Source organism: Schistocerca gregaria, chromosome 2 (genome assembly GCF_023897955.1).
Source record: "Schistocerca gregaria isolate iqSchGreg1 chromosome 2, iqSchGreg1.2, whole genome shotgun sequence".
NCBI lineage: Eukaryota > Metazoa > Arthropoda > Insecta > Orthoptera > Acrididae > Schistocerca > Schistocerca gregaria.
Window position 1 is genome coordinate 75143796 of NC_064921.1, and position 243793 is coordinate 75387588.

The window sequence follows — 243793 nt, forward strand, 5'->3', positions numbered from 1 at the left end:
AGCCGAAGGCTGTGTTAAAGATGTACACAAACAACGATCTAGGCGAGCTGTAACAGTAACAAGTCCAGCTAACTCCCGTCGTGTGTTACAACAATTCACTCGCTCACCACAGAAGTCTGTGAGACAGTGTGCCCGTGAAACTGGAGTGAGTCGCTGAAGTGTTCGGCAAGTTTTGAAGACAGCAAAGTGGAAGTGCTACATCTTACCATTGCTACACGCAATCAACGAGGATGTCCCAGATCGTAGACTGGAGTATTACGAGTGGTTTTCTAACATGGTGCCCAACGATGAAGGGTTTGCAGAGATGATTGTGTGATCTAATGAGGCACAGTTCAAACTCAATGGCACAGTAAATCGCCACAGTTGCTTCTACTGGGCCGCCGAAAATCCGAACGTCCATGTGGACAAAGCCGTGAATTAGCCAAGAGTAAATGTGTGGTGTGGGTTGTCTTACCGGGGCTTGATTGGGCCATTCTTCTTAGACGGCACAGTTACCGGTGAGATGTACCTTCAGTAGCTTCAGACATCCATTTTACCTGCCATCCGAGACTTGTATGGAGACGGAAGAGTTTACTTTCAACTAGACGGCGCTCCAAACCACTACGAAAATCGTGTTAGGGTATGTCGACGAAAATCTACCAGGAAGATGGATAAGCCGTAGAGGTGCTTTGGAGAATCCACCACGTCCCCAGACCTGACTTGCTCTGAATTTTTACCTCTGGGGAACACTAAAGGACGTCGTTTATCGACGAAAGCCAAGCACATCGGATGAACTTCAAGAATCCATCGTACATTCATGTGCAAATATCCAACTGAACACGTTGCAGTCAGTAGTTCGTGGTGCAGTTCGGCGGCGTCGTTTGTGTGTCGATATTAATGGTGACCATTTCGAATACCTACAGTGATAGCTTTAAGTTGGGCTTTGAGCTACACTTTCACCAAAAATGAGATAGCTCCGTCTATCAGTTTGCAAGTTATGGACTTTTAAACAGTGGCAACATTTTTTTGGACCCTCTGTACATCTGGCAAAATAACCACGACGAAATAATCCGGTAAATTAAATCTCATACAAAATCTGGGCAGTGCAGCTGGCGCCTGGCAAAGTGAGGCCTGTAGCATGTGCTACATGCGCTGTGTGCATAAGTCGTCTAAGCCTCGTTGCATCCATTCAGAGGTGAGTAAAGAGGACCGGAAGTCAGAGGGAGGAGACCGGAGTTAGCAGGGCGGCGAAGCGACGCCACGCGGCCCTGACGGCTGCCTCACGCAGGAGGCCGGCGGCGTCTGCAGACGGGGCACGCCGGCCGGTGGGCGTGTCCGCTGAGGAATTGGTGACCCAGCGGCCGCGGAGGTCAAGGACGCCCGGGAGGGGCGCGCGCAGACACACGTGCCGAGTCACAACCCGGCTGCCCAGCGTCACGCCGCACCGCAGCTGTCGAGTATTTGCTGCCCTCTCCAATAACACAGGGTCTGGCCGAAGGACCTCCTGTATTTGCGGGGGCTGCCGTGTCAGCTGTGTTATATACCGATAGCGGTCTACGTGCCGTTTTCAGTAGGCGCAATGGCTCGACAAAGTGAGCTTCGTCCGTATGCAGAAAATTTTGCATTGGGGGGCATCCACAGCTGTAGACTGCTTCAGCTGCGAGATACATCTTCATTTCCGATCCTATTAGTTTCTCGGCGTTAGAGCCACATCTTCAGGGATTCACCTGTATGTACCAGGTGTACCGGTATTAAATAAGCGTTTTTTGTGTGAATATGAAACACTAATTTTGAATTCAAAAGTAAAAACATTTGATTCAAAGTACTGACCATTGCTTTTATACATTTTGACCACCTTTCTGGCAATTTGTAGACACCATGCCAATAGAAATGTTCGTCTTTTGAAGCAAACCAAACAATTTTCGACTTCTTCGTAGGAATCGAAGTGTTCCTCAGCCAATGCGTGTCCCATTGATGAAAACAAATGGTAGTCGGAAGGGGCCATGTCTGGTGAATACGGCGGGTGGGGTAGCAGCTCCCAGCCACGTGTTTTGATTTTATCCTAAAACAGTTTTACTTTGTGTGCAGGTGCATTGTCGAGTAAAAAAAAAAAATACTTTGCCATGTCTTCTGGCCCATTCTGGTCTGTTTTCGATCAATGCATATTTCAAATTGATCATTTGCTGTCTGTAGCGATTAGTATTCACTATGGGACTTAACATCTATGGTCATCAGTCCCCAGAGCTTAGAACTACTTAAACCTAACTAACCTAAGGACATCATACGACACCCTCTCATCACGAGGCAGAGAAAATTCCTGACACCGCCGGGTTGGTTCAAATGGTTCAAATGGCTCTGAGCACTATGGGACTCAACTGCTGTGGTTATTAGTCCCCTAGAACTTAGAACTACTTAAACCTAACTAACCTAAGGACATCACACACATCCATGCCCGAGGCAGAATTCGAACCTGCGACCGTAGCAGTCACACGGTTCCGGACTGCGCGCCTAGAACCGCGAGACCACCGCGGCCGGCACACCGCCGGGAATCGAACCCGGGAACCCTCGCGCGGGAAGCGAGAACGCTACCGCACGATATTCACAATTTCACCGGGTTTTAGAAGCTCATGATACACCACACCTTCCTGATCCCACCAAACACAGAGCATTGTCTTCTTCCGAATCGATCTGGTTTTGCAGTCGATGTTAATGGTTGTCCCGGATTGACCCATGATTTTTCCCTTTTAGGATTCTTAAAATAAATCCGTTTTTCATCGACATTAACAATTCGATGCAAAATTGATTTTCTTTCTTGTCTTTGAAGCAATATTTGACAAATGGTTTTTCGATTTTCCATCTGTCTTTCATTCAACTTACGTGGCACCGATTTTCCACACTTTTGGATTTTTCCCATAGCTTTCAAACGGTCAGAAATTGTTTGTTGTGCAACATTTAGCATTGCTGCCATTTGCTTCTGACTCAAAGTAACATCTTCATCCAATATTGCTTGCAATTCGGCGTCTTCGAAATTTTTTGGTGGTCTTCCACGTTCTTCATTTCTTACATCAAAATCATTGTTTCTGAACCGTTGAAACCATCTTTTGCATGTTGCTTCTGATAAAGCATGATCACCATATGCCTCGACAAGCTTTCGATGCGACTCTGCAGCACTTTTTTTTCAAATGAAAACAAAAAAATTAATGCTTTCCGCAAATCATCACTTTCTGGTACAAAATTCGACATTGTTAACACGATGAAAACATATGATGTTGTTTGTTCCATGACTTGATGTATGATAAATATCTTTAAAAGATGTCATACCAACCAAACAAAAAAAATTAAGGCTCGTTCACAACAAATGTTCTCTATCGACACATTTGTATCTTAACGCTCATTTCATACCGGTACACCTGGTAAAAAAGGATGGAAACGAATAAAGATCCTGTTCCGGTTAAAATGTATTTCCCAGTCTGTAAGATAGCTATTAGTTGCTCCAATCACCTCCTCTTTGAATAAAATCTTTGTCCCGCCAGCTATTTCTTCAAATTGAGAAACAAATAGTAGTCCGAGGGAGTCAAGTCTGAAAATAGGGGGGATGTGAAACGAGTTGGAATCCTATTTCCAATAATTTAGCGACGACAACTGCTGAGGTGTGTGCTGGTGCATTTTCGTGATGGAAAAGGACATTTTTGCTGTTCAATCGCCGGCGTTTTTCTTGCAGCTCGGTTTTCAGACGGTCCAATAACGATGAATAATATGCACCTGTAATAGTTTTACCATTTTCCAGGTAGACGATGAGGGTTATCCCTTGCGAATCCCAAAAGACAGTCGCCATAACCTTCCCGGCCGAGGGAATGGTCTTCGCCTTTTTTGGTGCATATTCTCCCTTGGTAACCCATTGTTTAGATTGTTGTTTTGTCTCAGGAGTGTAGGAGCGTATCCATGTTTCATCCACTGTGATGAAACGACGCTTGAAGTCCTGTGGATTCTTCCTGAACAGCTACAAACCATCCTTGCACTAGCAATCACACGCACCTTAACTTTTTTGCCAACCGTCACCATATCATGGATTTTATCAATGTTTTCTGGAGTCTTAACCTCCACAGAGCGTCCAGAACGTTCAGCGTCACTTGTGCCCATATGGCCACTCCGAAAATTTTGAAATCACTTATAAAATAATCGAAGGTGCAGAGTCACCGTAATGTTTATCAAGCTTGTCTTTAGTCTCCTGAGGCGTTTTGTCTTTCATAAAGTAATGATTAATCACATGATCTTAACATTCTCGAAGTGATCGACATATTAACAAGCAAAAATCATTTCCCAATGCGTCCCCTCAAAGTAAAACTACAGTTCCGCCATTTCAAACTTAATGCATAGGCCCATCCCCTAACTTGTACCCTTTTCATACACAGTTATTTAACACTGGTCCTTGAAATCACATTTCTCTATTCCACTATTACGTGTTTGATCTCTGGAATTGTTAAGCACTGTGTGATTCGTACATCACTGTTTATGCTATTACGATTCATAAATAAGTTTATCAATAAAGTCCTATACAATTCATTTTGTCTTATAATTGTATTCCACTGTGCATGCTTGCCCCTTTGTTTCTAAAAACAAAATAAAATAACAACCGTATTTTACCTGTAACATGTGAAATTACTTGCACAGATGGTACTGATCTTCCTCTGCCATTGTTTACGATTCTATTCCCATGTCCGTTGCATACGTTCTTAAGCGCGGGCTCCCGTTTTCCTCATCGGCGCCGGCGCCAGTTCAGCTGAGTTCGTGCAGGCCTGTGGTTGCCAACCACTTCGCCCCGTGGGGTAAAATGAAGTTTTCTGAGGGGTAAAAACTAAACGATTTGTTCAAATCTGTATGAATTGCTAAGGGACCAAACTGCTGAGATCATCGGTCCCTAGACTTACACACTACTTAAACTATGTTAAAAACAACACACACACATGCCCGATGGAGGACTCGAACCTCCGGCGAGAAGCGCCGCGCATTCCGTGACATGGCACCTCAAACCGCGCGGCACTAAACGATTTGATTTTGTTTCCGTCACGAAACTAAATTATTTTCAAATGATCATTACCAGTATCACAATTTTGCAACACTCTAATACCGATTATGTAAGTTATCAATAATTACTTTTTCTCAGTTAGTAGCATTAATCGGGTGGAGGTTACAGGTTCCTCACATTGTCCACCCACTACACACGTAAGTTGTGCTTTCTCCCACTAGTCGCTGTTGATAATAGTGTGACATATGCATAACAAATGCTAAATATCTCAAGAAAATTTCTTCTCCAAGTTGTAGACAGAACTTGCCGTCGTTCAGAAATTGCTTCATTACTAGCTTCGAAACAGATAAATGAATTAACTGACAGCAGGGCACAGCAGTAACTACATAAGGCTGCACGCATTATTATTATTATTATTATTATTATTATTATTATTATTATTATTGTGATTATTATTATTAGAGTGGTGAGACACAAGGCATTAACAGCGTGAAGTCCTCCATTTTATGCTAGTTCAGAAGTAGGTAGTCCAGCAATAAAGTGATTCACAAACTGTGAGTATAGTGCACACATCTGAACTTGTTTGATTTTAAATGGGATTGCAGGGTGCAGGTCAAGCAATGAAGAGGATCAATTCAGGGAAAGTATGTTCTGTAGCACGTGTCTACCCTCCCTGTGGATAGTCAGCTTTCTTATCTGAGAAGATAGAGAGGTGGCGCAGTGGTTAGCACACTGGACTCGAATTCGGGTGGACGACGGTTCAAACCTCCTGATTTAGGATTTCCGTGATTTCCCTAAATGACTTCACGGAAATGCTGTGAAAGGGCACAGCCGAATTCCTTCCCCATTCTTCCCTAATCCGATGGGACCAATGACCACGCTGCTTTGTCCCCTCCCCCAGATCGACCAACCGGGAGTAACTGAAAGTTCGAAGTGGTTACCACTCAGAGGGGATTTCGTGTCCGGTTCGAGCTTTCCTGATAGAAAACAATGTTCGAGTTCGGGTGTCAAACTTTAGAGCGTCAGGTTCTGCACCAAAAAGAGACTCTATTGGCCGACTCGGACTGTAATAACGCCAGAAAATGTGGTGCAAGTTAGAGCGTCCGTCGAGCAATGGCCAATGCGTTCAGCATTTGAACATGCAGCTACCGTGGGACTGTCGGATAGGAGTATAAGAACAATCCTGCACAGAGATCCTCATATGCATCCACAGTAAAAGGTAGTCACCCAAGAGCTAAGTGAGACAGATTCTGAAACTCGCAGAGATTTGTGCGAGGAAATTCTTCAGAACATTCCCCCTGATGCTTTTTTGATTTCTTCTGATGAGGCCTACTTACACTTGTCGGATACTGTAAATAAACAAGCTTTCTGCTACTGGGGAGCAGAAAAGCCTCAGGAATTTCACCAACGAGCACTTCGCAGCCATCTGTGACAGTCTGGTGTGCCGTTGCTGAAGTTGGTGCGTCTGGTCCGTGTTTTCGAAGAAAGTGGCGCAAAGGTAACAGTTAATTAAAATCGCTACTGTCGCGAGATAGAGACCTACTTCCTACCTAAGATAAACAAGTTTGTTTGTGACCATGAAAAGGGAGAAGTATGGTTCCAACAAGATGGAGCCACAGTTAACACTTTTCGGCGTTCTGTAGAAATTTTGGGAGAGTTGTTTTCTGGGCGTCTCTCTTTTCGTGAGGAAACATCGTCTGGCACCCAAGATCACCCGATTTATCATTTTGCGATTTTGTTCTGGGGAACACTTAAAGATCCAAGTGAACAAACATCGTCCCCCAACCCTGCAAGCACTTAAGGAGGTAATCATCCAAGAAGCGGCCACCATTCCACCGGAAATGACACGAAGAACCACAGGCAACTTTTGGACAGGCTCTACCAAAGGGTCAATAATGAAACACGTCATTTACCGGACAGAATATTTAAAACCCGCTACTGTAAAATGGCGCCGGCTGGAGTGGCCGAGCGGTTCTAAGCGCTACAGCCTGGAGCCGCGCGACCACTACGGTCGCAGGTTCGAATCCTGCCTCGGGCACGGATGTCTGTGTTGTCCTTAGGTTAGTTAGGTTTAAGTAGTTCTAAGTTCTCGGGGACTGATGACCTCAGCAGTTAAGTCCCATAGTGCTCAGAGCCATTTGAACCATTTTTTGTAAAATGGCATACTATTTGTTGGTCACAAAGCCAAGTATTTTGTCTGTATCTTTGTTTGCTTGTTTGTAACAACCTTTTGATATATGGGAGGTCTTCTCACCGGATCCTGTACTATTACCTGGCAGGCCCAATCGAAGAGCTATCCGCTGTAACACCACCGCCGTGTTTACGTTCGAGAAGCCGGGATGGGACGTAGCATCAGCGTACACTTCGGTATTCTTATGACTAGAGCACTGCCACATTGCTACACGTCTGCAGCGAAGAGCCAGGCAAAAAGTCAGGCTAGGGTACTCCTATTTTTTTAAGCTGAGTAACAACGGACGGAAATGCTTAGAAATCAGTGATCTGAAACAATTGAAGTATAATATCGAACAGTTTAATAACATTACGATTAAATTAAGGGCTTCAAACAATTCAAGTTTCACAAAATGGCACTTTGACCGACATGAGCGAGCGAAGTAGCCACTTAGTTTTAAGCTCAAAAATAAGGGATAAAAACCTGTTTCAACAAATAAGTAAACATATTTTATTACAAAACATGGCCCCGAGCTAAATTATCTATACTTTTCACAACTGAAATTAAAAGTGTGCTCCTGCTGTACAGAGTTCTTGGGTCCAGAGAGAGCGCAACTGGCACTAAATCCACTGCTCTTCTGACCTTGAAGCTGAAAATTTTTCTTCGGAGTACATCCACACTGTTTTCATCATTGTAGTCAAAAAGTACTCTTCTAGGCTTGGGTTTCCTGCGCTTTGCACTTTTTTTTACTGCCTCTCTCTTCTTCGTCTGCTTTCTGTTTTTCCTTCTCTTTACTTCATTTTTCTTCTTTCTCTGTATTTTCCGGTTGGAGGTCACTCTTAGAAGCACTTGGTGTATCAGCACAGGGCCCTTCTTTCGGCCGTTGCTGTTACGTTTTCCCCCTACACAAAGCGCCGAGAAGCCACCGCTGAAACAGCCACTTCATCCTCATTGACGCCATTACACAAAAGCTATATACCCTCTTATAGCAAGACCGAGATTTCAGTGAGTAAAGTTGGGTTATGGAGTCAAGATACGACACTTTCAACACAATTTCCCTTTCCACGATAAATACATAAACGGATCGCTTACCTTATTCAATAAAATATGTTATAGCTCCAAGGAGTGCCACAGAAAACAGGTCAACTTCATGGGGAAATGGGCCCTCCAGGCAGAATAAGTTAAAGCATTTCCCTCGCCACGCGCCTTGTCAGAACCTTAAAGCCCCCAGGACCCCAAGGGCCACTTTCCCCGTAGCGGCTCTTCCATAGGTCAATACCCTGCACAGCGCAACTGGAAATCCTGTTTGACAATACTCCTCGTCCGCTAGAAGTCTACCAGCATTTATTCGTAGTACAATTTGTATGAATCCAACTTTCATCTACGTAGACCACTGTCTAATTCAGTTCTTACGCTTCATATATTCGTAAAAATGTATTGCCTTTTTTGAAACTATGTCGTCTCGTTTTACATAATAACACGTTTAATACAGTACGTTGTGAAAACACATGTAATACAGAGAAATATTTTTCTCACAAGTGGAGGACATAGGTCGAGGATGGGGTACGTAGCTGAAGGTTCCAGTCATCTCACAATAAAGTTGTTCACACTCGTAGCCCTCCATTTGGCGCTTCATACGGTAACAGGACAATAACGATTTTCCTATGAGCAGTTAAACTGGTGAACATATGCATGGTGAGATAGTCGAGTGTGTATAGCTCTGAAGCTCAAGGATAGTTTTTTTTAGTTTGGCCAGCGTCGAAATGTGTTGATGTATATCACCAAAAGTAAGGTAGATGTTGTTTACATAGTTCCGCGTAGTCAGCGCGTACACAGCTTTCCCACTAGAGCGTGCCCCACTAAGCACAACAGCGCAGGCGCAGCGCTCGTCCGTCTCCGCACTACGGGATGGCGCTGCCTTAGAGACGGACCAAATTCTGCTTCCGCCGATCCGCTTATTAATATGTAACGCAGCCAATGAGATTGCTGCTAAGTAGAACCTTTTCTCCTCGCGGATCACACTCGCGCGGGTGATACCTGAACGCGTGAGGTATTATAACGAGTGTACAGACCTCCGATTAGTCAGTCTGCATTAGTCTGTATCAGTCTATAATCAAGTTTCAGTCTGCACCTAAGAAGATTATCACATTCCTGTACATAGCCATGAAGAGAAATGTATAGACACTTTGTCAAGTATCAGAGAGATATGTGAGAATAAGATTAACGTACCAATACCAAAGGAACTTCAGATTGACAATTGTAAATAGCATTCAGAATCAAGTTACGTAATGTTTATGCTTGTTATTTTTTTGATAAATATGTGTGAAAATTAATCAAGTTCTGTTTAAAGTTGGTCACCATCAATCTGCTACTCTAACCGTGCAAGTGGCATTTCTATCGTCTGACCTAATGGCAGAAGATAAAAACACCACGATAAGACCACGAGACATATTGCTGACACTCGCCTACTTCGTTAGAGCGACAAGTCAAATAATCTGATGGTGTGTGTACCGAAGGTCTTACAGTACACACACCACAGTAGAAGACCGTTCAATTTAAGTGAGACGATTGTTTAAGACCGAAAATTAATTTTTTAAAAACAAATATACCAGAATTTTATCCAAGTAAATTTACTCTTAAAGTTATTGAAAATTGAATGCATTGAAGGTATTTGTCATGCAGTGAATGTAATGAAGATGGTTTTAAGATATTATCAAAAACGAAAGTTCAGCAAGAATAAAGAGCAATAGAGAAGAGAAAGACTTATATTCTTCAGCACTGTCAAAGCCATGTTCCTCAGTGTACGAGTACTACCTTACGACCTTACAAAAAAATTCAAATGGCTCTAAGCACTATGGGACTTAACATCTGAGCTCATCAGTCCCCTAGACTTAGAACTACTTAAACCTAACTAACCTAAGGACATCACACACATCCATGCCCGACACAGGATTCGAACATGTGACCGTAGCAGCCGCGTGGTTCTGGACTGATGCGACCTTACACTCTGAGTTACTGCGCATGGTGCAAAACCAACGTACATGACGACTGCCACACTACAAATAATGCATTGTAACATAGTAAATTAATTTATATTTACATGCTGTGTATTTAATATGAAATCAATTGTTTTCCTCTCTTGGTTATATACATTGCAATCAGTGTAACGAAGTCTGCTTTCAGATATTATCAAAAATGGAAGTTCAGCAAGAATGGAGAACAACAGAGAAGAGAACATTTATGTTCTTTAGCAGTGTCAAACCCATGCTCTTCAGCGTTCTTAACTTAGGAACTTACACACTGCGTTATTGCAGAGTTTCACCGACGTGGCCATCTTAATGGACGGTAAACAAATGCATCGCGTTGACATCTGTTGAACAAAGGTTTTAGAGCAAAATACTGGGAACCTTAAATCTTGTACTTTCCACCTAGCAGAAACTGCTACCGTTTGACACTTTTGTCCATATCTTCAGTGGCATACACTGCTCAAAAAAAGTAGAGGAACGTCACTTTCGGCGTCTGCCACACTCGCTGAGCAACAACTGAGGACTTGGTATGTTACCAAATTAGCTTTCAGAAATTAAGTACACAACACAACATCGTTACATCCTAGATAGTATGCATAAAAAGTACTGAAATCTCATTTATAAATCTGGCTACTTTTCATTGTCGTTTAAGGACTTCTGTAACGTACACTACTGGCCATTAAAATTGCTACATCACTAAGATGACGTGCTACAGACGCGAAATTTAACCAACAGGAAGAAGATGCTGTGATATGCAAATAATTAGCTTTTCAGAGCATTCACACAAGGTTGACGGCGGTGGCGACACCTACAACGTGCCGACATAAGGAAAGTTTCCAACCGATTTCTCATACACAAACAGCAGTTGACCGGCGTTGCCTGGCGAAACGTTGTGGTGCCTCGTGTAAGGAGGAGAATTGCGTACCATCACGTTTCCGACTTTGATAAATGTCGGATTGCAGCCTATCGCGATCGAAGGTTTATCGTATCGCGACATTGCTGCTCGCGTTAGTCGAGATCCAATGACTGTTATCAGAATTTGGACTCGGTTTGTTCAGGAGGGTAACACGGAACGCCGTGCTGGATCCGAACGGTCTCGTATCACTAGCAGTCTAGATGATAGGCATCTTATCCGCATGGCTGTAACGGATCGTGAAGTCACGTCTCGATTCCTGAGTTAACAGCTGGGGACGTTTGCAAGACAACAACCATCTGCATGAACAGTTCGACGACGTTTGCAGCAGCATGGACAGAAAATGTTCGACTGCTCCCCTGGCCAGCAGATTCTCCAGATCTCTCATCAATGGTGGCCGAGAAACTGGCTCGTCGACTGCTACGGTCGCAGGTTCGAATCCTGCCTAGGGCATGGATGTGTGTGATGTCCTTAGGTTAGTTAAGTTTAAGTACTTCTAAGTTCTGGGGGACTGATGACCTCAGATGTTAAGTCCCATAGTGCTCAGAGCCAAACTGGCTCGTCACAATACGCCAGTCACTACTCTTGATGAACTGTGGTATCGTGTGGAAGCTGCATGGGCAGCTGTACCTGTACACGCCGTCCAAGCTCTGTTTGACTCAATGCCCAGACGTATCAAGGCCGTTATTACGGCCAGAGAGCTGGTTGTTCTGGGTACTGATTTCTCTGGATGTATGCACCCAAATTGCGTGAAAATGTAATCACATGTCAGTTCTAGTATAATATATTTGTCCAATGAATACCCGTTCATCATCTGCATTTCTTCTTGGCGTAGCTACTTTAATGGCCAGTAGTGTTGTAAGTAGGCTGTTTAGGTTTTTTTTATTGGTAACGCCGCCGCCACGTAGCGCTCTGTATGAAAATCACTGGCTGTGCCGTGTGCAGTCTGTGGCTGGTTTGCATTGTTGTCTGCCATTATAGCGATGGGCAGTTGGCTGTTAGCGGCGCGTAGCGTTGCGCAGTAGGAGGTGAGCCGCCAGCAGTGGTGGACGTGGGGAGAGAGATGGCGGAGTTTTGAAATTTGGAAGAACTGGGGTCATGAACTGATATATATATTATGACTATAAAGGTAAATACATTGTTTGTTCTCTATTAAAATCTTTCATTTGTGTGCCTATCAGTAGTTAGTGACTTCCGTAGTTTGAATCTTTTATTTAGCTGGCAGTAGTGGCTCTCGCTGTATTGCAGTAGTTCGAGTAACCAAGATTTTTGTGAGGTAAGTGATTTGTGAGACGTATAGGTTAATGTTAGTCAGGGCCATTCTTTCGTAGGGATTTTTGGAAGTCAGATTACGTTGCGCTAAAAATATTGTGTGTCAGTTTAAGCACAGTCCTGTATAATTTTTCTAAGGGGACGTTTCAGTGTATATGCCCTCCGAAAGCGGCTATCACCAACGTGGCATGTTCTATATAAGTTCTGTGGTATCCGTTCTCATTCTTCAAAGAGAGCCTATGAGAGTTCTTGGAGGGACTTTGGTGGAACAGGACGAGCACGAATACGTCTGTCAATCATGTCCCGCATATGCACGATAGGTCTTAGGTCAGGACTCACCGTCGTCCATTGAGTTACTTCAGTGTCCAGGATGACTTACCTGCTGACCCCTGCTGCAAAGGCCCTGGCGTTACAAGGAAGTAAGGGCCACCACCGCATGCAGCAGCCACGCATGGTCCTGCAGGACCTGTTCGATGCACTGACCGGCGGTAAGGCGGCCATGGGCGACAATATCCGTGTGGCTGTCAACACAGAAGCCTCCCCACAACATTAAAGAGCCTTGGAAATTTCTCCGTTTCGTAGGTGGCACCACGGGACTCCGCACACGAACACGGTCGTCACCTTCCATCAGAGGATATCTGTTCTCGTCTGTAAATAACGCGTTTCGCCAGAGACGAAATTGCCATTTGATATTGGAACGGGGTACCTGAAGACGAGCTGAAAGATGTTGTCGGATCAAGTGGGACGCTCGAACAGGACGGCTAGCTGTTAAGCTCCTCTTTCTCGTAACCTCTTCATTACGGTCTGATCGGACACAGCTGCTCCAGTAGCAGTTACGAGATCGTCATCCAGTGCTCTGACGGTAAACGTACGATACCGCAACACAGACATGGCCAGGTATCGGGTTTCGTGTGGGGCTGTAATGCGTCGGCAACCTCGTCCAACTCACCTTGTGTACTGACCTGTCTCTCTGTAGCATGTCCACAACCAGTGGATGATACGTGGAGAGTCACTGGCATCTGCAGCAACACGGCCGAATGTCCATCCTTTTTGGACCAAACAGACCGCCCTTGCAACTTGCGCTGCATTAAGATGCCGCATTACATGTGCTTGGTTGAATACAACGTCCTCAAGCTCGAACTGCCATCTGTGTACCTAACTAGAAAACACTGAGATGCCAGTACTCACTTCCTTCTCACTGATCACCGACACTGTAATACATAGCCATCCAGAGTGGCCGAGCGGTTCTAGGCGCGTCAGTCTGGAACCGCGCGACCGCTACGGTCGCAGGTTCGAATCCTGCCTCGGCCATGGATGTGTGTAATGTCCTTAGGTTAGTTAGGTTTAAGTAGTTCTAAGTTCTAGGGGTTCAAATGGCTCTGAGCACTATGGGACTCAACATCTGTGGTCATAAGTCCCCTAGAACTACTTAAACCTAAATAACCTAAGGATATCACACACATCCATGCCCGAGGCAGGATTCGAACCTGCGACCGCAGCGGTCCCGCGGTTCCGGACTGAGCGCCTAGAACCGCTAGACCACCGCGGGCGGCTAAGTTCTAGGGGACTGATGACCTCCGATGTTAAGTCCCATAGTGCTTAGAGCCATTTGAACCTTTTTTTTTTTAACCTAAAACAGCCAAAAGATGACGAATGATTTTGTTTCCCACACTGAAAGCGAAGATCTCAAGTCCTGCGATACAACTCCAGATACAGCTTGTATCAAAATTGATTTAACATACTGGACGTTGATACACATGTTCTCCTAACTCTTGTGAAGAGTGTATTTATTGTGTATATTTTGCTGCTTTTCCTTTGGGATAGATACTTCAGTTCAACTACCTCTTGCCGCATTGTGCACACCAATGACTTTGTGCGCACCTTCCATCACTTTTTCTCTATGCACTGTCAGTTTTGCCTCCTTCTCATCGCCTATAAATTTAATTTTCTTAATAGCAAGCTTCCACTAGCGCATTATTTGAACTGCACAGTCGGTGGCATAATTTGCAAAGCTTTATTGTCTGTTACGCAGTACAGCGTACAAGGAGACACAGTGCGACCAACTTAATACACACTCACATGTGTCTTTAGTATACGCCACAGCAGAGACGGTAGAGGCGGTCGAGATTTCTGCCCATGGGCATGGCTGAGCATGAGTGCCAAAGCGCTCAGCGTCGCTTCACATTTCCCCCACTGCGACGCCATAGCATCTGAGCTTGTGGAGAAGGAAAAGGGGAAAACTGCGAACGCGCCCCATTTAAATGGCAGTGCAGTCGATCTACATACTATTTGGTTTTATATTTCACATTTCTCAACAACATATGTCATGAACAAACAAATTTTTAGTATTATTATTTTTGGTGTACTGAAGACATAGTATAATTTTTATCTGGTACAAACTGTCGGCATACGGACAGATTCAGACAATTTGAAAGAGTTTTGTTCCATCATCTTTCGGGCGTGCACTCAGGACAGCGACAATTCTTCTTGCGATATTTCGGCTAGAAACCTCCCAGCCATCTTCAAGGCGAGTCGGAGACTGAGTTCATAGCGTTTTTTTTTTTTTTTCCTTTATTGAGTTTCGATTCCCTCTGAAGGGGGTGGGCTGGCAGCAGCTTATTGCGCCGCTCTTCAGCCTACATAATTTGTTTTAAAAAGATGAAGATAATTAAAAAATACCAGTTGGCGATAAAATCGGTGACTTAAAGGTAAAATGGCAGAAAATTCTGGAACTTAAAACATAAAACACAGGGTTGATGATGCTAATAAAATACACAGGAAGCACAAAAATAATAGACAGAGAATTAAAAAACACGGCTGCAGTCTGGTTTCTGTTCGCAAGAGATATAAAATGCACACCCAGCGACAGCATGATTTCTGTTCCCAACACTGTGGAAAGACGCACAGCACTGAACACTAAATTAAACACTGACTAAAAAGTTGGCACAAATATGACATACCATAGCCGAGAGCAGGTGGGGGGAAACTGGACAGATGACGGGAAAAAAGGGGGGGGAAGGAAAGGAAAAATGAAGGGGGGAGGGGGGTAAAGGAGAAAATGGAAGATGAGGATCCATAAGAGAGGTGGGGGGGGGGGGGCTGAGCAGACGTGCCAGGGAGTGGGGAAGGCAGAGGAGGGGAATACAAAAGGACTCGGGGGGGTGAGAAGGGGGATAGGGAGAGGTTAGGTGGGGAGAAACACAGGGTGGAAGGGGGGGAGGAAGAGGGAGCCCAGGGAAAGGGCGGAGGAAAGGAGGGAGGGTGAGGATCAGAGTTGATAGGAGGGATAAATGGAGGGAGAGAGGGCCTCATCCGGAAGGGGGAGTTGATGGGAGCCACCTTGAGAAAGGAGGTGTAGGGTGTAGAGATGGAGGATAGGAGGGATACAACAGTGAAGACGTGGCAGGGGGTGGCGATGGGAAAGGAGAGGAGAAACCAGGGGGTGAGGGGGTACAAGGCGGCGGGAGGTGTAGAGGATGCGGATATGTTCGAGGAATAGGAGCAGATGGGGGAAAGGGATGAGACCATGGGGGAGGGCAGGCGTATATGGAAGGCGAGGCGGAGTGCATGACGCTCAAAGATCTGGAGGGACTTATAGAATTTTTGGGGGAGGAGGCAAATATCCAGGCAGGACTAGCATAACAGAGGATGGGACGGATTAAGGATTTGTAGGTGAGGAGGATGGTAGAGGGGTGGTTCATAGCGTTTGCGCGTGCCTATTTATACGGAGAGTCACGTGACTCTCCGTATAAATAGGGACGCGCAAACGCTACGAACTCAGTCTCTGATTCGCCTTGAAGATGGCTGGGAGGTTTCTAGCCGAAATATCGCAAGAAGAATTGCCGCTGTCCCGAGTGCACGCCCGAAAGATGATGGAACATTATGTCCGCCGGGAAAACTTCAAGAATCAAATTTCAAAGAGCTTTGCACTCAAGTTGCCACGTAGTCGTGACTTATTTAGTTTCATAATCGAAGAAGGATCTTTCACACAAATATGTCGATCGAAATATTGCGGCACTTGTGCAGCCTCCTTATGGAGACTTGGAAACTCTACCTGAGGAAAGCAATGTAGGGCTCCTAGACGGTTTCAACTCAAAAATATTTGTCATTAAAAGTGGAATTACCTTGCAGGTTAGTCAGTTACATCAGCATACAGCACAGGGGCGTTTGCAACTGAAATGGCACAAGATCTCAAAAACAGCACAGAAACAGATGTAAGACTGACAGTTATCAAAATCTTTATCAAACTATCTTTATAATTCTTTCAAGGCCACAATTAATTCTTCAGACATCGCGATTTCTTTAACGGCGGTGAGCTCAGGAAAATGGACAGTCTTTGTCAGAATGTCTCTCTTCTACAATGCTATTTTCATTTTGAAGGCATCCTCATAGAATCAGAAAGAAGTTACCTCGCAATGTCTTACTGTGAGCACTAAAAATGCGGAGTCTGCAATCCATTCTGGATATTATAATTTTTGTTCATGCACTCTTTTTTCCTTCATAAATTCAACAATAGCAAGTTTTAAAATTGAAAAACCGTTCCAGACATGCCCCTTTCCTTAACCAACGTACGCACTTTACAGTAATATATGAAATCTCCACACTCCTCGTTCAGTTCCACTGAAAGCGGTTGCAACTCACAATGAAATAATTCCTGCGGCTTCAGAAAGTTTACTATGTATACGACAAATTTCATCACGTCTTCGACACCTGCAAATTTAACAGAAGTGCTTGTTTATGTGAAGAACAATGAATCCCGTCTGCCGATCATTGTAATATTTTCATCTTTCATTGACAACTTTACTGAAGCGCTAAAGATATTGAATAGGCATCTGTATTCAAATACAGAGGTATGTAAACAGGCAAATACGGCGCTGCTGTTGGCAACGCCTATATAAGAGAACAAGTGTCTGGTGCAGATGTTAGATCCCTACAATGCCAGGTTATCAAGATCTGAGTGAGTTTGAAGGTGGTGTTATAGGCAGCGCACGAGCGATGGGATACAACATCTCCGAGGTAGTGCTGAAGTGGGGATTTTTCCGTACGACCATTTCGCGAGTGTACCGTGAATATCAGGAATCCGGTAAAACATCAAATCTCCGACATCGCTGCGGCCGGAAAAAGATCCTGCAAGAACGAGACCAACGACGACTGAAGAGAATCGTTCAACGTGACAGAAATGCAACCCTTCCCCAAATTGCTGAGTCATCAACAAGTGTCAGCGCACGAACCATTCAACGAAACATAATCGATATGGGCTTTCTGACCCGAAAGCCCACTAGTATACCCTTTATGACTGCACGACACAAAGGTTTAAGCCTCGCCTGGGCCCGTCAACACCGACATTGGACTGTTGATGACTGGAGACATGTTACCTGGTCGGACGAGTTTCGTTTCAAATTGTACTGAGCCTATGGACGATTATGAAGACAACCTCAGAGATCCATGAACCAGGGGACTGTTCCAGCTGGTGGAGGCTCTGTAATGGCGTCAGGCGTGTGCAGTTGGAGTGATATGGGAACCCTGATACACCTAGATAAGACTCTGACAGGTGACAGGTACGTCATCATCTTGTCTGATCACCTGCATCCATTCATGTCCATTGTGCATTCCGACGGACTTGGGCAATTCCAGCAGGACAGTGCGCCTCCCCACACGTCCAGAATTGCTACACAGTGGCTCGAGGAGCACTCTGTTGAGTTTGAACACTTCCGCTGGCCACCAACCTACCCAGACATAAACATTATTGAGCATATCTGGGATGCCTTGCAACATGCTGTTCAGAATAGATCTCCACCCTGTCGTACTCTTACGGATTTACGGAGAGCCCTGCGGGATTCACGGTGTTAGTTCCCTCCAGCACTACTTCAGACATAAGTCGAGTCCATGCCACGTCGTGTTTTGGCAGTTCTGCAGTGCTCGCGGGGGTCCTATACGGTATTAGGCGAGTGTGTCCAGTTTGTTCAAATGTTCAAATGTGTGGCATCAGTCCCTAAGCTTACACACTACTTAACCTAAACTAACCTAAGGACAAACACACACACCCATGCCCGAGGGAGGACTCCAACCTCCGTCGGGACCAGCCGCACGATCCATGACTGCAGCGCCTCAGACCGCTCGGCTAATCCCGCGCGGCTGTACCAGCTTTTTGGCTGTTCAGTGTAAATAGTTAAATTCTTTCTCCATGGTGTTGTAATGTCGTTTAATAGCAAATAGGCCGTACCAGTAGTTATGTGAACTGAGAATTCCCATTCCTCTCTTCTGTCATTGCCATTTATTTTAAACGATTGCGACGATAGATCGCAAGACTGCCTCTTTTTGCAGACAGCCATTGGACCTGTGAACATCTTTCATACCACGACCAAATACGGAAGGGTAAACAGCGCTGACAGCTCGATTCTGCGGAGCTCGAGAGTAATGCCACACCATAATGATAAATGAAATGTCGCGTCGTTGCGGACACTTTCGAGAAGGCCCGAACAAAGCCGAGTGACAGGCTGGATCTTGACCCGCGTCGCGGCCCATGCAGGCTGCACACGTGAAATTATGGCCCACCCTGACTTACAGGAAATAAAACATGAAATGCCAACTGGAAAGAAGGTCCGTTTCCTTCAGCTACAAAACGTGGAAAGAGAGAAGTCATCTACGAGCATCGTAGCCAGTAATATTAACGCCCTTCGTGATGCGTGCTGTTTCGCATGACATAATGTGGAGCTGGCAAATGGGTACACTAACAATCTACGCTTTTATTTTTCCCCACAGTGTTTTAAGTTCTTTGCGACAAGCACATGCTTTTCTACATCCCCGTCGTCATAGTTTCAGTAAATGTAGACAGCAATACAACTTGTGACGCTGCAGTTCAGACACATTAACATTTCCGACACATTTTAATAATACAGTGTAAGCATTCTATGGAATTTTATGAATTACATTATGAGTAGCAAACTATTGACAGCAGATGTTACTGCAAATCACTGTTCCTTTTATCATACCAGAATGAGGAGATGGGTATTCGGTGGGTCGTTAAGGTGCTGATAGTGAACAATCAAACAAAAATTCTTTATAGGTATTAACATGATTTTGTTTCTATATGAAAACCAAGTAATGTCGAAAGGTAATCCTGATACTTGTACTAAGAGCCCGTTAAATTTTTCCTGTCGTTCCTGATTTTCAGACAAATAACTAAAACAAAACTGATAACCCTGATTTGCAACCTCTGTTACGAATCAATAGACGCCACTGAGTCCAACCATTTTTGGACCAGGCGCGCGACAGCTTCCGCCTAGTGGCTTCATTCGGCCCTCTAGAAGGCTGTTTGCGTGACAGGTCGCTGGTGATGTTCACGAAAGTGGGGATTTCATTCTGACTGTCGCCTCGACTAGTCTTAACACTTACTGTAGATATTACAATTTATTATTAATTTACATGTGATATAAATTTAAACGAGCCGCAGGTTACTGTGGTTATTATTTTTGTTAATAACGCGTCTAGGGATCACGGGTAACACAGAAGCAAATCTTCTGATTCCTGCAATGAGGGTGCCAAATTTCGGCCCCCTACTTGTTTATAATTTCCAGACACTAAAACTACAGTATGACGTAACAGTCGAGGCACAAGTTGGCAGCCCTGCAGCCAGACAACTAGAGCGATTTTTTGTGCTCTCGTAAAGATAAGTTTAGTACTGATTACGTAGTAAATATGTGTATTAGGGTGCTTTTTAAGCGTACCATTAAAAGTTTCATTTTTCTTTACGTAATATAGCAGAAAACGCGAAAAGATCGTGCAATCGGGTTACAGTCGTATTTTCTGTTTACGTTTCGCCGCAGCAATTCTAAATTTCGTTTAATTGTTCTTTGCTCTCTCCAGCAATTTAACTGTAGCGTACCTCTTCATTATTTAACTCACAATTCCGGAAAGTAGCGTAAAGTTTAAGTTGTTGTTCCAGAAACTGTGCACTGTTATTTTTGTTTACCTACAGCTGCGTATAGGTCAAATCTGTGGAATCGTATTTTCGTGTTTATGTGTAATTTAACTGATTTATTCTTAATAAAAAATTACGTTTAACATGAGTGAAAAGTGCTTGACTTGCCGTAGAATTGTTAGGTCGGGGTTTTGGTGAGGCGGATGTTGTAGTTTTTTCTATGTGGGTGACTGTAGTGGTGTGGGAACACGGGAAGTAAATGAGACTCATCAGTGGTTTTGTAGGATATGTAGTAGAGATAGGAAGCTACTAGAACAGGAGCGGAAAATTGCAGCCCTTCAGGCTGAGTTAGACAAGGCCAGGGAAGATCTTGACTGGTTAAGGAGGGAGAAGGGTAAAGAGAGGTGTGAAGTGGGAACAGGCAACAGAAGAACAGGCCTAGAACTTTGTCTGACAGCTTCGTGGTGAATGTGGAAAATAGATTTGACCTGCGACTTCAGTTAGAAGCTGGTGGGCCTCAAGAAGTTGCAAAAGTAGACAGGGCACAACAAACTTTCAGCAGCGAATTGAAAAGTGAGAATGTAGGGAAATCAGTAAACGGAAAGAAAGTGTTGTTGTTAGCTAGCTCCCATGGAAGAGGTGTTGACCAACTTTTGCAGGATGAACTAGGATCAGAATACCAGGTCACCAATTCTTTTTAAATCTAGTGCTGGTCTGGAGCAGGTGACAGAGGATTTAGGATCACTTTGCAAAGATTTCACTAAGGAAGATGCCTTTTATTTAAGGTGGTGGCCAGATATTAGTATTGACAGAAATCCTGGGTACAGTATAGAGTGTGGCCTGGCAAAGATTGCACCAGCATCGAAGGATACTAGTGTTGAGTTTGTATCTGTTCTTGGGCGCCATGACCGATCTCATTCGAACTCTTTTGTCAAGGGAATTAATTTGAAGTAAACCTCCAGTTTGAGAAAGAAACCAAGAAACATAATTCTAGGTTATTACATCACCATAAACAGCTATTTGTTAAGAATTTTCAACAATCAGTAGAAATTTCAACTCTACCCAATTTTAAATCAGTCAATGTGAAATGTCAGCTATCTTTATTGCATCAAAATATTCGAGGACTGAGAAATAAAATTAATGAATTCATTATCTCCATAGATGAACTAGAGTCCTCAAACCCAACTGACATAATCTGCCTCTCTTAATATCATGTGATTATTGGTATAGAACTTTTAAGTGTTACAGAATTTAGGTGAGCGTCTCACTCTTGTTGAGCAGAAATGGAGGAAGGAGGAGCTGCCACATTCATCAGGAACTGTCATAAATTTAAAAACATAGACATTCATAAATTTTGCCTAGAACAGCACATGAAAGTTTGTGCAACAGCAGTACAATTTCACAAAAAATCCTTCATAATATTATGTGCATATCAAACATCTGGAGGTAAGGTTAATCTGTTCATAAACCACCTTGAAGCTGTACTGGCCCATTTAACAACCAAACACAAAGAAATAACGGTTTCTGGTGATTTCAATGTAGATTTCCTTAAAGACTCTCCCAATAAGAACTTACTTGAGTTAGTAACACTATCATTCAACTTAATTCCCGCTGTAAAGTTCCCAGCTAGGGTAGCCAATTGCTCACAAACAGCCATTAATAATACCTTTATAGAAAAGTCCAATGAACAAAATTATATTACAAAACTAATAGTCAATGGCCTCTCAGACCATGACATGCAGTTCCTTCTGCTAAATGTTAATACTGAACAGGATATAAAATTTGTTAAATCTGAGCTCAAGAGCGTAGTCAGTAAACCAAAAATTGATTATTTTAGGACACTCTTCAGAGACATTCACTAGAGTGATGTTTACAGCGCTCATGGCATGAATGAAAAATATAACACTTTTGCTAATAAAGTGCTTACGTTATTTGAGCACTGTTTTCCCCCAAAAGAAACCAAGGTTAGAGCAAAGTCTACAAAGAAGCTATGGATCACTCAAAGAATAGAGGTATCGTGTAAAACAAAAAGAAAACTGTATCTGTCAATCTGAAATAGTTCTAATGTTGATGTTATAGCAGATTACAAGAAATGCTGCAAAATATTAAAAACTGTAATACGGAGATCAAAGCAAATATATTACAAGGAAAAATATTCATATTAGATAACAAAATAAAGACAATATGGGATATAGTGAAGGAGGAGACCGGTAGAACCAGACATGAAGAGAGGCAAATAGCATTAAGAGTAAATGATACATTGGTGACAGATGTGTTGCAGAACTTTTCAACAAACATTTTATAACTGTTACTGGTGGGATGGGGATGTCAGGTTCTGTAGATGCTGCTATGGAATACCTCAGACCAGACATTTCACGTAACTTCCATAATATGAATTTGATCCTCACTACCCAAGCAGAAGTAACGTCCATCATAAACTTTAAAATCAAAAACATGTCGTGGGTATGATGAAATATCAACCAAGTTAATTAAAGAATGTGATTCTGAGTTAAGTAATATATTAAGCTATCTGTGTAACCAGTCGTTTATCAGTGGAATATTTCCTGACTGGTTGAAATATGCTAAAGTTAAGCCACAGTTTAAGAAGGCGATAAAGAAATAGCATAAAATTTCCGTCCAATTTCACTTTTTCCAGCATTCTCAAAAATTTTAGAAAAGGTAATGTACAGACGGCTTTATAACTATTTTATCACAATTAACATACTGCCAAGTCACAGTTTGGATTTCTAAAGGGTTCTGATATTGAGAAGGCTATCTACACTTACAGTGAAAATGTACTTAATTCATTAGACAAAAAACTGCAGGCAACTGGTATGTGTAGTGATCTGTCAAAGACATTTGACTGTGTATATCACAATATCCTTTTAAGTAAATTAGAATATTACGGTGTAACAGGAAATGCTGCAAAATTGTTCAAATCTTATATCTCTGGCAGGAAACAAAGAATGTTATTAGGAAAGAGACATGTGTTAAGCTATCTGGCATCATCCAACTGGGAACTAATTACATGTGGGGTCCCACAAGGTTCCACCTTATGGCCCTTACTTTTTCTTGTGTACATCGATGACCTTTCATCAGTAACATTACCAAATGCCAAGTTTGCTTTGTTTGCCGACAATACAAACATTGCAATAAATAGCAAATCAAGTGTAGTCTTAGAAAGATCGGCTAATAAAATATTTATGGATATTAATCACTGGTTCCCAGCCAATTCTTTGTCACTAAACTTTGAAAAAACACACTACATGCAGTTCAGAACTTGTAAGGGGTGTCCCACAAATATATGCCTAACATATAATGACAGGCAGATAGAAGCTGTGGACAGTGTTAAATTCTTGGGATTACAGCTTGATAATAAATTCAACTGGGTGGAGCACACCACAGAACTATTGAAGCTCTATTTGCAATGCGAAGTGTGTCAGACATAGGGGATAGAAAAATGAAAAAGCTGGAATATTATGCTTATTTTCATTCCGTAATGTCATATGGGATTATTTTTTGGGGTAATTCATCAAGCCAAGCTAAAGTTTTCTGGGCACAAAAACGTGCAATAAGAGTTGTGTGTGGTGTGAAATCAACAACATCCTGCAGAAGCCTGTTTAGGGAACTAGGGATACTAACTACTGCTTCCCAATACATTTATTCCTTAATGAAATTTGTCATTAAAAATATATCACCTTTTTAACCCAACAGCTCAATTCATGAAATCAATACTAGAAATAAGAATAATCTTCACAAGAATTTAAACTCACTTACTCTTGTACAAAAAGGTGTGCATTACTCAGGAACATACATATTCAGTAACTTGCCAGCAGCCATAAAAAGCTTAACAACCAACGAAATTCAGTTTAAGAGAAGCCTAAAGAATTTATTGGTGGCCAACTCCTTCTACTCCATTGATGAATGTCTCAGTAGAACCAACTGACAATCTAACTTCTGCATCATGTCAGTGCAGTAGTGTGTTCATTGTAAATAAGTGTGTGTGTGTGTGTGTGTGTGTGTACACATTCTAAAGTAACAGTCGCGACACTTCGCCTCGGTTTTGTTACCTTCTGCGCCAGCAGCGCACCAAGCGGCCAGTAAGTGCATCTGTTGTGTTCGGCGCGATCGTGAATGCGAAAGCGAATAGTAATTATTTTGGTTTGTACTGCGATTTTTACAAATGCAAGCGCAACGTAGGGCAATAAATTGCAGCAATAACGAGAAGAAGATGCAACATCTGTCTTTTTTTTAGGTTTCCTAACGACCATGAGAAGGATATAACATCAACTTGCTAAACTGTATCGTCAACATTCGCCTACAAACTACACGTATATTGTTAATTAATGTTTCGTTCTAGAGGCAGAAAATAGTTAGTGAATAGCAGACGAGAACATGTTATGAAAAAGGACCCTGTTTACCTTTATAATAATACTAAGTTTTGTCCGCTACATGTCGAACAAAACCAGTTCATGAATGCAGACAATCTAATCTCGTGTGAAATGCAGTTAACCACATTGTTCGACATTACAGATAAGCCACCTCATCTGGCGCTGAAGAGAAAAATACCACGAAGGTTCGACAATCCGTCTAAAGCTGTACAACACCCCTATGGCACTGAAGCAACTAGTTCAACTCTTGTATCAGTGCAATTCATCTGAATCGTCAACACAGACATGCCTCGACGATGAAGTGGTAAAATTAAGTTCAATTATTCGTGTCTAGAAGCAGCGTGTCGAATATCAGAATGTGCAGATCTCTAGACTTCGTGCAAAACTGTTACGGGACAAGGAAAGTGCCTATCATTTTACGTACAGACGGCAAAGTATCAGAGGGATCAAATGAAGTAGGATAGACAAATTTTGAAGAAGATGGGAACCCGTTATTTGAAAAATGATTCCCTTGACTTGTTAAGCCAGAGTAGCGTGACATCTGCAAGATGGAAAGACAAAAATAAGCTGTTTGCTCTAAATGTATTATATTACAACACTCAGGCATACATGTTTTGTCAAAATCCTTTACGTTTCCATTAGTGCATACATTACGGAGATATGTGAAAGGCATACAAATAAAATGTGGAATAAGTGACAATATGTTCCACCTTTCAAAGCAGAAGGTAAAGCATTTCTCCAATACTGATAAACTAGTGCATATGTCATTGGACGAAAAGTCTCTAAAGGCAAATTTAACGTATGACAGCACTTCTGTCAGTGTTATTGGTTTGAGGACTTGGGATTTACACCAACAGTATGTTTCTCCCACTATTTGGCAGTTGCTTGTCCCACTTAGAATAATACACAGATGAAGGTCGTGCTTGTGCAACAAAAACAACAATGACTAAAACACGGTAGGCCTTCGGAACGACAAATGCGGCGTCGTTCCCTTTTGCATGAAGAGATACGTGTCTGTGCTTCATAAGTGTGAATCTATGTGTTTATATTCCGTTAATATCAACTTAGTAAGATGTAGATCGTACTTGTGCTTATTTTAGAATCGTTTTTAGAAACATCTATATCTTATGATATTACACACACCCTTGGAGCCGAAAGAATAATTCAAATATTTCGGAAATCAGTTAGGAAAGGGATGCAATACAAACATAATGCTTACGACGCATCTGAAGTTCTTTCTCGCCGCGTGGAGCGCTAGTGTCGCTCGAGCTGTCAAACTGTTACAGCTTTTACAGCAGTTTTACTTACTGCCTTCTTGAGGCGCTGCTGGTGCAGTAGAGAACAACATCGAGATGAAGTGTTACGACTGTTTGGTTGGACTGTGCTAATACTCACAATCAAAACTGTCGACATTCGATTGTGAACGTTTACAAAAGCATCTAATTGATCTAAAATACATATTTTATTAAAATAAATTGGAAATTTGTGATAAGTTCCTATGGGACCAAATTGCTAAGGTCATCGGTCCTAGGCTTACACACTACTTAATCTAATTTAAACTAACTTAGGCTAAGGACACACACACACCCATGCCCAAGGGAGGACGCAACCTCCAACGGCGATAGCCGCGCAAACCATGCGCGGCATATTAAAATAATTAATGATAATCATATAGTAGCATACCGGGACCTAATACCTTGATTATGATTAACTGAAAGCACCTACTTTTCCTAGAATAATTTGGCGCCCGCTGCTTCACTCGAGTATAGTGTATGGCCAGTAGAGATCTTTTTTTGTTTTTATTTAAGCGAGTTTTTTATGTTGTTTACAAATTTCAATACCTTCGAAGCTTTTCACGCTAATTAAGGCGATGTAAACATGGTCTTTCCCGCATGTACTTCTGACCAAAACGCGATTCTGGTGGCTGGAATTCAAAGTTTTTGTTAATCACGCCTTTTGCGTTCTCGTGGAGATATTTTCGTAGCACCTTTCATCCCCCAACATATATTTCTTTATGTCTAACCAAGAAGTTAAATACCGATTTTCATAAATTTACCTTTAATTTATTTAATGTAAGGAAATATTTTCTTACAAATTTTCATTCACTATTGCATTCCATCAGGTGTTGAAAATCCAGAAATACTGAGACATGTATTCTTTTAATTTCTAACAAAGAAGTCAAATACCGGTTATGATAAATGTAACCTTAAAAATCCTTTAGTACTTTAGTAATTACTTATTTTCCAAAATATTTCACCCACTATTTTAGTCCCTTAGGGAGGAGGGGTTGTTGAATATCCAAAAATGCTAAAACAGAATGTTTTTATTTTCTAACTAAGAAACAAAATAGTACCAGTTTTCATAGTTCCAGGTTCAAAAACCCTTTACTAGCGACATACTTTCAAAAAGCCTTTCATCCCCTATTTCACCCCCTTAGGAGTGGAATTTCGGACAATCCCTCCGTACACGATGCCTATAGTATAAGATCCACACCCTCTACAAACTTCAAATTTCTGGCCTTACCGGGTTGGGCTGTATTTCCAAAATCAGTGAAACATGTATTTTTCATCTCTGACTGAGCAGCCAAACACCAATTTTCAAGGATTTAGCTTCAAAAATTCTTTTGTGATGAAATATTTTCATCAAACATTTCATCCCCTATTTCACCCTCTTAGGGGTTGAATTACCAAAAACAGAGACATATGTGTTTTCTTTCTAACAGAGAAGCCAATTACGAATTTTCACAGATTTGTATTCAAAAGTGTTTGCACAATGAAATATTTCCATGATAACTTTCATCCTCCATTTCACCCCCATTGTTGTTGTTGTGGTCTTCAGTCCTGAGACTGGTTTGATGCAGTTCCCCATGTTACTCTATCCTGTGCAAGCTTCTTCATCTCCCAGTACTTACTGCAACCTGCATCCTTCTGAATCTACTTAGTGCATTCATCTCTTGGTCTCTCTCTACGATTTTTACCCTCCACGCTGCCCTCCAATGCTAAATTTGTGATCCCTTGAACCCTCAGAACCTGTCCTACCAACCGGTCCCTTTTTCTTGTCAAATTGTGCCACAAACTTCTCCCCAATCCTATTCAATACCTCCTCATTAGTTATATGATCTACCCATCTAATCTTCAACATTCTTCTGTAGCACCACATTTCGAAAGCTTCTATTCTCTTCTTGTCCAAACTAGTTATCGTCCATGTTTCACTTGCGTACATGGATACACTCCATACAAATACTTTCAGAAACGACTTCCTGACACTTAAATCTATACTCGATGTTAACAAATTTCTCTTCTTCAGAAACTCTTTCCTTGCCAGTGCCAGTCTACATTTTATATCCTCTCTACTTCGACCATCATCAGTTATTTTGTCCCCCAAATCGCAAAACTCTTTTACTACTTTAAGTGTCTCATTTCCTAATCTAATTCCCTCAGCTTCACCCGACTTAATTCGACTACATTCCATTATCCTCGTTTTGCCTTCGTTGATGTTCATCTTATATCCTCCTTTCAAGACACTGTCCATTCCGTTCAACTGCTCTTTCAAGTCTTTTGCTGTCTCTGACAGAATTACAGTGTCATCGCCAAACCTCAAAGTTTTTATTTCTTCTCCATGGATTTTAATACCTACTCCGAATTTTTCTTCTGTTTCCTTTACTGCTTGCTCAATATACAGATTGAATAACATCGGAGATAGGCTGTAACGCTGTGTCACTCCTTTCACAAACACTGCTTCCCTTTCATGTCCCTCGACTCTTATAACTGCCATCTGGTTTCTGTACAAATTGTAAATAGCCTTTCGCTCCCTGTATTTTACTCCTGCCACCTTCAGAATTTGAAAGAGAGTATTCCAGTCAACATTGTCAAAAGCTTTCTATTAGTCTACAAATTCTAGAAATGTAGGTTTGCCTTTCCTTAATCTTTCTTCTAAGATAAGTCGTAAGGTCAGTATTGCCTCCCGTGTTCCAGTGTTTCTACGGAATCCAAACTGATCTCTCCGAGGTCGGCTTCTACTAGTTTTTCCATTCGTCTGTAAAGAATTCGTGTTAGTATTTTGCAGCTGTGACTTATTAAACTGATAGTTCGGTAATTTTCACATCTGTCAACACCTGCCTTCTTTGGGATTGGAATTATTATATTCTTCTTGAAGTCTGAGGATATTTCGCCTGTCTCATACATCTTTTCACCAGATGGTAGAGTTTTGTCAGGGCTGACTCTCCCAAGGCCGTCATGGGTTCCAATGGAATGTTGTCTACTCACGGGGTCTTGTTTCGACTCAGGTCTTTCAGTGCCCTGTCAAACTTTTCACGCAGTATCGTATCTCCCATTTCATCTTCATCTACATCCTCTTCCATTTCCATAATATTGTCAAGTACATCGCCCTTGTATAGACCCTCTATATACTAATTCCACCTTTCTGCTTTCCTTCTTTGCTTAGAACTGGGTTTCCATCTGAGCTCTTGATGTTCATACAAGTAGCTCTCTTATATCCAAAGGTCTCTTTAATTTTCCTGTAGGCAGTATCTATCTTACCCCTAATGAGATAAGCCTCTACATCCTTTCATTTGTCCTCTAACCATCCCTGCTTAGCCATTTTGTACTTCCTGTCGATCTCATTTTTGAGACGTTTGTATTCCTTTTTTCCTGCTTCATTTACTGCATTTTTATATTTCCTCCTTTCATCAATTAAATTCAATATTTCTTATGTTACCCAAGGATTTCTACTAGCCCTCATCTTTTTACCTACTTGATCCTCTGCTGCCTTCACTACCTCATCCCTCAGAGCTACCCATTTTTCTTCTACTATATTTCTTTCTCCCATTCCTGTCAGTTGTTCCCTTATGCTCTCCCAGAAACTCTGTACAACCTCTGGTTTAATCAGTTTATCCAGCTCCCATCTCCTTAAATTCCCACCTTTTTGCAGTTTCTTCAGCTTTAATCTACAGTTCATAACCAATCGATTGCGGTCAGAGTCCACATCTGCCCCTGGAAATGTCTTACAATTTACAACCTGGTTCCTAAATCTCTGTCTTACCATTATATAATCTATCTGATACCTTTTAGTATTTCCAGGGTTCTTCCATGTATACAACCTCCTTTCATGATTCTTAAACCAAGTGTTAGCTATGATTATGTTGTGCTCTGTGCAAAATTCTACCAGGCGGCTTCCTCTTTCATTTCTTAACCCCAATCCATATTCACCTACTACGTTTCCTTCTCTTCCTTTTCCTACTCGTGAATTCCAGTCACTCATGACTATTAAATTTTCGTCTCCCTTCACTGCCTGAATAATTTCTTTTATCTCATCATACATTTCTTCAATTTCTTCATCATCTGCAGAGCTAGTTGGCATATAAAGTTGTACTAATGTGGTACTTGTGAGCTTCGTATCTATCTTGGCCACAATAATGCGTTCACTATGCTGTTTGTAGTAGCTTCCCCGCACTCCCATTTTCCTATTCATTATTAAACCTACTCCTGCATTACCTCTATTTGATTTTGTATTTATAGCCCTGTATTCATCTGACCAGAAGTCGTGTTCCTCCTGCCACCGAACTTCACTAAGTCCCACTATATCTAACTTTAACCTATCCATTTACCTTTTTAAATTTTCTAACCTACCTGCCCGATTAAGGGATCTGACATTCCACGCTCCGATCCGTAGAACGCCAGTTTTCTTTCTCCTGATAACTACGTCCTCCTGAGTAGTCCCCGCCCGGAGATCCAAATGGGGGACTATTTTACCTGCGGAATATTTTACCCAAGAGGACGCCATCACCATTTAACCATACAGTAAAGCTGCATGCCCTCGGGAAAAATTACGGCTGTAGTTTCCCATTGCTTTCAGCCGTTCGCAGTACCAGCACAGCAAGGCCGTTTTGGTTATTGTTACAAGGTCAGATCAGTCAATCATGCAGACTGTTGCCCTTGCAACTACTGAAAAGGCTGCTGCCCCTCTTCAGGAACCACACGTTTGTCTGGCCTCTCAACAGATACCCCTCTGTTGTGGTTGCATCTATGGTATGGCCATCCGTATCGCTGAGGCACGCAAGTCTCCCCACCAACGGCAACGTCCATAGGAGTTGAATATCCAAAAATGGTGAAATACATATTTTTATTTATAACTGAGAAGTCAAATTTAAATTTTGATAGATACATCTTTAGAAATGCTTTCACAATGAAATATTTTCATAAAAAAATCTCGTTCCCTATTTCTCCCTCCTAGGATCTCAGTTTCCAGAAATGCTGTAACACGTATTTTTTTTATTTGTAACCGAGAAGTCAAATACCCATGTTCATAGATATAGCTTTAAAAATACTTTAGTTCTTTACTAATGATATGTTTTTAAAAAAGCTTTCACCCTCTGTTTCACCCCTGAGGGTCAAATTTCCAAAAATGCTGAAAAGTGTATTTCTTTATTTCTGATCGAGAAACCAAATATCAATTTTTATAGGTCTATCTTCAAAGCTTGTCAAAACATTGAAAAAAAACCTTCATCTGTTAGAGTTGGAAGTTCGAAAAACTCCTTGTTAAACGACGCCTACAGTATAAGATCCACACCTTCTCCAGAGTTCAAGTTCCAATCCCATCCTTAGCCGGCGATGATGAGGCAGTCAGTCAGTCAAGAGGTTGCCTTTCATATATAGTGATTAGTCGCAACAACTGAGTTTTTGCTGCAAGTTGGCTACGATATTGTAGGATTTTAAAGTTTGGTGAGTGGTTGCTGAAGCAGGTAAGCTATTTGAGCGAAGGCTTCCGATGTGTGTCGATTTCTGTTGACTGGAGTGACATTGGTTCAAATTATTTGATAGAATAACAGGTGAAATGGGAAACAGGCCTCTCACATAACATACCATTTCATCTCACTTAAAAGTTCCTGTTAGCAGCGTCTTAAACAAATTTCTGTATCTTATTTTGAATAATTTTGCTGTCAAATACAGCAGAAATGTCGATACGGCAAAGCCAGTTAATTACGATTAAATGGCAACTTTCAAATTCCAGTAGAAAGAGCTGATAGAGCATAGACATGCTTCCCTTTTGGATACAGAAGACCATTTTAAAAAAATGTGTGTGTTACAAGATGCTTACACAAGCATCGAAATAGCTGTAAGGATATTTATGACAATTCCTATGACTGCAGTATCTTGTCAGTGCAGTTTCAGCAATTTAAAGATCATAAAAAAACTACTCAAGGGGACCATACGACGACTAAACTCGGTCCTTTGGATTTGCAAAAGAACAAGGAGGACTAAATAGATGATGTATCACTCAACTGTCAAAAACATCGTGACGTACGGAACAGAAACCTGGACAATAAACAATCTTCACAGAAACAAGTTGCTTGCACTTGAGATGAACTTTCAGAGACAAAGTTGTGGCATCTCAGGGCTGGACCGCATACCAAATATGAACAAAGAGTGGCCGTGGGTGTCAATAAATCTATAATAGACACCATTGAGATGAAACGCCAAAAATAGTATGAACAAATGGAAAGGATGGACAACAGCCGATGGCCAAAGAAAGGGGCAGTGGATCCCGACAGAAAGTGAGATCGACAATCCAATGGATGCAGAGGACTACAATAAGGGGACTGGCATGATCCGAAGTGGTGGAAAATGGGAAACTAGCTGGGGCATCAGCCGTATATTACCCGTAAGATGCTGATGGAGATGATAATGATAATTCTGGTATTGCCCAGGTATTCATTTTGCCAATTTTCTACTAGAAACAAAACCTTACATGTACCGCTGCATTAGACTCGGTGTGAGATTATCACAGACGGTTTCTGTATTCTGGCCACAGCTGCTTCATCTGCCTAAAACATGATTTTGTAAAGGTTTCTTCACTGAAGAGCCAAAGAAACTGGTACACCAGCCTAATATCATGTGGGTTCCCAGCGAGCACGCAGAAGTGCCACAACACAACTTGGCATGAACTTGACTAATGTCTAAAGTAGTGATGGAGGGAACTGACACCATGAATCCTACAGGGCTGTCTATAAATCCGTAAGAGTACGAGGGGGTGGAGATCTCTTCTAAACAGCATGTTGCAAGGCATCCCAGATATGCTCAATAATGTTCATGTCTGGCAAGTTTGGTGTTTAAACTCAGGAGAGTGTTCTTGGAGCCATTCTGTAGCAATTCTGGACATGTGGGGTGTCACATTGCCCTACTGGAATTGCCGAATCCCGTCAGAATGCACAATGGACGTGAATGGATGCAGGTGAACAGACAGGATCCTTACGTATGGTACGCCACCTGTCAATGTCATATCTAGATCTATCAGGAGCCCCATTTCACTACAACTGCACACACCCTGCACCTTTACAGAGTCTCCAGCAGCTTGAACAGTCCCATGCTGACACGCAGGATCCATGGATTCATGATGTTGTCTCCGTGCCCGTACATATCCATCCACTCAATACAATTTGAATCGAGAGGCGTCCAATCAGGCAACATGTTTCCAGTCATCAACAGTTCCATGTTGGTGTTGACGAGCCCAGGTGAGGCATAAAGCTTTGCGTCATTTACGAGGGTCGGTCAAAAAGTAATGCCTCCCATTTTTTTTCTACTTAAAAAAATTAAGTTAAGTGAAAAATTTGAATTTGGCGCCATTCCTCAAACCTTCTGCAATCCACTGCAGTAGTAACTTTCTGTGTCAACAGGTGGCAGCACAGCAGAAGTTTGTAAGATGGCCGACATCGATGTTCGTTTGAGACAGCGTTGTGTGATTGAATTCTTGAATGCAGAAGGTGAAACGCCCATACGCATTCATGAAAGACTGAAGAAGGTGTATGGTGTTGTGACAGTGGATGTCAGCAATGTTAGACGATGGGTTCGTCGTTGTAAGGAAGCTGAAGGGCAAACACCGTTGACTGACGAAAAGCGGAGCGGCAGGCCGGTGAGTGCAGTGACTCCACACAACATTCAGCAAGTTGATGACATCATTCGTGGTGACCGTCGGGTGACTGCAGATGAAGTGTGTCGCATTATTTCTCTTAGTAAAGGCAGTGTGATCACGATTATTAAACAATTGGGGTACTCAAAAGTTTGTGCACGGTGGGTTCCAAGAATGTTAACCGATCAGAATAAAGAGGCAAGGAAAACAATAGCCTCCCAACACTTGCAGCGCTTCCGTTTGGAGGGAGATGAGTTTCTGAAAAAAATTGTGACCGGGGACGAAACATGGGTGCATTTTTTTGAACCCGAATCGAAGAGGCAGTCAATGGAGTGGCGTCACACAAGCTCGCCGAGGAAGAAAAAAGTTCAAAACTGTGCGATCGGCAGGGAAAGTTATGGCAACAGTTTTCTGGGATACAGAGGGTGTGATTCTGGTTGATTTTTTGGAGCAGGGATGCACAATAAATTCTGTTCAATACGTCACAACCCTCAAAAAACTTAAAGCACGTCTTCAGCGAGTTCGCCCAACAAAATCAATGGCAGATGTTCTTCTTTTGCATGGCAATGCAAGACCACACACCAGTCGTCACACCTCTGACGAGATTGTCAAAATTGGATGGGAAGTTTTGCTTCATCCCCCATACAGCCCTGACCTGGCACCATCAGACTTCCATCTGTTCGGGCCACTAAAAGAAGCTCATCGTGGGATTCATTTTGAAGATGAGGAGGCCGTCAAAACATCCGTGCGTCAATGGCTTAGGAAGCAGAGCTGTGATTTTTACCGTGCTGGGATACATGCCCTTGTTCAAAGATGGACCAAAACTGTAGAGATGGGCGGAGATTACATTGAAAAATGACAAAATGATCCTCAATGTTGTGGTTTTCAACCTATGTAATTGCATTTAAATTTCCTGACAACTAAACGTAGAAAAAAAAATAGGAGGCATTACTTTTTGACTGACCCTCGTACTTACCAAGGGCTTAAGAGTGGGCATTCGGTTCTGAAAGCCCATATCGATGATGTTTCATTGAATGTTTTGCACACTGATACTTGTTCATTTCCCAGCATTGAATTCTGCAGCAATTTGGGGAAGGGATGCACTTCTGTCACACTGAACAATTCTCTTCAGTCATTGTTGGTCCGGTTCTTGGGTTATACTGGAAAATTGCTACTCATCGCTACCTTGGAGATGCTGTGTTCCATCACTTGTGCGCCAACTATAACACCACATTCAAACTCACTTAAATCTTGATAATCTGCCATTATAGCAGCAGTAACTAATCTAACAACTGTGCGAGATATACTTGTTGTCTTACAGGCGTTGCCGACTGCAGCTCCATATTCCGCCTGTTTACACTGCTTTGTATTTGAATATACACAGCCAGGTGTCAGGGATTTTCTTAAGTTGAGTCAACTGTAGGAGTGTCTTAGCAGTAAGAAATAAATGTATTAAAATGTCATCCATGATGTGGCATTTTTGCACACATATCACTGTTTATTCTGTCACATTTCTTGAACAATGTGTTGTATAGTGATGTATTTGCGTAGGTATATTCAGTGACATATGTAAATACTGTCTGCAGAACATGTTGCGAACAGATTTAGTAGCAAAGAAGTAAGAATTTAAACATCTTCCATGATGTGGCTGTTAACACAGAACTCAGTGTTTACGATGTCATATCTCCTGAACTGTAATAGCTGGTTGACTTTTACCCCCACAATGGTTGTTTCCTGACAGTAAGGGATATGTGCACAAAGTTTGGTTCAAATTGCTCCAATAGAGGCGATGCGAAACATGTGAAGACACATACATATATATATATATATATATATATATATATATATATATATATTTATTAATGGATTCCTTCTACCCATCTGATCTTCAGCATTCTTCAATACCATGACACCTCATGAGAGTCTGTCTTCTTGTCTGGACAGCCTTTCATCCATGTTTCACTTCAAGACAAATACCTTCAACAAAGAGTTCCTTGGATATTAACAAACTCTACTTCTTCAGGAAAGCTTTTCATGCTATTTCCAGTTTGCATTTTATTTCTTCTGTGCTTTGGCCATCACCAGTTATTTTTCTTCCCAAACAATTAAACTCGCGTACTACATCAGTATCTCATTTTATAATATGATTCCCTCAGCATCACCTGATTTACTTAGACTACACTGCATTACCCTTGTTTTGCTGTTGTTGATGTTCACCTTGTGATCTCTTTTCAAGACACTACCCAATTCGTTCAACTGCTCTTCCAAGCCCTTAGCCATCTTTACATAATTACAATGTCATCAGTAAAACACAAAATTCTTTTGTCTTTGTCTTTAATCCCCTTTCAAAATTTCTCTTCAATTTCCTTCACAGCTTGCTCAATGCACAGAGTGAATAATATTACAGATAGGCTACATGTCTGTCTCACTCCCTTCTCAACTACTGCAATGCTTCCCTTTCACTTCATTCAGTCTTATATTTGCAATCTGCTTCCCATTTAAGTTGTAAATAACCCCTCAGTCCCTGTATTTTTATCCCTGCTATATTAATAATTTCAGAGTGTAGCCCAGTCCACAGTGTCAAATGCTTTCTCTAACTCTTCAAATGCTATGAATATAGATTTATCTTCCTTCAACATATAATCTAGGATAAATGATAGGGCCAGTATTGCCTTATGCTTTTCTATATTTCTCCACAACCCAAACTGTTCTTCCCCAAGGTCAGCATCTGTCAGTTTTTGCATTCTTCTGTAAATAATTTTTGTCAATCTTTAGCAACCATGATTAAGGGATTGGTAGTATTTATACCTGCCAGTACCTGCCCTCTTTGGAATTGTAATTATAATATTCTTCCCAAAGTCTGACAGTATTTAACCTGCATCATATACAGGGGTTGGACAAAAGTGCAGAAACACTGTGAGAAATGCGTAATTGAACATAAATGTAGATGCTAGCCATAATTGTGGGTTACACTCTTGTATTTCACTATGAATTGCACCTGTGCAATGTTCTCAATATCTTGCAAGCATCAGTCATGGTCAGAACAATGTTCTATGTAGTGAGTGCATTATGTGAGGCTAAGTGAATTGGTGGGTACTCCTATAATGAAGATAGCTAAAGTGTCTGGTATCAAAGATTTATTGCACATACAAGAAAAGCAGAAAAACTGATACACAACGTCACAATGAGGCTGAAAGAATATGCTGATTGATTGTGACAGATGGTCATTGATGAGAAGTGTGATGAAAAATAGCAGGGCAACAGCTGTGAAAGTCTCTGTGGAACTGAATGTCACACTCACAAAACCTGCTGGCACCAAAACAACACGAAGGGAGCTCCATAACCTGCAAAGAGCAAGACAAGATGGAATTCCAAAACTACTCACTAGTGAGGCAAATGCTCATAACAGAAAAATGTGGTGCCAATGCCATAAAACCTGCATTGATGAGCAATGGGAGAAAGCAATTTAGTCAGATAAGTCTTGTTTCACACTGTTTCCAAATTCTGGCTAAGTTTATGTACCAAGAGTGAAACATATTGGGGGTACAGTGATGATCTGGCAGGCATGTCATCATATTCTATGGGTCCCACTGGTAATCTGCAAGGTTGCATTACTATCAAGGATTTTGTGACCACTTTCAATGATCAGGTTCATCCCATGGTACAGTGTCTGTTCCCTATAGTGATGCTGTGATACAAAAATGGCAGGACCCCTGTTCACATAGTTAACATCATCCAGGACTGGTGATATGAGCACCAGGATGAATTTTTGCTTCTCTTCTGGCCACCGCAGTTACCAGATCTCAATATTATTGAGCCTTTGTGGTGTACTTTGGAGACAAGGGTGCATGGGCACTATCCACCTCCATCAATTGTACCTGAACATGCCACTATTTTGCAGGAAGAATAGTATAAGATTCCTTTAAAAACAATACAGGAACTGCATTTATTCATTCAGAAATGACTGAAAGCTGTTTTTAATACGAATGGTTTTTCTGCACCGTATTAGGCACAGTAATGTGTTGCATTTTTGGTGTTTCCATATTTATGTCCAACTCCTGTATCTTGCACACCAAGTAGGATACTTTTGTCATGTCTGGCTCTCCCGAGAATCTCAATAATTCTGAGGGAATATCCTCTACTCTAGAGGCCTTGTTTCCAGTTAGGTGCTATGTCAAATTCTTGTCACATTATCATATTTCCCACTTCATCTTCATTGACTTCCTCTTCCCTTTCTATAATGCTGTCTTCAAGTTCAAGAGCCCTATATATATTCTTCTCTATTTCCAGCTTTCTCTTCTTTACCTCTTTGTACTGGCTTGTCGTCTGAGTTCTTGATATTCATACAGTAGCTATTTTTCTTCTAAAGGTCTCTCTAATTTTTTTTATATGCTGTATCTAACTTTTATATAGTTATGTATACTTATAAAGGCTTGCATTTGTCCTCTACCCCTTCCACTTAAAGTTTTGGCACTTTCTGTCAGTCAACTAATTCATTTTCTGCAGTTTTGTATACTCTCCTTTAGTCAGTTAAATTCAGTACCTCCTTAGTTATCCATGGATTTCTACTAGGTCTTATCTATTTACCTATGTGATCCTCTGCTGCCTTCACTAATTCATCTTTGTTTTCTATTTTATTCCTTTCTGTTCCTACAGTCAAACATTGCCTAATGTTCCCCCTGAAACTCTCAAACACCTCTAGTTGCTATGTTTATTTGGGTCCCTTTTCCTTCATTTCCTACCTTTCTGCAATTTCCTCATTTTTAATCTGCAGTTCAGGACCAATCCACAAATACTTCTGAAAATGTCTTACAGTTCAAAATCTTGTTTCAAAATTTCTGTCTTCCCATTTTATAACCAGTCTGAAACCTTCCAGTGTGCCCAGGTCTCTTCGACATATAAATATTTCTTATATGATTCTTAAACCAAGTATTGCAAAGTTCTTCTTATTTCATTCCTTCACCCCCCCCCCTCCCCCCACTCCCCAAAGCAAGAAAGTCCAAAAATCTTAAAAATATTTTCATTTAAGAAGTAATAACAATTTGTCACAAAATGTACAATACACTGAGGCGCATACAACATTTCTAATGCTACTGTATCTTCTTGTCATCAAAGATAAAATCAGTCTACAAAACTTGTTTACAACTGATTTACATTGGTTGTATCAGTCCATTATTGGAGATGTGCACTAGTCAGATTTTACATAACACATTACTTGATTTTTTAATGAAATACACATGTCAATTGTTTCTATGAAGAAATTTATCTGTGCAGTAGAAGAAGTTTGCCACCAACAAATATGTTAGGTTCTCTTACACCTAAATTTACTAGTAGTGAAACTATTATGGCTTCTGTAAACAGCATAAGGAATTTCATTAATGTCTGACAAATTTGAAAAATACAAGGACATTTTATTTGGAATATGGTGACATGACACATCAGATATGGACAAACATTCACAAATTTAACATCTTGAATCACTGATTGAAATTTAAAACAAAAGACGTCATTTTCACACGTGGACATGCTACTGATTACGATGTTATAAAACTTTTATAACAGAGCATTACACAATATTTTAACTGATACAAATTTTAAAACATCTAAAATTTGTGTCAGTCAGCAACTAACATACAGCTTTTTTGCTAACCCATCCATTTAGAGTTTACACAAGATTATGCTATCTGTCATACATTCTTTGTGAACAAGCTTCTGCATTTGCTGCAAAACTTTGACTTCTTGTCCATTTGAGATAAGCATTGCTTACTTTCTTGTTTCTTTGATTTCTTATCTGTCTCTAGTAAGTGCTGCAAAATTTCTTGGCCCCTAACAGTTTTACCATTATGTGGTAATAGTCCACACTTGAACACACATGTCCGGCACAATGGTCCAGTTGAAGATGTAGATGAAATTTCTTGTTTTTCTAACACTTTTTTGGGTTTTGTACTGTGATTAGCAACATTTTCTCTCATTTCAAGTTCAGAGAGTGAATCTTTGATGCATTTTTTATTTTCATGCAGAACTGTAAAATGTCTGCCTATTGGTTGATCATTTCCTCTCCAGTAACAGCCTGTACCCAAATTTATTGGAGGCAACATTTTTGTGTAAGACGTACTACTGGCTGCACTGCGATCAGCTTCATAACTGTATTCTGAGTAAGTACGAGCTGAGATGCAGAATCTGGGAAAAGATACAGTACTATTAATCATACTTCCTTGACTGTTGCAGGACTTACTTTCAACTCCAGTCATATATTCTGAAGAAGTATTCATTGATACAGAAGCTTTTGTGGATTGCCTTTGAATATCTATGGTGTCAGCACTATTAAGTACCTTACGGTCATCTAAACTCAGATACCTTTGAACAATGTCTGTTTCTGCAAGCACTTTTCTTTGTGGCAAAGTGTTAAGTATGCTACCACTATTGCAACGTTTGATCTTGTGTTCTGAAGTGCATTCTGAAACAGTGCTTGTTGACAGGCACAGTTCTGAACGTGACTTATCATTAGTTATACTGAAGTAACTGCTGAAATGTTTACTGTCAGCTTCAGATACAGATGTATATTGCGTTGATTTAGATTTACTCCTTACATCTGTCTTAGAGTTAAAGAGCAAAATATCAAGCCAGTCTTCCAAATCAGAATTTGAGTTCTCAGACTCTGAATCAGCTGTATCACAGTCAGCATCATACCCAGCTTCAACATTACCTATTTTTTTTATATACGCTTCCTGTGATTTTGTTAGTGGGGGGAGACAGATTTGTCTTTTCTTAGAGTTAGTGATGGATTGCCAATGAAATATTGGAATATTCTTAAATGATAATTCACTCGAGGTCCCAATTTCTTCTTTACCTGCATGCACTTCATGAACTTTCGATCTGACAAACTGTGAAAATCCTTCATAATTTCTGTTCTTTAAAGACGCTTTCTTACTACTTTTGTCTTCACTTCTTAAGTCAGGATCACTTCCTGTTTCTTCATTACATGGATGTACTTTATGAAATTCTGATCTGATAGTCTGTGGAAATGCTTTATAATTTCTTTTCTTTACTGAAGCTTTTTTACTACTTTTCTCTCCATGTCTAAACTCAGGATCATTTCCAATTTCTTCATTATCTGAATCCACATCATGAAATTCTGATCTAACATCCTGTGAAAATGTTTCACAATTTCTTTTCTTTAATGAAGCTTTCTTACCAATTTTGTCCCCATGCCTAAACTCAGGAACATTCCCACAATGTTTCACCCCACTCTGTAGAATCCCTAAAGTCTCCATAGAAACATTGCAGATACCCTCTTCTTCATTCATTTCAGTGCTAGTTGTTGCTGAAACATATGAAATGCTTCTAGTGCTGTGATTTGTTCCTGTTATAAACTCATCGCTTGTTGGTCCATCAGTTCCATCTTCTGTGGTTTCTGATGAATGTACTCCAAATGTATCCCCATTTACTTCGCCTACTTTGTTCATTCCACGAGAAATTTCTTCGACTCTATGACTAGAATTATTGACGAGAGTGCTATCAGATTTGCTGAAAACCATTTGAGTCTGTGGAAGGTCATTGTTACTGAACAATTTAATTCTTTTTTTCAGAGACGGTAATGAAATGAAATTCTGTCTTTTAGCCATTATTTCTGATTGAAACTTGTATTGATTAAACTTTAAACAATTCTGGAATTTCATTAACAAACTGTGTTCTCTCCTGAGGCAGAGTCTTCTTTTTGTAATCTTTGAGTGTTTATAATTCCTTGTTCTATACAACATTTTTTTCTGAGAAAATCTATGCATATTCTTATAACTACTGATTTTTTTGTGCCAACCAGTTCCTACAATGTCTGCATACTGGTCATAAAGACCAGGAAAACATTGCCTTTCCTCAACAGAAAAATGAAATGCTGCAGCAAAGTTGTGACACACAAAACTGTCTTCATCAGTGTATGTTGCAGAAGATGTTTTTTTGTAACTGAGCAGCATATTCCTCAGGAACTTTGTCAAAACATCCACTTCTTGACTCTGAGGTACCCTAAAAGAAAACAATACATAAGTTAAAGTACTATGGTATTCCATTTTACGTAAAGACTTCTATGAGTGCTAGTATATTTCTCTTTCAGTTTCTGTCTTAAGGTAAGGCATCTGCAGCAAAAAATTTTAAGGATTTAAGAACACGTAATATTCACTAATATTGATTTTACTGAATCAACAAGGCAGTATTTGCAATAATATAAAATAATTGAAAATGTCTTATTATTTTAGTGTACTACTTATTTTGCACTAATATGATCTGGAAAGCTGCTATAGAAGTAAAATTTTTCATTTCATTCATTCACACTGTTAACATGTTCATATTTAATGAGCATTAGTTATGTTCAATGCACTCAAGTACATGATGTTTAAAAGTAGATGAAGTGACAAAGTGCATGTGCCACTCTCACCCTTGTTGTTGTTGTTGTTGTTGTCTTCAGTCCTGAGACTGGTTTGATGCAGCTCTCCATGCTACTCTATCCTGTGCAAGCTTCTTCATCTCCCAGTACCTACTGCAACCTACATCCTTCTGAATCTGCTTAGTGTATTCATCTCTTGGTCTCCCTCTACGATTTTTACGCTACACGCTGCCCTCCAATACTAAATTGGTGATCCCTTGATGCCTCAAAACATGTCCTACCAACCGATCCCTTCTTCTGGTCAAGTTGTGCCACAAACTTCTCTTCTCCCCCATCCTATTCAACACTTTCTCATTAGTTACGCGATCTACCCATCTAATCTTCAGCATTCTTCTGTAGCACCACATTTCGAAAGCTTATCAAAACTATTTATCGTCCATGTTTCACTTCCATACATGGCTACACTCCATACAAATAGTTTCAGAAATGACTTCCTGACACTTGAATCTATTCTCGATGTTAACAAATTTCTCTTCTTCAGAAACGCTTTGCTTGCCATAGCCGGTCTACATTTTATATCCTCTCTACTTTGACCATCATCAGTTATTTTGCTCCTCAAATAGCAAAACAACCTTACTACTTTAAGTGTCTCATTTCCTAATCTAATTCCCTCAGCATCACCCGACTTAATTCAACTACATTCCATTATCCTCGTTTTGCTTTTCCTGATGTTCATCTTATATCCTCCTTTCAAGACACTGTCCATTCCATTCAACTGCTCTTCCAAGTCCTTTGCTATCTCTGACAGAATTACAATGTCATCGCCAAACCTCAAAGTTTTTATTTCTTCTCCATGGATTTTAATACCTACTCCGAATTTTTCTTTTGTTTCCTTTACTGCTTGCTCAATATACAGATTGAATAACATCGGAGATAGGCTGTAACGCTGTGTCACTCCCTTCCCAACCACTGCTTCCCTTTCATGTCCCTCGACTCTTATAACTGCCATCTGGTTTCTGTACAAATTGTAAATAGCCTTTCGCTCCCTGTATTTTACCCCTGCCACCTTCAGAATTTGAAAGAGCGTATTCCAGTCAACATTGTCAAAAGCTTTCTCTAAGTCTACAAATTCTAGAAATGTAGGTTTGCCTTTCCTTAATCTTTCTTCTAAGATAAGTCGTAAGGTCAGTATTGCCTCACGTGTTAAAGTGTTTCTACGGAATCCAAAACTCATCTTCCCCGAGGTCGGCATCTACTAGTTTTTCCATTCGTCTGTAAATAATTCGTGTTAGTATTTTGCAGCTGTGGCTTATTAAGCTGATTGTTGGGTAATTTTCACATCTGTCAACATCTGCTTTCTTTGGGATTGGAATTATTATATTCTTCTTGAAGTCTGAGAGTATTTCACCTGTTTCATACATCTTGCCCACCAGACGGTAGAGTTTTGTCAGGACTGGCTCTCCCAAGGCCGTCAGTAGTTCCAGTGGAATGTTGTCTACTCCGGGGGCCTTGTTTCGACTCAGGTGTTTCAGTGCCCTGTCAAACTTTTCACGCAGTATCGTATCTCTCATTTCATCTTCATCTACATCCTCTTCCATTTCCATAATATTGTCCTCAAGTACATCACCCTTGTATAGACCATCTGTATACACCTTCCACCTTTCTGCTTTCCCTTCTTTGCTTAGAACTGGGTTTCCATCTGAGCTCTTGATGTTCATACAAGTAGCTCTCTTATCTCCAAAGGTCTCTTTAATTTTCCTGTAGGCAGTATCTATTTTACCCCTAATGAGATAAGCCTCTACATCCTTACATTTGTCCTCTAGCCATCCCTGCTTAGCCATTTTGCACTTCCTGTCAATCTCATTTTTGAGACGTTTGTATTCCTTTTTGCCTGCTTCATTTACTGAATTTTTATATTTTCTCCTTTCATCAATTAAATTCAATATTTCTTCTGTTACCCAAGGATTTCTACTAGCCCTCATTTTTTTACCTACTTGATCCTCTGCTGCCTTCACTACTTCATCCCTCAAAGCTGCCCATTCTTCTTCTTCTGTATTTCTTTCCCCCACTCCTGTCAATTGTTCCCTTATGCTCTCCTTGAAACTCTGTACAACCTCTGGTTCGTTCAGTTTATCCAGCTCCCATCTCCTTAAATTCCCACCTTTTTGCAGTTTCTTCAATTTTAATTTACAGGTCATCACCAATGGATTGTGGTCAGAGTCCACATCTGCCCCTGGAAATGTCTTACAATTTAAAACCTGGTTCCTAAATCTCTGTCTTACCATTATATAATCTATCTGATACCTTTTAGTATTTCCAGGGTTCTTCCAAGTATACAACCTCCTTTCACGATTCTTAAACCAAGTGTTAGCTATGATTATGTTGTGCTCTGTGCAAAATTCTACCAGGCGGCTTCCTCTTTCATTTCTTAGCCCCAATCCATATTCACCTACTACGTTTCCTTCTCTCCCTTTTCCTACACTCGAATTCGAGTCACCCATGACTATTAAATTTTTGTCTCCCTTCACTACCTGAATAATTTCTTTTATTTGATCATACATTTCTTCAATTTCTTCGTCATCTGCAGAGCTAGTTGGCATATAAACTTGTACTACTGTAGTAGGTGTGGGCTTCGTATCTATCTTGGCCAAAATAATGCATTCACTATGCTGTTTGTAGTAGCTTACCCACATTCCTATTTTCCTATTCATTATTAAACCTACTCCTGCATTACCCCTATTTGATTTTGTGTTTATAACTCTGTAGTCACCTGACCAGAAGTCTTGTTCCTCCTGCCACCCAACTTCACTAAGTCCCACTATATCTAACTTTAACCTATCTATTTCCCTTTTTAAATTTTCTAACCTATCTGCCCGATTAAGGGATCTGACATTCCACGCTCCGATCCGTAGAACGCCAGTTTTCTTTCTCCTGATAACGACGTCCTTTTGAGTAGTCCCCGCCCGGAGATCCGAATGGGGGACTATTTTACCTCCAGAATATTTTACCCAAGAGGACGCCATCATAATTTAATCATACAGTAAAGCTGCATGCCCTTGGGAAGAATCACGGCTGTAGTTTCCCCTTGCTTTCAGCCGTTCGCAGTACCAGCACAGCAAGGCTGTTTTGGTTATTGTTACAAGGCCAGATCAGTCAATCATGCAGAGTGTTGCCCTTGCAACTACTGAAAAGGCTGCTGCCCCTCTTCAGGAACCACACGTTTGTCTGTCCTCTCAACAGATACCTCTCCATTGTGGTTGCATCTGTATCGCTGAGGCTCGCAAACCTCCCCACCAACGGCAAGGTCCATGGTTCATGGGGTGGGGGGGACTCTCACCCTATCAAACAAAATTAGTTTGGCGTAGCAGGTTACATCCATATCATGATTGCTGTACGTACTGGACACTGTGCACTCAATTTCTGAAGTGAAACAAGCACTAGGCTTTTCAAGGGCTACTGTATCAAAGGCATAACAAAAGTGATTCAGTTTGGTTAAAACTTACTGTGGTATGGCAAACAACAGTTGGATGATTGGAATAGGTAACTATTTTATTTTGTAACAATGGAGTGACCAGTCACAGTGCGTAAGTGGTGGTGGTGGTGGTGGTGATGGTGGTGGTGGTGGTGGTGGTGGTGGTGGTTGTGATTGTGGTTGTGGTTGTGGTTGTAGTAGTAGTAGTAGTAGTAGTAGTTTTTTCTTCCAGAGACAATTTGTATTGTGTAGATTTCGTCAGAAGATACATAGTATATGTAAATATATGTATATGGTGTGTTCATTTCAACTGAAGACCTCAGAGCGAACACAAAATGATACCACACTTGACCCACCCCACTCCATGCATGGGGTAGGGAGGGGCAACTTTGAAATCTTCAATGGGAACCCCCATTTTTTATTGCTGTTAATGATTCTACAGAAAAATATACATACATTTGTCTGGAGCAATTTCTTTGTTTTGCCACAGATGGAGCTGTAGTCAGAGGAATAGAAATGAGTACACAACATAATTAACAACATGTTACTCAGTTTGGATTCTCGAATGTGCAATGGCACCTAGGATCCCACGTCCATGCTGTGAGGATAGGACAGGCCAGTATTTCATTACTTCTAATTGGAAACCCCATTCTCAACGTTGTATTGCTCCAACATATTGAACAGGAGACTACTCAACACACTGCTTTTACCATGGCTCGAGGCGAACGCTACTCTACTTTTCCAGTTATAGTAAGTGTTCAAATGTAGTACTGGCAACTTCAATACACTTAGTGATCTGCTTTTCAAATGACTGTACACAGTACAGAAGCACATGTGTGGTAATATTAGCACAGGCATTTCTGAAGCAGTGACCATGTCTTCACAGCCTGTTGGCACTTGCTGGTACACCTTTTAAGTTTCCCCACAGAAAGAAATACGATGACGTCAAATCCAGTGACCTAGCAGGCCAGTTCATAGATCCACTTATGATGATCCACTAACCAGTATAAATACGATCTAATACCTCCCATGCTTCAGTGGCATAATGCACTGGTCAATCATCATGCTGAAGCCACATACATTGTTGAACATCCAGGACAACATCCTGCAATAGTAATGGTAGTTCCTGTTCCAAAATTGTTTGATATTTGTATCCACTCAAAGTGCCATTAATAAAAGATGGACCAATTAGTTTTGCCCCACGATGCCACACCATACGTTAACCAATGAAGGACATTGATGGTCAGCTTCCTGTAACCTGTGGGGATTGTCTACATTCCAATAATGCATGTTATGCCAGTTATCACTACCATGATTTGTGAAGATAGACTCATCAGGAAATAGTACTTTGACAAAGAATATGGAGGTCATTTGCATTTGTTGATGTGCCCATTCACAAAACGCTAACCCATTATGGAAATCAGCACCATGTAGTTCTCTAGGTGCAGTGACACTTGGTATGGATGATACTTATGACAATGCAGTATTGTCATAATAGTTCCTACAGGCATACCAGAATTGCAGTGTAATTACCGGCCGCTTATCCATGTGTTGTGGAATAGTGCTGCTAGTACAGCTATTTTATTAGCTTCTCCTGTTACATGTTTGCTTTGTTTCCTTTTGCCAGTCTATACCCTGCCATCAGACATAAAGGTGTTCACAACCTCATTAAAGAATGAACGAGGGCAGGCTTTCTGTGGAAAACACTTGGCACACAAGGCAACAGCAGCCTCAACATTTCCCCTACATTCTCTGTAAATCAGGACCATTTCACTTTTTTCTTCTGTGGTTGCAACATTCAGTATCCACTTGCACATATGTTCTCCACATGACAGGCAGGTGCGCAGGCAATAAACACTGCCCAAGTGTTGTAATTTTTAGAGCTGCTATCTGTTCTACATCTGCATGATACCCATGAGTTCTGGTCACAGTGTCTTGCCTGCTATGATACGTCGCAGTTTGTTGCACGGCCACGGTGGTCATAAGAGTAGTACCCAGTTCACTATTTTGGAGGAATACAACGTTGCGAATGGTGCTTCCAATTAGAAGGTATGAAATATTGGCTTGTCCTACCCTCGCAGCATAGAGGTAGGATCCCACTTGCAATTGGATATTCATGGGCCATTGAGTAACATGTCATGTATTACAATTGTGTTTCCATTTCTAGTCCTCAGATTATAGTGCCATCTGTGGTGAAATGAAGAAAATGGTTCAGACAAAACATATGTAGATTTTGCTGTAGAATCATTTATCTTGACCACCCTAAACAACTGTTTGACCGGATGAAAATTACAAAATGTTTCAAGCAAATGTTCTTTGGCCATCTGGGGGACAACAATCAGCAGGACTGCCTTCATTGTAGCTTTATTTTTTTACAAAGATAAGACTTTTTTAAATGTCAACCTGTATTTTTTATTTGCTAATTCATTTCCTCTCCTAAAGACCTATTCAAAAATGTATCACAGTGTACCATTCACTGAAACAAAATGTTATTAATTACATAACACAACATTGCTTTGAGCCCAGGATCACAAACTTGCCCACTTCCTGGAGTTGTCAGAAAACAAATGAAAACCAAGTAAAATCATAACACAAACTTGACTTTGACTTTCCTGTACCATTGCCCAGGAGTAGAACATTCAAAGGTGCTCAAAGTGGTCACCCTGGATGCCAATACACTGGTTCACTTGTTGAATGAAAGAATTATTTACTGCTTTCAGTGTTGCCTGTTGAAGAGAATTACAAGTAAGCATGATATGTTCCTGCATGTCCTCCGGAGTTGTTGGAATATCATGATAGATAACATCTTCAATGCATCCCCAAAGAAAAAAGTCCAGAGGATTTAAATCAGGAGATCTAGCAGGCCATGTAATTGTTCCTCCTGGACCAACTCATCTGGCAGGATACCTTCAGTTCAGAACACAACGTGCACGCTAGGCATTGTGTGCTAGACGCCCATCGTGTTGATACCACATAAGCATTCTGGTTCTTAGCGGCACTTCATCCGGAATAGGAGGAAGAATTCATCAGAGGAAGTTGGCGTACACTGTGCCAGTTAGACTACCATTGATGAAATAAGGGCCAATAATTGTAGTACCAAACATCCGACAACAGATGTTAACTCTCCAGTGACGCTGATGTTCCATCTGTCTAAGCCATTGTGGGTTGTCACTGGACCAATAATGCATGTTCCTCGTATTTAACTGTCCTTTGTTTGAGAAGGAACATTCATCAATAAATAGAACATTGGAGAAGAAGTTCGAGTTGGTGACGATTTGCTGCTGTGGCCACTGACAGAACTGTACACAATTCTGAAAATCATTCCCATGCAATTCTTGATGTAGGTTTACATGGTAAGGATGGAACCGGTGATGTGTACGAATAGGATGTACACTGGTTTTAGGAATGCCAATCTCATGTTCAAGCTGTCATGTGCTCATATGTGGATTCATAGCCAGAACAGTAAGTGAGAACAGTAACTCCGGCTGTACGAGTGCTATGACGATTGCATTGTCATGGGTTGAAACTTCCCGTTTCCTGAGGCATCACAACAAGACGAGAAAACATCCATGGGGAAGGTGGGTTCTTGTCAGGGTATCAAGCTCTGTACAGTTCTGCTGCCTGCGTAGCATTTCGCCTACCTTCAACAACAACAACAACAAAAATAAAAGAAACGTTATGTCAATGCAGTTTGTAGGAAGTACAGCCTTTACTGTATGCCTACTCTACACAACTGTATTTAAAACGACTAAACTACTGTACTAATTGCACCCATACATGACAAAATAGTATTGCATGAGTCGCTTAGAGGAAGCCTTCTTGGTTACCCAAGCCTGCCAACCCAAAGTTTGGTATAGATTTATTGATGACATCTTCATGATCTGGACTGACAGTGAAGAAGAACTCCAGAATTTCCTCTCCAACCTCAACTCCTTTGGTTCCATCAGATTCACCTGGTCCTACTCCAAATCCCATGCCACTTTCTTTGACATTGACCTCCATCTGTCCAATGGCCAGCTTCACACATCTGTCCACATCAAACCCACCAACAAGCAACAGTACCTCCATTACGACAGCTGCCACCCATTCCATATCAAACGGTCCCTTCCCTACAGCCCAGGTCTTCATGGCAGACGAATCTGCTCCAGTTCTGAATCCCTGAACCATTACACCAACAACCTGAAAACAGCTTTCACATCCCACAACTACCCTCCCGACCTGGTACAGAAGCAAATAACCAGAGCCACTTCCTCATCCCCTCAAACCCAGAACCTCCCACAGAAGAACCCCAAAAGTGCCCCACTTGTGACAGGATACTTTCCGGTACTGGATCAGACTCTGAATGTGGCTCTCCAGCAGGGATATGACTTCCACAAATCCTGCCCTGAAATGAGATCCATCCTTCATGAAATCCTCCCCAATCCACCAAGAGTGTCTTTCTGCCGTCCACCTAACCTTCGTAACCTCTTGGTTCATCCCTATGAAATCCCCAAACCACCTTCCCTACCCTCTGGCTCCTACCCTTGCAACCACGCCCGGTGTAAAACCTGTCCCATGCACCCTCCCACCATCACCTACTCCAGTCCTGTAACCCGGAAGGTGTACACGATCAAAGGCAGAGCCACGTGTGAAAGCACCCATGTGATTTACCAACTGACCTGCCTGCACTGTGAAGCTTTCTATGTGAGAATGACCAGCAACAAACTGTCCATTCGCAACACAGGCAGACAGTGTTTGTTGGTAATGAGGATCACCCTGTGGCTAAACATGCCTTGGTGCACGGCCAACACATCTTGGCAGTGTTACACCATCCGGGTTATCTGGATACTTCCCACTAACACCAACCTATCAGAACTCTGGAGATGGGAACTTGCCCTTCAATATATCCTCTCTTTCCGTTACCCACCAGACCTCAACCTCTGCTAATTTCAAGTTGTTGCCACTCATACCTCACCTGTCCTTCAACAACATCTTTGCCTCTCTACTTCCGCCTCGACTGACATCTCTGCCCAAACTCTTTGCCTTTACATATGTCTGCTTGTGTCTGTATATGTGCAGATGGATATGTGTGTGTGTGTGTGTGTGTGTGTGTGTGTGTGTGCGCGCGCGCAAGTGTACGCCTGTCCTTTTTTCCCCCTAAGGTAAGTGTTTCTGCTCCTGGGATTGGAATGACTCCTTACCCTCTCCCTTAAAACCCACATTATTTCGTCTTTCCCTCTCCTTCCCTCTTTCCTGATGAAGCAACCGTGGGTTGTGAAAGCTTGAATTTTGTTTGTGTGTGTGTGTGTGTGTGTGTGTGTGTGTGTGTGTGCATGTGTGTCAACACATCAATGCTTTCGTTTGGTAAGTTACATCATCTTTGTTTTTAGATATAACTGGATAGTGATATATTTGAAGGGGAAAAACCCATAATGGGATAAATAACATCTTATATACTCTGAGAAAACTGTACTGAAAGAGCTGAAGGACTGTAGCAGGTATCAAATACTACATACATTATACAATAAATGAAGTGTCATAGACGAACAATAAATTTTAGTAGGTTTGAAATAAGACTGTGAAAAACAATTAAATAAGTCAATTTTACCTTTATGACTTCAATTAGTGTCTGAGAAATGCCTATTGCACTGGTTTACCACTAAAGCCAATGAACTTCATAAGACATAAGATGTGTTATGTCCATCACTTTTGTCAAGGTAAATGATTCATTTATAATATTACTAGCTGCAATGCCTGGCATTACCCTTGATGTTTAATATCTGCCGCACAAAGTGATTGGCCCTGTGCCTTCATTATACCTATACCGAGTGGGAAACTCCTACAGACACTTCTTCCAGTTCTACCTTGTAACAGCAAATTGGCACCAAAAGGTACTTAAAATTAACGTAAAGAAAGCAAGACAACTTAGCTGATAGATGGTAATCCAAGCTAACAGCCATGCTTCGTAATGATCACACCAAGCAAGAGGCAAATAAGAAAAGAAAATATATATTATTTTAAGACTTTCACTTCTGGAGAAGGCCGGAGTTGTGCTTTGTAATCAGTATTCAATAAACATAATTTTGCTAATTCTGTTACACTTCATTAGGAACTACATGATTTTCTATTAGCATTCTGAATTCACCTCTTCAAGCAAATTTTTGGAAACTTTATATTTTCACAGTATGAAAAGTTGATTACTTGCACCATCTGTTAATACATTTTACAATAACTATCTTATTGTTTTTTTTGAAGAATTCATCTTCTATTGCTTCAGCTCAGTTTTCACTATTTCAAGTAGAGCTGCGTTTGGGCACAACTCAAACTGTTCAAATAGTTTATGTCACAGTTCATGAAATCTCAGGTTCTGTTTGATCTTTTGATCAGCTTGTGATCTTGTGACTTTTGTTGGTACTACACCCATGACCTGCATTAGAATTTGCAGGACAGTGTGGATTTTAGTAATAAAAATAGCTGCGAAACATGGACTAAAATATTTTCTAGTATATATATCACATGTCCCAACAATGGGAACTGATCAATAAATAACAGTTTGCAATCACTTTTTTGTCAAATTCTCAAGCTTTTGCTCATCTTGTGATCTAGAAACCTTTGATGGTTCTATCTCCAAGATGGATATTGCCACTGTAATTTATTCTCATGACAGGAATTATAGTCAGTTTACCACAATATATGGTATTTTGTTCATTAGGCATTTGTCTTGCATTGTACGTAAGGTGGCACCACATAACTGCAGGTATGGTGGCACCATCTATTAGTAGAGAGACTGACGCGTGTGCACCATGTGATGCATATGATGTTGCATAGTGCCAGTGTGGTTTCACACTGAAGAGAAGGAGGTCACACAACTTATCGTCCACTACCAAACATGCAGGCGAGTAAGCAGGAACAATGAGGAGTGATTCGATTTTTGGTGGCTGTGTATGGTGAGTACAATCTGAGTTGTTCAAGTATTGTGGAATAGGGCCAATGATTCCTTGAGGGGTGCGAGTCACTGAAATTGCAGCACTTTCGGTGGGAAATGCTGGAACATCCACCATAGAGTCCTGTCTTTTGACATGTGACTTTCATGTATTTGGACCTCTAAAACAAGCTATTCGCGGACATCGATTCCCAACAGATAATGAAGTGTGTGACTGGATCCAACAGCAGCCTACTAGCTTCTTCAAAGATGGATTTGACTAACTAGTGTCGCAATGGAATAAATGTGCCAACAGTTTTGGTTACTACTTCTGAGTACGTGTACTATGTATAATGACATTTTTGAGTTAATAAAATCATTACCATTACTTTACACTAGTGACCAGGTTTCATTCAATTGGCCCTTACACATAAACTATTGCAGCTTTTTGAACTAGTAGTTCCTCAGGGGAAAGAGGACGACAGGCATGGGACGTTTAAAAAGGAAGGGAGGTTATTCACACTGCAAATGAAATGGATCCACCTGCTGTGAGGAAGAAACTACTAATTCCAAATGCTAGGGTAATGTATGTAGTGTTACATGTGTCTAATGCAAGCATTGAAATTTTACCTCTTGGAGGTAAGTAATTCTTTGTCATAATTTTATAGTTTTCTCAAGTGAATTTTCTTTTTGATACTAAATGATGAGTTTGTCATTTTTATGTGGTTATACATAGAAATCATGTTTTTTTTATTATCAATATTGGTTCCAATTCTCAAGGAAATAGGTGGTTATCTATAGCCACAACCACATGAATGACCATGTCAGTAACTGCAGGAAGTAGAAGGCAAATTTTCTGCTTCATTCTACAGTGATCCCAAACCCATGTATAAAGCATGCTGAACTAGAAGAGTGAAATGCAGCAAGGTTAATTATTTTCAGAAGAACTGATCCATTATGCTTTTGAGGAAGCCATGTGTATAGGCCACCTGGCACATGTGCAAATATAAGGCTTTCCTTAAAAAATGCAATGTCTTCATTTAAAGTTTGAAAAAATAAAGCCTTGCAGTCTGCCTCCCTGCACTGCATCCACCTTATTAGGGCCAATGTATGTTTTTGCCTGTGTTTACTTTTACTTTGATAAGAATCTCAGCAATCCATTTTGTTGGGGAAAAAGGTATTCTGACAACATCTAAGTGATGTGGAAAGCAGTTATCAACTAGGTCCATCTAGTTCTAGGGAATAAATATAAATTGAGTTTTCTTTTCTCAGTTTCCAGTGTGAGCAAAGACACCATCATTTTCAAGATAGGCCCTAGCTGTGTCCTAGTACTAAACACTTGTGACTGACTGTTTCAATTAATGTGTTACCAAACATGAAAAGCCATAAGTACACTACTACTTGGTGAAGCCCAATTCTGGAAGACAATGACATATATCAATGCACATGGTGCAATGTCAGTTGCATTCAGTTGAATGGTTTCTATAAGATACACACCATGTAATGCAACACAGTTTCCAGTCGAGGAGCCTAACATCGTAGTAAAAACAATAGGGAACTAGTGTTAAGTGGTAACGTGCTATGCCAAAATGAGTTTATTCAAATTTAAGCAAATCATTTTATTTAAACAAGTGGAAAATGTCACAAATGTAAAATATACCAGATAAGAACAGCCCACACCTCTAGCATTCAGTAATATGATTTTTGCAAAGAATAACTGGTGGCAGAATTTAAAAAAAGAAAAAAAAGACCCCAACGCACAAATTTAATGTCATCAATATTAAGTAACAATGCAAACAAGCTTTACTGTTGCATTTTAAGAAAGGTAACTGTTGACAATAGAGCATTAGAACAGCAGCTGCCAACAAGACTTATTATTACAATTTAAAACAAGCAACAGCTGGCATTATTTAATAAAATGATCCAATGAATTAGACAGCAGCTACCCACCAGATTTAGCATTACAACCCACAGAATGCTGGCCCCAGTTCTGTGATCCATGACACCCAAACTGGATGGGCAAAATTACAAGCACATGAAACACAGATGAAAAATCAATTTTTTTTGTAACCTATACATATACTACCACAAGATCAAGGGATCACTTGTCCCACTAGGTCAGTAAGGCACAACAAATAAGGGTTTAACTGCTATGTCACATGTGTGACTTAAATTACATAAGGGTTTGCCATTTGAGCAGCACACATACTTAACATGGCCTTATTTTGCTTAATGGCTCCACAGATACTGTGAGACTATAACAAGCTATCTGTAGGAAATCACATAGTAGCCAACCTGGCATAACTATTTTACTGATGCTACTGTGTATCTGACAAGTTTTTGGTTAACTAGGAAGGTGACCACAGAGTTTGCCAATCACATAACAACATAATAGTCTTAAAACAAAAATTCTCAGTCTCATATCTGAGAATCAATGAAGAAACCAACAGGAGAACCTAAATAACCAAAAGTGATAGCAAATGGATGCCTTCACCATACATCTACTGTTTAGGAGCCAAAAGAAGAAACAAGTGTGCCTGTCTGGTAGCTGAAGTTGGTGATATAGTGCAGATAAATTTAACATGGCAGTTTTAGGTGATGGGTGTTTTGAATTGTGCTTTATCTTGTGCATTGCTCATTGTTTTCTTTTCTTATTTTGAAATGACCAAAGAGACTAATTGTGGTCCGTCACAGAGTTCAATTATGACTCTCGCAACACAAGAAAGATCGATGATCCCTAGGACCATGTGTCAGTTTTGGTTTTGTGATAACACCAAACATGGTGTACGCTGCTGACCTGCAAAAAAGAACAGGGCTTGTTTCCCTACACAACACCACACCCTTCTGACAGACATAATTCCAATTTGTTTACACTCATGCCTGACTGCCAGTTTACAGTGTCTGCACTATAGCACCTGGGAAACAAAAGCTATCAACATATTTCAAGCACACCAAAATTCTTACCCGAACATATGAAGAGAGTTATTTTCAGTTCTACTTTTGTGCTAAGGGCCTCTTTGGCTCTACCTCTAGCAGTGTCAAGTGTGGGTTGCATAGCTATAAATGCCCACAAAAGATCAAAATTAATAATCTGCAAACACTATAATTATTGGATTGCATGGAAAAGAAAAATAATACTGAAAAATGACTAAATCAGAGAAGCAATCAGTTCCCTGGGGAGGAAAATGCAGCTGCTTCTCAACAGAAAGGCATTTGTTGAAACCTTAAACAGAGCCAATAGAAATAAAGAAGAAAAGACCATTTCAGAAAAAAAACTGTTGGTGGTTTTATAGAAGCAAGCATTCCAGTCAAAAAGGTTCTCAATTACCACTTTTTTACAGTCAATTTCAAAGCACGAAGGCTTCATCTTCAGGCATATAGCATGACAACTTTCTACATCTGTTTATATAGTCCTTACAAGCAAACAAAGCTAGATGTGAATTTCACCAAAAATATGTGCACATTTTGTCAAAGATATATGCTACATTTCCATGTCTCTATGAATGCCCAAAGCTGTCTCTTGTTGTATAGTGGATTCATATTATATTGAAAAGGGCAACATCTTTTGTAGATTAAATGTGATCAGATGTGATCATTCGTTACACGACCTTCCTTAGTGATTCTTATTTGTTCAACTCTACTTAGCTATTATTCCTTCTATAGTTTGGTTGTTATCAACAGGTTTGTATTGGCTTTGATTACATTTCAAGCATGTCACATCTATTGGAAGTAGCACTCCTCAGTTTATAAAATAATATATTATACTCACAATGAAATATAGTCTGATAAATGAATTGCTTACATTGCTTCACAAACAAAACAGTCACCTTTGCAGTTTTTTTGTATGTAGCTCTAATATTAGAGACAGATAGTTTGGGGTGAATATTTCCAGTTTGGATTACAGTAGTGTGATTGGTAACTTCTTTATGAAGAAAAGCTTTCCAGTCTGTTTCCGGTCTTCTGAAATTTTGTTGACTAGGACATGTCTGTCCCTCTATAGGAGAAAAATGTTCCATTTTTTGCATATTTAATTGAGCAGTTGTGGATCAGAATTTGCTAGTGGTCTCATTTTTATAATTGCAATTTATATTCAATTTCATTATTATAATGGTAAAAATCAATGTAAACATGTAAGATAAGTCTGTGAAGTTCACTGACAGAGCAGTACAAATGGCTGCTTCCTAAACAGACTACTAAGAATATTAAATTTTGTAGAGAACAGAAAGGCACTAAAACATGAAATAACTGATATATGCCCTGTAAAAAACATTATCATTATGTCTATGCACTTTTACAACTCAGCAATGTTAGCTACCCTCCTGCAAGGTAGAGTACCTCTGTCACTTGAGTCATCCTCAGTTTGCTGTGAATAATTACATTGTATGCATATAACCTTTCTGTATGTTCTGCTGTTAGTAACAAATTCATGTTAACCTCACTCACTAATATCCAGCATCTTTTTGCAAGCCTCCCACACTAATTCCATGAGTGGTAACCCCATAATGAGCAGCAGCATCTATTTCAACATAACAAGTGTACTTTGTGATATAGTGTTAGCTTTGTAAATGGAGTCATTACATGGCAGCCACCTTCTCTAATAATTTGTACATAAAGGTGAGTTTAAGACTGACCCACATAATGTTCTCTTCCACATAATCAGACTACAATTAGTGTAAAACATGAAAGCAACATTCTACCATGTCTTACCATGAACAACAACATTGGAGATCATGTGAACAAACAATGTTCAACACACTTTTTGACCTCTTCGGTGCTTTCGATGACAAGTCAAATCTTGCCCCACATTAGCCCGACAGTATTCAGGCAACTAATTCTCATCTGTAATTTTACTGGTTCATTCATTTTAAGAATGAACCAGTTGAGTCTTTTTGTAATGCAATGTGGGGCCCAACCAGCTGGGCCACATGAGTAGACTTTCAATCTTCTGCCTGTACCACAGACAGTCCACAGGATCACATCTGCCGTTGACCTTGGACCAAATGTTTCAGCACATCCTCAATAGGACTTCTGTAAGGCAACCATACAATTGGGTTCTCAAACTGAACTGCTAAAATTCCAATTGGAAAACTCGGCAACATGATCCACAATCACTGAATTCATACTTTTTGATGGTACTACAAGTTTGTGGCTCTACTAAGCAACATAGGGGACTGTGCCACATTATTTGTGACATCATACAGCACCTTTGGCTGAAGGCAAATTCAACACTGCAACGGCAGCATTGCTCCACCCACTCAGAAGGACACGGGGGCAACAATGAATGCTGCCAGAAAATTCCTGGCATGTCATGCTGGCCACTCCCATGAGTAATTGCCAAGACCAAAACCATTACAGGCACCAACAAAAGTGTCATCATGAGTGATTGCACTGCAAGCAGTTACCTTGGCCAGCTGACAAAAATATATCTCATGGCAGCGAGGAGGTGTGGCCACGGGTGTGTGGGTTTCACCAACATTTTCATGACCAAGCATGAAGTGCTCCCACCATGCAAGCACCCAAATGCAAAATGTGGTCTGCAATAAATGCTCTGGCTCACAACACACAATAAAGGCACCTACAGCTCAAGCAAGTGGGCCAAACTAGTTTTTCCTCATCTAGAAGTGATGATGGTGGCCTGTATGTGTTAGACAATGCAACAAATCAATACTTCCCTATGGATACTGGCTCTGAAATGAGTACCATTCCTGGGGAACTGTCACAAATGGAACATACAACATCTGTCAACCAAATGCACATGCATATGACAGTCATATCAGGCTACCTGGAATCACCATACATAAGAAATTTACATGGCAGTTTGTAGTCAGAGATATTCAAGAACCAATGTTTGATGGGGATTTTCTCCTTCGAATTCACCTCCAGCTATAAAGTGCACATCCCTTGTAATAGAAAAATTAGTTGAGGACTATATCTTGGAAATACTGTAGCCTTCTTCATGTTGCCCCAAAAAAGGGAAGAAAAGTTTGTCTCATACTAGGCACACGGAAAATAAATAAGATTATCATGCCCGTAAAGTATTACAGAGTTAATTCAAAAATTCGAAGGGATAAAATAGTTATCGAATATTGATCTCAGGAGTTTGTCTTGGCAGGTGGTCTACCTTTTGGGCTAAATGTCAACTCGGGAGATTTTATAAATGCTCTAGATTACGCATTGGGACCTGCACTTCGAAGCACTTTAACTTTGTTTGTGGATGACATGCTTATTACTACAGTCATACAGAAGGAGCATGTCGATTTAATGAGGAGAGTGTTGGAACGTTTCAAGAAAGCAGGCATAACTGCAAATCTGCAGAAGTCCCATTCTGCTCAGGATAAAATTAAATTTCTGGGTCATCACATAAATGAAAAGGGAATCTTACCGGACTCCAAGAAATTAAAGGCAATTAAAAACTTTACAGTTCCAACAACTAAAAAGTAATTAAAGGGATTCCTCAAAGTTGCTTCTATTTTCAGGATTTTCATTTACAACCACTCTATTAATGCAGAAACATTGTATAGCTTGTTGTGCAAAAATACTCCATGAGTGTGGACGCAACAATGCCAGAATGCATTTGAAGCAATAAAACATGCCTTAGTTAACTCACAAATTTTATATCATCCAGATATGAGCCAAGAATTCAGTTTAATGGCAGATGCTTTGGAAATTGGAATAGGTTCCTGCCTCTTCCAAGTAAAAATGATAGATGAAGAACCATCTTTTTTCCAATAACTTTTGCTAGCTGACTCTTAACTGCTTCTGAAAGAATGTATATGACTACAAAAAGGAAGGATTGGCCGTAGTCTGGTCATTTAAAAAATATCACTATTACTCATATGGAGCAAAGACAACATTATACTGTGACCACAAAGAGTTTAGTTCTTTGCAAACATGTAAATTATCGCATCTCAGACTAGCAAGATGGATGCTCTCACTCCAAGAGTTTCAATCTGAAATTAAATACATAAGCGGGCAGAATAATTTCATAGTCGATGCACTGTCAAGAATGCCAGATGGTGATTTGTCAACAAGCAACATTACGGACAATCTGTCCGAATTAAAAGATCTGTTACTGACTCTTAAATATATATAGGAAACATTTTCTTAAAATGTGTAAGACTACAGGAAAACCACAAAATGAATATCCTCATTGGCTTCCCATAAAAGAAGCTTTAAGAAAACCTGGAAATGAAGATCTGAAGTGACTCTACAAAGTTGAGGATGACATCTTATTTTTCAAAGGGCATCTTGATTCAGGCAATTGGAAGGTGTGTATTCCTGAGAAGAATGAGGATAACTTAATTTTGTACATGCACATCACTTGGGGACATTTTGGAGTATTAAAATGTGCTCAGAAGATTCAAGCATATTGCTACTTCCCAAACATTCGCAGGAAAGTGCACCGACAGTTAAGGAAATGTAAAATTTGTCAGCTAGCCAAACCAGGAAATTTATGTGTGATGGATTTACAACATCCTATTATGCCTACTAAACCACTATAGATCATTTCAGTCAATGTCTGTGGTCCTCAACCATCATCAAGAGGAGGATACAAATATTTTGTAGCTTTTCTCAACATATTCACCAAATATGTCAAACTTTATCCATTAAAATCAGCTATAGGTGCATCCATAGCCAAGAAACTGGTCAAAGATTATATAGTGAACGTAGGCAAACCAGAGGCTATTCTTTCTGGCAGTGGGTCAACATTCACTGGATTTTGTTGGAGGCAAACACTAAGCAGCTGTGGTACAAAACACATTCTAACATCAGTGTGCCACCCTTCTGCAAATCCTGTGGAACGAATCATTTGTGAATTAAACCAGTTCAGTTCATGAGAACATATTTCCACAACCAGCAAACCAAATGGATCTATTATCTTGACAATTTTCAAGAAATTGTGAACAATATGACACACACTATGACAGACTGCACTTTGTATGAACTGATGTTTGCAAAACAGGTACAGAATGACTGGATTCAACCAATCCCTAAAGCAGCAATTGACAGAATGTCTCTACAAAATAAAGTACACCAACACTTACTCAATATAATGGACAAGGCAAAGTAAAGAAAAATCTATTTTGACAATCAACTAGGAAGAATAAAAACATATAAAGTGAAAGACGAAGTTTTAGTAAAAATGCATCCTAAGGTTTCACTTATACAGAGGCAACTATTGTATCAAGGACCATTTGTGATAACAAAAATACCTCATCCAGGGTTCTATGCTTTGAAGGATGTGAAGAATGAAACGGTGAAAGGAATGTATCCTCATCACTTGTTGAAGGAATTTCACAATGACTGAAAATTCTGAAGACTGAAGATACTACACATATCAAATAACATTGATCAGACAGTTTTGCATTGAAACTATGAACCATACTTACGATATTTTGTTCCTTTTTGCAATTTAGTAGTTAGTTTTTCTTTTCAGGCATAGTGTTCAAGATGTATGGAGACATTATGTATTTGTTTTTTAATGTAGAGATAAGTTTTCTTTCCAGAATGCAGAGAATTTAGCTATAGTATGACTGATTTATTTTAATTGATAGTATATTGACTAATAAGAAAATGTTAATGTCTATATAGTGGACATTAATAGTATATGGTGTCTTGAACAATCATCGACATAGTGTTGTGTGAATGCTCATGTTTGTTTTGCCCAAAAGTGTTCATCCACAAGAGGGGCATATATGGTGTATCTTGCAACACGAGAGAAAGCAGCGTGACTTGACGTGACAGTGCTAGAGAGAGAGACAAAGATATTCTTTATTACTCTGTGGCGGTTAGCACTCAGATAATTATTCTTAGTGTAGGAAGTCTTTGTTCTTGTTAAGAAGTAATTCATTAGGATGTTTTCATTCTTGTCAAGTAGAAATCAATGCCACTGTGAGATTTTGAAGGAAATTGAATTATATATCTGTGTATAAGCCAGTGAACAGATAATTAATATTACGAGAAGAATTTCATTGACACAAGAGTCAATAAAAGATTGTTCATTTCAAGAAGGTACGTGTTTATTCAACAATTGACATATGCTTCAATTATGATCTATTAATGAATACCAGCTCCAGAACATTTCCCATGGGAGCGTTCATTTCTAATTAAATAGTTTGATGCTTTCTTCGGAAAAGCAGGAATTCCTCAGATCATTTAAATCCACCAATGTTGGAGAGTTCTAAGAACTGAAAGCAAACCTGATTACTATGCAACAGAGCCCAGATGAATATTTCACCACAACTTTTATTAACACTTTCAGCTTTAATACAGCGTCTGCAGCAGCTGGAGCAGATCAGTACAACAACAGAAGCGTGTAGTGTGAAAGCAGTTTCACACATCACCCTGTATCAAACCAATGGTGTAGGTATTCAACACAACAGAGCACACACAGTCACATGTAAAGGCAAACACAAGGTGGTGTGGGAGACATAGAGAGAGACACTCATTCAACATAAGTGCTCATCAAAGAGACTTTTAGTTACCAGTATCAGTATACTCTTTCCACTATCAATCATGTCACTCACTAGGTAGAGGCAACACACTCACATATAATGGTGGAAACAATGGAAAGGCCATTTGTACAATTCTGGGTATTGCATTTCATCCATCAGTACCTCTCAGGGTCACAGTTCGAGTCCTTGTTGGTCTCCCAGCTATGTAACCTTTGCAGTGTCCAGTGCTATCACACCACAGCCTACCACCCACAAAGCAGTGGGCTTACAGAATGGTGACATAAGAAACGCAAAGCAGCAACTAAGCGCTGTGCGGCCCAGTGGACAGAATCCTTAGCCTGTCATACTGGGTGTTCATTACACATTTGCAGAAGTTTCGTGAGCAGACATTTTTAATGGTGAGTTCCTCAACCTATTAGCATATTTCCCCCTTCCAGTACAAGTGGCCACTACAGTGTTACCAGGCCTAGCCTGGAGTGCAAAATAACACATTATGTGAAAATGAACACTCTGCCCCAACCCCAAGGTTCACCAAAACTTTTTATGTATGAGGTTCAATACATTGTGCTATGAGATGATGCAATGAGCCTAGTACTGCAGCCACCATATTCTGGGCTGCACTGGCTACTGAAACAGGGGCCAATACATTTGACACATTAGTACACTGGAAGCCAGCCATCATCTCCATGCACTGCCTAAACCCTGCCTGGATTTTGCAAGATACACACAACACAGAGATTGGGAGAAACAAATAGCTCATTATGGGGATTTTGCAAGATACACACCACTCAGAGAGAAGAAAACAGTCAAGAAGAAAGGGATGACAATGCACCACCTTATTCGTCACTGCCAAAAGCAACTGTTCTGCCACTGCAACTCCCTTGACACTGCACAGCAATCTCATTATGGTCACATCTGATGATGTCCCCCTATTTTAACCAGTGTTACCTGGTCTAAAATTGGGTGGGGCATGGGGAAAGGAGAGGGGCATCAACACTGTACTTCTTTGCCAAGAAATGGTCCAGTCATGTCCTACATTGCAGCCAGCCATTGCAAGGCTGGTCATGAACAACTCCATGAAGAACACACGAGCAGCTGGGACCTATGTTAGCCCCCTCACATCAGGGCTCTGCACTGCAAGAGGAGGAAGCGGGTGCTCTGTGGGGACCTCGTCATCAGTGAGGTGAAATATTAAACAAATAAAGCTCTTTGGCAAAGATACTATTTAGCTCTCCAACATGAATCAGTATCTTTGTCACTTGTGTCATCCTCAGTTTCAAGTAAACAATTGTATTGTATGTACATGATCTTTCTGTATATTCTGCTGTTAGTAATAAATTGCTGTTAATCTCACTCACTAGCATCCAGTTTCATTTTGCAAGAGCCCTGTGCTCCAATTCCTACACCTTTACAATGCAGTTATCATTAACTTCAACACTATCTTCTATATATACATATTTGTTACTAGTGCGTGGATTGTGCTCCATCATTAACGTCAATATGAAATGCTACTCACCACATAGAGGAGCCACATTGAAAGAAGACTGCTTAATATTATCAGCTATCAGATTAAATCATTCGTCAGATGTAAACAAAACACACACACATTCACATATGCATAACACATTCACACACAATCACTGTCGCCTCCAGGCACTAAGACTCAACTGCAGCAGTGATGAACAGTGGCTGGGATTGGGAGTGAGGGGTTGTAATGGAGATACAGAAGAACTGCACAGGGGGGAGGGGGGGAGTAGGTATGGAGATGGACAGCAAGACAGAAGTGGGTGAAGATGTTGTAGTACTGTCTTTGGGAGTAGGTGGGGACAGGATGGAGGACTACGAGGTTCATCTGCTGGAGACTGCTGTGAGGGCAAAGGGGGACAGAAGGGAAGCATAGAAGGTGAAAGGACTAGACAGATGTGCTGAGGGAGATAGAAAGTATATGTGAGAGGCTGGAATGGGAGCAGGAAAGAGGACAGAGGCAGGTGGGGTGTATGGTCTAGCAAAGATTGAGGGCAGGAGCATAATGGCAATGAAGGATAAGTTGTACGAAGTGTTCCCACCTGTACAACTCAGAACAGTTGCTGAAGTTGGGTAGGACCCAGATGGCACAGGCCATGAAGCAGTCACTGCACATCATGTTGGGCTGTGTGGTCAAGCTGTCTCTTGGTTACAGTTTGGTGGTGGCTGTTCATATGGACAGACAACTAGTTATTGGTCATGCCCGAGTAGAATGCTGCATCGTGGTAGCAGCTACTTTGGTAGGTCAAATAACTGCTTTCACAGGTGGCCCTACCTTTGATGGAGCAGGAGATACCTGTGACAGGAATGCAGTAGGTGGTAGTGAGAGGATGTTTGGGAGAGGTTGGCAACTAGATATATTTCAGGGGTGTGAGGTGGGGGAAAGGGTTGGGAGCAGGGGTGGAATAGGGATGGATAACAAAGTTGTGTACATTGTGTGGGTGGTGGAATACCACTGTGGGAGACGCGGGGAAGATAGTGCCAAGGGTATTTCCTATTTCAGGGCACGATGAGAAGTAGTCAAAATCCTCTTAGAAAATGAATCAGTTGCTCCAGTGCTGGGAGTTATATATATCTTGTGTGTGTGTGTGTGTGTGTGTGTGTGTGTGTGTGTGTGTGTGTGTGTGTGTGTGTATAAAGTAGTGAATGTTTGAAAGCTGAATTATCATGTGTCAATTCTTGTTTTCGTGGCAACCTACTGCTTAGTGTCTCAATTACTACACAGTAAGTGGTTATCTTCACTCACTCCAGTATTCATATATTAAACAGGATTTTCCAGAATCATATTTTTTCAACATCACCTTCTTAAAATATGAGCTCATGGCCTTATACTGTGAGCATAGTGTAATTGTCTACAAAAGTGAATTTGGTGAATAATGTGCACAATTAATAACCAACATACCTTTCCAATCCCTGAACTGTTTCTCTAGTAGGAACTCCAAAATAAGGAGATAACTGAGCAAGAGATTCATTAGAAGAGGCTGTGTGACATGGTAAATGATACACTAAAGGCTGTGTTTTCATTGCTGCCATACATTTATCTGAAAAAGACAGAAAGTTATTCTATATGAAGTAGGCCTATTTAACAAAAACTAAAATAGTAATAACCAAAATACAAATAGGACAACAAATGACATATTGGAATTGACTGTTCCTGGGATAGTTAAACAGAATCACCCTCAGGAACAAAGAATAGATTAATAATGGTACAGAAATGAGAATGTCACTTGTAAGTGCAGGTCAAGAAGTGGACACTTAACTTTTTTTCATTATGATTCCTCCTCCTTCTAGCCTCTCTTGGAGAAGGGTCCAAGTAGCTTTCTTCCATAAAAACTTTTATATGTATTATTTACCATTTACCCTCAATGCCTTTTTCTAAATTTAATGCAGCTACCTATCCACCTCAAAAATTCAATATTTATGTTTTTCTATTTGCATTTCCATGAGACTTGTTTTAGTTTTGGTTTAACAACTTGTAAGTGAATACTCATATACAACACAGCATGTACATGGGCTCTAAAACACATACTGTAAGAGCTATGAACTCTTGTTCATCTTTTCTACTATGAAAAACATCTTTTCTACTGCAAGCTACAGAATGTAGTAAACAAATGAGAACACATTCCTCTGCTATTGTCCTTGCATACAGGACAGAATCCTTTTAATTTTTTTTATTGTGGGGACATTTGAAATCTTCGGTGTATACAAGCCCCTATTAATTATGTACAAACAGAACAGGAATGCATCATCAATGCCTGCTAGTGCATCCACGAACAACATTGAATTTTTCAAAGAGTGCAGCATTTCCTGTCAGACAGAAGCATGCCTTACTGTGAATGGACACCATCATAAGCATTTTCTTTAGTGGTGGCTCACAAGTGTAAGTCAGTGTAATAGTACGCAGATTACATCAGAAGCTCTGCTATTTCACAGTAACAGAATAATTTGTTCCCATTTGTTTACTGCATTCTGTAGGTTGTCTAACACTAGCAAATAGCTTGCAATAGAAGTAATTTGTTTCACAGTAGTAAAGGTGAACAAGTGCTCACAGCACTTGAGGTGTACATTTTGTAACCTATCATTACTGCACATTTTTCATTGTTCTGGTCCATATCACCATCTCTCAAAATATGGAATACTTTTTAACACATTTTATACAGTGTTTATAGTGATTTCTTACTTTCAAATTTATGTTTAATCAACAGCATCCTACTACAGGATGCGCAAAATAAAATTAGCCTGAAAAATGTTTGTAAGACATATGAAATTGACTTCTGTTAATGAACAGGAGAACTGCCCATCAGAAAATGATGGAAACTAACTGTGCTTTTCTTATTCACCAATCGGCTGCTGTCACATGTCTGCACATGATTTTTAGACCCACAGTCTTTCATTTATTCAGGCAAGGTCTAGTTCAGCCTTTCAGAGTACACGAACTCATGGAACATGTGTCATTATGTATCAGAAAATCCCTATCAGTACTTTGAAGAGCAATTGCACAATCTCAAAATTGGTGTTCACCTTTATTTGCTGCTGAGCATTAACATAATGGAACAGGCTTTATGTCTTATACATAATGCTGATATGTTTAGTTCTATACATAATTACAGATATTAACTGTACATTCTAAGTTTTAACACATATTTCATATATTTTATTACATACTCAATCACAGATATTTACACTTAATTATATACACAGCTATAAGCATTTATACTGAATTATCTACGCAACTACAAACATTTAGCCATACATTTTAAATTGTAATATATGTAGATATTTTTTTCATCAAAAATTGTTACATTATAAAATGGATTTTCAGTCAGCTAGCTGTACAGTTTTCTTTGAAATAGTTTAGGAGGCATGGACAGTGCTGAGGGTGGGTATTTGTTAAAGATTATTGCGGAGCTAAGTGTGCATGAGTAGGCTGTTTTTCCTAGTCCGTGTCTTGGAATATCCATTTTAATTTTTCCTCTGGTGTTGTGTTGGTGTATACCTCCTCTTTTATGGTGCTCAGTGTTTGAGGTTCGCATTATAACATGAATGTTTCATCAAACTAATGCTTCACAGTATGTCTAGAATCTGTTTCACCCATATTTGGATCATCTCACAGAAGGTGAGTGACTGTACAGATATTTTCAGCACGACAGAGCAACAGCACACTGATAACCTTGTGTGGAGAGGACTATCAGTAGAAGCACTGCAACTTCCTGGCTATCTCAGTCACCTGATCTCTCTCCTTGTGATGTTTATCTGTGGGGCAAGGTATGGGTCAGGTGTACTCAAGTAAAGCTCACACAATAGAAGAGCTACAGCAGAACACTGAAAATCCATTCCTGCTGTCCCACAAGACAGAGCCGCTACATATGTCTCACAGTTTGATAAATTGAGCATAGCACAGCATTGACTTCAACGGTGACCACTTCCAGCCTATTCTGTGATGTTCATTAACTAGGCTCAATCCCACGTCATTCCTATTGTAAATAATTCTGAGTCAGTTTTATTTTGCCCAATCTGTATTTGGTGAGAGATCATCTTCCCACCTTTATATAATTATAAATATGTATGATGAATTCGATGTGGCAAAATCTTCCAGCATGTAAATAACTATTTGTTATTGAGTACTATGAGTATACTTGCATTAATGTGAAATTACATTGTGGTAGAAAAACAGCAGCTGAATGATGCAAGTAGAAAACTACCATAGGAACTGGCGAAAATGTTAATTCACAGTAATGCACAGAAAAAGGAATAAAGATTAGAGTTTAGCATCCTATCAATAATTATTTGAACTACTGTCCTCTTGAATGCAAGTCCAGTGTCTTACCATTGCACCATCTTGATCAGTGTTGAAAGAATGATTTATGTTCCCTTCTTTACACCTAAAGGATGCACATGCCTAAGCAGTGTGCTAGTTAAGAAAACAGCAATACATGAGCTGGAAGAGCCACGCAGGCTGGTTCTAACGTATTAACTCAAAAGCTAACGACTACAGTAACATTCAAAATGAGCTAATACCTCTTAATCAAGGAGGTTGTGGATCAGGAAGACCCTGGGTGGCTTTCAACGTTTGTTCAGCATCATCTGGTGGTGTGGGAAAACCACTTCAATGGCGTGTTTGGCTTCAATGGAGTGCCAAAACGGTGGGGATGGAATAGTAATAAACCAGCTTGGTAGATCCAGTGTGCACTGCACTTCACTGCACTATTTGCAATGTAGTGCACACAATATTCCAAATGCTGATACTGGGAGGACGTACTGGGTATCCAACATCAGGCTTTGTACTCCTGTAGTCAGTAGAAGCACCTTGACATGACACAGCATGAGAAGGCTGCATCGAAAAAACGCGGTAGCACTTCTCTTATTAAATGGATCATGACAGGACAAGTGCGGAAAAAGAATTCTGCATTTCATGCATACCACACTGAAATGCAGCAGACGACAATGTGGGCCATGTTGCATTGTGCAAGCGAGCTGCTGAGAGCACAGAGCTGGGGATGTTGCCTTGTCGGAGTGGAACAAGAGACTGGTCAAGCAACAGTTTGGCATGTCTAGCATCTGGAAAGCATGGCCATCCAAGTTCTCCTTCCAGTGGCAGTGACCAGCGAGGGTATTGCCGGGCTGCTTTCCAGTCTACGCAGCCCATCATCTGCTGCTACAAATGGAGCGAGGGAAGGAGTCACCACACGGTTCCCCCCTTTTGAGAGTAAAACACGTGTCAACTGTGCAGAGGGGTGTTTAAAGCTATGGGGCATGCATGGGTTGTTGCTGCTGCACTCATGCTGTGGTTTCCATTGGAAGGAGGGGCAGCTCCTGTGCACAACATTGGCAGCATGTGAAGTAGTGTCAATGGGGCAGATGCCAGTGGCTGTGGTGACGACACTCTGTTGTGCGTGGTGGGCACCTTTGGAAATGGAGTGGAGTCTGTGTTAGCTGGAGGCTGCAAAAAGGGTAGTGCAGTGGCAACATCAGGGTCCCAGGCACTGGGAGGTGTGTCACTCATATAGTCAGTTGATGATGGACCAGAGGCAGCGTCGGCTGGTGGTGTGTCGACTTGGCATCTGGGGTGACGTCAGCCGATGGCATGTCAGGGACACCAGAGGGGACAGTGTTGGCCTGCATTGTATTGGGCACATTGCTGACAGTGCTGTGGATGTATCCGCTGATGGCAACTCTACCTCAACGGTGCTGTGCTCATTGGCTGGAGGGGGCTCTAGGACATCGGCCGGCTTGTCTGTCTATGGAGGCAGTTGTCATGACCCCATTCAGATGAATGGAGAACGTCTTGTCCCCATGTCACAACACCAGGTGTGGACCCGAATACTGAGGGCAGAGTGGTGGGTGGTATGCATCAACCTGAAGTGTGATGTGTGTGCTTGCTGTGTGGTCACAGTGGATGAAGGTACAGTGCACACCATGCTGTTGTGGAGGTGCTGGTTGTAGTTGGGGTGGGGGCGAGCTGTCAGGTTGTGAAGGATGCATGAGGATGTCACACCAGATCTTAGGGTTGGAGCCAGGTATGGCTCTTAGATGGAGGTTGAGGCCAGAGTCCGCATACCGAAGGGCATGGGCCAGGCCCGGGTCATCCTCTTGAGCAGTGGGCAGGGTATTCTAGTTTAAGAGTTGGGTGATGACACAGGAGCAGCCAAGGCAATCTGCCACAATGATGTCAATGCCAGCAATATGCCAGACATTGGTGGTGAACTGTGCGATATACTCCTGTATCCTAAACTGTCCTGCAAAAACCAGAGGAGGTGGTGCGGTGGTCTGTGAAGATCATAAAGACGCATCCCTTGACTGAAGATCAGAAATAGCAGATGGCTTGATGGACTAAAGCAGCTGGCAGTCATATACGCCCCAGCAACATTGTGTATCAGAGAGCTTGGATGAAAAGAAGGTGAGCAGTTGCCAGATGTCCACATATTGTTGTAGGACAGCTCTGGCTTGCATCCGTCACTATTGTGAAGGAGGCATGGGAGTGGGGGCGGGCCAGAAGGGTCGCATTGGCTAAGTCCCATTTTGTTTATTGGCCAAGACCACTACATCGCCTAACAATAAATGAGCATCCGAGGCCAGGGCAACCTGAAGTTAGAGATGATGCATTCTTTTAGTTTGCTTAGCTACCGGGTGGGGATGGTGTGAAACAACATCCTGGACTTGGGCAGCAGTGGTCAAGTCGAGGTGGCTGACAACCATCCCAAATTTTGTTGAATCACTCATAATAGAGCAACCTGCGAAAACTGCATCAATGGAAGCAAACCACAAATGTGAGTCTTGCAGGTTGAAGGGGGCAAATGAGCAGCAGTGCAGCCAGGGTGGATGGTCTGCAGAGTCCGTTTGTGCTGGGCATGCTGCGCTGTTGGTCAGCTGAGTCAAGCAGTTCTGTAGTGCTGACAGTTGCATACCAAGTTCTGACATCTCGAAAGTGCTCATAGGTGCTGGAGTGGGAGAGTTAATAGGGTCTGCTGGTTAGAGAGCCCATTGGGCATGACCACTGTGGGGGTGGGAACATGTGGCAGACACAACAACTTAACCGTGTAGGCAGTGTTTCGTGGAAAGCAGGAGGGTGCTGGCAGGCAATGTTGCAGAGAGTAAAGCAGGTGAGGTACGCACAACATGGACTGCGCAATACAATCTCTGCCATGTATTATGGCGGGAAGGGGTGTTAAATACACCACACGATTACACTGTGGCTTCTCTGGGCGCACGTCTGTTGGCTGCGGAAGGGGCGTGGTGGTGTGCGCATAAGGGATGGCGTGTGGAGGGGTGTAGGTGGGGGATGGTGGTGGGTGCAGAGGGGTGGTGTACTTGGAGGGGTGTGGGAGGGTGGAGAGGGCACGGGGTGGGTGGGAGTGCAATCCGGATGCATCAGGCTGATTTCATGAACTGATTTTTATGACCACGAGGGTTGTGCTGATCGGAATAATAAAAAAGGAAAATCAGCATGTTTCAGTAATGAGTGTTGGCACCTTGGTTTAGAGGGGAGTCACCAGTGAAGGAACCATTTATGTTCCCTTCTAGACACCTAAGGGGCGCACACGCCTAAGCGGTGTGCGAGTTAAGAAAACCATAATACATGATCGGGTGTCCTGGAGGAGCCAAATGGCTGGTTCTAACATATAAGCCAAAAGGTAATGACTACAGTAACATTCGAAATTCGCTAATACCTCTTAACCGAGAAGGATCTGGACCGGGCAGACCATTGGTGGCTTGCAACCTCTGTCTGGTGTCGTCCAGAAGCATGGGAAAATCACTTCAATGGCATACTTGGCAGAAAAGCATAGTAATAAATCATCTTGGTAGTCCTGGCATGCACTGCACTTTAGTGCACTATATTGCACACAGTATGCCAAATGCTGATACCAGGAGGATGAACCAAGTGTCTGGCATCAGGCTTTGTATTCCTGTAGTCAGTAGAATTGCCTCGAGAAGACGCAGCTCAGGAAGGCTGCATGGAAAAAACACGATAGCAGTTCTCTTATTATATGGGCTGTGACAGGAAGACAACTATGAGCACACGGTAAGAATTCTGTGGTTCGCTCATACCCCGGCAAAATGAAGTGAATGGTGATGCGGGGTAGGTATGACAAAAGAGAAGGAAATCTTTAAGAAAACGGTATAGTGGCAAGCAGAATACCCAAAATGGATTTAAGAAGTATGTTTTCACTTCCTGTTGCCTTTTTATATCACCTTCAAGGCCAATGAGCAAAAGGATTTTTTTTATTCTATAAATGTGATTGACATAAATATTTTGTAAAGTAGCTAAACTCAAATCCTTGAGAGGCCTTTTCAAGGATCTTGTAAGCAAACCGCTCACTTCCTAATACATGTACTCCATTATACTATCCATGGTTGGTAATAAAAATCAGTTTCAAATAAACTGTACTTTGATTTATACAAATAGGTTTATTTGTTTGAAGATAGATCTATAATTAGTCTTATCAGTTAATAAATAATGAAATAAAGTTTTCAAATTTTTCTCTAACATTTGGTGATCTAATTATATATCCTAAATGTGTAACTGATGAATATGCTAAAAATTGCCATAATGATGTTTGATTTAAACGTCCTAATAATTATTAAAATAGTAATCATGACAATCAATGTTCTTACCTGGATACAATTTGATAAGAATACTGTGGGGGATTTTTTTGTCATGCTGTTAACATGAACTATTACTTCTTCTTGCTGCTCCTATAAATTCTGGAAACCAATAGCATAATGGAGCAGCTCCAATTTTAATAATAATAATTTATATCCGATGATTATGAATGGAATATGTTCTCTCTCTCATCCTGTCAGATATTTTATAAAAAATGACTAGAACTGAAAATAAAAATATTATTGATGCTACTGCTTGAAGACTAAAATATTTAATTGATGATTCATTTATTATTATGTTTAGTCCTATTCAAACTCCAAATCAGGAATTTGGTGAAATGAACAAGATTGTTCCTGTCATTAATGTTGATAGGAAGAGAAGATTTGTGCAGTCCTTGGTTATTAAAAAGCAGAGGATTGATGCCTCTAACAGTTGGCTGTGGATTTAGTTCAGTTAGATTGCCTTCTTATAATATTACATTAAAGTGTATAATGCATGTTGGTTTTTGATAGTAAATGAGGGTGTTTAATTCTATCTTATGTAATATTACTACAGGTAATTATTACTTACTTTTTTTAACTTATTAAGGTAACCCCTTTAATCAGGCACTCTATTAATTTTTGTTATTTAGTACTTCAATTTAAAATTTTCTTATCTTCTTTATGTTCATTTTCATTAAAGTTACTCAATTTTTGTATTTTAAAAGTAGAATTTTAATTTTTTATATTAACAACTTAATTTAATATATTACATTTAATTGAATACTTCATTAAAAATTATATATTTTTTGTATTAATTGATTATATTAATGCATGTATTTATCAAAAGTTGTAGCTACCTATTTTTAGGGGGAAAAGAAATTATTATATAATCAAACACTTATACTAATGTAATTAAATATTTTGTGTTTTAAATACATATATGTACATGAGTTGGAATGGCCATAGTGTGTATGCCAGATGAGGCGACAACTGCAGTCTATCTGGGAGTTGCAGCATTTGCTGACTTAGGAGTCCACTCTTAGCCACTGCTGTCCCACCTATAAAGCGTACTAGGGGCCATGAAGAGATTGTGACGTCTTCATTGTTAAAATAAAGCACATTTTAAAGTCAGTCTGACAGCACTGAGACAGGCAGTTTGTACAGATAAGCATCACCAAAGAAAGTTCTGTAAATGTTTAATAAGTGATGTTATTCAGTGTTGCATTGGATAGCATAATATACACAAACTTATCAAAGAACAACTCAATATCATCTGGTTGAACTTCATTCCACAAATGACATTTCAGTTAGCACAGGAGAAGTTACAGTGGAGATAGAGGAAATTAAGAGAGGAAATTAACAGCAGCCATTAAAAAAATTGTATACCAATCATAACACGGAAAAATGTATATAGAGTCCACCTTTAGCAGCCAGAGACATTGGTCATATGTGTGAGTTTCCTTGCAAGAATGAGTGTGTGTTATCTGCTTCAGAAGAAGGCCTTTGGGACAGCTCAAATATCCATTGTGCCTGTCTGCAGCTCAACATCTCATCTATATAGTGAGTAGCAGTCTATCCTTTCCATAACACAGTCATTATTCAATCCCGCATTTTCATTTGAAGATATTATATTAGTTATGATAATACTCTTTTTCAAATTCTAAAGGTGGCAGGGGTAAAATACAGGGAGCGAAAGGCTATTTACAATTTGTACAGAAACCAGATGGCAGTAATAAGAGTCAAGGGGCATGAAAGGGAAGCAGTGGTTGGGAAGGGAGTGAGACAGGGTTGTAGCCTCTCCCCGATGTTATTCAATCTGTATATTGAGCAAGCAGTAAAGGAAACAAAAGAAAAATTTGGAGTAGGTATTAAAATTCATGGAGACGAAGTAAAAACTTTGAGGTTCGCCGATGACATTGTAATTCTGTCAGAGACGGCAAAGAACTTGGAAGAGCAGTTGAACGGAATGGACAGTGTCTTGAAAGGAGGATATAAGATGAACATTAACAAAAGCAAAACGAGGATAATGGAATGTAGTCAAATTAAATCGGGTGATGCTGAGGGAATTAGATTAGGAAATGAGACACTTAAAGTAGTAAAGGAGTTTTGCTATTTAGGAAGTAAAATAACTGATGATGGTCGAAGTAGAGAGGATATAAAATGTAGACTGGCAATGGCAAGGAAAGTGTTTCTGAAGAAGAGAAATTTGTTAACATCGAATATAGATTTATGTATCAGGAAGTCGTTTCTGAAAGTATTTGTTTGGAGTGTAGCCATGTATGGAAGTGAAACATGGACGATAACTAGTTTGGACAAGAAGAGAATAGAAGCTTTCGAAATGTGGTGCTACAGAAGAATACTGAAGATAAGGTGGATAGATCACGTAACTAATGAAGAGGTATTGAATAGGATTGGGGAGAAGAGAAGTTTGTGGCACAACTTGACTAGAAGAAGGGATCGGTTGGTAGGACATGTTTTGAGGCATCAAGGGATCACAAATTTAGCATTGGAGGGCAGCGTGGAGGGTAAAAATCGTAGAGGGAGACCGAGAGATGAGTACACTAAGCAGATTCAGAAGGATGTAGGTTGCAGTAGGTACTGGGAGATGAAGCAGCTTGCACAGGATAGAGTAGCATGGAGAGCTGCATCAAACCAGTCTTAGGACTGAAGACAACAACAACAACAACATGATAATATGATTTTACTGAAGAAATTTATTGACATATTATTTAATATTATACTTTTAATTTATATTATTACACTTTCTATTAAAGTATGGATTGTAATAATCGAAATAATTGATATTGTCTAATTTTTCTTTATTAATAATAGAAGAAACATTAAATAATATAAGACAATAATATAACACATTTATCAGGATACGAGTTCCATATTTCTCTTTATTTACATATAATAATAAAGTTATAGTGGTCATATGGAAGTAATGTTCTAATTTTTCTAGTTCTTTTCTGTTTTTTTTCTAATATTTTTGTGGGTTTGTAAATTAGTTTATATGGATTAGGTATTAAGGCTTCATTTAATTTTCCAAAAATTTTATTACTGTTTATTTATTCACTTTTTCTTTGTGTTATATGCAAGTTTTGTTAGAGTATATGCTCCTTTTTGCAATAATTTGATTTAATCATCACATGATTTTTGAATTAGCAGTTGATTTAGTATCAATATAATTCATGCTTGCAGTCATGGTATTATAACTGCTATATGTGAATACTATCAGTTAAAACAGTTTTTAATAATTGTAGAATTAAATAACGAATAGATAAGGTGAAATTTGGAAAAATTATGGCTGTCTTTAAGCACCTTGAAACTTAAATAATAAAATAGAATTAGATATGGCAGCCTGATGTTTTAAGCCTTAATTGTATTTACCAGGATATGATTAGTTAAGGTCATTAAACCCAAAGAATTTGGTGGTATCTCAGTCCATTCAGAGGAACCTTTTCTGTGACTGATAATTGACAAAGGTGTACAGTGGAGTGGTGGACAAAAAAAATCCAAAATCTGTGAAAGGCTTCAAAAAGGATATTTTTACATGCTGTCGCCTTCATTCCATTCATCAGGGGCTATGCAGCTAAGTATTTTTTTTTTTATTTGGAAAATGTGATTTCTAATAATGTTTTGTAAGGTAGGCAAAGTCTTTGAGAGGCCTCATCCAGGATTTTGTAAGGGATATATTCACTTCCCAATACATTTACTCCATAATATGCTGAAGTACCAAAGAAACAGGTACAGGCACGTGTATTGAAATACAAAGATATGTAAAAGGGCAGAATACAGCAGTGCGGTTGGCAACACCTACATAACTTAATAAGTGCCTGGCACAGTTGTTAGATGGGTTACTGCCACTAAAATGGCATTTATTGAGTTAGAATTTGATGTTACAGTCGGCACATGACGATAGGACACAGCATCTCTGAGGTAGTGATGAAGTGGGGATTTTTTCCAAATGACCATTTTACAAGAGTACCATGAATATCAGGAAGCCGGTAAAACATCAAATCTCTGGCATCACTCTCGCTGGAAAAAGATGCTGCAAGAATGGCACCAATGATGACTGAAGTGAATTGTTCAGCGTGACAGAAGTGCAACCCTTCCACAAATTGCTGCACATTTCAGTGCTGGGCCATCAACAAGTGTCAGCATGTGAACCATTCAAGGAAATGTCATTGATATGGGGTTTTGGAGTCGATGGCCCACTCGTATACCCTTGGTGACTGCATGACACAAAGCTTTATTCCTAACAAGCGCCCATCAACACCCACACTGTTTTGTTGACGACTGGAAACATGTTGTCTGGTTGGAGGCGATTCGTTTCAAATTGTATCGAGACGATGAATGTGTACAGGTATGAAGACAACCTCATGAAGCCATGGACTCTCCATGTTAGCATGTTCAAGCTGGTGGAGGCTCCGTAATGGTGTGCGTGTGCGCAGTTGGTGTGATAGGGAACCCCTGATACATCTAGATATGACTCTGACAGCTGACACGTACGTAAGCATCCCGTCTGATCACCTGCATCCATTCATGTCCATTATGCATTCCGACAGACTTGGGCAATTCCAGCAGGAAAATGTGACACCTCATATGTCCAAAATTGCTACAGAGTGGCTCCAGGAACACTCTTCTGAGTTTAAACACTTCTGCTGGCCACCAAACTCCCTGAACATGAACATTACTAAGCAAATCTGGGATGCCTTGCAATGTGCTGTTCAGAAGAGATCTCCACCTGCTAATACTCTTATAGATTTAAGTTTTCCACGATTCTGCTAAATCGCTCCAGGCAAATGCTGGGATGGTTTCTTTGACAGGGCTCACACGACTTCCTTCCTCATCCTTCCCTAATCCACTACGACCAATGACCTCACTCTTTGGTCCCCTCCCCCAAATCAACCTACTCTGCTTAGTCTGAAGACATGTATTCTAGTAGAAAGGCCTTTCACAACTTGTTAGCAGGCATAAAACAAGTAATGGGACTCTATTCACATCAAAAATAAAATTAATACTGTAGACTATAAGCCACTTCTCCAATTATTATGGATTCATGACTCTTATTAACAGCAGAACAAATGGCAACATTCATAATTAATGGACGTCCAGTCTTCAAGCTTTTAAACAACTGTTATTTGACAAATAAAAGTATAATCATGTAAATATTAAGAAACCAGTGGAAATCAAACAGCAGATGCTTAATACAACTGAAAAAGCAGCCACATTATTCATAGTAGTGGCGTTTTCTGTGTTCATTTTAACCTAAGTAATCAAAGTGGCACACATCAATTTGATGGTAGTTATTTGCATTTGTTAATGTACTCCTTGACTGGTTGCATATACCAGAAAATTTTCCTTTACAACAGGTTCTACAGAACATTATGGATGGATGGATGGATGGATGGGTGGGTGGATGAATAAGTGAATGAATACTGCAAATCAGAAATGAAATGAGTCAGTAGAATACTAATGCAACAACAAACTGTAGTGTCCTAAACAAATTCTGAACACTTGTTAAAGAAAATGTTCTGCATACAAGAGTGTCCATGAGAACACAGTCTCATGAAGTAGACAATTGTGCAGTTAATCTTTCTGTCAGATGTACCCAAATCTGCTACCTAGCACGTTTAGACATACAGACTATTTCACACATTCTTCTCAGTTGTCTCCAGTACACGATCTGATATTATGCACTCTACCATAGATTCTTGTTGGTAACTTACAATAAGAAAAATGATCTTGATGAATTTCCATTGCTGGACCAAGGATTATTTGATGGAATTTATAAATATGTATGTATAGTTGAAACGTGTGGGCGCTCTTGGTTAAATAATGGGGAGCACAAATATCATGAATCAGCACTTTATTACCAAGTCAGAGATACACCAGAGAACATCTGTACACTGCAGAAGCTCAGAATGGACTAGCTCAAAGGTTATACCGTGACAGAGCCATAGTGCTGGACCATTCCAATCATTAATCTTGGCAGGAAGAGAAGTTTTCTGTGGTTGTTGGCCTATAAAAAGCAGAGGATTGATACAACTGTAAATGTTGGAAGATGGTCCTTCAGCTGAGCCGTACTGTTGTCCAAAGAAATTCCTCATGCCACATCATGCAGTTGCTGCTAGATTGTCACAGAGTGCAGGTGGGGGGAGGGGGAGACAGAGAGGGGGCGGAAGGAGGTGCCAAAGGCGCCCATACATGAGGCAAGGTCCATTGCTTCCCCCACCCCACCCCTCCCCCCACCTCGCCCCATGCCCTCCAGCTCTCAGGGAAAGGAAGAAATCTAGTGTAGTCAGACCTTTTCTTTCAAGAAAATGATTTAAAAGTTTGTATTATGCAGGTTTTTAAAAGGGTCAGAACTGGAACCTTTTTATGGCTACTTACAAGCCACCATTTGTCTTCCAAAACATTAAACCCACACACCCCACGTCCATCCCCACCTTCCCCCTTTACAAACTACAGTATGGGTGTCCTTGGATAGAACTGCTGGAGACCTCACCTTAGTGCATCAGCTGTCCAATACTTGGTTGCTTACACGGGGGTGCAGCTGGACCATTTCTCCCTGTACTGTGTAAGTGGATGTGTGAGGTTGATAGCTTCAAGAAAGATGGTATTGCATGAGGTGAGGTGGTAGCTGGTGATGTCATCCAAAAGGGAGTGGAGGTTGGGGTTGACGAGTGGTGGAGGCTGAAATAAAGGGATGCGATGGTGCCATAGCACTGCATGTGTCTTGCTTTTGTGGTGAATGCTGGAGCTGAATGGGTTTTCTTGCAGCTGTGACCATAAGAACCCATCTGCTTAAAATATGGAAGTGATGGAATCAGGATCGACATGCAGTGGGAATCTGAATTGTCAGGAGAATGTTCCTGGGAATGTGCCATTGTGGACACATTGGTCATCTTCTTGTCTTTCCTTGACAAGAAAATCATCATTTAGCTTGACAGAGATCTCCTCAGATCACATCTGACACATATCCACTTGTGCTATGATTGCGTTTTGTCAACGAAGTCAATGTTATTTATGTCATTAATGTTACTTCTAGGTGCAAGGTGGCTCCCAGCAGGGTCCATGCTGGTTTTATGTCTGTTGACAGTAGCATTAGTCAGTTTTCGATGCAGTGAAATGTCAAAGGTGTTGTGGTTCTCCATAAAGGAATTCCACCAGGGATGTGTGGAGATCGTCTTTATAAGCTATAGTTCAATTCTTTTATCTTGGTGGCTGGCGCATGCCCGCCCAGACACGGGAGATTGCTGTGTTGCCAGTTGCACACGACACATGTGTGTCAAGAGAAGCAGCGCCATAGTATAGCATAGTTCGCAAGTTTACGTTTAGGGAGGAGCGCGCAGTTCATGAAGTAAAGCCACCACGCCCGCATTAACCCTTTTGCTGCTACAAAGACGTGCTCCCTGCATTCCGCACTGTGTGCGATTTTGTCACTGCACTGCTCGCCTAAACACATGGTGTTCCGACTGCTTTGACACTCTTATCATTCGATTCCACAGAAACTATTTGGCCCAAATATTTGATTTTTATATATCTTCTTGACTCATACCTTCCCCTCATAAATGACTTAATTTTGTTTCGATGTTCAACGCAGTTATTATGCAGCATTAAATATAGTAAACCATTGCACGACATTTTGAAGAGTTTGCAGAGGTAAAAGTGCATAGAGTATACTTTCCATATGGTCGATTTTAGTTGCCACAATGTTGAGAATGAAATGTGGACAAGATACCTAAATTTCATATAAAATTTACTGTATAACAGTATCTCATTTAGTCTAAGTACTACATAGGTGTCATATGTAATATTGAGAAATATTCCATCTTTCGCGACTGTAACAAAAGTTTTATTTACACTGGGCACGTTTGGCTTTATTTTAAAGCACTTCAATCAATCAAAAGGAAGTAGACAAAATACGTTAAACAAAACTGTGGACTTACAAAAACATTAGGACTTGAATATACCATGTATCAGTGAAGTGCTCTGAGCTATGTCAAATATAATTTTTGTGTGTGGCACACACAGATAGCATTTATTTGCTAAAACACTGATAAGCCGACACAAACATTGAATATTGTGTTACCGCAGCACAAAACTACGAAAGGTGACTTGGCAATGTAGGAGACAAAATACTCTCCACTGAAGACGCTTCAAAAGAGAGAAACGTGTCTGGTCTAAATAAATCGCTTATTACAGTTGCAGAAGAGGAATATATTTCAATACCATTGGTAGAACTGCGACTGTGGAACAAAAACAAGAAAGAGAACAAGAGTACCATTGTGTATGTGCCATACCTTTCATTGATTGAAGTGCTTTAAAATAAAGCCAAAAGAGCCCGGTGTAAATAAAACTTTTATTACAGTCGCGAAAGACTGAATATTTCTCAATATTACATACGACACCTATGTGGTACTTAAATTAAATGAGATATTGTTATACAGTAAATTTTATATGAAATTTAGGTATCTTGTCCACATTTCATTCTCAACATTGTGGAAACTAAAATCGACCATACGGAAAGTATGCAAACTCTTCAAAATTTCGTGCAATGGTTTACTACATTTAATGCTGCACAATAACTGCGTTGAACATGGAAACAAAATTTAGTCATTTATGGGCAGAAGATATCAGTCAAGAGGATATGTAAAAATCAAAATTTTGGGCCAAATAGTTCTTGTGAAATCGAATAATAAGTGTATCAAAGCAGTGTGAACACCATGTGTCTGCACAGGTGAGCAGTGCAGTGATGACAAAATCGCGCTGGCGGAATGCAGTGAACACGTGTCTGCAGCAGCGAAAGGATTAATGAAGAGACAAAGCACAAGAAATTTCAAAAACCTGCATTCAGACGAACAAAATTCGTGAAGTAAGACACTTCGATATTGTTTTTAAATAAAGAAAATATTATGCACTGCACAAAGTTTGAACTCATAACCTTTCGCTTAGTAGCCCAACACCTTAACCGTTACACTAACGCAGCTCATCTGCTAACAGAATTCCATGAGGACTCTAAGATATCACACAAAATACTGACAAACACTATTGGTGTGACTATGAATTACTCATGCTTTGCCGAAGTACAATAGGAAATAAACAATTACTGCTGTTCTTTATTGCAAAAAAGCAGTTTGTGAGACTGATACAAACACCTTTCCTTGCTATCGCCTGAATTAGGAGTCTAATTGCTTGTTTGGTTTAATTAATTTATAGAATATGAAGCAATTGGTATAAAGAATGCTTTTTCCAAACTTTCTATAAAAGAAAGTCTGCTATCAAGACATTCCTTTTGTTCTATTACTTTATTTATGACTGAACACTTCTAAAACTGGAGACACTCGTCCGTGCTCTGCACTGCAGTCGAGCTCTGGCAACGTCGTTCTCTGTTCATTGGCTGACTGTGTTTTGTGACGTCAGATGCGTAGAACGAACCTAAACTTGGCTGCCAACATAAATGATGCGCACTTTAGACATATATTTAAATGAACCCACAACAGGGCACCAATCTATTCCCCTGCATGACACGTAAGTGCTGTTTTAAGTATATAGTGCCATGATGTACCAGTCCATTACTTTGTGAAAGATAAGCTGTTGTTTGAAAGCACTGAACAATGCATAAGTGACAGAGTTCGGTTAAAAATCATGACTCCAATTGTCTGGCTTGACCTGTCACTGTGGTGGAGAAGCCAAAACGGGAAATTAATAGAGTGTCAAATGCTTTTGCAGTGATCTAAGCAGTGATGTTGAGATTTGGTATAGCCTGACCCAGTGTGTTACTCTGTCGATCACTGAAAGAATATATTGACAACCATTTGAATTGGGGAGAGTGTTCAGTGAGGTTGAAGTGGACACGATGAAGATGGCCCTTAAGGAATGGTACTAATGGGTGAATGCAGTTTTGTGAGACATCACATAGTACTTACGTTGAAAAGCCAGGAGTATTACGGTGATTGATAAGCAGTTCTGTTGTATTTCCATTAGCATAACTGTGCATCCTGAAGCTACACTGTTGCCAGTTAGACAAAATAAATATGTACTGGGAGAGTGTTGATCCACGAAAGGAAATCAGCCATGACATTGTCCATGCTATGAAGATGTCGGACATCTGTTGCAGAAAGCACACTGTAGTCTAAATGGCGTATGTGCTGTGAGCAACAATCTTTTGATGAGTTGCAAATAGAATCTGCTAGTGGGCAATGATCAATATAGACTGTGAAAGGTCTGTCCTCAGTGTTCTTAAAAATAAAAAAAGTGCTGCTTACACTTCCAACAGTTGCGTGTGGTAATCTTACCACTTATGCTGGAAGTTCATCATCTTTTTAGAAAATAAACATGGTAGCTGTTGCATGCCTGTTATTGACTGTTGGAAAACAGCTCCAATTACAAAATTGCTCCATCTGAGTTGCTTGTCAGATAGGTAGTGCATGTGCGTATGCCAGTGTTGTAGCGTGGGTGTTGTGGTCTGAGCAAGGCAGTCTATAATTTTATCAAATGCTTGTTGTTTCTGCGGGGTCCAACTCATATTCTTTTTGCCAAAGGTGTGCTTACCTGCTAATGTATTTGTAAGAAGCACCTGACTGGCAGCTACATTAGGCAGGTGTTAATGATAAAAATTTATCATGCTGAGAAATTAGCATAATTCATGAAAGATCTGTGGCCATGGGAGGTGATGAATGACTTGAGCAAATTGTTGTGTAGGACTTGGGTTGTCATGGAAAACCAAATGGGCAAGGATGGTATCTTGAGACTGTCTCAGCTGACACCATAGTTGATGACAACACCAACTTTGTGCACAGCTTCTGAAACTAGTTTTGGATGGTCATTGTGTTTTGTTTGGCAAACAGATAAGACTTAAATATCATACAAGTGAGCATACCAGAAGGAAAATGTGAAAAGAGCATTATCTATAGCTATTTACACAGGTAGCCAGGTACTGGTGCAAATGTCGGATTTGCGGAAGAAAACGGACGAAGCCTATGGAAGAATAACACAAACTAATGGTAGGCAAATGAAATTCAACAGATAGACAGCAGACAAGACAACATACCAGGACAAAGATAAAAAATGGAAAATCCAGGATGGAATGTAACAATAATATGAAAGGGATAGTTGCTGTTCACCATATAGTGGAGATGCTGAGTTGCAGATAGGCACAACAAAAAGACTGTCACAAAATAAGCTTTTGGACAACAAGGCCTTTGTCAAAAATAGAACACACACACAAATGCAGCTCATACACTCATGACCCCAGTCTCTGCCAGCTGAAGCCACACTACAAGCAGCAGCAGTGCATGATGGGAGAGGCAACCGGGCAGGGGTAAGAAAGAGGCTGGGCTGGGGAGGGGGAGGGATAGCGGGGTAGGGGTAGGGGATGGTGAAGTGCTGCTGGGGAACATGCAGCAACGAGGTGGAGAGAGGGTGGGGCAGCTAACTGCAGAACTGCAGTCAGGAGGTTAGACAGAGGGCGAGAGAGAGGCGGGGGGGGGGGGGGGGGGGCAGAAAAGGAGATAAGTAAAAAGACTAAGTGCATTCATGGAATAGAGGGCTGTGTAATGCTGGAATTGGAACAGGGAAGAGATTAGATGAGTGAGGACAATGACTAACGAAGATTGAGACCAGGAGGGATACAGGAACGTAGGATATATTTCAGGGAGAGTTCCCACATGCACAATTCTGAAAAGCTGGTGTTGGCGGGGAGGATCCATATGGCACAGGTTGTTTGAAGCAATCATTGAGATGAAGAATGTGGTGGGCAGTGTGTTCTGCAACAGAGCAGTCCATTTGTTTCTTGGCCACAGTTTGTCAGTAGTCATTCATGCAGACAGACAGCTTGTTGGTTGTCATACCTACATACGTAGAATACAGCACAATGGTTGCAGCTTAGCTTACAAAGACAAACAAGCTAGACGACAAAGAGGCACTATGCAAAGCCATTGCTACAACAATGACTACAAGGCCAAGAGCAGTGGAGAATCATATTTAAGACATGACAAAAGAGAGTAACTGGATAGCAAGGTAGTTATCAACCAGTCATAGTACAGAGAAGATAGATCTGAAAGTATCAAGTGTGTGCACTGAACTGCCCACCTGTGTGCTTGATGGCTGCCTGTGTAACGGATATTAAACGCTATTGGCTACCATACTCATGTGGCGAAGAGGTGGTGCTCTTCTCTTGTGAACACAGCACATCACATCCTGTAACGTCTATCTAAGTTCATCTCCGCTGGGAGGCATTCAACCTCTGCAGTGTCTGAGACCACATCTAAGAATCTTTGCCAAGTCTTTCGCACAATCTAACACTGTTCACCGAGGCCTCTGACAAATTATGTAAAAAAAGTCCTGATATAAGGGACAGGATAACTGCCCAGTATAGTGCAAGAGTTAAGAGCTTGATAGTCACCACACAGTCTATAGGTGCTGTCCTTACTTAGTACGAGCTGAATGGGTGAGGTTGAAGGACTATTACACTGTCTAACAATACCAATTTACAATAGCTACTTCATAACCAACTTAGCAAAGCAAATTTTATCCAGAGCTAATTCGTGTCACTTGAGTCAGACTGGTAGGCGTAGTGTAGTGTTTTTTTCATTAACTGTTCCATTACTAACAGCACACTGACTGAACTGCACAGATGAATCTGGCAGGATGTGAGAAACACACGCCAGGTGCATAGACACCAGAAGAGGAAAGCATCAGTGTTGATGAAGCTGTTGCAGGCTGTACAAATGGTGTGGGGGTGTTCGCTGACTCATCTGTGATGGTATACTTGGAATGATGAGATCGTTCTTCAGCAAGCTGTTCCAAGTAAGAATGCATGACGGTAAGATCATCTGTAAGCACACAAATCTTTTTGCATATAGTGTGGTTCTCTTCATGTAGTCAACGCATTTTCTTCTGTGTCACAGTATTGTTGGGTAATTCGTTGCAATTCCAGCAAAGATGACAGGCACTCTCATAGTGTCTGCTGATGATGTTTATATGTGTCTATGGAACAGACAGTCTCCAAGCCCGGGTCAATAGTTGTTGGTTGTGTGAGGGATGGTGGGGTGTAGATGATTTTAATTACAGAATGTCAGTAGCTATGATGTAGAAGAGTTCTACATGACAAGTTGGGGGAGAGATGAAGATGTCTTGGAAAGTCCACCACCAATACTGGGTTGTTAATGTCAGCAGTGAAAACCTGTCATGAAAACATGTCTACTAAGCCAAAATCCAAGATTTGTGATGTGGTTCCATACAGTGCAACAATGTGTGAATTGTTCGCCACAGGGGGTTGAAATGGAGGTAATGTTTTGCCTGTCAGTGGTAATTTTTTCCTGTCAGTGGTAATTCACATGGGATGATGTTCACCTCAGAGTCAATGAGAAAATATTGGTTGCAAGTGTAATCCAGGATGTAGAGTCTACTGCAAGAGGATGGAGTTCAATGACATTGGCTCACATTTTGAGGCAGTAAGCAACTTTAATAGGTGGAACAATTTGGATCATTTATAACATGTGTGGGCTCGCAAGGCACCATACAGTTGTGTGCTCTGTTGTCAAAATGGCTTTGAAACCAATAGAGGGGTGGTCATATCTTTGTGTCGGCAAGCAGTATGTCATTGTTAGCTGGCCGTGCGTTTGTTTTGGCTGGCTCCAGGTCACTACGAGGGCAGCTGCAGGTGACGTCATCTTTGATGGGAATCGTTAACACTTGTCACTGTTGTAAATGGGCTAGGAGTCAGTCTGCCAAAATTAATACATTCTGCAATGGTTCATTCTCATGTGAGATTGTTGCTAGCTGTAACTGGGGAGGTAATTTCATGATCAACAGTGTCCACAGGGTGTGATCTGGTGTGAGTGTTGCATCAATCAATGTTCAGAGATGTCTCCAGAGTTGCATAGGTGTCTTGGTGTATAAACATCACCAGAAATAACCTGACACAACTGTTGTTCTGACAAGATGCTGAATGAGCTCTGTCTTCACCCCGTCATATTCATTGGTAGCTGGGGGTGACAAAATAACATACCCAATACGGTTGGTGTGCTCATAGTAACTGTCAATGAGCACTTGTGTGATGGGTACAACGTGGAGGAAATCCCGGGAGAGTGTCAGTGCGTGGCCCAATTGTGTGCTGTCCGCTTGGTGATGCAAATGAATTTGGTGGAACCATACACTAAACAGTAGGTGCAACATAACTAAGCAATGTTATTCCGTGCCAGTTCACGAGTTCATATCTTGCTGATATGTAAACAAGTTGCATTCATCACCAATCTCAATCAGAAGATTGGTAGCTGGTACACACTGTTCAGATTCATGTAGGTCGTTGTTGACACCACTGACATTGTGCAAGAAAATGTTACTTTCACATTTAACGAAAGTCAAGAGTTGCCATTGGTGATGCAGAGCACTGAAATGAACACTGCGTAAGTTACATCTTGGATTTCCGTGTCTCCTGCGCTATGGTTGTGAATGGCTCCACTGTTGATGCAAACAAGATGAGTCAAAGAATATATAATAATGCATAGCTGATAACATCATCTGATGTGGGGTGACCAATGTAGAATTAACACCTGTGGATGCTTCACATCAAATAACAGAGTGCATGGAGATCATCAGAGAATGTGTGTACACCACACAAGCTCAGAATGAAGTAGCTCAAAGATTACCCTGTGGTGGAGGCTTGTAAGTTAGTATTATTCTACAGATCAGTTTACCAGGAAGTGAACCATGACTTTGTTGAAGTAAAAATATAAATCTTAGGGGCTCATTTACAAAAGAAAAGGAGAGTTTTTTGATATCGCAGTGGCAGGTCTCTTGATGACATTTATATAACAACATTGTGGTACTATGAATTATTTTACCATGGATAAAGAGCTTTAAACTGTCAGTTTCCTAGCACAGATGTTTCTGTATGAGGATGATGAAAATAACACTGACCAAGATGACTATGATGAGGTCAATGAGGTTACAGTTGATGGCAGTAGTCTTTGATAGTATCCAATAGCACATCAAATGTTCAATAGTCATTTGAATAAATGTCTTGCAACTCTTTTATCAAAGGAGTATGATTGTGATGGTACATGTGCTCCTTAACCCAAGTACCACATTCGCTCTGGTTTGTGTTCACGTTGATGGCTGCAATACCTAGTGCTCTAGAAATGATAATAATGTGTGTGTGTGATTTGTTTTCAAACATGACAGCAACTGCTCTAGTCACTGTGCATATACCATGCACAATTTCAGTAGTGATGAAACTCCACACAACGCATCACCCATGAGTTCCACCATTTACATTCAGAGTTTTGAATGTGGCACACTCAAACACGGAGTTGTGTATGGACAAGAACAAAACTTCCCTCTATGTACCTAAGTACCATGATTCTGCATGCATTCAGGCTCTTGTACTGATCTGACCCACTCAGTTGTGCACTTAAAACCATACATGTGACAGTCCCTACACTATGTTCAAGAGACATATTCAGTCAAAAATGTGAGGCATACTTGTTGAAAACATTTTTTCTGTCACAGATCTAGCACTGTTTAGGTCTTTCTTAATGTGAATTTTAGTTTAATGTTCTGAGTTATATTGGAGACTTGTTTATGGATGAGCTGGACAGGATACTGTTAGTATATGCTCCTTTGCCATCTGCTCCTCTGACACCAGTAAACCAGCCACTGACCAGCACTCTTCTGGCCACCCAGTATCACCCTCACCCTGAAAACTTCGACCGCATCCTCTGTCAGGGCTCCAACTATCTCACATCATCCCCTGATATGAGGGATATCCTACCCAAATACCCCAAAGTAGAGTTCCGCTGTCCACCCAACCCACAAAATATTGCTATTCCGATCCTACTCCCAATCCTGCACCCCATGGGCCATTCTCTTGTGGTTGCTCTCGTGCAAGACGTGTCTCATTCCCCCACCCACCAACTCTTACCACAGTCCAGTCACAGGCAATTCCTGGCAGGGCCATACGTGAAAGCAGCCATGTTACATATCACCTACACTGCAATTACTGTACAGCATTCTATGTGGGCGTGGCATGTAACCAGTGGTCTACGGACAGGAGCGGTGACCACCAAACCGTGGCAAACTGCATACCTAACTGTCCAGTAGTTGAACATGCTGCACACCGCAACACAAATGTTTTCAACAGCTGCTTCACTATGCAGGCCATCTGGATACTCCCTTCCAGTACAAGTTTCTGTGAATTACGCAGATGCGCTTAACTCTTCATCACATCTTGCACTCTTGCAATCACCCTGGCCTAAAACAGTCTAACCTGCTTCACATTGCCTCCTCCTCCCTATCTCCCCCCCCCCCCCCTTTTCAACCCCTCTCCCCTCATTTTCTCCATCTTTCTCTCATCCCCATCCCCACCTTTTGTTGTACTTTTTTTGCATTGTTATGCAACTGTGAAGAAATCTCTCCAACATTCTGCCTCTTTCCTGCTATCCTTCCCTGCTCCCTCCCCACAATCAGTTCAGGCAACTGTTTTCATTAACCTAATATCAATAATTAGTCTTGTCGTGACCATAGGGATGTGTGTTTGGCTGTCTGTGCAGTTGTGTGCACTATTGCTGGAAAAAAGAGCTTGTACTTGAAGTCTAGTGTGAATGCCGTTTTCTGTTACGTGTTGTGATCCATGCATTGATGAACTATAGGTGAGCGAGTGCCTTTCCCTTATATCACATGTTGTTACTGCCAGGAATTATTATTATTATTATTATTATTATTATTATTATTATTATTATTATTATTATGTATTTTGTTAATTCTGTTATTTCTTCAGTACATTTTTCAGTTGCCTTCAGCTTTAACTGCTAAGGGCCCAACAACTACTATAATTTGTCCTTTTAGTTTTTTAACTCTAACACAAAAATGAAGTAAAATCTAGGGAGGTTGATAACCAGTAAACATGACTGTCATGATCATTGCTCCAGAATTAGAATTGAGAATGTTAGACTGAAGAATGAATGTCTGTGATGTATTTAATGAAATGAACATTCAGCACAGAAGGAAACTGTGTCACTCTAGAAATTTCAGTAATATCACTACCCATCATGACTAATGCTGCTCTTCCAATTAAACAACCAAAGCACATTTCCTAGCAGCTACAGTGGATCAGTGCCCCTCGGAGAAAGTATGTGATCCAGGAAGAATATCAGCTTTTAAAGATTGCAGGAAAAGACATGAAGCAATCACACATTGAAGCTTAAGTCTTGTCCTCATAAGAACATTCTTTTATATTCTGTGTGTCTGTATATTTAAGCTCTTTATTTTCATTGTATCATGATGACAAATCTTACATATATACATAAATATATCTTAATAATATGAATATAATAGAGGGAAACATTCCACGTGGGAAAAATATATCTAAAAACAAAGATGATGTGACTTACCAAACAAAAGTGCTGGCAGGTCGATAGACACACAAACAAACACAAACATACACACAAAATTCAAGCTTTCACAACCGGCGGTTGCTTCGTCAGGAAAGAACACACACACACACACACACACACACACACACACACACACACACACATTTGTAAGGGCAAAGAGTTTGGGCAGAGATGTCAGTCGAGGCGGAAATACAGAGGCAAAGAAGTTGTTGAAAGACAGGTGAGGTAAGAGCGGCGGCAACTTGAAATTACCTATGTATCAGATTACTCAGACGAAAAATGCAGGAACCTCAGTTAGTGTGCTGGTAAATTTCACAATTTTAAGCTACTGATACTTCAATGTTAGATTAGGCTGACTTGTCAAACCATTATGGGAATGCACAAACACTTTATAACAATAAAAGACAACTTGCCAAAGTTTTACATAATGAATTTCTTATATTGGTATTGTAAGACATTTAGTAGAAAGTAGAAATGATTTCAGTTGTACAAATGGCTTACTTAATTTATAGGTGAAGTAAGTCTGTTTTTTTCAACAATACAGATTTTACTTAGTGCAAACTTATTTACAATTAAATCACAGAAATGGATTTCGGAAACATCTATCACGTGAAACCCAACTCTCACTTTTCCCACATGACATACTGACAGCTTTCGATCAAGGCAATCAGCTACATGCTGTATTTCCTGATTTCCAAAAAGCATTTGCCTCATTCCCACACCTACTCTTCTTGTCAAAAGTACGATCATATGGGCATTAAGTGAAACTTAATAAAATCATGCTTTTTGCTGATGACGCAGTTATCTATAATGAAGTAGTATCTGAAAGAAGCTGCACAGAGTGGGCTGCAGTTGCAGTTCCATCATCTCCACTGCTTCAAATCTGCTTCTTTTTCTTAAGCCCAACTTATTTACAATTAAATCACAGAAAGTAATAGTTCTTGACTCTTCTGGAAATACACAAAACAAAAGATCTCTGGAGGTGAATATCTCATTGTCAATACAGTACTCTGAAATGTTATTGAATAACTTACAGGTCAGGACTACAGACCACTTCATGTAAGCACAACTGACAAGCACTTGGATATGAACCAAGCTCTCAGTGCACCCACATGCCCACAGTTTGCTCACTGAAAGCAGTTGAACAGTGACTGAAGACAGGTCAGCATTAGACAGACAAGTAAGTCTATGCAATAGGCAAAAGTCTGCAGGAGATAATACCATAGTCAAAATCAAAGTCCAGGAAGAAACCACATAGCACAGAGTCATTGTCAGTATGTGCAACAGAGAGCTTGCTGTTAACATCACCTGGTTGTGACAAACGAAGCCATGGCAATCTGAGGCAGCCTTTAAATCTGCCACTAGTTTTGCCACGTGACCTGGCACCGATAGATGTATCCTTCCACATTGCACCTAGAAACCTCACTGGATGTATGCATAATTATACTGGATGATACATTCACACATACGGTGAAACTAGCTTTATCAGAAACCTTTATTAATGGAATGAACAATAATTATAAATTATCCACTACCAAAATTTTAGTCTTTTAGTGCAGAATTTTTTGTAAAAGAACTGTATTCACTGACTTCAAACAGCTGTAATCCTACACCTATTTAAAACTGGATACAACATATGAAAAATGAGGACAGGCAAGCACTCAACTGGGTGATTGGTGCATAGGAACACGTAAAGATTGAATAAGTGCATTAGCATTCGAGTTTTCATTCATTCACTCTTCTTGCAAATTTTATATGAATGCCTTCCCATGAGAAACATATAAATTGGCAGAAAGACAGTGATGAGCAAATTTTCACATCCATGGCCATGAGGAAACTAGGTATAACAATTATTTTGATTAGAATAAGCCTTGCTATGGACTCATCAGAGACTCGTTGTTTCTCCTGAAAGACTCTGTATACCAGCAGACTAATTAGAAGGCTATCCAGGCATGATTTGGGTACTTCTTGTCTAAATTGTCCAAAATAGTAGAATTATGGTTTGCTATCTTTCCAAAAAATAAAAGGGTTGCTGGTCCTACATCAACAAAATGCTGAAATTCATCCTCGATACTCCTCCAGGAATTCCTCCACCTGATTTTACCTTCATACGCTGTGAATCCATTACAGCTACAGAACAAACAGCTATTCCTGTCCTTAACACCAATCTTGATCCTACCACTCTGCCAGCAGATGAGGACTCTACCAAATTTGTCATTACTTGATGCTAATCTGTGTCTCCAGATAAGTTTTGACTCTACTGATTCCAAACTTTTACCACTATGATCCCATTCTAGAAGTCCATCATGATCTCCAGCAACTCCTCAAAACATTAGGTCCACCTCAAAAACGTATCACCTACATTCATTTTCCTCTTACCAGCAAACCTTTGACAGCCACCTTTTGCCAGCTCAAGCTCCACAAATCTAATTTCACTTGTCTGTCTGTTGGTTGCCCCATCACGATCGTTTACAATGCTCCCACAGAAAGATATTCTGCTTTCACCTACAACCAACTGTCTGCAGTTTTCCTTCCCAAAAACAGTAGCCGAATAGGATTAGTGTGTGTGTGTGTGTGTGTGTGTGTGTGTGTGTGTGTGTGTGTGTGTGTGTGTGTGTGTGTGTGTGTCCTTAGGATAATTTAAAGTTAAGTAGTGTGTAAGCTTAGGGACTGATGACCTTAGCAGTTAAGTCCCATAAGATTTCACACACATTTTTTGAAAATCAGTACCTCCATTTTGTCAGTTATCTCCCATTCCACATTATAAAGTATTTTGCAAATCAGCCATTAAATAGATACATTACATTAATAATTTTACTGCCACCAATAACTACCACTTTTGAATTGAGAATGTTCAGACTCAAGAAAATTGTGAAAAGTAAAGCTGCTACTCACCATAGAGCAGAGATGCTGAGTCACAGATAGGCACAACAAAAAGACTGTCACAAATATAGCTTTCGGCCAGTAAGGCCTTCGTCAAAATTAGACGAAGGCTTTACTGGCCGAAAGCTATATTTGTGACAGTATTTTTGTTGTGCCTTCGTCAAAATTAGACGAAGGCTTTACTGGCCGAAAGCTATATTTGTGACAGTATTTTTGTTGTGCCCATCTGTGACTCAGTATCTCCACCATATGGTGAGTAGTATCTTTACTTGTCACAATATTGTTACATTCTATTCTGTATTCTCCACTGTTTAATGTTCAAATTCAGAAAGCTTTAATGCACTTTGAGAGGTGAGAACATACCACCTTTATTTTTGTACCATGATGCCCCACAGTTACTAATAATTTTGGGTACAAAAATGTGAGATTAATACTATTCAACAGATAAATGCATCAGAGTTAATTTGACATATATACATACATACATAGACCTTCAATGAAAATATAATGTAATTGAACAGATAAAAAATCTACTCACCAACCATCAGCAGGAGAACACACATATAAAAGGTATTATGTATGCAAGCTTTGGAAGCCAGTGGCTCTTTCTTCTGGCAGAAGGGTTGATGGAGAAGGAAGAGTGATGAAGGAAATGGACTGGTGAGGTTAGAAAAAGGGGGTAGAGCTCGAAAAATCACCCACAACCATGGGTCACGTGAGACTTACCGCACAAGATGATAATAAAAGACCGAGTGTTGCTTATCCTGTCTAGTAACTCGTCCCTGACCCGGGATTGTGGTTAACTTTTCCAAACTCTACTTGTTTTCCTAACTTCCCAGGCCTTTTTCCTTCGCCACTCTTCCTTCTCTTTCAATCCTCTCTGCAAGGAGCCACTGGCTCCAAAAGCTTGCATATGTAAAACCTTTCATATCTGTGTTCTCCTGCCACAACTTGGCAAGTAGATTTTTTTCTCTCCAGTTATATTATACATACAAATTCAAATGATTAAGCCTCATACAATTACAATTAACAAATGTGTGTGCTAACATGTTAATAATTCTACGGTATGGCAATTTCCAGCTTACTTTGTGAAGTATAACCTATAACAAACAAACTATCTAAGATAAACATCCTTGATCTGACAGCACATTGCTTTTAACATTCGTCGCTTACAGATGCAATTTTGAAACTGTCCTGCAGCTACACTATCTCTCAGAAGGGGTAGAAACTTGGCGCACTCACTCAGGAGACTTCATATAATACATAAGTAATGTTTTCCATTCGTAGTATTGTTTTCGACTGAGAAAAAAATGCTGTGCATTACTTTCAGTGCAACCCTTGCTATATGTCTTCCACTCCATTCCAGTAGGTTCACTGACCCAATGATTTACTATACTTTTTTCCTTTCTCTAGCAATTTCCAAAATATATCTTAAAACTGCTTATAGAACAGTCCTCAGGATTTGAATAGCACTCCAATTAAGTCAAAAGTTTTTAAGGCCACTGTGAACTTTCACACGTGTGGAAGCTAAATAATCAATCCACAGCTCATTTCAATTCCATTTTTACTTTCTTTTAGTTTGCAGATGGACAAGCTAAAAATTTTTCAGTCTGGCAATGAAATTTGTTTTTTATATGATGTGTGATAACCAACAACTTAACAGTTTCACTGTGGATGGCACTTATAGGCATTAATATTAACTACTAGTCTTGTGCAGCTAACATTTATAAACATTTCCATTACCAACAGACCAGTGCAGCAGATCCTTATAAATGTGTACTTCTATCATTCAGTCTAGTTCTGCAATTGCACCTGTGTGTTAGTACGACAGACAGTGATGGTAATGACTGATGATGATCAAGAACACACAAAAGCAAAAGTAAATAAGATGACTCTTGGCATAATGAACCACATGACATGTAGTATATCTGTTTAACAAACAGGGATATTTAGACATTCATTCTACAAGCAATATACCATGGATTTCTTTAGGCTGCTACTTACACGTGACATACTTCAGTTTTTAACTCACGAAATGGATAATAGTGAATATTTTTCGAGTGCAAATGTGAAGGATGGGTATAAGATTTTTCAACAGAAATTCTGTAAGTATGGAAGAAATACTCTTTTCAGAATATCAATATATATGGATAATTTGAAACCTATTTATTACAAGATAAATGGAAGATAGATACACTGTTCAGACATAAAGGAACACCAAAGAGTGTGAGCAAGACAGATATCTGGGCACTGTTTGCTTGTACATTAAGGATGTTTGATGTGGCACAAGTCTCCCACAAGTCCAACCCCTCGTCCAAGTCGTGATAGATGGGCAACGGCATGAATTAGGGGATTGCCTGTAGGAGCAAGGTACAGTGGGGCTCTGGTGAAGCTATGATAGGCCCAGCAAGCTAGTAGTGGATGATTTCTGATTTCAAAAATAGAACGGGCATCGGAAAGGTCGGATTTAATCGACGACGAACTGGCTATAAACAAGAAGTTAAGATTTGGAACATTAAATATACAAACAATGACTGGAAAGATGGAGGAGATGGTAGCATGATGGAAAGAAGAAGTTAGACCTATTGGGGTTAGCTGAAACGAGATGAAAAGGAGAAGGAAGGAGAGAATTGAGGAAAGGCTACTGACGTACTGAAGTGGAAATGAGGAGGGAAGGAGAAATGGAGTCAAAATAATAGTAAGAGGTGGGTTAAACGAGGAAGTGAAGAGAATAAGTAATAGGATGATGAAGAGCAGAATATCACTCAAGGGGACGACCATACATATAATACAAGTGTATGCAACACAGCTGGGTTGCACTTCTGAGGAGAAGCACAAGTTTAAAGAGGAAATACAGAAGCAGATGGGAAGGAACAATATGATGGTAATGGGGGATTTGAGCACACACATTGAAAGTGTGCTTGGACCAGAGGGTTGGGGCTACCAAAATGAGGAAGCTGAAAGACTATTGGAACTCCGTCAAAGGAATGGCTTGCTGGCTGGGAACTCTTGGTTCAGGAAAAGGGAGAGCCACAAGATTACCTGGTACAGTCAAGACTTAAAAAGAAAGTCGATAGTTGACTACTTCCTGTACAATAGTGAGATGTATAGGAACATCACTGACATTAAGGTAATACCATCAGAGGCCTAGGATAGCGACCACTGTTTGCTAGTAATGAACCAGTTAGGGACTAAGGATAACAAAGGGACAGAAAACCAGAAAAGACATATAAGGGTATGGAAGTTGAAGGAGGAAGATAGCAAACTACAAGTAGCAAAGAAAAGCATCCCAAAGGATGAACTAAAAATGGTAGAAAAGGAATGGGGTGGTTTCAAGGGATCATTAGTAAGTGCAGTGGAAGCAATATGTGGGACGACGAGCAAGAAAAAGAGATGGAAAGAAATGCCCAGGTGGAATGATAAAACAAAGGATATAGTACAGAAGAAGAATAGAGCCTTTAGGGTAAGGTTCCAGAAGAGAAGAGTAGAGACAAGAGAAGAGTATCAGGCAAGGAAGAAAGAAAGAAGTGAAAAGAGTGGTGGTGAAAGAAAGAAGAAAGTGGATGGAACAGTGGACCAGAATGATGGAGGAGGATAGTGAAGATTCAAAAAAGGTGTTACATGGGATGATAAAAAAGTGAGAGGAAGAACGGTATGACAGATTATGCTCGAATGGTGGAGAGAGGGGAAAAAGAAGAAGAAGAAGAAGAAGAAGAAGTTGTAGAGAATAAGGAGGAACTCAAAAATATGTGGAAGGAGTATTTTGAAGAGCTCCTGAGCAAGAATGGAGACCTGGATGAGAGGGAACAAGGCAAGGAGGAAAAAAAGAGGAGGAACAGGAAATAGAAAGAGACCCTACATGGGGAGAAGAGGAAGAGGCATTGGGCAAGATGAAGGGAGGGAAGTCACCAGGTCTGGACAAGTTAAGTGTAGATACGGTGAGAGCAGCAGGAGAGGTGGGGGTGGGGATACAATGACTGTATCGAGTAATGAAAGTTGTGTGGAGACAGACGATAGTCCCAGAATACTGGAAGAAGGGAATAATTGTCCTGATCTTTAAAAGGGAAATAGAAAAAGAGTGCAAGAACAATCGAGGGATAACACTGACGAGTCATTGTGCAAAGATTTTTGAGAAAATTTTGGAAGCACGAATTCGGGCATAATTAGAAGGAAGAATCGGAGAACAACAACATGGCTTCAGAATAGGAAGGTCCACAGTGGATCTAATGTTTGCTGTAAGACAACTGCAGGAACAGCACTATGGATATGGAATAGATCTACTAATCACCTTTCTGGACAGTGAAAAAGTGTATGACAGTGTAACTAGAAGCAAAGTTTGGAAAGCCCTCGAGAACAGAGGTGTAGCAAAACAGGTAACTTATATCTAAAAACAAAGATGATGGGACTTAAACAAACAAAATCGCTGGCAGGTCGATAGACACATAAACAAACACAAACATACACACAAAATTCTAGCTTTCGCAACCAACGGTTGCTTCTTCAGGAAAAAGGGAAGGAAAGGGAAACACGAAATAATGTGGGTTTTAAGGGAGAGGGTAAGAAGTCATTCCAATCCCCGGGAGCGGAAAGACTTACCTTAGGGGGAAAAAAGGACAGGTGTACACTCGCACACACACACAAGCAGAAATTTGTAAAGGCAAAGAGTTCGGGCAGAGATGTCAGTCAAGGCGGATTTACAGAGGCAAAGAAGTTGTTGAAAGGCAGGTGAGGTGTGAGCGGCGGCAACTTGAAATTAGCGGAGGTTGAGGCCTGGCGGATATCGAGAAGAGAGGATATACTGAAGGGCAAGTTCCCATCTCCGGAGTTCTGACAGGTTGGTGTTAGTGGGAAGTATCCAGATAACTCGGACGGTCTAACACTGTGCCAAGATGTGCTGGCCGTGCACCAACCAGATAATTTGGAGGATAGGGGAAATTTACCATGGAAGTGAGATTGAACAGAAGAATGGCTTGAGGCAGGGAAGTGCACTTTCACCGTTACTCTTCATTGTCGTGATGGATGATATAATGAGTACAGTAGTACAAATAATTGACGAAAGGAAGATTAAAGCTATGGTGTTTTCAGACGATCTGATGATTTGGGGGAATAAGGAGGAGTTGGTACAAGAGCAGTTGGACGTACGGGAACAGACAGTCCAAGAATATGGGATGAAATTTAGTATAATTAAGTGTGAGCTGATTATCACAACGAGAAAGGAGAGAGGAACAACTGGAATAATAATTCATGGGGAACGATTGAGGAGAGTGGAGAGTTTCAAGTACCTAGGAAGCCTGATACAGGAAGATGGAAAAAACGACAGAAAAAAACAAGCGAGGGAGAAAAACAGAAGCATTTCAGAAGAGTGTCAGAAGCTTGATATGGAGCAAGGATACACCCCAAATCAGTAAAAAGGTTATATACCAGTCATTCTATGTCCCGATCCTGACATATGCATCAGAAACCTGGGTTATGAAAGGAAGAGAGAAAAGCTAAGTACAAGCTAGTGAGATGAAATTCCTGAGAAGCAATACTGGAGTGACAAAGATAGACAGGTTGAGATGGTATCGATTCGTTAAGAGAATGGAGTGAAAAGAGGATACACGACATGAAACTGGAAGGAGACCAAGAGGAAGACCGATTATGATGACTATGATGTGGCAATTAATCAATATTGATTTCCAGTTGATCATCAATGGCTGATAATAACTGACCACAAAACATATATGTTTTTAAAATTAATTTTAAATAATGAATTCAAAGAATGGTGTAAAAAGGAACATACAAATATACCTATGTATTTATTAAGCAACAACCTGAGAAACCCAGAGTTGCTTGGCTATTTATTTATAGCTGTGCCTGAGACTTCATACGTGGAATTTATTTTTGACTTACCAAGTTTCTTTGTATACAATGTTTAACATAGTAAGATTGGGGACCTAAACAAAGAGCTCACTTGCTTCACTAACATGGGAGATAGCCACAGAGTTTCAGTTGTTTGTTGCACAGCCAAATCTAAGATCTACACTTGTAAAATGCATCATCTGAACCTGTGCTTTTTGTATTGTTATTACACAACATAAGCTGATTGGAACTTTTACATAGTTAAAGTGAAATGGTAAACTGCTAGGAATAAGTGGGATTCAGGGTATGAAACTCACTAGTCTGTGCCACTTCCCATAGAAATTTCCACTTATATTATGTTGGAGAGAAGTAACTTTAAGCCTCTATGAGTGAAGGGTTCTTGGGAGCAAGATAATGCTTAACATTCCCAATCAAAGTTACACCGCGGCTCACTTTTGAAAGGACTTGCCAAAGTGCAAGTTAAAGCCTGATGCTCTTGGGCCTAAGTGAGTCACATTTCACAACCCTCATTGGATTCTTGAGACCAAATAGTCCTCAGTCTTTTAGCCATTCTGGTGAAATCATAAAAACATGAACGTTTCCTATTTTTTTATTTGTAAACAAAACAAAATAAAAAGTTTAATGAGTGGGCACCTGCATCAGAAAGAAAACTTAATAAATTCTTTTTTCTAGCAAAGAAAGAAGCAAAACGATGTAGAAGTTTTTAATACCCAAAGCACAATCAGTAAATCCATATATCCCAGCCAATAAAAATCTCTGTTAGTTTGTATTTATAAAGATAACACTGCAGCATTTAATTCTGTCACTGACATAAATTCTGGAAATACATCTATCACTCAGTTAAAAAAAAATATTAATAATGCCTTCTATTGTTTCTTTGGTACCCTATTCTGTGATGATCAAACATCCAAACTACTAAGCTGAGAAGTTGATTTTAGACCAAATTTTAAATTACAATCTGCCCCTCTATGTTCTGATTTTCATTAAATAAAGCCTATATTTTGCCCCAAGCCACATTTATGTTCCCTACTTGTAATGGATCTTGTTTAGGATCTGGAAAGCAATCTTGAGATAATAACTGGTAATTATGTACGTATGTATGTATTGCTCAACAGAAATTAGGAAAATAATTTCAATGGCAAGGAAAGGATTCGAGGGGAAACAAAAATTACTTTGTCGACTACTAAACAAAGATCCGAGGAAAAGACTTGCCAAATGTTACATCTGGAGTGTTGCATTATATGGTACGGAGACCTGGACATTGAGGAAGGAAGACGAAAGAAGATTGGAGGCACTAGAGATGTGGATATGGAGAAGAATGGAAAAAGTGAAATGGGAAGACCAAGTAAGGAATGAAGAGGTATTAAGAGAGTTGGAGAAGAAAGAAACATGCTGAAAGTCACCGGAAAGAGAAAACGGAAATCGATTGGACATTGTTTGAGGAGGGACTGTTTACTGAAGGAAGGAATAGAAGGAATGGTGGAGGGAAAAAGGGGAAAAGGAAAATCTCAAATGCTGGACAATATCAAAGGACACAAATATTCAGAAATGAAAAGACTGGCTATGGACAGACAAAAGTGGAAGAGGCCTAACCCATGACAAGACCTGCCATAAGGCAGAATACCATACTACTGATGGTAAGTCTGCTTCTGATCGAGTTAGCGAATTATTCATTTCTTGTGATATTTTGCAATGTTCAGCCCATAAATCAAATTTGGTTTCTCTGTTTTTTTTCTGTAATGTATCAGAATGTTTCTCATACTAACACAATCCTTCCAACAGCGGCATGCAAATAACTGATGGTTTAGATTGCTTTCAAATATGCTAAAGCATCTTGAAAGTGTGTATTCTTGAATCTAGGATCAAGTAATGTTGATATAGGTTATATTTTAACATGTTTCATAGGTAATAAGTTCTTTTTGGTTTCTGCTGTAATGTTATTCTTCACATTCTGCCCAACAGTCTGTACTGGTTGCATGTCAGACATGTTGATATTCAACACAGTAATTATTGCAATTATATAATTTTTTTTCTAAACAAATTTCAGGAGTAGCCACTTCTAGGAACTAAGGAATGTCACAATCTCCCATCAGATCTGCAGTTGTTAGACTGTGTGGTGTACTAGCATGGTAGTTAGTGACATTACCAATCACTAGATGTAGCTGCAAAAATTTTCAATCATACAAAACATTAAGTTCCATTTAGTGGATACTTCTTGAATTCTTTTCTTACCCTATCAGTTGATACTACACTTTATACAAACCACATTACAATCCTTCTCACAACAGTAATTAACTAAGTTGGTTAGTAGTCTTTGTGGTGAAAGGAGTAGAAGTAGCATGTGGAGGAAAGTTGTATATCGTCTTTTGCCCCCGTTCTCACTTTGGAAGCAAACTGATGTTATGAGACATGTTCAGAAAAATGTTTGTTTAAATAACAATAAAATTATTGGCAGTAGTAGCAAATTGTACTACACCTAAAGTTGCTTTCCAGTGTTTATTCACCACCTGTTAATATTTTGAACAGTCTGCAGATAGAAACCAAAAACCAGCTATCAAACTTTAATTTTGATAGAAAAATTGCAGTCGACACATTAACAGCTTTTACTTTTAAATTTTTATTTTATTTATCATCATACTGAAAGAAGTACTAGTTTTGTATCACCAGGAAATTTTCCATAACTTGTAGACTTAGTTTGGACCTGCAGATTTAATCATGACTGAGGGAACTGGAATCACCTCCCTTGTAGCTCTATCGCTACACACTTCCTATTCCATTTATTTTTATGTACCTCTATTATCTTATAAAGAATATGACAAATACATGCAACAATTACACACTGAATACCAAAAGAATAATTACAATAGTCTACTTGTAGATAGTTTTTGATGTTTATGCATTATCCTGTATTCTTTTTTGTACACCAATGAGATTTTAATGTTTTTGCTTAGTAACCATTATTCATAAGATCCACTGTTTCCCATAATGTGTCTCCCCCTCCCCCCCAATTAGACTCGAAAATAACATCTTGCAGAACATTTTTGCAACATTATCAAGTATTTATACCACAGTTGAGCCATTTTGTATTGTAGTCACCAAATTGTTACATGTAACTCCTGCTTGCCACTTCTCGTTGTGTATGTTGCACTTCAAGACTACATATTTGATACTTCCCTCTTCAGAAGGCATATATTCCTTTCTAACAATGGTCTGTACGTGTTAAGGGGTACAGGTTTTATCCCATTGACAAGTGCCTGATGCCCATATTGTTTTGACCTTTACAATTCTCAACCATTTCAAGATGCAGGGCAATATGAAATATACTCTACAGTTGTTCTTAATTTTCCCCCATTCCCTTTGCCATATAGCCAATCATCTTTGTGTGCTCAATCACACCTATAAAGTTAAGAGGAAATTCTATGATAATCTCAGAAGATGTCTCTACAGATTGTCCCTTGTGAGTATCCTTAGCAACTTTGTTAACAGCTTTGTGATATCCTGCAGGTCCTCAGTATCCCTGTCTTATGCAATAGCTGCAGGGATTCTCAAAAAATTAAAATGAAAACCTAGATTATATGAGGCATGAACTGCAAAAATTATCTTTTACTAGCACAACACTCTTGCCCATTAACATGGTTTGTTGGTGGTGAGAAAACTGAAGGATTAGAAGCACAGTTTTTGAGACATCCATCTTTCTTCATAGATTAGGCACATAGAACTACTCGCACCTCTAACGAAAGCTTTGATTGGGAAAGATTCTAATGCCAACAAAGAGATTATAGAAAAAATAGAGGGTATTTTTCACACATCAGGCTCAGAATTCACATGCCAGAAAAATATTAGAAGGTGCCCTGATTTGAAAGAAAACTTTCATTGCCAAGCTGTGAAATCTTCATCTTTCTTCTTTACATGCTACTAGAAACACTTAACACGCAACATAAAAAGTGAAAGTCACATACACGGAGGGCAGGAAAAAAACTGGAGGAGAAACATCAGAGAACATAGGATGTGGCAGAAGGATACACAGCATCAAATGCTAAAGGCCAATATATAGTCAGTAAAGATGACCAGGATTAACACATTCTTTTATAAACAGTATCAGTGAAATATATAATTTATATTCTCTTACAAAAAATGTAATTACTGACCTCAGTATGTAATTTTTGACACATAAGAGGAACAAAAATTCAGTTTTACAATGTTTCTTACACCTATGTGTACATGTAGCATTCAGAACAACATGTCTGTCCAACAATTGTTTACATTTTCATACATTTGAAAACTGCTTGATAACTCACATTTCAGACAGCATTCAAAAGATACCTACAAATACAGGTGTTACATAAGGGTTTTATAAGGATTCACTGTTAGAACAACCAACCACTAAACTTATGTTGATTTAAATAATGAGGATTTGGAACTACAACAAAAGCAACTTTGTTTATTACCCTCAAAAACTTATTTCAACACCCATTAGCACACTTTTACGAACAAATCTAGCCCAATTCCCCATACATTGCTGTAACAAAGCTGGAAATTAACTGTGGACAAGAACTACTCAGAATCCAACCAGCTAGAAAGCTAGAGAGAGAATTTCATGACTAGACACGTGCTGAAGAAACTCTAGTAGCTGTCATTGTCATTATGTGCCACAGGCTGGCATAATTACTTCTCCTCCTGAATCCACTGTTTTTTTCTGTGGTGGAGTGGAGTTTATAGCATCACTTAAATGAGTCACTGTAAAAGAGAAAATATAATTTTAACACACTGTTTCAATCTCTATATTTATAAGAGTGAGATTCCTGATCTCTCGAAAAAGGCTGGCACTATCTGCATTATTTGCAGGATTTTTATTTCAAACATTTCTCTAACTCTAGCACAATGAGCCACTGCATTGCATTAATGCAGCAAATTAACTTAGGGATAAAATTTACTTCTTTTCATCCATTATAATGAAGTCGCTGCTATTTATTTTTATTTGCATGTTATAAAATTCAGTTAACTTACATAAAGGATGGAGCTAGTCCTTCCTGAATTTATTCATTCCTTTTTTTTAAATGAGCAACTACTTGTCTGGCACCTTACCAAGCTACATGGCTTGTTTTTGAAACTTTTACATTAATGCTATGTACTTACAAAGTGGATCATGATTAGCATCTACAGCATTCTGCAGGACTGCACCCAATTGGCTGTGACACTTTATGTACAAGTCACCCATCTTGCTAAGTCGCTCTTCTGAGACAATTTCCAAGCCCACAAGCCAGACTTCACGTAATTTTAATGCAAGTGTAACCAGCTGTAAAGAAAAGAATGTCGCTATGTACATAAAACTATGATTTTTCAAATTTGTAATGATAGTATGTCTGACAAAATAAAAGTAAAACAAACACTCTAAGACTCCTCCTTTAGAATTCATAATAGACAGGCAAATACTAAGACAAAGATGATCACAATCATCCAGTATACTAACTTTACACCAACTCTAGATCAAGAAGTAAACATACAATATCAACATATTTTGTGATCAGTCAAAGACAATTTAATTGTGCTCAATTTGTTACCAGCATTCGGTTAAGAGTATGGAAAATCTTCTATATGATAACTTGTTGTGCACCAGCAGTTTACACTCCTCCTCTAACCCTGCAAATCTACATCTACATCCTACAGCCACACTCTGCAAACCACTGTGAAATGCATGGAAGCAAGTGCTTCCTATTTCACCAGTTATTGGAGTTTCTTCAGGTTCCATTCACATATGAAGAGCTGGGAGAGTGACTGCTTAAATTTCCCTGTGCGCACAATAATTAGTCTAAACTGTTCTCACGATCATTATGGGAGTGATATGTAGGTAGTGGTAGTATATTCCTAGATTCATCATTTACAGCTGGTTCTTGAAACAGTGCAAGCAAGACTTCAGAGATAGATTTTGTCTGTCCTCAAATATCTGTCATTTAAGTTTTTTGGCATGCCCATGACACTCCCCCATGGATCAAACAAATCTGACAATTTGTGCTGACCTTTCCTGTGTATGTTCAATATCTTCTGTTAGTCTTATCTCGTATGGGTTCTACACACATGAGCAATATTCTAGGATGGGTTGCACAAGTGTTCTGTTAGCAATCTCCTTTGTAGAGTGATTGCAATTTTGTAGTATTGTACCAATGAACCTAAGTCTGTCACCTGCTTTACCTACAATTGAGCCTATGTGATCATTCCATCTCATATCCATACAAATTGTTACACCAACATATCAGTTCATCAATTTCAATTGTAACTTGTCGGTATTTTAGTCACAGGTTACTATTTTGTTTGCATTTTTGAACATTTAAAGCAAATTGACAACCTTGGCACCAAACTGAAATTTTATCAAGATAGAACTGGATATTTTTGCAGCTTCTTTTTAGAGAGTACTTCATTATAGTTAAATGCATAAACCACAAAAAGTCTGTTCTTCAATATACAACATGAACAGCAAGAGTCCAAACACAAAGTTCCTTCTACATCTGTCCTTGTCCCTATATCCAAGATAACATGCTGCATATTACGTACTAAGTAATCTTCAATAGCCACAAACTTTGGTTGTTACCCCACCTGATCATACTTCGATAATAAGCAAAGTTGAAGTACTGAGTCAAATGTTTTTCTGAAATCAAGAAATACTATATCAATGTGACTGCTTTGATCCCTTGCTTTTACAATGTCATGTTAGAAAGATGTGACTTTGGAGGTCATCCTGTTTGAAGGAATAAAGTATGTTTGAGGGAATAAAGTATGTTAGAGTTCAGACTATGTTATAACATTCTGCAACAAATGGATGTCAAGGATATTGGACAGTACTTTTTTGGATCACATCTGCTTCCCTTCTTATTGACAGGTGTGACCTGTGCTTTCTTTCCATTACTTTGAAAGGAAAATTGTGCCAACCAATCCAAGTAAAAATCCTGAAGAGATTTTGGTCTTACATGTAATTAGTAAGTGATTCAAACTCATCTACTCAGTCACACAGTGAGGATACTGGCACCGAAACTGAAGATAACAAAGAGAAAGCCGAAATACATAGTTCAGTTTGCCAAAATGGTTTCACTGTGGAAAATCATAATACAGTCTCTTCTTTAAATCACTGTATCAACACCAAAACGGCACATATCGAGATAAGTCATAATGGAACATGAAATCAATTACAACCTCTTAGTAGTGGGAAGTCATTCAGACCAAATGGTATATTTTAAGGTACACACACACACACAAAAAAAACATGCTCCCCTTCTAGCAGCAGTTTATTTTAGGTTGCTGGAGCAACAAAGGACACCTAGCAACAGGAAAAGGTGCAGGTCGTTCCCATTTTGAACAATGGTTGTAGGACAGATGCACAAAGTTATAGGCCCCTATCACTTATGTCGATCTGTTGTAGAATTATGAAACATGTTTTATGCTCACATAGTATGATGTTTCTGAAGCCAATAATCTCCTCTACAAAAATCAGCACGGGTTCTCTGCAAACAGATCTTGTGAAACTCAGCTTGCTCTGTTCCTACACGAGATCCACAGCACTGTACACATTGGCAACCAGGTTGATGCCAAGTTCCTTTTCTACATCAAAAGATTTGACATGGTCTTGCACTATAGTTTAGTGAAAAAATACAAGCGTACATAGTATTGGGCTGGATTTGCAACTGGATTCAAGACTTCCTTGAAAATAGAACTGACAGTTCACCCTTAACAGAACAAAATCGACAGATGTAAACATAATTTCAGGAATACGCCTAGGTAGTCTGATAGACCATTACTGTTTACAATATTTATAAATGATTTAGTATAAAATATTGGAATCTACATATAACTACATAAGGCTGTTCGCAGATGCTGCATTTGTGTATAATACGATATGACTGCCAGAAGGCACGAGCAATTTGCAGAGTAATCTGCACGAGATTGATGAATGACGTAGGTATTGGCAATTGACTTGACTAAAATAAATATAACATACCGAGCACACAAGCGACAAGAAATCCACTGCTGTATAACTACTCCTAATGACACATTGCTGGAAACAGCATCTACTGTAAAATACATAGGAGTAACTATCCACAGCAACCTTAAGTGGAATGAGCACAAAAATGGTTCAAATGGCTATGAGCACTATGGGACTTAACTGCTGTGGTCATCAGTCCCCTAGAACTTGGAAATACTTAAACCTAACTAACCTAAGTACATCACACACATCCATGCCCGAGGCAGGATTCGAACCTGCGACCGCAGCGGTCGCGCAGTTCCAGACTGTAGCACCTAGAACTGCTTGGCCACTCCGGACGGCGGAATGAGCACATAAAACAATTAGTAGGGAAAGCAGATGTGTGGCTGGGGTCCTTAGGAAGAACTTACCAAAATTTAATTCGGCCATGTACGAAGTGGATTACAGAATACTTGTTCAACTGATTATTGAGTAACATTCATCAGTCTCGGATCCTTACCAGGTATGATTAATAGAAGACTTCGAGAAGATCCAAGGGAGAGCAGCACTTTTTGTGAACGGATCATTTAGCTAGCATGAGAGCATTATACAGATGCTCAAAAAACTAATGGCAGACCCTGTTGTGCATCACAGAGAGATACATTTTTGAAATTTCGAAAATATGTTCTGGGAAAACTTTGACAACATATTACATCCACCGAAATGACACTCGCATAATAACCACAACAAGAAAATACGAGAAATCACGTCCAATACAGAAGTTTGCCAACAATCATTCTTCCTTTGCGCCATTCACAAATGGAACAGGGAAGGAGAGATCAGTTAGCAGTACCACAAGTACGCTCCACCACACACCACAAGGCAGCTTGCAGAGTATTATTGTAAATGTAGATGTACTGGGCATCATTTTTTTCCCATGAATCTTTAGTATATTGTGGTTCAAATGGATGAACTTGGCCACAAATTCAGTATGGAATCTGATATGAATTCCACTGTTTCAATTTTAGCAATTTCAGCCATTTCTCAACACCTCTGACAATAATATCTATTACTTATGAGGGGGGAGTGGGGGTGGGGGTTATGATCCGCACCCAGTGCTGCAAACTGAGAGTTTAGTTGAAACACTGTAACCATGGCTGATCTTCTCAACCATCTCTATGATTTGAGTCAGAATCTGTAATTGGGTGCAACCAGTTCCCTCAATGGGTGCCACAAAAGCCTTTTCCACATGTTGAATGATGATGCCACACAGACACAAAGTGCACCTGGTGTTCCTTCCCATCGCTTTCCCTAAGCAGTATCATTCTTTGTCATACATTTCAAGTGCCCCCAATTAATAGACCCTGACCTTTTGCATTTGCCTCTCCTTGACAAAAGACACAGCCGGTTTCCCAAAAGGTGAAGTGAATCTCAATTACTCAGTTTTGCTTTCAGTAGAAGACAGTATATAGACTTGCTGGTTATTGGAATGAGTGCCACATCCTGAGCCCTACCACTGATGTGCCACTCACAGTCAGGTGAACAAGCGGCAATACATCCCAGTCTTCCTGAAGAGTTGGAGGAATCCACAGGAAAGAACAGTACTTGTATCTTCAGTATTTCTGACACACGTCTCTCGGGAGTGCTCTGAACAAACCTATCACAACAGTTTCCAATCGTTTGACGTTAGTCAGGATAATTTCCAACTGTTTATGAACATTAAGTAACTCAGCCTACGTTCGAGAACAGCATTCGTGTTGGGCTGCATTGTGACTGATGCTTAGTTTTACGGAACAGTACATAAATAACTTTAAAATAAGACTGCTGATTCTATTTTAATTTCTGGATTTGTTAAGCTAAAAGTTTTACTAATTCTATTTAAGAACTGAAGCAACTGTATACAAAACAAGATTTTTTATTAACAAAACAGGATAACCTGGTATGGAAGGTATGAACTTTCTGAAATTTGTTCTAATTTATAGGTACTAACAAACCACGAAAATAGTGTTAATTTCTGACACAGTCAACATACACTCCTGTTGAAAGGTAAAACCACACGTAAGATGATATGTTACTTCTATGTCCAACTAAATCACAAACACTAATTTACTATGAAATATGTTATGTACAAAGTACATAAATTCCGAGAATTCTCTTAACTTGTGTGTTTTCACGGGGATATACTCTGAAATTTGGGGTGAACAATACTGTGAATGAAGATACGACTACTAAATTCACAAGAAAAAGAAATGTGAAATGCAAATGATGTCACAGCATGAAACAAGATTTTTGCGCACACAATGTATTTTCCACAGCATGAAACAATATTTTTGCGGCACACGATGTATGAAAATGCACCATATATATGACACAAGTACTAGTTTTGATACATTAAAATGTTATGTAAGGTTTTTGGTGTACTTTTTTGAAAGAAATTTAACTGGCTCACGATTACACTTGGGTCAATAGAAATACCAGAAGTCAGCTTATACACATAAATGTAAATTAACATGCAAAATGCACTGGCTTTGTATTTAGCTGATTTTGTGGCATAATCTACACTAGCACGTCAAAGATAAACAATGCACCATTCCCATATCTCACAAAAACAAAAAAATGCTGAGCACAACAGAGCACATTTTCCACCTTGGGTAGCTAACAATGAACAAATACACTACTGCAAAAAATAAGATGAAAATTGTTGTCTGTACATTGTACTTTTGGACTCAATCATCGAGGAATCAACTGAAATATGACATATATGAAGATAGTAACTGTTCTCGAAAGAACAGATACTATTGATGACAGTACAGCTTTCCTAGAACAAATGATAATTAATTGAAACCCTCAGCTGCTGACGCATATTGTTGATATACCTCGATAGGGACAGCTAAAAACATGTGCCCCGACCAGGACTCAAACCCAGGATCTCCTGCTAACATGGCAGCTCCTCTATCCATCTGAGCCACCAAGGACACAGACGAATAGGGCGACTGCAGGGACTTATCCCTTGCACGCTTCCCGTGAGACCCACATTCTCAACTGTCCACAATCTACAAATGTAATGTACCTAATAGATATTTGCCCATCCACTCATTACTTGTGCACACTAAGGTGACTGTTCCCGTAAGAGTTCGGGCAACCTGTGCACATTCGCACACACTGAGGTCAATGGCTGGGTAGCCTTTAACTATATATATGAATATAGTAGCTGTTCTCCAAAGAACAGATACCATTGATGACCACGCTGCTTCTCTAGAATAAATGATAATCATGGGAAGCATGGAAGGGGTAAGTCCCTGCAGTTGCACTATTCACCTGTGTCCTTGATGACTCGGATGGATAGAGCGTATGCCATGTAAGCAGGAGATCCCGGGTTCAAGTCCCAGTTGAGGCACACATTTTCGGCTGTCCCCATCGAGGTATATCAACAATTCTTGTCGGCAGCTGAGGGCTTCAATTAATTATCATGAAATATGACAGTTCACGGATCTAGTCAATGTGGACCAATAACGGTCAATGAGTTCAGTGGCAATTCTGTAATGAGTGATGGCACCCTTATTTAGAAAGTGTAGCTCTTAGCAGAGAATGATGCTTTCAACAACTTGACCCCAGTGGTTAGTTGACAAGATCAATGTAGTGTATTATATGCACTGGGTACATTTGTGAGGGGGAGAGGGTTTGTGAACTCAGGTCAGAGATAGCTTCTCTATCCAGAGCTTCATTGTGTGTCAAATAACTGTAACATAATATACTGAAAGTTTTTAGTAAATGTCTGAAAAGCTGTTGCCATGAAAATGAAGAGTATGAGGAGTAGAGTGATATGTCATTCATGTAGGTCATTCACTCACTGTTGTCATCCATCTGATGGAGGCTGTTTAGCTTGAGGATGTCAGTTTAAAATATATCTCCTACAGACAAAAACGTAGAAGTCTTTCATGAGCTAACTTTTTCCAACTCTTAGAAATGTTCTGAACCCATTCATACAAAAGCTATAATTAATGAGCTATTTGCTTCTCCCAAACTCTTCTTCAAACAGAAGAAGCCAAAACGGAAAGGAAGAATTAAGCATTACACAAACAGACTTGACGTGCATCACCGAGTCTTCATAATTTGACACAAAATGCGACATATGATCTACTGTTTGACTGTTTTACTATTTTTTGTCTGTGCTTGCGTGTGGTTCTCTCTTTCTTACATGATGGGACCATTTTAGGATATGACGCGCATTTTTCTGCAGTTGTGTATTTTTCAACAGTATTGCTATTTTACACACATCAATAAATGTTTTGCATCACCTCAGTTCCGAGAGTTCCAGAACCTGTACAGAAAATTGGGATGAAGATCAACATAAACATCATTTCCACCCTTTTTATGCTCATGAAAACCACACATTGCATGTTGTACCACCATACATCATACTGCGAGGAGGTGGTTGTCCAGATTGCTGTACACACCGGTGCCTCTAATACCCAATAGCATGTCCTCTTGCATTGGTACATGCCTCTATTCGTCGTGGCATACTATCCACAAGTCCATCAGGCACTGTTGGTCCAGATTATTCCACTCCCCCAACAACGATTCAGTGTAGATCGCTCAGCATGGTTGGTGGGTCATGTCATCCATAAACAGCCCTTTTCTACCTATCCCAGGCATGTTCGATAAAATTCATGTCTGAAGAACATGCTGGTCACTCTAGTGAAGCAATGTCATTATCCTGAAAGAAGTCAGTCACAAGATGTGCATGATGGGGGCACGAATTGTCCTCCATGAAGACGAACGCCTCATCAATATGCTGCCGATATGGTTGCACTATCGGTCCGAGGATGGTATTCACATATCGTACAGCCATTACAGCGCTTTCCATGACCACCAGTGGCATACATCGGGCCCACATAATGCCACACCAAAACAGCAGGGAACCTTCACCTTCCTGCACTCGCTGGACAGTGTGTCAAGGCATTCAGCCTGACTGGGTTGCCTGCAAACACGACTCTGACGATTGTCTGGTTGAAGGCCTATTCAGTCAGGAGGTTTGACAGAGGGTATGGAAGAGGAAGGGGGGGGGGGGCACTGGGAAACAAGTGAAATAAAATGACTGGGTTCATTAGTGGAATGATGGCTGTGTAGTGCTGGAATGGGAACAGGGAAGGAGCTGGTTGGGTGAGAAAAATGTCTAGCAAAGGTTGAGGGCAGGAAGGTTATGGGAGTGTAGGATATATTGCAAGGAGACAAGCTGTTTGTCCGCATGGATGGTGAGAGACAAACTATGGCCAAGAAACAAGTTGACTACCTTGTTGCTGAGCACACTGCCCAACACGACATCCTTCATTTCAATGACTGCTTCACAGCCTGTGCCTTATGAATCTTTCCCATCAACAGCAGCTTTACTGAATTGCGCAGGTGGGAACTCTCCTTGCAATATATCCTACTTTCCTGTAATCCTCCCGGCCTCAATCTTTGTTACTCATTTTTGTCACCCATCCAGCCCCTTCCCTGTTGCCATTCCAGCACTACACAGCCACAATTCTGCCAATGCACCCATTCTCTTTACTTCTCTCCTTTTGTGCTGTCATATCATCCTTTCCATTCCAGTATTTCTTCTTTCATTAAAAAATGTATCCATAACTTTTTTCCATCTATTTATGTACTACTATCATTGTGTATCCAGCTTTCAATTTTTTTCCTTCCTTACCTTTTACTCAACTACATTTAACTACTTTACTCAAACAGCTTGACTGGCTCAGAGAACTTCTGCTTCATTTTACTCTTTCTCAAACTGTCAATGTAGCTCTGCTCCCAAGTGTCTCTTTATCCCCTTTCTCTCTTTTCAATTCCAAACAATTACATCACAATATGCATCTGTATTTGCACCTAGGTATACTTCCTGGCACATACTTTGGCTCTAAAACTTTACTCACCATGTAATCCAGTGCACATCCTACATATTTTCTGGAGCTTTACAAGTAAACCTTTTTCTCTTACAGTTTTGGAAAACGTTCATTACAACAAAGTACAATATACTGTATCACCCGTTTTCAGAAATGTTTATAGTAACGAAAGATTAAAAAGCAAATAAGACAGAAGAAACAGTTTGTTACAATTATTTGAAATAGAATGGAAAAATAAAAAACTTTACAGTCTAACCACTGACTAGTAAATACAGCACTCGTGTTGAAAAACAAAGAAGTATTTCCAAGACATCAGTACCATTTAATTTTTTGTCTTACTCTTACATAAATAGCAAATCCTTAAGTTGAGAATTATGCTTGGTGCAACATATCGTATTCATCAAATGCATAGCTCATTTACAGCAAATATTGTTTTCGTATTTATGATTTTTACCTCCAGAATAGCCCTTCTGATATTTTCGTATTCCTTTGGTTGTAAGCAGTGTGTGTAGACTTTTTGAACATAGGTGTTGTGAACTGAAACATCACAAAAGCATGTTAACTGCATACTAAATTCCAAATTCAATAAGAAACAAAACTTCTTATATCAGACATCTCGTTAATTTGCACATGCCAAATGCTTGGTTAAAAATCAACTTTAGGCCTTGATATAATGACAACAAAGGTAAAGCAAGAGCACCTATGATAAATTTAGAGAATGTATAAAAAAGAAATCACTAGAAGTAATAACACAAAGAAATATTACAAAAAAGGAAATTCAATAGTCAAGACAGCGTAAGAAGATCCCCGACAGCTCGTAGGGATGTTGCCAGGTTTCAACTGCGTAGCCCTAATGGCTGTAGGTGAAAACAGTAGCTATCTATAGAGCAGCAACAACACAGAGGCATTGTCACAGAGATGTTTACAACGTTGCATTATGTTAGTGGTTGGGGGAAGCTTGCAAAGCTGCCACACCCAGCTGACTGCTACTGTCAGAGATCAACTTATGCTGACTTAACTATAGGAAAGAAATAACAGAAGATATGGAAATAAAATCACTCATGTAGAACATGAACATGTTATAGATCAGTAAAATTGAATTAGTTTCACACAAATCTTCAGCGTATCATAGTAAAACAAAGTGTGGCTGTAAAATAAAGGTACTTTTACTGTGAAACATTTTATTTCAAAAACATACATATTTAGTTATTGACACCCTCAATATAACCCCTTTTTACCCCTACAATGATTCATGTGAATTTTGCATTGATGGCAATTATGATACCGAGTGCCACGAGATTCGAATCAGCGCCAGATGGCATGGACCTCAATTACAACTAGTCGCACCGTCGCACTGTAAACCGAGTGTGCGCGTGCTCCTGGCCCGCTTATAATGTGAGGGCCCCACAGTGGAGCACATGGTCCTAGTGGCCAATAGCGACATACCCTATCATGTATTTAAGCACCTGCCTCTCGCTCAGCAAGGCAGTCTGATATTCACATGAGTGTATCGACAAATCGCCTATTTGCTTTCCATGTACGAGTGGACATTGTTGATTCGTGAGGTTTTCGCTTTTGATCCCGTTGCTTCTTGCATGTTGTTCGTTTGGTCTTGCTCTGTCGTCTGTCGTATGTGTCCATCCTTTCCTGTTTGGCAGTTTGTTTGTTCGCAGGCTGCTCCTGTTAAGGTCCACCGCTCTCTCCTTCTCGGCAACCCCGCAACCATTCCGGCCGCGGTTACAACAGAAACAGTGTTGGAAGTCTTCCTGTGTGACCTCCTTGATGACACCTGCCACTTTTTCTTTCACTGCTTCATTGGACTGAAATCTTGTTCCTTTTAATGCAGATGCTGCTAGGTCAGGTGAACACAGTGGGTGCTGTTAACAATGGGATGCTGTTCTTCGCTAGAAACTTCTTAACAGACAATGCAGTACGATCAAGCATGTTGCCTTGGTGACCTGTTCTTCCACATTTCAGGTCTTTTTTCCTTATTTTTTTTCACAGAGTTGAGGAAGAACCTCAAGGTAGTAATGCTCATAAATAGTTTGACCTTCGGGAATGCAGAGAAGAGAGAATTTGATGAACGAAAAAAAAACAACCATCATCATTGGTTTACATTTTGAATGCGTAATAGGTGTAGTGATTGTATGTGTAAATATTAGTTATAAAATTAAGTAAAGACTTGGTGAAGGAAGTTACAGGGACTCAAGTACGCTAGCAGAGACACGGGAATGGAGCAGGACCGCGGAGAGGTAATCGGCTGATCGAGTATGCGAACCAAGCAGTCAGCAGTCTACTGGGGGCGTCGTCCGGAGGACATTGCCCGCCCCACTGGAAAGCAGGGCAGACGGATCAGGAGCCAGCATAAGTCACGTGTACGATACACGAGGGAACCTTCTAGCATTGAACCACAGAGGTCAGTCACTGTGCTACAAACGTCACACCGTCAGCAGGAACACGAAATAAATACCCCGGAAAGAGGCAGCTCCCTCTCGAAGGTTGCAGCTTCTTCTGAAGTCTGCTGGGAGTCTGCTCGAAGTCTGCTGGAAGTGCTGGTCAACTTATGGAGTACGCTTGTCATGTTCCGGAAGCCTTGTGACGTTTGCTGGGCGTGCTGATGTACTCCCGACGGTACGCATGAAGAAGAAGCGGCAGCTATGGAGGTCATAGGACAGCATCCAACCTGGTAGCAGTGTCTAGTTACCACGACTTACAAAGAAAGAAGAAGATGTCATCCCTTCGCCAGTAAGTCACAGAAGTCGAGTCTTCGTTCTGAGTCAAGTCATTAAAGTCGAAGTCTCACCTGTAGCAACAGAGGGAGACGTATAGTGAATAACCCGTGTGACGGGTTCGGACGAAGGGATGCAGCCGAACCAGTGAAGTCACCCAGGAATTGGGAAGAACTCCAGTTCAATGGGCGCCGCCCAGAGCCGCCGAATCTGAGAACACGGGTTCGCTCCTAGCACGGGGCAACTTTCGTCATCGCAGTGGCCGGACAGCTGCCCGGAATTGCAAGCCAGTACACTCGCCGGCACACAGTCTTGCCGCGTAAGCAGCGCTCGCCACGTGCGGCCGTCGTCAGCTGCTGTTTCTGGGGCATTCCTTGCAGTCTACATTAGCATCTCCTGCCGCCGCCAGCACAGAGGCCACTACGCTGTGTTGCTATGGAAGCACTGAACCAAGCGAGTAAAGTAAACCGGTTGAAGTCCAATGAATGCACTGTTGTCAAGGAAATGTTTGTCAATAAATAACGCTTGGAGTAAGGGATGTTTTATTGTACCTCATCCTCTGAGCCAAGGGAAGAACCCATGTAGCCCAGCTCTCCATGCCTGACAAATAATAAGAATAACAAGAAAGAAATAAAAAAGAGACTCCACAAATGTGTCATTCAAGCTATATTCATTTTTGATAAAGTTGAGCACTTCCAATGCATGGTTTGGCACTTAGTTTCTGAATCATAAGTGAAAGACCAAGATTTGTCACATGTTAGCACTCTTTCCATGACATTAGGATCATTTTCAATGGTATTCAGAATGTCAGTGCAATTATTATTATTATTATTATTTTTATTATTATTATTATTATTATTATTATTATTATTATTATTATTATTTGTGTGTGTGTTCAATCATGGGAATTTTCAGAATCTGTTTAGCACGAACTTTTCTCATGTTAAAACTGGTAATGCAAAATTTGCCTTACACATCCTTTGTCAATTCCTACAGTTTCAGCAATCAATTGAATACTCAACCAGGAGTCAGACTGAATCAGGTTACCTACTTTTTCGACATTTTCATCAGTTTCTGAAGTTGTGTAGCGTCCAAGGTGTGAGCATCTGCAACATCATCTTGGAAGCATTTTAACAACTCAAAAACTCACATACTTGATAAATGGTCTTCACCATGCGCTTCTTTTAGCAAAAAGATAGGTTTCAGTGGCAGTTTTTTTCAAGTTTCATATGAAACTTCATGACAATTCATTGCTCCATTTATTTTTCCAGCAAAACAAAATAACAGCCCTTACACAAATGAAGGCCACAGTCACAGCAATTTGTCTACAGACACTGGAGATGCCACATTCAACCGAGAAGACTTCATATTTCATAGCTAGTGGTTGTTCATCTTCGGTGCGCGCATACTTATTCCATGACAGCATCAACTCCTTATTTGATAGCCACATTTCTTAATGACATGGAAAATTTGATTATCTGCATTGTTAAAACACAGGATGCAATTTACTAGTGTTAATGTGTGCAGTTAAAAAAAAAATCATCATTAACAAGTAAGTCAATCAAATGTGACTAATGAAACTCATGAGCTTTAACTGGAATGAATTATTGTCAATAAATTATTCCATGAATAATTAATTATGGAAACATGGTTCTGCCACAAATAAATAAAAATTATTCTTACTTAACAGAAAATAGCAACAAGTTAAACTTCCTAGACATCACAATATGCAGACACAACAACCACATACACATGAAATTCACCACCATCAGTAGAATGATGCACAAAAATGCAAATCACCCCACAACACAGAAAGCAGCCAGCTTTTTTATAGAGGCTATAAAGAGTTGAATAAAATTATGGTCAATGAGGGCAACTACAAAAATGACCTAACAAAAATGACCTATAGGCACTCAAACCTATAGCTGTTCAAAATGGATGAAAAACAAACATGACAGACAAACCAAACCAAAAAATTAAAAATGAAAGAGAGACAAAATATACAGTAACAAACAGATCAGCATCAACACACACAGACAAACACAACACAAACACACACTATACATTTGGACAAGATGCACAGCAACAGCAGTCAACTGCACACACTCACCTACAGTAACAAAGTAACTATCAGCATTGACAACATATTCAGAAAAAATGAGGACTGAAGACAGCCTACAGAACAGACAAATCTATATAAAAGAAATTGAGAACAACCAACACGAACAATGACAAACACATCTTATCTGGAATAAATCATGCTTGTCAAGATTGCTGTGCGATTTTTATATTGGAAATTTCGATATTAGATAAACTGAACGCAGAACGCTGCTTAAAAGTAACAGCAATCATTCTATATTGGCGTTATGGACATTAACCACAGGCCAAGAGACATAAACACTAACCTAAAAATTCTGAAATATATCACCCCCCCCCCTGAAAAAAAACAGAAACTTATATAACTGAAAGTCCTACCAAACAGGCCGAGAAAGCCCAACAGTACCAACCGGCCGCCGGGTCTTTCTCAGCCCATAGGTGTCATTGGATGCAGATATGGAGGGGCATGTGATCAGCACACTGCTCTCCCGGCCGTATGTCAGTTTCTGAGACCGGATAGAGGAAAACTATCATAACAAAAAGCCATATTAGAAGGAAAAGAAATAACAAATGAATACACAATGCTATAATGGAACTCTTTCCTCGGCTTTACATTATTTTCTTCTTCGTGTAATTGATTTTCAGGCCCACTTACAATGTGACTCAATAAAAGAAATTTTTAAAAATGAAGAAAAATTAGAGCAACTGTTCACCCATTACTCCAACTTGACAACACAACCGTACAGACTGCTAAACATACGCACCCCTGGTTGCAGCAACATTGCCATTTATGAGTGATTGCTCCAATTGAAACAGCAGGGAATGAAAAGTCCGGGGAAAATGTGAGGGGTTAAGAAGTAGAGAAGAGGTAATTTGAGACATGACAGAAGGTTGCTCTCAGAGGTAACAGAAAAATGAAAAATGTGACATTTAAAAAAGGGGGTAGTGGGGAGGGGGGGAGGGGGAGGAGGAGGAGGTGGGGGAGGAGGAGGAGGTGGGGGGGAGGAGGAGGAGGTGGGGGGGAGGAGGAGGAGGTGGGGGGGAGGAGGAGGAGGAGGTGGGGGAGGAGGAGGAGGAGGTGGGGGAGGAGGAGGAGGAGGAGGTGGGGGAGGAGGAGGAGGAGGAGGTGGGGGAGGAGGAGGAGGAGGTGGAGGAGGAGGAGGAGGAGGTGGAGGAGGAGGAGGAGGAGGAGGTGGGGGAGGAGGAGGAGGAGGAGGAGGTGGGGGAGGAGGAGGAGGAGGAGGTGGGGGAGGAGGAGGAGGAGGAGGTGGGGGAGGAGGAGGAGGAGGAGGTGGGGGAGGAGGAGGAGGAGGAGGTGGGGGAGGAGGAGGAGGAGGAGGTGGGGGAGGAGGAGGAGGAGGTGGGGGGAGGAGGAGGTGGGGGGAGGAGGAGGAGGTGGGGGAGGAGGAGGAGGAGGTGGGGGAGGAGGAGGAGGTGGGGGAGGAGGAGGAGGAGGTGGGGGAGGAGGAGGAGGAAGTGGGGGAGGAGGAGGAAGTGGGGGAGGAAGTGGGGGAGGAGGAGGAAGTGGGGGAGGAAGTGGGAGGAGGAGGAGGAGGAAGTGGGGGGAGGAGGAGGAGGAAGTGGGGGGGAGGAGGAGGAGGAAGTGGGGGGGAGGAGGAGGAGGAAGTGGGGGGGAGGAGGAGGAGGAAGTGGGGGGAGGAGGTGGGGGGAGGAGGAAGAGGAAGTGGGGGAGGAGGAGGAGGAAGTGGGGGAGGAGGAGGAGGAAGTGGGGGAGGAGGAGGAGGAAGTGGGGGAGGAGGAGGAGGAAGTGGGGGAGGAGGAGGAGGAAGTGGGGGAGGAGGAGGAGGAAGTGGGGGAGGAGGAGGAGGAAGTGGGGGAAGAGGAGGAGGAAGTGGGGGAGGAGGAGGAGGAAGTGGGGGAGGAGGAGGAGGAAGTGGGGGAGGAGGAGGAGGAGGAGGAAGTGGGGGAGGAGGGGGAGGAGGAGGAAGTGGGGGCGAGGAAGTGGGAGGGGGGAGGAAGTGGGGGGAAGTGGGGAGGAGGAGGAAGTGGGGGGAGGAGGAGGAAGTGGGGGGAGGAGGAGGAAGTGGGGGGAGGAGGAGGAAGTGGGGGGAGGAGGAGGAAGTGGGGGGAGGAGGAGGAAGTGGGGGGAGGAGGAGGAAGTGGGGGGAGGAGGAGGAAGTGGGGGGGAGAAGGAGGAAGTGGGGGGGAGAAGGAGGAAGTGGGGGGGAGAAGGAGGAAGTGGGGGGGAGAAGGAGGAAGTGGGGGGGGAGAAGGAGGAAGTGGGGGGGAGAAGGAGGAAGTGGGGGGGAGAAGGAGGAAGTGGGGGGGAGAAGGAGGAAGTGGGGGGGAGAAGGAGGAAGTGGGGGGGAGAAGGAGGAAGTGGGGGGGAGAAGGAGGAAGTGGGGGGAGAAGGAGGAAGTGGGGGGAGAAGGAGGAAGTGGGGGGGCGAAGTAGGAAGTGGGGGGGCGAAGTAGGAAGTGGGGGGGCGAAGTAGGAAGTGGGGGGGCGAAGTAGGAAGTGGGGGGGCGAAGTAGGAAGTGGGGGGGAGAAGGAGGAAGTGGGGGGGAGAAGGAGGAAGTGGGGGGAGAAGGAGGAAGTGGGGGGGAGAATGAGGAAGTGGGGGGGGAGAATGAGAAAGTGGGGGGGGGAGAAGGAGGAAGTGGGGGGGAGAAGGAGGAAGTAGGGGGGGAGAAGGAGGAAGTAGGGGGGGAGAAGGAGGAAGTAGGGGGGGGAGAAGGAGGAAGTAGAGGGGGAGAAGGAGGAAGTGGGGGGGGAGAATGAGGAAGTGGGGGGGGAGAATGAGAAAGTGGGGGGGAGAAGGAGGAAGTGGGGGGGGAGAAGGAGGAAGTAGAGGGGGAGAAGGAGGAAGTGGAGGGGAGACAGAAGTGATTGAGAGTATTTGGGAGTTAAGTGGAAAAGTGCAAGGAGCAAGGTTATCAGAGTGTACAGGGGATAGCAGAAGTTTAGGGCAACGAGAGCATGAAAACGGAGGATAAGCTGGATGGGCAATTTCTACCAATTTAGTTCAGCAGGGATGGCACTTGGTTGAGGATCCCGTATGACACAGGTATTCAAACAACTAACAAAGTCATTAGTGCTGTTGTATGCCGCACCTTAAAGTTTGTCGTCAACCACAGTTTGTAAGAAATAGAGAATGAGGAAAGAAAGGAAAGGTATGAGTAGGAATTTGTAACTTAAAGCCACCCAGAGCATTAAAGTAATGTTGAAAATTTGTGCTAGATCGGAACTCAAACTCAGATTTATGAATTCTCATGAGTGGTTGCCTTAACCTCTTCAGGAATCCTTAACCAACTCAAATCTTCAACTTACTGCATGCTGCAATGCAGCAGCCCTTGTCTATTAACCCGTACTAACAAATTATTGATGCCTGTGCGAGTCTGGATGATACTATTGCATCTGCCAACAAATGTCAAGGGGCTTTTGCACTCTTTCAGAAATGTATATATTTGCGTCATGTCCATTCTGTCTGACAAGTCTGACAGTACAGACATCACTCAAACATATCCACTGCCTGACAGTGTGTTTATGCAGGTATGTAGGTTGGCAGCTGTCATTGTCACACAGGACACCACATTGGTAAGTAACATGGCTGCTTTCAAATGTGGTCCTGCCTGGAATAGAATCTGAATTGCCTGAAACAGGACTGCAGGAGGATGTAGTTAGTGAGTGAGTGTACAAAACAAGTGTTGCACCTGAGTTGTTCACTGTGATGACCAGAGTCGTGTAGGATACTGAACAGGTATGCATGGTGATGGGCTAGGATACTACACAGGCCGAGTAAAAATGCAATACTACGAGGGTCGGTCAAAAAGTAATGCCTCCCATTTTTTTTCTACTTAAAAAAATTAAGTTAAGTGAAAAATTTGAATTTGGCGCCATTCCTCAAACCTTCTTCTGCAATCCACTGCAGTAGTAACTTTCTGTGTCAACAGGTGGCAGCACAGCAGAAGTTTGTAAGATGGCCGACATCGATGTTCGTTTGAGACAGCGTTGTGTGATTGAATTCTTGAATGCAGAAGGTGAAACGCCCATACGCATTCATGAAAGACTGAAGAAGGTGTATGGTGTTGTGACAGTGGATGTCAGCACTGTTAGACGATGGATTCGTCGTTGTAAGGAAGCTGAAAAGAATAGCCTCCCAACACTTGCACTTGCACTTGCAGCGCTTCCGTTTGGAGGGAGATGAGTTTCTGAAAAAAATTGTGACCGGTGACGAAACATGGGTGCATTTTTTTGAACCCGAATCAAAGAGGCAGTCAATGGAGTGGCGTCACACAAGCTCGCCGAGGAAGAAAATCGGCAGGGAAAGTTATGGCAACAGTTTTCTGGGATACAGAGGGTGTGATTCTGGTTGATTTTTTGGAGCAGGGATGCACAATAAATTCTGTTCAATACGTCACAACCCTCAAAAAACTTAAAGCACGTGTTCAGCGAGTTCGCCCAACAAAATCAATGGCAGATGTTCTTCTTTTGCATGACAATGCAAGACCACACACCAGTCATCACACCTTTGACGAGATTGTCAAAATTGGATGGGAAGTTTTGCCTCATCCCCCATACAGCCCTGACCTGGCACCATCAGACTTCCATCTGTTCGGGCCACTAAAAGCAGCTCATCGTGGGATTCATTTGAAGATGAGGAGGCCGTCAAAACATCCGTGCGTCAATGGCTTAGGAAGCAGAGCTGTGATTTTTACCGTGCTGGGATACATGCCCTTGTTCAAAGATGGACCAAAACTGTAGAGATGGGCGGAGATTACATTGAAAAATGACAAAATGATCCTCAATGTTGTGGTTTTCAACCTATGTAATTGCATTTAAATTTCCTGACAATTAAACGTAGAAAAAAAAATAGGAGGCATTACTTTTTGACTGACCCTCGTACTTTTGGCGACAAGGGTAGGATTTCAGATATGGCACTATGGTAGGTAGCCAAAGCTCTGGCAATGTATGTAGTTAAGATGGCGAAATTTTGGATGATATTGTATAGTGAAAGAAATGTTCATCAGTGACTGTTTCAAAGTGACAAGCGGTTTGTTGGTTTCACAGCAAGAGATAAGAAAGAAAATTAATTTATGATCTAACTGGGGAGTATATTGTGATTCTTCAGTTTTTTTCTCAGTGTGTACTGTTTGGCCAAGAACTTTTTCTTCATAGACAGTATACTGTCTCTTTATAAAGGTGTTGGAAGTTTTGTCAGCATACTAGGATTACTTCACCTTGGAAATGAATATGGAGCAGTCACTTGTTTTGTTTTATTCCTCCTCACCTTCCCAGACATGTTTCACCTAAATTTTTGCATTACCAGTGTTATTTTAGTGCATTTGATATAAAAAGTTTTATTTACATGAAAAATTTAAGACTTGGAATATTAAGACTGTTGTAGTTAACATTATTTTATTCTATGTGAGCATGTAAATGTGTGTGTGTGTGTGTGTGTGTGTGTGTGTGTGTGTGTGTGTGTGTGTGTGTGTGTGTGTGTGTTTTCCTCTGCAGACACCTGTGTATTACATCTTTTCCTTCTACTATGGCATTTGCAAAATGGAAACCACAGTGAACATAAAAAATGATTTATTTGCAACATTTAGCTATAACTTCTAAATACTTCTCTACACAGTCAGCACTCCGACAGAAATTTGTTGTAGCTTGCTACCAACTTTCCAGTACACTTGTCACAGAAAGGAGCTATCTGTGATTTCCACCAGCTCACTACACTAGTCTGCAGTTTGTTGTCCATGTCAAAATGCTGTCCCCATAGCCAACGGTTCATCTGAGTGAAAAAATGAAAATCAGAGGGAGCCAAGTCCAGGGTGTATGATGGGTTATCGAATACTTCCCATTGAAAACCCTGCAAGAGCATCTCCATTGCCCCTGTAGCACGTGGCCAAGAACTTTCATGACGAAAGACCGCATGACAGTTATGCGGGCTGCATGAAATCGGGAGAAAACCCTCAGCATGACTTTGTACAACACATCTACACAAAGCTTCACTGGATTTTCACTGTGGTTTTAATTACGCAACCAATCAGAGACTTGGATGGTGGCAGGGGTGGGGGAAGGTTTAGAAGACTTTGTACCCTCATAACTTCTGTGGAAGATGTTGCTAAATACGATGTCACAACATACACTACATGCTACATGCAAGAAAGTGGAGAATATATTTTTCAGAAACTGAATACATGGTAAAATAAGAAAGGAACAGTAACTAAAAGTCTGACAAGAGTGTTAATTGATAAATAGTTATATGCACAAGGAGGAATCTTTCAGGAAGAAGAGGACGAGGAGGAGGAAGAGGAGAAGAAGAAGAAGAAGAAGAAGAAGAAGAAGAAATAATAGTAATATTGCCAGGAAGCCAGGAACAAAAAGTGAAGGAGGAAAAACTTCCCAGAGAATGGTAACCCAACTTAGAAACAATACGGCTGTAATCTTAAAATTAGACAATGGCAAAACTATGGCAATAATGAAACATGAGGCATAAAAAATAAAACCCTAAAATTTCTGGGGGACATCAACAAAGTACAGCTACCTGAATTAAACATTGAAAATTTCAATTTTGCTATGAATATTGTTTATTTTTAATTAACAGACGGTAGAATAACTATGGAGAACAAAAATGTTCTGTAGGTTTATATATCCTCTCACAGTTTCTACTGCTTCCAGTTTCTAAGGGAATTTAGTAAGACACTGATCACATATGCAAACAATGCGATCAAAATGAGGTAATGCCTGATAGGTATGCAAAATGCATAATGTACAGATAGGTATGCAAAATGTATAATGTACAGGTAAAATGGTTAAGATCTTCACTGACCAAGGTTGCTAGGAAAAGTACCATTATCTACCTTTACTTATGATAGTCTACAGTAGCCTACAGTCATTTTACATCTCTAAATTACACTTCATTAAGACAACTACAAAGATGAGCTACAGATCATCAAACAATTAGCTGTTGAGAAAAGATGTGACACAAATGTTATAGAGGAGTCATAAAATTAAAAGAAAGATGAAAGGGACACCCCGTCTCTGTGAATGGCATGTCAGTCCACTCTTGTTCCTCTTCCTTTTCATGGCAACTGCTTTTCAAGCATTTACTAAAAACTTGCATTCTATTATGTTACATTCATTTGCCACCCAATGAAGCTCCGGATAGAGAGCTATCTCTGACCTAAGTTTACAAGCCCTCTCCCTCTCTCAACTGTACCTACTAAGAGCTACACCTTCTAAATAAGGCTGCCAACACCCATTACAAAATTTTCAACTGGACCACTGACCTCACTGATCGTTACTGGTCCTCACTGATCAGATCCTCTGACTGTCATATTTCAATTGATTCATTGATAATCATGTCCCAAAAGTTTAGCATCGGGACTGCAGTTTTAATTTTATTATTCGCAATAGTGTATTTGTTCATTGATATCTGCCAAAAGTAGAAAGTGTGCTTTACTGTACTCCATATTTTATGTTGTTTTTTTGTTTTTTATGTTGTTGTTGTGTATTCATCTTTGGCATGCTAGTGTAGAGGATGTCACAAAACCAGCTAAATGCAAAAGTCTATATCCATACAAATGATGGACTGCAAGACTATAACCATGTATGTCATTAACATTCTACATGAAGTAAATCAGATGCATTTGGTTACAAAGGCAAAGTCAAAACTCTTTTTGTACGTGATTGTCTATAGCCCTTAAATAATTGGGAAAAAGCATATTTCCGTCATCAGCTAAACAATTTTCTGTTTATTCTCTACCAGTTTCATCATCTCCTTGAAGATGAATGTAATCCTCAAAACTCATAGAGAGCAAACACAACATTGTACAGTTGATGGCACAAATATGCTTTTTCCAAAATGTCAAAGGTGGTTTCCTGAGAGTATTTCTCAATTTTATCAATCATCTAAGAGGTTAAATAAGCAAAGTATGTGGTTGCTACTATGCTAATTGGTGCATACTGTCCTTCCTTACCAACCTGCCTTTCGTTTTCCCCAGGTGCTTCATTACCTGAGACTGGAGGTCTCAAAAATCAAACTGCCCACCCTCTGCCTTTGTTCAGATCTCCCATGGACATCGGCCACAGTCCCAAAAGATGACACATTCCACAAAGTCTCTTATGAACTTTCAGCAATGAGCTGTGTTTCATATCTGTCACTACCATGTAGGAGAATACTCTTGCAGCCAGCAACTTACATTTGTTTTATTATGCCTAGAGATCTTTGATTCCACCACTACCTGCTACTAAAATTTGGGAAAATATGAACTGGCCAAGTCATGAACATTAGAAGCAGTATTAAGCCACGCAATCTGAGATTGCCTGAAGAATGCAATGACACAACTATAACAACAGTATAAACTACAGAGCTGTGGCACTGCAGGCAGTGCAAAACTGAACTATTAACATTGACAATTACAAAAAATTAAAAAATAAAATTTTTACAAATCACTGTTGCATTGTTACCTTTGATGAAGTAAAATGTTTTTCACTAAAGTTCTTCTTATACAAATTATGTATCATACTTCCATAACATAGGAAAAGTTAATTTAATGCCAAAAACAAATTACATAATGAATACCTCTAATTAGTGTGTCCAGATCAGCTGCTTCTTCTATGTCTCGTTCAAGTTCCAAACCAAGTGATACTAATACCTGACCCATCAGGTACGAATGAAGACAACCAACTGAATGCAACATCCAGAAGCGCAACAGCCACAACATGTTACGTTTTCTAATGTTACTTGCAGATTCAGCCTTATTATTGTCCTTCAACTCCCCTCCTTCAAAATAAAATAAAGTTCATCACATCTAAGCTTCTACTGTGGCTAAAATTCAAGAAATGTTTATTGTACTGAGACTCAGAATATTAACTAACATTAATTAATGAATATTACACATAAGTTTTCATATCTACGCTTAAAAGTCAGAATTTCTGCTGTGTAATCAGTACAGTAACCAAAGATGTATTTGCTTCATATTTTGAATGACATATAAAAACAAGACACATATCAGACTAACTTTTACTCAGCAAACATATCCATATACGCAATGCATAAATGTGTTTAATATTACGATACTACAATTTTTTTCAAATGATGCCAGCTGATGTAAGATACGTAACTGGGACCTTACAACTATAAAAATTGATAAATGAAAAACAGCAGTTTGCTTTTGTTCTACAATAAAAATTGACATAGGATAGGCTGCTTACCCACCACATACAGAGGGAATTGAGTGTAAGGCTGACACATTTAAAAGAAGTCCTTCAGTTAAAGGGACACACACACACACACACACACACACACACACACACACACACACACAGTAAGGCTTGAGCGCCTGAAGATTGGATGTGGCCATTTGTGTGTGAAGAGAGAGAGTGTGTGTGTGTGTGTGTGGGGGGGGGGGGGGGGGGGGAGGAGTGGAGTCTTTGCATGTTTCCATATCTGAAGAAGGATACTGTCCAATAGCTTAGTCTATTTTTAAATGTCTGCCACACAACACCACCTCTTTGTGGTAAGTAGCAATAAACCCAGTTTCATTTTGTTACTGCTAAGCTCAGACTTACCACTGTTAAATCCAAAACAAGAGTTCTTAAGCTATGTACATACTCTGCAAGCCACCATACAGTGTGCAGCATATCTTGTACCACTATTAATCATTACCTATTCTGATTCATTCGCAAATGGTGCAAGGAAAAAAACAGCTGTCCCTATACCTTTGTTTAAGACCTGATTTCTCTTTTCTTGTCTTTGTTGTCATTATGCAAAATGTACGTTGATGGCAGCGAAATCATTCTGCTGTCACCTGCAAATGCCATTCCTCTACAATTTCACAGAAATGTTTTCCTAAAAGAGCGTCATATTTCACCCAGGGATTCCCATTTGAGTTCATTAGCGTTCCTGTAATACTCGCACAATGTCAAACCTAGCAGAAACAACATACAAATGTAACAGCGCACCTCTGATTTGCTTCAATGTTTTCCTTTAATCTGACAAGGTGGGGATCTCAAACACTTAAGCAATATTCACAAATGTGTTGCACTAGTGTTCTATATACGATCTTCTTCATAGATGAGCTATAGTTTCTTATAATGCTCCCAATACACTGAACCTTACTGTATAATCAAAATGACGTGCTCTTTCCATTTCATATCTATTTGCAACATTACAGTATTTGAAAGATCAAGCAAAACTCTGCTCATACTGTGTTCAGACATTACAGGACTATTTTCCCTACTCATCTACATTAACTAAAATTTTTCTACATCCAGAACAAGCTGCTGTTCATCTCTCAAAACAGATGTTTTGTCTAAGTCATCTTGTATTCTCCTGAAGTCACTCAATGTTGACACTTTCCCCACACAGTACAGTGTCATCAGCGAACAGTTGCAAACTGCTGTTCACCCTATCTATCAGATCACTTAAGTATATATAAAGAAAGAGTGGTCCTATAACATTTGCCTGGGACACTGCTAATGATACCCTTGTCTCTGATGAAGGCTCGGTGTCCACAATAACATACTGGGTTTGAATACTGAATATGTCTTCGAGCCACGAACATATCTGGGACAGTGAAATTCTCTGATATTTCTCTGATTTCCAGACAACTTTTAGCATTTTCCCCCCGATAAAGGGTAAGTAAAAACGTTAGTTGATAAAAAATGTAAGGACCTCTGTATTTCTAAATGTGTGAGCAAAATTCTTAAATACTAACATCAACATCTTGCATAATGAACTGCTTTTACATGAAGAAAGCATCCACTGATGTTATTTTATTTCAATAAAGAGGAACACATTTGGTGACAAAAATATGCATTTTGTTGGAGTTGCAAGACAGATTTAAAATACCTTCACTGCTTTGAGAAATAACTCCAGAAAAACGTTGGGGAAGAGTTGTGTAAACCATCACTGTAGGTGATGACAAATAAAATCTTGGTTCTACTATGTTCATTATCATCAGTTATTACTCACCATTTTAAGTCTGTTATTCTATGGGTATTGTAAGATTTTACTTTCAAGAAATACTTGAGTACATAGTGCAAACTGCCAGTGACTTTCTAATATATAAACTACTTTCAAAGTGCCAAAATGTACTAGAATAAACAAAATGCCTATAATATGCCGCACTGTACAATGTAATTGCAGTGAGATAGTCGCAATTCCTGAAACCCATCACCTATAGCCTGTGGCCTACCAAGGAGCAGCGTAGTCCTGGGTCCATGGATAAACCATGAAAATCCACCACACTACGCAACACACAGACAGAAGCAGCCTGCAGGCAGATCAGTGAGACTAGATCTGACAGGTAGGGCCTGCACGTTAGTGGGAAACTATGAGCCTCAGATCAACAGGCCTGATCTGTTGGAGATACCCACAAAAATGGGCTGTGGTTTTAAGCCATCAAGGAAGTCCACTCGTGTGGCCAGCTATTCATGTGTCACAGACACCATGTTGTTGAAATCAGACCATGGTGATCACCCATGCAACAGATAACTTGCCCAAATATCTTGAGAATCAATTCTAATGAGGATAGGTAGAAACTCACCATAAACATGACCACTGAGTCACAGACAGGCACATAGAAGAGACAGTGCCACTCTCACAACTGAATTTTTGGCCATCTCCTTCCTCAGAAAATGAGAGCACACACACATTCACACAATCACTCAGACACAACTAATGCACACATGACTGTTGTCTCCAGCTGCTGCGTCAACAAGCTCTGGGAAACACATCCAAACAAACCACTCGTCACGCCGCCCTACCTCTCATCGGCAGCTGCTAGGCTAGACGCAAGTAGTGGTGGCAGCACTGACTGCAAGCTGAGGGGAGGAGTGGGAAGAGGAGAAGCCATAAGAATGAGTCGGGAAGCCGAGCACTTACTCAGCTGCACCTAGCCAGCGATGAAACATGACATCTCAGTAAACAATAAATGTCATGCTACTGAAACAAAAACGAGATTCTTCCAGTTTTATTTTTCAAAATTTCCTTAATTTCCAGAAATTGTGGCAGCCCTGAGTCTCTAGTGGAAAGCTGTATCAAATGCTTTCTGGAAATCTAGTAATATGGGATCTGCCTGCAGGTGCATTTGAAAGTCCTCAACCTGCTATTTCGCCCCTCCCTTCTCCCACTCCACCCCCACACATGACTTCCATCACACTAGCACACCTGCATAGTCCTTTTCCCTTCTCTGCTTCTGTCCTCTCCCATTTTTGCCTCACCAACACAGCTTTCAGATGCTGCACTTAGTAGTCCACCATCCTTCCCCATCAAATCACTGCACATTCCCACAGGCAGCAGTACATAACCTCTCCCTTCTTCTGTACCCCCATTACCTACCCTAGCTGAGATCACAACTCACTTAAGGTGGGTCTCAGCACCTGGCGATGCTTGTGACTGCGCACCGAGTAATAATATTTGTCCTCAATTCATGAAATACAAGTTGTATGAAAAATAGTCATCTGATTTAAAAAATTAGAACTACACTTCTGGAAATTGAAATAAGAACACCGTGAATTCATTGTCCCAGGAAGGGGAAACTTTATTGACACATTCCTGTGGGCAGATACATCACATGATCACACTGACAGAACCACAGGCACATAGACACAGGCAACAGAGCATGCACATTGTCGGCACTAGTACAGTGTATATCCACCTTTCGCAGCATTGCAGGCTGCTATTCTCCCATGGAGACGATCGTAGAGATGCTGGATGTAGTCCTGTGGAACGGCTTGCCATGCCATTTCCACCTGGAGCCTCAGTTGGACCAGCGTTCGTGCTGGACGTGCAGACCGCATGAGACGACGCTTCATCCAGTCCCAAACATGCTCAATGGGGGACAGATCCGAAGATCTTGCTGGCCAGGGTAGTTGACTTACACCTTCTAGAGCACGTTGGGTGGCACGGGATACATGCGGACGAGCATTGTCCTGTTGGAACAGCAAGTTCCCTTGCTGGTATAGGAATGGTAGAACGATGGGTTCGATGACGGTTTGGATGTACCTTGCACTATTCAGTGTCCCCTCGACGATCACAAGAGGTGTACGGCCAGTGTAGGAGATCGCTCCCCACACCATGATGCCGGGAGTTGGCCCTGTGTGCCTCGGTCGTATGCAGTCCTGATTGTGGCGCTCACCTGCACGGCGCCAAACACGCATACGACCATCATTGGCACCAAGGCAGAAGAGACTCTCATTGCTGAAGACGACCCATCTCCATTCGTCCCTCCAATCACGCCTGTCGCGACACCACTGGAGGCGGGCTGCACGATGTTGGGGCGTGAGCGGAAGACGGCCTAACGGTGTGCGGGACCGTAGCCCAGCTTCATGGAGACGGTTGCGAATGGTCCTCGCCGATACCCCAGGAGCAACAGTGTCCCTAATTTGCTGGGAAGTGGCGGTACGGTCCCCTACGGCACTGCGTAGGATCCTAAGGTCTTGGCGTGCATTCGTGCGTCGCTGCAGTCCGGTCCCAGGTCGACGGACATGTGCACCTTCCGCCGACCACTGGCGACAACATCGATGTACTGTGGAGACCTCACGCCCCACGTGTTGAGCAATTCGGCGGTACGTCCATCCGGCCTCCCGCATGCCCACTATACGCCCTCGCTCAAAGTCCGTCAACTGCACATACGGTTCACGTCCACGCTGTCGCGGCACGCTACCAGTGTTAAAGACTGCGATGGAGCTCCGTATGCCACGGCAAACTGGCTGACACTGACGGCGGAGGTGCACAAATGCTCCGCAGCTAGCGCCATTCGACGGCGTGTGATCATTGCTTGTACAGCCCTCACTCAGTGTCCGGAGCAAGTATGGTGGGTCTGACACACCAGTGTCAATGTGTTCTTTTTTCCATTTCCAGGAGTGTATTACATTATTTTAGATATGTGCAAGAAAAACTACTGTTGAAAAGACCAAACACTTGAGTTTTACATGGTTCCCACTAAGTAGCAGAGGGGTGCGTCCACTTCAGTACTAGTAAAAATGGTGTCAGAAAAACAGAAAGCATTTTCTGTTCTACATTTCATGCAGTGTGGCTTAGTAATTACTGTTTACCAAGACTTTCATACTAGGTACAGTGTGGATGCTCTTTACAGCACAAAGCATTAGACGAAGGCATGAACAATTCAGAAAAACAGGTTGTCTGTGTAAAGGCAAATTGCCGGGCCATCCTCAAGTGTCTGAGATGGACGTTGAATACATCTACTATAGTTTCACAACGAGTCTGCAGAAGTCCGTTCGCCGTGCAACTCAACAGTTCAACATTACCCAAAGCCCGTCTGGCCTGTGCTGTGTCAACATTTACACATGAAACCATACAAAATTCAGCCACTGCCAGCTCTTTGTGAATATGAGGAACAACAACATGTAGAGGTCTGTAATTTCGTTCTTGGCAAGACGGAGGATGACGTTATTCTTCCATTCATAGTGTTTAGTGACGAGGCAACATTCCATTTAAATGGAAAGGTAAACTGTCATAATGTGAGAACAGAGGTAGGGAACAATCACATGAAGTTGTAAAACATGAGAAGGACTCTCCAAAATTTAATCTGTTTTGTGCAGTTTCGCAGGGAAAAGGTGTACGATCCATTTTTCTTTGCTGTGAACACTGTTACAGGAAGCACATATCTCGATATGCTTGAGAACTTTCTTTTCCCACAGTTGGAGACTGATTCGAATGACTTCATTTACCAGCAGGATGGGGCACCACCACACTGGTATCTGCAGGTGTGAGAATTTTTTATTTAATTATGGAACTATTGATCAGTTGCACTGGACCAAATGATTCAGTCTTACATTACTGGCTGCCAAGGCCACCGGACCTAACTGTATGCGATTATTTCTTGTTGGAGGTTTATGAAGGACTCGGTTTACGTCCATTGCCAAGAACAACAAAGAATGAACTGAGACATCGCATGACAGCAGCTGTTGAAGCTGTAACTCATGGCATGCTCCCTGCAGTGTGGAAACAATTTGAACACCACATTGACATATGCCATGCACCTCAAGGAGGACATATTGAACACCTCTGAAAAGGTATGAAAAAAAACCTTTGAGTTTCCCATTCATCTAAAAAACAAAATTCAATATATACTTTCAGAATGAGATTTTCACTCTGCAGCTGAGTGTTGGCTGATATGAAATTTCCTGGCAGATTAAAACTGTGTGCCGGACCAAGGCTCAAACTCGGGACCTTTGCCTTTCGCGGGCAAGTACTCTATCATCTGAGCTACGCAAGCACGACTAACGCCCTGTCCTCACAGCTTTACTTCTGCCAGTACCTCGTCTCCTACCTTCCAAACTTTATAGAAGCTCTCCTGCCACAAAGTTTCATATCTGCACACACTCCGCTGCAGAGTGAAAATCTCATTCTGGAAACATCCCCCAGGCTGTGGCTAAGCCATGTCTCCACAATATCCTTTCTTTCAGGAGTGCTAGTTCTGCAAGGTTCACAGGAGAGCATCTGTAAAGTTTGGAAGGTAGGAGACGAGGTACTGCCAGAAGTAAAGCTGTGAGGATGGGGCATGAGTCGTGCTTGGGTGGCTCAGATGGTAGAGTACTTGCCCGCGAAAGGCAAAGGTCCCGAGTTTGAGTCTCTGTCCGGCACATAGTTTTAACCTGCCAGGTAATTTAACTATATACTGTATGTTTATTAGAATACGACAAACAATGCATGATACAGTACAGTAATGCATTTTCAGCTTAGAGTGACGTAAACACCTATAACTAAGAAAACGGCACTTATCATATCAAAGCAAAATAAGCACATCAAAAAGGAAGGGTACCCGCATAAATACGGACGGAGTGCCTGACGCATAGCAATGGCTAACTGGTAAAGCTTAACTGCTAAGCTTACGACTCGAATCAAACTACTGTAGCTGTATCGTCATTCATTCGACCTAAATTGTATCTCATATTACAATGGACCAACTTTGTTTCGATTTGGAGGTGCGGCCTAAAAGTTCTCTCTCCCTTTGAATTTCGAGTCTCAAATTTCACGTGCGGCTTAAGATTCGGGATTTTTTTTTTTTCCCCTTTATTTCGAGTCTCATTTTTCAGGTGCGGCTTAGATTCGAGTGCGGCTTAGATTTGAGTAAATATGGTACTCACCACCCCCCAACAACTTCATCAGCCCCAGATCTTCAATATTTCCAGATCGGAGCAATACTAGTTAGTGGTGCCTATTAGGTCTACTACAAGCAAAAAGCTGTATGTTGGGAAATTGTTTTGCAGTTCATTTATATGCTCCAGCTTCTCAAGTAGGACATCGAAAACTAGTAGCACAAAATTTTTATATAAATTTGGAATCATCATATTGTGTTAAGTCCCTGTTTCATCTCCTTCCTCATTCTAATAAACAATCCTGTCACCACTAATTCTGTAATTATTCCTGTGGTATAGCCAATGCCCACACTGTGGCCCCTGCAGCCGCGTGGCCGCGGTCTTTACGTCATACAGCCACCGGCTGGCAAGCCCCACTTTTGCGCTGCTCTGCACAGCTGTACAGTGCAGGCGCAGGCCTCACACACTCAGTGCCTCCGCACTGTCATGGCAACCTTGGCCGGCATCCTCCCGAGAGATAGTTACGTGATGTCGCGCCGTCAGTCATAACAGGAGATGACAAGTGGACTCTGTTACGGCAAGCGTATTCCTCCGCCACTCGCGCTATATAGCCGCACACAGTGCCACGACTGGCAGTCTCTTGTTGGGCTACCTATTTGCTACATCGACGTTGCACCCAGAAACGATGCTACACTGTGCTACGACTGTTTACCATACCCCCTCCGAAATTGCTGACCGGGGAAGATACCCCAGCTAGTCACCCAGTCGCTGCTCTTGATCAAGCACAAAGCTGTGTTAGTATTGTGGAACTATTGGCAATAAATGGAATTTGGAACCCACACCAATCGTTAGTTTTGTTTCTCCAATTATGGATACAACAATTCCTTATTCTTAACTTCGCTAACCCTCCCCCAATCACCGGTTTGGTTATCCCATGTTTTGTCACCAGTTAGACGTTATTATGTGTTCATACAATACGTTTTCCGTGCTACTTCTAGAATGGAACGTGAGCGGCTGCCAGCTGGGGACTGTACAACTGAAGTAGTACTGTAGTGGTCTGGTCAAAAATTTTCTGTCAAAATTCCATTTTCTTGGACATAACGATAAGATAACATGAAAACTTTCTCACCTGTTATTCCTATTAGTCATTTATTTCCATTCTGGTAGTCTGAATCTAAGGATTTTGCTTGTAATTAAAATAACCCTGATCATTCGCAAACCCAGTCAACCACATAAAAAGCGATTGGCTTTCACCCGTTCGATTTTATTCTGCTCAGCTCATTTAGCCCCATCCCCTTTTGTCTGCAGCAAAGTTTATTTGTAGATGCGATGGGGATTCTCCTGGCAGAGACATCACATAGACTATGCACACATTCAAAAATGAACTTATGATTCATTTGGAAATCAACTTAAAACAAACAGGAATGTGTTTCAAAGTCATATGAATAATCAATATACCAACGTGCATTGGATGCCAGGCGCCTTGTAAAATAAGTTCCACCCCCCCTCCCTTCCCCAGGAATATGAATTTAACCCCCCCCCCCTCCGAAATTGCTGCCCGGGGAAGATACACCAGCTAGTCACCCACCCCTAAATCTGAGCCTGTTGCGAATGTGTGAATCTGGCAGCTTTGGCATGCCAGTAAAATTTTTCTGGGTAGCATCTGGCTGCTTGCTGCTACTGCTTATATAGCTAACAGCCACACTTCCGTGGCCAGACATGGGAGAAGGTACTACTCACATGTGACTCAACTGCGCATGTGTATGAGCTCACTCGCAACTGCTCCAATGAATCTAATGTAAACAGTTGTGGCATTACGCTCATGTGAGGCAATGTGTTTTATGAAGCATTGCATAGTCTTCCTAAATCGTTTGACACTTTTTTCTGTTGGTGTTTGTTGTATATGGTGCATTTCCTTTGCAACTTAAGTTTTATTTTCCTCTTTTTCTCTCATCTACATCTACATGACTACTCTGCAATTCACATTTAAGTGCTTGGCAGAGGGTTCATCGAACCACAATCATACTATCTCTCTAGTATTCCACTCCCGAACAGCGAGCAGGAAAAATGAACACCTAAACCTTTCTGTTCGTGCTCTGATTTCTCTTATTTTATTTTGATGATCATTCCTACCTATATAGGTTGGACTCAACAAAATATTTTCGCATTCGGAAGAGAAAGTTGGTGACTGAAATTTCGTAAATAGATCTCGCCGCGACGAAAAACGTCTATGCTGTAATGACTTCCATCCCAACTCGTGTATCATATCTGCCACACTCTCTCCCCTATAACGTGATAATACAAAACGAGCTGCCCTTTTTTGCACCCTTTCGATGTCCTCCGTCAATCCCACCTGGTAAGGATCCCACACCGCGCAGCAATATTCTAACAGAGGACGAACGAGTGTAGTGTAAGCTGTCTCTTTAGTGGACTTGTTGCATCTTCTAAGTGTCCTGACAATGAAACGCAACCTTTGGCTCGCCTTCCCGACAATATTATCTATGTGGTCCTTCCAACTGAAGTTGTTCGTAATTTTAACACCCAGGTACTTAGTTCATGTTTTATTGCTGCCGTAGCGAGATACAGTAATATCCTTTGTTAGAGTACTGGTTCTTATCAGTCAAAATTACAAAAATTTAACTGTAAACTAAAACAATTAAAAGTTCCCGGAATTTTAAAAAATTACTGCAGTTTCCCCAGTTATCTCCCAGATGAAAAAATTCCAGGGTTTTTCCCAGATCTCCCGGTTGCCCTGGGTTGTGTGGAGGCTCTGTTACCACGTTAGTCTTTTTAAGAAAATCTTTCTTTGTTAATGCCATTCTGTATTTTACATCATCTCTTCTACATTCTCTCTCTTTATATAATTCCTTCAGCATCACTGACTTAATTATAAAATTCTCCATAACCATTGTTTTACTTAAAACTGAATCCACTGGATACCACTGAACATTCAAATGTAAAGAAGGGCAGCAGTAAGTCACTGAAATCCATAATTTATTGCAGATCTAGATTTGGCAGCAGCATAGTTATCGTCAGTGCACTACCAGTACAGTCATACAGGTACAAACATGCCGGAGCACAAGCTTGTGACAAGTAATGCTAGCATTTAGATGGCAGAAATGAAATTGAGGGCCCTGCTTACCATGCAGCAACTTCAGTTTTGTTTTTGCCACATAAATGCTAGAGTCAACGGTCACAAGTTTATGCCCCAATATGTTTAAGCATATATGGCTCTTCTGGTAGTGCACTAACGATAACTATGCTATTGTCGAATCTCGATCTGCTTTCTGCATTGACTGTGTTTAAATGATCTTCAAATCATTTGCAAATTCTGACAAAACACATTGTTACAGGCAGTCCTTAAAGTTTTCATTCCTTCTCCATAGCCGCCCTAAACACCACTATGTAAGAAGAATGTAGATTTTGATAAGGATATTTTTACGGTGGTAGAAGACAAAAAGTATCGATGAAACAGGTACTTACTTTTAAATCTCAACTGTTCCAAGGCCCAAAGTGCCCATTTCACCTTCAATAGGAACCTGAATACAGAATTGTACATCTTCATGTTGACTTTAGAGAATATCAGAGACATGGGGCATTCAACCTTTGTAGCAAACAGAAAAATTACAACATTACTTTTCTTTGTTATACAATGAAAAATTATGGTTAAGTAAACCTGAAAATTAAAACTGAATCTAATAGACATACTGAATGAGAATGTCAGGTCCATTAAATTGACAGTTATGTGTGGAAGAGCATACTGAACTTCAAGCTAGCAGATTAAAAATATGGATATTTCGGAAGTAAACAACTGGGAGGAAATGCAAAATGTATGCAAAGGCAGTTTCAAAGGAGACAAAAAATTAATCTTGAACATTTAGTGTTCTCTCTTTTTCCTTTTGAATCTTTTCTGTATTTTCTCACTCTCTTGGTCAAGCTTGCTTTTACTGGGCATCACCAATGGTATTTTACCCTTTCTCTTTATTGTTGTTGTTGAGATCTTTGGACTCAAGACTGGTTAGATGCAGCTCTCCATGCTATTCTACCCTGTGCAAGCCTCTTCATCTCCAAGTAACTATTGCAACCTACATCCATCTGCATCTGCTAAACGTATTCATCTCTTGGTCACTCTCTACAATTTTTACCCTCCACACTCCCCTTCAGTGCTAAATTGGTGATTTCTTGATGCTTCAGAATGTGCCCTACTGACCGAGGCCTTCTTATAGTCAAGTTGTGCCACCAGTTTCTCTTCTCCCCAATTCTATTCAGTACCTCCTCATTAGTTATGTGATCTACCCATCTAATCTTCAGCATTCTTCTATAGCATCACATTTCAAAAGCTTGTCTTCTCTTCTTGTCTAAACTGTTTATCGTCCATGTTTCAATTCCATACATGGCTACACTCCATACAAATACTTTCTGAAAAGACTTCCTGACACGTAAATCTATACTCAATATTAACAAATTTCTCTTCTTCAGAAACGCTTTCCTTGCCATCACCAGTCTACATCCTCAGTTATTTTGCTGCCCAAACAGCAAAACTCCTTTACTACCTACATTCCATTATCCTCGTTTTCCTTTTGTTGATGTTCATCTTACATACTCCTTACATGACTCTGTCCATTCCATTCAATTGCTCTTCCAGTACCTTTGCTATCTCTGACAGAATTACAATGTCATCGGTGAACCTCAAAGTTTTTATTTCTTCTCCATGGATTTTAATTCCTACTCCGAATTTTTCTTTTGTTTCCTTTACTGCTTGCTCAATATAGATAATTGAATAACATTGGAGATAGGCTACAATCCTGTCTCACTCCATTCCCAACCACTTTTTCCCTTTTGTGTCCCTCAACTCTTGTAACTGTAATATGGTTTCTGTAAAAGCTATAAGTAGCCTTTCACTCCCTGTATTCTACCCCAGCCGTCTTCAGAATTTGAAAGAGAGTATTCCAGTCAACATTGCCAAAAGCTTTCTTTAAATCAACAAATGCTAGAAACATAGGTTTGCCTTTCCTTAATCTATCTTCTACGATAAGTTGTAGGATCAGTGTTGTTCCATGTGTTCCACATTTCTATGGAATCCAAATTGATCTTCCCTGAGGTCGGCTTCTACCAGTTTTTCTATTCATCTATAAAGAATGTGTGTTAGTATTTTGCCACCATGACTTATTAAACTGATAGTTTGGTAATTTTGACACCTGGCAACACCTGCTTTCTTTGGGATTGAAATTAATATATTCTAAAAGTCTGAGGGTACCTCGGCTGTCTCATACATCTTGCTCACCAGATGGAAGAGTTTTGTCATGGATTGCTTTCCCGAGGCTATAAGTAGTTTGGTGGTCAGTGGAAGTGTTTAAACTCAGAAGAGAGATCCTGGAGCCACTCTGTAGTAATTCTGAATGTGTGGGGTATCGCACTGTCTTGCTGGAATTGCCCAAGTGCATCGAATGAATTAATGGATGCAAGTGATTAAACAGGATGCTTCCATACGTGTCACCTGTCAAGGGTGATATCTGGACATATCAGATGTCCCGTATCACTCCAACTGCACATGTCCCACACAATCACAGAGCCTCCACCAGCTTGAACAGTACCCTGGTGTCAAGCAGGATCCATGGATTCATGAGAGGGTCTCCATCCCCGTACACATCCATCTGCTTGATACAATTTGAAACCAGACTCGCCCGACAAAGGCAACATGTTTCCAGTCATCAACAGTCCAATGTTGGCATTGGCGGGCGCAAGTGAGAAATATAGCTTTGTGTCGTGTAGTCATCAAGGGTACACGAATGGGCCTTTGGCTCCGAAAGCACATATCGATGATGTTTCATTGAATGGTTCGGACTCTGACACTTATTGATTATTCAACATTTCAATCCGTAGCAGAACGTGGAATGGCTCCACTTCTGTCACGTTAATGATTCTCTTCAGTTGTCATTGGTCCTGTTCTTGCAAGATCTTTTCCCGACCGCAGCGATGTCTGAGTTTTGATGTTTTATCGGATTCCTGATATTCACAGTACACTCATAAAATGGTCATACAGAAAAATCCCCACTTCATCAGTACCTCAGAGATGCCTTGTCCCATTGCTTGAGCACCGACTATAGCACCAAGTTGAAACTCACTCAAATCTTGATAACCAGACATTATAGTAGCAGTAACTGATCTAACAACTAGATCAGATACTTTTCATCTTATACAGGCATTGCTGACCACAGGGCCATGTATTCTGCCTGTTTACATATCTCTGTATTTGAGTACACATGCTTATGCCAGTTTCTTTGTCGCTTCAATGTATATAGACAGACTCTAACAGAAATACTTATTGCATTGTATTTAACTACGATTATACCTCTTAATGAGTATATCACCTACAACAGCACATTAAATTTTTAAATTTGGTCAATAAATATGTGAAACATTGTAAATGAGTTTTTGTTGCCCCCTGAAAACCATTGAGAGGCAACTTGCAAGTGGGACTGTGAACCAGTGAATCATGAACCATCGTTTAGTAATACCGTTTAGTTTATTTCTAGAATAATTATATCTAACAATAAGAAAAATTGTTTGGTGATGACAATGCAATTACCTGAAATTTTATTTTCATGTTTACTCAGAAAAAAAGAAATAAAGACCCAGCATATGTAAACTTTAGTGTATAGTTATGTGCAGGGTTTGTTCAAAAAATTCTGGATCTTTGTCCACAAATTTTTCTACACTTACCCTTTACTTACTGCGCATGGTCTCCTTCAAAATATACTCCTCCACAATTGATACATCATTCCCAATGCTGATTCCACCTCCAGAAGCAGTCTTTCTACGCCCCTTACTGGATTGCGTGAATCTCTGTCTGTAAATTTTCTTTTATCTCATGTCATTACAAATCATCTTTCTTTCAATGGGGTTTTCAGCTCTGATGATGCAGCACAGTGATATTTTTTGTGCAAGAGTCATGCACCAACAGGGACAAATGTGCAGGTACTTTATCATGACAAGAGTCATGAATTGTCTCGCCACATTTCAGGCAATTTCCTTCTCACGGGATTTCATGACATGGTCCAACTGAAATGTTTTCTTCTGGAATCTCTCTGACAGTTAGTCTTCGATTGGCATGAATAATTTCGTTGACATTCTTAACAGAGTTGTCAGTAGACACTGAAAGGCATCCTGATAAAGGGTCACCTTTAACTTCGGCCCAGTCATTTTAAATCGTGTGAACCATTCAGAACACTGAGTACGGGTTAAGAACTCATCACTGTAGACTTCCTGTAGTATTTGGTTGTCTCTCTGTATAGGTTTTCTCGAGTTTCATGCAAAATTTAATGCAGAAGTATCGCTCCTCTAACTCTGCAATCTCGAAATTCAAAAACTGTGTAACACTGCATTCTACTCAATACAGCACTGAACAATAAGTAACGAACATACAACAATGAAACTTCTGGCACTTACTCATTAAACAAATGTGTAAAGGGATGTGGATTGCATTAGCTCCAACATACCACTGGTGCGAAATAATGAATGTTCCAGAATTTTTTGAACGGACCTCGTGTGTGCTTTCAATATGATCAAATATCAGTGAAAACATGTAATTCTACAGATATGCACTTAAGTTTCTGGATGTTTATCTTAATACTAACATTTATTCCACAGGAAATTTAAACAATGATGAAAACTGAATGTCTGCAGTAATGTTATTTATGTGTATCTCTTGTTTCTTTTCAATGTGAAACAAGTATTAAACCCGAAACATTCTGCTGGCCTAGAAGTCTTTTTTTGGGAGGGGGGGGGGGGGGGGGCAGTCAGATATCCCACTTTTTGCAATTCCACTTGGCTATTTCAGTGCACGAATATATGCTAGGAATTGCCACTTGTACTACTTGACCTACAATCTTTGTTTATTTACTGTTAATGTTTGCACTGTTGGTAGTGCTGATTCATTTTGTGTTGAATTTTTGACTGGTTCAGACAGTGCAGATTTCTGTTTCCACTGTGATAAGCGGTCTGAGGATGTTATAGTGGATATGTGGCAATTTTAGATCTATGCAATCACTATTTCATCATGCCAAAATGAAAGTGTAATTTTAAAATATTTGTGGTCAGATGGAAAAAAAGACAGAACAAAAGTTGAAACAGTGAAGGCCTTGCTTATTACGAAAACACGCTTTAATGAGGTAACATATGCTCTCTTTTATGACAGAATGGAAAGTACTTCTCAGTAAAATATATAAAAGTAAGAAGTACAGTGACAGTGCAGCACAGTAATTGTAAACAGTTGTTTGCGATCATCCGAGTGCACGATGCACATGCCAACTCCCCCCACCCCCCTCTTGCATTACCAGTCTTCTGAAAGATGGGTTTGATGTGGCCTGCCATGAATTCCTCTCCTGTGTTTCCCTCTTCATGTAAGAGTAGCACTTGGACCCTGTGTCCTCAATTATTTGCTGGATGTATTCCAATCTGTCTTCCTCTACAGTTTTTACCTCTTACAACCATGGCCATTAAATTAAATTTTGTCAGCACAATTTCTGCCTCTTTTTTTTTCCTTGACTGTCCCAGGTTTTTTTATAAATGTCTTAAAATGCAGTATTTTTCAAAAATGAAACACAGAGCCTATTATAGTATTCAATTAAGTTCCTATATGGTAATGTACATGTTTATTTAACAACAAATTTCAGTATTTCTTGTGCTACTTACTGAAAACTTAATTTTGATGCTGTCCAATGTGTTTACTGATACGATTGTTTGTGATCTCTTAGAAACAGATACAGAAAATTTTGAGCTCAGTGAAGGGTACTGTTCATCTATACAGTTCTCCAATTGCATAGTTAGTGAATATGCATTGTCCCAGGCATAGTTTCTCTCAACCTAGTATGATAAACAAACACATTAATAACATGTGAATAGCATACATTAATAGAGGTGATCATTTGTAATGATTTAAACACACACACACACACACACACACACACACACACACACACACACAGAGAGAGAGAGAGAGAGAGAGAGAGAGAGAGAGAGAGAGAGAGAGAATCACATGGTGATAGTGGTTTCAGATTTTGGTCCCCAACAGTGAGATCAGGGTCCAATCATATAAGTAACCAGATAAGTCTAGTTTAACTGCTTACACAAATGCAGAACCACTCCATATTAGACATTGATACTGTTTTAAACCATATCAAGGCCAAAGGTATTTAAACTAATAACTGTATTATAAGTGGCAGATTGATAACAGGTACACCATAGGTGTGTTTGAGTGGTCTTGTTATCAAGGACACAGTGGTGTATCACAGGACATAGCCTAATATGGTGCAAACTGGTAGTACTATATACTTGTTCAGTGGCTGAAATGAGCTCCAAACAAGCTATAACTTCTTCAGCAGTTTTAGCTTTTAATTAAACTATTTAAGTACTATCCTCCGCCTCAGTAACATTCCAACTACTACAAGAGTTATGTTACAATAAATCATAATGTCTTCTCAACAAAATGTTTACCGTTTTGCGTTTCTATTCCCATGTCCTGGTACACAGCTGAATTTCACCATTTTCTTTCATTTCTGCTGGACTGTCATGCAATGTCTGCACAATTTTATCAATGGCATCAGCTGATAAAGATCTTGCAGTGCAGGAAGGGAATCACAGCAGGTAAATAGTGTTCACTAACAATGAGTACATTTAAGATCAGCCATAGCTCTGTATAACACAGGGTGGCTACTCAAACTTGGGAAATAAAAATCTCAAAGAATTCCAGGTACGGAAAGGAGAGGGAGATGAAGTCTTAAGAAGCTGCTGAGAAATTAAAGTGACCATGGGGTGGGGGTATTGAGCATCTCATAATAACTTTACTTTCCTCTTGGCTGTAGTTTAACGACAGTTTTCAACCACTCATAATTTATATGGACTAATGTTCAAATAATTAACACACTTTGCAATATTAAGTATTTTAAAATTTGTACTTTATAAAGCTCAATAAAATTAAATTCCACTGTTAGGTTAAAAAACAAAATTCCCTGAGATTTCCCCAATCTTTCCTGGTAAAATTTAATTCCTGAGTATTACAGGTTTTCCAGAAGAATTGCCACCCTTATTTATACGGTGCTCCTATTCAAACCATGTCGACCATTATTTAGAAAACTTAAAATATTAAATCTGCAATCCTTATATGTATATGAGATAATTATATTTTTGTACACCAGACATGAATTATTTGAGGGAAACCATTTTGTCCATTCACATTATACCAGAAACAAAGAAAATTTTATGCTCCCCACCCACCGCCTCAGACTGTATGCCCAGGGACCTTAATACATGGGAATGAAAATTTGTAATAAATTAAAAGGGAACAAGCTGACGCAGATGAATTTAGGCTCACTTAAAAGAAAGCTATATGAGGTACTGACACAGAAGTGTTATTACTCATTGGATGAATTCATGCGGAACAAACTGGAAATTTGAACTGGGTACTATGTGTTATCCTTACAGTGTCATTATTTATTATAGTGCTATTATTTATTAATGTAGAAATCATTGTAATTGTTTTATAAATTTTTGACATGTCTCCTGTATGCAAACCAAATAGATTGCAAATGTACGTCATGAGATGAATAAAACACAGTTCACAATGACGCCTATAGGTGCAAGTAACTGTATACTCAGCACTGGTGTTAAAAACCATTAAAATATTTCTTGCAAACCAGTGTTGGAATGATCATCATCTTAAATTCTGCCCTGTCAGGGGTTAACTTGAGACTTCATAAGCTTCTGGGAAGATTCCTTGTTCCAACCCAGTTCCAGGATATTAATATCTGCTACAAAAGTTCTTCCCTACTCTCCTGTCTACATGTTCACTTCATGTTTAATATTACGTGCTCTAGGTTAGTATAAACGGGAGTCTGAAGCCTTCCACCATAGAATTTGCGTGCATGATTTGGCTTTCACTAATATTTGTGAACAAATAACATGGCACACAGTACTAACATTACTGTTACTGGTGTTTCTTGATATTTGGTTCTAATGTATTTGAGTATTTTTAGATTTCAGTTCACACGAAATATATATGCATTTGTTAAACCTACATGCCAGATATGAATCTACAGTTGCTCCAGACGAGAAACTCAGTTGCAAATTTTGTAGGTTTCATTGTCAGTTTGTTTTAGGGTGCAAAAACAACTAGGGTGACACGCGCCTATTTCAGAATGGCACAACATTAAGATGAAAAAGGAGTTAAAAATGACTCACGTTAACCTAGATCAACAGTGGAAAAGAAATTAAAAACATGGATTTGGAGGAAGGTCCATAACCACAGAGACAACAGAGGTTCTGAACTAAAAATTAAATGTCCTTCGCCATATTGGTATGACAGATAAAAAGTAAAACACGATCAACAGCCTGCGTATCATTCATTAAAACTGCAGATAACTCTGGCAACAAAAATAAATGAGAACATACGTGGTTAAAGGAGGACATTCCATCAGGAAATGACTAAGCATCAATGTTCGAGGGCGATGAGCAGAAAGTGGTGAGGAACCACCACTTAAATGACGATGGCTAAAAAGACAATGCCCAATATGCAACCTAGCCAAAAATATCTCCTCACAGCGAGAGGGCTGAGAGGTGGTCAGCCAAGCCACAGGGACAGGTTTAATTCCCCGCAGCTTGCTCTCATGTAGGGAAGACTAGTGGTGATGCCAAAGTGACAAAGAGCAACACAGAGACCATCTTAAGGAATGGAAGACCTAGTGGGCCAAGGTTCAAGGACTGTAGCCTTGGCAACAGTGTCAGTGGCCTCATTTCCTGTCAGACCAATGTGACCAATAACCCACATAAACATCACAGTGGCTCCACCAACTGTGAACCAGTGGAAGCTTTCCTGGACCTGCTGCACTAAGGAATGGATGGTGCGCAGCACACAGAGGCTCTTAAGGGCACTGAGAGAGTCCAAGCAAATGACAATTTAAAAGCCTGTGTCACCATATGTACTGCATGTCCTGATACAGAGCGATTAGCTCTGGTGTAAATATTGAGTAGTGTTCCGAAAGCCAATACCAAAAAGTGTTGGTGCCAATGGTGAAGGCACACCCGACACCACAGTTAGTGCGACAGCCATCAGTGTACAAGAAGGCACTATCGAGAAGTTCCTTGTGACAAGGATTTAGACAATAATATGATAAGTAGTGGAAGTGAAGATGAATTTGCAGGATTTGCAGAAAGTGAATCGGATTATGAGATGTCCGGAGGAGAAGAGGACTCGTCATTTTCTTCTTCAAGTGACAATTATGCGTCAGCAAATGACGACGACCACCAAACACAACTGAATTGCAGTGCAAATACTTTTGTTGAAATTTGGACGAGACATCAGATGATCCGCCCCCTCCAAGCTTTGTGTATGCAGAAGTACCAGGCCCTAAACATATACCAGCAAACACCACACCAATTGATTTTTTCAATTTGTTGTTCTCGCAGCAGCTTCTTACAATTATGGTGACCGAGACTTAACAGATATGCTCGCCAGGTGATTCCGTCAACGCATTTATCGCCAAATTCGAGACAAACAGTGGCAACCAACAACTTTAGCAGAAATGAAGGCTTTTATAGCAGTGTTTTTGAATATGGGACTGATTAAAAAACCGACAATTTTTAGTTATTGGTCAATTCATACAAACCTGTTGACACTGTGATTTTCGCAAATGTTTTCACGCAACAGGTTTCAGTTGTTGCTGCGGTTCTTACATTTTGTAGACAATTCAAAACTTCACCCTCCTGGTCACCCACTGTATGATCCAACAGCCAAATTTCAAGTGTTGGTGGATATTTCCAACAATGTTTTCCGTCGCTACTACACTCCACACCAGCAACTGAGTCTCGATGAAAGTCTTGTTGGGACAAAGGCGCACTCACAGCTAATTCAGTACCTTCCCAAAAAACATCATCATAGATGGGAAGTCAAATTATGGATGCTGTGTGATTCAGTAGCAAATTACTGCCTAGGGCTTTATGCATACCATGGTGCAAAAAATGATGATGACAAAAACGAAACAAAACAGAATGGCCTGGGATATGTAGTCGTCATGAAACTACTAGCTCTTGGGAGCTACATGCAAAAAGGTTACCATGTGTTTTGCGATAACTTTTTTACATCTATTCCTCTGGCAGAAAAGCTGTATTCAGTCGGCACTTATGTAATGGGAACAATTAGAAGAAACAGAAAATTCCTGCCCACGTGGTCTTCTGTCGAATTATGCTGTAGGTCAGTTAAAGTTTTTCAGGAAATCTTTTATACTTCTCTGTGGCTTCAGACAGAGGAAATCACAGAGAAATCCAGTCCTCCTTGTGAGTACATCATCTTCTGCTACATCATCAGAAAAGGCAATTCGCAATAGACAGTCGGTCAAGAAACCAGATGTAATTTTTGAATATAATAAGTATATGGGTGGCATTGACTCATCTGATATGGCATACTGCTATTTAGATGAGAGGAGGACTGTCAAGATGTGGAAAAAGGTAGTGTTCAGCATAATTGCCAGGATGTTGCTGAATGCGTATGTTTTGTATAAGGAAAGCCTAAAGCCCAGCAACAAACCACTGACACGGCTGAAGCTTAACAGTATAGTCATTTGCAAACTTTCTCAACAGTAGTTTCAGGCAAGTACTGCAACCACAAGTGCAATAGATACAAATGTACCTGTTCCAACAGTATATGGTGTAGAGATTCTTCCGGGGAGAAAGGAACGCTACTGTAGTGTTTGTTCTACGAAGGATAAGAAGAGGCGTTCACGAACAGTATGTGCTTGTTGCAAGAAAGGACTGCATCCTTTATGTGTTGGTCAGCATGTGCGCAAGTAGTTGTCATAACTGCAACCTCACATTTGTCAGTGATTTAGGACTGAAGAACTGAGAACACGTTCAAAGCAAAACAATATTTTTTTGTAGTGTTATGTTCTTTTTGAGTTTTTCCTTAGTGAAATAAAAAGTTTTGTATTCCTTTATGCTGTTTTTGTTAAGGAAACTACTGAGATTTCATATGTACCTTAAATTTTGGAGTTTATCATCATTTGATGGTTCTCAGAGTAAACTGAAATCAAAGTTCTAATTTTCTTCGATAAACCCCATCACGAAAATATTTTTTTTTCTCTGAAAATATGTTCTTTGACAATGTGTATTGCACATATTACTTTAGCCAGCAGCATTCTCTAAAAATTAAAAAAAAATACATCCATTTATGCATTAGTTTAGATTTTATTGCAAGTATGGCAGAGATCTGCATTTTACTGTAAAATTGCATTGCACTTTTAACATAATCTTTTGAGAAAACGTCTGCCATTAAAAGGGTTAATGGCGATAGCAAAGAGGATGACACTCGGGATGGAACCCTGAGGCACACTGTTTTCCTAGATAAAGGTGTCCAACAAGGCAGAACTGACATATACCTTGAAAATTCTGTCTTTTAAAAATTTCTGAAGGAAACAGGCATGCGGCCTCGAAAGTCCCATGTGTAGAGACTACGAATTATACCAATCCTCCAGCACATGTCGTAGAGGCTTTCTCCAAATCGAAAAACACAGCCACAGTCTGGTATTTCTGCAGAAAACCGTTAATGACATGGGTTGAAAAAGGGACAAGATGTTCAACTGCAGAATGCTGTGCTCAAAATCCACTTTGTGCAGTGTTTAGTAAATTGTGAGACTCAAACCACCATGCCAACCGGGTATGAATCATACGTTTCATCACCTTGCTCACACTGCTGGTGAGAGAAATTGGGTGGTAGCTACAAGGAAGGTGTTTGTTCTTACTGGGCATAGGTACGGGTATGGCAGTGGCTTCACACCAGCACCAGGAAAACGTGCCTTCTGCCCAGATGCAATTATACGTATGAAGGACAAAGTGCTTGCCTGCAAGAGAAAGGTCCTGCAGCATCAGAATGTGAACATCATCTGCCCCAGGGGCAGAGGACTGGGATGAAGTGAGAGCATGACTAGCTCCCTCATAGTAAAGGCAGCACTGTAGCGCTCACAATTCTGAGAAAAGATGGGTATCACCTGAGCCTCCTCCAGTTGCTTGCCATGGGAGAAGGTGCGTTGATAGTGGGTGGAGCTTGAAATCTCGCAAAATAGCAGCCCAAGGTGTTGACCACAGCAATAGGGCCCACTATGACATCATCTGCTTTGGTCAGGCCAGAAATTGGGGAATGGACTTCGGCCCCAGAGTGCCACGAGAGGTTAGCCCATACGATGGAAGAGAGAATAGAACTGTTAAAAGAACTAGTAAATAAAATCCATTTAGCTTTTTTGCTATCCCCAAGAATGGGACGACATTGCACACACATTTTCTTATAGTTAATGCAGTTTGCCAGCATAGGATGATGGTTAAAAAGGGAGGGAGCATGTCTCTGCGTGCAAATTGCATCGTGGTATGCTCCAGTCCACCAAGGGACCAGGACATTATGAGGTAAAGATGAAGAGCGAGGAACGGAACTTTCTGTGGCGGTAAGGATAATGTTGATAAGGTAGTCCATCTGGTGAAATACTGTTCTAGTTGGCCTTTAAAATCTGCCACATAGGTGGGGTAGGAGTCAGCCAATGGAGAGCACATGGAAGATGGTTGCTCAAGTACTTATCGAAGAGACCCGGACAAGCTGGACAGTGCAGAAGGAGGGGTCCAAATGGGAATAGGTGTGCATGGATTCTGAAGGAATGGATTCTGAAAGGAATGTGGGTGCTCTTGTGTTAAAGCAGATGAGATTAAGTTGTTTGAGAAAGTCAGCCAAGAGGGCTCCTCTCCATCTCCATCAGGTTCTGGGAGACCCCCATAGGTGATGGCACACATTTAAGTCACCAAACAGCAGAAAGGGATTAAGGAGTTGCCCAATAAGCTGAGGGTAGTCTGCCCTGGTAACACCGAATAAAGGAGGGATGTAATGGTCAAATGAAGAAGGAAAATGCAGTCTGCAACAGCCTGAAGCTAGGTAGGAGATGGTTTGACTGTGAACATCATATAGAATGAGCAGCATGACTCCCACATGAGACAGAACGTCATTCACAGGGGGAAGGTCAAAGAGGACCAGAAAGAAATGCGCCCAGATCTCCTGGGCGGCTCACTCATCGAGGTACATGGGACAACCTTGAGAAGAGGCTGCTTGGTCACCATTGCAATCAATGGAGTGGGGAGAAGGAGGCAGACAATCACCCCCATCAGCAGCATCACTACTGCAGGTTACAAACTCGGCCGGGTGTCGACAGGACATTTGAGTATGGTTGTAACGGTGACACTGGTAGCAGCACATCGAGATCGGAATGCACTGTCAGACTGTGATAACTTCATGACTTGCACTGATCTTTCACAGAAACACCACTCTAGCATAAGTGAGAAAAAGAGTGTGTGTGGGCACTAAGGATGCGGCTACCTGTTTCATCACCTGATGGACTGCAATGATGCCCTGATCAGAGAAGTACGTTTGGATTTCTGCCTCAGTCACACTATCGAGTAGCCTAGTGTCAATAACACCAAGTGAAGAATTCAACATGTGATGGGCCTAGACATGAACAGGATAGCCAAGAAGGGGCGAACCTGCAAGCAGTTATGCTTAAGAAGCTGAAGTCCTCACCAAAAGCTAAGTGCCATTGCATAAACGAGAGTAGGATTTCACAGGGCTGTCAAGTGCATCAACACCTTTCCAAATAATAAGTGGATTTACTGTTGCAAAGGACTGACTGGTTTCAATACATGAAACCACAAGGAACAGTAGTGCAGCTGGGAGGGTCTTTGAATCAATAGCCTCATTTTGTTTCCGTTTAGTGGACGTAGACTGTGATGAAGAGGATTGGCTCATTGCAAGAGAATCCCCCATGATTGCCAGCATCTCCGAGAATCCCCCATGATTGCCAGCATCTCCGATGGTGCTTTCCTTCCAACTGCCCCCCCCCCACCTCCCCCCCCTCAGAGGGAGGCACACCTGCTTTAGGTGATTGTTCACTCCTCAGGTGACACCTTCCAAACACCTGACAGGGAGGAATTGGAAATTTGGGAAGGGATTAGCTCAGGCAATCACCCTACCCTGGGCCTGGGCCTGGCAAGTACCAGGGGGTGCCTGGGGCTGGTAATTACGCGTTACCCAGTCACTTGTTAGATGTCAGACACATAGGCTGGCCTCCAGGAGTGCACTGGGGGGGGGGGGGGGGGCAGGGAGAGAGGGAGGGGGTGTGAGAGAGAGAGAGAGAGAGAGAGAGAGAGAGAGAGAGAGAGAGAGAGAGAGAGAGAGAGAGAGAGGAGGGGGGGGTGGGGGGGAGGGGGGGCCATAAACAGTGGAGAGACTGTTCTGATATCGGCTACTGAATATGCAGAACACATTTCCAAAAACATCCCAGACATGTTCCCAAGTGAGGGGAAAAACAAAAGCAAGAGGGCAGATGTGCAGCACAGAAGGGAAAAGATGCTGCAAAGGCTGGGGCCCCACAGTCCCAAGTACGAGCCTGCCAAAAAGCGGCGAGCCCCATAGGGGATTTCATTGTTGGCAAAACACTTTAAGTTACATCATTCCTCCCTCCACAATACAATAGATTACTTTCAGGGTAGAGTACACTCCCTCTGGTCCCAACTCATCCCAAAAGCACTCTCACATAGGGTGAAACCAATATTTCCTGCTACCCACACTCCTCTCTGACAAGACTAAATAGAACATAAATGAATGGCGGTTCACTCATCAGATGGTATAGTGATAGGTTAAGTGGATATACTGCAGTCATTCACCAATTAATGAACACCAGCAATTGTGATAGTAAGTTGTAATAAAGGCAGAGCTCTGTATGTGTCACACCATGAAAAGTTGCCTTGGAGTGGCAAGTGACAGCTCACCAGTCCCTCCACACAGGTTGGAAATGGGGCTAGTTGTGTAGGCCACTATGGCAAACTTTACTCCCTGATTACAATATGCCAAGAAGTCCCTGCCAGTGAGGCATTTTGAATTATCAAGAATATTTCGAAAATCTAGATGCACTTTTTCCAAATATTTCGAAAATCTAGATGCACTTTTTCCCTCATTTAGGAACTAGAACAATTTATCAAATATTTAGCCAAGAAATATCATGTAGCTTTTTGTTCTTTTATTCTGCAATTCCGCCTAATAATAATAATAATAATAATAATAATAATAATAAAAGATTAAGATGTACACATATGGATTTCTTTGTAGAATATCTAAATTCTATAGCCCGCCTATTCCTGTTGCCTCTAAATTCTTAGCTGCAACAATAGCTATAGTGCTTATCAACGAATGGCGAAAGAACAACATACAATTACACCTCAAGTGTTCCCTACATAAATATTAAAATAGTTAGCAGAAATAACAACACCAAACCTATCTGAGGTAGCCTTTCGAGACTGGAGCAGCAATACTGCTCAGTGAAGAAGGATCCTACAGAAATATCCCACTTTCAAAAATCAAATTCATGCAGGTGCCATATAATTTTTTTTGTAAACTAGTGGTACCTTACACTTTATCTAGGTTGCTTGTATCAGAAAACCATTTTCATTACTTTACCAAGTTGGACCTAGTTATCAAATGTGCAAAGTCATTTATGAGAACCTGTGTTTTACTGAATCCATGTAAAACTGTAGTTGGTCATCCAACTAGTTTCTTTCCCATAAAGCCAGTCAGTATAATGCTACAATAACCACTTTCTATGGTAAATCCTTATGCCACTCTGGGAATTATAACAGACTTTTTCAAAGCCTTTAGGCATGTGCAATCACACCATATCATTATAGTTAATGTATGGTTAAATTAAGTCCCCACTCCCTGAGCCACATCATTTGCTACAGATTACAGCTATCCATATGATAATTGTGGTTCCTCTAGAACATAGTAACACACTATATGCTGTATGCTCTCTATCTCTAACCTGCTGATTCAGTCTTCTTCAGTTTGACATGATGCATATCTATTTGGATAAATCTTACTGGTGACTGTTCCCCATGGAAGATGGAGTATGACAGCGAAGTGGACATAAGGTTTTGATACGAGGTTAGATCCATGCAGGAGAAGACACAAAAAGTGTGAAATTCGCACTGTGGGACCAGCTGTTTGTTTATGGTGATAACAGGAAATTCTGACACTGGTCGAACAGAGGGTCTGGACTCTCAGCAAAATATAAACAGCATGCAAATGAGATCTGCACTCTAACACCTGAAGAAGGCAGCTAACAAATTTGCTGAAATATAATGTGAAATGACACTAATTTGGATGAAAACTCAAAAATCCATCGATTATCCTGAGAAAGCTTGAAGATCAAATTGCGGAGATGTGTATGAAATCCTTTTGTATCCTCCCAAAATTCAGATCTGGCTCCTCCTAATTATGGATTATTTGTCTTACCACCGTTCATGTGCAAAGGGAACAGTTCAACAGTTACAGTTCAGTGATACTTGATGTTAGTAGGACCCTCTAGGTGTTCCAGTCGTATTCAACAGAACACGTATTATCAAACTCCCATAAACGTAAACTAAACCCATTTATGTGAATGACAAGATATTCACAGAGGAATAAATTTATGTACTTTCTGTAACAGTTATATATTTTTTAATTCTATTCTCTTGGATTGCAACTTTCAGTGTGATATTTTACTGACTTTTCAACAGTGGGAACAGAATACAACAGACCACGATCCAACACCGAAATCTACAAACATGGAGAGAACAGAATACATACTATGTGCAAAACAAGAATGTCATTCTTTGGAAATTTGGCAAGAATGGAGAATGACAGGTACGCTAAACAAATCATTAATAAAATAATGAATCTTGGAGGATGACCAGTGAGGTTTACACAGACGTTAAATGACATCAAAGAAGCAAACAGTGAGATAACGGGCACACACAACAGAAACTTAAACAGGAAAAATATTCAGGTGATCTTCAGGGAAGAACATGAGAGAAAAAGAATGCACTGTCATAACACTGAGGATCTCCAAAGACGGAAATCAGAATGCTTGAAATTAATGAGGGAAGAAGGAAGAATGCAAGAATGTCCGTACTGATTTAATGTGCTCTGTAAAAATGCCATTTGAATAAATAAATAAATAATACTGGCCTGAAGATTAATAAGCTACAAGAAAAGCTAAGCTTTCATTTATAATATTGGTCTTTCTTTGTGTTTGTTACACTTTAAGATACATCACACAAATGTGTGAACAAAATTTTAAATAATGACATAAATGTCTGGTCTTCTGAACTCGAAATTTTTCTAAGTGGCTGATCCTCCGAGTCTTAAGTTTTGAATGAGTGTCAAACACTCTGTGGTTTAAGAAAGTCACCAACATTCTTGCACGTAACATAATTCATCTTGCGTAAAATGAAATTTACTTTGTAATTAATGATTTTCAAACCAGCATTCTCAATACTGTCCTGAACCAGTCAGAAATAAGTTCGTTTACTAACAGCTAGAGTGTGCCAGCACTACTGTGTATGTGCAGCTACAATTATGTAAGAAGCCCATATGTTCACATGTGTAAAGTATTAAGAGATCTTACATTACATCATAAAAGAAACAAGACAGTATCAGAGGGTACTCCAAGAGCATCGTAATTTCATAAACCATACTAAAATGTATAATTTGGCTTAAAATGCACATTTGTGCATCCAGATTCACAATGAAATTTGGTTTTTTATTATGACATGATGTCATATGTGCCAGAAGGTGAAAATATGCACTTAAAATTCAGCAACAGTTGAAACTAGCCAATAGTGTGGAATGAAACACTTCACTTCAAATAAATTGCTGCCTCAGTGAGAAAGATTAATGAAAGCCAAATTTCTTCAGCAAACCAACAAATATAGCATCATTGTTCTGCATGGCGATTAATGCTTGACTGCCAAAAACATGGAAATAAAAATCACAAAACTGAAACTAATAACATATTTAGCCTAATTACATGAATGTATTTAATTTCCTTAATAGTTCCCGGCCACAGAAATCATTTTGTTCAGTTTTGTCTCGCCATGTTTTTGTTGTAAGGAGCTGAATAAGTACCTTTCAAGTGTTACATTTACTTTTGGCATAAAGTGATTATCAATCTTTTTCAGTACCATTTGGAGGTTTCATTACTCACCATCACCAAAGTCTAGCACATTATGTACAGGGCATCTCACATAAAAGCGGTACACATCACGCACCAGTTAATCACCTATAGTCAAATTGCTTGTGAAGTAGTAAGACTTGTCTCTAAAGTTGGCTAGACTGTATTTTATCAGAGTACAGCTGTGTTGTTGTGAGAAGCTCTTATTGCTGAGTTGTTACTGAAACTGGGTAGTTCACATTAGAATAGCAAACTGATATTGTGGAGTGTTACATGAAAATAGGTTCCATCAAGTAATGTAAAGAAATATTTGAGGCGCAGTATACCGGTAGGAAATTCCCCACAACTAGCACTATTCACCATATATACAAGAAATGGAGGGCTGTAGGATCTGTTCAGAAGTGTGCAGTGGAATAGGCGACCAACAGTGAGGATACCTGAAACTATAGGCGAAATTCACATGGATATTTGTGAAGTCCCCACTAAGTCAAAAAGGAGTTTATCACAGAATGTTGGTGTATCTCTTAAATCATGTCATCAGATACTAAAGGAAGAAAGAAAAAAATGAAATTAAAAGTCCATCATGTGACTCTGGTGCAAGAGTTGAAATCTAAGGATCTGAAAAAAAAGAGATTTCATTATTTTAACCTGTTATTACCATCAATTGCTAACTTTTACTTGGGCCCTTTGCTTTACTTCATGTCAGATGTGGCCTAGTTTCATTTGTCAGCAGGCTATGTAAACTCTCAGAATTGCTGATCTGGTCACAGGACAACCCAAATACTCTGCATGAGCAGCCTCTCCATTTAGAGAAGATAGGTGTTCAGTGTGTGTTGCCCAACATGCGCATTATTGGCCTGATATTTTTCAGTTGTACCTTAAACAGTGCCAAATATCTAGAGATCTCTGATTCTTTCTATGCGCAACCAACAAATGCAGAGAAGCTGTGTGCAGTATTCCAGCAAGATGGAGCAACTGCTCACACATCCAGTAAAAGTACGGCCCGTGTCACCAACATGATCCCTGAAGACAGACTTGTCAGCACAGGCCCCTGGTCCCCAAGGCCTCCAGACTTAACATAGTGTGACTTTTATTTATGGAGCACACTAAAAAGTAAACTGTATGCTGACAATCCTTGCACAATAGACAGTCTTGAACAGAACATTACTACAGAAATCAAGAACTTCACACCTGCAGAATTACAGAGTGTAGTTGGTAACACCAGCACATGAAATCAGCATGCCTGGATGCCCATGGCCACCACTTCCAGTGTCTCTGATAAACAGGTAACTACATGTTTTTTAACATTACTATTATCTGTTCTTATTTAGTTATTTCATTGTTACTTGAATCTCAAGTATAAGGTGTACTGGTTTTATGTGGGATTCTCTATATAACCAAGGCATCACTACAAATCATGGACATACATATGGTTAGTTGCAAATTTCCTGCTTCGGTATTCATTTGTGTCACTGTGGAATAGAACACTAATTTTTGATTCCACAGCTTCCATACACTCATCATGTTTTCCATATTTGTCACCAACAGTTTTGGCAGATGCAATCCCACTTTGGGACTACTTTTTGTCAGAATTTCCAGTTTCCGCACTTGTATTGGTACTGTTGACGGACCTTATATTTGTAAAACTATTTTTAACTTCTTACACCATGTAACATTCATGCATTGAATATATAATGCTCTAGCAAAGCACACATATCTCACTGCCTAGGACATAAGTACAATAATGGCATACATTATGTAATACAAGATAAACAAGGGAGAGCCTGGCGGAGAAATTTTCAAAAAATATAAAATACTTACTATCCACTCTATGTACGTCCTACAGACAATGATATTTGTGAAACCAAGTACAGAACATAATGCAATTAATATTTATGTACATAATGACAATAGACAGAGAAGGGAAACTCCCACAGCAGTAATAAAAAAGTTGTAAACTGCAGTACACACACAATAGAAACAATTTTTTTTACAACAGATCCACATGATCTTAAGATAGCTAATCTAAATACCTTAAAGAATAAACTGAAGCATTTAGTGACAAAGAAATGCTGTGAATCTCCTTGTAAAGGTATTAGTGCATATAGCATGGAGTTTGTTTTTGTAACAAAAAACTGATAATTTTCAATCTTCACTTTTTATATCAATTTATGCATTTATCTTTCATTGCTGAGAGAAGTACAATAATTAGTACAACCTTGTATCTCAATGTACATGTGAACTACAACCATGACATGCCCAAAACCTGACTGTTATACAGACAGCAAATAAATAAACAAAATAAATAAGTAATGGTAATCATACCTCCCTGAATACGTGTGAACAGAATTTTTCCATGTCACTTCCCTCCATGAGATAAATATTTCTTACAACGGAGAGCTGAACTGCAATGTTGTATTCAGAATGCAATATATTTTTCACTAGAGAACACGCAGTACCATGTTTCTCATATATGAAGTAGCTGAATACAGATTCCAACAACGGTTTTACAGGGAAACATCCAGAGGACAGTTTCTGTATAACCCTGTAATTAAAGGAATTTTATATGTTGTTACAAATATAAGAACAAACTGTATCAACAACATGCCTAAAACATAAGGGAAATTAGTGTTACCCCAAGATCAATTCTAATATTTTGTTAACCACAAAGAAAACAACTTCACTTAATAGCACTGGCTTCACTGCTTATAATTCATTTATACTACAATGAGTCTACCTAAAATCAAATGAAGTTAAGAACTGTTACCAACTAGACATTCTGCTTTAACAGAACAATCAATAAATGGAAAATCTGGGATGGAACAACAACAATATGAATTAGGATAGATAGCTACTCACCATGAAGATGATATGTTGAATTGCAGACAGGCACGACGAAAATACTGTTACACATAAGCTTTCGGCCAAACCCTTCTTCAGAAAGAAAAACATTCACACTTTCACACAAGCAAGCACTCCAGCCAGACTGCAATTGATATGCATCAAACAGGAGCAACAATCTGGAATGGATCAGGGAAGGAAGAGGGAAAGCAGAGTATAGGTGGGGGAAGATCAATCAGCAGTGGCTGACAGAGTGTGCAGGGACTAGATGTGGTAGGACAGGACTGCCAGGTGCAGCGTTGAGAGGTTATGGGGAAGTGACAGGGTGGAAAACAGAGAGTGCAAAGGAGAAGAGCAGAGAAGGGAAAAAGAGTGGCAAGTGCACCAGCAGAGAGCAGCACATAACGAGGGTGGGGAGGAGGAAAACTATGAGGAGGAGACAGGAGACAGGACAGAGGACGTGGAAATAATTGGGTGGAGGGTGTGGGGACAGTAGGTTACTGTAGGTTGAGGTTGGGATGATTTCAGGATTGAAGAACATGTTGTAAGGATAACTCCCACCTGAGCAGTTCAGAAAAGCTGGTAGTGGAGGGGAGGATCAAGACAACCAGGTTGTGAAGCTGCCACTGAAATTAAGCATGTTATGTTCAGCTGCATGTTGTCCCACAGGGTGGGACACTTTGCTCTTAGCCAGAGTTTGGCAGTGACCATTCATCTTGGTGGACAGCTGGTTGGTAGTCATAAAAATATAGAAAGGTTGGTTGGTTCGTTTGTGGGATTAAAGGGACCAGACTGCTACGGTCATCAGTCCCTTTTTCCAAAACTTAAAAACACCCACACAAAATAAAAGCAACAATGGAAAAGACGACAGACGACACAGGACAAGAAAGACTTAGACAGAGACCAGACAAAAGGAATTAAAAGCACACAGAGTGTGACAGTGGTTGGCCGAAGACAGAGACAAAAAGGGAAAAGCCAACCACCGAGACGCACATTAAAAACTCCATCCTAAACCGTAGGCCAAAGACCAGACTCAACACAAAAAAGGACAAACACTTAGGTTAAGGGATAAAAGCCCCCTGCTCGAATAAAATGCAAAACTAAGCCTGCCATGGCAGTGTCATCTGTTAAAAGGGCAGGGAGCGTATCAGGCAGCACAAATGTCTGCCTGAGCACAGCTAAAATGGGACAGGCCAACAAACTGTGGACCACCATAAAAGCCGCCCCGCAGCGACATAGAGGCAGGTCCTCACGGCTCAGTAAATATCTGTGCGTCAGCCGGGTGTGGCCAATGTGGAGTCAACAATGGACAACAGAGTCCCTGCGAGTGGCTCGCATGGATGACCGCCACACAGTCGTCGTCTCCTTGATAGCAAGGAGTTTATTGGGTGTGGTCACATTGCGCCTTTCAGCGTCCCAAAACGCAAAAACTTTGCGGCGTAAGACTGCCCGCAAATCAGTCTCCGGGAGGCCAATGTCCAGAGTTTGTTCACTGGTGGCCTGTTTGGCCAGGTGGTCAACATGTTCATTGCCCGGGATGCCGACATGATAAGGGGTCCACACAAAGACCATAGAGCAGCCTCAACAGGCAAGAGTATGGAGGGACACCTGGACAGCAATCACCAGATGAGAGAGAGGGAAGCCCTGGTTAATAGCTCGTAAACTGTTCAGGGAGTCGCTACAGATAACGAAGGACTCACCTGAGCAGGAGCAGATATACTCTAGGTCACAAAAGACGGCGACCAGCTCAGCAGTGAAAATGCTGCAGCCAGGTGGCAATGAGCTTTGTTCGTAATGGTGCCTAGAGTGAGAGCATAACCAACAAGACCAGCAACCATCAAACTGGCAGTGTAAACAATGCCAGAGCCCTGATACGTGGCAAGGATGGAAAGAAAGCGGCGGTGGAAAGCCTCTGGAGGGAGGGAGTCCTTCAGGTTCTGTGCCAATTCAAGCTGAAGGCAAGGGCGGGGCACACACCATAGGGGTGTACGCATGGGGAACCGGAAAGGAGGTGGAAGAGAAAAAACCCCAAGCCCGGAGAGAAGCTCTCTGACGCGGGACCGTGATTGTACAACCCGACCAGGGTCGACGTTCTGGGAGATGGACGACCGACTGAGGGAACAGCAGACAATAATGCCCGGCCATGCTACAAACAGGTGTAGCATAAGCAGCCAGTAAATGTTGGCGCCGTAACCGCAGTGGAGGGACGCCTGCCATCACAAGTATGCTGTTCACAGGGCTGGTCCGAAAGCACCAGTGGCAAGTCGGATTCCACTGTGAACGATTGGGTCCAGCACCTGCAATGCAGAAGGGGATGCTGAACCGTAAGCCAGGATCCCATAATCCAGACGGCACTGGATTAACACCTGGTAGAGCCATAAGAGGGTAGATCGGTCGACGCCCCAGCTGGTGTGGCTCAAGCATCGCAGAGCATTAAGATGCTGCCAACACAACTGTTTAAGTTACCGAATATGTGGAAGCCAAGTCAACTGAACATCAAAACCACACCCAGAAACTGATGTGTCTTCACGACAGCAAAAGGTTTGCCGTCAAGATAAAGCCGCGGCTCAGGGTGAGCAGTGCGTCACCGACAGAAATGCACAACGCAGGTCTTGGCAGCCGAAAACTGGAAGCCATGCGCTACAGTCCAAGACTGCGCCTTGCGGATAGCGCCCTGCAGCTGACGTTCAGCAGCTGCAATGCCAATGGAGCTATAGTAGAGGCACTAGTCGTCAGCATACAAGGAAGCTGATACAGACGTTCCCATCACTGCAACGAGCCCATTAATTTCAATTAAAAACAGGCAGACACTTAAGACAGACCCCTGTGGTACCCCATTCTCCTGAACTTGGGGGAACTACAGAAGGCTGCAACTTGCATGCAGAAGGTACAATGCAACAGAAAATTTTGTATGAAAATTGGCAGCGGACCCCGAAGACCCCAACCATGAAGCGTTGAGAGGATGTGATGGCACCATGTCATATTGTACGCCTTCCGCATGTCAAAAAAAAGACAGCAACGAGGTCTGACGGCGGGCAAAAGCCGTAGGGATAGCTGACTCCAGGCTCACCAGACTGTCGGCAGCAGAGCGGCCTTTACGGAACCCACCCTGAGACGGAGCCAGAAAGGCCCCGAGACTCTAGTACCCAACTCAACAGCCGGCTCACCAAGTGTTCAAGCAACTTGCAAAGAACGTTGGTGAGGCGAGGCTAATGGGGCGGTAGCTGTCCACCTCCAATGAGTTCTTGCCAGGTTTCAAAATGGGAATAACGATGCTTTCCGTCCATTGCGACAGAAACTCACCCTCGACTCAGATACGGTTGTAAAGGGCAAAGAGGCGTCGCTGGCAGTCCACTGAGAGGTGTTTCACCATCTGACAGTGGGTGCGATCTGGCCCAGAAGCTGTATCAGTGCAAGCAGCTAGGGCACTGTGGAGTTCCTAATCTTGGCCCAAACGTGTGATGGAAAGATATAGAGGCCAATGGTGGAGACATACCGTTCCCAGTACTCCTACTTGTGTTGGTGAATAAGGCCGAGGGGCCCGTGCACGCAGCCGTTTAAAGGCGATGAGGTATTCTATTGAGGGATGTCACTTGTGATGCTGGAGCGGCCACCGGCAGATTACGCCGCTGGGTCACTTGCTGCCACCGGTTCAGTACCCGTGCAAAGTGACATCCATTGCGTCCGAGGGTCCAGCGAGATCCAGGTCTTCAGAAGACACCAGAATCTCGACCTCATCCTGACGCTAAGCTTGTAGGAAGCGGTCGGACAGATGCCACCGCAACGTCGGGATTTTTGGGAAGCTTTTTCTTTTTCTACTTCTCGCATTTTGCCTTCCGTGGTTCAGGCTGGGAGGGCTTCACTGAAGTCTTACGCTTCTCCGGCTGGGAAGTGGGAACTGATGTCCCCGATGGGTGGGGGGGTTGCTCCTTAAGTAGATGGAACAGGAGCAACAGGGAGTGAAGTGACCCCCAACAATCAAGGGGACTGGTGGATGGTGACGAATCATAGAGCCAACCGTACATGACGACACGGGAGATGGGAGAACCATTGCTCCAGCAGTAGCGTAGGTTGACATCATTGGCACAGAATGTAGCCTCTCATATTTCTGCTTGGCCTCAGTGTAGGTCAGGCAGTACAGGGTCTTATATTCCACGATCTTCCATACTTTCTGGAATACCAGGCAGTCCAGCGAGCAGGGGGAATGGTGTTCTCCGCAGTTAACGCAGATGGGAGGCGGGGAACATGGAGTATTGGGATGTGAAGGATGTCCACAATCTCGACACGTGATGCAAGAAGTACATCAGGATGACATATGACCAAACTTCCAGCATTTAAACCACCACATCAGTGGAGGGGTATATGGCTTCACATCACAGCGGTAAACCATCACCTTGACCTTTTCGGGTAAGAAATCACCCTCGATAGCCAAGATGAAGGCACCAGTGGCTACCTGATTATCTCTCGGACCCCGTTGGACGTGCCAGATGAAGTGAACACCTCGTCATTCTAGGTTGGCGCGTAGTTCATCGTCTGACTGCACAAGTAGATCCCTGTGGAATATAATACCCTGGACCATGTTTAGACTCTTATCGGGTGAGATGGTAACTGAAACATCCCCCAACTTGTCACAAGCGAGCAACCTCCGTGACTGGGCAGAGGATGCTGTTTTGGTTAAAACTGAACCAGAGCGCATTTTGGACAAGCCCTCTACCTCCCCGAACTAGTCTTCTATATGCTACACAAAAAACTTAGGCTTGGTCGGCAAAAATGATTCACCATCAACTCATGTACAGACGAGGTACCGGGGTGAATAATCTGCACTGCCATCTTTCGCCATATGTTCCTCCAATGGAGTGGCCAGGGAGGCAAATGATCTCGGATCATATTTCTTGCCACTGAGGTTAGACCTCGATCACCTAGAGACTACTGGTGGAGGCCCTGAAGTGAGAGATGATATACCACGCTTCAATGCGGGTCATCCATCCTGATACCACCCACGCCGACCAGGGGCTCTCCACACGGGCACCACCCAGCCACAGCAAAGACCACCTGGCAGGATGGCCCTTGCCGGGAGTCCTGATGCCCCAGAGGGATAGGCACATACTCCTCAGCATACGTGGGGAGGTAGCAGCTCAGGCATCAGCAGTGCAATCCCTGTGTAGTCAGGGTGCTACCACCAAGAGGGTACACGACGACCCCACCACAATGGACTGACTACCATGCTGGATGTCAGGTGTCAAATATCCATGTATATCATGAGGGCAAAGATGGAAGTGCACAATGGAGGGAATGTATGCTACCCGGAACACACTGCAGCTGATGTGGCCGGAAGCTCGGTGTAAGTCCAACTCCATGACAATATTGGGTGTGCCAGATCTTAGGACTAGATGGATATAGAAAGCACCACATAAGGTGGCATTCCCCAAATGGTACGCACTAATGGAAAATTTTGAAACAGAGGGGTCAAACCGCTTAGAGGACCATCACATTAAAGGCAGAAACAGTTGAGACTCCTTTTAGTCGCCTCTTACATCAGGCAGGAATACTGCGGGCCTATTCTTATCCCTGAACCCGCAGGGCAGAAAATATAGAAAGCCAAGCAATGATTGCAGCAGAGCTGGTACACGATATGGCTGCTTTCCAAGTTGACCCAGGGTAGGTTAAGCCTTTGACAGGACTGGAACACGTGCTGAGTGGGTAAACTGGGCAAGTCTTTCATTTAGCTCTTCCACAGGGATGTGATTCCTGTGGAAAGGGATTGTGATTGAAAGAGGAAGTAGCTTAGAAAAAGTAGTTGTTTGTTAGGACATAGATAGTAAGGTGCCCTGTGACACTACCTCATCCTTCATACACCTCCCCTCTACAATCACCTTTCCTGAACTGCACAGATGGGAGTTATCCACAAAACACATTCTCTACAGGTACCCTGTCGCTCCTTCACCCTCCACCCAACAGTTTCTGCCCCCTGTTCTGTCATCTCACAATTCAACTACCATCACCCTCATTGTGCACTGCTTGGTGCAGTGCATCCACCTGTCTTTCTCGCTTCTCTTCAGCTCTCCTTTCCATTCTCCATCCCCCACCCCCACACTCTTATTCCCTCATGGTCTTCTGACACTGCGTCAGGCAGCACTGTCCTGCTGCCATTAGACCCTGCACGCACCACCCAGCAGCACTGATTCCTCGTCCCTGACCTGTTTCCTGCTTTCCCTCAATCTTCCCTGCCCCACTCCGGATTACTGCTCTCATTTGACCCATTTCAGTTACATTCTGTACAGAGCCGCTAGAGAAAGCAGTCGTGTCTGAGGTGCGCTTGCTTGTGTGAATGTATGTGCATTTTCTTTTGTGGCGAAGGCTCTGGCACAAAACTTCCATCAACAGTGTTTTCGTCACATCTGTCTGCAACTCAATGTCATCTTTATGGTGTCATCTTTATGGTGAGTAGCAATCTATTCTTTTCATAATATTGTTTGAATTACGATAAGAGTGCCACTCACCATGTACAAGAAGCATGGGGTGGCAAACAAGAACATTTAAAAATAGACTATGCGATGTTAATCAGACGTTAATTGGGAGCTTAGTAGTTAGATGGTGGACTATGGATCCACATATCTGCGATTGAATGCCTGGTAAGTATTGATGATTCTTTTTATCCCGTTTTCTTTTTTTTCCAGTCTGTGGTGACAGGGTGATAGTCTCTTTATCACTGAATGACAATGGCCTTAAAACGTAGAAACTGTTAGAAGATTAATCTGCATAGGAACCCACCTAAATCCACTGCCAACTATCTATTACATGTACGTTTGCATCATGCTCAGCAAACAGCTGAAAGCCTATTGTGATAAGATGCCACACTTGGCATCGGTTTGCATTTGATGTGAACCTGGCTGCAACACTTAATGGCAAACACCAGGTGCGGATCAATTACCAGCTGCCAAATGACTACTGATCATAAGGAAAATATGGCTGTATTAAGCCTGAAATCCTACTGCCTGAAATGTTGCTTGCTCTTTTCCTAACTTTCTAGGCCACTATGGTGGACAGCATTTAGTGTTCAAGAGCCTTAAACACTGACAATTACAACTACTTTTTTGTTTATTTTTGTTTTACATTTTATTTCTTTATGTTTTATTTTTGTATACTCTGACTATTCCGATGTTTGTGCCGAGGACGATAATTAGTTCCAATGAGCTCACTGGGTGTTCTCTGAAAGAGTGAGACAATTCTTGGACTTAAGTGATAAACAATTTAAGTTGACATTTTGTTCTGACAAAAATACTGTGCAGCAATTACAAAAAGACCAAGAGAACATCTGCTGAAACTGACTGAAAGAAATCAGCATCTGATACCAATATGCAAGATACTATTAAAATTACAATTTTATGCTACAGAATGATTTCCAGAAACAAATAGAAAGAGTACTCCTCCCGCTTGTTTTCCTCCATCTTCAGAACACGAAACCTCCATATATAAATACTGTGTATCTATGATGTACAATTAATACCTGAAAGTGAAGTGCAACCATCATATAAATAGCCAATTAGTGGTGATGTCAAGTGTGTCTCCTACTAATTTAGATCATAACTGATCATCGTTCAGTTAATCAAAGTTTAGTGTTCCACAATAATGCAAATTTTTGAACTGGGTTCATATTCCGATCTAAGGCGAAATTTGATGTTCAGTCAGTGACATCAATACAAACATCCTTTAGCCGTTAAATTAATAAATGAAATTTCTATGACATTTCAGACAAATGTTATGTCATCCAAGTGATCTCTCATTTACACATAGTACACATTTCCATTTCTTAATGTTATATTTGTACTGAAAACAAATATTTTGACATCTGAGAGCTGACACAAATAATATTCCTGCTTGCTACATAAAGTGCTAGACTTTGTGCAAAGATAGACAAACGAAAATTTATATAAAATGTTTCTGAAATAATCAACCTTTCAGGCGGGGACAAAACAAACATGAATCACAACATTCTCTCTCTCTCTCTCTCTCTCTCTCTCTCTCTCTCTCTCTCTCTCTCTCTCTCCCCGTGCGTGCGGGTGTGCGCGTGTGGGTGTAAGTGTGCGAGTGTGTGCGCATGTACGTGTGCATGTGGGCTGGGGGCAGCACAAATGCATGCCATTAATACTCACTTATCGAAGAGTTCTTGCTCTTCCATTTGACCTATGTCTTGCCACTCAAGCTTATCTTCCCCATGGAACAAGTTCTTCACTATTTTGCCTAATATTGGATAATCAAGTAATGGTCTCTCTTCTGAAAGATTCAATCCCTTCTGTTGTGGAACACTGGCATCCTCAGCACGAACATGTCCTAGTGTCAGTGAAGTATGGTCTTCAATGGTATTTCTCTTACCATTTGTTTGTTCATGTTCATCTTCATCATTAAAATTTGACTGATTATCTGAAATTTTCTGTTTCTGTTCATCAACAGGTAGCTCCTTAATTATGGCAATTAAAAATTCTTTGTATAAAGAACCTGAAGCAGGAAAAAAAAGAGATGTTTTAAGAACAAGTATTTCCTTCTTTGAACTATAGGTTGGAACAAAAGCATGTACTACACTTCTAATAAACAGGGTGAGTCAAAAAGGAGTTTACAGATTTGGAATGATATAGAAAGTTATTGAGATAACTCACAGAGTTGATAGATGTGTAATTTTGTAGCAAACAACCTCAAGTTTCACATACAAGTGTCAAGTATCATTTTGGTTCAATGTGACTACCATTTGTGATGCAGAAAACATCACACTGGTAACTAATTTCTTCCCACACTCGTTGCAGCAAGTCAGGTGTAACTTGTGCAACAGCAGTGTAGATTTGATTTTGCAGGTTGGCTAAATTGTTTGGTAGGGGAAGAACATACATGGAGTTTTTAATGAAACCCCGCAGAAAGAAACCCAGTGGGGTCAAGTCTGGGGAGCAAGGTGGCCTTTCACAGCCAATCTACTGACCTGGAAAGTGCTGGTTTATCATGTCACAGTGAACGACCTGTCTCAACAAAGATCTTATGCCAAGAGTAAATTGTAGGTCTGCTTGGAGGTTCTTTAGCATATTTAGTGCAAAATTTACACTGAACAGTTGTTTCACAGTTCGTTTCATGAAACCGAAATACATAGTGTGCAGACTCCACACCAGTGGTAATATCCATTTTAACAGTGCACTACGTTGGCGCTCCTGCTGGTAGAATGGGATACCAACACACTACATTAGTCAAAATTGCTACAAAATGACACAGCTGGCAATTCTGTAAGTTATCTACATAAATTTCATTTTCATGCCAAAGTTGAAAAGTGCTTTCTGACTTACCATGCACACAGGCTTGATCAAGGACCAAATGGTGCGATTCATTGTCCAATAATTTTTACAGATGTGATTCAATTATAAGATACTGATTTTTTATAGTAACTGATCATCTAAAAAAGAGCATATCATTTTAACACAGCCAATACTAACTCAAATATCCAGAATGGAGGTAGGTAGGAGGACTGCCAATCTTAGCATACTTTCAAACATCATAGCTGTGTAACGGAAACTTCAATAAATTTCTGTTTGGTGCCACATGAAAGATTTAAAGTGTATCTCCTTGATAGGGGTATTAACACACACACACACACACACACACACACACACACACACACACACACACACACACACACACACACACACACAGAGAGAGAGAGAGAGAGAGAGAGAGAGAGAGAGAGAGAGAGAGAGAGAGCAGTGGAGGGGGGTAGGGGGTAGGGAATGGGGGGTGGGGTGCACCAAGGAGGAATTGTTCTAATCAGATGGAAATCTGTTGATATGATGTACAAATTACTAAAATTTCAGAAAAAAATGTATGAGTTATTGTAGAAAAAGAGCTTCGTAAACTGATCACATCAAAAACACGAGGGTCCACCTCTCGCCCTTATGCAAGAAGTTTTTCTGCTTGGTATTGCTTGTTAAGAGTTGTTGAATGTCCTCCAGAGGGTACTGTGTCTGCAGACACATCTTTGCTGATCACTGGGGCTCAATCCAAAGTGGGACTCTTAACTGAAGACAATTCTACTCCAGTAAAGGGATTCCAGGTTGAACATGGATCTGAAGACCCCTTGGACGGGTATGGGATCCCAACCTGACTGTTGTCTGACATACGGAGTGACAACCAGGAGTGATGGTCTAGGGTGCCATTTCTTTTCAAAGCAGGACCCATTTGGTTGTCATCCATGGTAACCCTACATCACAGTGGTACATCAACAATATTCTACGTCCGTTTTCTTGCCCTTGATGGCAAGCCATCCTGGGCTTACATTTCAGCAAAATAATGCCCACTCGCACATGGCGAGAGTTTCTACTACATGTCTTCATGCTTGCCAAACCTTACCTTAGCCAGCAAGGTCACCAAGCTCTCCCCAATTGAGAACATTTAGAGCACCATGGGGAGGGATCTCCAAGCAGCTCATTATATCGACAATCTAACGCATCAGCTAGACAGAATTAGGAATTTTATCGCTCAGGAGGGACTACAACAAATCTGTTAATAAATGCCAAGCCAAATAATTGCTTGCGTATGGTCCAGAGGTGAGTCAACGCATTACTGACTTGCTCAGTTTGTGAAGCTCTCTCTCTCTTGAATGAAACATCCAATTTTCTGACACTGTAACCCATAGTTTGAACATGTACATCACATCCACAGATTCCTTTTGGATAATTTGTGTGAGGTGCGTCATCTTTTTTTGTCTTTAGAGTGTGTACGCAAAAACCACTTTTACACTTAATTTGCCTAAGGGTGGTATATTTTGAAATACCAAAGCATTTGAAGAATCATGTCACACCATCATCAAGATGATTCTTTCAACAGATTTTTCCTATGACTCTTACTGACATTCAGACTTCGGAGACATGTGTCAAGCAAGACCCCCCCACCAACCCCTGCACCCCCCCCCCCCCCCCCAGTACGCAGAGTATATGTGGCAAAATATGTCAGAGATTACTTCAGCCAAGGTCTGCAGTACAAACTGTTCCTTGGTGTTGGTTGCCTTGTGCTACAAAAAGAATTCCCTAGCTCTGAAAGAAACTTCATTTCTTTCTTTTACTGATTTTTTTGTCTCTCCCCACAAGCTCAAATGTGTGTGGTAGCCATCATAAACACAGAAACAGAAAAGTTTCTTCTACAATTTGAATTACTTTCTCTTTATAACACAATAATCACTCACTTAGCCTGAATTCCCAATTTCTAATTTGTCATAATTAAAAATATGTTTATTTTTTTTCATTGTCCTCTCCCCACGCAATTCAATGTTTGTGATTGTGAAAATGCAAACATCCTTGAGATTGTATTTCATTGCAAGAAAACTGCAAGAACAAACGTTCCAGATGGACGTTTCAAGTAAGTTGCATTCCAACACAAATATAAAATGTGCCCATCTGGTTACACATTTATAATTATGAAATATTATTTATCCTAGGGCAGCTCACAGAAAACCGATGTATAATTTGTTTTGAGAAGGCATGAAAAACTGTCCGATGACGAATTGTGAAAAATTCAAAACCGGTAATGGTACTTTTTAAATAAAGTAACCTAAAACCAACTGGTTGCTGTACACGACCAACAATTTATTTCACAGAACAGCCACAGTCTCCAATTTTCAATGTGCATCACACGTTCTGATTCACAACATACAAAAAAATTTCATAATACTGTATCATTTTTCTGGCATCTCTTGATAAAACAGTGACAGTGTTTTATCTTTTTTCCTGTTTACGTGCTGTAATGTTTTAGAAATTACAACTTTATCCACATGGACTGTTAGTAATGTATTTAGTTACAATCGCAATTTTGGCCTATAATGATACTACAAAGTGTGTCAATGTGTCACTGTGCTTTTGCCAGCCACGTTCCCATATTCCATGCACATAATAAGATAGGAGTCTTCAATATTTATATAAAAAGGACGTAAGTAGTTCATCGAATAATTCCTATCAAATTCATGTCATCTGCACTCTAACTTTCACTGTGTGTCCAACAGATGTGGCATCTGACAAATGAGTTATTCTTCAAGTAAAGGAAGTTTCATCCCAATGGCTGCCTCATTTTTTGATCAAAGAGCGAAAGACCAATGGTGTTAAGCAGCGCAAGTAATGGCCAGTATGTTTCACAACAGGAACTCTTCATTTGTTTTCAACATTATAACTGTTGAGAAAATCTGGATTTACAGTTTTATTCAGGAACTAAACATCATTAATTACACGGATCTTTTCTGATAATGTTGCCCAACAAAAGTGAAGAAGCTCAGGTATGTTGGAAAGAAGTGTGTGGCACCTTTGTTCTTCAAAACTGGTTATGTTGCAACAGTATCTTTGGACAAAAGAGGACAGCTTGTGGCGAGTGAGTCAAAATCAAAGGTTTTCAAAAAAACTTCAATGAAAAAGTCAAGGAGGAGTGTGGCTTATTCTTCATCATAACAATATATCTGCTCAGAAAGATAACTTCACCAATTAGTTGCTGGTGTTCACAGAAATCAAACTTCTGCCTAACAGACCTAACATAATCCCATGTGATTTCTTACAGATACCTACAGAGAAACATCACGTGTGCAAAAGTGGATTCACCAGTGAAGAATACTGTGATCCAAACTAGATTGTAATCTTCACATTTTGTATTTCTCAAAAGTGCGTAAAGTTACTTGTCTTAGCACCTGGCCCTGTATTAGGCATGCATCATTTCAAAAATTTACGGTAATTTAAATCAAATGGTTAGAACTTACACTTCTGCAATACTCAGCAAAAGAATGGGAGAACAGCTTCACGACTAAAGCAAGTAGGACCTGTTAACTATATAGTCTCAAAAGTGGATACATAAGGTTTCTTTTCATTAATTTGGGTGCTTGCTCTAGGGTTTTGGGATTCACACTTTTTTATTTATGCATGACTTTTAATAGCGCTCTAGGAGTTCATTGGAATAGACCAAAATGTGAAATCAAATTATCCACACACATAAACTGACAAAATTAATTAGTAGGGTTTTAGAAGAAACAAGGAGTGAGATTTCTTTGAGAGTGATACTTCATTTTGCCTCCTATGTGATAATGTTTGTTGACTGTAAGTTCAGCAATATTTGCACAGTAAGAGCACAAAAGAGGCTGAATAAAAGTCCCATGAACTGCTCACTTGTTTCAGTGTGGGTTAGGTAAATTCCATAAACATACAATAAAGCAACATTTGACTGAGTTGTGAGACTATATGCATGACAAATTCATATTACTCCAAATTCTAGATCCGCTGGACATGAACATATATGCCTTCAAAAAATTTGAACACAGATACTGAGTTGCATTCACACCCAAAAGCAGTTTTTCTCCAAATTCATAACTGAACAAAAATAGTCACTGATCTCCAAAATGCAAATACTAAACTCAGACTTACCTTTCATGTCACTGAGATGCGAAAAATCACCAATCTTATTCAATTTTTTAAGTAATTCAATGCTTTTCCCAGCATGAAGGACCTTCTCAGCAACATCTTCCAGCAGAGGCAGTGGCTCTATTCCTTTTGATTTGAGACAGTTTATGTAAGGATGCAGTGTGAAGCCTTCCTCCCACATTTCCCATGTTCTATCTATTACATTGTCATTCCTGAGAACCAAGTGAAAATCAATATTCAGACTCTCCTTACTCAAAACATCATTTTTTTTAAAAAAATCAACACTGTATATTCAAGTGGCAGAGCCTCAAAAGGTAATAAGAACACATCATCTAACTACTTATCAGTAATCAAGCATACTACAAATTCAACACCTGAATCATTCACCTGAACAACACTTAACTAGCAGAACGCAAATTTTACAGGAAAACAAACAAATCTGTTTTATACTTATCTAGCCGGGCTATTTTTATGCAGGCATTGAATATATGGTTAAATGTCATTCTGAGTATTTTTTTGGTATTACACAATTGCTTACACTAGCTTACACAAATAGCTCTATTTTAATTTTCCTCACTGAAAAACATTACATCTGCATAATTAGAACTTTGTACCACTGCAACACACTGTTTTCTATGTTAGTTATTGCAAAAATAAAGACTATTTTGAGAAAATATAATGCATCAAAGCACATAATGTTTATTGATCGCAAGCAGCAGCAGCAAAAGATAACAGAAAATTTAATTCCATTCCTGTTGCAATTACACAAATGATGTACAGTCAGCATTACATGTTCAGTCCTCAATCAATGGATTTTGCCAAACAGATCCACTATTCACTTGGTAGCTACTGACAGAATTTAGCTGGTATACAGACACATCAAGTGAGTCTTTCTTCCTGTTGTTTTTCATTCACAGAAGTTTATCATACAAGACAGGAAAAGCTTAAATGTTATCTGGAAGCAGATTTATTTTCCTAGTACCTCTAAGCTTCTTTATAATGTTTTGAAAAAACCCATGCTTGCAGGATATTATGACTTTCTTCCCCTTAGTGTAGCAGTGCCTTCATGTTAAATTTGTAGCTTGGTATAGTGAGTTATTGTGAACAAGCCTCTATGAAACTCTTGTCTAGTACACTAAGATTCATAAAATCCTCGAGTTCTGTCTTGCAGACAAGGAATCCATTGCCAATGAGTAAAATCATGTCATATGGGTGATATACATGCAAAGGTTGTTTATTGCTCAGTATAGGGGCAAAATATCTGCCACATGGTACAATCTGTGACCTATAACAAGGGTCTTCTGATCTAGAGCTGTGAAATATTTACAAACAAATTTTGAAAAACACTGCAGAGTGAAACTAAACGGAAGATCACAATTATTCAAATGTGCAAATGGCATTGCAGTCCTAGTGTAGTAAGAGGAAGAAATGGCAGAAACTGCAACTTAGCAAAGAATTCCAATGAGACTGGATTGTGGACTGATACAGAGAACACTAAATGATGGAAGTATCAACAGAGACCTCTAATAATGCACCTTTACAGGTAGCAAAATGAAACACAGCCAGAGAGTAAGATTTTAAATAAGGGGGCACCTGGTTCAACAGGCATAAAAAAAGAAATTAAGAACAAACTTGAAGCCTAGAATGCATCGAAAGTACCAGTATTGTTACACAGGACAAAAACCTTAAGCACTACACAAAAAAAGAATGAAGATGAAGAGAACCTGTTAATCTTTGAATAGAAAATCAAGAGAAAAAAATCAAGCCACAAAAAGAGCACCTGGAGGCATAGAAAGAACCAGGAATCATATGATATGATGAAGTAACTGTACACTGTGCAGAAGATGAAAGAGCAAAGAATAATTCTGGCAGGTCATGTTGCTAAGCCAAACATTTGCTGGGTCAAAGATGTGCTTATGGGAAAACCAATTTTGCAGAAGGGCCTTCAGAAGCTGAGTGTCGACGAGAACTGGGTCCAAAGTGCACAAGACTGCCATTTATGGACAAACACTGTAATGTCAGTATATGATCTTTAGTTATGTGATCACATATGATATGATATGTACATATGTTTTAGAAAAGGAAAATTATTCACCAGTGGTTGTTCTGCCCATTGCAACAATTATATCTGATAATCAAATTCTCAACCTCTCATCAGTGAATGGATTTCATTGTTTAGGAATGGACTTCAAAGTGCATGAAAATATCTTTGCTTTGTCCCTCCTGGCAATGCTTTCAGGTTTACTGCCAGTATTATGTGGTGCCAAGTTGTAACAAGAGTACTACTACTGATAAATGCCGAAGAATGATTCAAAATTAGACCTGTTGTAACTTGACTCTGAAAGCCACATTATTACCTGTTGTTTTGCTTTTCCAGTATCAACAGCAAGCTTTTTGTGCACTGCTTCAGCCCTCCAATGGCGTTTTGCACTTTAATTCAGCTTTTTTTTTATTCCTTCGACACATTATGAACTAACCATCTGCATCAAAAATTTGTTGCAGTATGAACATACATGCAAACTTGGCATCCCAAATTTTAATTTAAAATCATTTCTGAAAATATTTTTGTACATGTTTTCACAAATATTTAGTTCTGAGCATTGATCCTGCATACAGATAAATTTTGCAGATGCTCAGATCTGAACTTAAATAATAACTAACATGTTTAAACCTGGAGTAGAGCCTTTCCTGCTTCAGAATTATTTTTTTTTTTTCCTTCCTTTCACTAAATCGGTCACACTCAAAGATTCTGAGAGGTGTGTTATAATGCTTTAATCTATTGATCAAAATTTGCACTTTGTGAGCTGTAATATGCAAAAGTTACATAACATATTTGCAAGTGATATATAAGTGAACAATGACAGTGAGATACACACTCTTCTGTTGTTCATCATGTCAGTGAACTGAAACACCAAAAATTTTGTCTGCTTGTCATAATTAAGTGAGGAAAATCTCCACAAGAGCTGCCCCTAACCATCTGCTGATAAATCTCAACGAGAATTGACAATGGTAAATTCTTTCCTAGAAAATGACAAAATTCCATTCCTAATATTTTGAATGTCTCTCAAAAAAATTATGTTATTTCAGCTATGTTCAAATGCAAGCAAGGAAATACGTTCAGAACATCCGTTTCAACAAAGTAACAGTACTACTATAGAATTCTGCAAATATTTCACATACACAACTTTTTGCTACATGAATTATGAAAAACAGTGTTCCACTCAGCCATCAGGTGGCAATTTTCCAGGAACAGGACTATTTTTCCTCAATATACATAGACATACACTACCCCCAGTACCTTGTGATTACTATCCTTCCATTCATAAATGCTAACTTTATATTTCTTTCCTTTATTAAAATGCTTTTGCGCTCTGCGCATTACTACTACATTTGGTGTGTCACGCGTGATGCCTTCCCTTATAACACTGTTCACCAGAACAAGGACTTCTGTGGGTAGACAATGGTAAAAAGAATAATGCAAGGCAGAAACAAATTAATCAGCAGATGCAGGGCATCGAATACAACGTTATTCCTTCTCTAACTCACTTTGACAAAAATTCTGGTTGCAGAATTGTTAGGGAGGACAATTCAATTGATAAAGATCAAATTTCTTGCACCAAATAACAAAAATGTACAGCCTGTGTACTAGCGCAATGATAATTTTCCATGCACTTATTATCAGTTTATTTGAAATAAATATATTTTTTGTGATAATACTTATTAAAGTTTGTTTCATTATTTCCAAGCAATGTAAGACTATTTTTCAACCAACATACCTCCACAATTTAAATATGGAAATTACAACAATGTCTCGTATTCAATGAACTTCAATCATTATTTCCTATACACATCAACAATATTTTTTAAAAGGTAATAAGTTTCAACCATTAAGAGACATAGATGCCATAGTAATCCCTCGTGAAGCATAATTTCACACTGAAATGAAAAAGATTATTTGTCACTATCTTCTACTATAGTCAGTAAAAAACAACTAATGCTCACCCAGCACACTTTCCATGCATTTTAAGATAGATTTAAGTTTCATATTCTCTATCAGACATCTACAAATACCTTGTAATAATGAACTCCTGACGCCAATCTTCAAGATGGCCTTCAGTCAACCAAGTGCTAATAATACCAAAATATGGTCGGAAGCTTTTGAGAAATAATTTTAATATATGCCTCGACTCGTATACCTCAGTGGCAGATATTCCTGCTTCATAAAGAACTGACAGCAATCTGCAAAGAATATTAAGACACATTTAGTCTATATGCTGCTAAAGATTTACAATTACTTTCACCTTCAGTTGGCAAAGACTGCAATCATATGTAAAGCTTATTTGTGACAGTCTTTCTGTTGTACCTCTTGTTCAACTTCAAGGATTATACTAACCGTGTGACTGCTAACCATTTTGGAGATTCTTTCCAGTCTTCAATGGCTAATACATGTGTATCATACACAACTTTTAGTTCTTTAAATTTTGGTCTCAATTCACAGATTAACTGGTATAGTGTGTTAATATCCTCTGTAAAAAAACAAAATCATCAAAAAAACCTGTACTGTGGACAGTCAATTAAATGGCCCTTAATCTGAAATTCCACTGCTGCTTTTCAAAAATGTTGACAGGATATAATTCTTAGATTACAGCTTAACATTAATAACCATTTACACAAATAACATCAAGTAATTGTTTCACTGTTTGATACATTTCATCACAGATTTAGGAATACAAGAGTTGTTCTGTCTGAGTGTCTCACTTCTAGAAAATAATTTACAAACTATGAACTAGGTAAACTATCTTCTTTGCCTTCCTGCAATAGACACATGAAAATCTCTGGTTATACAATAAACTGTAAAAGCAACGGGAAAGTAAACACTATTCCAGTGTGAAATGTTAGAAGATCAAGAAAATGTTCAACTAAATAAAAATCAGTAAATATTACCAATATTATAAGGACTTACTAGTATACACAGACAGACAGACTAGTAGTTGGTGGGATGATACCACAATCCTAACAGCTAGAAGAAAAAATGGAGCATGGAGAAAGTGGTGGAAAACTAAAAATGATGAGGACTATAAAAAATATATAGAGGAAAAGAAGAACTGCAAAGAAGTATTGGAAACAGCAAAGAAAAAGGCATGGGAAGAGTTTTCCAAAAAAGTTGAAGAAGATGTGAAGAGCAATAAGAAAATGTTCTATAAAATGATGAAAAACGATAGAAAGGCTTCTGAAGTACCAGTAAAGATGGAAACAGAGGATGGTGCTGTGACAGAAGACCCAGGGAATATAAAAGATCTCTGGAGAGAACACTTTAAGATACTGTTAAACACTGAGGAGCAGGTACACGAGGAAACAACAAATAATGGAGAAATTGAGAGAAGTTTGGAAACAGAATTAGGAGAAATAACATCGGAAGAAATGGAAATAGCTGTCAAGAAGATGAATGGGGTGAAAGCCCAAAGACCTAATGAATTCTCAGTGGACATGATCAGAGCAGCAGGTCCAGTGGGAATGCAGTGGCGTATTGAGTACTATCAAATGTGTGGAGAAATAGTACAATACCTGACGACTGGAGAAGAGGAGACACTGTTACCATCTTTAAAAAGGCAATAAAAGACTTTGTAAAAACTACAGAACAATAACCCTTATGAGTCATACAGCCAAGATTTTTGAAAGAATTTTATTGAATCGAACAAGTGAAAAAATAGAAAAGGAGCTGAGTGAAGAACAGCATGGGTTTAGGAAAGGAAGAAGCACGATCAACCTGATATTTTCTATCCGTCAGCTGATGGAAAAAGTTGAGAGTATAACAAAAGGGTGACAATGGTTTTTATAGACATAGAAAAGCCATATGACTCAGTTAACAGAGAAAGACCCTGGGAAGAAATGATGAAGATAGGTATAGAAGATGGATACATTAATGTAATAAAGATAATGTACAGAGGACATCTGTAGAATCAGAATACCATTGGGGAGCTCTGAATTCTTCAAAATAAGACAAGGACTTAAACAAATAAGTATTATATCTCCTGAACTTTATAATGTTGTGATGGATGGAATGAATAGGGCAGTTAAAGATATAGTAAAAGAAAAAGACAAAAATATGATTTTTGCAGATGATCTGGTAATATGGGGTGATAAAGAGCTAGGATGTATAGTTACAACTTGATGCATGGAAGGAAATAATGAACAGGTACGGATTAAAAATAAATAAAGTTAAGAGTGAAATAATGGTATTTGGTAGAGACAAAGGGATAGGTGGGAATATTACTTTGAATGGAGAAACCCTCAAAGTGGTAGACAGTTTCACTTATTCAGGGAGTGAAGTATCTAGTGATGGAAGAATAACCAACGAAATTAATAGGCGGTTACAGAAGTTAGGCAATTTCTACTAAACAATGAAACACCTAATTTGGAATAAGGAAGTTTCAGAAAGAAGCAAAACTCCTTATGAATAAGAGTTTTTACTTCCCTATTGTCACCAGAGGAGGAGAAACATGGATAATGACAGAAAGGAACTGGAGCAGACTGCAAGTAGGGGAAATGAAATTTCTCAGAGCAGATAAAGGAAAAACAAGAATGGACAGAGCAAGGAATGTAGTTATTCGAAAGGACCTTAAACAAGAAAGTATGAGAGAAGAAATCAAAAAAGAGAGATTAAGGTGTTATGGGTATGTTAAGAGGATGTGTGGGTAGACACTCCCCACAATTATGGAAGAACTAAAGATGGTTGGAAAAAGACCCAGAGGGGTGCCCAAGAACACGGTGGGAAATGGGAGTGAGAATATCTGTGCAAACGAGAGGTGTGACATGGCAGCAAGTGGAGGAAGAAAAGTGGTGGGAGGACTGAGCCAAATGGAGAGGACTCGTCAGCACCCAGACCAGGCAGTAGCTGGAGCAGGAGCAGGATCGGGATATAGACAGACTAGTGTACACAAAAAGTAAACATGTAGCTCACATATCAAACAGTGGAAGCAATGTTACTGTTATGTTTGCGATTTCAAATATTTTTCTTCTTTTGTTAAAGCTATCACCAATAAAATGAGGAGATAAGAGTCATGGGATACCTGCTAATATTGCATTGGACCTCCTTTTGCAAGGCACAGTGTGGCAACTTGGCGTGGCATAGACTCAACAAGTCACTGGAAGTTCCCTGCAGAATAGTGAGCCATACTGCCTCTATAGTTGCCCGTAACTGCAAAAGTGTTGCCGGTGCAGGGCTTTTTGCACAAACTGAATTCTCAATTATGTCCTATAAATGTTTGATGGGTTATCAAATCATTCGCTCAAACTGTCCACAATGTTCTTCACAGTAATCATGAACAATTGAGGCCCAGTGACATGGTAGACTGTCACCCATAACAACTGCATCACTGTTTGGAAACGAAGTCAATGAATGGCTGCAAATGGTCTGCAAGTAGCCGAACATTATCATTTTCACTCAATGATTGGTTCAGTAGGACCAGAGGACCCAGTCCATTCCATTTAAACACAACCCACACCATTATGAAGCCACCATCAGCTCACACAGTGCCTTGTTGACAATTTGGGTCCATATTTTTAACAAGTCTGCACGGCACTCTAACCCCACCATCGGCTCCTCCCAACTGAAATCGAGACTCATCCGACCATGTTAAGGTTTTCTAGTCACCTAGGGTCCAGGCGATATGGTCACAAGTCCAGGAGAGATGCTGCAGGTGATGTCATGCTGTTAGCAAAGGCCATGTTGGTCGTCTGCTGCCATGGCGCATTAACACCAAATTTCACCACAATGTCCTAATGGATATGTTCGTTGTGCTTCCCACATTGATTTCTGTGGTTATTTCACGCACTATTGCCTGTCTGTTAGCACTGGTGACTCTACATAATTGCCACTGCTCTCAGTCGCTGAATGAAGGCTGTCGTCACTGTGTTGTCAGTGGTGAGAGGTAATTCCTGGAATTTAGTATTCTCAGCACACTCTTGACACTGAGTATCTCGGAATATTGAATTCCCTAACAATTTCTAGAATGGAATGTCCCATGTGTCTAGCTCTAACTATCATTCCACATTGTCTAATCCCTGCTGCGCAGCCATAATCACACTGGAAACCTTTTAACATAAATCACCTGAGTACAAATGACCGTTCCATCAAAGTACTGCCCTTTTATTGTTCGATTATATGATGCTACCACAATCTGTATAAATGCATACTGTTATTCCATGGCTTTCGCCACTTCAGTGTAATTTCAATAATCAAAAACGCAATTTTAAGGATAGTTGTTCTTACAACAACATGTATCTCACTCCAACTAACAGGCATGAAATAAAAAAAACATAGTAAAGTCATAATGAAACTGTAAGTCTGCAGGATACTGTGGGCTAAATCCTAACATACTCTGCACAGACAACGTATCCATACCCGTTTCCACTGCAATTAAAAGCACCTTAACGTCATGAAGGTTTCCTGGACCACTAAAAATTAGCCTAGGTAACCCCAGTTTTCAAGAAAGGTGACAGATGGAAAACAGAAAACTACAGACCATTTTTTATGCTGTTGTCTTCTCAAAGATGACAGAAAAAGGTAATATATAACAGAATTACCATGTTTATTTCAAAACACCCTAATCTTCGAAAACCTGAATGAGGTCATTCCATGTCAAGTGGCCTAAGAACGTCCGCTCGACCCTATCTAATACTGATGAATTTTTTTTTAAGGTGTTTATACAGGTCTGTCTTGAAGCCATGCCAGATTATAGTTCCATAAGTAGCATATGGGGCACTACCACACTTTTGTAAAGTGACAGATATGAATATATTAAGTTTGTTTTGCTGTTGATCATGAACTAAGGAGACTTTCAAGCTGAAATTTTTGTGATACTGTCCAATTTTTTTTTATTTTTTTTTTTTTTATTTTTTTATTTTATTTTATTTTATTTTATTTTTTTTTTTTTTTGTTTGTTACGTACAACTGCCTTGTTACTGAACATGTGCTCATTATTCAGCAGGTTTAACATAATTTGCTGTTGAAATAGCTCATAAATCTTGTTGTGACTAATTTGGATTATGTTCTGACAGGTTATTTATTATGAGGAAATGACTTCCAGATGCTGATTTTTTTTCCCTCTTTTGCAGCTGGCTATGCAGGTGGTGTCTTGACTACTCAAGCAATTACTGCATTGCCCAAGATTAAAATCCATGCAAAAACTTATTCATCAATTTTGCCTGATTTTTCAAAAGGCTGCATATAAAAAAGTGACTAAGATTTCATTATTCTTTGTGCTATTGGAAAGAGCTCTTTTTGTTTGATCAGGCGAAGTAACCAGTTCAAAGACAATAAAGAAGTTAGAAACATGCCTTAACGGCTATTATGAGCAAATAATATGTGCACTTTCTGCATTACCACCACCACCACCACCACCCTGCCCACAGGAAGATTTTCACATGGTAACTCTCCATGCTCTGCTCTCTTCTGCCATCCTCTTCAAGTCCACGTGATTTTCACTTCCCCTGATGTTATCTATCATCTTTTATCTCCTTCCTCTCAATCTCACAAACTCAACCTTCCCAAGCAATTGATAGCAAGTGGGCTTCCAAAGCATCTGATAGCAAGCTTTCCCCTCTCAATGAATGTCCCATCCAGTTCGTTTTCCTTTCTCTTATAACATGCAGCAGCCTTCTACTCTCACTAATTCTTTCAGACACTCTTTTGTTAGTAACTCTTTCCCTCCAGCTTATCCTCTCCATTCTCTTCCACATCCTCTTTTCAAATGCTGCTAGCTTTTTATTGTGCTCTGGTCTGAGTGTCCATGTTTCTGCCCCATAGAATGCCACACTCCAGATGAAACACTTGCCAAATCTTTTCCTCGGATCTTTATCTAGTGTGTCACATAATAATTTCCTCTTTCTATTGACTGCCTCCTTCGTTATAGCAATGTGAGTTTTCAGCTACTTATGGTTTCTCTTCTGTAACTGTTTTCCAAGGTATTTAAATGTTTTTACTTGGTTAATAATAACGTTTCCTATCTTAATATTGCCAGTCTCCTTGCTTTGCCAGTCACCATACCCTTTATTTTTGCTGTATTGATTCTAATTCCATATACTACACCACTTCATTCAGATCTTTTAGCATTTTATTTATAATTTGTTCACTTACTGTGACTAAAACCATGTCATCAGCTAAATCTAATAACTTCTAATTCTTTTTCCACCAATACACACTCCTCTTTTTCTATCTATGGCTTTTGTAATGATTTCTTTTGGCTGTAAGTACAATAATAGAGGGGAGAGGCAACAACCTTGTCCAACGCCCTTCCAATGCTGCTTCCTTCTGACATTTCCTTTCAAATCCTTATTCTTACTTTCTGTTGTAAATACAGGTTCTGTTTTAGTCTACTTCTTTCTAATTCAAAATATCCATCAACTTGTACCATTGTACTCTGTCAATAGCTTCTTCCAAATAAATAAAAACAGCATATATTTCACTGCCTTTCTCAATATATCATTCCCGTATATTTCTTAACAGGCCAATAGTATCTCTTATTTCTTTACGCCTTCTAACACCAAACTGTCCATCCACAATCCACCTGTTCTTTTCTTAATTTAGGTAAATGACATAAAATCCTGTTCCCCAAATTCAAAGTTAATCCTGTATACTGATGAGACATCTATTGAGTGCAAGCATAAAGATTATGTCCAATTAGAAATACATTGCAAATGTACTACATACGGAGCTGAATCACTGGCACCACAATTAATGCTGACAGGTACTGTGAGGCTCTAAAAAACTCAAACGGACAATTCAGAATGGGAAAACAGGAATGTTGAGCAAGGGCACCAAGTGACTATCACCTGTTCCCTACGTTAAAAAAACATTTGGCCAGAAAGCGATTCAGCTCCGACGACGAGGTGAAAGAAGGCGTTCATAACTTTCTGAACAACATGGCGGCAAGCTGGTATGACATGGGTATACAAAAACTGCCATAGCATCTACAAAAATGCATCGACAGAAATGGTTACTAGGTCTGGATGAATGGTAAGGCGCTGACAGAAGTGCGTAACACACGACTTTGTGGACAAAAGCTGGAAACGGTGGGCTAGAGCCCATGACTGCGCCTTGTGGATGGCTCCCTATAGGCACTGATCAGCAACACCAGTACTGGTGGAGCAGTACAAAATGCAGAAGTCATCTGCATACAGAGAAGGTGAGATGGACTGCCCTACAGCTTAATGATCAGTAAAAATAGAGACACACTCAATACAGAGCAATGTGGAACCCCATTCTCATGGATATGAGGGAACTATGGGAGGTACCAACTTGGACACGGAAGGTACGAAGTGACAGGAAATTTTGGATAAAAATCGGGAGTAGTCCTCCGAGATCCCACTTGTATAATGTGGCAAGTAAATGGCGCCAGGTCGTGTCATATGCTTTTTGTAAATCAAAAAAGATGGCAAACAGGTGTTGGTGTCTGGAAAAGACTGTTCGGAAGGCAGACTCAAGGGACACAAGATTATCAGCGGTAGAGCGACCCTGGCGGAAGCTGCCCTGACATGGAGGCAGTAGGCCACGTGACACCAGGACCGAACCCAACCGCCGACACACCATATGTTCCAGCAGCTTACAAAGAATGTTTGTGAGGCTGATAGCTATCCACATCAGGTTTGAGCACCAGAATGATGGTGTTCACCCGCCATTGCGATGGAAAGACGCCGTCGCACCAGATCCGGTTGAAGATGACGAGGAGGTGTCGCTTGTAGTTAGATGAGAGATGTTTAATCATCTGACTTAATGAAATAAAGACAATGTACAGAGGACACAATTGTAGAATCAGAATACCATTGGGGAACTCTGAATACTTCGAAATAAGACGAACTTAAGCAAGGAAGTATTCTATCTCCTGCACTTTTTAATGTTGTGATGGAGGGAATGAATAGGGCAGTTGGAGATATAGTGAAAGAAAAAGACAAAAAGATGATTTTTGCAAATGATATGGTAATATGGGGCGATAAAGAGATATATGTACAGTTAGAACTTGATGCATGGAAGGAATTAATGACAAGGTATGTATTAAAGATAAATAAAGATAACAGTGAAGTAATGGTATTTTGAAGAGAGAAAGGCATCAACAGAAATATTATCTTGAATAGAGAACCCCTCAAAGTGGTAGAAAGTTTCACTTATTCAGGGAGTGAAATATCTAGTGATGGAAGAATAACTAATGAAATTAATAGGTCACAGAAGGGAGGCAATTTCTAACAAACCATAAAACACCTGATTTGGAACAAGGAAGTTTCAGAAAAAGCAAAACTCCTTATGTATAAGAATTATTACTTCCGTATTGTCATCTATGGTGGAGAAACATGGCCAATGACAGAAAGGGACTGGATCAGACTACAAGCAGGAGAACTGAAATTTCTCAAAGCAGTTAAGGAAAAAACAAGAATGGACAGAGTACAGAATGTAGAGATTAGAAAGGACCTTAAACAAGAAAATATGAGAGAAGAAATGGAGAAAAAGAGATTAAGATGGTATGGGCATGTTAAGAGGATGCATGGGCAGAGACTACCCAAATTTATGGAAGAACTAAAGATGGATGGGAAAAGACCCACGGGGCACCCAAGAACACTGTGGAAAATGGGAGTGAGCATACCTGTGGATAGGAGAGGTGTGACATGGCAACAAGTGGAGGAAGAAAAGTGGTGGGAGGACCAAGCCAGATGGAGAGGACTCTTCAGCACCGAGACCTGACAGTAGCTGGAGAAGGATTTGGATATAGATAGACAGAAACAGCAGAGGGCCTGTAACATTATCCTGAGGAAAGCGAGATATCACTTCTATTTTACATGATGATTTTCCATCGGTTACTGCATACTTGTGACCTCCCCGAAAGGAAATTTCAGACTCAGTCGCACAACTGAGGCGATAATTCACAGGCATGCAATTTGGTTAGCAGCCTCTTGTAAGGAACAGTGCCAAAAAGCTTCTGGAAATTGAAAAATATGGAATCAATTTCGATCCCCCGTCAATAGAACACATTACTTTGTGCGAATTAAGAGCTAGTTGTGTTTCCCAAGAGCAGTATTTCCTGAATCTGTGCTGACTGTTTCAATAGAATGTTATGTTCACAGTAATTCAACATATTCAAACACAGTAGATGCTCTAAAATTCTACTACAAACTGATGTTAGCGATATGGGTCTGTAATTCAGCAGATTACTCCTATTTCCTTTCTTGAGTATGTGTGTGACCTGTACAGCTTTCCAGTCTCTTATTAAGGATATTTCACCAAGCAAGCTGTTGTAAATGATTGTTAAGTATGGGGCTACTATATTACCATATTCTAGAAGGAAAGTTACTGGTATCTACCTGGACCAGAAGACTTGCCTTTAATAAGTGCTTTATACTGCTTCGCTACACTGAGGATATCACGTAAGTTACTAATGTTGGCAGTGGTTCTTTATTCAAATTCTGGAATATTTACTTCCTCTTCTCTGTTGGAGAAATTTCTGAAACAACCTTTAATAACTTCACTTTCGTGGCACTGTTACGACAGTTTTATTAATGAAGCAATTAAAAGCATCTAGTATTGAAGTCCTCGCTAAGTTTTGAGCTTCGGTAAAACATGACAAGTATTGTAAATTGTGTTCTTTTAAATTTGGCATGCTTGTTTTGTTGCTTCTGCAGCAGCGTTCTGACCTGTTTTGTGTACCATGAAAACTCAGCACAATCTTTTATTAATTTATTTGGTATAAACCTCTCTATTGCCTCAGACACCATGCTTTCAATTTCAGCTAAACTTACACAATTAGTTGGGAAGGAGTGGAGGCTCTTTCTTAGGAAGGCATCAAACAATGGGTTTACTTTTGTTGGATTTGGATGTTTCAGTATCGAGTCTCGCTACAATGTTCTTGTGGTCACTAATACCTGTTTCCATCATGATTCTCCCTATTCTCTCAGGATTATTTGCTGCTAAAAGGTCAAGTATGTTTCTGCAACCATTTCCACTTCAACTGGGCTCCCGAACTAACTGTGCAAAATAATTTTCAGAAAAAGCATTTAGTACAATTCGTGACAACGTTTCACATTTACCACTGCCTTTGAATACGTATTTTTGGCAACAAATCAAGATCAGATTGAAGTCACCACCAATAAGAGTTGTATGAGTGGGGTACCTATTTGTAATGAAACTCAAGTTCTCTTTCAACATTTCAGGGACTATACCATCTGAGTCAGTGGATCAGTAAAAGAAACCATTTATTCTGGTTCTCAAGTATAGCCTCTACCCATACTAATTCACTCGAACTGTTTACTTCAGTTTCCCTGCCAGTTAAACCACTTCTAACAGCAACAAAGACACTGCCATCAACTGTATTTAATCTATCCCTTCCAAACATGGTTAGATCCTTTGTAAAAATTTCAGCAGAACTCTAGCTTTCGCCTGCTTTTGGTACCTGTAACTATTTGAACTTAAGCGCTTTCTGTTAGTCCTTAGAGACCTGATTCTTTTCCAACAAAGCTATACCTTGTAGCAGCCTCCCACGTGTAGTGGACCCCTTATCTATTAAGCGGAACCCAAAACCCCACGCTATGGCTGAAGACAAGAACTCCACAACCTACACGGTTGTGGATCCATATGAGCCTCCGATCCAGAACCTCCACTTGGCTGTGTACCAAACGTTCACAGTCAGTCCTGTTGATGATGCTACAGATTATGAGCTGTGCCCTCATATCACAAGCAAGTCTGGCACCTTTTACTGCTTCAGCTAGCTGCCCAAAACCTGGGAGAATCTCTTCTGTTCCAAAGTGTCACGCACCGTCAGTACCAAAATGAGCCACCACCTGTAATTGGCCACACTCTGTCCTCTTTGTAACATCCAAAAGCACACATTTCACATCTGGAATTACTCTTCCCAGAATGCAAACATAGTGCACTGGATTTCTTCCTCCTTGGCAGCCATATCCCTAAGGGGCTCCAATACGCACCTAACATGGGGGCTACCAGCTACAAGTTAATCCACCCTCTGAATGCCCAGATCCTGCAGGTCGAAAGGCTTCTCCTGAAACAAGATGAGCAACAGCATCAGGCTCAGGGATTTTGGTAGCCACATATATGGCCCAAACAGGGGAGCTCTTTGATTGGCCCTCCAGAAAGTATTTCAGTGCCTCCCACACCTTGAAAGAAACTGCCACTCGACCGCAGGTGAGGTGTCATCCTCAATGGGGACAATACTTGGGCAGTCATAGTAGTGGACCTATTGTGTAATGGACCTATTGGGGAACACAAGGTATGTGCTGGATGTATCTCACATCCCCACATAGAGCACCCCATAGCGATGCCCACTGGCAACAGTCTCAAACTGTGTTATTGAAGCCAGAACCACCTGGAGGTGTGAGCAAAGGGTCATACACTTAGCTTGCATCAGAACACAGCAGTCACAGGTCCTATCCATAGTATAGTCAAAGGAACTGTAGAGCATACTGATTTAGGATGTGGAACTCACATATGAAACTCTGTGCTCTGAAACACTGTTGTGTAAATCGGAGCTTCTTATCAACGAATGATATCTACAGCAGCAACTGACTACTGACATGAAAACAAACATCTGATCGAAAACAAATGGCAGAAATATACACTACACAGTAGTTAGAATGCAAAACTGTGGCTACCAGCAACATAAACACAAAACAAGTTTAAGATTTTAAACTGAAATGCACACAGTAATTGGAAGTAAGTCGTTTCTTGTTACTAGAACTTTGTTACAACTCACAAACAAAATGCTGGGCTCAGAACTGTTGCTAGCTGGGTGAGATGTGCTGACCAACATTAAGTCAAGCAGTATATTATAACAGATTACTGTTCTAGACTTGAGCTGATAAGTCCCACTCTGTCAGATATATTAACACCCATCTTGGAAGATGTACTGCGGATACATTTATTTTGTTTTATTTTAGGGTGTAAAAACAACTAGGGTCAAATGTGCCCACATCAGAACTGTAGAGCACAAAGAAAGAAAGAAAGAAAGAAAGAAAGAAAGAAAGAAAGGAAGGAAGGAATTAGAAATGACTACATGTTAAGCCCAATCAACGGACGGAAAGACAGCTAAAAACTGGGATTTTGAGTAAGGACCATAAAACACACCACAGAGCAACGCAGGTCCTGAAATGAAGCTTAAATGTCCTTTGCCATATTGCTAAAATGGACAAAAAGTAAAACACAGTCAACAGCCCACGCATTGTTCACTAACACGACCAATAACTTAGACGGCAAACATAAATGAGAATGTAAGAGGTTAAAAAAGGCATTCTGCCAGGAAATGGCAAACTGTACGAGGATGAGAGCAATGAGCACATAGTGATAGCACCACTAACAGCGATATGTAAAAAGACAGTGCCCAATATGCAATTTAACTAAAGTGATCTACTCGTGGCAAGAGCACCAAAAGAAGGTTGTCCAGGCTGGTGGCTGGTTCAAATGGCTCTGAGCACTATGGGACTTAACTGCTGAGGTCATCAGTCCCCTAGAACTTAGAACTACTTAAACCTAACTAACCTAAGGACACCACACACATCCATGCCCAAGGCAGGATTCGAACCTGCGACCGCAGCGGTCGTGCGGTGCCAGACTGTAGTGCCTAGAACCGCTCGGCCACACCGGCCCGCCCAGGCTGGTGGGGAGACTTAATTTCCCAGAGCTTGTTCTCATAAAGGAGGACCAGTGGTGATGCCAAAATGACACCACCTGCTGACAGACAGCAACACAGAGATCATCAGAGGGAACAGAAGAACTAATGGGCCACAGTTCAAGGACTGCAGCCTTGGCAACAGCATCAGTGGCCTCATTTCCTATCAGAGCAACATGAGCAGGAACCCACATAAACATCACAGTGGTTCCATCAACAGTGAGCAAGTACAGACCTGTTGCACTAGGGGATGGAGGGTGTACAGCACCCAGAGGCTTTGAAGGACACAGAGTCAGAACAAATGACACAATTGAAAAGCCTGTGTTGCCAGACATACTGCATGGCCTGATACAGAGCAAAGAGCTCTGCTGTAAATACTGAGCAGTGTTCAGAAGCCAATACCGAAAATTGTCAGTGCCAACGACAAAAGCACACCTGGCACCACAGTCATTCTGAGAGCCACCAGTGTGTTCCCTGTGAAAGTTGAGAAACTTACAACGATAAAGCAAATCTGGAGTAGCATTCTTAGGAAGTGAGTGAAGTCCAAGGTGAGCACAGGCTGGCACACAAAGCAGGGTGAAGAAGAGCTCAGTTGCAGTTAGTGTGAAGTTCAGCTGCCATAGTGAGTGGCAAAAGTGGACTCCAGGAGATAACAGAGAAGAGGGATGTACCCCATACTGGTGATCAAAGAAGTCATCAAAGGAGGCGGCATATGGCAGACAAACGGCGTGCGTATCTGCTGAGGAGAAAGTCATGGCACTATGACAGTGGTAGCTCAGCAGCTTCGGCATACAAACTCTCAACTGGACTAGTATAAACTGTGCCAGTGTCCAAACAGATGACATTATGGTGTATAGTATTGAGATGGCGTAAGAGGGATGGACATACAGGAGCATAAACGAAACACCCATCATTTTGTTTCAAACTGACTAGCAACTGATAAAAATGGAGGAGGATGGTCTGAACCACTCCCCAGGAAGTACCACTGAGGATATGTAAGATATTCTGGGACAGTACATGGGGGGTGGCCAAGACACTTGGGAGGACCAAGGAAGTTTCCTATAGAGCATGAGCCCTAGGAATTTCATAGCTTCAATGAACAGAAGAGCAATAGGCCCAAGATGTAAAGACAGTGGAAGAAACCAATTGCACTGCCAGAAAATTAAAAGTTTTTGTCAGTGGAAAAGAGGAAGACACTGTCGATGAATCATCAGTGAAGATGATCGAGACATCGCTGAAGACGCCGCTCGAGGAGACATGTCCATGGAGAGCAGCAATAGATTGCAAAATCGTCAACAAAAAGGGAGCCAGATATACCTGGCGTGAGACAGACCATTATAGGGTTAACGGCCACAGCAAAGAGGACGACTCACTGAGACACACTGTTTTCCTGGATAAAGGTGTCTGACAAGGCAGAACCCACATGTACCTTGAAAACTTGGCCTGGTAAGGAAAGCTGGAATGATGAAAATGACCAAATTAACTTTTTTTTCATTATAAAATTAGTTGGAGTTTTCTGAATAAAATAAATCAAGTTTCACCCTTCTAAGTGAATTCTAAGTGTGTTTTTTATCGCTGCAAAGTTGACGCGCCGCATTAACAGTTGTAGCGACTTGGTGTGTCACCTCTGACGGCGCCGCTCGGTGGTTACAAGCAGGGTATCTTTGCGGAATTAGACAGTGTTTTGTTTTCCAACGTTGTATGGCTTTCTCTCTGTGACAAGTGACTGTTCATATCGGTAAACATAAACGCTATACCATGTATGTTGACTTGTTAAGTTTGCTTTGTGTTGTTTAGCTGCCCAATTTTGCGTATCTGTCTAATTTTGCTCGTACCTGTTTTACATATTTGGTTTATGGATATCAATATGCCCCGTTTCAGCAATCAAGTGTTTAAGAAAAGGCACAATGAGTGGAAGAAGAAATCTTTTGTTGTTTTGAAGGGAGATGCTGCTCAGACTGCTTCACCAACTACTCCAAATGAATGTGATAGAACTTCTTCCAGCAAGAAACTTTGTGACAGTAAAGAAACATTTGAAAACTATGAAAGCGACAGTAATGATGTGAATGAAATAATTACCATTTGCTTGCTCTCTAATATTTTGAAACAGTATTATGCCAAGTTTGCAAAGAAAGAGGACTGGAACTGAAAATAACTTTACACATTGGTTTGGCATGTAAAATGTTATTGAGCAGTCACACATGTGCTGCAGAAGTTTCATTTTCTAATTCTAACAGTATTCCTCATAGTGGTAATAGTGGAAAGAAGGTGTACAACATAAATGTTTAGCTAGTGTATGGCTGGCGTTGCATTGGCAAGGGCAGTGCTCCACGGACAATGTTATGTGGAATTATGAACTTGCCAAAACTACCAACCAAGTTTGGATTTTATAATGAATTGGTGGGATCTTCTGCTGAAGATATTACTCAAGCAACAATGAAGAAAGCAGTTGAAGACACTCTGACAGATAATGGAAATTTCATAGATTTAACTGTTGCTTTAGATGGATCATGGCAACATAGAGATCATAAATCTCTGAATGGAGTTGTGACAGCTACCAGTGGAGACAATTGCAAAGTAATTGATGTTGTTGTTCTCTCAAAACATTGTAGATGTAAGGGCAATACCAAGGACGAACATAGTGAAAGTCGTGAATCAAATTTTCACGGCACGATTGGAGTGATGGAAGTAGAGGCAGTGAAACAATTTTTTCCAGATCACAGGAGTGGTATAATGCACAATACACTAACTACCAAGGAGATGGTGATTCTAAGGGATATAAAGCTGTAGAGGGACTCAAACCTTATGGCAATGAAATTCACCGTAAAAAATGGGAGTGCATTTGACATGTGCAGAACCACATGGGGGCTCACTTGCGCAAACTAAATCGGACATTAGGATCCCAGAAGCTTAGTGATGATAAGGCCCTTGGAGGAAGAGGAAGATTGACAAATTAAGCAATTGATAGATTGCAGAGGTATTATGGGTGTGCAATTAGGCAAAACACAAGAAGCATTGAGCATATGAGGAGAGCAGTATGGGCATTATTTTTCCATACTGCATTAACAAATGAGCATCCACAACGTGCACTGTGCCCCACAGGTGACTCCTGGTGTAAATACCAATCAGGAAAGGAATATGCCCATAAGAACAGTTTGCTAAATGCTGTAATTGATGTAATTAAGACAATATTCAGAGATATATCACAGCAGAGTTTATTGGAAAAGTGTTTACATGGGAAAACACAAAATCCAAATGAAAGTGTAAATAATTTAATTTGGATTAGGATTCCCAAAACAGTGTTTGTACAGATAAAAACACTGAATTTTGGAGTGTATGATGCAGTGGCAACAAACAATGAAGGAGGCATTATCAAATGTGATGTGCTGAAATGTAAAAAAACTTTGGAAGCAATTTTGGGTAACTTAATTATCATCTTTGAGGAACATTTTCTCAAAAACTGCCAACACTATATCAATGAAATTTATACACAATATTGTTTACTTCTTTTCCTTCATTTTTATAACAAATTGTAAAAAAAATTGTATAATTCAAGAGTTATAGAAGAAAAAGTGCAAAATTTTAGAGAAAAAAATAAGTATCTGTTTAAAAAAGTTGTAAAACAAAAACCAATAAATATGTATTAACATGGCATTATAACTTTGTAGAGAAATATTCACTGAACATGTAGTCCAAATTTCAGAGCAATATGTTTAATGTTTTAGAAAAAATGTTCCTTCTATTTGCTAAAATTAACATGGAGGAGATGGATCGTTCTGGCTCCCCTTAAAAATTCCTGAAGGAAACTGGGCATGCGGCCACATGTAAAGAGTACGGAGGATACCAGTCCTCAAGCAGGTGTCACAGACTTTCTCCAAATCAAAAAACACGGCCACAGACTGGTATTTCTGCAGAACCATTCATGACATGGGTTGACAAAGTGACGAGACGGTCAACTGCAGAACGGCATGCTCTAAATCCACACTGTGCAGTGGTTAGTAAATTGTAAGACTCGAGCCACCATATCAGCCGTGCATGAATTATACACATTCCATTATCATGCAAACACCTTGTGAGAGAAATGGTGTGATAACTAGAAGGAAGGTGTTTATCCTTTCATGTTTAGGTATGGTATGACAATGGCTTCATGCCCGTGTCTGGGAAACTTGCCGTGTGCCCAGATGCGATTGTACATACAAAGGAGAAAGTGCTTGCCTGCAAGAGAAAGGTTCTGCAACATCTCAATGTAAACATCATCTGGCCTTTGAGAGAAGGATCAGGATGAAGTGAGAGCACAATCTAGCTCCTCATAGTAAAAAGAGACATTGTAGCTCTCACGATTCTGAGAAGAAACAGGAATAGCCTGAGCCTCCTCCACATGTTTCGAACAGTGGAAGGCAGGGTAATAGTGGGTGCAGCTCGAAATCTCCACAAAATAGCAGTGCAAGGGGGTTGGGGGTGTTAGACGGGTCCACTATGACATCATCCACTATTGTCAGGCCAGAAATTTGGGAATGAACTTTGGGCCCAGACAGCTGTCCGAGATTGGCACACATGACAAAAGAGTGATTGGAACTGTTAAAAGAACTAGTAAAGGAAATCCAGCTAGCTTTTCTACTGTCCCAAAGACAGTGATGACACTGTGCATGCAACTGTTTGTAACAAATGCAGTTGGCCATTGTAAGATGACAATTAAAAATGCAGGGAGCACATGATAGAGTAGCATGGAGAGCTGCATCAAATAAGTCTTTGGGCTGAAGACCACATCATCATTAACATATTAGTGGAAAAAAATGTAGTTATTGAGCTCTACGAACTTAAACAGAAGTCAGGTTACCTTCCATTCAGAAAGCTGTTGCACTCAGCGAGTGTTATATTGACTTGTAAATTATAGATTGCAGTGATTAGTCAACCTTTTTAAATTTTACTGTGCAGATGTCATTGAATACTCAATGAACTGTGGATGAAATCTGTCCAAGAGGTATTACATGCATTGAGCACAAATAATAATGCATTGAGAAATGCCAAAATCTAGATCTGCACAATAAAATTTAAAAAGGATGACAGACTGCTGCAATCTATAATTTACAAGTTAAATAGAAGTCTTTTTCATCTGTTTGTATTCACCAAGAATATTACATCTAAATGTAGTTTCAGCACAGCCTATGTAGCGCTAGAAAAATATGAAAAACTTCCTACTGTTGACATCACTTTCAGCATCATCTATGTGCTCCCCAAGAAACTATCATGTATCATACTACAGCTGTCTACTATTACTTGAACAATTCCAACACTTGCAGAACTCAAGAGCTGAAAGTGACACTCTATTAATGTAATGTAATTAACATATGGATTTACTGAACACCATATTTTACATACTGCAATAGCAAATATTGTCATAATAAATAAAAAATTATTGTAACAAATTAATAGTACAATTCAGTGGAATTTCTTAATTACCTTGTTTCCTAACTCGTCCTTCAATTTCTGAGATGAACTGAGCAAATTCCTGAAGAATGTCGTGCACTGACGCAGCATATGCTTCAAAGGTGAAAGTGGGCAACCTTGTAGCTGAGGTATTATCTGACTGATAACCAGCATAAACTTCTTCCCTGAATTTCTGTAGTTCATACACAATGTTGACATACTCGCACACATGTCCCAAGTAATTCTTGACAGCATCCTAATAAACATTGATAACAATTACATTTTGTAATGCATGAAGTGATACTGGAAAATAGTTTGACCTAGATCTACTGAAGAACACCATGATAAAAACTTGCCTTGGTAAGACTTGGAATAGTAACATCATTCCGTACAACAAAACGGCCATTTTCTTGATGAAACAGAAAAGTTGCTGATGGTGAATGAAGCATAAATAGTACTTCTCTCACAACTTTGTATTCACTAATTTTTATTGTTCTTGGCTTGCAGCAGTGACCATCATTTCTTTCGGCCACAGAGTACTCCTCCCTTGAGAATAACAATTTCATTAAATTTTATTTACAGTCAAGTTAAGACTTTGCTAAACAAGCACATGTAATGTAAAACACAGAACATGCAATGTCTGTGTTTCTGTTCAATAACATTTACCAATATCTACAATTTTACTTAAATATGGGAGGTTAAAAGAGACCTGCATTTACTGTTTAATGCATTACTTCAGCATTTTTCTTTTCCTCCAGTTCTTCCCAAATGACACTGCATTGTCACAACTAAGTGACATACCTCAGTGAAGTATGATCCACGATCTATGATTTTAAACTTTTCTTAACATAAAAAATAAAGATTAAAATTACCCCAGTACACAAAATCCTAAGCGAGTGAACTTCTGGTTCAAAAGTCTTAAAATCTGACAATAGCTTTTTAACAGAGTTTTTGAACTTCAAGTAAACCATTACATTTAGTCAGAACACCCATTCTACTTGCATTATCTAAGCTCCATAGCGCACATGTATTTCGTTGCTACAAATCTTGCATCTCTATTGTTAAAGATGAAACAGTTCAGTTTTGGATAGGGCAACAAAACAGCTGATCATGACCTATGCTTATTAAGAAAACAATCCTCAAATTTTACTGCTCAGTCAAGCCCCTCAATTTGTCACAGCAATTGTGGCACTAATTGCACTACTTTGAAGTTTTTCAGAAACTAACAAATTAATTTCTTCCTGCACACTGCCCTTCCAAATATTTTTAAATTTTGTATGGTGACACATACTTTGTTAAATACTGCTTTGACCAACATAGGATTATTCAAAAATACACTCAATTTCAATCATGTAAAAAGGAAATTTAGAGTTTCCAAACATGTTATAAATTATTATGCCTTCATTTTTCGGGTGTCCATTCAGGATACTTGCACTGGTAAACAGACATTCATTTCCTATTCCACTGTAAATTTGATACTTTCATGAATGGAGGTAAGATGTTCAAAATAATCATCACCAGAGGGCCAAACTACAAATGTGTCATCTTGAAAACACTATCGGTTTTAAAACTGCAGTGTTTGAGTTCTCTTTTTCCACAGTGTTCTGGAGATAAGTCGAGATCCATGAAAACATCAAATCTACCACAGAATGAGAAACAAATGGCTGTCTACTGTTTCTGGGTATTTGTTTGGCACAAGGGAGATGGGTTTTATGGCATTGCTCTTACCATATGCCAATCCATACTGATTTAGAGTTGCAGGTTTTTAGCTGCCACACCCTCCGCAAACTATGAGTGTACCTATAACTTTTTTGCAAAGGGGTCACTCGCTGTCTGACAATGAAGTCTATTGGATGAACTGGTACACTTGGCAGACATATTCAATAAGAATGGGTATACAAAACATTTACTTGTGAAAGTTCAGCAAGCATGAAAGCCAGACCAATCAAATGAAGAACAACATGAAGAAAGAGAGGTAAAGGTGTAGTACGCGGGAAACGGCAAGAATAATGCAGAAGCATAAAGTGGATGTGATCTTCCTTCCACTGGCCAAAATGGCTTTTACGAAACATAGATATATATGAAATTCCTAGTGAATGTGGTAGAAGGTACATAGGACAATCAATATGCATCACACAAAAATGTGATACACCCACCGTCTACAACCCAATAAATCTGCAGTGGCTCGGAATTTTATTTCTAGTAGCCATTCCATGGATTACAGGAAAGTTAAGCTACAGGTCACACCCCCATAATACAGCTGAGCAACAAAGATAAGTGTTTTCACTGACAAATCAAGTAAATCCCTTGTTTCACATCTGAATTCTCAAAGATAATACTGTTCTAAGTCTAAGGTATTCCAACGTATGCCATCCATAATAATTAATCACGTAACTTTCACACACTGCAGATTTGGTGACTCTGCACTTGCCTTATTTTACACTTACATGCAAACATTTATATGCATGACCAGTGCTTGATACGGTGTTATCTCTGATGCATGCCTGTTTATTGCACAGTAGTGTGTAAACTGATTTAAAAACCTTGCAAGTGACTAATCTTGAGAAATGCTCTCAGCTGAAATATTGAAATAACAATTAATAACATCCCAATTGCATGCACAAAAGATAAGGGGATATTTCTTCCACAGGGAAAATTCAAGAAACACACATGTTCTAAATGTTTCATTTTACTCCTACTGCTGCTGCAAGGCAAACACACCCCACATACAAAGAATCATCTGTGTTACTGTGTACACCTCTTAAGATATGGTTCCACAGCGTGGTCACAGTTGTTGGCAGAGGTGAAACTTGAACTGCCTCTTTTACAAAGCCAAGCAAGACAAAGTCATATGGTGGGAGATGAGGAGATATCTGAGGCCAGAAAGTAAGTACCTGGTTTTCTTTTCCCATACGACCTACCTGTTGTTGAGGTATGGATTGATTCAAAAATGCTTTCAGAAATCAAGGTACTAATGGGTCAAAACTGCATCCTTTTGAAAAATTAACACTTACGAGTCTCCAGTAAGAAAAGAAAGAGCAATTGTTCCAACATGTCCAGTTACTTTATTCCACCAATAGTTCTCTCCACAAAAAACAATGGCCCATGAACTGTTTTGCAATAAGGCACAAAATAAATTAAGCTTGATTTACTGTTTCTCATGTTGTAATGTTTCAGGAGGATTTTGCAAACCCCATAAGCAAATATTGTGTCAACTCACTTTTCCTCTAAGATGAAAATCACTAAAAGTAAAATGCGAAAAGAAAAGTTTCATATTCCATCTTTTTTATTATACCACCACAAAATTCTATATGCTTTTCTTGTAATTTTCAACAAGAAGCCAAACAAGTTGTATGTAATAGGATTTTTACAGCAAACAGTGTGGGGTCCTGCCCACTGTCACTTATAGGGTGCCTAAGGGATAATGCGTTCTTGGAATGTTATACAACAATTCAAGCAAAATAACTTTAGTTTTATATCGATAAAGCAGATTGACAATACTTTACTTGTATTTACAATGTGTTGTCACAAGCAATGGTGACATGCAATATGAATCAGAGTCCTTTGCTATATGTAAGGTTCATGCAAGTTTGTCACACAGTTTGTGGACCACTAATAACTGCTGTCAGTGTTCTATGCTAGGCCTGTGCAAATACTGTCCTAATACTCTGGGAATACTGAGCCAACGTTGAGCTGTACTGCGCGACTGAGGCTGGTGGGAGGGCGCTTATATTATTGTCTTGTAGAGGCCACTCCTGTCGTGGTGCAGTCCTAATCAGTGCACCACTGGTCAACGTCATTTCACCACTCTCTCTTCTCTTGTGTCCTTCATCTTTGTTCCGGTGCTTGTGGTTATGCCAGAACAAACAGCATCTCAAAACTCACTGTAGAGTTGGATGAGGTATCACTAGAAATCTACTATAGTTGGAGTTACAAGCAACGGTGGTCGAGTTTAGGCTTGTTCTGTGCACTTACTTCGCGCATTCTCTGAGAGCCAAGAAGCATTCAGTGGTGTTCAGTGCACTCTACTATGAATGCCATAGTCAATGCGAGAATTACATTTGAATGTAGTGAGTTGTTTAGTAAATTTTTATTCCATCTGTTGTGAGTTTTAATCGTTCCTGATGCTTAATTTATTTACGTATTTGTTTGTTTATTGCTAACTTAACCTGACCAGATTAGGGCTTTAGGGAACCCTCTTAGATCTGACAAGAAAATGACAAATTCTACATAAGCAAAAGTAAGATAACTTGCAGCATAAAGGCTTTCTTCACAAAGCACATATACGTACTTACAGCAACTGCCGCTTCAAACCAGCAACCATGCGAAGCCCATCCATGTCTTGATCTGTGTAAAGTGCCATCACTTGTGGATGGGACTACAGCATAAGTGGCTGAATCACTTTGACTATGTACACAATTTTCTTCACTTCACACATACTCATTTGACCTTACCCCACACTTTGTCCTTTGCAGGCACATTCCGTTTGTCCAAACTGCTTCAACCAATGGTTTCTGCTTTTTTCAGTTTGTGTTTCAATGCTGTACCAAAAGTTTAAATGCTCTCTGCATTGTAACTGCCAACTCTCATCTTTTGAACTCAAAAATGCAGATACTTTTATGCAGCATCGTAACCATTTTACTAACTTCTGAAACAAACTGGCTGGCTGTTGGTGCCAGCAGTCTAGCAGTCATTACACAACTATCACCATTCTAAGGATGGTAACTGAAACTTTAGATCCTCTTAGTAGAATATTCATATCCACTTTACATTTAATGAAATAAAAATTAATCAAATTATGACCATCTTTTTGAACAGCCCTGCACCTCCACTTACATGAGCAATTTTTCAGTGAATTACTCTATCTTTCCACCAACTGGTTTCTTGCCACTCTCGTTGTGTCTATTTTTTACACATTTTCCTTTGGAAAACAAAAAAAAAAATATTATATTTACAAAGAAGAAGCTGACAATTTGCAGTATTATCGCCCGAACTGACTGCGGCCCCCTGGATTTGAGGTGAGAGGAAGGCTGCAACCAAGTACTTAGAAAATTCTGTGACAAGCTAGAATGTGACATTCAAGGCTTGTGTCATGGGGCTGAGAACTGTAACATCACTTTCCTGTTGGCCCTCAATAAGAATAACTTTGAGCAGTGGCTGTGCGAAAGGGCACAAGGCACACCTCACATACACCACATCACAACTGTCTTCTGAGGACGACTCTTTCTCGCAGTGCTGGTACCATCACCATTCCTTGTTCTTACATGAAGGCAGAGGTGACACATGTGGAAACATTGGCAGTGCTCAAAGACAAGTAAAAATACTCTACTTATCATGAATAAACAGTAAATGCTTCAGACTGCACTTTTCTCCAGACACAGCTAACCATGTAAGTGACTGTAGGTAGGGAACACAAAAAATTAGAGTATGTGACTCTCCATCCAGATTAGACAATGACAGCCGTACAAAATTCTGAAACAGTAATGTAAGAACCTAATAAATTACCCCCTCCCCGTCGCCCCCACCACTGCCCCCCCCCCCCCCCCCCCACAAAAAATAATGTTAAATCTAAGTGATCAGCCAGAATCTGAAGTACTTGCAAAAAGCATTGGAGCTTATACAACACCAAGAACAAAATGCAGCAGCGATATTTTTGGAACAAACCTATGTGTATATTAAAGTGATACACTAATGGGAAATGAATATCATGTATTCATCACAGCAGACAAGAAACTCAAATCCTCCAATGAAGCTGTATGTGAGACTATCTGGGTACAACTTGGTGTCGAAGGTGAGCATAAACTTATAATTGGGTTGTTCTTAGAACAGATAGTTCAGAATCTTACTCATGACAGAAATATATTAGACTTGATTGTAACAAATGTGACTGACGATTTGAAGATGTCCACACTAAAACTGGTATCAACGATCATGAGGAAGTTAAGCGACAATTGTTACAAAGCAAACAGTGCAAGTACAACAAGTAGAAAGACTGACATGTTCAGTAACCTACATAATGAAGCAGTAATGCCATACTTCAATGGGGAACTATAAACATTTAACTCTGAGCAGAAACAGCAGAGACACTGTGGCTCAAGTTTAGACGACATGGATATATATGTACCTCATGGAACAGATCATGACGGGAGGGACCTTCCATGATATACAGTCTCTGTAAATGAACTTATAATTAAACACAAAGTACACCATAACAGATGTAAAGCAAAGCTTGAGCCTATATAGAGATGAGGAATAAAAGATCATCTCACTCTCAAAAGGGCAGTGAGTGATGCCTTTAATGACTACCACTGCAGAGTGTCATCAAAACATCTCTCACAAGAATCAAAAGACATTCTGGTCATATGTAATGGCTATCAGTGGTATCAGAGATCATATCCATACACCTGTGGACAAGGCAGCAACTGAAATTGTGGGTAACATAGCAAAAGCAGGAATGCTAAAAAACCATTCTCAAATGGTCCTTTACAAAGAATGATCCGAGAGTAATGCCACAGTAGAACTCTCACATCAAAGCACCAGTTACAATACTAGTACTGCTAAGATACAGCTGAAATCATTAAACCTGGGATACGTCCTATGGTCTGCTGGAATCCCTCTCTGATTCTATTCCAAATTTGCAGTGGTATTAACACTTCACTTGAGCATAATATACCAGACATACCCCAAAAACCTCAGTGTTTGAAAGAAAAAACAACACCTATATCTACCAGAAGAGCACTAGAACTGATCCCCAAAACTGTCATCAAACAAGTGATCCATGTCTTTTATAAAGTTTTTGAGTTGTTACCACATCAACACTTATTAATCAAAATAGGACCATATGGGATGTCAAATGAAATATGTGACTGTATTGAAGATATCTTGATAGGAAGGACGCAATGTGTGACAAAACATGAAGTGTCATCAACAGATTTAAGAGTAACTTCAGACATGCCCCTGAGAAATGTGTTGGTTGGTTGGTTGGTTTAAAAATAGGGGATGGGGTGGGGGGACCAAACTGCGAGGTCATGAGTCCCTTGTTCTGATTAAAATAATAGGTTTGTTTATAAATAACTGTTGTTTATGTAAAATGTTTTCTATGTTTAAAAGCGTATAACAAGTTGCGTGTGATGTTTAGTGTGTGTGTGTGTGTGTGTGTGTGTGTGTGTGTGTGTGTGTGTGTGTGTGTGAGAGAGAGAGAGAGAGAGAGAGAGAGAGAGAGAGAGAGAGAGAGAGAGAAAGAGAGAGAGAGAGAGGGGGGGGGGGGGCTCTGCACAAATAGACCATAAGGAAACTTAAAGTCAATGAAATGAAGCAGAACCTAACACATTGACATCACCATGTAGGGATAACAGAACAAACACAAAAAAAGCACTTGAAAATGAGAATCATTTCTCAAAACATGTCATGCAAAAAATAAAAATAAAGAAAGAAAGAAAGAAAGAATGTTGTGACTGGTAGCAGATGAGTTATTTATAAACAAACCTATTGTTTTCACAGTTGCAGGCTTTCAGAACCATTTATAATGGATCAAAGCCAATTAAAATAATTCCACAAGGGTGGGAGTAAAACAGTCGAGACACACAAAACACAGCTGGAAGAAAGGAAAGAACCGCAAGAACGACAAAACGTCAACAAACACTAAAATGGACAAAATTGGACAAGAAAATTACAGATAGGTGCAAGAAACATGTAGAAGAGAGATTGAAACAAGAATGCAAGTTACCATGGCTGGGTGACCATGAGAATAAAATGTAAAACTAAATCAGCCGATGAGGCGTTGTCAGATACAACAGTGGTAACTAGTCCGGTAACCTAAGATTTCGTCACAGGCTGGCTCTGAGCACTATGGGACTTAACATCTGAGGTCATCAGTCCCCTAGAACTTAGAACTACTTAAACCTAACTACCCTAAGGACATCACATACATCTATGTCCGAGGAAGGATTCGAACCTGCGACCATAGCGGTTGCGCTATTCCAGACTGGAGCGCCTAGTTTCGTCACAGGGCAGTCAAAGTAGGACAATGCTCCAGAATATGGGTCACTGTCAACTGGGCGCCGCACTAACATCGAGGCGGGTCTACACTGCGAAGGAGGTAGCCATGGGTTGCCCTTAGTGGCACACAGTTTGTTGTGTGTACTGAGATTATGCCATTCCGTCTCTTAAAGCTAAAAAACCTTGCAGCGTAATAATGATCGCAGGTCAGATATGGGGATGCCAATCTCCAGAAGCAGTTTCTGTGTAGCCTGTTTCGCCAGCCTGTCGACAAGTACATTCCTTGGATTCTGATGTGGCCTGTGATCCACACAAACACCACGGAACAACTGAACCGTTCTAGGGCTACAGGGTCTCTGGGATGGTCGCTACCAAAGGATGGTGCGGGTAGCACCGGTCGATAGCTTGTAGGCTACTCAAGGCGAAATGACTAGGCAGGGCATGAGCAGATGTGCTCAAGAGCACGAGATATGGCCCTCAGCTCCACAGTGAAAACACTGCAGCCATCTGGCAAGGAGTGCTGTTTAGTATGTCCTCCATGAACATAAGCAAAGCCAACGTGACCATGAGCTATCGAGCCGTCAGTGTAAACCACTTCAAAACCCTGGTACATTTTGAGAATTGAGAGGAAGTGACAGTGGAGAGCTGCAGGGTTAATTGAGTCCTTAGGGCCATGTGAAAGGTTCAGGTGAAGGGTCGGCCGAGGTTTACACCATGGAGGTGTACGTGAATGGACCTCGAGGATAGGTGGTACGGGTAAGGACTGCAGTTTGGTCAGAAGGGATCGGACACGTACTGCAATTGGAAGCCCTGACCTGGGCCGCCAATGTGGAAGATGAGCCGCCATGTGTGGGAAAAGGGGACAGTAATTCAGATACTACAAACAAGTGGTAAGTAGTTGTGCACACCGAACCTTCAATTGAGGTACTCCAGCCTCCACCAGGACACTGGTCACCTGATTTGTCCTAAAATCACCCGTTGCTAGCCGAACGCCACAGTGGTGCACTGGGTCGAGTACACACAATGCTGAGGGCGCTGCCGAACCATAAACCACACTCTCATAGTCGAGGCAGGATTGAACAAGGGCTCTGTAGAGCTGCAGCATCACAGATCAATCTGCACCCCAATTGCTTAGGCAATGGAGGGCATTGAGGTGCTACCAGCACTTCTGCTTAAGCTGAGGAAGGTGAGGAAGCCAAGTCAATCAAGGGTTGAAAACCAGTCCTAAAAATCGATATGTCTCCACTACAGTGAGTGGATCCCCATTAAGGTAAAGTTCTGGATCCAGATGAAGGTATGACGCTGATAGAAGTGCATAACACACGACTTTGCGGTCGAAAACTGGAAGCTGTGAGCTAGAGCCCATGCCTGCACCTTGCGGATGGCTCCCTGTAGGCGCTGCTCAGCAACAACAGTACTAGTGAAGCAGTACAAAATGCAGAAGTCGTCTGCATACAGAGAAGGTGATACGGCCGGCCCTACAGTTGCTGCTAGACCATTAATGGCCACTAAAAATAGAGATACACTCAATACAGAGACCTGCGGAACCCATTCTCCTGGATATGGGAGGAGGGGGGGGGGGGGGGGGGGGGGGGGAGAGCTATGGGAGGCACGAACTTGGACACAGAAAGAACGACATGACAGGAAATTTTTGATTAAAATCAGGCAAGGATATGATGTTGCCAGGTGGTGTCATACACTTTTCGTAAAACTAAAAAAGATGGAAACCAGGTGTTGGCATCTGGAAAAAGCTGTTCAGATGACAGACTCAAGGGACACAAGGTTATCAATGGTAGAGTGACCCTGGCGAAAACCGCCCTGGCATGGAGCCAGTAGGCCACACAGGACTTCAGGACCCAACCCAATCACCGACATACCTTACGTTCCAGCAGCTTACAAAGAATGTTGGCGAGGCCAATGGCTATCCACATCAAGTGAGTTTGAGCACTGGTATGATGGTGCTCTCCCGCCATTGTGATGGAAACCCACCATTGCACCAGATCCGGTTGAAGATGACTAGGAGATGTCACTTTTAGTCAGACAAAAGATGTAATCATATGACTGTGGATCCGATCTGCCCCATGAGCAGTGTTGGGGCAATGTGTAAGGGCACTGAGGAGCTCTCATTCTGTAAATGGACCATTATAAGGTTCACTGTGCCACGTAGTGACCAAGAGGACTTTCCTTTCCATCCGCCGAAAGGCTGGGGGATGATTTTCTGACGCAGAGGCACGAGCATAGTGCTCAGCAAAGTATTTGCGGCAGCAGGTATCACGCCATTGATGTTAACGCCAGGGACACATGTTGGGGTCTGGTACCCAAAAACACATCTGATCTTCATCCAGACTTGGGAAGGTGATGTATGGCACCCAATGGTCGATATGTATCTCTCCCAACACTCCTGTTTCCTTCCTTTTATAAGCTGGTGAACGTGGGCATGGAGCCGTTGGAAAGTTATTAGGTACTCCTGGGAAGGGTGCCACTTATGTCGCTGTAAAGCCTGCCTACACTCTTTAATGGGCTCAGTAATTTCCGGCAAGCACGAAGGTACTGTCTTACACTGGGGGCACTCTAAGGAACAAGTGCATGTGACCTACTCAACCACCAAATTTATGACACCATCTGGGGTAGAATCAACGTTGACAGCATCAGTGAAAGCTTCTCAATTTGCCTTGGATGAAGTCCATCTGGGTAGGTGGCCATGGGCATGATGCCAGGGGGTGTGACAAGAAGATGGGGAAGTGGTCACTACCACACAAGTCGTCATGTGCTCTCCAGTGGATAGATGGAAGTAGGCCACGACTGCAAACCAAGAGATCAATGACCAAATATGTGCCACACTGAAATGTCCGAGGGCACCTGTATTGAAGAGGCAATGTTTGAAGTGAATAAGTAGCTCTTCAACATCTCTGCCAAGGACGTTAAACTTGGCTCCACGCCACAAAGGGTTATAGGCATTAAAATCACCCAGAAGGAGAAAAGGTGGGAGGAGTTGTGAACTGAATGCAGTCAAAACGTGGGGTGGTGCTTCACCATCTGGATGGAGGTAGATGTTACAGATGGTAATTTCCTGTGTAGTCCTTACCCTGACAGCCACAGCTTCTAAAGCTATTTGAGAGGCCACAGGTTTGCTACAGACAGAGGTAAGGACAAAAATACACACTCCACCCGGGAGTCTGTCATAGGCAGGACAGTTTTTGTAGTTATCCCGATAGCCACGAAGGGCAGAGGTCTGCAATATGGGAAACCAGGTTTCTTGAAGGACAATGTAAAAAGCTGGGATACAGCTTAAAAGTTGACCTAATTTAGCCAGGTGGTGGAAGAAACCGCCACAGTTTACAGTTCCACTGGAAAATGACTCTTTCTGTCATTGGGGGTGGTATGGAGTGACCAAGAAGACAAATTAGGCCTCAGCATCAACTCTAGCCACTGAGTGAGGTTTCGCATCCAGTATCAAGGCACCCGAGGCGTCGGCGAGGTCTAGGTCCTCAGGGGATGGCAGAATCTCCACCTCTTCCTCGGACGCAGAGCCGTGGGGGAGTGCTGGTGTACGGGGCACTGGAGGCTCCCATTTCTTAGTGGATTACTTCTTTGAAATTTTGCCCTCTCGCTGCTCCTTAGGTGCTTGCTAGGAGGGCTTCCCAGAAGTAGCTTCAGGGACAGAGGAAGACCTTGAAGCCCTTAGACCAGCAGCCAGTGGTTCTTTCAACCACGGACTGGTGTCCACTGGACCACAGGGGGAGGGGAGAGGGGGAGGGGGAGACTGTGGAAGGTAGAGTCCCAAGAAACCCCTCCCATGTAAGAGGAGCCAGAGGAGGCCTCTGCTTCTCCGGCTGGGAGGAGGGAACCGATGTCCCTGCCATTTTGGGGGGCGATGCTCCCAAAGTAGAAGCATTGGGAGCATCAGAAGACGACGTGCAGCCAGCCAACTGGAAGGGGGGGAGGAAGATGGGCGGCCCTGAGGTCCAACTGGAGTAAACTTGAGACAATGGGTGTAACAGCGTCATCAATGGCGATGCGGAGCGATTGTGGCGGCAGCATAAGAAGATTGCATATGAACAGGGTTAAGTCTTTCATATTTGAGCTTAGCCTTGCAATGAGACAGCCTGTCCAGGGTCTTGCACTCCATAATTTTCAGTTCCTTTTAGAGTACCAGGCAGTGATGCTGTCCACAGTTCACAAAGGTGGGAGGAGGTGCACCTGCAGTATTCGGATGCAGCAAATAAATGTCTGCAGTCTCTACATGTGATGCTGAAAGGGCACCAGGAGGACATGGGCCCAAATTTCTAGCTCATCATCGGACTGTAACAGGAGGTTGCGATGAAAAATAATTCCTTGGACCATATTAAGGTTTTGTAGGGAGTGACCGAAACAGGATTATCGCCCTGCTTGTCACAGGCGAGCAACACATGCAACTGGATTGGGGATGCCATCTGAATCAAAACCGAACCATTCCGCATTTTGGACAGTGCTGTCACCTCCCCAAACTTATCCTCAAGGTGCTCGACAAAAAAACGGAGGCTCGTTTCCAGAAAGGAGTACCCAACAGTTCTGTTGCACACTAAGTAACATGGCGAATACGGATCCGGTCTCTCTGAAGCACTACGTTCCTCCCAAGGTGTTGCTAGGGAGGTGAATGATTTAGGGTCATACCAGGTAGCATGGAAATCAACCTTTCCTTTCTTAGAGACTGCTGAGGCCATTCGATCCCCAGCAAAAGATGACTTACTCCACATCATTGCAGGTCAACCACCTTGATGCTACCCACTTTGATCAGGGGCTCTCCTGACAGCGCCACCCAGCCACAGCAAAGGCCACCTGGCATAATGGCCGTTGCCAAAGGTCCTGATGCCCCAGGAAGACAGGCATCTACTACACGGCATATGCTCAGGAATCAGCAGTGTGATCCCTGTGTCGTCAGGGGGCTACCACCAAATGGGTACATGATGGTCCCACCACAATGGACTGGCTACCATGCTGGATACTGGTCGCAGAGAAATCCAATATTGTCATGGGTGCAAAAGAGGACAGGAGACAACGGAAGAAGACGACATACCCCAGAAAGTGTCCTTGCCCAAATAGTTGAATTGCAGGTGGAGATGCAAACTCATGACAAGAAGAGGCTCAGGAGACCAAATCTAAGAGCACTATGGATAGATCATAGTATGAAGGCTTTCACAACCGGATGACATATCTTCTGGTAAACCTTCAGGGATGTAAGGTTGTGGTCCATGAAACTCTTCAGCTATCTAACATTTCGTCCAGAGCTGCACTGGACATCTTCAGACGGGTGTTTCTCCTCCGGTGAGAGGAGGAGTCGGCAAGACTCACCAGAGGAGAAACACCCCTCTGAAGATGTCCAGCGCAGCTCTGAACAAAACGTTAGGAGCTGAAGAGTTTCATGGACCACAACCTTACATTCCGGAAGGTTTACCAGAAGATACACTATGGATAGCTCGTGCAACACATAAGGCGTTCTTCCCCATATGGCATGCACTTCGGAAGAATTCAGAAAGTGGCAGGTCAAACCAGAAAATGGGACCTGAACTTATAGGGCCGAAACATGTGAGACTCCTTTTAGTCACCTCTTACAACAGGCAGGAATACCTCACACCTATTCTAAGCCCTGGACCCGCAAGGGGCAAAGTGTATTGCGTTGAGTTGTTGGTGAAAAGAACTGGGACCTTGGTTTTTTGTTCATCTATACTACTTCATAAAGACAATTTGTCGTTTGATACTGTTACCAAAAATCTTGAAAAGTTCTTGAACAATTACTTCAAAATTTTTACAAAAGACACTAATAAACATTCAGGTGGACATAGGCTTATTTTTTTCTCCAAAATTTAGGTGTGTCATACTTGAAATTAATATAAAAATGTCCAATGTTTGATTTAAAATTCCCGCCAATCTTAAAAATGGTCATATACTCTACGCCGTGGGAAACTTATTTCTATCAGGCAATATTGGATTCAACTGGCAGTAGCAGTGCACCAATGCGACAAACATGAGTTGCAAGGATTCACATGTTTGCCAACACTGTATCCCTCCCACTCTGCCATCACAAATCCAGGACACTGTCTAGCCTATGATGTTTCATTGCCATCTACTGTGCCAGAAAAATATAATTGTGTTATCGATAACAGTACAATGTTTTTGTAAGTAGCTAGTTTCGTAATGAAAAAAAATAAAATGAAAGGTATTCATATGATGCAGGCTATAAATTGAAAGTAATAGCATAAGCAGAAGAACACAGAAACTGAGCAGCATTTCGGTCTTCCACCAACAGAAAAAAAAATTCTGCAATTGGTGCACTACTAAAGAAGAACTGAAAAAAATGAGGAAGACTAAATGTGCAGATAGGGAACTGAAAGAAAAAATGGCCAAAACTAGAAGATGACAATGAAATGGATTCAAGGACACCATCAAAATGGCATTGAAACTAATACAAAAATGATTCTAATACACGTTCTTAAGCTAGCACTATAGAGAAACTTAACACATTTTAAGGGTGGAGTCAGCTGGTGCTACAGGTTTATAAAGCATCACAGACTTAACCTGTAAGTGAAACCAAAGAATCTCAGAAAATTCCACTCGGTGTGGTACTAAGGCAGGTAGTGAATATGGACAAAACTCCTCTGAAATTTGATGTGCCCAGTAACAAAACTGTTGCCATTGAAAAAGCTAAAACTGTAACTACAAAAACAATTGGACATGAATAACATGTTGCCCTTGCATGTTGTGCTGACAGTACTGAACTTAATCCAATGATCATTTTCAAGTGCAAAACAATGCCGAAACCTTCCCCACCAGGTGGTGATGTTCGCGTACGTGGTAAGGGTTGGATGGACAAGGCTGGTAAGAAATTATGGGTTAGCAGTGTGTGGGAGAGAAGGAAAGGTGGTTCATTGAAGAAGAATTCTCTTCTTGTCTAGATCACTTTAGTACTCATTTGAAAAATTCTGTGAAAGAGAAATTGAGACAGGGAAATACAGAGCTTGCTGTTATTGTGTGGTAACTTATTTCACAATTGCAACCTCTTGATGTCTCAATAAATAAACCATTTAAAGTATATATGAGAGAGGAATGGAACAAATAGATAATGGATGAAACCCAACATGAAAGGGAGCTTTAAAATGCCCTACAATCAGACAAGCGTTTCAGTGGATAAGGCATTCATGGTCTAGAGTGAGAGAAGACATTGTCAAATCTTCCAAGAAGGGCGGCATAAGTAAGGCTCTTTATGGTGGTGAAGACCATCTTATTTATGATGACGACAATGATGATGCTAAAGAGGAGGAGGAGGAGGAGGAGGAAGAAGTACAGATGACAATTTTTTGGGGATTTTAAAGATCAATTCAGTTTTATAAACTAAGAATTTTTTTTAGTCTACCTTTGCAATCCAACACCAAAAATTGAGAAATGTTATTTTTTAAAGAACTGCTTAAAAATTAAGGTGTGTGTGATAGTTACATGGTATGTTTTCTGATTCCCCATTCCTTACGTACAATTTTACAAAAAACTGTACACAACAATGTGCCATTTTGTTTTCTTTCTCACAGCTTGGTTTAACAAAAACAGGAAAGTGTGTTTATTACTAACTTTGCAATCCTACCTATTTGCAGATAAAATTACGCAAAATATTGTCAGTGAAGCTACTATTCTTAAAGGCACAATAGCTGGAGATGTCTCTCTCATATTCTATATACCAATGATACCAATCAATTTATTCCTCCTAGCCACAATTTTTCTTCTCACTAATTCTATTCAGTACCACCTCAATAGTTATGTGATCACCCATATAATCATCAGCATTATTCTGCACCACCACATTTCAAAAACTTCTATTCTCTTCTAGTCTAAACTGTTTCAGGATTGCCACAAGTGAAATTCCTTGACATTTCCCAGATTTCTGACAAGTTTTAGCGTTTTCCCTGACAAATTTTGAGATCTCAGGGGTAATTATTGACATAAGTTCATGAAAAAATGTAATGACTTCTGTATTTTTCCCCCACGTGAACAAAATCTTACATGCTAAAATCAACATCTTTTGCAATGAACTGTTTTTAGATGGAGAAAGCAAGCCAAATGGCATATGTGTTTAATTAAAACCACTGTTTTATTTCAATAAAACTAAACACATCTGGTGACAAAAATACGCATTTCCTTGGAATTGCAAGACAGATTTAAAACACCTTCACTGATTTCTGAAAAATGTAGGCCCCTTGAAAGAAATGTGTAAGGCACAGAAGAGTTGTGTGAACCAAAACTATAGGTGACAGCCAATAAAATGCTGGTTCTATTATGTTCATCATTGTCTGTTTTTATCCACTGTGTTATGTCTACTATCATACTTTCTAACATACAGGGTGATCCATTGATCATGGCCGAGCCAAATACCTCACGAAATAAGCATAAACGAAAAAACTACAAAGGACAAAACTTGTCTAGCTTGAACGGGGAAACCAGATGCTGCTACGGATGGCCCGCTAGATGGTGCTGCCATAGGTCAAATGGATATCAACTGCATTTTTTTAAATAGGAACCCCCATTTTTTATTACATATTTGTGTAGTACATAAAGAAATATTATTGTTTTAGTTGAACCACTTTTTTTGCTTGTAATAGTGCCAAACATATAGCTCACAATTTTAGACGAACATTTGGTAACAAGTAGGTTTTTTAAAATACAGAATGTAGGTACGTTTGAACAGTTTATTTCAGATGTTCAAATGTGATCATGTACCTTTGTGAACCTATCATTTCTGAGAACGCATGCTCTTACATGATTACATGTAAATACCACATTAATGTAATAAATGCTCAAAATGATGTCCGTCAACCTCAATGCATTTGGCAATACATGTAACAACATTCCTCTCAACAGTAAGTAGTTCACCTTCTGTAATGCTAGCACATGCATTGACAATGCACGGACGCATGTTGCCAGGCATTGTCGGTGGATCACGATAGCAAATATCCTTCTACTTTCCCCACAGAAAGAAATCGAGCTATGTGCCAGACATCCATCATGTTGGACGTGAATCGCCATTCTGTCATGCAGGGAAACATCTTGTAGTAACATCAGTAGAACATTATGTAGAAAATCAGCATACACTGCAACATTTAGATTGCCATAGATAAAATGGGAGCCAATTATCCTTCCTCCCATAATGCCGCACCAAACATTAATCCGCCAAGGTCGCTGATGTTCCACTTGTCGCAGCCATTGTGGATTTCCTGTTGCCCAATAGTGCATATTATGCCGGTTTATGTTACCGCTGTTGGTGAATGACGCTTTGTCGCTAAATAGAACGTATGCAAAAAATCTGTCATCGTCCAAAAATTTCTATTGTGCCCAGTGGCAGAACTGTACACGACATTCAAAGTCGTTGCCATGCAATTCCTGGTGCATAGAAATAGGGTGCGGGTGCAATCGATCTTGATGTAGCATTCTCAACATCGACGTTTTTGAGATTCTCGATTCTCGCTCAATTTGTCTGCTACTGATGTGCAGATTAGCTGCGACAGCAGCTAAAACACCTATTTGGGCATCATCATTTGTTGCAGGTCGTGTGGTTGATGTTTCACATGTGGCTGAACACTTCCTGTTTCCTTAAATAACTTAATTATCCTGCAAACGGTCCGGACACTTGGATGATGTCCTCAAGGATACTGAGCAGCATACATAGCACACGCCCATTGGGCATTTTGATCACAATAGCCATACATCAACATGATATCGACCTTTTCTGCAATTGGTAAATGGTCCATTATAGCACGGGTAATTTATCACGGAGAAAATACCATCTGCAATGGCGGAATGTTGCACGATACCATGTACTTATATGTTTGTGACTATTACAGCGCCATCTACCACAAAGTGAAAAAAGTGATACAATTAAAACATTCATATTTATTTATGTATTACACTAATATGTAATAAGAAATGGGGGTTCCTATTTTTTAAAAACGCAGCTGATATCCGTTTGACCTATGGCAGTGCCATCTAGCAGGCCAACCATAGTGCCATCGGGTTTCTCCCTTCAAGCTGGACAAGTTTCGTTCTTTGTAGTTTTTTCGTTTGATACTTGTTTCGTGAGATATTTGGCCTGGTCACTATCAATGGACCACCACTTTCCAAGTGCCAAAATGTACTACAATAAACAAAATGTCTATAAAAGGCTGCACTGTGTAACATACTTGTGGTTACACAGACTCAGTTCCTGAAATCCATCACCCATGGCCTCTGGTCTGCCAAGGAGCACCTCGGTCCTTGGTCCATGGATAAACCATGAAAATCTGTCACATTATGCCAACACAAACAGACGCCTGCAGGCAGATCAGTGAGGTTAGGTCCAATGGGCACAGCCTGCATATTAGTGGGAAATGACGGGCTTCAGAATAGCAGGCCCAATCCATTAGAGATACCAGCAGAAATCGTCTGCTGTTTTGGCTCTTCGCGCAAATCCACTCATGAGGCCAGGTGTTCATGAAACGAGAGCACGGTGATCAATCCATGCAAAAGATTTGCACAAATACTCTGAGAATCAATGCTAATGAGGATAGGTAGCAACTCACCGTAAAGATGATCGCTGAGCCACAGACTGGCACATAGAAAAGACAATCACCCCCTCACGACTAAATTTTTGGCCACAGCTTTTGTCATAAAACAAGAGCGCGCACACACAAACACAAACACAAACACAAAATCGCTCGGACACAAAATCGCTCGGACACAAAATCGCTCGGACACAAAATCACTCGGACACAAAATCACTCGGACACAACTCATACACACACGCCTGCCATCTGTGGCCGCTGCATCAACAATCTCTGAGAATCAGGTCCAAACAACTGACTCATCACACTCCCCTGCCTCTCATCAGCAGCTGCTAGGCTAGTGAAAAGAAGTGGTGACAAAGCTGAGGGGAATGGTAGGAAGAGGAGAAGCAGTAAGACTGAGGGAGTACAAAAGCAGTGCATGTTCTCAGTTGTGCCCAGCCAGTGACAATGCACGACATCTCAGTAAACAAACCATTTCATCTATTGAGACAAAAACAAGATTTTTCCAGTGTTTTTTTTTTCCAATTTCCTTGATATTTCCCTGACACATCTGAAATTCCCCAATTTACAGAACTTGTGGCAATCCTGTATTTATCATCCATGTTTCACTTCCATACATTGCTACAATTGATACAAATACTTTCAGAAAAGACTTTTTAACACTAAAGTCTATATTTGATATTAACATATTTCTTGCCTCCAGAAATGCTGTTCTTATCATTGCCAGTCTACATTTTATATCCTCTCTACTTTGGTCATCATCAGTTATTTTACAGTCCAAATAACAAAATTCATATACTATTGTAAGTGCCTTGTTTCCTAATCTAATTCCCTCAGCATCACCTGATTTAATTCACCTACAATCCATTATCCTTTTTTTTGTTGATGTTCATCTTATACCCACCTTCCACGATACTGTCCATTCCATTCAACTGCTTTTCCAAGTCCTTTGCTCTCTCTGATAGATTTACGATATCATCAGCAAACCTCAAAGTTTATATTTCTTGTCCCTGAATTTGAATTCCTTCTCCAAATTTTTCTTTGGTTTCCCATACTGCATGCCCAATGTACAGGTTCAATAACATTGAGGATAGGGTTTCAGCCTATCTCACTCCCTCCTCAATCACTGCTTCCTTTTCATGCCCCTCAACTGTTATAACTGCTGTTGGGTTTCTCTACAAGTTGTAAAGAGCCTCCCTGTATTTTACCCCTGCTACCTACAGAATTTCAAAGTGAACATTCCAGTCAACACTGTCAAAAGTTTTCTTTCAACCTAAAACGCTGTAAATTTAGGTTAGTCTTTCCTTAACCTCTCTTCTAAGGTTAAGTTCTAGGGTAAGTATTGCTTCATGTCTGCACACATTTATCTGATATTCAAACTGATCTTCACCAAGGTCAGCTTCTACTAGTTTTTTTCCATTCTTCATAAAGAATTCATGTTAGTATTTTGAGACCATGACATATTATAGTTTGGTAATATTCACATCTGTCAGCACCTACTTTCTTTGGAATTGGAATTACTACATTCTTCTTGATGTGTGAGGGTAATTCATCTGCCTCGTATCTTGGACACCAGATGGAAGTTTTGTCATGGCCAGCTCTCCAAAGGCTACCAGTCGGTCTCGTGGAATATCATCTATTCCCGGAGCCTTTCAGCGCTCTGTCAAATTGTTCTTGCAATATCGCATCTCTCATCTACTCTTCATCTATATCCAACTCCATTTCTATAATACTGTTGCAAGTTGCTCTCCCTTGTGTAAGCACTCTATATACTCCTTCCCCCTTTCAGCTTTCCCTCCTTTGTTCACGGCTGGCTTTCCGTCTGAGCTCTTGATATTCATGTAGCTGCTTATCTTTCCCCACAGGCCTCTTTAATTTTCCTGTAGGCATACCTATCTTTCCCTTAGTGATATATGCTATAGCTTCCATTTGTTCTCTAGCTATTTCTGCTTAGCCATTTTGCATTTTCTGTCAATAACATTTTTTAGACATTTGCATTTCCTTTTGCCTGCTTCATATGCTGCAATTTTATATTTTCTCTTATTATCCTTAAAAATTATTTGTGTGGGTGGGTAAAATGCTAAGTTGTACTGTGATCTGGGGTCCAGGCTCAACTGTAGGACAGCCTGTACCTGGATGAGTAAGACAGTTCATAGGTCATACGAATGCAGGGGCATACCACCTTCAATGGCACTATGCTTAGTAAAGAACTGCAGTTTTTGAACTAATCTGTGAGTTGATAGCAGCTATATCTTACCTTACAAAGCAAGATTGAAGTGGTAAGTCACAGGAAAAATCTTGGACAAAAAAGTGAACGAACACCATAGCTTTGGATACGAAGAATGCAACATCAAGTAATGAATGAAAATCAAACACATACAACTTTGTTGAAGGTTTAAAAGTTCTAATATGCCAGTGGAATACTTATTGTTACAAAGAATTTGTCATCTTAAATTAACTGCAGTTTGCAAAAGGAGATCATAATCCACAAAAACAATACTAGAAGAGAAACTATTTATAAATTTATATTTAGTGAAATGCATAGCAGTAAAACTCATAAACAATACATAAAAAACATAATTTACGTATCCCACTGCTTACATAACTACACGTCTTTTTCTGGAGTTACAGAAGGTTGTTTTTGTCAATAGATAGGATTCGATTTCATGCATTTAGTTAAGTTCACGACACTGCTGTACTGCTTTGACCAGTGGTGACACCACTGACACCATTTTCTGAAAATGACAGTTGTGGTGACAGACTGACCTATAATGTAGCTCGTCATCTAGGGTAGGTTGGAACATGATCATCTGACCAATAGTTGGTGAAGTCAACAATTGTGACACGAAATTGACCTTATTCTGTTTTTACATACATGGTGCATTCTGTAGTTTCAACTCTTACTTTCCTACTGTGGTCTGATATTTTCAAATTTTAAATATGTTTAAGGGCATTAATAACAACAGTCCTCACAGGACCCCAAATTCCCACAGAGTCACCATACTTGTTGAGTGAACCCTTGCCAACAGCATCACTGGTCAAAGCAGGCAGGTTGTATCATATTCATTACTTCCTCATTTCATGTTTATCAATTAATATAAGAAAATTTTCAATGAAACTTGTGAAAACTGATATTCATTAATATCCAGACACTTAAACACATTCTTTGCTTTGAATTTTTGTAAGCTATTTAGACGAGAACAAGTACTTTTGATTTTCTCAGTCCTTACACTTTAATGATGCAATAAATGCCACAATTGGAGAACGTGTAGCAGGGAAAATTATGCTGGGAAAATTACTCACCAACTTTCCGCAAAATTTGCACAAGGGTATTTGCTGTGAACTTCATTTGGTACATTGCCTGTGATCCACCAGCAATTCTGAACATTTCGTTTCAGCCACCTTTCAGCCTCAACACCTTTATTAACTAATTCCACCAACTCTTCGTTTCTACTTGTACATTCTAAATCTGCACTTTTATGCCCCACAGAAAGTGTGCTTGTATGAGTGAATGCTTCATCCACACTACTTACACCAGAATCATCTAGCTCTGAGAAAGAGTCCTGAAAACAAACAATCATACAAAGTTATAAACCACAAGTGAATTGAAACTTCCTCGCAAGTGAACTGTCAAACAGGCCCACTTTGGTCTGAATCCTTATTACAGCACATGCATGTGAACTTTATTTATACTATTAATGCAAGTCAAAGTCACGGTAAAAACCTGCATATATATTGAGAATAAGAACTATCTACATTAAGATTTGAAGCCATGCTTTTGGTTTGGAAAGTTGTCCATTATTCAGGAATTAACGTTTTCAAGTAACCTGCCAGTAAGCATCAAAAGTTAAGCCACAAATGAAATTCCATTTAAGAGAAGGTAGAGGGATTTACTCGTGGTCAACTATTTCTTAGTTGAAAAAACTCTTTTATATGTTATCAATGCCATGGCAGACCACCTATCCTGTCATCATAGAAACACACCTGTATACTGTGTGTGTGTGTGTGTGTGTGTGTGTGTGTGTGTGTGTGTGTATTTTCAGTTGTTTATTTTCATTACATTACAATAAATCCTATATCACTGTGAAATGACCTCTGGATGGATGAATAAATGAATAAAATCTTATTAACTATGCATCACACATGTAAATAAACACTATGAATTTTTATCAATCAATGGTGCTTGGCTACAGTAGTTAAAAATCATTTGATGCACTTTAGTATTTGTACACTCCTGGAAATGGAAAAAAGAACACATTGACACCGGTGTGTCAGACCCACCATACTTGCTCCGGACACTGCGAGAGGGCTGTACAAGCAATGATCACACGCACGGCACAGCAGACACACCAGGAACCGCGGTGTTGGCCGTCGAATGGTGCTAGCTGCGCAGCATTTGTGCACCGCCGCCGTCAGTGTCAGCCAGTTTGCCGTGGCATACGGAGCTCCTTCACAGTCTTTAACACTGGTAGCATGCCGCGACAGCGTGGACGTGAACCGTATGTGCAGTTGTTGGACTTTGAGCGAGGGCGTATAGTGGGCATGCGGGAGGCCGGGTGGACGTACCGCCGAATTGCTCAACACGTGGGGCATGAGGTCTCCACAGTACATCGATGTTGTCGCCAGTGGTCGGCGGAAGGTGCACGTGCCCGTCGACCTGGGACTGGACCGCAGCAACGCACGGATGCACGCCAAGACCGTAGGATCCTACGCAGTGCCGTACGGGACCGCACCGCCACTTCCCAGCAAATTAGGGACACTGTTGCTCCTGGGGTATCGGCGAGGACCATTCGCAACCGTCTCCATGAAGCTGGGCTACGGTCCCGCACACAGTTGGGCCGTCTTCCGCTCACGCTCCAACATCGTGCAGCCCGCCTCCAGTGGTGTCGCGACAGGCGTGAATGGAGGGACGAATGGAGACGTGTCGTCTTCAGCGATGAGAGTCGCTTCTGGCTTGGTGCCAATGATGGTCGTATGCGTATTTGGTGCCATGCAGGTGAGCGCCACAATCAAGACTGCATACGACCGAGGCACACAGGGCCAACACCCGGCATCATGGTGTGCGGAGCGATCTCCTACACTGGCCGTACACCTCTGGTGATCGTCGAGGGGACAATGAATAGTGCACGGTACATCCAAACCGTCATCGAACCCATCGTTCTACCATTCCTAGACCGGCCAGGGAACTTGCTGTTCCAACAGGACAATGCACGTCCGCATGTATCCCGTGCCACCCAACGTGCTCTAGAAGGTGTAACTGAACTACCCTGGCCAGCAAGATCTCCGGATCTGTCCCCCATTGAGCATGTTTGGGACTGGATGAAGCGTCGTCTCACGCGGTCTGCACGTCCAGCACGAACGCTGGTCCAACTGAGGCGCCAGGTGGAAATGGCATGGTAAGCCATTCCACAGGACTACATCCAGCATCTCTACGATCGTCTCCATGGGAGAATAGCAGCCTGCATTGCTGCGAAAGGTGGATATACACTGTACTAGTGCCGACATTGTGCATGCTCTGTTGCCTGTGTCTATGTGCCTGTGGTTCTGTCACTGTGATCATGTGATGTATCTGACCCCAGGAATGTGTCAATAAAGTTTCCCCTTCCTGGGACAATGAATTCACGGTGTTCTTATTTCAATTTCCAGGAGTGTATTAGCACCAGCACCAGCCACCATTTGACATCCACTGCTGGATAAATGCCTCCTCTAAGACTGCAGTGGGGTTTTACCAACTTCTCCATCCATTATAATCCTTATTTATATAACTGCCTATTAATGAATATTAATGCATTTACATATCTGGGAACCAACCACCTATTTCTTGTGTGAAATATGTATTATGCACAATGTTTCTCTAAAATGTCCTAATCCTGTGGAATCTCAATATGCTTATATGCAACAAATATAACTAATCTGAACGGTTATTCCAAACACTCAAATTTAGAAAAGGAAATGTTTGATATCGAATGAATGAACTTTTGATTATTTATTGACCGACCCACTGAATTTTCCACATGCAAAACAGCAATATTCAGTTATCACTTGTGGGAAAGCACACTGTTCCATTCCCTTCCCACAAAACATAAGAAAGAAGTATTTAGACACTGCTGAAGGCCATAATAAATGAGACAGAAGCTTAATTCACATATGGAAACAATACTAGTAACTTAGGCCTATTTCATTACATACAGAAGGATTGAACACAGCTAAACTAAAAAAATTATAAGTACAATAATCAGATTACTGTGCTATGTAATCCTATTTACAGTATATTTTGCAACATGGCCATGCCGATGCAGTATAAGTCTTTGGGTTCGAACAGATAGTTAGATAGTTTCACGTTCCATAGACCATTTTGCACGATAAATCATGATATAGAATGAGCCATTTCACATTCACAACACAAATTAATTTACTTATGTGGGTGAGTAATTCGTACCCACCGCCTTTTCCACATTACAATAACAGAAATTCTTATATTCAAAATGTCGAGGAGAAACTTATTCAGTTTGTTTTCATTTTTTACTTTGTGTGTCAGATATTTTACATCACTGGATAAATGTTCTAAACTTTTAGTTGCAGCACTGTGCACCCCACTTTGTGCTAAAGACAAACTTTATGTGGAGTAATGAATGCCATTTTTCCTTCTAGTATTGAAATTGTGTAAATCGTCGTTCCTTTTCAAATGCAGTGGGTTTTGTACAACAAACTTCAAGAGGGAAAAAGTATATTGTGAAGCATTAGTTACAATGCCCAACTCTTTAAACAGATGTCTACACAATGATCATGGGTGAGCATCACATATGCTTACAGCATGCATTTGAGCAGTGAAGACTTAGGACATTCCATGTCAAATCAATCCAATTTTAATATGAATTTTAACTCTCACTGTCAGATGTTGATGAAACTTAGCACAGAGGTAGCCTACATACAAGCAAAGAAAAATAGTGAACGTTATTAAAATTCATTGACCATTTTGAAAATTCAGCAACCTGAAGTGAGAGAGAGATAGAGAGAGAGAGAGAGAGAGAGAGAGAGAGAAAGAGAAAGAGAAAGAGAAAAGAGAGAGAGAGAGAGAGAGAGAGAGAGAAAGAGAGAGAGAGAGAGAGGAGAGATGTTATTTTGCAGCATTTTCCTTGAGATTTCCTGTGTTATACAACATAATATGGGTTTGAGACTAAAATCTTTTTTCAAATTTAAATGAAAATTTAAATTTTTAATTTAATGGAAAGCACATCTTCCAAATTTTAAAGAAGTTATATACAACACTTCGCATTATTATTAACTGATTCCCTTACTATGAAAGTGAGGTTGTCACAGGTTCACACCTTCATATAATTTCAAATATACATATTTAACTCCAAAAAAATACACTTTTATAAAATTTATAGATATGTAAGCGGAAATATATATAAATTTATTGTAAATAAATTATATTTCATAAATTTATTTGTAAAATGTTTAAAAAGTAATGACTATATTGAGTCACTATTTTATTGGAACTATTAAAAATTTAAATTTATTAATATATTTGTAATCTGACAGTGATCCAGCATACAGAGTTTGTCTAAAAAGTAATGAGACTGAGCTTGTGAATCAAAATGTATTGTAGATATTGCTACAACCACTTAATACTCTTAAATGAATGACTTTTCAGAGTCAACAACCTGCTGCATGCGAGATTTCCAAGCTTCAAATGCTGCTGCGAATGCTGAGTCTGGGATGGTCTTCAAAGCTTGTTGTGGCGGCTTGGACCTCCTCCAGGGTCCCATGACAGTGTCCTTTAAGGGAAGTTTTTAGCTTGGGGCACAAAAGCTGACTGGTGAGGCACATCAGGACTGTAGGGGGGCTGGGGAACTGTTGGAATCCCTTTCTTGGCCAGGTAGCTGGCCACCATGAAGCAGGTGTGATTCGGCAGCTTCCAATCATCGGCGATGGCTAGCCTCACACGATGGACCCTGGTTTTCAGTCTCTTGAGCACTTCGCAATAGAAAGCGCCATTACGAGTGTGACTTAGAGGCACAAACTCGCGATGAACCATGTCCCTGAGGTCAAAAAACACAATTAGCCTGGCTTTCATCTTTGATTTCCTCATGTCAGCATTTATTGGACGTGGGGAGGCTGTGGTGTGCCATTCGGCTCTCATGTGCTTTGTCTCCGGGTCGTACTGAAACACTCGGGTTTCATCTCCAGTGATAACATTATCTAAAAATTCCAGATCAGCTTCATGGCTCTGGATATTGTCTTAGCAGGTGTCCACACATGCTTGCTTTTGAACGAGAGGGAAAATCTTAGGGACCATCTCGGCATAGAACTTCCTCATCGACAATTCTTTGGTGATCATGTGCATTGTCATTTTATCGAGTCTGAGGCCATCTGCTATCATGCTGACACTCATCCAATGGTCAGTGTTCAATAAAATGCACACAGGGTCAATGTTTTCGTCAGTTTTTCTGGTTGATGCAATGTGTCCACTCAACGCATGATGCTGCCGAGACAAGAGCCCGCAGGCGACTGGTCCACCGCACGTTTCTGACCAGACATCCCCACCACCACTGACACCCCAGGCGAGCGCTCATGGCGAAGTACAGTCACGTCACCAAAAAATCAGTCATTACTTTTTATACAAATCCTGTAATGCATACTAAAAAATGCATTTGATAATAATATGGTTGAAGATATCACTTTTCAACAATGGATTTAAGTAAACATATGTATCTTAGAAACAAAGCAGAAGACTTCACTAACGTATACTGAATTATTTGCTGGAAAACTGACCACATTGATACTGCGCGCTCTTTTTTAGTTAAGCAGCAAAGTTCTTCTGTAAACGAAATCAAAGAGAACTTGATTAAGAAAGAATATGTTGTTACATGCGACTTACCTGAGAATTACACTTTAGTGGTCCAAGAGAGGGTCCAGAGTTGTTACTGGTCAAGTGATCAGAGCAGTGCACCCTTTTCTAGTGTATTAAAAAGGAGAGGTAGGAACTGAAGCTGCATGTGAAATTGTTTGGACAAGACCAGTATCAGCAGTGGGCATAAAATGATAACTGGATCCTCCTGTCACCCACCAGTCTAATCCCTTGATGTAACCTGAAACCTTAGAGGAATCCCCTGTTCACCTGTTCATAAGTTGCCTAATCACACTGTAATCATCAGTGGAGACTTTAATCATCCAACAATTAAACAGGAAAATTACAGTTCTGTTAGTGGTGGGCACAATAAGGCATCCTGCAAAACCTTACTAAATGCCTTCTCTGAAAACTACCTAGAACAGATAGTTAGGAACCCCACTCATGATGGAAATATTGTCACAGAAGAAGCCGAGTAGCGCAGTCAGCATAGTATAGTGGTTATGATAATGGATTGTTGCATGGAGTGTCGCGAGTTCAAAACTCACCTGAACTGAAACATTTTAATTTCTATATTCAGTTCCGGGTTCTCTGGTGACGATGGCCAAGATCCAAACAAGTGGCTGATGGTGTACGACCGTATAGCTAAATTTAACAAATGGGATGACACTGTGTGTTTGGCTAACACATTTTTCTACTTGGAGGGCACTGCCAAGCAATGGTATGAGAACAACGAGGAGAAGTTCACAAGCTGGGAAGTATTCCAGGCGGAACTGCGCAAGTATTTAGGTGGCACACAACGACAGAAGAGCACGGCTGAAGATGAATTCTCCAGGAGAAACGACAGCATCCTACCTTCAAGACATCTCGGAGCTGTGTAAAATAGTGGATCCTTGAATGAAGGAGGAAGATAAGGTTGCACATCTCATGAAGAGTGTTGCTCAGGTCACGTATCAAGCCCTACTCCTGAAGGAGGTTTCGACAGCAGATGACTTCATAAAATGGTGCCAATATATTGAGAAAAGCTTGAATGGCTTCCAAATGTCATATCGATGTCTGTGATGGAGGAAGCAACTGATTTCACAAGTGTTCTTCATCGGATAGTGAGGGAGGAAGTTCAGAAGGCACTAGGATTGCATGGCGAGCAAAAACCCAAGACACTTCAAGAGGTAATAAGGGAGGAAGTGGAACAGACATTGAACCCAATCTCTTGTCCTTCACTTCCCTTTAAAATGGTAAAAATGTCAAGACCCAGGCAAAGTTACGTTCCTACAATGCCTCATGAGAAATCTGTTTGGGCATCAAAAAAGACTGTTGTCTGGAGGACCCAGGATAACCAACCAGTATGTTTCCACTGCGGACGACCAGGACATGTGGTGCGCTATTGTCGAGAAAGGCGACGCATATTTGATGACGCCCATGCCAGAAGACAGCAGACCGATCTTAGCCGATGCCAACTCTGGGAGGACGAAGATGAACAAAAAGATGTGGGTGCAGGATGACATAGGTCACCATCGCCACAAGCTAGCCACTGGAGATGACGCTCCCTAACACACCGATCAAGGTCTCCATTGTCGTTTAGAAGTTCCAGCCAATCACAAGGCTGCCGCAACCTGGAAAACTAAAGGGTGCGACCTTCCTTGGAGGTGAGGCCAATGAAGAGAAATATCCTCCACAGTCTATCACTAGAAAAATGATAGGAAACTACATTGATATCCTCATGGATGGCCGACCAGCCCACGCTCTTGTGGACTCTGGAGCATCACATAAAGTCACTTCAGAGAAGTACCGTCGCCAGTTGCAGAAAACCATATTCGTCGACAACAAAGCATCTCTGCTGAAGGTGGCTAATGGGAAATATGTAAAACCTACAGCAAGATGTGTCATTCGTGTGGGTATAAGTGGCCATATACAGCCCTTAGAATTCATCATCTTACAAGAGTGTACTCATGACGTCATTCTCGGATAGGACTTCTTGAAAGCTTCTCAAGTTGCAGTTATAGATTGTGGTCACTTCAAGATTATGCTAGACGAGATGAGATACTGTGGACAGGAAGATGCGCATCCGAGTGTCTGAAGGCTATGTGTGCTGGATCAAGTGATCAGTCCTGCAGTCAGCGATGGAAAGGAAAGCTCTCATGCCATGCAGCAGCCCATGGATCTTGTAGTGGGACGTAAGAGAAGCATACCACTGAAGAATAACTTGGTCATCCCAGCCTCAGTCGTCTTGTTTCAAAACTGATTCTGTGAACTGTGGATAGTTGACCGTCACTGAGAACCGCAAACCCTTCCAAGACACATGTGCGTAGCAAACACTGAGCCATTAATTGCAGAAGAGCTAAGCGTCATAGAAACCTCCCATGCCAAGTCTGTGGGCGAAATTAACACTACCACTATGAGACAAGATCTTCTAGCTTGACTCTCACCAGATCTGACTAAAGAACAACAGAAGAAGCTACTTGCCATTCTTCAAGAGTTCTCTGAACGCTTCAATCCACAGGCGAAGAGCAAATTAGACAAATCGATGGTGAAGCACTGGATTAGCACTGGAGGCCATCAACCAATAAGCCAGAGGGCTTACAGTGTGTCAGCAACGGAACGTTGAGTAATTCACGACAAGGTAGAGAAAATGATGAAGAATGACATCAATCAGCCTTCGCAGAGCCCATGCTCGTGACCAGTGGTTCTCGTCGGGAAGAAGGATGGCAGTTTGCGCTTTTGTGTTGATTACACGAAGCTTAACAAGAAAACTAAAAAGGACGTTCACCCTCTTCCACAGCTTGATGATACACTAGATTGTCTGAAGGGGGCCAAGTTTTTCTCAACCATGGACATGTTTTCGGGATACTGACAAATCGAAGTAGATGATGTTGATTGTGAGAAAACTGCATTCATCGCTCCTGAGGGCATGTACGAGTTTAAAGTAATGCCGTTTGGTTTTTGTAATCCACCAGCAACTTTTGAACAAATGATGGATAATCTTTTAGAGTCCTGACGTGGACGACATGTCTTTGTTATTTTGATGACATTATAGTGTTCTCAGAGACATTTGATGAACACATAAAAAGACTGACAGCCGTTCTTAAGTGTCTTCAACAAGCCGGACTGAAAATTAAGCCAAGAAAGTGTCGCTTTGGAGCAAAAGAAATCAAAACACTTGGGCATCTTGTGTCAAACAAAGGTGTGCGGCCAGACCCAGAAAGGTTAGAGCTATAATGGAATTTCCTATTCCTATTAGTATTAGAGATGTGAGAAGCTTCCTCAGATTGTGTTCTTATTACCGTCGTTTTATCAAAGACTTTTGAGAGTTGTTAAAAGCCAATGCTAAATTTATCAGGGATGGTGCTCAACAAGATTCTTTCAATGTGCTGCAAAAAGCTCTGATGACTGACCCTGTACTTGGTCTGTATGATGAGAGAGCACCTACAGAATTACACGCAGATGCCAGTGGGTATGGGATTGGTGCTGTTCTGCTGCTGATTTCGGATGGAAAAGAGAAGCCCATGCTTCAAGGATACTTACAAAAGCTGAGAGAAACTACTCAACTACAGAAAGAGAATGCCTTGCTGTGATCTGGGCCATGTGCAGATTTTGACAGTATATCTATGGAAGGCCATTCACAGTTGTTACAGACCATCATTCACTTTGTTGGTTGACAGGTCTTAAGGAACCAACAGGACGACTCGCCAGGTGGGCACTACATCTTCAAGAGTATGACATTACCATAGTGTACAAAAGTGGAAGAAAACACCAAGACGTCGACTGTCTCTCAAGTAACCCTGTGCAAGATCATAAGACTTTGATGAAGAGAGTGACTGTCTCACTGCATTCCAGGATCTCTCTGGTGAGCAGAAGGATGCCAAGAGATCTCAAATTATGCTCGCCTTAAATTGGTGAGAGGATGTGAAAGGACAGTTTAAGGTAGTTAATGGATTACTTTGCAAGAAAAACTTTGATCCATTTCGAAATAGGTGGCCACCAATGATTCCTAAACACATGCACTTAGATGTTCTATAGAAATTCCATGACACATCTGAGGCCGGACATTTAGGATTTGTTAAGACATACGATAGGATCCGTAAGAGATTTTCCTGGCCAGGTTTATTTAGGAGTGTTCGCCACTGTGTGTCGCACTGTCGAAAGTGCCAGAGGAGAAAGGCAGTTCCTCAGAAACCACCTGGCTGACTCGAACAATTTCCAGTGTCTGCTAGTGGCAATAGATGGATTATTGTTTGCACTGATTATCTGACAAGCCATGCAATTACAAAAGCCAACGGATCAAGGGAAAGTTTTTCAATCAAATATTGTGACAGAGATAAACTGCTGATGCAACATTACTCATCACAAGACGACTGCCTACCATACGCAAACTAATGGGCTTCCTGAACACCTTAATAAGACCTTGGCCGATATGCTATCAATGTTCGTCAATGTTGAGCAGATCAACTGGGATGAGGTGCGACCTTTCGTGACATTTGGCTACAACACTGCCAAACAAGACACCACAGGATTTTTGCCATTTTTCCTGGTGCATGGGCGTGAGGCAGCGACGACGACGATGGACACTGTGTTTTTGTTACATCCTGATGATGTGGACTACATTGGCCAAGTGTTAACCAGAGTTGAGGAAGATCGGCAGTTAGCTCGACTCTGTACGCTGAAAGCTCAAGAAAATGATTGCCGAAGGTATGATGCGAGCTACCGGTCTGTTGTCTACCCGCCCGGTGACCTCATCTGGATCTCCACTCCTGTTCGGAAGGTTGGTCACTCTGAGAAGCTCCTCAGGTGCTACTTTGGACCTTATAAGGTTGTAAGACAGTTGTCTGATGTTACTTATGAAGTTGAAGATTTCGATCCCAAAACAAGACGATGAAAGATCAGAGGTACGGTCCACGTCCTTCGAATGAAGTCCTATAAGGATCCTGCAACCCAGGGTAAATTTGAAGCTCCAGTGACATGCAACAAGCAGAAAGGTACTGAAGAACGTAGCAGCAAGGGAAGTTCTAAAAAGAGCACCACCAGGGCGAACTTCAGTCATCAGGAGTTGGAGTATGCAGAACCGACTCATTCCTGTGTGTGTGTGTGTGTGTGTGTGTATGTTTGTTTGAGGTTTACGGGCGCTAAACAGCGTGGTCATCAGCGCCCAAACGCATAGAAACAGGAACACATGCGGTGAAGTGACGAAGACAGACACCGAACAAGGAGAACGGCTAAAAGACACAGGCCTGACGCAGTTCCAAATGCTCACATACAGAGGCAAAACAAGAGGAGAAGAAACACACTAAAAAAGGAAAGGAAACACAAGGAAAAGAGAACAGATACCAAAGGGAAACAAGGAGGTAATCGTGACTGGCGGACCTCTTACCTAAAACCTGGGTGAGCCAGTCACCCAGCAGCACATTAAAACCCTCTCCCTAAAATCCGAGGCAACAGATTGGACAGGACACAAAACCGTAAGACCTTAACCACAGTCGCTGCGTCGTCTTGCAAAATAGAGGGCAAATCCGGTGGCAAAGAAACCACCGCCCTCTGGTCAGAGAATAAAAGACAGTCACGTAAAATGTGGCGCACAGTAATCTGGACGCCACAAGCACTGCAGATTTGGGGGTCCTCCCGCCGGAGTAAAAAACCATGCGTTAAGGGACTGTGCCCAATGCGGAGGCGAGTGAGGAGAACCTCATCCCGCCTGTATGACTGGTAGGATGTACGCCATGGTCGCATAGTGGCCTTTACCAGACACAGCTTATTGTCAGAAACTGCCAGCCACTCCTCTTCCCATTGATGCATAACACGAAAACGCAAAAGGGAAATTACAGCCTGGAGGGGGACGGCACATTCAACAATGTGAAGGAGGGAACATGCATCTTTGGCAGCCACATCTGCCAGTTCGTTTCCCCTAATACCCACGTGCCCCGGCACCCAGCAGAAAGAAACCTCCTTCCCCTGCCGTTGCAGGTGGAGTAGGGCATCATGGATGTTCTGGACGACCGTATCCGCTGGGTACAAGTGTTGCATGGTCTGAAGGGCACTCAAGGAGTCAGAACAGACGAGGGACTTAAGACTGGGAACACATCTCATCTGCTCCAATGCCCGCAAGATTGCAAACAATTCGGCATCGAGAATGGTAAACGCCGCAGGAAGCCGTAACTTGACGACTCAATCAGGGAAAACAACAAAACAACCAACAGAGTCCCCCTGTTTAGAGCCATCTGTGAATACAGGTACAAGGTCCGACTCGTTCCTGGACTAGGAAGATGTAACACCAAGACGCTGTTCTCTTATGGAGGGAGCAATGTCACAGAAGAAGCTGAGTAGCACAGTCGCTGTAGTATAGTAGTTATGATACTGGATTGTTGCATGGAGGGTCGTGAGTTCAAAACTCACCTGAAATGAAACATTTTAATTTCTGTATTTGGTTCGAATACATTCTAGAAGTATACACAAATGGCAAGAATCATTGTAATGGAATGTTCTGTAGTTGTATATATACCGTATGTGTCCTGCCTGGAGGCAGTTCGCTCTGCACTCTTGTATGTCAAGTGCTGAATAAACTTTTGTTAAGTGAAGTTAGTGTTTGTCATTCATCTACTTACACCTTCCTCTACATGTCAATATATTGGATCTAATGGCAACAGACAGACCTGGCATATTTGAGAATTTCCCCGTCAAAACTGGTATTAGTGACCATGTAGTGGCTGTGGTAACAATGATTAACAAAGTACAATAGACAATTAAAACAAGCAGAAAGATAGATATGTTCAGTAAACTACACAAAAAAATTAGTAATGCCATATCTGAATGATAAACCTGAAAATTTCAGCACAGGTAAGGAGTATGCAGAGGAACACTGGCACAAGTTTTAAAGAATAACTGACCACCTGCTCGACAGATATGTACCTAGTAGGGCAATTCATAATGGGAGGGAACCTCCATGGAAAACAGTCACTGTACAGAAACTTCTAAAGAAGTATAATTTGCTGCATAATAGGTGTAAGGTTGGTTGGTTTGTGGGGGGTTAAAGGGACCAGACTACTTAGGTCATCGGTCCCTTGTTCCACGACCATAATAATACACGAAGAAAAGTCCAACAAGCAATAAACACATAACAGAGACGACAAGGGACGACACAGTACAAGAAAGACATAGACGAAGACCAGAGAAAAGAGATTAAAAGACACACAGAGTGCGACGGTCATTGGCCGACCATGAAAATAAAACTGGAAAGGCCAACAACCAAGGGACACATTAAAACACCACAAACTAAAACCCCAGGCCAAAAGCCACAGTCGACACTAAAAAAAAATAAGAAGGGACTCTCATATTGAATGACAAAAACCCCCTGCTCGAATAAAACGGAGAACTAAGTCAGCCATAGTAGAGTCATCGGTTAAAAGAGCAGGGAGTGTATCAGGCAGTGCGAACGTCTGCCTGAGGGCAGTTAAAAGTGGGCAGTCTAGTAAGACGTGTACCACGGTCAGGGCCAATCCGCAGCGACAGAGAGGCGGGTCGTCACGGCACAAGAGATACGCGTGCGTGAGCCGGGTATGTCCTATGCGGAGCCGGCAGAGGACGACAGCGTCCTTGCGAGACCCCCGCATGGAGGAGCGCCACACACTGGTTGTCTCCTTGACTGCCCGAAGTTTGTTGGGAGAGGGCAGGGTGCGCCACTCATCACGCCAAGCAGCAAGGACCTTCTGCCGCAATACGGATCGGACGTCACTCTCTAAAAGACCGATCTCCATGGCCGGGGAACTGACCGCCTGTTTCGCCAGTTCGTCAACCCGCTCGTTACCCGGGATGCCGACGTGACCCGGGGACCAAACAAAGGTGACAGAGCGGCCGCAACGGACGAGAGTATGGAGGGACTCCTGGATGGCCATCACCAGACGGGAACGAGGGAAACACTGGTCAAGAGCTCGTAAACCGCTCAGGGAGTCACTACAGATGACAAAGGACTCACCTGAGCGGGAGCGGAGAAACTCTAGGGCACGACAGATGGCAACCAACTCAGCAGTGTATACACTGGAGCCAGCTGCCAATGACCGTTGCTCACAATAATCCCGTAGAGTGAGAGCGTAACCAGTGTGACCAGAGACCACCGAACCGTCGGTGTAGGCCACCGCCGCGTTCGGAAACTCGGCCAGGATGGAAAGAAAGCGGCGGCGGAGGGCCTCCGGAGGCACTGAGACCTTCGGACCCTGTGCCAAGTCGAGCCGAAGGCACGGTCGGGGCACACTCCACGGGGGCAGACGGAGATTGGCCCGGAAAACAGGCGGCAGAGGAAAAAAGTCAAGGCCACGGAGAAGGTCCCGGAGGCGAACCGCAATGGGACACCCTGACTGGGGCCGCCTGTCTGGAACATGGACGATCGAGCGCGGGAACAGGAGACGGTAGTTTGGATGCCCTGGCATGCTATAAACGTGAGCGGCATAGGCGGCCAGAAGGCGGTCACGCCGGAACCGCAATGGAGGGACACCAGCCTCCACAAGTATGCTGTCGACGGGGCTTGTCCGGAACGCTCCCGTGGCGAGGCGGATCCCGCAGTGGTGTATGGGATCCAGCAATCGCAATGCTGAAGGCGAGGCAGAACCGTACGCCACACACCCATAATCAAGGCGGGACTGGATCAGCGCTTGATATAGGTGGAGGAGGGTGGACCGGTCGGCACCCCACCTGGTGTGGCTTAAGCAACGGAGAGCGTTTAAGTGCCGCCAGCATGTTTGCTTCAGCTGCCTAATATGGGGCAGCCAAGTCAACCGGGTATCGAACACCAGTCCCAAGAACCGATGCGTCGCGACCACAGCAAGAGGTTCACCGTCAAGGTAAAGGCGCGGCTCAGGGTGAACCGTGCGACGCCGGCAGAAATGCATAACGCAGGTCTTCGCGGCCGAAAACTGGAAGCCGTGCGCTACAGCCCATGACTGCGTCTTGCGGATGGCACCTTGCAGCTGCCGTTCAGCAGCGGCGATGCCACTGGAGCTGTAATATAGGCAGAAGTCGTCCGCATATAAAGAAGCCGCGACGGACGACCCCACCGCCTCAACGAGCCCATTGATGGCAATTAAAAACAGGGACACACTGAGGACAGACCCCTGTGGGACCCCGTTCTCCTGGACCCGGGAGGAACTATGCGACGCAGCTACTTGCACGCGGAAGGAACGATACGAAAGAAAATTCTGAATAAAAATCGGGAGCGGGCCCCTAAGGCCCCACCCATGAAGTGTGGCCAGGATGTGATGGCGCCAAGTCGTATCGTACGCCTTCCGCATGTCGAAGAAGACGGCAACCAGATGTTGGCGGCGCGCAAAGGCTGTACGGATGGCAGACTCCAGGGAGACCAGATTATCGACGGCAGAGCGGCCTTTACGGAACCCACCCTGAGACGGAGCCAGAAGGCCCCGAGACTCGAGGAGCCAACTCAACCTCCGGCTCACCATACGTTCTAGCAACTTGCAAGGAACGTTGGTGAGGCTTATGGGGCGATAGCTGTCCACCTCCAGCGGGTTCTTGCCAGGTTTCAATACGGGGAGGACTATGCTTTCCCGCCATTGAGACGGGAAAACACCCTCGACCCAGACGCGATTGAAAAGATCTAGGAGGCGTCGCTGGCAAGGCACTGAGAGGTGTTTCAGCATCTGGCTGTGAATGCGGTCTGGTCCAGGAGCCGTATCAGGGCAAGCAGAAAGTGCGCTCTGGAATTCCCATTCGCTGAAAGGAGCATTGTACGACTCCGCGTGGCGCGTGTGAAAGGAAAGCCTCCGACTTTCCAACCGCTCTTTCCGGGAGCGGAAGGCCAACGGGTAGTTCGTTGACGCGGAACACTGAGCAAAATGCTCTGCTAACCGGTCCGCAATCGTGTCGGAGTCGGTGCACACTGCTCCATTCAGCGAAAGCCCAGGGACAGAGACAGGTGGCCGATAGCCTTGGAGTCGCCGAATCTTGGCCCAAACCTGCGATGCAGAGGTACGGACGCCAATGGTGGAAACATAACGTTCCCAGCACTCCTGCTTCCGTTGGCGAATAAGGCGTCGGGCTCGGGCGCGGAACTGTTTAAAAGCAATGAGGGTCTCCAACGACGGGTGCCGCTTATGGCGCTGAAGAGCCCGCCGGCGATCTCGAATCGCCTCTGCGATCTCGGGCGACCACCACGGCACAGTCCTCCGCCGAGGTGACCCGGACGTACAGGGAATCGCAGTTGCCGCCGCAGAAACGATGCTGGTGGTGACCGACTGAACCACCGCATCAATCGGATCAGTGGAAGGAGGTGCGATCACTGCGACAGATGTAAATAAGTCCCAATCAGCCTTATTCAGAGCCCATCTGGAGGGGCGTTCAGAAGAGTGACGCTGTGGCAGTGACAGAAAGATGGGGAAATGGTCACTACCACATAAGTCGTCATGGACCCTCCAGTGGATGGATGGTGAAAGTCCGGGGCTGCAAATAGAAAGGTCAATGGCCGAAAACGAGCCATGGACCGCACTAAAGTGGGTCGCCTCTCCCGTGTTTAAAAGGCAGAGGTCAAGCTGTGACAGAAGAGTCTCGACATCTCTGCCCCGGCCAGTAATCGCGGCGCTACCCCACAAGGGGTTATGGACGTTAAAGTCGCCCAGCAACACAAAGGGAGGCGGCAGTTGTCCTATCAATGCAGCCAACACATGACGAGAGACATCACCATCCGGCGGAAGGTACAAACTGCAGACAGTAATAGGCTGAGGCGTCCACATCCTTACAGCGACAGCCTCTAAGGGTGTATGAAGAGGCACACACTCGCTGTAGATAGAGTTAAGGACGTAGACGCAGACTCCACCAGACACCCTCTCATAAGCTGCCCGGTTCTTATAATAACCCCGATACCCTCGTAGGGCAGGGGTCCGCATTGCCGGAAACCACGTTTCCTGGAGGGCAATGCAGAAGAAAGGGTGACTGCTGACGAGTTGGCGGAGCTCAGCAAGGTGGTGGAAAAAACCGCTGCAGTTCCACTGGAGAATCACTTTGTCCATGGGCGAAATAGGCGTGAAGGGACCGAGGAGGCAGATCACGACACTGGGTCACCTGCTGTCACCGATCGAGGACCAGTACAATCGGCGTCCTTGGCGTCTGAGGGTATGGCGAGATCCAGGTCCTCAGCGGACGCCAGGATCTCCACCTCATCCCCAGACGCAGAGCCTGTATGGAGCGGTGGGGTGGATGCCACCGCGCGTTCCTTGGCCTTAGAGGCCTTCTTCTTCTTCGTCTTCTCTCTCTGCTCCTTGGGCTTTACTGGCTGGGAGGGCTCCACCGAGTCAGTCTCCGGGACGGAGGAGGAGCGGGAAGCCCTGCGACCAGCTGCTGGCCTGCTTTTCAGCCATTGGCTGACGTCACCCTTCCCAGAGGTGGAAACCTGGGAAGGGAGGGACCCGAGGGATCCCTTGCGAGAGAGAGTCGCCGAAGAAGTCGGACGCTTCTCCGGCTTAGAGTTGGGGACTTGTGTCCCCGATGGTTGGGGGGTCGTTGCTCCTGAGGTAGGTGGTGCAGGAGCAACAGATGGGGAAGTGCCCCCCACCATCAAGGGGGCAGGTGTAGTATTCCGGCTCAGAGTGTTCAGTGGAATCGGTGCAGCAGATGACAAAACTACTGTTTTGGCAGCGGTGGCATAGGAGCTGGTCAGAGCCACAGGATGTAGCCTCTCGTATTTCCGCTTAGCCTCAGTATAGGTCATGCGGTCCAGGGCCTTATATTCCATGATCCTTCGTTCTTTCAGTAGAACCTTGCAGTCTGGCGAGCAAGGGGAATGGTGTTCGCCGCAGTTCACACAGATGGGAGGCGGCGCACATGCAGTATTAGGATGTGAAGGGCGTCCACAATCTCTGCATGTCATGCTGGAAGTACACCGAGATGACATGTGGCCGAACTTCCAGCATTTGAAACACCTCATCGAGGGAGGGATATAGGGCTTCACATCACATCGGTAGACCATCACCTTGACCTTTTCGGGTAGGACGTCACCCTCGAAGGCCAAGATGAAGGCGCCGGTGGCTACCTGATTATCCCTCGGACCCCGATGGACGCGCCGGACGAAGTGAACACCCCGCCGTTCTAAATTGGCGCGCAGCTCGTCGTCTGACTGCAAGAGTAGGTCCCTATGGAATATAATGCCCTGGACCATGTTGAGACTCTTATGGGGTGTGATCGTGACGGAAACATCCCCCAACTTGTCACAAGCGAGTAACCGCCGTGACTGTGCAGAGGATGCCGTTTTGATCAATACTGCCCCAGAGCGCATTTTGGACAAGCCCTCCACCTCCCCAAACTTGTCCTCCAAGTGCTCGACAAAAAACTGAGGCTTGGTCGCCATAAACGATTCCCCATCGACTCGTGTACAGACTAAATAGCGAGGTGAATAAGGTTCGCTGCCAACCGTAGCCTTTCGTTCCTCCCATGGTGTGGCCAGGGAGGGGAACGATTGTGGATCATATGCCTGAGCGTTGTATTGAGGCCGAGAACGCTTAGAGACTGCTGGCGGCTGGCCGCCAGCAAGAGATGATGTACCACGCTTCATCGCGGGTCATCCGCCCTGATGCCACCTACTCCGACCAAGGGCCCTCCCCACGGGCGCCACCCAGCCTCAGCAACGACCACCTGGCGGGATGGCCATTGCCGGGAGTCCCGATGCCCCAAGGAGACAGGCATCTACTCCTTGGCATACGCGGGGAGTTAATGGCGCAGGCATCAGTAGAGCGATCCCTGTGTTGTCAGGGGGCTACAACCGACAGGGTGCATGGCGGCCCCACCACAACGGACTGGCTACCGTGCTGGATTTCAGGTGAAATGTAGCCCATGATCGTCATTGGCGCATAAAGCGACACAGCAGAGCAGACTGCAAAAACCGCACCCAAGAACAAAGCCACGCCCTAGAGATGGTGAGTGGGCGGGACAGCTATGCGACGACGACCAACCAAGCTAGAGATGGTAATGAGCGATGGACACATTGCACCTTGTAAGGCGCCCTTCCCCAATCAGCTCGCTCTTCGGAAGAATTTAGAAGATGGAGGTCAAATCCGGTAGGGGACCATCACATAAGGCCGAAACGTTTGAGACTCCTTTTAGTCGCCTCTTACGACAGGCAGGAATACCGTGGGCCTATTCTTACCCCCGAACCCACAGGGGGGAAATAGGTGTAAAACAAAGCATAGGGCTAATGACAGAGAGATGCTGAATTAAATGCTTTTGGCTGTCAAGAGACCAATGCATGATGCCTTCAATGACTACCATAGCAGAATATTGTCAAATGACATTTCACATAATCCAAAGCCATTCTGGTCGTACATAAAGGCTGTTAGTGGCACCACAGTTAGTTTCTAGTCCCTAGCGAATGAGACAGGACCTGAAACAGAGTAACAAACCAAAAGCTGAAATGCTTAACTCTGTTTTCAAATATTTCTTTACAAAGGAAAACACAGGACAGCTGCCCTAATATAATCCTCGTACCACTGAACAAATGAGCCGAATAAGTATTAATGTCAGCTGTGTTGAGAAAGAGTTTAATTCTTTCAAACTGAACAAAGCTCCGAACCCCAATGGAATCCCTGTCAGCTTCTGTACTGAAATTGCAGCTGAGTTAGTCCCTCTTGTAACTGTATTCTATCATAAATCCCTCAAACAAAAAACCTTGCCCAGTTCTTGGAGAGAGGCATAGGTCGCACCAGTCTACAAGCAGGGTAGTTGAAGTGATCCACAAAACTGCTGTCCAATATCCTTGGCATTGATTTGTTGTAGAATCTTAGGACATATTCTGAGCTCAAACATAGTGAGGGGTCTTAAACAGAATGACCTCCTCTATGCCAACCAGCAGGGATTTTGAAAACATCAATCATGTGAAACCCAACTCTCACTTTTCTCTCACCACATTTATTTTTTACTATTATTTATTTATTATTGATCCTTTGGATCAAGGTAACCAGGTAGATGCAGTGTTTCTTGACTTCCAAAAAGCATTAGACTCAGTATCACACCTACATTTATTGTCAAAAGTACAATCATATGAGCTATCAAGTGAAATTGGTGACTGGATTGAGGCTTTTTGGTAGGGAGAACACCACATGTGACCTTGGATGGAGAGTCATCATCAGATATAAAAGTAACTTCCGGTTTGCCCCAGAGAAGTGTGTTGGGGTCCTTTCTGTTCATGTTGCATATTAATGACCTTGCAGACAACATTAATAATAAAATCAGGCAGATGCAGTTATCTATAATGAAGTACTGTCTGAGAGAAGCTCCATAAATATTCGGATACATCTTAACAAGATTTCAATGTGGTACAGAGATTGGCGACTTGCTCTAAATGTTCAGAAATATAAAATTTTGCACTTCACAAAACATAAAAAAAATAGTATCCTATGATTATAATATCATGAGTCACTGTTTGAATCTGCCAACTCATACAAATACCTGGGTATATAGGGATATGAATGATCTCATAGGTTCAGTCATGAGTAGAGCAGGTGGTAGACTTTGGTTTATTGATAGAATACTGGGGAAATACAGTCGGTCTACAAAAGAGATTTCTTACAAATCACTCATGTGACGCAATCTAGAATACTGCTCAAGTGGAACTAACAGGATATTGAACATATACAGAGAAGGGCAGTACGAATGGTCACAGTTTTGTTTAATCTATGGGAGAGTGTCACAGAGATACTGAAGGAACTTAACTGGCTAACTCTTGTAGACAGACGAACTATCCCAAGGAAGTCTATTAACAAAATTTCAAGAACTAAAAATAATTGTCATGTGACTAGGGCCTTCCGTCTGGGCAACCGTTCGCCAGGAGCAAGCCTTTCTATTTGACGCCACTCAGCTACCGGGGGAGGGGGGCCACGTTTCAAGAACTGACTTTAAATGATTACTCTAGGGATATACAATGCCCTACATATTGTTCACACAGTGATCTTGATTATAAGATTACAATAACAACTGACAACTGCACACACAGAGGCATTCAAACAACCATTCTTCCTGAATGAAATTTTCACTCTGCAGCGGAGTGCGCGCCGATATGAAACTTCATGATGGATTAAAACTGTGTGCCTGACCAAGACTCGAACTCGGGACCTTTGCCTTTCGCGGGCAAGTGCTCTATCAACTGAGCTACCCAAGCACGACTCACGCCCGTCCCCACAGCTTTAATTCCGCCAGTACCTCTTCTCCTACCATCCAAACTTCGCAGAAGCTCTCCTGCATACCTTGCAGAACTAGCACTCCTGGAAGAAAGGATATTGCAGAGACATGGCTTAGCCACAGCCTAGGGGATGTTTCCGGAATGGGTAATGTTCAGTTATTCAATGCATTTAATATCTGATCAGTGAAATCACGTATAGCATTTTCTGTAGAAAAGCCTTTCTGAAAATCTCACTGACATTTTGTTTGTACTTCATCTTGACAAATATGTGATTCTACTCTTGATTATATCACTTTTTCAAAAATTTTGGATAAAACTGTCAGAAGCAAGATTGAGTGGTAGTTGTCAGCATCAGACCGATCTCCCTTTTTATGCAATGGTTTAAAAACAGCGTATTTCAGTCCATCTGGAAAAATGACCTGTTTTAGTGAGCTATTACATATGTGGCTGAGAATCCTCCTTATCTGTTGGGAACAAGCTTTTAGTTCTCTGATGGAAATGCCATCAATTCCATGTGAGCTTTTACTTTTAAGTGAATTTATTATTTTCCTAATTTCAGTAGGAGAGGTGGTTTGAATTTCAGTTTTATCAAACTGCATAGGTATTGCCTCTTTCATACACTGCCTTGCATTTTCTAATAATAGCTGGATCCTATTTTCTCTACAATACTTAAAAAACTATTATTAAGAGTGTTTTCTACTTATGACTTCTTGCTACCAAATTTTTCATGGTATGAAGATGGTATTTGTTCTTTCGGACATGTCCGAAAGAACATATACCACTGGCGATCTTGCAGCTCTCAAGATAAAAACTGCAATGAATTCAGACCTTTCAGCTGCTGACAGGCTTTGATAAATACCATCGGGGACAGTTGAAAATGTGTACCCCAACCAGGACTCGAAACCAGGATCTCCTGCTCTATCCATCTGAGCCATCAAGAACATGGAGGATTGTGCGACTACAGGGACTTATCTCTGGCATGCTCCCCATAAGACCCACATCTTCAATGTACAGCCCACTTTTCATTGAGTTTGATAGAAATACAGCCCTCTTGTGCTCTCAGTTGCCCTATATTCCTTTTAACAATATTCCAAATTGTTTTAATTTTATTACTAGACGTACTTATCTCAGACAAAATGCACACACTTCAGGACTTTTTAGCAACTTTTCTTAATACAGTGCAGTAGTTTTTATAATGTTTCACTGTTTCTGAATCATTACTCTTCCTAGCTGTAAGATAAATTACCCTTTTCTGTTTACAAGATATTTTTATCCTTTTAGAAAGCCATGGGTTTTTAGAAGGTTTCTTACAATTATATTTCACTATTTTCTTAGGGAAATTGTTTTCAAGTATACTCACAAAGGTATCATGAAATTGGTTAAATTTTAAATTAGCATCAGATTCCCTGTATGTCTCATTCCAGTCCAACTGTTGCAAGCTTTCCCTAAAATTTTCAATTGTTAAATTGTTCATTGAACACTTATTTTGGAGGACTGTTTTGCATGACTATATGGAGTTATTTCATACACTGTAACTACCTGTGCATCATGATCAAACATACCATTCCTAACAGGAAAAGTTTTTATCCAGTTAAATTTATCTTTGCCTATAAAAACATTATCCATCAGTTTGCTGCTTTCCTGTACCACACATCAATAATTGACGTCAAACTGAAAGAATCAAGTAATACTTCAAGGTCAAGCTTTCTATCCGACTCTTTTAGAAAAATTTACATTGAAATCCACACAAACAATAATTTGCTGCCCTGTGTCTGACAGATAACACAACAAAGAACCCAAGTTTTTCAAAAACAGCTGAATTTCCCAATGGGACCTGTACATGGCTACAATTATAAAAGTACCATTATTTAGTTTAAGCTCACAAGCAAATGCTTCTACACTCCTGGAAATTGAAATAAGAACACCGTGAATTCATTGTCCCAGGAAGGGGAAACTTTATTGACACATTCCTGGGGTCAGATACATCACATGATCACACTAACAGAACCACAGGCACAAAGACACAGGCAACAGAGCATGCACAATGTCGGCACTAGTACAGTGTATATCCACCTTTCGCAGCAATGCAGGCTACTATTCTCCCATGGAGACGATCGTAGAGATGCTGGATGTAGTCCTGTGGAACGGCTTGCCATGCCATTTCCACCTGGCGCCTCAGTTGGACCAGCGTTCGTGCTGGACGTGCAGACCGCGTGAGAAGACGCTTCATCCAGTCCCAAACATGCTCAATGGGTGACAGATCCAGAGATCTTGCTGGCCAGGGTAGTTGACTTACACCTTCTAGAGCACGTTGGGTGGCACGGGATACATGCGGACGTGCATTGTCCTGTTGGAACAGCAAGTTCCCTTGCCGGTCTAGGAATGGTAGAACGATGGGATAGATGACGGTTTGGATGTACCGTGCACTATTCAGTGTCCCCTCAACGATCACCAGAGGTGTACGACCAGTGTAGGAGATCGCTCCCCACACCATGATGCCGGGTGTTGGCCCTGTGTGCCTCGGTCGTATGCAGTCCTGATTGTGGCGCTCACCTGCACGGCGCCAAACACGCATACGACCATCATTGGCACCAAGGCAGAAGCGACTCTCATCGCTGAAGACGACACGTCTCCATTCGTCCCTCCATTCACGCCTGTCGCGACACCACTGGAGGCGGGCTGCACGATGTTGGGGCGTGAGCGGAAGACAGCCTAACGGTGTGCGGGACCGTAGCCCAGATTCATGGAGACGGTTGCAAATGGTCCTCGCCGATATACCAGAAGCAACAGTGTCCCTAATTTGCTGGGAAGTGGCGGTGCGGTCCCCTACAGCACTGCGTAGGATCCTACGGTCTTGGCGTGCATCCATACGTCACTGCGGTCCAGTCCCAGGTCGATGGGCACGTGCACCTTCCGCCGACCACTGGCGACAACATCGATGTACTGTGGAGACCTCACGCCCCACGTGTTGAGCAATTCGGCGGTACGTCCAGACGGCCTCCCGCATGCCCACTATACGCCCTCGCTCAAAGTCCGTCAACTGCACATACGGTTCACGTCCACGCTGTCGCGGCATGCTACCAGTGTTAAAGACTGCGATGGAGCTCCGTATGCCACGGAAAACTGGCTGACACTGACGGCGGCGGTGCACAAATGCTGCGCAGCTAGCGCCATTCGACGGCCAACACTGCGGTTCCTGGTGTGTCCGCTGTGCCGTGCGTGTGATCATTGCTTGTAGAGCCCTCTCGCAATGTCCGGAGCAAGTATGGTGGGTCTGACACACCGGTGTCAATGTGTTCTTTTTTCCATTTCCAGGAGTGTATATGTTCCTCTACACAATTTTTTTTAGTTTCGTAATTTTTCACACTATGACAGATTTTAATAGATACGGCAACTCCTCCTCTCTCCATAGTGTCTCTATTTACATGTGCTGCAATCTTATATCCATCTACATTTACCATTTCCATACCTGTGACTATATGATGTTCATGGTACATCTCTTCCAACCTCAGTTTCTAAATGTTCGAAACAAGCAAGCTCATCTATTTTGTTTTTCTAATCCCTTGATATTCTGGTGCAATATACCAACATTATTTTTCACTGTGCCTTTACAAGAATCTTGTGACATATGAACATTATTTTTCACTGTACTGTGAATCTTGTGATATTTTAACATCTCTAGTACCTGCCTGTCTGAGCTTCTCATTGAGCTTGATTTCAATCAATGGTGGAAGATTGGACACTGATCTTAGCCTAAAAAAGACGTACTCCCATGAGTTTCAGTGCCTGCCTCCCCCCTCCCCCTTAAAGATTTTGCCATCCTTCCAACCAATTTACCCTTCCCTTTCCTACAGAGATGCAGGCCATGTCTTGTGAAGTCCCATCTACCAATACCATCAACAGGAACCAAACATATGCCTGACAAAGTAGCCACCTGAAGCAGCCTCCTGACAGAGCTGTTCAACTGGGGCCAATCATAGCGCATGAAAGCAAGAACCAAGCCAACATTTGTATCATTCATTGCACCTGCTGTTTTTACCATGTCACACTGAATATTGTAGCCCTGATCCCTATCAATACTGTTTCCCACTCCACCTACCACCACAACACAATCCTGCTTTGTGGAACCCTTGCACAATGATACTACATCCGCTTATCACTTGGCTAAGACATGCACTGGGCTTGAAAATATTTGTGACCAGGTACCTGTCACCTAATTTTTGCTGCAAGATCTGGCTTCAACTTAACAACAAAACTTTCCTCCCACCTGCCTTCTACCTTCTGCTCCCTTGATCTCATCAGCTCCTCTTTAGCACTATCCAGTTCAGCCTTACGGGCTCTAATCTTCCCTTCCTGTTCAGCTATGTTACTATCCCTTGAACATACTCTGCAATACCATGGAAGAGACCCATTTACTTCCACAATTCCCATGTCACTACACCAGACAGCTGCACAGATCTCCAGAACTAACTTTCCTATGGCAGATCAAACACTTCTTGCTCATGGTTGTTTACAATATTTTTACAAAATTTGTCTGGACAATAAAAGTAATATTTCACTAACTACAGATCACAAGAGTTGCTAAAGCTAGCGTGGAACGATAATATATGCATGTACTATTACTATAGTAACGCAATGCACTTATACTAAGGTTAAAAATCAAAACTTGTATATCTGAAAAATTAGACCTAAGATCTCTTATGCACTATATGTACTTTACACATTTTGAAACGAAATAAAAGGGACAACTTAAAATCTTTAATTCCTTGAGGAGATATGGGACTACTAAACATATGTCTAATGAAAACAACCTAAATTCTTCACTTAATACTTAATCAAATGTCTTAAATTTGTATGTAAACTTACATCAAAAGTATACAGAAGCCCAGCCCTTAGGTTGCCCCCCCCCCCTTTTTTTTTTGTAATACTTTGCAATGAGTGAAACCTTCAAAAGGTAATATGAAACAGACTAACTTCCTTGTGGTGTAATGTTAACTTAATTGACAGTTTTTATAGAATTAACTACTTATCTTCACGAGCCCAATTTTCAACCGTGTGCAGTCTGCACCAGAGCTCCATCCATTAAAATACGCTCCCCAATCAGGAAAAGGCATCTAGCTTATGTTTCAACAAAACATTAAGATCTTTAAGTTAAAGTTACTTCCTTCACCTAGCTGGCCCATCACTCTCTCAAGCATACCCTAGAAAACCAAACATCCTATGGGTACTTGTAAATAACATTAAGATTCCTGGTGGAGATGATGTTGTACAAACATATGAGGTACATTTAAAAGGAAGTGTAATCTTAACATTCGCGTTGTTTGTATCAGCTTTCGCAAGTGACATTCTGAATGGATGTGATAAAAGTAAATTTGAATGTGTTACCTTACATAGATATAATACGGATGAAGTTATGTATGTTTCCATTTAAATCTGTAAATTTTTCAAAAATGTATTTTATTAGTGAAATATGCATTTCTCAAGTTATACAACGGTGTGTACCCACGACACTCCCACTTTCATACTTCGGTTATTACGTAACAATAATGTGAAGTTTTGCACGCTATACAATTTTTGAAAAATTTTAAAGATGTGCTTTTTGATAATCTAATTAAAAATTTATATTTTCATTTAAATTGGAAAAAAAGTTCATTTCAACTCAATACTGTGTTGCATATTATAGCAAATCTCACAGAAAATACTGCAAAATGACATCCATCTCATTATTTTTAATTAATATGGCAGTTGCGTGTTGTTTGGAGATTTCTGACAATTTCACATTGCTGTATTTCCAAAATGAGTAGTTGCATTTTAATAACATTGGGTATTTTCCTTTTTCTACATGTACACTACCTCTATGCCAAGTTTCATCAAAATCTGAGATGAAAAGTAAAATCACTGTGCTGATTTGACATGGAATGACTCACTTTCTTATGTAAAGATGAGTCCCCCAGAACATTATCACACATTTAATTACCGAATGAAAATACACATAACATGTCATCTTACTGATTTGTCTTTGCCCACGATTTGCAATGATTCTAAATGCCAATGAGGCTGAACTAAGTTGTCTTTTCCAGTTTAAATTGTCATAAATATGAACCCCTAAGACCTCTGAAGTCCCCCGCCCCCACCCACCCACCCATCCTCCCTCCAATTTTATTAAGTCCTCACTTTGGGTTACACTGATTGGTGTAGTACATGGGATGGATCTTCAAATTTCTCATCTGTTAAGAACTTTTCAAAAAGCTCCGACAATCTTTTAGAAGCTTGCAAATGGCCATGTACAAAAAATTTCGTCACTATCCCATCCATAGCTTTACCAGTCAATGATAGTTTTAAGAACATTGTTTACCACGTCTTTTGTTAATGTTTGTATGCTGGCATTGATTAAAATACTAGTGTCATCTGTAGAAAGAACTAATTCAGCCTCTTGTATATTGGATGGGAAATCATTTACAAATGTGAGTAACAATAGTTGGCATAACATTGAGCCTTGGGAAACCCCATACATGAGTAATTTTAAAACCACTTCTGTTCCCCAGAAGATTACTCATAGAGAAACTACAGCACTTTTCTAACATGGACATATATTATTTCCCAATAAACTATTAACACAGGTATACTAGAAGGGGCACATTAAGTATACAACATCACTAAAATACGAACGACGCAGCACTACAGCAACAGAGTTTTTTTGCACAATATAGTTAATAATATAAACAGCTAAAACTATGCACATACTTACATCTGAATCATCCTTGTACGGTCTACTAAACGGAGCAACTCCATCCATTAAATATGCTCCCCAATCAAAGTTGTCGTCCCCATTCTTTTCTTTGACGGGTTCTGGCGTTTCATTAGGTTGAATTTTATTGGTTGGTCTGTTTGCCAAACACAGCAAGAGCCATAACATTGACCATCGCTCGTCGCACTGAAAAGTAAAACAAGTCTGACCACATATGTTCACGTTTTACCTAAGGCATCAGGAACTAATGCTTACGTGGGATGGATCTTCAAATTTCTCATCTGTTAAGAACTTTTCAAAAAGCTCCGACAATCTTTTAGAAGCTTGCAAATGGCCATGTACAAAAAATTTCGTCACTATCCCATCCATAGCTTTACGAACTTTTTGCCCTTCGACAGACACGCAGCGGTGATACAAAATATTTGATAATGCATAACTTTCGCACTGTTTAAGGTTCTCATCATCATCCTGCAACATTAACAAAAGCAAATGTCATTCATCGGTTATCCGCTTCTATAGATTTTCTCTGTTTTTCCCGATGGCATATAGATAACAAAATATTGGCTTACTTCGAAACCAGTTAGCTGTTTCACCAGCTTCCTAACATCCTGAGCCAACTCTTCTTTATGAGACATGACAAAAATTAACCTCAAACGATCCACAACTTCAAACTGTTTGCGGCTTTGCGCTGTTATTCTGTTTCTATACACTGCTGCCACCCTGACATCTTTGCTCGTTCTCACTGACATTTCATAAAAAGCAGTAGGCATGATTTCTTTGTGAAAACTGTACCGTTCAAATTATATGCAGATTTCTTCCGTATGACATATCCCATTGAAATAAAAATACCTACATAATTGCACCGCGTCTGCCACCTTAATCGCTCTCCGTCCAGATGAATGATGAGACAACACTGTTTGGCGCAAGATTCAAGTGACTTGATGTCAAGACAGGATAGAAACATCTAAAACTGATCATTTGGCGTCTCACATCATTCGAAGGCACATATGAGACTCAACTGTGGTAGACGGTAATAGTTTGATCATGATTTAAAGTGATTTTTCAGAATATGTTGTATTATTTACTTCTCTGTTATAGCCCGCATCATGTTGGAAGGCGGCTCCATTTTCAGCCGTCTGCGCATCTGCTAGTAACGAGTAAGATTCGTTCTCTTTCCGAGCGGCTAGACGCGAGTTACAAACTGGACTGCGAGAACCTCTCTTCTACGTGCTGCGCTGTTGCCGTATTTGGCAACAATGCAGTTTCATTCACAAAGCCACAGAACTATTCATTCAGATGTCGATGTTACTTTCTTGTAGTAGAATAGTTGTGAATGTGTGTCTGTAAACGCTTTAGTGTGATTTCCGAATGAAAATGTCATGTGATGGTAGTAAACGTGAATCTCCTCACAAGCAATTTAATTCAATTGCGTGCCTATGGCGTATCGTCTTAGTCGTGCGGCTGGTTTCGTGCATTCCTGTCAGAAAGAGCACTGTATGTAGTTATCGAGCCGGCCGCTGTGACCGAGCAGTTCTAGGCGATTCAGTCCGGAACCGAGGGACGGCTACTGTCGCAGGTTCGAATCCTGCCTCGGGCAAGGATGTGTGTGATCTCCAGAGGTTAGTTAGGTTCAAGTTCTAGGGGACTTATGACCTCAGATGTTAAGTCCCATAGTGCTCCGAGCCATTTGAACCATTTTTTTTTGTAATAATCCACAGAAAATCATCGAGCAAAAAGAAGTGATATCTGGCATTTGCAAGGAAATGTTATAGGCGTTCCTCTGCTTCTGATCTAATAAACGATTTCGGAGACAATCTGAGCAGCCCTCTTAAACTGTTTGCAGATGATGCTGTGATTTACTGTCTTATGAAGTCATCAGAGATTTAAAAAAATTAGAAAACGATAAGATATCTGTGTAGTGAGAAAAGTGGCAACTGACTCTAAATAATGAAAAGTCTGAAGTCATCCGCATGATTACCAAAAGGAATCCACTAAATTCGGTGTACAGGATAAAACACACGATGCTACAGGCTGTAAATTCAATTAAACACTTAAGGATTACAATTACGAATAACTTAAAATACAACTATCACATGGATAACGTTATATGGAAAGCAAGCCAAAGACTTCGATTTGTTGGTACAACACTTAGAAAATGCAACAGGTCCTCTAAAGAGACTGTTTACACTATGCTTTTCCGCCTTGTTCTGGCGTATTGCTGTCAGGTGTGGGATCCACTGCAGTTAGAATTGATAGAGAAAGTTCAAAGAAGCGCAGCTCGTTTTGTATTTT

General features: G+C 41.2%; 1 protein-coding gene across 2 annotated transcripts; it reads right to left on the reverse strand.

The window, feature by feature from the left end:
• Nucleotides 1-38614: 38614 nt before the first annotated feature.
• Nucleotides 38615-242210, reverse strand: LOC126336347 (gamma-tubulin complex component 5). Of its 2 annotated transcripts, XM_049999922.1 has the most exons (18): nt 242071-242210; nt 241757-241969; nt 241502-241687; nt 214046-214305; nt 192539-192728; nt 192216-192438; nt 174485-174617; nt 174163-174330; nt 170095-170303; nt 164827-165169; nt 156158-156377; nt 141462-141632; nt 136251-136371; nt 125281-125481; nt 112361-112443; nt 103201-103360; nt 64734-64872; nt 38615-41621 (listed from the first exon to the last, which is right to left on the reverse strand). In XM_049999922.1, exons 1-18 carry the CDS (start codon nt 242134-242136, stop codon nt 39290-39292), a joined length of 5418 nt encoding a protein of 1805 aa, XP_049855879.1. In that variant the 5' UTR covers nt 242137-242210; the 3' UTR covers nt 38615-39289. The 2 variants fall into 2 exon arrangements, with proteins under 2 accessions (XP_049855879.1, XP_049855881.1); XM_049999924.1 differs by lacking the exons at nt 38615-41621; nt 64734-64872 and adding an exon at nt 102163-102801 and having other exon boundaries at nt 242071-242208.
• Nucleotides 242211-243793: the final 1583 nt, after the last annotated feature.

Bases quoted from the DNA above. Each gene is read 5' to 3' on its own strand.
- LOC126336347 (XM_049999922.1), bottom strand. From the start codon at position 242,136: ATGTCTCATAAAGAAGAGTTGGCTCAGGATGTTAGGAAGCTGGTGAAA. The intron at 112,444-125,280 runs GTATTCATTATG...GTGATGTTTCAG, and splicing joins TCTGGACACACTAATTAGAG to TTCACAACACCTATGTTCAA. The intron at 103,361-112,360 runs GTAAAAATCATA...TTTTCTTTACAG, and splicing joins TCAGAAGGGCTATTCTGGAG to CTGGTTACACTTGCATTAAA.